General features: G+C 41.5%; 3 protein-coding genes across 4 annotated transcripts in view; 1 reads left to right on the top strand and 2 right to left on the bottom strand.

Annotated features, from left to right (window-relative positions):
- The window catches only part of OAT (ornithine aminotransferase), a 27,640-nt gene extending 25,945 nt beyond the window's left edge, over positions 1-1,695 (bottom strand). Inside the window, exon 1 of the mRNA XM_060241454.1 lies at positions 1,576-1,695. The gene's annotated coding sequence lies outside the window, so the exon portion shown is untranslated. The remainder of the gene's footprint in view (positions 1-1,575) is intronic.
- A 12,615-nt stretch (positions 1,696-14,310) lies between these two features.
- On the bottom strand, positions 14,311-18,971 carry NKX1-2 (NK1 homeobox 2). The gene is made up of 2 exons (XM_060241453.1): positions 18,465-18,971; positions 14,311-15,658 (listed from the first exon to the last, which is right to left on the bottom strand). The coding sequence occupies exons 1-2, from the start codon at positions 18,814-18,816 to the stop codon at positions 14,997-14,999; spliced, it is 1,014 nt and encodes a 337-aa protein (XP_060097436.1). The 5' UTR covers positions 18,817-18,971; the 3' UTR covers positions 14,311-14,996.
- Positions 18,972-30,695: 11,724 nt separating this feature from the next.
- LHPP (phospholysine phosphohistidine inorganic pyrophosphate phosphatase) lies at positions 30,696-222,142 on the top strand. Of its 2 annotated transcripts, XM_060241450.1 has the most exons (7): positions 30,696-30,895; positions 60,439-60,626; positions 62,667-62,820; positions 68,892-68,955; positions 71,169-71,261; positions 87,312-87,403; positions 221,689-222,142. In XM_060241450.1, the coding sequence occupies exons 1-7, from the start codon at positions 30,714-30,716 to the stop codon at positions 221,783-221,785; spliced, it is 870 nt and encodes a 289-aa protein (XP_060097433.1). In that variant the 5' UTR covers positions 30,696-30,713; the 3' UTR covers positions 221,786-222,142. The 2 variants fall into 2 exon arrangements, with proteins under 2 accessions (XP_060097433.1, XP_060097434.1); XM_060241451.1 differs by lacking the exon at positions 71,169-71,261 and having other exon boundaries at positions 30,698-30,895.
- Positions 222,143-234,175: the final 12,033 nt, after the last annotated feature.

The following is a 234,175-nucleotide window of genomic DNA, read 5'->3' as shown; positions in this document are numbered from 1 at the left end:
AGTACCCAAATATATTATTTCCTTTGCTTCTAAGGAAATTGGGGAATGTCAGGTATTCAAGGGGGCTAGTTATATCTGTCTGTTGCAATCAACACAGAACTGAAACATAAGCCTTCAAGGATTAGAGTATGCTTCATCAAATACACATGAAGAAGTGAGGTGATATCTTCTATGTAGAACAACATATGTTTTAAAGATTCAGATGTGACACTGACACTTGAAGCATCTCCTCCTTAGATCCATACCCCCAGCTGTTGAATAATACACCTGACAAAGCAAGCACCAGTTCATAATTGTTGATGCTAGAACACTGTTCTCTAAAATGCTTCTAGACTCCAGCCTATTCTGGGGAGATATTGAACATCACTGTTTTTCCTCTGAATCTTTAAACCACTAGGGGCTGGGTTAGCAAAATCCAGTGATAGAGTCCACAGCTAAAGAGAAAAAGATCAAAGCTTGATGGAAAGATAACAGAAAGCAAATGAAAAAAGTTTTTCACATTATAACACACTGAAGATGAGCATAACTCCTAAGGTGAGGCCTGCTAGGGCTCAAATACATACATGCAGGCCTCGGATTTAGTGGGAGCTCACAGGAGTGCAGCTCCTGAACCTTTCTGAGAGTTCCACCTCCTCCTTCCCACCTTGTCCACTGAATAGTAGGTGCAGCTGCATAACAATCCCTGGATGAGCTCCACCACCTAATTTTTCTACAAAATGACTTTCCCTCAAAACCCTTCTTCCTCACCCAGATAAAGAATTACAGGCACAATTGATTCAGGTGGGTTGCCATGTCAGTCTGAAGCAGAACGAAGTATGGTCTTTTGTGTGCATGCACACTTCTTCAGATACAATGAAATGGAAATTACCAGTCCATACATATAAGTAGAGTGAACAGTAAATTAGCAAACAGCATAATGAAGATATTTAACAGACGCAAAGACCAAACAGGAATTTTCCCCAGAATTAAACCCAAACAAATGGTAACCATATAAACTAAGCTTGTTATTCCTATTTGGTCCTTGAATCTGTTAAACATCATTATTATGCCTTTTGCTAATTTGATGTTTGCCTTTTACTTATATGTATGGACCGGTAATTTCCATTTCATTGTACCTGATGAAGTGTGCGCGCACACGATAGCATATACCTGGAACAAAACTAGGTACAATCAATGAGAGGGAAGCGGAGAGGAAACAGACACTCCAACATGTTCAGAGAAACCTATCCCATTACATATTCCAGAAGTAGTTTCCAACAGCTTTAAACCAAATTAAGCCAGGGAGAAGGGGTCTAAAGGCAGCAAAGCACTGAAGGGCAAAAGGACGTTAGAAAATTAAGTTCTGATATTTTTATGCCCATAAAGGCTAACTTGAACTTGTTAGAAAATTCAACGCCGCACTATCAGAGCCGCAATGCCGCCCAAAGGCCCACCCCTGCATGAGCCAACTTTTGGTCAGCATTTTCCGGAGGATCAGAAAAAGGCCCTCAGGGGAAGAGTCGGCAAAGTTACGCGGGAACCACAACCGGCATCGTCGTTTTAGGCGCCGTCCCGTAGGCAGCCCCTCCGCCCTACCTCAAAAGGCGGACTCCGCTTCTCCCTTTGCCACGCGCACCACGAGAAAGAGGAAGGAAAAAGGCAACGGCTACTATCTTCAGCAACTGTCACACCTCAAAAGGGCCGACTCACGTCACAAGTCCGCAGAAAAGCCCCGTCGCAGAGATACCCCATTGGTTGCACGTTCGCTTCTTCACCAATCACTGCTCAGAAATCACTCCTCCCCGGCAATGTCCGATTCCTATTGGTTGGCTTCTATTCCTGCCACGCCACTCATTGATCTTTCTGAGAGCATGCCTTGCTCTGATGTTCAACCAATCAGAATGTCTCCGTAGAAAACCTCTGGCGGCTTCGCTATTTTTCTTTCAGCTCTGCCTTTAGTCGCTTTTCAACCTTCTCGTCTCTACTTAGACATGATTTTTTTTTTCAGCTTCTTTCTTTCTCGCCTTTCTGTGTGCTTTTACTTATTTTTTTAGATGATGATTTCGTACCGTTTAAAGCTGCCCCCAACGCTGCCCCCCAAAAGACTCCTGGGAATTGTAGTATGCAAAAGATGACGATTCCCTCTTAAAGTTCTCCAGCATCCTTCACATAATTTGCCAGTGAGAAAGAATGCCTGCTGAACTACGGTAATTTAAGGCTGCTGCGTATTCGTGCCGACTGATCCTATTTACTAATTGAAAATATTTATTAACTGGCGTCTGGCGGTAAAATCGTGGCGTACTAAAACTAGGAACAGCGATTGCTAATAGAAAATGCATGCTTGCCCATAGAGGGAATAGTTGGGACCACGCTTGCCCATAGGGAATAATGGAGACCACACCCGCCAGAAATAATGGAGTTGGCTTGCCCTAAGGACAGCGATTGCATAGACTATAATACATGATTGCCAGAAGAAGGATGAAGAGAAGAATCATCCACACTTGCTCACAGGAAATAATGGAGACCACTCCTGCCCATAGGGAATATAATGGGGATCACACTTACTTGTAAGAACAGCAATTGCCCAAAGAAAAATACATGATTGCCAATAGAGAATGAATGGTTGTCCACAGGGAATAATGGCGACCACACTTCTCCTAAGGACAGCTATTGTGCATAGACTATACATGATTGCCAGTAGAGAATGCACACTTGCCCAAAGGGAAAAATGATGACCCTGCCTGTTCTTAGGAAATACTGGAAATTAGGCTTGACCTAAGGACAGCAATTGCCCATACATGATTGCCAATAGAGAATCCATGTTTGCCTATAGGGAATAATGGACCACGCTTGCCCATAGGGTATAATAGTGGAATTCATGCTTTCCCATAGGAAATACTGGAGTCCACACTTGCCCAGTATGGAGAACTATTGCTCATAGACAGTACACGATTGCCAATAGAGATTGCATGATTTCCCATAGGGAATAATAGAAAGCACACTTGCTCAGAAGTAATAATGGAAAGCCAACTTGTCCAGAGGGAATAATGGAGCTCATGTAACCCAAAGGGGTGCTCTCCTAGTGTATAGGATAATATTAGCTCTTGAAGGAAACCATTTTACTGAGTGTGGGTAACATTGAGATATCTCCGCTAATTGTATACCATGATTTCCACCCCCCTCAGAAAAAAAAACAAAACGCTTTCAGAGTCCGCTTGCAGAGAGGGTGGGATAGAAATTGAATGTAATAAATAAACTAATCCTGTTGCTTAACCAAGAAAGGTTGTTTAATTGAGAGGGAGGGAAGTACTAAATAACACATGCAGACAGAGAGTACATGCCCCCTGTCAAATTCTGGAGGTGGGTGGGGGGTTGAGGGTTTGCCATGCCAGAAGTCCCAGCAGCTATAGCCTCTGAGACTTCATGCCTGCCAAACCTACGACTCTCCCAAGTATCTCAAGAATGCCACTGTCAAATGCTGGCGGGGGTGGGGGTGGGAGTCGAGGGTTTGATGTGCCTGAAGTCCCAGTAACTGGGAGTTCAGGTGCATCAAACTTCTACCAAGCATATGTGGGGTATTCCTATCAAATGCTGGGGCGGGGTCCGAGGTTTTGGCGCAGCTGAAATCTATGGTGTGCATATATGCCTTGGCATTAAGGCATGCCAGACCCCCAAACAGCTGGCAAGATGCACTTAAAGGAAGAGCCTTTTTTTTGCTTCCTATCAACTAGCATTCCTAACAGCTAGCATTGCTTCTTATCAGCTAGCATTTGCACCTTGGCATTCAGGCTCAGAAGACCCGGCTGGACAGTAAGCAAATAAGAGGCTTCCACTTTAATTGCTTTTGGCCAGCTGGGCAGGGGGTCTCACACAGCTAAATGGCAAGGAGTGAATGCACTGAATTCAGGCCCCATGACCAGCTGGCAAGATGCACTCAAAAAGGAAGCCTTTTACCTGCTTCCTATCAGCCAGGTCTGGCACAGCTGAATGCCAAGGGGCTTATTCAGGCAAGCTAGATGCCATGAACAAGAGCCCCATGGCACAGAGAGGTAAAGCTGCAGTACTGCAGTCAGAGCCCTTTGCTCACGACCTGAGTTCGATCCCCAGTGGAAGCTGGGTTTTCAGGTAGCCGGCTCAAGGTTGACTCAGCCTTCCATCCTTCCGAGGTCAGTAAAATGAGTACTCAGATTGCTGGGGGGAAAGTGTAGATGACTGGGGAAGGCAATGGCAAACAACCCCATTAAAAGTCTGCCGTGAAATCATTGTGAAAGCAACATCATCCCAGAGCCGAAAATGACTGGTGCTTGCACAGGGGACTACCTTTACCTTTAGATGCCATGAACAGATGGCAAGATGCATTTAAAGAAGAAACCTTTTACCTTTCTCCAGTCAGCCTGGTCAGGTGCATCTGAATGTCAAGAGGCTTATGCCCCTTGGAATTCAGGCCGCCAGAACCCACAATCAGCTGACAAAATATACTTAAAGGGGATGCATTTACCTGCTTCCTGTCAACCACACCTGGCATGCATGAACTGGCCAGAAGCAATTGAAGTGGAAAGCTCTAGTCTTACTTGCTTCCTGACAGCTGGATCTACACTAGGTCTTATGCCTCTTGGCATTCAGGCATGCCAGACCCGATGACCAGCTGGCCAGATACACTTAAAGGGGAAGCCTCTTAGTCGCTTCCTGTCAGCCTCTTGCCCTAAGGACAGCGATTGCCCATAGACTGTACATGATTACCAATAGAGAATCCATGCTTGCCCTTAGGGACCACACCTGCCCTTAGGGAATAATGGATACCACACTTCTCCTAAGGACAACAATTGCCCATAGAGAATACATAATTGCCCATAGGGAATAATGGAGACCACACTTGCCCTAAGGACAGTGATTGCCAATAGACTATATATGATTGCCAATAGAGAATCCACGTGGTTTCCATTATTCCCTATGGGCAATAGCCGTTATGACTGGGTATGTCAAAATATATCTTTCAACCTAATCTTGATTTAGAAATCATATAAACCTGGAAAGTTCTGCTATGGAAGTATCTGCAAGTTTTTAAATAAATATAAATAGAAGAATATTTCTAAAAAGTTTTAAACTCTCATCTTTAATCTCTTAAACACTTCTTTCTGTGCCATCATTTCCTTTAACATCATCTGCGTATTCACTTTCTGCTGCTTTGTTGTCTGTGTGTTTTCATTTCACAATCCTTTGTGCTTTTTGTATCAGAACCTGTCCTTACTTGACTTCCTGGGACCTTGTGTCTTGGTTTCTGCCAACCTTGCAATGTTTCTTGGCTAAGATATGACACGCTCGAGCTCTATTGATAATGTCTCGTGCTCTCATTCTTCACACACAGAGACACCCAATAAAAGTCCTTCTGGAAACCTATGTGATATATTATGAATCCCCAGTTAACCTTCTGACGGTGATATAAAAAGGTCACAAGACTACCAGTGCAATCGTAAAAAATATTTTCCTAAGAATCAGCTCCTTTGAATAGACCTGAATTGGACTCTGAATAGACCTGTTTCACATAAGGCCTTATGCTCACCCAGATTTTTGAAGCTTAGAGCTCTGATTTGAAAACTAGACCCCATTCTCTTTAAGAGGGGCAAATCTCCTCCAGATTCTAGACACACAATGAATACACTGTCTGGATCTGCTCAAGCTGCTATGAAGCTCAATAAAACAAGTGTGGTGCCATCTTCCAGTCTTATAACTGAGTGGCTTCAGAATGCAAAGTGCACATATCTGAATAGTTCTAATAGCATGCTAAGTACCTGTCTCTGCTTACCAGCACTAACCTCCTGCATATTGGATAATGGCAATTGTGCTGTAAGAAATGGCTGTGCGTAATGTGGTTTTCATGCTTGTTTAATCAGAGGAGTTGCAACTGTAGCACTGGAAAAAGAAACTGCATGGCATCCAAAGAGTTAAAATTTGAAAACAAGGATCAAGCAATGATCAAAACAATCCTGTCTGCATGCTTCACTAGGGAGCTGCAAAAAAAAAAAAGACCATGTGAAAGATTAGGCTGCATAAAATATACTAACATAACTGCCTGGGGTGGTGGTGTTCCTGCCCCCTTAATTGGGATTGCCAACCTCTAAATTAACACCTGGAAATCTCCTGTAATTAAAATAGATCTCCAGATGACAAAGATCAGTTCTCTTGGGGGAAATGGTTGCTTGGGAGGGTGAACTCTGTCATTATATGCTGCTGAGGTCCCTCCCTTCCTCCCCTCCCCAGGCTCCACCCCCCAGATCTCCAGGTCTTTCCCAACCCAAAGCTAGCAACCCTACCCTTAATAGAGACATAATGGTTTGCTATTTATTAGGTGATGATTTTACCTCCAGGGGTGGAATTCTAGCAGGAGCTCCTTTGCATATTAGGCCACACACCCCTGATGTAGCCAATCCTCCAAGAGGTTACAAGGGTCTTTTTTGTGCTACCTCCATGCTGTGAAAAGCTTCAGCTGCCCTATTACTACACATTAAACTTCTGTTAAAGGAGCAGGATATTTATACGAGCCCTGTTGGCAAACCATACCCTGTATTACACTTCAGTAACCACAAATAAGCTTTTGACTCTTGCTGTAAATCTTGCCTATTCTAGTATAATTTCTTATCCCACCCACCCCACCATTTAAATGATAAGCCTAGCAACAACGATATTGTTGTACTGTTTTTTAAAAAAATTGCAGCCCTGTTCACGTTACGTGGATTTACTGTTTAAACCTTAAAATGGCATTGTTAACTTCCACATAAATAACATCAGCTGAAGAATTTATTTATGTAATGATGGAAGATTTAGCAAGTAATTAACTCCACTATTGACATCAATGGAACCTGCACCCAAATCCTATATTTACACAGAATTAAGGCCCACTAACTTCTGTGGAACATACTCCCAAGTAAGTGTGAATGGATACTATAGTGACTTTGAAGGTGTTTCAGTTTAGATGTACGGCAATGACATTTAGGAAATCTGGATGGGATTAGAACCATTTGTGAAACACATCCTACCTCTAAAGATAATTTAATTAGATACCATTCAAATAGGATTTATTTGATCACAGCCAGGCCTCATTTTGGGCAGGAGCTCACAGGGATGAAGCTTCAGAACCTCTAAGTTTTATTGTGCTTTTTCTTTCTTAACCACCACCTCCCCATACTTGCTTCTGGGCTCCATTGATCAAACCCCCTGTGAGAGTTTTGCTGAAGCTTTTCATGGCAAAAAGATAAGTAAAATCCAATTACGCCTCTTTTTCTCCATGTGGTTGGCAGCCCTGCAGCCAAACAAGATGCTGTTAAAATAGACAGGTACCAACTCAAACATCTGCACAAAACTGAGTTTACAAAGAAAATGTAAACTGGAGGCCCCTAAGCAATACTGTAGAAGTTTCTTAATTAATCTGGTCTTCATTCTTTTTATACTAAGTTTTCATGGCAGTTAAAATAAAGTATCTTAAACCCAAAATGTTTAGTGTCTAATTTTAGGGAGTGAAGCAGTCCAAGGAATTCCACTGGGTCATCAGGTTCTCCTAGTTTCCACAACAAAACTTAGCACTGCTTTTTGTGGTTTACTTGTTTTTAACAAGAAAACAGTTCTTAGTCAACAGGACAATTAGCATGATCAAGATTGAATCATTAAAGTACAAATACCTGACATAGTTTTATTATTCATTGTTATATCAGTTATAAAGCTGCCTTTAACTAAGTAAGACTATTGATCCATATAGGTGAGCAGTAGCTACTCTGACAGGCAACAGCAGTCTGGCAAAGGTAGATCTTTCCTCAGATCGTTTAACTGAAGGTTCCAGGAACTGAACCTAAAATCTTCTACATGGCATGCTAGTGCTCTATCATTGAGTCACTGACCCTTCCTTGAATGTAAATGCAGCTTTACAGAGTTTCATAGTGCTTCTTAAAGTCCCGTCCTAAGGAACGTTCATTTTAAAGTTCTGATTCATACTTGGGATGTGTTCTAGAGTAGCCAACTGGTATGGGAGAAAAAAATCTCCTGTCTCTTTAAAGGTACTTAATATGTAGAAATTGGCATGCTTTTCATACCATGGAAGTAAACAACCTTACTGTGTTAATATCATCCAATTAAGAGTCCACATACCCTGGCCTAACCCTTGCATGAGGGAAAGGACTGATGTAGTTTATTAATATGATTCATTGTGAAGTTGTCTTTCATTCACTCTTTATTGTTGTTGCTGTTATTTCTTTTCTATAGTTTATTAATTTTTCTGCAGGGCTTTGGCCACCATAGTTGTCTTTAATACAAAAATTAGTGTTTCTGTAGAGTTTTCTTGTAAATGTTATGCAAGGGAAAACCCTATTCTGGCATGACATTTGAAGCTGGTTTATTAAAAACAATCACCTCAGTAGGCTTACCAAATTGAATAACGGATGGCTTTGCCTAAGTTTTGGAGAAAGAAACATTCCAGCAGGCACTCAGTACTACGAGAACCTGGGCCTTCTGAAGGTGTGTGCTCTCCTGTCTTCTGCTGAATCTGGCAGCTTCACTTACTTTGTTGATTTTCATAATTTCCTTCTGTAGCTTTGTTTAGATAAAAAGACAAATGGTGCAGAGGAAAGAATCTTATACAATCATTAAATCCTATGAGCTTTGCATGCAGTTTCATCCGGGGAAATCGTAAAGTTCCATTCTCAATACACGCCATAGTCAGCAACTATACTGTACATTGGAAACAGAACTTTAAGGCTCTGAAAGATTCCCCCCCGATGCAGCTGCATGCAAAATGCTTCGTGGTTTCACAGTCATTAAAAATTCTTTCCTTTGCACTATTTGTTTTTTCATCTTTGTTTTGCTTGGTGCAACCCCCTCTTTTCTTCTTCCATGACTGTGTACCAACATGTTTAATACTTTCTCTTCATAGGCTCTTTGGCCACATAAGCTTATCCTTTACCTTTGTGGGAGTTGTGCATAGCAACTGCAGTGCAGGCACAGATGTACAGTGTTATTTTAAGGGATAAGGCTCGTGGCATGGCAAGAAACCTTTGGGAGGGTGCATGGAGGACAATTTTGCTGGTGCGATATACAGGGCTAATGAGTGATTTGATGCTATGGGAAGGTAATACTCACCCTCTAGATGTATTTATTATCATCATCTGTAAAATATATTTAAAACAGCGTGACCATGTGGAAAAATTGTGCCATTTATCTCTAGGAATGTTACAGAAACTATCTATTAGGTGCCCATGGCAATCCTGACAACAGTCTACATTCAACAGCAAAATATTCACTATTGTAACAAAACTGCTAGCTGGGAAGAAAACTACACTCTCCTGAGGACAAAAAAATGGTTGTTCAAGTGCTGGGGAGCCACATGAAGAAAGATATCTGGAGCCTCCATGAATGCAGCCCCACATTTCTTTGATGGAAGACATTTGGATCCTGCTTAACAATGGAGGAATAGATATGCATTTTCTGCATTCAAAACTAATAAAAAATGAATTTTCTGAAGGTGTATGTCCTCTTGTCTTCTGCTGCATCTGGCAGCCTCATTGTTTCCTTGAGAGCAGATCACCTATTAGCATGAAGGAGGGGATCTGTGATTCCACAGAGAAAACTTAAAATATTAGTAGCCCAGTCAACAGAAGGAAAATACTATTGCCAAAGATGCTTTGGGCAGGATTGAGAGAGGCTTTGTATATGTGGCTGTCTATATACACCTCTTCTTCTGTGTATAAATGCTAACAAAGTAAACACCAAAAATTATGATACATACATCACTTGACATACAAGACATCAATGGGACCTTTCAGCCCCGTCTGCACCATTTGACCACATATGAGAAAATGTACTTTTTGAACATCTCAGCTCCAGCAGCTATGCACCCCTGAAAGCTGTAGATCAACCTTTTTGGAATCCTTCCCTAGACAGGCTCAATATCGCTTGGAGACTGCTTCTGCAACATGACCAAGGGAGTGGACCTGATGTTATCTGAACCTTTAGCTTGTTATCTTATCCATTGGTTTAAGTGCACACAAAACATTCTGGAAGAGCAATACATACTCTGCAATATCTTGGATGCTATAAACTAAGGTACTTGTTTAAGGTAAATCAACATTCATCTTGTACCATCCTTGAGATCATGCGCTGGGGAAATGAGTTTCTTCTTTCAAAGAAGAGGCGCAAATATTTGAAGAAGAGGAAATTAGGGAGGGGGAGAGCAAATCCAGGGTCAATCTACACATTGCCTGTTAGAAGACACAGTGCAAAGGTCTTTGTGCATAATGCCTTCTCCATGTTGCTCCTCTCATTTGATTCAGACATGTTGATAGTGCTTTCCTTCTGTAGGTGACAAAGATCAGTGCTGGTGTGGAAACTGCTTACACCAGATGGAAGAGCCATGTTACTAGCTCTACAGCACAGCATGAGGAAATCATGGGAAGAGGAGGGATTTTCCTGTTTCTTCCTCCTAAAGAGAAGTCAAGTCATGCGTAAACTGGCCCTAAATTGTATCCTGCTAGCTACACTTTCTCTTGACTTGTGGGGGCATGAGTCAGTGAACATTCAATAAACTTTTCAACTAACTACAAGCACCTTAAATTTACATGAAGTGTGACACAAAGTAGAGTATATAAGGAAATCACAGGGAAATTTCCATACTGTGGCCCACCCACCCTGTTTCCCCTAACAAGGATTTCAATCAGATTAAGAGTGCAGGAGGAAAGAGGGTCTCCCCCACCCTGGTCCTTCACTCTCAATTAATGGATGCTTTAAAATAAATCAAATAGGAATGCCAGGCAGTCCAGTCACAATCTCCTACATTTCATTTAGTTTGGCTCTAAAACTGGGATGATTTTGCAATGTCAAACAGACAGTTCACAAAGGGCAACTATAGGTAAATACATTCTGCTTCCTGGACTGGAAAGACAAGTTGTATGCACAAAACTTGTGCAGGATATTCCAGGCATTGTCCAAGAAACAGAAATGTTTTCCCACCATCAGATTCCTTCCCTTTGCATGATTATTCATAAGTATCAGCTTTAATACAACAAAACCTTTAAAGAATGTTAAAAGCAGTAACTAATCTGGCTCCACTACTTTTATGCTTGTGCCTTTTTTCAAACTCAGAGACACATACAGGGATTAATTGAACAAGATTAGTTTCCACCCACCTCCAACACACACACTCACAGAGTTAATGGTTTCATGATTGATTGAATGATGAATAATTATGTAATGACTTCTGTGACCGATGAATAATTACATAATAACTTCTATATCCTTGCCTACAGTGCAATGACCCATTGTTTTCTCTCCTCCATTAAATGAGCCTTTTGTTCTGCAAGAAATTATTTGCAGGATATTATTTTTGTACGTAAGAGTAGAGGTATTCAGTTAAGACCCCAGCTATAATCTGAAGTGGTACATTCCAGCTTTTCCACTTCAGTGACAGCTAGGTCTAAAACTGTATCTGATACACACAATACAGTGTGAAGGCACCACACTGATGGAGGAAATAAATGCTGCAATCCTAAACTTAATAGAAATTCTAGTTTTATTAGGATAGACTGGCAAAATGATCTTATGAATGTTTACATAAAAGTAAATCAGACTTTTGTTTTACTATGGTAAGAACTGCAGCTGATATGACCATCCTATATGCAGTCCATATGACCAAATATACTCAGAATCAAACTTTGTTGGTCTTAAAGGTGCCACTGGACTCAAACTTTGTTTTGCTGCTTCAGACCAACATGGCTACACATCTGAATCTGTCTTCAAATAAAAGGATATTCAAAATGATTTTAAACATTCATTTTAATTGGATTGTCTTACAGCTTAACTATCTTGATGTTCATGTGACACCGATTTCAGGCCAGACTAATACTTGTTTTCCTAGAGAAAGGAATGCAGGACTGCCTTTCTGCTGGGTTCAACCATAATAGCTTCCCTCACTTGAACAAAGCCTTTTGAAGGTGCCACCCTGCAAATGGGTAAGAGCAGCAATTGTTTGCACATGTTCATGGTGGTGGCTCCCACCCTGTGGATCCCCCTGCCTGAGTTCAGGAAGGTCCCCTGTATTTGTAATCCTTCAGGAGAGCATTTGTATAAAGTAATTTGGATGGTCATATAGTGGAATAGCTGAAGACACTGCTTGGACTGTAGTGAACTGTAATGTTTATTCTATGCATCACCTTCCTTTTGCTGCATTGACTTCTACCTTTGTATCCTACTTTCTGCATTACAGCATGACATGTTTTCCAGTTCTGCAACCCTAATCCTACTGCACTGCTCATTGGTTGTTTTACATTCTCTGGTTTTATATATATAGTATTCCACTTCCCATCTCAGCAAGAAAGGCAGGCTATACATGTAGTAAATGGCAGCAAATATGCAGCTGCGACACACATTTATGTCATCAGGATCAGATAACTCTGCATAAACCTTAAGGGAAAAGGTCACCCATACTCCATAATTCTCCCTTTTCTATCCTCGCCACCATTCCTCAAAGAGCCTTCTAATCTTCCTTTCACAATGCATTGTGTTGCAGTATTGGAGAAACCTGCAAAGGTTCCTATCCAGCTGGAGTTAGTTTTAGTTTGGTGATTAGAATCCCCTTTCATTTGATAAGCTGAAGCATCCTGACCTGAGGGAAAGGAGCCCATTGCATGTATATTGCTGGACCATATGAGTTTAGCCACCAAGAAAATAATCCTAACCAAGTCTGCCTCCTGCTGTTTTATGAGGCTTACTTCCAGGCAAGGGTCCTTAGGACTGCAGCCAAAGCTTCCTATAAAGTCTTGGGAAAAACATAATCTTATCTTACCCCAACATACATCACATGCTCCTGATAAGAACTGAAGAAAGAATTGGAGAATGCATTATGCGGGACTGTCCACTAGAGGGCAAAAGGTTATTTAAAGACATTGTTTAGGGAGCAAGGATTAATAAGATTATTAAGAATCATTGTGGCATGCATCTTGATGAATTAGATTGCATTTCATCAGATGTATGGAATGTTGTCATTGGTTTAAAACAGAGTTGCCAAGTGCCTAGAGAAAAGGATCTTGTCCCCTTAATAGAGGCATAAAGGAATGTTATTTACCAGGCAAGGTTATTAATTTTCATGCCACGAAAGTTTCAGCTGCCCATTTCCACATATTAAACCTATATTAAAGAGGCAGGACATTTTTCTCAAGGCCTGAAGACAGCCCTAATATACACAGAAATGGGTACAGAGAACAATACAATCATTAACAGTGGAACCCCAAAAAATCACATTTCTATGTAAAGTTCAAATGTATACAAGAGAAGATCCCTGTTAGTGAACAGGTCAGTGATGTGAATGCTTACTGTTCTTACTTGTATACATTTCAACTTTGCATTTCATGGCCTTTTGGCACAACTGTATACTTATCCACCTCCTCAGAATAACTTTTAATGCAACTGATGAAGTGGGCTATAATCCTCAAAAGTTTGTGCCAAAATAGACCAGTTAGTATTTAAGGTGCCACAAGACCACAGTCCAAAACTGGAACGAAGGAGAAAAATTTATGTCCAATCTATGCTATTAAAACTGCTACACCTAAGCAAAAGAATGAACAGGAAGAAGACATGAATGCATTCTTTAAAGCACACTTGAACAGAGTAGCAGAGAACTAAGGAGGTATAATTTTCAGGTCAGCAACAGTTGGAGTCTAAACAAAGTTAGAATTCTGCAGGAAAAGGTTTGGAGTCAGTGACTCCCAGAACACCCAATTAAAAGAACTGTCTTTGTTTAGGATCAAAGGGTTCCAAAATAATGCAGCTCTCATGATGACATCCTGTAGGGTCTACACTCTGAACATCCCACAGCAGATCACCCTTCAAGGTATTCTGGGCATGGTTTGGCTGTGTGTCCTGCTGAATGAATGTCAAAGACATCCTGGGATTCAGAATAGGTAGTGTACTCTGTCATTTAACCTTGGCCTTACGGGATGATCACCAGCATGCTGGAAACTAGGCTCTGCAAGAGTTAAGGAGGAGTTACATAAAAGACCTGCAGTGCACAGTTCATAGCTGCAGATGCTCTATTCAACTGGGATGTAATATAACATCAACAACAGGCTATGTATTACTTGTACGTATTGGTATATTTTTACACCTTGTGCAGAAACACGATCTTATATGCGGAGAAAAGTATGCTGTTTTTCTATTACACCGTGATGGGGCTGCAGTAGGCAGCTGCCCAATTTAAAACTACTAGTAATAACTGCAATCTTCCTTGAGGGCCATGCTGCCCTCTGGTGGTTCTTGCCCCACCACTTGAGAACAGCTGCTTGAAGATACAAACATTGGTATAGTACAATGCACATTTTATTAAAATATTGTATTCCTTTCCAATCTACATTTTGCATATTCCACAATCACTTCATTCCTGCAATTCTGTCCTGAAATTAATTCCATAGTCAGATGGGGTCATGCAGCAGAGGTCCCCCCCACAACAGCCTGGGCCAGCAGCTAGCATATCTAGGAGGGGTGGGAACGGCTCACCACACTGCAGGCTCAAAGGTTACAGGGATGAGGAGAAAGATGACCAGCTTTAGCTGCCCTTTGCCCATTGTTAAATCCACAATATTTGTATCTTCTTCCATTCTCTGTTTGCCAGCCATCTGTTGTATAAATATCAAATTGTGTATTTTTTAAAAAATACACCTTCTTGTATTGAAAGTCACTCTGCTGCCAGGGGGCTTCCCAAACTTCAGTTTCTTGCTTTTTGCAGCTTCTCATGGGGGGAAAAAAAGAAAACGGAGATTGATCCTTGGTCGCCCACATTTTCCAAACACAATGTGTTGTTTAAAAAAAAAAAGCACCTAGGTAGTGGTGATCCGTGGATGGCATGCTCCTAAGTAAGACCTAGTAAAACAGTGCATGAGCAGACATGCGCGATTCTTTTATTTTCTTTTTTTCAACATAACACAGTTTGCTAGTCTCCACCCCTGCAGAGGGAATAAAGCTGGACGCTCTGCAAGGCTGGTAACCTTCTATAGGTGAGGGGTATAAAACGGAGCCAAATAAGTGGGGCTGAGGAAGGGCGGGAAGGGTCCTCCTCCGACTGCTGCCGGGAGCGGGAGAGGAGCCCCAGCTGGGAACACGACATTGGCCGAGCCATAGGAGGGGAAAGTCTGGTAGGCCAAGGCGCTGGGGCCCGGCGGGCTGGGCCTGCCCCCGGCGCCGCCGCCGCCACCACCTCCTCCACCACCAGGGAGCAGAGCGTTGCTCCCCGGCTGCGCCGTGCTTTCCACCCCGGGGTTTTGTTTCTTCCACTTGGTCCTTCGGTTCTGGAACCAGATTTTGACCTGCGTCTCAGTCAGGCTGAGCGACAGAGCCAGGTTGAGGCGCTCGCACACAGACAAGTACCTCGTGGCGCGGAACTTGTTCTCCAAGGCCACCAGCTGCTCGTAGGTAAAGGCCGTCCTGGCCCGCCGGGGCTTGGCGCAGCCAGACTCTGCCCGTCGCCGCTTGGACGCTGGCGGAGAGCCGGGCTCGTCCAGATCCGACGACGAGGAGGCCGGGAAGTCGGGCGAGTGAAGCGGAGCTGAGGCAGCCGCGGTGGCTAAGCGGCTGCCGGCTCGGCCCGGCGGCTCCTCCTTTTGCTCCGATATCTCCGAGGCGGCTGCCGGGCGCTCTGCTTGGCCGTCTGCATCTGCAAGACACACAGATCAGGGTGACAGAATGAGACCAGCAGCCTTTCGCAACAAACACGCAGACCCTTCCTATCCGAGACTGACCTCCCCCTCCCTTTACTATTTTCCTGCCCGGAAGCGGATCCTCTCCGCATAGATCTACATCAGTTGGGGCACAAACAGACACGTGTGCTTAGATAGCAGCTATTGTCCTCTGGCATTTTGTGCTAGGCTCAATCTCCTTATGCGTTTCCCCTTTCCAGTGGGTGTGGGCTCAGAAGAGCTTATACCAAGAACCCGTTCTCAGGCATCATCACTGTGGCTCAATACAAGGAGATGTATTTAAAAAAAAAAAAACATATACCGTATCACTACTGGAGCACGGAGTGATTAAAATAATTGTGCATCAACAAAAATATAATCATAAAAAGTTTATTAAGGGCCTCTGAGCATACACAGAGTGCCTTTCTCCTGAGCTAAGGTTGGACACGAACCATCTTTCACTAGAGATGCCCGAGCGTCGGATAAAGCGGTGGCCAAACTTGTTTAAGAGCCACATAGAATAAACATCAGATGTTGGACAGCCACAAGACATGAACGTCAGTTGTTTGAGACACGAAGAGAGGGCGGGAGGCTAATAGATGGGGGAGGTGGAAAGAAAGCAACTTTAAATGCATTCGCCAAGCTGTCGGCTGGCTTGGAGAAATGATTTAAAAAGAGAAATGCCTTCTCCGAACCGGCAGACGGGGCAGTGGGGATTTGGAGAACCACACAATATGTGTGAAAGAGATGTGGCTCCTTAGCTGCAGTTTGACCGCCCCTGATCTGATAGTTTAATAAGGAAAGTTGTAACTTAATGGTGCCTTCCTGGGAGCAAGTCCAATTGAATAACACGTGATTTACTTTCGAGTAGACCTGTTTAGGTTTGCTTCATATTTCACACGTTCTTCCTCGTCTAACGTCTCTCGCTATGAAAAACTACGAGGATTAGCTACAGAGTAGTCAAGTAGCGCGTTTCAGCCAATGAAATCTCGCACAGAACGTGTGAGGCATGAATGAATGAATGAATGCGTGTTTTCCTTGTTACAAAGCTTGTCAACCCATAGAAAGTCTTATGACATTTCCAGGTCGCCCTTTCCAAGAGAATTCTCATTCTACGAAACGTTTTTTGGGGGCAGGGGGTAACAAATGGATTTCTATGAGAGCTTTTAAAAAAATAAGTTACTAAAGTTTTTCTTTAACAGCAGTAAATCCTCTCCTTCCCCCTCCCCCGTTCTTTTCCATCTTCTTTCCCCTGCCGTTCTAATAGAGTTTCAGATTTGTGAAGGGGCGGATCGATAGATGTCATCTATTAAAGGTAAGTTTTAATCGAACAATATTAGGATCAGGCGGGGGGGAAGAGGTTTGAAGTTGGTACCTGCAAGCTGTGGGAAGGAGATACGCGGGAGTCGGTAATAGGTTATCGATCAAGGGGGAGCGAAGGCATCCTCTTGTGGGGAGACGGCAGGAACAATTATCTCGCTTGTCCTTTGCCGAGCGCGTCCCGGTGCCAATCAGGCCCGTCAGACTAGGCTGAGCTGAAAACAATTGCGGGCTGCCGGTGGACTTGCGCTTTCCCACCAGACTTGGGGGCGCTGCAAACTCAGCCGGGACTCCGCCAGAGGCGTCTCTGAGCTTGCTGATCCCCCGCGCTTCCCTTTCCTGCGCGACCTCTTAAAGGGGAACGCCGCAGAGCCAGCTGGCCAGCCAGTGTTGCTCGCTCTGGGGGCCGGGGGGAGGAGAACGAAGCTGCTGAGCTGAAGCTTGCTGCACTTCCAGCAACCCATTTCCAAAAAAGCCGGGAGTGTGCAGAGCGGGAGCGGACGTGCCCTCCTAGCTCAGAATGTGTTCCCTCCGCTGCGGAGATCCCTTGCACTCAAGGCTCTGCCCCTAAACCCCTTTTGGACGCTAAGGCTCACATCTGGGACAGGCAGGCAGTGGAGCCGTGGATGGGAAAGGACGCTTTTTCCATTCCACACCCCTCGCCGCCGCCCCGTAGCTGTGCTTTTCATTGGTTGCGTGGCAGGTGGAAATTCAGTGGGTGAAGCTTAACCTGCTGACTGTCTGCCTAATACACAGTTGCTAAAGGGGTCCTGCGAGGACTGAAGGGCGGGAGGGGGGGGAGGATGCAGCCTTGCCGATGCGGTGTGGGGCAGTACTCCCAGGTCCTTCAAAGCATCTCTTTGTTAAGAAAGGGATGCAGCCCGTTCGAAGTTTTGTTCACCTGCTCCGATTTTGGTGGTACGGTTTTGGCTCTCTTTAAAAGTAGCTTTCTTACATTCTGCTGCACACTAATCCAACAAACTGAATTCAAGCCAACTTCAGCTGCATTCGGCTTCCCCAGACTCTAAACTGCCATTGCTGCCTGCAAACTCTGCATTGCTATATGGGGTCTAGCATAACCTGGGTGCTAAATAAAGTTGCTGCAGTAGCTGTATTAGACACAGTAACCCGTGAACTGTCTCATATACTACCCTAAATTTAAGTAGTTACAAACTGCATAGCTGGGATGATAAAACCCAATGTAGCAGGAAAAAACCCCGCAAGGCAACTGATGGTTGGTTCAGTGACAGACTAACAAAATGAGTGGCTTTAAAAAAAAAATTAAATCTAGGAGGACAGTTGTTCTCAACATTTGACTTATCCCTTATTGTTTGCCATGAATGAATCAACTCAGGAATTTCCTAACAACCACCAAGACCGTGATGCAAATCAAATACAATCTGAATGCATGATATGCCTGTAGCTATGTTCATTGCCAGTTCATGGTAGCTATGATATACCTACCATGATATGCCTGTAGCTTATTCCTCTGGTGGCTTGAATTCCTTTCTGCCGCAACTCTTCCCAAACTTTTCTCCTGCTGTCCGGCCTGTGGGATGCACTCCCTTCTCCCCGCTGCTGGATTGTTTTTGCTGGTAAATTTCTGAGGATCCAGGATGTCCAAGATGGAGAAGGAGATTTTAGTGTGGATGGGGGCCCCCTTGGCCCCACTGTCCTGACAGTCCAGCATTCCCCGCCTTCGAACTCTGGAGAGAGCTGTGGTTGTCCGGGGCTTGCAGCAAATGCACCGCCAGGTGAAGAGCCAGCTTTGCTCGGGAGAGGATGCCTGCCTTGATCCCAGGGGGAGACTGTCCATAAGAGGCAGGAGGGCCCCCTTTGGATGCAATCAGCTTGTACTTCGGAGATGCTCTTCTAGAGGGCAGGGGATTCTCTGCTTTGATGGGGAGGGGGGAGAGGAGGAGGATCCAGGCATGACAAGCAGAGGGCTGGGATGGAAGGGAAGGAGGGGGCTGTGTACATACTATTGACACTTTCCTTTTTAGAAAAAATCTACCAGCCTGCCTTAACACGTGGAGAAGTGCTCATCCTTGTAATCGATGGAGATTGCAGCCTTTTTCGCTCAGCTCCAGCTTTAGGGTATGAACTGGCAGTGAAACGTGTTTCCTATAATAAATTAGGCATTGGGATAAGAATTGGGGGGGGTTGTATTTATTTGTTCCCTTGAGGTAGATCAAAATTTCCCAGACAGTTATAGATACTTTATTAATGACTCTTGCGGAGTGAGAGCACTGCATTTTGTTTTTAAAGGGCAGGCACCAACACTGTGTTCTCACAGAGCAGGCAGAGTTTCATCTGAGAAAGAAAAGATGCCAGGTCCTTGTTACTTTCTCCAAACACACATTCCAGTCCAGGATGTCTTGAGCTTTGTTGTGGAGACTTCATTGTGAATGGGTGAGGGGGGGGGAATCTGTATGTGCTGTTGGGTTGCCAACAGACCTGGAGAAAAATGCCCTGTTCTTTTAATAAGTGCTTAATGTGTGGAAATGGATAGCTGAAGGTCTTTGTAGTATAGAGGTAAATAATATCTCCTTCAAATCTCTAGTAAAAGGACAGGACTTTTTGTCTCCAGGCAGTTTGCAGCTTTTAACAAGTCCAAATGCACTGTTATCCATAAGTTCCACTATTATCCATAAGTGTGGGGCTGAACCCCACAGTGAAGATTTTAACTAGCCCTATACTGTAACCACTACACTATCCTGGTTCAAAGGGATCACCAGAGTGCCATATGGAAATGTTATATAGCCACTGAAGTTAAATAGCATGCTGAAATAGGATTCAAGCATTGTTTGAGTCCAGTGGCACCTTTAAGACCAACAAAGTTTAATTCGGGGTATAAGCATTTGTGGATGTGCACACAAAAGCTAAAACCCAGAATTAAACCTTGTTGGTCTTAAAAGTGTCACTGGATTCCAACTTTGTTCTGCGTTGAAATATTATTTAGCTTTTTTTATGGGCACCTGTTTGTTTTCATTTGGCAAGTGTTGGAGGCTAAAACTTTTATCCTAGGATACCTACCCCTCTTGGCTGGATGAACACAAATGTTCCAGCGCATTTTTCATTGCCTTTCTGGTCAAGAAAAGCCTTATTGACACCCCTCCCATAGGTTCCCTATGTGATAGTGGAAACAAGTGCATTTTAATGAGTTCACTGTTATCAGCTCCTGCTTTTGGAGCCAAAACTTCCTCTGTCCTCAGTTGGAACAGCAGCTATGCTTGAGGGAAACTGTAAACAAACTGCTTGGAGAAATTACAACTCTAGACCAGAAGACTGGTAGGTGTGACATCCTAAAGTATTTCTATAATTTTTCAACACAGGCATGTTAATATTATAAACATTTTGAAGTATAAAATATTCAAAGAAACATAAAGAAAAATCTGAGGGGAAATCAAAATGGCTATGTTAAAAATATATGACATGATTTTGAATGATTCTAGCATTTTTAATTTGTAAAGTCTTCATGATCTACATTCTTTTGTACTCTCACAGTACAGTTCTGTCAAAAAGTCACTTTTGTTCATGTTTTTGTCTCTTTTTGTCCATTTGGAAAAACATGTTGGGAGAGCAGCATAGCTGGTGCCACCAACAGATGAACTCTGGTCTCTCAGGAACCTGCTGAACGAAGTCTTCCTTAGACCACATTGGGTCCCTTTGGAGTAACTGTTAACCTACTTTCTGTACTTAGGATTCCTATTATGGACAAAATCTCCGCAGATAAACAGTGAAAAATACGGAGGGTCAATAGTCCGTCATTCTTATGCTCTGTAAAAGTAGGAGTTGAAATGCATTAAATGTGAACTATTGCATATTCACTGATTCTGAATATGCATCAGATGGTTCTGAAAGCAGAAACCTGAGACCCATCTTCTTCCTTTTGATAGTTTGGGTTTCCAGGGAGACAAATGTCCCCCATGGTGCTGCAGGCCTGCCCCTTGACTGAGAACCAATTTGCAATAGAAGAGAGGGCCTATTTTTGAAATTGCCATCAAGAAACCACGGTAGTAAAATACACTGATTGCAAATGCGCATTCTAGTTTGAAAGGGAGGCATCTAGATCTTAAAAGGCCAGGGAATTTCAAAGCTCCTCATTGATCTTGAGAAGTTTAGCAACAAAATTCCTTCTGCCTGCCTCCCTCCCCCCCACCACTTACAATACAGGCTATAACATGGTAGAAGCAGCTCATGCTTTGCCATTTTTAAAAGGCAAAGAGTCCACCCACACTCATAAAAAAAATCAATTTAAACCCAAAATAGCACAGGAAAGCTAACCATTGCCTTGTAGTCTTCTGTTTTGCTATGGAATAATGGGGGTAAGAGTTAATGCAAAATAAGTGACCAGGCAAAAACCAACAAATTACATTAAGACCTCCTGTCCTCTGCTGATCTTGCAAATTACTCTTGTAAAGGAACATATTCCTTTAGCACAGTTGTGGCCAAATTTGCTTAACGTGGCGCAGAGTTTGCAGTACTGCAGTGAGCCCTCTGCTCACAACCTTAGTTCAATCCCGACAGAAGCTGGTTTCAGGTAGCCAGCTCAGGTTGACTCAGCCTTCCATCCTTCCGAGGTCGGTAAAATCAGTACCCAGCTTGCTGGGGGGAAAGTGTAGATGACTGGGAAGGCAATGGCAAACTACCCCGTAAAAAGTCTGCCGTGAAAACGTTGTGAAAGCAATGTCACCCCAGAGTCAAAAACAACTGGTACTTGCACAGGGGATTAACTTTACCTACCTTTAAGAACCACATAGAATAAACCTCAGATGTTTGAGAGCCACAAGACATGAAAGTCAGATGTTTGAGTGCCACAAGACAGGAAGGAAGGAAAATAGATGGAAGGGATAGAGAGATGGAAATAAAGCAACTTTATATGCATTCTCCAAGTCATCAGCTGACTTGGCTTGGAGAAGTGATTTAAAGAGAGAAATGCCTTCTCCAAGCTAGCCAACAGGGTGGTGGGAGCTTCAAGAGCCACACAGTATGTGTGAAAAAGTCATATGTGGCTCCCAAGCCACAGTTCAGTTATCCCTGCTTTAGCATTTCACATCCCAAACCTCCTTGTCTCCTCTTGGTTGTCACAAAGTTAATCCAAGGACTTTTTAGGTTTCCTTGACAGTGCAATCCTAAATACAGTCATGCCCTTCTAAGTCAGCTGAAGTCAATGGACTTAAGAAGGGTGTAACTGCTTGGGATGATGGGGTCTGGGCCATAAACTGTCTGCTGCTTGGGACCATTTCCTTTATCTTTATTGTTCCTTGGCCTTGTAAAGTATGCATCACTAGCCCTATTCACAAATTTCAGTGAACGCATTTACCATCTGTGTTGTGTAATTCTCGTGTTCGATTCAATACATGTACAGCTGGTCTGTGATTTAAATTCCACCTTTATCCATACTTACTGGTCCCTGGTTTCATTTGTGAAGTGACTATATGTTGGCTGTTTCTTAAAGACAGGTGTACACACACATTTACACGCAGAATGTATATGTGTTGTGCATTCTCTGTTATGGTCTCACCTTATAGATGAAGTCAGGAAGGTTCCAGTCATTCCGTAAACTATGCAAAACTGAATTATTCAGGAGGATATTTTTACAAAAGCAGGAGGGCTATATCATAATTGAATGCTTCAGGAAGATGCTTTAATAAATGGAAAGTAACTGGACTATACTAAGCTCTCTGTTGCTATATGTTATCCTACTGTATGATTTCTTCATTGTTGAAAATTTCATGTTAATACTAATTTCCTTTTCAGCTTTGTCCTGTATTCCTGCTTGGTTCTCAGTTCCTGCAGTCCTGATCCTATGATATTGCTCATTGAATGTCCCATCCTGTTGATTGCATTGACTTACTTTGTGGTTTACTTTGAGGCTCAGTGAGAAAGACCAACTATGAATAACGTAAATAAATTAAAAATGTGAACAGGGCTAAGGAACGCAGGTTAAAACCACAATGATCATCATATGTTATCTGAATAATTGGGATCCAGTAAAAATCACATGGCTTTGACTTGAGAGGGATGTTCTAATCTTGTGACATGCATGGCTTTGTTTTACAGCAACGAAACCTAGTACATCTCCGGCTATTCCAGCTGATAAATTTGAGGAACTAGTTTTAATTTATTAGGTGTTAAATATTTGTGCTCAGCTCCATGGAAATGTGAGAGACCCGCAGCCCAAACCATTAGGAGTTGGAAGAAATAATGATTTCTTTGTGTTAATATGAAGAAAAATATCTTACTGCTATCACTAAATTGTCTAAACTCCATTTAAAAAAAAAATTACCAAAATAATCTCCAGATTGCTTAACCATTACAATGGGGGGGGGGGGGTTGTCTTGTGGCAAAATCATGGTCTAATCTAGAAGCTATACTGTTGTCAATTTTTTTTTCCAAATTAGTCTTTTAAAAATGTATCTTGCCACCATGGTCAGGTTAGACTATTTCTAGTTTCATAACCTACCTAGAATACCATGAATCTAATGCCTGAAGACTCTTGCATCAAAAAACTTACTTCTTGGTCCCCATGCAAGTTGCAATATACAAAACAGTTGCATTGTTAAGTTGAAGTACTAGAGTTTACTGTGTACAGGGTTCAGACTTCCTAATTAAAATTTCTAACCTTTGTGGCTTCTTCTTCGTCACCACTCTTTCCCTCTTGTTCCTCTCCTTTTCTTCCTTCCTGGTTCATTCTTGTATCTTCCTGTGTTCCTTTACAGTTCCATCCTATGTAGAATAGAGTGTTTACACATGGGATCACACAGTTAGACCTGTACTCAAATAGTGCTGATGTTGGAGAAGGAAATGAAACTTGCTCCATTTCCCCCTACTTGAGAGAGGGTGGACTCCCCGTCACATTCAAAAAGAACACATTAACACACATTAAGCTGCCTTAAACTGAGTAAAAGGGCATTGATCTATCAAAGCCAATATTGTCAACTCTGACTGACAGTGGCTATCCAGAGTCTCAGGCACAGGTCTTTTAACTGGAATTGAACCTGGAGCCTTCTTCAAGCTCAACACTAAGCCACAGCTCCACCCCAGAGGGAAGGAAACTGTACTGCAAGAAATTCAAACTATGCTATACTCTGCTTTTATACAAATAGTCAATAATATCATTCATGGTGGTATATTTACAGTGCAATCCTAAGGAGAGTTACACCATTTAAAATCCATTGAAATCAATGGGCTTAGAAGGGTGTAACCCTATTTATGATTTAATACTTAATGTAGGGCATTCCAATAACCAGAATATAGAATTAGGAAATGCTGCTTATGGGAGTGCAACAGTGAAAACATGGGAAACAGTTACTTGACCTATATCTGCTTTTCAAAACAGAAATAAAGGGAAAGAATGCAGAAAAATAAAAGAGGGACCAAAAAGAAGAGCCAGTGAAATGAAGACATGTTTCTGTTCCTCAGCCACATTGGATAATGGGTAAAAAAAATTAATGTGATTCACCAGTGAGAGATTTTGGAAAGTGACATAAATATTGTCTGTGGGAACAATCTCACAAACCATTATTTATCTGGCAATATATATTAGTCCTCTCCCCAGAGTAGTTTTCCACTACCATTTTTCATGTTGAGTAGCACCTTACATGGCAATTGGTCCCATTGAAATGAATTATTGCTAGAGCTTCCGTCTGTGTGCTTTTATTGCGATCAAATGTAAAGCAATAAAATATATATTGCAGTACAGCTCACTGGAAGTAAGAAACAGAATCTGGGCCCACATTACACCTAGTAAAAATTTCAGAAATATAAAATGAATTATGGATCTATAACATTGTCTAAAAGTGTGAACTTATTTTATAGTTAAATATGACTTCAGGCATTGAAGTGAAGTGGATTGCTCTAGAAATGATAATCAGTAAATACAAGTTTATCATATTCTTTCTCCAAACAGTTCAGGTCAGTGTAGATGGGTTTCCGTTCTTTCATTTTATTCTCACAACAGCCCTGTGAGGTAGGTTATGCTGAGATAGAGAGTAACCCAAGGTCTCCAAGCAAACATCACAGCAGGCTGAGGATTTGAACCTGAGTCTCCTAGATCCTCGCCTATCATTTTAACTATTATACCTGCTAGCTATTCCCACATTCTTGGGATTAGTCAGGGCTTTTTCTGAGCAGGAACACAGTTCCGGCTGGCTTGGCATCAGGAGGTGTGGTCTAATATGCAAATGAGTTCTTGCTGGGCTTTTACTAAAAAAAACGGCCCTGGGGCTAGTTCATTCCTGAATTCTTGCTGTTAATAATGTTTAAAAATCACACAAGTCCCAGTTTGCTTGGATTCTGGTTTTCTTTCAAACAAACCCAATTTTGAAACCTGTCCTTATTTTAAAAGAAAAAAAACATGCCTGTTGATATATATGTGATAGCAGAATATGTTCTTGTGAATTAACCATAATCATTGTTCTAGCTGACTGGGTTTTAAAAGATTAAATAGATGGAGCTCCCAAAAATATCAATTTTAGGGCTAAAGGGCTTCTTTAAGTATTGTCAAGCTGCTCAGTGCACACACTGAATCTGCCTGGATTGGGTTTGTGTTTCAGCTCAGGTGGCCATTAAAATTCAGGCTGAGTGCTGTCTTTAAATTGCTTTGATGCAAGGTGGGTTTCAACCCTGACCTGTCCTGACGGCAAGTGATGGCTGTTACAAGCTCCGGATCAATATTCATAGCGGGTGTCCCGCACTGATAACACTATCCAAGACAATGTTCCCGATCAGTGTGGACAGCTGAGATATTGTACCATTAGTGGTGTTGTTTTAAATAACCGGATCCATTTCTGGGTCTATATAATGAATTTTAGAGTTTAGATATTATCTTGATGAAGAAGTGACTTGTAGAACTGAGCCAGATCAATGGTTCCAAGACCTCTTGGTGTTTGTTTATTTTTTCAAGTAGACCATAATTCCACCAGTGTTTCTCATATATTCTTGGATTGTGGCATGCCAGTGATTGTGCTAACAATAAAAAAGCATCTGCATTTTATCAAGAATGCGAGTTTGACCATAAGATAAAATCTCTCACATAGTCGTAAAACAATAAGAATCCATTCACTTCTTTGCATGGCAAACAAATGAGGTTTTAAGCAATGTTCCCTCTCAGCTGCAGAGTCTTGTGAACAAAAATTCTACTTTGTGAGCTACTGGCATTAAAGTTGTGAGCTACTGCATAAATTATTGTGCTCTGGGGTCATCCTTCCTGAGCTAAGACAAATATGTGTGAGCTAAAGACTAAAAATCTGTGAGCTAGTTCACGCTAACTTAGCTTAGAGGAAACACTGGTCTTAAGGTATTTGTATATCTAAGGCTGCAACCTTATGCATTACTCCTGTTTCTTTAGGAAAACCTTTCAGTGAGCACCATGGGATTTGCTTCTGAATAAGCATGCAGAGCATTGGACTGCATGTAAAATTTGTGTGATGGACTGGGTGTTATGTACTTGTATGGCTTTGCAGCCAGGAGTAGGACCAGGTGGTCTTGTGTTCCAGCAAAACACAGTGATTAAAGTGTTGGCCAAAAATCTGTGAGTCCCAGGTTCGAAACTGTGCTCTGCCATGGAAGCTCCCTGGGCAACTTTGAACCCAGTCACTCTTTCTCAGCCAAACCTAATTCATGGTGTTGTTATTGTGAGGTTAAAATAGAGGAGGGGAAAATGATTTTGGAAGGCACTTTGAGTCCCTGTTGGGGAGTAATGTGAGGTATAAATATCTAAAATAAATAATGTTCAGTTAAATGATTCTGTGATGTGGCTGAAACTAAGACATATTATTTTGCAATGCAACAAATCCAATAAAAGCACAGATTGTGCAGTTTTATTAAACTGTAGACAAAGCTGTTAATACTATATGGCCTGTGTATCACATGATATCAACTAAAACGAATTTGGTAGTGTTGGGTTTGTTGCTGTTGTGACCAATGCACCATTTATGATGTACAGAAGCAGTGAATGTAGTGTAGCCTATCTGTTTCTATCTGCATCAGCATGTCATTTAAAAGCCTATTTGAACACAGGTTAATGGGTTTATAACAAAAGTTGCCAATAAACTATGGAATTCAGATTTTCATGTCTCTCAGAATCCCCTAAATTGGGGGTGGCCAAACTGCAGCTCTGGAGCCACATGTGGCTCGTTTACACATATTGTGCGGCTCCTGGAAGTCAAGGAGGAACTTAATGCAGGCTTACTTTCAAGTAAGTGTGCTTAGCATCAGAACCTCAGTCAGTGAGCACTGTCCTATAGTTAGGCAACTATTTCCACCAGGTGTGAAAGGAGGGGGAAACAGAATCATAGAATCATAAAGTTGGAAGGGGCCTCCAGGGTCATCTAGTCCAATCCCCTGCACAATGCAGGAAACTCACAAACACCTCCCCCTAAATTCACAGGATCTTCATTGCTGTCAGATGGCCATCTAGCCTCTGTTTAAAAACCTCCAAGGAAGGCAAGCCCACCACCTCCTGAGAAAGCCTGTTTCACTGAGGAATCGCTCTAACTGTCAGGAAGTTCTTCCTAATGTTGAGCCAGAAATTCTTTTGATTTAATTTCAACCTATTAGTTCTGGTCCTGCCTTCTGGGGCCACAGAAGACCATTCCACACCATCCTCTATATGACAGCTCTTCAAGTACTTGAAGATGGTGATCATATCACCTCTCAGCTGCCTCCTCTCCAGGCTAAACATTCACAGATCCTTCAACCTTTCTTCATAGGACTTCGTCTCCAGACCCTTCACCACCTTCATCGCCCTCCTCTGGATCTGTTCCAGCTTGTCTATAGCCTTCTTAAAATGTGGTGCAGGCTTGCAAGCTCTTCTCCTCTATCACAGAGGTCGCCTGGAGACCTAGAGTGGAGAAAAAGAGTGCAAAAGCTGAGGAAGTCACTGGAAGGAGGGGCAGAATTAAAGAGGGTGGTCAGCTCAGGCTTCCCTCTTAGTTTCATAGCTCTTCTAGGAGCTGTATTTACTAACCTTGGTATCAATGCAAAGAGAGATGCATAACGATGCAAACAGTGGTCAGTGATTTATATGGTGTGTGTGTTTCCTTCTCCCACTGGTGGAAAAAAATAATTCCCTAGCCTTTCCCTATACTGTTCTTATGGGGACTGTTATTCCCACTTTATAATACGATCATGCTAGAATGCTATAATTGTTGTGTTGAAAAGTGCATATATCTGTAATTTATCTTTCTGTGCAAAGAAAGTACTAAGAGTTTTAATAAAGATGTGAATGTGATATTTGTTCATGTCTTGTGACTCTCAAACATCTTACATTTATTCTTTGTGGCTTTTGCATTAAGTAAGTTTATCCACTCCTACCCTAAATATTCAACTGGCTATTCAAGGCTGACCAAATAATTGGAGAAGCTAAATTGATGGCTGAGGGACTTGCAAAGCATAATGCCACACAAAGCCCACCACCAGGGTGGCACCAGTACAGCAGTTAAAGTCAGGAAGAGACTGAGTGTGACCTGATAGCATGGAACATTCTTAAACATTTTACATGCTGAAGGAAAAGGTTCCATGCCATCATGCTGGAGGAATAGTTTGACTCTGTATATAAAGGCTGGCTGTTGTTTTTGCAAAGAATGGTGTTTAATTGTTGTTTGTTTTTAAATTGTTAATTTTTACTGGATAGCATATTTTATATTGCCATAAATAAATAATTTAAAAGTCACAGGATCAGGTGAGGTGTAATGCTGCTGGCAGGAAGTGGAAACTAGGGAAGCTGGGAGGCTTAGGGCTGATACGGCGAGTTTAAAAGGGGCTCAAGAAAAGACAGGAATTAAGGGATTTTAGGAGACAGGGCTTAGTAGGGAGTAACTCTGCTTTGGATGGAACTGATAGTAGCTTTGGGGAAGAAAGATAGAGTATACTGGATGCTGAGAAACTAGGATAAAGGTAAAAATAGATGTTGAAGAAGAGAGATTTAAGTGAAAGAAAGAATATATTAAGATCTAAAACCAAACATTTGGCTGGTTACTTTCAAGCAGAATCCTGGTTTCCTACCTGCTTGGTCTGTTTCACCTTCTTTCCAAGCTCAGCAGCCAGCAAGGACAGTTCTTGAATGGGAGACCACCAAAGGAGGCTCTGCAGAGGAAGGCAATGGCAGACCACCTCTGCTTGTCACTTGCCTTGAAGGCCCCTTGATGGGGTCACCATACATTGGTTGCAACTTGATGGCACTTATATATGTATATAGTAGTGTGCACTCTGTATGTATGTGAAAGCTGGACAATTAAGAAAGTTGACAAGAAGAAAGTAGATTCCTTTGAAATGCGGTGCTGAATGAGAATTTTAAGTATACCATGGACAACCAAAAAGACAAATAAGCACATTCAAGATTAAATAAAACTCGAACTGTCCCTAGAAGCTAAAATGACTAAACTGAGGCCACATACTTTGGTCACATTACGAGAAGACTGGAGTCACTTGAAGAGACAATAATGCTAGGAAAAGTTAAAGGGAGCAGGAAAAGAGGAAGATTCAACATGAGATGGATAGACTCCATCAAGGAACTTGTTTCTTAGTTTGCAAAGACCCACTAGGGTTGCCAGCCTCCAGGTGGGACCTGGGGATCCCCTGGAATTACAGCTCATCTCCAGACTACACAAATCAGTTCCCCTGGAGAAAATGGATGCTCTGGAGGGTTGACTCTATGTAATTATACCCCACTGAAGTCCCTATTCTCTCCAAGCTCCATTCTCAAATCTTCATGAGTTTTCCAACCTGGATGTAGAAACATTACCCCCTGATCCTCTGCTGATAGCCAGAGGGGACCAGGCAACCGGAAGACTGTTAAGAATGGTATGTTTTGGAAGACATTAATTCATACTGTCACCATAAGCCCAGAGCAACTTGATGGCACTTAACACACCCAAGTATGTATGTACACTCTGGCTGTAAATTTAGATTTCTATCACTTCACATGGTATGTAGGACGCATCCTGAGAATGAGGGGTTCCTGTATTGGAGAGTTGGCTAAGGAGTGCATGATGGGAACACAAGTCAAAATACAAAGGAAAGCAAGAGAAGGTTGCTGAGGCAGACATATCTGAATATTACACAGCACTGTTTTCTATTAGGACCGAGGTTTTCTATTATTAGCGGCCCCATGGTGCAGAGTGGTAAAGGAGCAGTACTGCAGTACTGTGATCTGAACTCTCTGCTCACGACCTGAGTTCTAGCCCAGCCAAAGCTGGTTCAGGTAGCCGGCCCAAGGTTGACTCAGCCTTCCATCCTTCCGAGGTCGGTAAAATGAGTACCCAGCTTGTTGGGGGAAAAGTGTAAAAGACTGGGGAAGGCAATGGCAAACCACCCCGTAAAAAGTCTGCCCTGAAAACGTTGTGAAAGCAACGTGACCCCAGAGTCGGAAACGACTGGTGCTTGCACCAGGGGACTTCCTTTCTATTACTATTTTACCTGCATAGGTAAAACAATAAAAGAAATAAACTTTCGTTTTGTGTATTTTCAATGTCCTGTTGACATTTTTCAAATGAAAGTGTCCTACACCCCTGAAATCAACACCCCCAAAGTCTAGCTGTGCTGCATTATCTATCTTGTCATTATTTATTTTGTCTGCAACCCTACGAGAAGAAGCAGAACAGCAACGAACGGCCAAGCGGCCTTTTTCTTAATATGAGCCGTCAGACAACTACATTTCCCAGCTGCCTATGCCGGAAGAGCGGGTTAGAAATCCGGCCGCGGGGTATGTGTACTTCTGGCGGTCGCTTGCTGATATTTGCAGGCAGGGCAGGCTCCGGGATGGCTGATTGGGTTCAACACTTAGCAGGCATTAAGGGCTTGGTGTTAGACATCAGTGGGGTGCTTTATGATAGTGGAGGCGAAGGAGGCGGAGTCCCCATTCCCGGATCTATAGACGCTGTAAAAAAGTAAGTGGGACCCATTTAGCGAGGGCGTTCCAAGTTCCTTGTCTCCCTCTGAGCCTCTTCCCTCCACTCGTGGGAGATGCCCAGACCGGTTCACAATCCCTACTACGGTTTTGAGTGGGAGGGAGGCGGGGGGAGCTGATTTTCCGAGCCCCTTTTCAGCCATTTGGGTCGAACCTTTTGTTGGGATCCCTTCCCGGACTGATAGTCGTGGCTTCCCTGCCTTTCGGAAAAGGGTCCGAGTCCGAAGCAAGTGAAGCCTCGATGTCCTTCGGCGGGGTTACAGCAATGTTGCTAGCCAGGATGATTTCTAAAAAGAGAAAGAGCTAGGGTTTCAGAAGACGGCCTGGGAGCCAAGCCTTCTCATCTCACTCCGGCTTTGTATTTGTTTTTATCCAACTGTTCTGTTAAAGCAACCGCCAAGTAAGTTTACATAACGAACAACAAAAACAGTCCCTGTTAAAACTATAAAACAGAACACAAGCAAAATCCAGTTTTTGAGGAGCAGGAACATTCATACATTTATTTATACTAATTTTCTTTTTGAACTTTCTGTAGGGATACAGAAGGGGGAAATGTGAAAAGGGGCAGAAGCATATATTAAATAAGTACACAATATATGGGCAGTTTTACTAATAAGAATACTGAAAATATTTCCTAGTCAATGTACAAATTTGTAAGAAGCAGGACTTTTTTTTGTAGAAAAAGCCCAGCAGGAACTGATTTGCAAATTAGGCCATGCTCCCTGATGCCAAGCCAGCTGGAAATGCGTTCCTGCTAAAAAAAAGCATAACAGCAGGAGAGTATTTCATTAAAAAAGTGTTTGTGTGTATATATATATATATATATATGTGTGTGTGTGTGTGTATACACACACACACACATACACATTTATTTATTTGTATCCCACTTAACCCCTATGGGGACTTAAAGCCGCTTAGAACACTGTTTTCCCCTCCTCCATTTTCTCCTCACCACCACCACCATGTGAGATATGCTAGGCTAAGAAACTGGAACAGTTGGCCCAAGGTCACCCAGTGGGCTTCCATGATAGAAGTGGGAATTCTCTCTACTTCACCACTCTATCTACCAGGGGTCATTTTGTAGAAAGATAGGTGGTGGAGCTCATCCAGGGAGTTATGCAGCTGCACATACCATTCAATGGACAATGTGGGGAGGAGGAGGGGGAACCATCAGAAAGGTTCAGGAGCTAAGGTCCTGTGAGCTCCTGCTGAATCCGAGGCCTGCTATCTACTATACCACACCACTGCATTCACGCAAAAATAACATTATTGTAGTGCTGTTCTGTATGTGCTCTGAGGCATTTTTGATTCAGTAGTCACATGCGGGGCTTTTTGTGTAGAAAAAAGCCCAGCAGGAACTCTTTTGCATATTAGACCACACCCCCTAATGCCAATACAGCTGGAACTGCGTTCCTGCTAAAAAAAAAAAAGCCCTGGTCACATGTTTTGTTGCCAAACTGGCCCTTATGACATTTAATCACTATCCCATGCATGTTGGAGACTGGGAACAGAAGCTAGAGCTTGCATTAACTCCCTGCGCACCCAGCTCACCTGCCTCATTCTCTGCCCTGGCTGTAACATGAAGTGTTATCATACACACTAATTAATGCACTTTCAATCCTCTTTAAGTGCACTTTCCAACTGGATTTTACTGTGTGACGTGGCAAAATCCAGTTGGAAAGTGGATTGAAAGTGCATTATTGTGTGTGTGCTTGTGGGATTGTAGCCATGCATATAAAATCCAGTTAGTGTGGGCTCTAGTCAATTACAAGATTTTATCTGGAAATGGTTCATTCTTTCAGATATATGAAAGGGTGAATAATAAGACAGTATTACAGATTGATAAAGGCAAAGAAACAAGATGAAATGCTGTGTAGTCTGGATTTTTTTTTAACTAAGGGGGAAAGTCTGTGTTTTGTAAAAGCTGTATTAACTATGACAGTATTATCCCAATCCTAAACACATCTGTCTGGAAGCAAGTGCAATTAATTTCTACATTCAGCTTCAAATATGTTTGGAATTGTAGCATAAATTATATTACAGAGGAAGATCCCTGCCAAATTTGGTTATACTGCTATGAAAGGCTGCACATTTGAGGTAAAGTGCCTCAAGCAGATTATTTTAATGTGGCATCTTAATTATGTCATAGTTTCTCAGAATCAGAGTGTTCTCATATCATAGTGGTATTGGACAGATCTATGAAAGGAGAGTGTAGAATAGAATCATGAAGCTGAAACTGTTGTCCACTTACACCCCCCCCCCCATGCACACATATACTACAAGGCATATACCAGATTTGTGTAGATTAATCTGTGTAATCTAACCCACTATAAATGCTTCAATCACATACATAGCAGAAAGGTGCTTTAAAATTACTCAAGTAATAAACCCATCCTCAAACTGCAGGCTCAGGTTGAAAGAAATAAGCCTGCTTACATTCTTACATAAAGAACATTTTCCTTACTCCTAATATGGTGATCAGTTAAATCTTGAGTGCATTTGAACTTTGCTCAACTTATTCTGGTACTCACTGAAGAGGCCAGGACACAGAAACTCTACCTTCTGATATTTTTAGAGGAAATATTTTCAGTTACATTATGAGGCTTCAGCGGACATTACCTAGTAAACCACATTTATGCAGCCATAACGACTAGAAACTTGAGCATTTTTCCCCTTTTCTTTTTTAACGGTGAAAGCAGAGATTCCCTTGAAAATGTTTTATGCATCTGTGGTTAAATTATTCACTTCTGTTCTGCAAAATCACTACATACAGTCTGACATATAGATTATAGAAGATGTTGTACAGTCATATTGGTCCACTCAAAATCCAAAGCCAAGAACAAAATCTATGTAATACCTTTTATTAGTTGCAAACAAATTGATAAAAAGCATTGCGGAGTCTTTCAGTTTCACTAAAACTCTTCATCAGATTGGATGGTACAATTTAAAAAAAAACAAACCAAAAAACCCAAAACAGATGGTCGGGAAAGCAGCAGTCCAAAACCACACTTTGATAGGATGTATAGTTCAGCTAGGATACCTCATTGTTGTAGTTGGTTAACCATAAAAATGTGTGAAGTATAACTATGAGGTATTTAAACAACCTAATATATGTAAACAGAATCTGGTTCTAGTATTGTTGGATTTGTGCAGATCGTGTTGAAATATTATGCTCTATTATCCCCTCTATTTTGTATTCTTTTGCTGATATTGAAAACCCGTTTAGGCTGCCATGCATTTCAGCAAAGGCTTCCATATTTGTATTGCTGGAAGAAAATAGTTAATGTAACTTTTGTACTTGGATGCATTTGTCTTTGCTTTCTGTAAATTAAAATGAGAAGTTATGAATCTTCCATTTTGGAGTGGTTTGATAAAACTGGAAAAATATTGTACAGTGCTTAAATATTATGTTATTTAAAACATTTTGAGGGATTCCTGGAGTGTTGCTTCTTTGAATGTGTGAGTTTGGGGTGGGGGGTTTGGTGTCAGACTCTGAAGTATTGCTGTATTGTTTGTCACTGTGTGCAAAACAGTTTAGGCACTCTAATCCATGTAGACAATTTAAGCTGTAATTTAATTTAGTGTAATATCAGAAATATGTTAGTTGAAGTGACAGCCAAAGTAGAGCCTGGGGGTTGAATGCAAAATGTTGAGCTTTGTTTGAAATGCTGGGAACCTCTGAGTCGGAGCTGTTCATTAGGGATCAGTATGTTTCAACAGTTAATTTGGCTTCTCTGCTTATTTGACCCAAGGGAGGCAGGGGAAACATATTGAATCTTCAAAGTGTGTCTTGACATGCTCACTAACAATGGTCCCCAGGATGTTTAGTCAGAACAGTCAAATGCATTTGGGCTAGGTCTGCTGTGGTAATAAAAGGGGTGAAATTTGTTTCAAAGCCCCTGAGCCTGAATAATGGTTGTATCCCCTGTAGATGGGAGTTGGCTTGCAGCTGTAATGGTGTGTTCACTTGATTCCTCATGTTGAGTACATTTATGTTTCTGTCACTTGCACCTAAAGAGAGTTACAAGGGTATTCTTCATGTAGTAGTAGAAAAAAGTAGACCTCTTTCTTGTTTCTTTGTGTGGCAAAAATGTACATTTCATGGAACGTCTGCATGAAACTTTTGAGGGAGGCTTGCCAGCAAATACAGGGCACTTCTGACCAGTATGGAGGTGTACTGGTTCTGTGATGATAGTCTGTGTGACTCTGGCTCTTCATGCCAGAGAAAGAGATCAGCCTAGGTTCAGCTCCCTCCTTGTTGTCTGTGTGACCGAGGAAGAATATCAGCTTGGAGGAATGTTGCCAGATTCGTATTTGATTTGTCGGATCATTTGCAAGTTGCAGCAATGCATATTTTCAGAACTCTGTGTTGAACCCATTATTTTTACTCTTAACCTACTGTGCACAAAATAGAAGCTATTTGTGGCTTCCCATGTGGTACTAAGGGTATTCTGGTATTCTTGACTTATTAGTAATTCAGATAAATCATTCTTCTGTAGTTTTGCAGTACAGTTCTACTTCTAAGTTGAGTTACAGTCTTCTAAGTCATTTGAAGCCAACGAAGGTAGAAGGGTGAAACATTGTTTAAGATAGCACTACAACATTGTATGTATCTGAATGTGTTCATACTCACAAGGTTTTCCCCATGCTGGTCATGATAGTATTAGAGTCAGAGAGTGATACAGAAAACATACTGTTGATAGAAATTTGTAACCAGCATACTATTTATTTAATTTAATTTATATCCCACCCTCCCCACCAAAGGCAGGCTCAGGGCGGCTCACAAACTAAGGGCTGACGCAAACACATTAGAGTGACCGATACAATAAGCAACAATAAAAACATAAAATACAAAAACAATTTAAACATTTGCATGTGCTACTATCATAATTTCAGGCAGCGATTTAAATTCTGATGGTTAGCTGTACTCAGAGGTCTCAGGATCGCCATAGCGTAGTGAAGTGGGCCATTGGTGGTGTTCTTATGGGCCATCCCATTGCTGCAGATGTTACCATTCATATAAATGCCTGGCGGAAGAATGCCGTTTTGCAGGCCCTGCTGAACTGTAAGAGCTCTCCCAGGGCCCTAACCTCCTCTGGCAACTCATTCCACCAGCTAGGGGCAGCAACGGAAAAGGCCCTGGCTCTCGTTGTTTTGAGCTTCACTTCTCTAATGCTGGGAACTGTCAACAGGTTTTGAGACCCGGACTGAAGTGCTCGCTAGGGCATGTGCAGGGAAAGGCGGTCCCTAAGGTATGCAGGACCCTGGCCATATAGGATTTTAAAGGTAATGACCAGCACCTTGAAGCGAATCCGGTACCCTATCAGTAGCCAATGCAGTGCTTTCAGCATAGGCTGGATGTGCTCCCGTAAAGCAGCCTGGCTGCAGCGTTCTGCACTAGCTGAAGTCGCCAGATTTGGGACAAGGGCAGCCCCATGTAGAGAGCATTACAGTAATCCAGTCTCGAGGTGACCGTCACATGGATCACTGTTGCCAAGTTGTCGCGTTCAAGAAAGGGGACCAACTGCTTTGCCATCCGCAGATGGTAAAAGGCTGACTTGGCAGTGGCAGCTACTTGGGCCTCCATTGTTAAAGAGGGATCCAAGAGCACCCCTAAACTTTTAACCTTGGGCCTCAGCGTGAGCTGGGCTCCATTGAAGGTCAGTAAATGAACCTCCAGTCCCAGACAGTGGTGACTCAGATACAGGACCTCCATCTTCATCGGATTTAATTTCAGTCTACTCAGCCTGAGCCACCCCGCCACAGCTTGCAATGCTATGGACAGATCTTCCAGGGTGGAGCAATAACATATTTTCATGCATAAAAAATGATAGTGGATGCACTGGACTCATCCAGTCTCTTCTAAGCTTTTGGGTCTGCTTAAGTATGAGAATGGCATTCTAACAGTGCAGTCCTGTGTGGAGTTACTCAAGGGTAAGCCTATTCATTTCAGCGGGCTTAGATGGAATAACTGCATAGGATTGCACTAGTGGAAACCTACCTTTTTCTGTAATTTTATGTTGATATAGCATCTTAGGGATTAACATGCGCTGGAGAAAATATCAAGTCAGAAGCCAAAAATCAAATGTATATATAAGCCATTTCACTTTACATTTGATCAACCGAGGGTAGAACATGGTTCATTATCTGTTTTATCTATAAACCTGCATTTGGTTTTCAACATAGTAGCCAGAATGCTTCCATTTATTGTTGGAATCATATTTATTGTAGGGCCCAGTATTCCAGCAATTGTTCGGTTGCATTTTATAACAACGTTGGATTTATATCTGGCCTCCAAAGGTTAACTTACTGTTAACTTCTGTTAATATGTCATAATTTTTATAGCTGGCCATCAGCTTATTTGGTTAAATGCATTATAGAACAGCCTGTTGCATTCTCCGAGAGTCAGTTGGTTGTAATGATAGTATTAAACCATCTGTTGGTCGTGTAAACCTCAGCTTTGTCTACCTTTATCCTTAATCTGAAGGGTGACCATGGTGTGTATCCTTTACCTTTGTTAGGAGCGATGGGCACAGACCAGTTTATAATAGGCAAGAACAGCAGTCAGGATTTTAAAAGTCTCTCATTAAATCCACTGTAGCATCTCCTCTGTTCTTCGCCATTATTGCCTGATTGGTTTATACAACATCAACATGAAGTAACCTCTTTGCTTTTCATGTTGCAACCACTAAGGAGTTGGCCACTCACAATACAGAAGGTGGTTAAAGAGTCATAAAACATGCCTTGCCTGAGACCTGTTATCTGCATTTACAGCTGTATGCTGATAGCATACCTATTAGCATATACATATGAAAAGCACGCAGCAGTTGGACATTTATGACATCCTGTTGTTTGGCCCCTATAGGGCATCTGTTCGCACAACTTTCAACAGGGCTCTTTAAAAGAGCAACGGAAACCTTGGGGATCATGAGGTGGTGGAGCAGCTGGGCAGTCATGTTAGAATAAAATGCCTGCAGAGTCTTACAAGGCACAGATTGCCAGAGCTACCAGCAGAATTGGAATTGTAAAACAATTCAGAACATTGGGGGTGGTGCGCAGGGTCAGATAAACCAGCAAGCTGTTGCACAAGCACTCAACTTGAGGCCCAGCTAAAATGTGAAATACACATTTTGGGTGGCCGTTGATAATTTATGTGAATGAGGTTGACATCCCAAGTCAGACTATATTTAAATGGCAACAACAAAATTAGACACGATAAGTAGCTGCTTTCATTTTGTAAATCTATTGGCTGAGTAGTCTCAGTTGCCATATCATAAGGGTTTTTTTTAAAAAATTTACATTTTATTTTACTTCATTTATACCTTCCCTTCCCCCCCCAAGACTCAAAGTAACTTACATCATTCTCTTCTCCATTTTATCCTCAGAGGGACTCTTTGAGGTAGCTTAGGCTACGAATGTGTGACTGGCCCAAGGTCACCCAGCAAGCTTCCAGGGCAGAGCAGGGATCTGAACCTGGGTGTCCCAGATCCTAATCGGACACTCTAACCACTACAACATGCTGGATCTGACCAGCACCTTTCGGTTTTTGCTCCTGGGCTGGAAGGGAGGAATTTCATGATCCATGTCTTTCCTTGCTCCCATAATACTTTGGAGTCCCCCTGCTATTCCTTACAGAATTTTCCTCTTGCACTGCCAGGCTGCTGCTCCATGTTTGTACTTCAGAAAATATCTGAATGTCTCACCAATTTCTTTTTTCTAGGTGGTAGAATCAACAACATGGTTCATCCTTGAAAAGCCTCTATTGTTTTTTTCCCCCAGTACATTTGTATTCTTTTCTATTAAATATACAATAAGTGGAACAGTAAGATTAACAGTAGAATCATAAGGAACCTTTCCTGGAAGTAAGCCCCATTGAGTAGGATTCCAAATACTTAGGACTGCACTGTAAGTATATTTTCTGACTTCAGTATTACCATATTAAAATGTTTACCCAAATATACATGGGTTCACTCTAGGATTGCCAATCCCCAGCTGGGGGCAAGGGATCCCCTGGTTTGGAGGCCCTCTCCCCGCTTCAAGGTCATCAGAAAGTGGGGGGCGGGGGGGGGAGAGAAATGTCTGCTGGGCACTCCATTATACCTTATGAAGATCAGTTCCCATAGGGTATAATGGAGAATTGATCTGTGGGTATCTGGGGCTCCAAAAGGGGCTGTTTTTTTTTAAGTAGAGGCACCAAAATTTTAGCATAGTATTTGGTGCCTCTCCTCAAAACACTCCCCGAGTTTTAAAAATATTGGACTAGGGGGTCCAATTCTATGAGCCCCCAAAGTAGGTGCCCTTATCCTCAATTATTTCCTATGGAAGGAAGAAATTTAAAAGGAGCATGCTCCCTTTAAATGTGATTGCCAGAACTCCTTTTGGAGTTCAGTTGTGCTTGACACACCCTTGTTCCTGGCTCCACCCACAAAGTCCACAGATATTTTTTGAGTCGGACTTGGCAACCCTAGTTCACTCAGACCTTTAAGCCCTTTACAACGTAGAAACTATATAGCTGAACGCAGTCTCTCCTTATAAGTAGCAGTGCTCCCTGTTAGATCTGGTCACCTGTTTCTTTTAGTTGGCCTCCCTCACCAGAAATTGGTCATTGGTGAATTAGAGTGGTGTAGTTGTTTGGAGGCCTAGATTTGAATCACTGCTTTGCCATAGAAGCTTGCTGGGTAACCAGTCACACACACTCAGCCTAACCAGCTTCATAGAGTATTTGTGAGGATAAAATGGAAAATGTAAGCTGCTTTATATCCCTGTTGGGGAGAGAGGCAGGGTATAAGTGAAGGAAATAAATAAAGTAAAGTAAAATGGGGCTTTTCAGTTCCTATGCATTATTATAGAACAACCATATCTGTTTGCCAAATTCCTCCCTTCTTGCCTTCTGAAAAACTTGGCTATTTCAAAGAACTTTTTCCTGAAAATAAGTATTGGATTCTTGAACTTTCAGTTAAAAAAAATGATGGTTTGTTTGTAGTAATTGTTGATGTTGTGTGCTTATGCTGGTGTGAGTAAAATCATTATGATGTTGTAGTAGACCTTGGTTGTATTTTTGCCTTTGTATTATTACAATATGTTTTTTCAGATTTGTGTTGCACTTTCTAACCTTGATTGTTAACTGCTGTGGGCTTTGTGGGAAAAGCTGTGTATTTAAAAATAAATAAATAAAACGTTGGAACTGTTATACTCATGAACCTATAGAGCTTTGTATCCTTTTTCTGAACACGTATCTGAAGCACAATTTCATCTCTGACATTTTCCTGTTGTTTAATCCTGTTCTACAGTCTTATAAAAGGTTTTCCCCAATACAGAAATAGCTGTATGAGAGCAATCCTTCTCCAGCCATTTTAAGTGAGTTACTGAAATTATCACTGGCTCCTGCCAAGACTGCCTTTGCTGTTCTTCTGCAGCTGGGGCAATGTTAATCTTCCCATTTTTTGCTACTGTCATTTGTATGGCAATCAATAAGTTGCCTTCCAGCCTCTGATGTTCCAGTTTAACACTATAGTTAAAAAATCTTAACAATACTGTAGAAGGGTAGTTGTAACTGCTGTCAGTATCTCTTTTCACATCTTACATCACATCTGTACAGTACTGTCTTGTGTTTGTATACTGCAGCCAAACATGCAAGGTACCTGTTCTGTCCTTTTTACAACATTTTCCTGATGGGCTTGAGTGCATTCTTCTCAACCTATCAGTTGCGTAATACTTTTGATGCAATATAAGAACATAAGAAAAGCCATGTTGGATCAGGCCAATGACCCATCCGGTCCAACACTCTGTGTCACACAGCGGCCAATATATGTGTGTGTGTGTATATATATATATATATATATATATATATGTATATATATATGTATATATATATATGCACACACACACATACATACATATACACACATACATATATAAATATATATACTGTGGTTAACAGCCACTGATGGACCTCTACTCCATATTTTTATCCAATCCCCTCTTAAAGCTGACTATGCTTGTAGCCGCCAACACCTCCTGTGGCAGTAAATTTCACCTTTTGGGTGAAGAAGTACTTCCTTTTATCCGTTTTAACCTGATTGCTCTGCAATTTCATTGAATGCCCATGAGTTCTTGTATTGTGAAAAAGGGAGAAAAGTACTTTTTTCTCTACTTTCTCCATCCCATGCATAATCTTGTAAACCTCTATCATGTCACCTACCAGTCGACGTTTCTCCAAGCTAAAGAGCCCCAAGCATTTTAATCTTTCTTCATAGGGAAAGTGTTCCAAACCTTTAATCATTCTAGTTGTCCTTTTCTGGACTTTTTCCAATGCTATAATATCTTTTTTGAGGTGTGGTGACCAGAATTGCACACAGTACTCCAGATGAGACCGCACCATCGATTTATACAGGGGCATTATGATACTGGCTGATTTTTTTTCAATTCCCTTCCTAATAATTCCCAGCATGGCGTTGGCCTTTTTTATTGCAATTGCACACTGTCTTGACATCTTCAGTGAGTTATCTACCACGACCCCAAGATCTCTCTCTTGGTCAGTCTCTGCCAGTTCACACCCCATCAACTTGTATTTGTATCTGGGATTCTTGGCCCCAATGTACATTACTTTGCACTTGGCCACATTGAACCTCATCTGCCATGTTGATACCCAGTCACCCAGCCTCAACAGATCCCATTGGAGTGCCTCACAATCCTCTCTGGTTCTCACCACCCTGAACAATTTAGTGTAATCTGCAAACTTGGCCACTTCACTGCATCAGACCCGGTACTGAGCCCTGCGGCACCCCACTGCTTACCATCCTCCACGGTGAAGACTGCCCATTAATACTCACTCTCTGCTTCCTATTAATTAGCCAGTTTTTGATCCACAAGAGGACCTGTCCTTTTACTGCATGACTCTCGGGCTTACTAAGGAGCCTTTGATGAGGAACTTTATCAAAAGCTTTCTGGAAGTCAAGGTAAACAACATCTATTGTGTCCCCTTTGTCCACATGCTTGTTCACCCCCTCAAAGAATTGTAACAGGTTAGTGAGGCAAGATCTTCTCTTACAGAACCCATGCTGAGTCTTCCTCAATAACCCGTGTTCATCAATGTGCCTACTCATTCTGTCTTTGATAATGGTTTCTACCAACTTTCCCGATATTGAAGTCAGACTGACTGGCCTGTAATTTCCCGGATCTCCTCTGGAACTCTTTTTAAAGATGGGGGTGACATTTGCTACCTTCCAGTCCTCAGGAACGGAGGCAGATTTCAATGAAAGATTACATATTTTTGTCAGGAGAGCCACAAGTTCAACTTTGAGTTCTTTCAGAACTCTTGGATGTATGCCATCCTGATCTGGTGACTTATTAGTTTTTAATTTGTCAATCAGTTGTAGGACCTCCTCTCTTGTCACCTCAATATGACTCAGGTCTTTAAACACCCCTTCCAAAATTAGTAGTTCTGGAGCGGGCAAACACTTCGCATCTTCAACAGTGAAGACGGAGGCAAAAAATGCATTCAGCTTCTCAGCCATTTCCCTATCCTCCTGCAGTAATCCTTTTACCCCTTGGTCATCCAAGGGCCCCACTTCCTCCCTGGCTGGTTTCCTGCTTCTAATATATTTGAAGAAATTTTTATTGTTGGTCTTTATGTTTTTTGCAATACGCTCCTCATAGTCCCTTTTTGCCTGCCTGATCATAGTCTTGCATTTGATTTGCCACAGCCTGTGTTCCCTTTTATTAAACTCACTTGGACTAGTCCTTATCATTTACAGCTTCCATTACTTTGTTTGTTAACCATGCAAGCCTTTTCTTATACCTGTTTGTGCCTTTCGTCACTTGTGGTATATATTTTATCTGAGCTTCTAGGATTGTAGTTTTATCTGAGCTTCTAGGATTGTAGCCTCCAAGCTTCCCCAAGGGTATTGACTGTATTTATCTTTCCTTTCAGTTTCCTCTTCACATGCCTCCTCATCTCAGAGAATTTACCCCTTTAAAAGTTAAACGTGGTTGTGCTGGTCTTTTGGGGCAACTCCCTATTTATACAAATGGTGAAATTAATAACGTTATGGTCACTGCTCCCAAGCAGTGCGATCACTTTTACATCTCTCACCAAGTCTTGGGCATTACTTAGGACCAAATCCAGGATCGCCCCACCCCTGGTAGGTTCTGTGACCATCTGCTCCATAGCACAGTCATTGAGAGCATCTAGAAACTCAATCTCTTTCTCTCGACCTGAACACATATTGACCCAATCAATCTGCGAACAGTTAAAATCACCTATTACGACGCAGTTTTTACCTTTAGCCGCTGTCTTTAATCCTTCCATCATATTATAATCGTCCTCTATCTTTTGATTTGGTGGGCGATAACAAACACACAGTTAAATTTCCTTTTGGGCCCTCTATTTCGACCCAAAGCATTTCTAGAAGGGAATCTAATTCTTTGACCTCAGTCTTACTGGACTGTATACCCTCTCTGACATACAGAGCCACCCCACCTCCAACCCTTTCCTCCCTATCCGTCCGATATAACTTATATCCAGGAATCACCTTGTCTCCTCATTCCACCAAGTTTCTGAAATTCCCGCAATGTCTATGTTTTCCCCCAGCGCTAAACATTCCAACTCACCAATTTTACTTCGAACACTTCTAGTATTTGTATACAAACATCTATAATTTCCCAGGCAAGTGAGGCCCGCAACCTTCCTCCTGCTGCCTCGAGACTTTGTCTGACACTCCATTCTGTCTGTCACCATCTCAGTGGACAACTCTGATCCATTACCTGGTAGAAAAGTAACAGCTAACCCTTCATCTCTTCGAGATGAGTCCTCCCAAACCAGAGACATTTCATCTCCTGTCAGCTTTCCCCCCAAGATTTAGTTTAAAAACTGCTCTGGCACCTTTTTGATTTTAAGCGCCAGCAGCTTGGTTCCATCTGGGGACAAGTGGAGACCGTCTCTTTTGTATAGCTCCCACTTGTTCCAGAAAGCATCCCAGTGCCTAACAAACTTAAACCCTTCCTCCCTACACCATCGTCTCATCCACACATTGAGACTTCTAATTTGTGCCTGTCTCTCCAGCCCCGCACGTGGAACAGGTAGCACTTCTGAGAAGGCAACCTTGGAGGTCCTGGCCTTAAGTCTCCTGCCTAGCAGCCTAAATTTTTTCTCCAGGACCTCACGACTGCATTTCCCCACATCGTTGGTGCCAACATGCACCACGATCACTGGCTCCTCCCCAGCACTGTCTATAAGCCTATCAACAACATGCATAATGTCTGCTACCTTTGCACCAGGCAGGCAAGTCACCATACGGTCAGTATGCGGTTTTGCCACCCAGCTGTCTACTTGCCTAAGGATCGAAAAACCAACTACCAAGACCCACCCCCCCCTTCCTGCCCAAGGATGGTTCCTTGGCGCGAAAGGATTCTCGCTCACCAACTGAAGAAGAGGTCCCTTCTGAGGGCGCATTCCCCTTATCCTCAACATTGTGCCCTGTTCCCTCTCAACCCTCATGCTCCCTGGCAGCAATGGGGCTGCCACCTTCAGAGTGGGGCTCATCTACTACATCCCTGAGAGTCTTCTCCGAGTGCCTAACTGACTGTCTCTGCTTCTCCAGGTCAGTCACCCCAGCCTCAAGGGTACGAACTTGTTTCCTGAGTACCAGGAGCTCCTTGCATCGAGCACACACCCAAGACTTCTGGCCTGGTGGCAGATAGTCATACATATAACACTCAGTGCAAAACACTGGAAAGCCCCCACCCCCCTGCTGACATTCTACCCTCATGATAGCTTTTTAAAAATATACAGTCTCCTTTTAAATCCTGTTTGTTTATGTGGCTCTCCTTCTGGAGGGTCTACTTACCTTATTGGGAACACAAGGGAAATAGGGATCTGGGTTCCTGGTCCTTACAGAGCCCCCAGGCTAAGAGCCACAGGCCAAGAGCCCTTTAGCTCTTGTCCTTCGGCACGCGCCAAAGGCTCATGCTTCTGGCAAGGTGCAGCTTAATAATGCAAAGAGGGTGGGGCCTCAGTCTGCCCCAGGAACACAGACACTCCTAATCAATCAACAACAATCACCTTCAGCCCACTCAAACCAAACAAACAGCAGTTCCCCAGCAACCACAGACTCAAAATTTTCAGCAATCACACAGTCACACAAACTCAGAAATTCTCAGCAACTCCCCCAGCTGTTTAGAAAGCCAAACCTCATCCTTTTAGCACTTCTTATCTGCTCTCTCTCAGAGCTCTCTGAAATGTGCTCAGCCTCTGGCAAGATGCAGCTTAATGAATTAATATGAATTAATAGAAAATTTAGGAGCTGTACTCTATATGAAATTGTTTTGGACTCTGGAGAATTTGATTTTTGAATCACTTCCTTATTTTTGACTCTGTAGCATTAGTTGCATTCACATGTCATGGCGGGGGGGAAGTGGTTTGCTTGTTATGAGAATGATCCAGAAAGTTTTTGGTCTCACACACTTCATCTCTTCTCCTCTGTTCCACAGTATAGACACTGAAAACTTACTGGTTTGGAAGAAATTGCAGTTTGTCACATCTGAATTATGACAAACTGATTTATGTTCTTGTCTGCATATTAGGATTTTAAGCCATAATGATTAGAGAAACTTGGTTTATAGGGCAGAGAAAGAGCTTCAGTTGTTGCCAAGTTTGGATATCACCATTGCAAACAGTGGTTTGTTGAATACCAGGAAGTCTTCAATCTCTGGAACATGCATGGGGAAAGGAAACATGAAAACCTGAGGACTTCCCAGCTCATTCTGCCATGTAGCATTGCCAGCTTCCAGGTGGGGCCTGGAGATCTCCCACGTTTACAACTGATCTCCAGCTGGCCAAGATCAGCTCCTCTGGAGAAAATGTCTGCTTTGAAGGGTAGACTTTATGGTATTGTACCATGGAGGCCTCTCCCTTCCCCAAAACCCACCCTCTCCCAGCTCTACCCCCAAGTTCTCCAAGTATTTTCTAATACAGACCTGGCAATCCTATCACTGAGGAAAGTTTTTCCAACATTTTTTTTAATTCCCTGTACAAGTCTCTTATATGCAGTAAACTATTAAACGTTCAAAGCATTCTGTTCCTTGTGTTATTTCACTGGAGCTTTATTAGATCTCTAATTTTCTTTTAGAGAACATCTAAGTTCCTGAGGTAGCATAACCTCCCTCATTTTATTCAAAGTATTTATTTATTTTATTTGTTAAATACAGAGAGGAAGGCAATGATATCTAATGAGAGGACAGCTTGATTTGTGCTCTCTGCTCCTCGGCACCAGGGTTTAAAGCCAGGTAGGGTTGATGGAAAAAAACCCCCTAGCTTCCTTCCTTTCTAAAACACCATTTTTTGGTATCTAACAAAAAAAGAACTTGATGGTACTTTAATAATTTTTTTTCCTGTTATTCTTTATCTATCTTATTTTGATGTGTTTCTATCATACTCACACCCATATTCTATACTCAACTTCTTTGGAGGTGGAAAGCCACATTGTTTCTGCCAGAATAAAAAGGCTCAGTATTACTAAAAACAGTAAAGATCCCATGAACTCCAAGGGATGATTTGTATTTCTTGGCTCTATCTCATAACTGGTAGAGTTTAAGACTGCTTTAAGGTATCACATCAATCATCTCACAGCTCAGAATTCTAATAGATAATGGCTTGAGGGTCCATGATGCTGCATGGTTAGTTCTGTCTTACCATCTTTGAAGCCTGCATGGGAAACTGTCTTGGAGCCCTGTGTAAGTTTCCAGGTGCCAAATACTTTCATTGCTGCTCTGCCCCAGTTGCAAACATATCAGGGTGCCTGATTTTTAAGAACAGAACAGGGTTGTAGATGAGGGAAGTGAATCTTACATGCCATTTATCCTACCTTCAAGCTTTTCTCTGTCCTTGCTTATCTTTTGGTTTGGCTCTGAAACAAAGAGCTTCAAAGTTATGGGGTCCACCTTGTAGGGTATGTTGTGTTGCTCCAAGCTGGGGATCAGCCTGTATAGTAGACAGTATTTATAGATAGATTATAGTGTTTATATGTCTGTATATACCTGTAGCTAGAGCTGTGTATGAAATATATAGCTACTCTTAGAGACTAGGATTTAGCCTTTTCATACAATGTGGCGTATTAATACATTTACCTTTTTTTGCAACTGAAAATCTGGTTCTGACCAATGCTTCCTCTAAGCTGTGGAGTCTTGTGAGCAAAAATTCTATTTTTTGAGCTACTGGCATTAAAATTGTGAGCTACTGCATACAATTAGTTTGCTCTAAGGCTATTTTCCCTGAGCTAAGACACAAATGTGTGAGTCAGAGGCTAAAAAACTGTGAGCTAGCTCACACTAACTCAACTTAAAGGGAACACTGGTTCCGACTTAGTGGCTCTGTTCAGGCTATCCTCTGTATCATGGCTTGGAAGTTCAGAAATGAGTTTCAGGATTAACTTGCTTCCTAGTATGTTTGTAGTGGCTAAGTTCATGAACTCTTATCTGGGAGAACCAGGTTTGATTCTCCACTCCTCCATCTGCAACTACTGGAATGGCCTTAGGTCAGCCATAGCTATCTCAGAGCTGTCCTTGAAAGGGCAGCTGCTGTGAGAACCCTCTCAGCCCCACCCACCTCACAGGGTGTTTGTTGTGGGGGAGGAAGATAAAGGAGATTGTGAGCTGCTCTGAGCTCTGATTCAGGATGGAGGGCAGAATATAAATTCAATGTTGTCGTCTTCTATTCCTCTGCTTGCATCCACCCCATTTTTTCCCATTCCATTTGATCCCTAATTATAGTTTACACTCTCTTCCCAAGCAGTGATTTTAAACCAACTTTAAACCATGGCTTCCAGGTCTGATTTAGAGGGATGCTGCAAGCCATTGGAACATCATGACAGTCAGTGGTTTTGCTGAACAGAAGTTAAAGAGCAAGCTATGTTCATGTGGGAAAATGGAGGAGGCTAAGGGAGTGGGGTAAACCTGTGGCTGGTTTACAGCCCCTCCTCCCCACACCAGACTTTGTAGGATTGTCTAAAGTGAACCTTTTGCTGTCTGAAAATGCAACAAAGGGGAATGGAATACAAAAAAGGGTTTGCAGTGTAATCCTATGCAGAGGTACAGTGGAGACTTCCTTGGAGTTAGAAAGGTGCAATTCTGCTTAGGATCACACTCTTGGGGTGATAAATAAGGGAAGGAGATTTGAGGCTCAGGCTGCAGTGATATGGCTACAGTTGTAGAGGCTATATGCTAACCTGGCTTTTATTTTGTTCTATTTTCAATCTCCTGTATCACACTCAGTGGACATACTCTCTTTTAGTGTGAATCTTTTTATAATATCAAGGCAATTCAGTGCTGAATAATAAAATTCATACATAAAGGTATTTGGGGTGTGTGAATGGCTTGCCAGGTGCCTGCTAATGGCACACAAACTCCTGGTAATTGTTGCCAGTGCCCGCCAACATTCTTGGTCAGTGAGCAGAAGCAGACTGGCAAAATGGGGGGAATCAGTCTTAATTGGCACACAGTGATGTAACCTCAGTCATGATCTTGAAGTACCAGCATTACACTGGAGCAATGCCAGCACTTCCGGACTGTGCTGGAAGGGACATTATTGTATGGTGCTGAAGCTCACCACCCCAGCCCCATTCACTAAATTGCCACCTCCCCACAACTCCGGTTGGTTGCCTGGCAACCCTACAGACTGATCTGTCTTCACTAGTCCTTATTAGACCATACTAATATTTTTGTCTGGTGATGGTACCCAGTGTGGTATAACTGTTAGAGTGTTGGACGAGGAGATGAACTGTTATAGTGCTGGATTAGGAGATGTCAATCTAAATCCAGATTATTGCTATGGAAGTTTGCAAGGTGATTATGGGCTGGTCATACACTCTAAACCTAATGTACCTTTTTGTGAGGATAAATGAAGAAGAGCAATGTAAGCCATTTAGCATCTGCTTTGGGGAGAAAGACAAGGTATAAATGTGAGATAGTTTGCATTTCCATCTCCCACTTGTCTGATCATAAAACCATATTAGAAGGTGATCCTTGCATTATTCTTATCCTCACCATAAATACACATGGAATATGGTCCACTGTGAGTTGATAGCATTTTAGTAATCATTGGTTCACCCTCAGCTTTAAAAAGAAATACAGCCAGCTGAATTATTCACTTTACTTCCTGTTGCTGGGTATTAGAGAAGTACGGTAATTATAAAAATGAGGCAAAGAATGGCTTTCTTTCTTTCTTTTAGTCTCAAATTAATTGTTTACCAACAGATGCTCTTTATATACAAAATATAATAATGATTTCACAGTGGAAGTGTTGTATTGGATTTGATTGGCTTTTATAGATGATAATTAGTGGCTTCAAAGGCAAACAGTTAACTATCCATCAGTATGAAACAAAGGCCAGTGTAATATGATTAGCAGATTATATTGCCCATAAAAATGTTGTGATTAAGGCAGCTCAGGATAGAAGTAATGGCAAATAAATTTATTTCTTGGGCTGTTTACACTAATTAAATAATGGCTGGACTCCAAAGCTTCATTGATGTCTTTGGGCTAACTAAACACATGCTAATTGTGGAAGCATCTCTGAGCTTCTGTCTGCAAAAGCTTTTTCAAGCTATTTCATTTGACCATCAGATTGACATTACTGTGCTATGGGGCTCAAAGATCAGAGAGCTAATTGGTGAACTTTTAATCAATTGGTTGCTGTTAATAGATGATAAACCCTTAGGCTGCTAGTTTAATGCTTTGAATTAGAACAATAGGATGGAGGAACCCATAAGGGGGGGGGAGAGCAAACAGCACTGCTTCAGATTGTGATTGGGTGAATCCAGGGTTTGCTTGCCTATTAACACACCCTTGTTCTGGAATTAGCTTCTAATCCATGCTGCTTGGCTACTCATCTATTTGTTCTTTGTAGTTCACTTAAAAAAAATTGTTTTCTGTACTTTGCTTTCCCCCCTCCCCAACACACACATACCTCATGGATGTAATTAATATGTGCAGAGTGGGAAAGTCTTTCTGGGTCCTAGGCATTTGAGTTGAAGGGGGGGGCAGGAATCAGCCCTGTGAAAGGTGGGGAATTTGTCTAAATTCTGAGAAATCAGCACCCATGTTTTCGGCACCATCAGTGCTTTCCCAGTTCTGTTTGCATTGTCCAGTGGGAGGTGGCTGGAGTTCAGTGGCTGAGCACATGCGTTGCCTGCATAAGGTCTCCAGCCTGATCCCTGCCATCTGCCAACTAAATGTTTGCAGGTAGCAGGGCTGGCATCTGCCTGAGATACAGGAAAGCTGATGTTTATGAACATAGCCAGTTTGGTGATAGGTAGACAAATGACCTGATTCCATGTCAGGCAGATATCCGAGGTAGCCATGTTGCTCTGCAGTAGAACAGCTAAATTTGAGTCCAGTAGCACCTTAGAGACTCAAATTCTCATTGGTCTCTAAGGTGCTACCAGATACAAATCTGTCAGTCAGATACCCACCCTAACATACAAAACAATTTTCTGTTCCTAGTGATGCATTTTAGGTTAGTATGGTCCTTCTTGCAGCACCATATCAAAAGCTCTTGATTCAGCTGTCTCTGGGCTGCAAAAGGCACTTGTCCTGTGTATAGCCTCTTAATTCTTTGTGTTTATGATATTGTCTATTATGAACCTGCTTTTTGCTTATGTTTTTAGGATATGTTGCCATTGCATTCTGAGGTGTGGCTTAGAACTGAAATCTGATTATCACGGCATATTCAGGGAAATGCAGCTGGTGAGAATACTACTTATTGCTCATGAATACAAAGTGGAATGCTAGCCATTGATGGAATTGTGTTGGGGTAGCTTCTTGTTAGCTGGGAGACTCCAGAGTTCCTTATGTGTGATGTATATGAAAATTAAAACCTGAATTCTAATAAAAATGGCTAATTCAGTGCAAGGCTTTGATTCTAGTAAGTAGGATGACTATAATGCCAAAATTAATATGGATATTGCAATGTAGTTGTGATTGCAAGTAGTCACTCAACATTAGTCATCAGAATGATATCCAGGATGCTGGAATAGAAGGATTACTCATTTGATCTAGCAGGGCGCAGAGTCACAATCCTCCCGTGAATGAATTGCTAGAATCAACCCTCTGCTGCCACCCACCAGTCACAATGCTGCTTGCCACCTTTCCCTTAACACAACTACAACAGCTATACAGGGCATGAACATTGCAAGGCACTTGGCAGCAGGGCGTTTTTTGAGCAGGAATGCAGTTCCAGCTGGCTTGGCTTCAGGGGGTGTGGCCTAATATGCAAATAGGTTCCTGATGGGCTTTTTCTACAAAAAAAGCCCTATGTGAAACAAATGGTGATGTCAGAAGGTGTGACCTAATATGCAAATGAGTTCCCACTGGGCTTTTTGTATAAAAAAGCCCTGCTTGGCAGCTAAGTGGGGCAAGGATATACACATGGAAACAATTTTAGTTTCACCCTGATAGATTCAAATGTAGGCTAAACAAGGTGAAGTATGTCTGTTTAGTGTCCTTGCTAGCAACAACAACTTCAGAAGGAAAATTTTAAAAGGAAGAAGAAAGGATGGAGCAGGATCAGAATCTAGGCCTTCCGTTTCACAAACCAAGCAGCTGCAGAAGCAGAGAGAAGGATCCAAAATGGGGCCTTCAAGTGACCCAGTATTCTTAGTCATATAACCAATGAGGCTTGTGTGAAACAGCACAGGTTTAACATTCAACAGAACCAGTTCTGGAATTCTAAATGTCATGCTAATATTGTCAGGGAACTGGCTGGCACTCATACAAATCTGGCTATTGTTGTCATTTCTGTTTTTTGCTTACCCACATTTGGAGAGGTTTGCCGCAGATCAGCCATACTGGAGAGCAAGGAGAGAACAGTTTGCAAAAACCTATACAAATTTCCCTAAGGCTCCAGTGGAATTGCATCTAATAATTAAAAATGGGGCCATTTACAGGAGTCTTAGTTGCTTAATAATTAATTGCTTAACAATATTTCTATACTCTCTTTCACTGAAAGCATTCAGTGAACTCAGTTATACAAAGAAACAATTTAAAACTATATGAAAAAACCAGTAAAAATAAATCTCCAGCTAATTTCCATTCTGATGCTTGGAGCAGAAAATCCAAATCCTTGTGCACATGCAGTAGAAATATAACATTTAAATACTGGATGTCCTGCTCTTGAATGGTGCTCCCAAATATGCTGCCTTAAAGCAGTTCATCTCACTTTGTTTAGCTGGGTGGATGTTTTGTTTTGGGGCAATAATGGTGGGTTTATAAAACATGACTTCAACTTGCCCAGTCTGAACCTAGCAGTTAATTCCAGGTACTAAGACATATGTTTGCTCAGCAGTGTCAATAGGTGAAGCAGAATATGGTGTTAACCCAGAATGGTGGTTGTTCTCCTTCACTGATGCATGATGAAGTCTATGGTCAATATTGGGGCCTTTTCTGTAAAATCATTCAACTGACTTAATCTGTGCGATGTAGATAGGATTAATACAACATTTTGGATGGGGAGGGAGTTTTTTTATTGTTTTTAGGTAATATATTCGTAAGTCACAGCTGGTACATTGTTTCCTGTCAGTGAGAAGATGGAAAGGCCTCTTCTAAAATGGCATGGATTACTATGGATTACAATTCTTATAAGTGCATTTGTCATTTAAAAAAAAAAACTATATAGGTTGCAATATTATTCAATACCTTCTTGGTCAATGGAAACTTTTTAATGGCATATTAAAATGTATTAACTACATGCTAATTAAAACAAGGGCCAGCCCTAGCAAGTTAAATTGGCCTACCTTAGGTAGTAAATCTGGGAGTAGTATTACAAAGGCCAGAAATCAACATTATTTCACTTTAATATTACTTTTTTACCTTGATAGGTACCTTTTTCATTTCCTTTCTCCTCAGTATAAAAGGCTTGAGCTTTCTTTGCTAGCATCTCAGCAAGCTGAAGGAAAAGCTTTCTGTTGCAGAATATTATGCTTCCAACCTTAAGAATATGAGAGTAGCGGTGCTATTTTAGACCAATAGTCCTTTTGGTCCAGCATCCTGTTTCTGGAAAATAGTGCCTTCTGCAAGGAGTTTTCTCATATTATTATGGGTTTATGGCCTGAAATATTCGTAATGTTTCTTTTGGGTGGTTTGTCTTTTTGGTCAGTAGCGTTGATGGATCTGCTTTTTTCAGTATCTTTGTGTAGCATTTGTGTGTCATGAAAGTGCCCCAGCACTCTAATAGGAACTAACTATTGCTATTCAGCTTTTTGCTTCTCTTTTACAATAACATAAGGTTTTTATTAACTAGAGTTCTTTTACTGTTGTGTGGTACAACCGTGCTCATTAAAAAGCATCCTTTGAGGTGTCCCAGTTTCTGCCTTGCATAGAAATATTGGCCTTGTGAATTCCTGCTGTTCAAGAGCTTGACCCTGTGAACCATATTTGATGCAGGGTCTCAGTTGTGTATATATACCTACTAGTTTTCTAGCCTTATTTTGTTTCCTGTGACCTGTGGCCTTTTCTTCCTATAATAAAGTTGGTAAATGAGAAGGCACTTAAGGGAGAAAGAATCACAGGGTAGATAAAAATGGAGAAGGGCAAAGAGAGCTTAATAGGTAAAAGTTTTGAGCAAAGACTATGGATTGTAAATAGGAAATAGAGTACTGTGGTTCTAAGGTTATTGGGAATGAGTTAGGAAGGAAAAGAGCTGTGAACAAAATCAAAATAAATAAACCAAATGCTATCTGGTACAGCTTAGCACACATGTTAGGAATAGAATGCAGCCTTCTGGGCACACTGGAGTTTGTTTCCTCTCCAGAAACCAGAATTCTCAGCTGAGTTAGGAATCCCTTTTTGTGGGGAGGTATCAGACTCATTTGCCCATCTGGCTGCATTCAGATATTATAGTAAAATTAACTCCCCTCTCCCCCAAGACTTCTGAAATCAGGAAGCCTTTAATCATTCTTTATGTGTGAGGGGAAGAAGGAAGGGGAGGAAGGAAGGGATTCTTGAACATGTCAACAAGCTGAATTCATGACATCTAAAGTGGCATATCTGCTGGTGTTACAGTGACATCCTCCATTTTTGGAACATCAGTTGCTAGAAAGATTGTAATTTATCTATTTGTGTACCCCACCTTTCAACCTAGGTGGGACTCGAAGTGGCTTTCATTGGTGTTCTCCATTTTATTCTCAGAGCCATCCTGGGAGTAAGGTGAGACTGAGAGTGTGTGACTAACCCAAGGTTGCCCAGAAAGCTTCCATGGGAGAGTGGGGATTCAAACCTGGGTTTCCCAGATGTTAATTGAACCAGTACACCCCAATGACTCATCTTGTGGCTGTTTGTTATGGGAGAATCTGACCCTAGTTATTAAAGGTTTTGGAAGCCATGCAGTCTGTTAATGGCAGGAACCAGAAAAAATTATATATAAATAATGGACATGAGTAAATTGTTATACATCAAGATATCCTGCTGCTGCAACATGGGAAATGTGTGGCCTGAAGCTTCTTATGCTGTCTTTCTCATTCTTGATATAACAGTGTTTCTGACATATCTTGTAGTCAGTGAGATGTTCAGTTTCTCATCCTGTGTTTTGTAATTCATACCAGAACTGCTGTGTGTTGTCATCTTTGTGATTTCTATGGACCAGCATGCTTTCTGCACGGAGAGGTGAACTTTCATAACCAAAAGCCACGCTTTTAGTGCAGGTCCATGGTGACATGATAATAAATGAGGAAACATGATTCAGACCCTTAACTTTAGAAGTGATTTATTCAAAACACAAAAGTTCTGAAATTAGTTTCCAGTAGAAAGTTGTGTGCATAATCCCTATGCTACATAAATAATATTGAAACTGTTGCTTCATGTTAGATCCAATCTAAGGCAGATAGATTATGTTCATCATCAACCAAACTGTAGTAGTTATCCTAGATATTTGGTTATTAAACTTCCGTGCGAGTTTCCCACAAATTCTCATGTTATAAATATGAGTCCTCTATTTTATGAACTTACAGTTATTTGAATATTTTTGTTGCATTGCAGTCTACACTAATGCATGAGTGTGTAGTACAGGCCAAACTTGTTTATTGTAAGAGCCACATAGAATAAATGTTAGAGCCGTAAGTCATGAATGTCAGATTTTTGAGAACTGCAAGGCATGTATGTCACATGTTTGAGAGCCACAAGATACGAACGTCAGATTTTGAGAGAAGGAAGGAAGGCAGACAGGCAGGCAAATAGATGGAGAGGGAAGGAGAGGTGGAAAGAAAGAAACTTCAAATGCATTCTCCAAACTACAGACTGGCTTGGCTTGGAGAAGTGATTTAAAGAGAGAAATGCCTTCTCCAAGCCAGCCAATAGGGCAGTGAGCCACACAATGTGTGTGTAAGAGCCACATATAGCTCCCAAAGCTCAGTTTGACCACCCCTGGTTTAGCAGAACAAGAAGACAAGTAGGCAGGATGATCCAACTCTTAAGTGTAGGTAACAAGACTTCGACCTAGGGAGTATTCTGTGTCTGAGCCAATTTTTTCTTTAAAAGTTTGTCTGTGCTGGAGTTTGAGTAGGAGCCCCATTAATTTTATTCTGAGCTTTTAAAAATGAAGCATGTGTTATTGCAAGTGAAACAATATAGAAATAAAGGGGGATTTCTATGTTAGAAAATCTGAATTGATAGAGGGATAATTTCTACAAGTTAGATTTTAAAACTATTTGTGCTTTTATTTAAAGACACAGAAAATAATAATTTGTTCCTACCCAATTATCCAAGCCATCTTATAGTGGTGGACATGTTTCTGACTTTCTTCAGCTTGTGGGCAGAAGTTGTATGAAAATATTTTTTTAAATTTCACTGAAGAGCTGTCCCTTATGCTATGCCAGTTCTTTGAACTGACCTTTACCTCATTCTGACAGAACAGGACAAGACTCTGAGTGACAATGTCCCACAATGCAATTACTGTGCGTCAGATGAGCTGGTCCCTTACAAATCACCTCGAACTTTACACATCTGCTGGCTGTCAGCATCTGCCAGGTTCATTCACCCGAAAATAATGAAAAAAACTCTCATTATTGTGCCATAACAGGTAAAGTGTTAGGACAATTATTGGACATCCTGAGTGACCTTGTACAGTCTTAGCCAACTGTCCTTGCCAATGGTTTTGGGGTCAACCTGTAGGTATGCAAAATGCAAACCCTCTTCCCCCCTCCTTGTCATTAGATGACATGAAGGTTATAACACTAGTAGGGGGAGAGAAATCAAGGAATCCTATCTAAGCTGTCCTTACTTCCTGAACTAGTTTTGTTGTTCTTTTTTTATTGGGGGGGGTGGGGAGCTGCAACGAAGACAACATTCAGCTTCGCCAGTTGAAGTGAGTCTTGAAAATCTCGATATTTGAGACTGTATTTACATCAGATTCCTTGGTGGATTTTTCCCCCTTTTATTTATTTTCTGTTTGTGTTTCTTTGTGCTAGTAAAGACAGCCCTGTGCAGTTTTTTTAAAATATACTTGAGATAGATTTATTAGTAGGTTTATTCATAGGTAAGTGCTGCTGCCTGTTCCTTGAAACAAAAAGTTGTAGCACCTGTTCATGTGTAACTGATTCATATCTGTTCAACTGGCTTGCAGGCTTTAACTTTCAGCCACCAATAGGGGCACTGAATATACTACCCCTCAAAAAGAATCTTGTTTGAACCAGAACTTTCCTGGGTCATGTCCTGTGACCTCTATATAGTATTAAGTTTCAGTCCTGGAACCTGTAATGAATTCTTGAAAAAAAGTGTGCTTTTGAGCTGGTCAAGAATCACAATGCCATTAATGACCATAACAAGATAACAGTCAAATGTAAATGAGTTTTGTAGCACCAGTCAGATACAAATCTTGGTTCCTCTTTTTTTAAATGTTAAGATTTAGCTTCTTAATGTTGATGTTTAATAGAACTGTGATAAAGGATAGGCTGTGGTCACACTACAGGCTTGGTACTATTTTGGTCATGCCTCTAATTACACCATTCTGTTTTGTAACAGGAAGTTTTGATCAGGCATTCCAACCTGAACCATTTTCACCGCACACTCATAATGAATGGTGGTTCATTCAGATTGTTTTGGCATCCTCTTTAAAAAAAAAAAAAGTCTTTCACCCATTCACCTAAGCATGTCTCTGAAGCACTGACTCCACAAGCCCTCTGCCTAGTACTCTGGCCCCTCTTAGTGTCTTTCCCTTTGCCTCTTTTCTTTGGAATACATGGGGGGAGAGGTGCAGGTTTACATAAGAGTAGTCCCATTGACTTCAGTACATTTACCCTTGTGCCAATTATGGGGTGCTCTCAAACAGCAACTCTGACACCAAAAGATGAGAGAAGGGTTTTTTGGGGGGGGGGTGTTGTTGCTCAAAAACAACTCCCCTGGGGACTCCTGATCCGGAATGTCTATTTGGCCATGGTGACTGACAATGCCGGGGCAATTATGCCCTTATGCGCACATCGCTACCTGATCCAAAAGGGAAAAAAAGGTGGAAATAGAAGTGAGGGTTCACACTTCCCAAATGGTTTGACTTTGCAGGAGGGGAGTTCAGATAGCCAGAAATGCAGGCTGAAATCACTGGCATCCATAAAGACCAGACTTTCCCCAGTGTCCATTAACTCTGCTTTGATGATTGGAAAGAAGGGGGTGGAGATGACTGGGGCATAGAAGGCATATGTCCCTATCTGATTGTGTTCTTTAAATCTGCAAGGGTACTGCAACGATACCAGATCAAACTGCTTGTGTGAACACAGCCTTAGTATCAGAAGTTGAACTGTAAAACTCACTGCTATGTAGACTGTTGCCCATATCAAACAAATACTATCTTTTGTGCATGTAATTTGTATTTCTTAAGTTATTTATTTATTTATTTATTCCGTAACTTATACCCCGCCCTTCCCACAGAGTGGCTCAGGGCGGCTCACAGCAAACGATAAAACAATAAAACAGGAGCAAAGTTATTACAATTTAAAAATAAGCATTTAAAGACCTAAAAACCTTAAAATTTCAACATTAAAACTATACTGTATAAATCACAAAAATCTAGTAAAGTTACATTTATCCAGTCAGGCGTAGGCTAACCGGAAGAGGGTTGTCTTACAGGCCCTGCGGAACTGAGTAAGATCCCGCAGGGCCCTCACCTCTTCCGGCAGCTGGTTCCACCAAGTTAGGTTGCATTCTGGCTTGGTATCCTTACTATCTGCTGTTACAAAAAAATTGTCCATGGCTCCTTTCTTATTTCTGAGATGATAGAAGCATTGTGCTGTTGGAATTTTGAAGTAAATGACTGGAAGTAGGTAGATTGTTGCACCGTGGCAACAGTAGTGTTGCATAATGTTTAGAGTGTCAGATTAGGACTAGATTCAAGTCCTCACTCTGCTATGAAGATTGGTATGAAGACTTTACATTAGCTGAGAGATGTAGTAACTTATTTTGAACTTTCTTATTTAGAAGATTAATATCGTGCCCCTCCAAAGGCCTATGTGAGACCATGGTTGTTCCATGAGTTGGTAGATTAACTAGTCCATCTCATAGAGTTGTGAGAATAAGATGTGATGGAGTCAAGCTACCAAGCTACCATGCATGTGTGATGCTGTTCCCCCTTTCCCTTTGGTTATCTGTGCAACTACTGGACTTTGGAAGACACAAGTGACTTTGATATATCAAAACCTCTGTAATGACAGAAAAGTTGGTGATCTTCAACAGTTGTTGCCAACTAACCTACTGCCCCATGTATACAAATGTTTTCTGTACACTCCTTCCTTTTCTTGTTTCTTAGGGCTCAGATAATAGCAAGAACTCTTGAGGTCCTTCCAGCTGGCAATTGCTAGTAACACCCAAACAGGATGTACCTCAGAGAAGCAGTATTCCTAGTAGTGCTGGTTCAGGCCTCCCATTGTTATTCTGCGCTATGATTGCTGTGTCCTCACTGTTTCTGCTTGTTCAAAAGTGATTGATGTAGGGATTGGTAAGGTTCCCAAACAGATTGCATTTGTTAGCCATGTTGACTCCACATGCCTGACATTTCACAAGCCTTCCATCTGGAATTGCCCTTATACTTTTGATGTGAATTAAACACTCCAGTTCAGAATACCTTCATATGTGCTCCAGATTTCGGTGCATTGATCTTTTAGAGTAAAAAGCAGTATCTAAAAGAGGGGCTCGAATACCCATTCTGGTCAGTCATATCCTGTAACTGTCTTATCACATAGGTTGGACCATAATTTGTGCTTCAATAAAATTGTTTGAATCAGATAGTTCTTTTTAAAGCTTTTGCTGAATACAAAATATATTACTGCTTTAGTTTTGTAGCTTAAACCATGTTTGGAATAACAGATGTCAAGTATTGTCATCTGACTGTCACACCTATTGTTCATTGTTCTGAGAAGGTCACATCATAATTCATTAACAATAATTATTCCCTGGATACATGCTGCACTTCTTTACTCAATTGCTTCATTAGCTCATGAGTGATTCTCACATTTGCTGCTCCAATCAATGAAGATATATTTATAATGTACGAGTGGATGCTATTAGTTACAATATATTAACTGCCTAATTTAAAAGAGAAAAGCTATCTTTATGAAGGGCAATTAACCACTAAGTGTAATTGATAATTCGCATACCTATGATTAGGAAAGACAAATAATACAAAAATAACAATTCTCCTGAGTTACAGGTGACAACATCTTTGGACAGTTTAAAAACAGCCATAAGCTGGTTCTTTCCAACAAAATCATGGGCTTCATAGTTGCTTCCCATGGAAATATTTGTCTTGAATCTATTTGATGATATTGTCAAACTGGAGGTTTGTGTCAAACACACAAAACTGGTTTATACTAAATCAGACTATTTCCCATGAACATTGGTGTTGTCTGCTCTCTATGATCTCAGGGTGAAGTCTTTCACAGCCCCTAGTATATTTTAAACAGAGTGCTGAGCTTGAACCTGAGACTTTCTATATGCCAAATGGGAAAAAATTTGGTATGGAGTTGCTGATTGAGACATTTGCAAACTCAGGAATACAGGGGTTGGATCAACACATTCTTGTTGGGACCTCCCTTTGATCAAGGCGCTATTAAAACTGTAAAATACAGTGGTACATCCATTCCTACAAATTTAGCCTGAAAGTTGTGTTTCCTTGATAGTTTGTACTTCTTTATTTGCAATATGTACTTCTTTATTTGCAATATGCCATTATTCTACAAAAAATAAAAAAAATTTCAATGTCCAGAAAACTATTAAGACCACAGAGAAATGTTTCTCTTTCAACTGGAAAAGCTCTCTACAAATCATATCAAATAGTGATGGGCTTTGGAATTGGGATTCTGATTATTTGTCGTAGCTTGATCTATGTTTGTAATGTGCTTGTGGCAGAAACTTTGACTATTTTGCACATGCTGGGTAGGTGCTGAATGCTCTCTTCTTCTTTTACATATTCTTTTCTTTTTTAAAAAAAACATTCATTTAAATCCTGAATTCTGAAGTTGATTGATTTAATGTCTTGCTATTGTGCCTTAACAGGATCAAGGCATCTGGTCTGAAGCTGCAGTTTTGCACCAATGAAACTCAAGCAACACGTGAAAAGTTTGTGAAGAAGCTGCAACGGTTGGGCTTTGACATTGTGGTAAATGAAGTCACTGCTCCAGCACCGGCAGTATGTCACATTCTCAAGGAACGTAACTTGAGGCCATACCTTCTTGTACATGATGGTTAGTTAATCTTTAATACCAAGTACTCATTTGCAGTCAAGCATAGTGTGAGCAGGTAGATCAGATTAGGGTGCCATCTCAGTCTTGCATTCAGCATAAATATTGAGCATGATTCAGAATCAGCTTCAGTTCTTTGAGCTTCATCTGAAGACTTTGTTCCTTGCATGGAAGACATTAGCATTCAAGGGAAAGCTGTTTACAGAGGCAGTCCGATGCCCCATGGCGCCCTAGGCAGACTCGCTGCCTGATGCCCCCCAAGTGCCCCTGGGCCTCCCCCCTCCCCACCGCAGCTCTGCACCCCCCCTGCACCTCTTCGCCACGCCTCCTCCTCCTCCCTCTCTTCGGGCCCTTTCCCACCCACCCTGTGCCAATTTCAATGCCGGAACTGGCTCTAGCGCCACATTCTGGCTCTCTAAAGCTTCCCCCGACCAAACACTCAAATCACGGGTAAAACTGCGCCGTGGGGCCAGGCTGCACTCACCATCTCTCAGGAATAGTGTCCTGAAAGAGCAACCCCTGCTGCCTCCTATACCATCCAGGAAGTGCGGAGGAGAGGAGTCAGTGGCAGTGGCAGTCACCCTTTCAGGACGTTATTTCTGAAAAACGGTGAGCGCAGTCCTGCCCCGTGGCATGGTTTTACCCGCGATTCGAGTGTTTGGCTGGGGGGGGACTTTAGAGAACCGGTTCTGACATTGAAATTGGCATGGGGTGGGTGGGAAAGGGTACAAAGGGAGGGAGGAGGAGAAAGTGTGGCGGGGAGCTGCGGGGGGGAAGCGAAGGGAGGGAAAGGAATGGAGGGGTGGACAGCAGTAGCAGCGGGGGAGAAAAGCAAACTAGGTGCAACAGGAGGGGGGTGGAGAACCCAATTTTGCGCCCCCACCCTCTCGGCACCCTAGGCAGCCGCCTAGTTTGCCTAGCAGGAGAGCCGGCCCTGGCTGTTTAGCATGGCTTTTTTCATAGAAAAAGCCCAGTGGGAACCCGTTTGCATATTAGGCCAGACCCCCTGATGTCACCATTGTTTAACACGGGGATTTTTTGTAGAGAAAGCCCAAAAGTAACTCATTTGCACATTAGGCCACACCCCCTGATGCCAAGTCAGCTGGAACTGCGTTCCTGTGTGTTCCTGCTCAAAAAAAGCCCTGCTGTTTAGTACCTTGTGCTAGAACATTGCACAGGAAGAGTGAACCTAAATTCATAGGTGTTCTTTGTTTGTACATTAGATTTCAAAATCTCTTTCAGAAGCATAAGAACTGTTCTGCAGCCTAGCTATTATACTACAGCATGAATACAAGCTCTTGTTCAAGTGTTTAAGTTAGCTATTTTTATGTTAGATTGCGAGACCACTCATTGTGCAGAATTGATGTGGTATCTGTAATTTTTGAGTGGTGACTAGTAATCTTTGACATGCCACAGAAAATGAATTATTTTAGCCATTTAGACTAATTCACTGGGACATACATGAAGATAGTTTTAGAGGATAGTTTAAAGGGTCATGTTGGTTTGCGGTAGAACTGTGAGATTCATGTCTAGTAGCACCTTTTGACCAACAAAATGTTGTCTATGTTTTCCCCCAACACTAAACATTCCAACTCACCAATTTTACTTCGAACACTTCTAGCATTTGTATACAAACATCTATAATTTCCCAGGCAAGTCATTGAGGTGTGAGATACTGTAATGGTTGCCTGGAACTTGTGGCAGAAAAAAAGTCCTTTCCATGGTAGTCTGGTGTGTTTTTCTGTAAAACTAACAGTGCAATCCTAAATAGAATTACATCTGTCCTCATCCATTGAAGTCAATGGGTCTAGAAAGGTGCAAATTTTTGTAGGACTGGATTGTTACAATACAGCAATGTGGCATTCCCCCCCCCCCCTTTGGTATTTTAGAATTCTCTCACAAAATACAATGGAGTTTGATTGCCATTCAGAATGTACAGCAGTAATTATTATTACATAGCATTTGTATTTGTTCATCAGAGGAAACACATTTGGAACACAGTTCCTTGAAAGGATTGGAATGTGTTCATTTTTTCCTCCTCAGATGTCATCCCTGAATTTGCTGATATTGATAAAACAAACCCCAACTGTGTGGTGGTTGGTGATGCAGCAGACAACTTCTCTTACAAAAATCTTAATGAAGCCTTTCGAGTTCTCATTGGCCTAGAGAATCCAATTCTAGTATCTCTGGGAAAGGGGTAAGTTATTCAATATATAGTTCTGTGACATAGGGACATCACCAGACAAATTCATTCTACTGCAGCATGTATAACTTGCTTCTCTGTGTCCCCCCACTTACTGTACTTTGGCAGTTTTTTCTAGCATTTGTGTGTACTCAAAATCTCCTGGCTGTTTGTCAGAGAAGCAGGGTTCAGTGTTTGGGAGTATACAATAATTAGGCTTTGGGAAGTTGTCATGATCCCAGGCCTAGTGTTGCCTACAAGCTCCAGGGAAGCCTGTATTAGAGTAGCAACCAGGCCTACATTTCCCAGGATCCCTTCTGTCTCTCTGTTTGCATGAGCAGAAATTTTGGAGGAAAAACTTACCCAGTAGAGACCAGAGGGATGGGACCTGGAAGGAAGGGACTAAAAAGCCTTGCTAGAGAAGGGAAAATGTTCTCTCTGAAGAGTCTGAGCTGAAGAGAGGCTGCAGCAGGAAGGTTCCTTCATCCAAAGAGGAGTGAGTTGGTTTGAAAACAGAAGGAGGAAATGTGTAGTAAATTGTGTCAGAGCTTTTATGTTCTTTGTATTACTGTTACTGTTTTTCCTTTTTTCACTGTTGCACTAATAATTAAAGCCCACTTGTTTGTTCTTGAGCATTTACAATAAACTTATTGTTATACTGCCTGGGTCCTTATGCCTCTTCTGTTATAGAGGAAGATATTTGCTGAGAAGGAAGACAGAGGGGTTGGGTGGGTGCTCTGGGTCCTCCCAGACAGACTCATACCAGAGTGGTGGCAGCCTGTAGAGGTTCTCCCTAGTTTCTTGCTTGTGACAGGAGTGGCGCCAGAATACATGTATTATTCCTGTCAATACATTTATCTATCATTGTATCCCTGACACATCTTTCCTATATTTAGGTATGGGAGAAACCATGCAAAAAGCTCTTTTATTTGGAAGCACAAAACCTCTATAGTTGTATTGTGTGAGGAACAACAGAAATACTTTTGTGGTCTGCAGTATGTAGTCAAACTCAGCTATTGAGGATTAGAATAATTTATTCATTTGTCATAGCCTAGGCTTGCCACCTATTGAAAAACAAGAAGAGCAACATTCCCCAATTCCCCTTTTTAAAGCTGTCTGTGCCTATGGCCATCACTACATCCCCTGGCAGCAAATTCCACATTTTAATGACTTGTTAAATAAAGAGGTGATTTTTTGTCTATCCCAAATCGGTTGCCTGTCAACTTCTTTGGATACTCTTGAATTTGAGTATTTTGGAGAAAGGAGGCGAAAGTTTTCTGTGTCCACTTTCTAAACCTGGTGCATAATTTTATAAATCTCTATCATGTTTCCCTTTAGTTGTCTCTTTTATGAACTAATAAGTCCCAGAGACTTCAGCCTTTCCTCATAGGAAAGATGCTCTAACCCCTTAATCATCTTGGTTGGCTCTTCTGCATTTTTTATAGTTCTGCAATGTCTTTTTTTTTATATACAAGAACTGCATTCAGTATTCTGAATGAGGGTGCACCCTAGATCTGTATAAGGGCATTGTAATGTTGGCTATTTTATTTTCAAACCCTTTCCTGAGAATCCCCAACACAGAGTTTGCATTTTTCATTGCTGCAGCACCCTGGGTTGACATTTTCCTTGAGCTCTTCACTTCGACCTCATTGTCTCTTTCCTAGTCAGTCTCAGCACGTTCAGACCCTAATAGCATGTAGTACTTAAAAGTTGAGATTTTGTGTTCCAATTTGCATCGCCTTACACTTCCCTGCACTGAACTTCATTGATCACATTGTTGCTTGCTCACCAGATTTCCTTCCCTGAAATTCTTCTCCCCAGCATCTTTTATTGAAGAAAGCATTTTGTCATATAACTATATAAACATAATCTATTTTTTTTTATCATAAGCATACTTTGACGAAAAGATTTATCTTCATCTCTTCCTCAGCTTCTTTCTTCTTTCTTCTCTCAAAAATATCTTCATATAGAATTATCAAACTTATCCTGGTTTGTTATAATTAATTTACAGTAAATCATAACATTAATCCTTGAACTGATTTAATTCACAATTGATTAGACCCCTGAAATTCTTCATAGTCAGCCCTCGGTTTCATCACCTTGAATAATTTTGTGTCATCTGCAGACTAGGCCACTACACTGCCCACCTGCAGTTCTAGATCCTTTACAAAGTAAATAGCACTGGCCCCAGTACTGATGTGCATTGGGCCCCACTGCTTACCTCCCTCCATTGCTGCAACTGTTTTTTAAATCCTACTCTCTGCTTCATTTAGCCAGATTTTAATCCAGGATCCATCCTCTTGTCCCATGACTACTAGGCTTGCGCATTAAGGTGGAATACTTTAGAAAGTTATCTCCTTTGGACTCAGGAGTGAACATGTTTAGGAATGGGCTATAAGACACATTCAAAGCAGTAGGTTACGACACATTCTTATATGGAGTCCAACCACATTTACTTGGAAGTAGATCCTCCTGGTGAACCTGGGTAGCCCAGGCCAAGTAGGGTCAGCCGTGGCTAGCATTTGACTGGAAGACTTCCAAGGAATACCAGAGTTGTGGCAGAAGCAGGCAATGGTAAACCACCTCTGAACATCTCTTGAAAACCCTACGGGGTTGCCATAAATCAGCTGTGATTTGATGGCACTTTTCTACCACACAAATCCTACTGAGTTCAATAGGTCCACTGACTGTGCTTCTGATTGTAGCTTTAAATGCACTTGCATATTAGATTGCATCCATTTTGTTTTACTCTTGGTACAGCGAGGGACTTTATTTTCTAATAGCTGGAAGCCTCAGTCTGAGTTTTGATTAAATCAGTTCAGTGGAAGTAAATGAGATCTCATTTGAGTTTACATTGCCTATCTTTAATTTTAGATGGGAACAAGCTCCAAGGTAGCTTGAGTGAGACCAGTGGTTGTTTGTTTTTTAACATTAACATATTTATATCCCGCCTTTCCTCATGGCTCAAGGTGGGTTACAAATCAACATCAACATTTGAAACATAGATAATAAAACCCAAGATAACCACCCTAACTCCAGAAGTATGCCTGCTGTCTACATTCTGTTAAAAGTCCTGTAAAACAAGAAGGTCTTGTAATGTCTCCTGAAAAAAGTTCAATCTGGCTCTTCCTTTCCTCCTCAGAGTGCCTATTCTGCAAAGTGGTAGCTGCAGGAGACAAGGGAAGGGGGTCTAGGTGGTGCCAGGTAGACTACCTTGCAAAGATATATCAAGCTTGTAAGATATATACAAGCCTGTACTACTTAAGCTTTTAAGTTCTTAGAATGCTGCCTTACAATGAAATGATATTTTTTTGCTTTGATTAAAATCAATCTTTTGTTAAAACAGTAGCAGTAGCAGTGAGATGCATTTTGTTGTTCCTCGTGTGGGGAACTAGTGTAACTAGTTACATGCATGTGTAACTAGTGTTCACTTCTTCCAGTTCACTTTGAGAGAAGTCACATTAATTTCTGCTAAAAGTTTTAATTGCTCTCTAGAAATCTAGAGCACTAGAGTTATTGGAGCAGAATGCTCTCCTTTTGAAAAAGGAGTGATTTACATTTAGCATCTGTTTTGGGCTGAGAGTGGGAATTGGCTTTGTAATTTCTTCTGTCATGCCACTGTCAGAAAATTAAGCTGTTTACGCTAGACTATAGAAGGTTAATGGCTGTTCTAGCAAAGGTCAAGTGGTCATTTTAAAGAGAGGCTGTGCTGAATAATCGAAAATGGCAGAAGGATAAAGCATAAAATCTTATTTGACTGCTCATCCTACACATCTTTTTTTGTTGCTGTTCTCTAGATTTTTGTCTGGGGACTATAATTCATACTTCAAAGAAAACACTTGGAGTAGATAGCTTTTCTGTTTGTTAAAAAAGAGAGAAATGTATTTCATAATATCCTGAACTTGAAGAAGGCACTGAAAATTCTTAGAACAAAAGGCCTTTATAAGTCTGTATTGCTGAGCATGGTTGTCTGAACATAGGCCCTCCTAAAATTAAAACTTCCAAAGAAACATGATTAGAATTGTGTCAGCTTTGTGGCAAACCTTAAACCACTTAGTAATATTTGGTTGGATTCAGTGGCGTGTTTCATTATCAGAACTGCAACATACGTTATGGGGGAAGAAAACCTCTTTTAAAGATGTATAAAGGTAGTGTGGAATTAAGGCCTAGTGCCTTGTTCTGGTATGCATGCCTGTCTTCTAGTACTGGAGAATAGAAACACATCTATTGCTGCAGAATAAAGTACAATTTTAGGTAAGTTCCAAACTCTAATTGGCTGGTGAGTCACCTAATTGGGGATCACTTTTAATTGGTGGGGTTGAGAGCAGGGGTGGACTGGCCATTCAGACTACTGGCAAAAGTCTTTGTAAGCCAGTGGCCTGGGGGCTGCCCCACACTCCATAAGGGCTATCTCCTCTGTGCCGGCCCCGTGCAGAATGAGCCTCTCCTTGATGAAACTGGCCCTGCAACAGTCCTCAGCGCTGGCCAGCCCTTCTTCCTTTGGGGAAATGGCCAGGGAGAAGTGTGACCACAGAATGGCATGGATCTTTTCTGGGCCTGTTTTGCTTTTCCAGTCCATCTCTGGGTAGTAACACACTTGTTCATTGTTGAGGCTCTTTTTGGTTCTGGTATGTTCTGAAAGGAATGACCATATTAAAGATGGGCCTTTTCTTTTAACAAGAGTCGTGCTTTACCTTTGATAGCTACAGAAGACACTTTTATTGAGCTTTTGGTAATATGAAGAGATGTTTAAATTTAATTGGACAATCAGTTAAAAGGTGACTGATCAGCTAAACGCAGTTGGTAGGTCTATCAGTTAATTGACAGTTCTCACATTATCAACATAGCAGACAGAGAGACATAACCTTTATTGGCATGATAGAAATGAAATACAAGATCCAAAGGAACTTCAAAATGGGACGTACAAACCACAGTAATTTGCAAGCCCAACCAGCATGAGAATACAAGGTTACAAACAAAACTTAACTAAGAAAAGTGGAGCAAGGTATTCCCCTACCTGACTCCATTTTTAATTTCTTTTTCACTCACTGCTAGGGCCAGAAATTCCACAACCTGCTCAGTAATTGAGGGACATTTGTCAGCCAACAAAAACTCTGTCCGTTTGTTTGTTACCAAGTTGGGGGTTAAGAGGAGAGGTTTGATCAGGTGATGGCGGTGATGGGTAAGTAACGGGCAGTCTAATAGAATGTGCCATATAAAGTCAGGTTCTCTACCACATATCAACATAGCAAACAAATTAGGTCAAGTATATGTAACAAAATATTTAGATCCCTCCATATATTTTCAGTTTGTAGCCAAATAGGTTGCCTTCTACAATAAGATCTTATTACTTCTGTGCATAGTTTGAAGACATGAAGTACAGAATTATCTTCAGTCTGTTTTTCTCTATATGTGTGTGAAACTGGATGGACAATATATGAAGCTTTATGGGTAGAGTGTTTTCCAGTGCTATGCAGCCCCTAAACAGTTCAATCAGGGCTGTTCCAAATCTGCTAACATTGGTAATCCTTGTAGTATTAGCCCTTGTGTCTGGTCTGATCATCACCATTTTGGAAGCAAAAAAATTTACTGGTTGACCTTATTTTATGTATTTATTTATTACACTAATATCCCACCCTATCCCATGGTGGGCTCAACATAAATAAAATACAATAAATATATAATTAAAACCAGTTTCTAAAACAAGATGGCAGCAAAACATACATTGCTCAGGGCAGTCCAATATGCCACCTGTTGCATATCAGCAGAATAGCAGCATCTATAAGCTTGTGCATATCCTATTTGTGACATTTTATACCATCTGCTTAGCCATAGTTTGGTTTTGTCTATACATCTTAGTGTCAACTGTATTGCCTTTACATAACAAAATGAGTTGTTCTTATTTAGTGTGTGAATGGAAGCTCATGAGGTAACAAACTACTGTGCTTTCCTAAGCATTAATATCCTGACTATGAAGTGCTTAGGAGAATATAACTGTGTTTATCTTTGAACTGCAAGCTTTGAAAAGAATAAGGAAGAAGAGTTAAGAGAGACATATAATTTTTTTTGAATTTTTTCATTTTCAGACGCTATTATAAAGAAACTGATGGCTTGAAACTTGATGTCGGAGTATATATGAAGGCACTAGAGGTATTTTATCTTTCAAAGATAAATGTTAGTAATTCATGATTACAAATGGAAGACCTATGATTTACCCCCTCACCTTCTTTTAAAAACAATTTACAGATTTTTATGCAAACCTCGTGGTTCTCTCAAGTTTGTAGAAATATCTGTTATCTCTCTAAATGACCCTGATCTGCAGATTACATACCCACACTATTCGAGCAAAAAAATAGCTACAGGCTTTATGAAGGGAGGTGTTTACATGTGTTATTGTTTATGAAGTTTTCTTCTAGTTTTGAGGACTGTTTTTTTCATTTGGAAAGAATATATAGCTAAGTATAGTGAAAAGTAATATCATTTAGTCTGGTTTTGATTATCTTAAGCTAATAGCCTAGACATTTAGAATATTTAAAACCTGAGATTGAGCAAGAAGTTGTGGGGAGGAAAATCTTTTAAATAATAAAAATGGAGAAGGCTTCATGACTTCTTTTGGGTAGATATTATGGTTGTTAGCCCTTTTGTCTACTGCATACCCAGAGATGTAAAATTTCTAGAAGACCATAGTCTGTCTCTATGACAACTAGCCCAGGTAGACTTCTCATTTTGGTTCTTCAGAATGTCAGTACAATTATGCAAGAAAACTTTAGCCACAATAACATTAAAGAATGAATTATTGCTATTCCTTAACCAGATGAGAAGTCGACGCTTCAAACTCACTTGGGACAGAAAAAACTCTTTCATACTTCTCTGCATGGTGTTTGTATTATGTATTGAGAATGATTTGTATCTACCTATTCTCAGTATTATTCCTTGTAATTCTTTAAGATATTTATCTCTATTAATACAGTATACATGTTCATTAACTTAATAGTGTTACTTAACATTCATAGTAAGTTTTCCTCTAGTAGACTGACAGAAAGGGCAGTGTCTGATATTTAAGTGGCAGCCATAGGTCCAAATAAACAAATAGTGTCCTAAAAGAAGTAAATGTGTGAGGCAGTGGGCTTCCTCACAGGCGTTAGGAAATGTGTCACAGTGTTCATGTTTTATGACTTTAAGAAATGTCTGGGGCCTTAATTTAGCAAAACTCTTGTGGTGCAAATTATACCCTCTCATGATAGAATGTAATTATATGAGTCTTCCTGCTTTACCTTCACTGGCAAAAGATGCAGAATTGGGGAAAGGGACCCCAGTGTATTGATGTAATTTTTCAAGGCAAGGTCTTGGGGCAACAGTTTTCGGTGATGTTCCTGTGGCCAGTTTGGTGTAGTGGTTAAGTGTGCGGACTCTTATCTGGGAGAAACGGGTTTGATTTTCCACTCCTCCACTTGCACCTGCTGGAATGGCCTTGGATCAGCCATAGCTCTGGCAGAGGTTGTCCTTGAAAGGGCAGCTGCTGTGAGAGCCCTCTCCAGCCCCATCCACCTCACAGGGTGTCTGTTGTGGGGGAGGAAGGTAAAGGAGATTGTGAGCCACTCTGAGACTCTTCGGAGTGGAGGGCGGGATAAAATCCAATATCTTCTTTTTCACATATTGCATACAACTTTTGCCTGAAAGCATACTTAAAATAATTAGTTTCTCATTTGACAATATTCTAAAAATAGTACCTTCATACAGTCAGGGACCCCATAAGCTTGTGACTTCAAGTGGATTTTTGAGAGCTACTGGACACTTGATGACTGTTTATTTTGTGATATCTTTTAGGTTTTTTTCCAAGTAGCCTATAAAACATTACAGTAACCCCCCCCCCCCCAACTGTTGGTTCCTTTAAAGCAACATATCATAAATTTAGAAAAATCCTGATACCAAAGCACTATAGTACATTAGAAAAATAATTAACTGTATAACCCATAACAATTACATATATCGCATGTATCAAGAGAATTGCATGTAGCATGGTCTCCTCAGAACACATAAAAAGGAATAACATGTTTCCCATTATTCCCTGCATGTTACTGTGCCTTCCCACCCAGATCTAGGGGATCTTACTGGCATGTATTAGGGAACAGGAAGAATATTCCTCTAGTAAATCCCTCTAGAATTCCTTTCCAAGGACTAAGACATGTAATGTCCATTAACAACTGCAGGTGGTTTTTCAGTTTTCTGCAATCAGCGTCCCTACTGTTAGCGTCTTCTTTTTTTTTAACTTGCCAACAATTCCATACTTTTGAATAAGCTTTATAAAACCAGTTGGGCACTTTTTTTCCATACTGTAAAATCAGTTTTGTCCTGTCTCCTAGTATGCCTGTGACATTCAAGCTGAAGTGGTGGGAAAGCCAGCCAAAATGTTTTTCCAGTCAGCATTAAGAGAAATGGGTGTGGAACCACACCAGGTAAGATTTCCTTTTGAACTTTATATGGATTGAGTCCAGCAATATTCCCATCAGCCAGTGTCCGGGGGTGGGGTGGGGTGGGGTGGGGTGGAGTTTTTGCTTTCAATATACTCAGGTGATTGAATAATGAGAGACACAAGCTGATGGTAAGATCACAGCTGATTTGTTTGTGAAAATAAACATTGTGTGAATTCATGTTCTCTCACTGAGCTGCTCATATGATCTGACCACTTGAATGAGCAATTTTTTAGAATGTTGGCTCCAGGGAACCTATATGGCATAGTTAAGAGTGTTGTTCACATCCCCACTCAGTTTTGAAGCTCACTTGATAACTTTGGGCTAGTCACTGTCTCTTAGCATGACCCATGTTGTAGGGATGGTGGAATAAAATGGAAGAGGGAGAACAACTTACATTAGTATAGCTAGATTCCTTAGAGGAGGGGGATGAAAATGTGATAGATTGCTTTTGTTGGAACTCTCATAGGGCAAAAACATGATTAACAAATTTCTGTCATTACTGATGGTTTAGTAGATTTTAATATTAAGAGGTTCAGTTAGACAAGTACTCTTCAATCCATCACTCCATTTCTGGTTTTGGAGAATTTTTTTTGCATGTACATGAATAATCATGCCTTTTACCTTTCTTTCTTTACACACTGAGAAGAGCAGAAAGACTGCAAGGATAGGTCACTTAGCAGTGGAGAAAATTCTTCATTAGCACAGACTCTGTTTCCTGCTCTTCCTGTCACATGACTGTGATGTTATGGGTCTTTTTGTCGTGTGCTTGGAATTCAATGGATACTATAACATAATTATGAGGAGCTCTTTGTCTGAGAAGATGTGATGTTAAGTGGCAAAAACAATTTTACTGTGTTGGGTTAAAAACATGTCCAACATTTTACTTCAGCTGCTATATCTGGGACGTTGGCAAGGCATCATAATGTCTGCTTAGTCTCCTTGTCATGCTATGTAGTCGAGGCGACCCCACTTATATGAGAGTCATGCATGAAGTGCTACATGGATGAGTTCTTATTACTTGACTTGCTTTACATTTAAATCACACCTCAGTCAAGATTGATAGAATAAGAAATGGGAAATAAATTCATAGGATACCATGTATTCCTTTAGCAAAATATTGTTGGTATGATGCTACACCTGTGATAAGGTAAGCATTGATCCAGTAACTTTGACTGCAGTGCAGACTCATAAAGTGAACACTCCATGAGTCTGTTGCACCACAGCATGGATTCTGTGTACAACAAGTTACAGGCTGGTACTGATGCCAGGTATATTAAAATAGAGTTCCATATTCCATGACTCGTGGTTGAAAATGGAATGGAAATTCTAACCCCTACACATTCCTCCATTATTTAATATCCCATCCTGACTTTAAAAGAGCATGCTAAGATGCCCTCTTAGCTTGGTAGTGTTCTCATGACATTGTCCTGGCTAGCAAAATGTAAGAAACAATGGACATGGACAAGGGAAAAGCCTGCCCAGAAGGGGAGCCACTAAGTGAATGGGAGATAGGCTCCAAAAACCTGATGATTTCCAGTTTCATAGATGTCAGTGATGCAAAGATGGAATAAAGAATCCTTTCCTTAGGCTTATTTATATCAGTACTGAGAAGAAATATTGATGAATCTGGATTCAAGATTATAACTGCTGTACTCGACAACAATAACAAGACTACTCCACATAGTACAAACATGTGCCTCTTTGGTTATTTTATTGCCTATGTATGCTATATTTCATTAATCTGAATCACTGTTTAGCTTTAATGCTATTTCAGTTCTAGAAGCCATTGAGTTCTCAATCATGTGTACAAAGACTTAGCCAACTACATAGTCCTTCCTTTTACATTACTACTTAAGTGTAAGGCCTAATTCCTCTGACAGAAATTTTCCCCTGGAAGGTATAAGAGCTATGAATTACAAGATAATAATTCCATCTGATGGTTTTGGAGGTAAAACAGCAGCAGCATGTTGTGTTTTTGAACATAGACATGATGTGATGACCTCAAATTTCATGCTTTATTTGATTTGCCTTGTTATAGAAAACAAGCATTAAGATGATCTAGCCACACATGCTTGTAGTTGATGATCCCTTCAGATAGATTTTAGTATAGGGTTTATCCTCATTTTAATTCTATCAAACTCTGGAATTTGAAATCAGAAGTACCCCCCCCTTTGGTATAAAATCTCAAGAGTTTTGTATCATAACAAGTGAGAACCCAAAAGGACTTGTGGGAGGCATATCATTTCCTCTCCTCCATTCGTTCCCATAGTCTCTCCCCTTTTCCTGCTTCCTTCTTTCCTTCCCACCCAATCGCCAGTCTACCTTTATATGTCCTTCTGTCTTCAGTTTTCCCTTCCCTGCAGAAGCCTCTAACTATGAAAACGATGACCCAGTTATGTGGTGCCAGCTGCTGGGCCAGGCCCACCTGCACGGTAGGGAACTCTCTTGGCAACCCCCATATCCTCTCCTCTTTTCTTGCCTCATTCTCTTCTTCTCAGCCATTCACCAGCCTACCTTATACCAGCTTTTCATCTTCAGCTCTATTTACTATTTATTTACACTTTATATTTTTCCACATTGGGGTCCAAAGCAGCTTACATTAGTCTCTTTTCCTCCTTTTTATCCTCACAGCAACCCTGTGAGGTCGTTTAACCTGACAGTAGGTGACTTGCACAGTATCACCTTGTGAGTTTCCATGGTACGCTGGTGATTTGAACCTGGGTATCCCAGACCTAAGAGTCCCATGGCGCAGAGTGGTAAAGCTGCAGTACTGCAGTTGGAGCCCTCTGTTCATGACCTGAGCTCGATCCCAGCGGAAGCTGGTTCAGGTAGCTGGCTCCAGGTTGACTCAGCCTTCCATCCTTCCGAGGTCAGTAAAATGAGTACCCAGCTTGCTGGGGGGAAAGTATAGATGACTGGGGAAGGCAATGGCAAACCACCCCATAAAAAGTCTGCCGTGAAAACATTGTGAAAGCAATGTCACCCCAGAGTCAAAAACGACTGGTGCTTGCACAGGAAGGATTATCTTTACTTTTTTATCCCAGACCTTACTCTGAAGCTCTAACCCTTACACCACATTGGTTTTAATAGGATGACTGCTATTGGACAGTTCTACATCAGACCAGCACTCAGATAGTGCTTCCTGCTTTCTTTTCTGTCACAGCCTTTCCCATCAACCACACACAACTCCATCTGTCTCTAGACCAAAAGAGTTGGCATGTTCTTCAACTCTGAGCGGATGGAATGGTCATAAACTTTGCATAACACCTCAGCAAGTGTGGTAGGAGCTCCTCTCAATATATTGGAGCCAAAATTCTACTAATTATCTATGGAGGTTTTGGAGATTGCAGCCTGTTTTTACTTCACGTTTTTCTGATTTGTTGAGTTTATCTGGGTGTGTGGTGGGGGGAGTGGAAAACTGGGAAAGCCACTCTTTTTTAAAAGCAACTTTACCCCAGTTGTGTCTCTGTGACCATAATGTGTGCCATAATATTGTCTTTTCAAGTAGAGATAGAGGCAATAAGAGACAAAAAGCAACAAAGCAGGTTATTTGCCATAGTGTAAAAAATTTCCTGTAGGATTTTAGTGGTGCCAAAAAAAAGGGAGTTTCAGTTTAACTTTCTCTTAATTTTCATCTCATTATTTCTTATTTTGCTGAAAATAATACTCACTCTGTTGTATGGTCCCCCACATCAGTTATTTACAGACAGTTATTCTAATCTTTTATCACAGTTATCTCACGGCTAAACTGTATGTTTCACTATTTGTAATCTTCCTTCTCAAGGCAATCCCTCAGCATTTCTTAACTATTTTTGCCACTCTTCTTCAATTTCCTTCCAATTTGTTGCAATCTTTCTGGTAATGAGATGGCCAGAACTGAACACTGTATTCCACTTGTACTAATCCACTAATCCCAATTTGAAGGGCTAATCCATTTGACAAAAAAAGTGAGCAGGTTTTTGAGCAAACAGCTCAGTGAGTTTGGAGCTTGATTGCTCCAAAACAATAAGAAACTACATAGAAAGGCAACTATTTGAACACAGTAAGAGATTAAAAGGTAAAGTAAAATAGGAGAAATCATTGTTGCTGCTGAATTGGTGTTGTGCCTCTTCTTTGCTTTGCTTGAATTGGAGACCCTGGCCATTTCATAATGTCACGGTGTTAGGTAATGTATGTTTCCGTGTCTGCAATTGTTGGTTGCTTGGATGAATAGCAGCTCTGCCAAATAAATCTTGTGTCCTTGGTCTTACTGGATCGTGTGCATCTTTGTGTGTGTAAAGTGCCATCAAGTTCCAGCCAATTTATGGTGACTCCACCAAGGGACTTTCAGGGTAAATGAGAAGCAGAGGTGGTTTGCCATTGCATTTCTTTGAAGTCTTCCTTTAAAAATCTAACCAGGGCTGACTAGGAGTGCGCAAAAACAAACTACAGTATTTTGAGGGTTCAGGCAAATTAGATCCCAAAAATTGATATTTTCCAATATTTCTGAATCCCAATACTGGTACAATATTTGGATTCAGAAAATATTTGGGAAACCCAAATTTTTTCAGTTTCATTATACCCTATGAGAATCATTATAGTCAATGGGCCCCATGGAGTACAATGGAGAATCAATCTGGGGGTATCTGGGGTTTTGGGGAGCCTGTTTTTTTAGATAGAGGCACCAAATTTGCAGCATGGCTGCTGGCACCTCTCTTTAAATCCCTCCAAGTTTCAAAAAGATTGGACCACGGGGTTCAATTCTGTGGTCTTCCAAAGAAGGTGCCCCTATCTTCCATTGCTTTCCATGGAGGGGGAATAGGTGTTTAGAAGGATGTCTTCAATGCAACAAGGGATCACAGTCCCTTTAAATGCCTTCTCCAAGCCACATGACTGTGTGGCGTGTGAACTCCAAAAACATTTAAAGGGCTAGCTGCCCCTTTAAATACCTTCTCCAAGTGACAGATTCACCCGGAAGGTGTTTAAAGGGACTTGTGAGCCTTTTAAATGCTTCAGAGTTCAAGCACCTTAGAGTTATGTGGCTTAGAGAAGGAATTTAAAGGGACCATGATCTCTTTAAATGTCCTTTAAGTTTGACTATTTGGCAGTCCCAAAAATCCTGAATGCCCGTAGGGCTGATTCTACTTTGCTTTCAAGATCAGGCTATACCATGCTGCCTGCCCCCTTATGTGTCTTTAGCCCTAGGAAATAAGGAGGCAAATACACAAGGTATTAATTTAATAATAATGATGATGATGATAATGCCTCATCATCATATGTTATGTTAATTATCGTGCTGGTAACCCTCTTTCTAACATGGGCAAATATGCACACCATCTTTTTCATAGAAGTTCACAGTAATTTAGACAGGCTCCTGTTCTTGCATTCTTGGTGCCCCAGGCAGAAACAGTGAAAATAGTAGCCCCTTCTTGATCCTTGAACTCCTGGAGCCAGTGATTACCTCTACCTTCAAACCCAAGAAAACAACCTGGTCATATGATTTAAGTTGTTCCAATAGTCTGCCATGTATCCTACTCATTTTTATTGCCACATTTATACATGACATCCCTATATCTCACTTCTGAACGAGTTTGTGCTATCTTGCAAAAACTGAAATCATACCACAAAAAATGTAAAAGAATGTAATCATCCTGTATTACTCTAGGCACTCATCCATCCTGTATTACTCTAGGCCTTGGGTTCACCCAGCTACTGTTCCTCTCTCTATTGCACTGGATCCATCTGCTAGTAGAAATCAAAATACTGCTTCCTTTAAGGTAAATTTCCAGGCAGACACCTAGGAGGCTATCCAGTTTCACAGGGCTGTTAGGCAGACAAAGTGTGCAAGCAAAATGATTTATGCTGCCCCAGGTTCCTTGGAAGAACAGTGGGGTAAAAATCTAATAAAGGTAAAGGTAGTCCCCTGTGCAAGCACCAGTCGTTTCCAATTCTGGGACAACGTTGCATCACAATTTTTTCATGGCAGACTTTTTTACAGGGTGGTTTGGCGTTGCCTTCCTCAGTCATCTACACTTTTCCCTCAGCAAGCTGGGTACTCATTTTACTGACCTTGGGAGGGTGGAAGGCTGAGTCAACCTGGAGCCAGCTACTTGAACCCAGCTTCTGCCGGGATTGAACTCAGGTTGTGAGTAGAGGGCTTAGACTGCAGTACTGCGGCTTTACCACTCTGTGCTAAAATTATTTATGGGGACTGGGACCACAGACTGGCAGCCCAGTGGAACTCCTCATGGGGTGGCGCCTGACCACCCATCTGGACTGTCTGCACCCTGACCAGGCCCCAGAGCAGCACCCCAACCCAGAGCATCAGGAAGCGCCCAGAGGCTTCTTTCCAGGGACCCTGATTGATAGTAAAACTAGTAAAAGTTGTGGGCATCTTGTCTGATACAAACTATTCCTGTAACATAATCGTTATCCCATGTTGTCCCTCCTTGTTGGAATTATATTTTAATCTTTTAAAGTAATTCAAGTTATTCTTTTTTATACCAGCAGCACTGACATAAACTTTTTTTCCTGGACTAAATAAAATCTGACCTTTTTCCTGCAAGAGAAATCTCAGTGTATATTGGGAGGAATTCTAGCTCTGTTCACAAGTCACAATGAATATACATACAATCCATGTACAGTGTATAGATTGTTCTTTGTATGCATGTTGAGTCATGTACAGCCAACATGTAAACAGATGAACGTGTGATACAATCCCCACATCTATCTAGGTAGTGGTTCCTGGTTTCATTCATAAAGTGAAACAGGTACATGCAGGTTGCTCTTACATTCACTGTAACATGTGACTAGGGCTAGTGAGTATGGCAGCAGTGTACTAGTCTGTGTGCATCCTGCAAAACACACACTGGCACAAACTGTAGTATGCTAAAACTATTCGCACAGTAAATATATCATCACCAGTCAATAAAATACATTTCACACATATGTTTTCCTAGCTAGCACGGGTGAAGTGTCTCCAAGAAGTAGACAGAGAGTCTGCAGCCGTCATCACTGCCAGTTTTGACAAACGGCTGTCAGTTTTGACTCATAAAATGTAGCTGTCCATATATATCTAAGTGAAGAGTCTTGAGTATGTCTCTGACTGGGATGATAAAATAAGGGATAGTGTGTGATAACTTTTATCTCATAAAAACGTTTGGATTCATTTCCACATTTCACTTAAACGTAAAATTAACGATATCATTAAAGCATCCTAAATCACCATCTGTGCTTTATAAAAACACATTGCAGTTTTCTGGTACCTTCATTTTACTACTTAAGTGCCTGAAACGGCTTCCCTGTTGGTAGAGCTAGACAGTGGCTAAAGTTTGAATTTTTTTGGAGTTGCTTTAATCAATAAAGTTATCACCAGACATTTCCCTTGATAACAGCTTTGTAAAGAGAACCTGACTTTGCTTGCTACAGATGAGATGTTTTCAACCTGCTCTTGGAATGGAAGGTACTCCCTAAAGTCCAATTTTCATTTTAACCTTTCCCCAATAGCCCAGAAAAAAACAGATTGCTGGTATTACTTTAATAGATAGGAAATTTAAGCCTCTTAGAGGTAACCAGCCCCTTCTTACGACTCAGTAATATGACAAAGAATAACACATCTCTAAAGGTTACTGAAATAGCCTAATTCATATGTTTTAAAGCTGTTGTAACAGTGGGTGATTTTTACTGCATTATGATAAAACCTAAATAATGTTAAGGTTCCACCAGTTTAATGCCATCATAAAAAGGTCTATCTGTAGCAAATTGTCCTGTTCTAATGGGAGTTACAGTGGGTCACACCAGAGTGCATAAACTACCAGTAGTTGCAAATGCCTGCTTTTGATGGTACCCAATATAGGTGTGAAACAGGGCATAGGAACAGATCCCTTTCACTTTTGGATACATAAGGGAAATTTTCCCAATGTCATTATATTGCACTGAAGGGTATAAGAATGTAATTTACCCAGTCAGAGTCCTCTGCTGAAACAATTCACTCATTTGTAGCTTGTTGAATCTTGGGAGCATGGACAATGGAAATCCTACCTGTGTGCAAGAACGTTGAACACAGATTAGTTGCATGGGAGTTCAGTTGATCCAGGATGAGAAAGAAAATATGGCTTTGCTCCTTCACTGTGGCCCCTTGCTCAGTGAGTTGTGCTGCTTCCTGCTTTATTTCTTGCAATGGATGCCCAGTACATTTACAACTGGCAACTGCAGCAGCCAGGCTAGAGCATGCCCAGAACAGGAAGGGCAGGTACGCACACCCTCAGTTCAGTAATAGTTAGGTGGGTCCAGTAACCTTTTCAAGCCCTGTCTGGGAAACAGAGAAACTTAGTTGGGTGAAGAGGTATAGGGGAGGAGCAGGCCAGAGGAAGAATTGGAAGGATAGTCTATTTAAGCAGGGTTTGCAGCAGGTCAGGAAAGAAGAAGATATTGGATTTATATCCTGCCCTCCACTCTGAATCTCAGAGTCTCAGAACAGTTCACAATCTCCTTTACCTTCCTCCCCCACAACAGACACCCTGTGAGGTGGGTGGGGCTGAGAGGGCTCTCACAACAACTGCCCTTTCAAGGACAACCTCTGCCAGAGCTATGGCTGACCCAAGGCCATTCCAACAGGTGCAAGTGGAGGAGTGGGGAATCAAACCCAGTTCTCCCAGATAAGAGTCCACACACTTAACCACTACACCAAACTGGCTCTCAATGAAAGATGAAGTATCCCTGCTCAGGAAGCATGGGAGACCAGAGAATACAGAGAGGCAGAGGAACAAGGTGGTACAACCCATTCCCCTCTCCAGTCTGAGGCCTCGCAGGTCCTCCACTGCAGGAAAGGTAACAGCAGAGCAAGGGCAACACAGCCCTGACTGAGGGAGCATCACATTAACAAAGTCTCTGTCAGATGGACATGGCACTCATCTGTACATACAGAGCAAATGATTATAGTTACAGAGCAAATGATGGTAGGGTGCGATGATGTTTCCCAGCTTACCTTCTGTTGTTTATTTGACTTGTATGACTATTGATATGCTTGCTTGTTTTAAACAAATAGCATATGTATTTGTATCAACAAGTCTTAAAAGGATCTATATTGTAACTCTATTTATAACTCTTCAAGTCATAGTCTCTCAGCCTGTTCACCCTAATAAAATAGTTGTGAGGCTGATTGACTACTGTTTGAATGTGAAAAAGCTGGAAATAAGCATATAGTATAACAGTCCTTAATTGCTCCCTCCTTTGGAGTGACAGGAAGAGAAATTATCCACATTTTTGCCCAAAGAAAGAGTAGCCCAGAGAAACCAATTGGACTACCTTGCAATAGAGGGAGAAGCTGCTACCTTTGTTTTCCTGAGCTACCAAGGTAATGCCATATGTCTACTAACAGTGTCATCCTAAGCAGATTTACACCCTTCTAAGTTTATTGAACTCATTGCTTAGGACTGCAGTGTAAGTCACTTCATTTTAAAGGTGAGAGCAGCAGGGTTCCTGGAGTACCCCTACTCTGTGTGTAGCTGGGTTATGTGGTCTGAAGTCTACATGCTGCAGTTCCGGGCTGAAGATAAGCCCGACCCTCTAAACAATGTGGATGCAACACTGCCTGGAAACCATACATAAGCCACTTGGAGGTCATTGAAGGGAAAACAGAATATGTTAAAATGCCCCAAAACAATAGCCTTCAAAAATGTATTAACAGCCTTCAGAAATGGTTTCTTCTAACCAGGGTCTGATTAAGTTTATATTATGGTATTGATGTTTATTTTTTGTTCATAATGTATTTAGTCCAGTCTTTGCTCCTGAAGGTAGATGATTTATTATCAACGATGTATGCACCTCATGCACTGCATAAAGTGCCTTACAATTGCTACTACATTTATCTTTATTAACTTTGTGAAGTCCGTTAGACTGCTAGAGAATGTCTGGCCCATTTGTGAGCAGAGATTTGAATTCACACTGCTCACAGTGCCATGCCAGGCTGCATTCGTTGGGTCTGTCAGCAAAGTACTGAGAATGTGATCCTTCTCAAAGTGAGGATTCTGATTTTATACAGCTTTGTTTGTTATCTATTTTGATATTTATATCCCACCTTTCTGCCCAGTGGGGACCCCAAGGGGCTCACATCATGATTCTCCTCCATTTAATTCTCACAATAACAGTGTGATGAGGCAAGTTTAAGGGAGAGGCTGACCAACCCAGTGAGCTCCCTTGGTGCAATGGGGATTTAAACCTGAGTCTCCCAGAACCTAGTCTGACTTTCTAGCCACTGCACAACTCTGTGCCCATCTCATTTATATACGTGAGGGGTGAACTGGTCTTCACATATCAACGATGTGCACCCTGCAATTCTGTGTGTAAAATGTGTCAGGGTCTCTGAGGGTCTTTCTTGAGTCATTGTGAAAACATGAGAGAGATTGGTATTTTGCACAGCACATTCCAACTCTTTTAAGGATTTCAGTTATTTCCAGTTATTTCTCCACACTAATTGAACTAAGCGAGAACAGTGCTTTCTGTGTAAAAATGTGAGGACAAACTGGAGATCTTTTTAATTCTGGCCTTCACCAAGTATGTGACCTTTCAGTTTTATCTTTCTCTCACCCTCTATTTTTTCCCCCTTTCTTACTATATTGCAGTCAGAGAGGAAGTTAAACCTAGGTTTGACAGGTAGAGTTTTTTATTTCCCTTGACACAGCACCTTTTGACCTCTATCTTCTTGCCAATGATTTTTTAAATCCTAAATGATTTGGGAATAATTGCTCCTCCTTTAGTGATTATTGCCCTTCACCGATAGTAAATCTGTGAAATCCCAGGGGGCTGGAGTACATTTTTGTATGCGTATGCTACAAGCTGGCCTGGATAGGCACTGCTGCCCATGTGCAGCTGCACTTTCAATGTGGATGATCTCATATGAAGACTTCTGTGTAGACAGAATGCAGTATTTCACAAGATAGCATGCATCCTTGCTAATTGCACAAAGGTGCTGGAAGCTTTGGGAGTAACCTTGTAAATCTCCCATTTTGCAAAAGACTTCCTTAGAATTGTATAGATTATAGATTAAATGAAAAAATATGTTTCCAAGTAACAAAAAGCCATGATAGGCTTCTGATCTGGTGGAAGGTTCTACACTGATCCTGTAAGAGTAGACTGCCCAGTTTAGTGGGTCATAAGTGGAACTCCTTCCAATTCCGTTAAGTTTGAAATCTCATGTTGAAACAACAGTATCTGCGTACTCACACACTATCTCCTGTTTTCTGTATATGCTTCTGAATTATACAACTTCTCTGTGAAACTATGACATTTGTGGTGAAGGATATTGACTGTGGCTGCCTCTTCCTTCTTGCCTACCAATAGAGTTTCTGTTACCAGTTCATTACATTGAGCCCCTTTAATAAAAAACTGTTATTAAAAAGGAGATGTGTGATAAGTGAAGAAGAATGCAAAGGAAATCCCTTTTCTGGGGCTGGGATTACAGATGTACATCTGCATTAGGATGCTCATCTAACCCCACTGAATTTGTTGGATGCATCAGTCAGTGCAGATGCATATCCACACCTGGGTCATCTCCAAGTAGAATTAACTGTTGAGATGCATCAGTGAGTATAATTACATGATTAAAAATGCATGCTTGAATGTTTTTGAATTCACAATAGTAAGTCATGCAGTGCCTCTCTGTTTTCCTTATGACGAGGCATTTAAAAGCCATAAAAGGTGTGCCCAGATCACATTTTATAATATTGAAATGCAGGCATTGAGACATTTATTAGATTTTAAATGCAGATGACTGGGAGTGGCAGTGGTGGATGCATCTTTCTTTAGGACCAGATTCTTCTAAATTTGATCCTGACATCTGAAATGTTTTTCTGTCCCACTTAAAATGTTTTGTTCCTAAGAGCCAATGCGTTGATAAAATAGTGCTGTTGTTGCTCAGTCGCACAGTCGAGTCCAACTCTTTGCGACCCCATGGACAAAGTCACGCAAGGTATAGTATACAATATACTGTATTTAGCAGGTATAGTGCTATACCTGTTGCTATAGAATTATAGAGTTGGAAGGGTCCCAACAGAGCATCTAGTCCAACCCCCTGCTCAATGCAGGATCAGACTAGACTGAGCATCCCCAACAAGTGTTTATCCAGCCGCTGCTTAAAGACTGCCAGTGAAGGGGAGCTCACCACACCACACCACACCACTTGGTAGCCGATTCCATTGTTGAAGAACTCTTACTATAAAAAAGTTTTTCCTAATATCCAGCTGGTACCTTCACACCCTTAATTTAAACCCAATATTGCGAGTCTCCTCTTCTGCTGCCAACAGGAACAGGTCTCTGCCCTCCTCTAAGTGACAGCCCTTCAAATATTTAAAGAGAGCAATCATGTCCCCCTTCAACCTCCTCTTCTCCAGACTGAAGTCCCTCAGCCTTTCCTCATAGTTCTTGGTCACTAGGCCCCTGATTATCCTCATTGCTTTCCTCTGTACCTGCTCCATTCTGTCCACATTCTTCTTGAAGTGAGGCCTCTGGAAATGCACACAATATTCCAGGTGCAGCCTGACCAATGCTGTGTGTAGCGAGACTATGACATCTTGTGATTTGGATGTTATGCCTCTATTGTACATCCCAAGATCATATTAGCCTTTTTCATTGCCGCATCCCACTGGCTTCTCATATGTAACTTACAGCCCACCCGTATCCCAAGATCTATGATGTGTTACTGCCCAAACCTCTTTGGTATGATGGTGCTGTAAGCAGTGGCGTCACTGGGGTGGGTTGCACCCTGGGGCCAAGTGCGTGGGTTGCACCCTGGGGCCAAGTCGGTTGCACCCTGGGGCCAAGTGTGCCGGACTCGGAGGGAAGAGCAGCAGTCCTCGTGCGCTGCCCAGAGGTGCTAAATCCCTCGCGTTCGAACAAAGGAAACCTCCGCCTGGAGAAGCCGAAAGATTTGGGGACGGTAACCGTCCCGAAACTTGAGGAGAGGCGCTGCTCGTCCTGCAAACTACTTCTTCCATCAGTCCGTCCCTCCCAAGGCGCTGGCGGCGGCGCGGGCTTGTGCAAGACCAGTTGCTAGCCGAGAGCGGCGGCTGGGGGAGCTCAGCGCACCTGCCTGAACCAGCGAGAAAGAAGCCCGCTTCGGGTCCTCGTCGCCTACCCCCTCCTCCCCCGCCGCCAGCAGCAGCGCCTGCGGTGCGGAGTCTTCAGCACTGGCGCTCATGCGCACTGCCGGCAATGCTCCTGCGCTACCCCTCACCCGCTCCTCCTCTTGCTGCTGCGAGCGCGGCCGATGCCGCCTGTTTTCCTCCTGCGTGAGGGACTCCCTCGCTCTCTGCCTGCCTGCCCCCTTCCCTTCCCTCCTGCGCCCCGCGCGTCTAAAGCCTCCTTTCCCTCGCTGGTTGGCTCGCAACGTCCTCCCTTCCCTGGTTTGCCTGCTCGCCCTCTGATGCCTGCCTGCGGAGAGCTGCGCTTTCCTCTTCCCTCCCGGCCTTCTCTCGCTTCGCCACTGCCTTGAAAGAGCCTCCCCGCGCCTCCCGCCAATAAAGACTGTGATTGCTTGCCGCCTGCTGCCTTCAAAGAGCCCTAGGGGGCCAATGAGAATGCTCTAGGGGGGGGGGGGCAATGGCCCCCTTGGCCCTGCCCTAGTGACGCCTCTGGCTGTAAGCAGGCTTAGAAAGATGCATCAGCTTCAAGTGGTGCCAGGTCACATGGAACAGCTGTTGCCTCTAGATGGATGGTGTGTAAAATTATTGGGTAGAGATGAAATGGAGTAAGATCAGGACTAAGGACAGTTCATCTATGCAAGGTTCTTAACACCTTTGTATCATCACAGAATGTGATGGTAGATATGACAGTGTGACATACCTCCTTGGTTTGTTTGTTTATTTATTTATTGGATTTATATCCTGCCAAAGCAGGCTCAGGGCGGCTGAGTTCCTTCCTCTGGTTTCCTTCACACAAGCTGTTGCAGTAACCCCAGTCCAAATTCTGCTGTATCTATACATTTGATTTCTTTTTATTTATTTAAAACATTTATTAGCCAACTTTATACCTTGGAGGAACTCAAGGCAGCTTACATCGACAATAAAACAAAATTAAAATGCATCAAACCACTCATTTAAAATGAATAATTTGAAACTGCTTATAGGCTGAAGAACTAAAATTAGTAGAATGCTGTCCTGAATAAAACCATCTTCAGCTGCCTCCTTAAGGTCAAGAGTGAGGAGGCAGCTGACGATGAACGAAGTTGCTTCATAAAAGTGGGGCTGCCGCTGGAAAGGCTCTGGCTCATGTACCCACCGCATGGGCTTCTCTGGTCGACAGGGTAGTCAAGAGGGCCTCACCCTGTGATCTTTCTACCTGCAGAGGCATGTGTGGGAGAAGATGATTCTTCAGGTATCCTAGTCTCAAACCATATGGCAGGGGTGGCCAACGGTAGCTCTCCAGATGTTTTTTGCCTACAACTCCCATCAGCCGCAGCCAGCATGGCCAATGCAGGCAAAAACATCTGGAGAGCTACTGTTGGCCACCCCTGCCATATGAGGTTTCAAGGTCAAAACCAACATCTTCAATAGGGTTTGGGAGTGGATTGGAAGCCCATGTAATTGCTGTAATAATTGGGTCACTTGATCCCAGAAAGTGGCCCCAAACAGCAATCTAGCTGCAGCATTCTGTGCTAGCTGCAGCTTCTTAACATTCTTCAAGGGCAGTCCCAAGAAGAGAGACTAGAAGTAGTCTAGTCTAGATATAGCTAAAGAATGTACTACAAGACTTAGGAGAGCTGATCTGCCTTTCTACTAACAAAAAGTACTCTGTCTTGTCAGGGATTAAGTTTCAACTTGCTCACCATCACCCAGCTCATTACATGTGTTCAGGACTGTGATGAAACTTTTATAATTGCTTTCAGCAAGATTGCTTGTAGCCAATACTCCTTCTAAGTTGTGGAGTCTTGTGAGCAAATATTCTACTTTGTGAGCTACTGGCATTAAAGTGGTGAGCTGCTGCATAAATTAGTTTGCTCTCGGGCCATTTTTCCTGAGCCAAGACAAAAATGTGTGAGTTGGAAACTAAAAAACAGTGAGCTAGCTCACACTAACTCAGCTTAGAGGGAACACTGCTTATAGCTTCTGACTGCTGTCATTGAGGCCAGAGGGAAAAAGGCAGCAGCCAGGCCTCTACAATGTGGGTATCAGCTCCAGCTTCTTCACCATTATCAACTGCCATTGCTGAGGCCAGAGGCAGAAGGAACAGCTAGGCGTCCTTCTCTTGTGACTGAATCTAGTTCCATTGGAGAGCTCTCACTTAAAAACTGCCACCAATGAAGTCATAGGGAGAAGGAGCAACAACCAAGTACCTTTCCCATTATGCCTGGAATAAGGCCTAATTGATAATTCCATCCTTAAGCATTCTGTTGATGATAATATTTGTATTACTGTATATTTATTTGTATAAATTGTGTTGGGAGTTTATCCTTGAGGGAAATGTGAAAATACAATAAATAAATGATTGGAGACTAAAGCTTATTAAAAGTTGAATACAGTAATCAGAAAGTGTTGAGAGATCTTTTGATTTGGCCTTGCAACATGTAGAATACCTTTCTATTCATATGTTAATTAGATGTTACAATAAAGGAAATAATCGCAACCTTTTGGGTAATAATGGATAGCCTGATGAAAGATTGATCTAGGCTGATAGAAAAGGGGGGGGGGAAGAGAGAGAAATAGTAGCGTGAAACGAAAGGGTGAAAATTAACCACTTAATAGTTGAAAGGGGTGATGAGAATTTCTTGACATGTCAGCATGCCTTTGTATTGTGTCAAAAATGTGTTGATTCTTCTGATGGTTTTCACGTTGACTGAATATTTACCTCTTGGCTGTGTAGCCTGCCTAGGTGGAAGCTGAATTATATTCAAGGTAGTCTGACTTTTAATCAATACGGTGACAATATTATCTTGTTTAATTTGTATGATGGCTGTATTAAACATCAAATAAAGCAGTTTATTACGTCAAGAAAGATGAAGTATGACAGGAATCAAATGCACTTGACACCACTTTTGTCTGTATTTCATTGCTGTGGCAGGCCATCATGATTGGAGATGATATTGTGAATGATGTAGGAGGTGCTCAGCAGTGCGGCATGAGAGCTCTCCAAGTACGAACGGGGAAGTACAGGTCAGTGCACATTATATATCCACTTAACACCCAATACGGATATTAACAGCAAAACCGGATGCAATTGCGAATTGTAGTTTTGCTTTCTCTACTCTTTGTGTTATCACAGTAGGTGTACAATTCAGGGATTTGTTACTGAAAAGGGATTTGTCACCTGTTTGATGAAATGCAGTCTGAGAATGCTTTGAAAGCCAAGCCTCATATTGGGATTAGAGCAGATCTTGAGTTTTGCCATCAAAGCATGTGTTGTCTTAGGACACAATAATCTCTGCATACACAGTCCATTTATTGCAAAGGTATTTGAACATCCATTTGAAGCATGAACACTCAGGCAAGGATTAGGAGGTGGAGTATGTTTCCTTTGTCACATTTTCCTTTGACATATCAGCAATACATTACTTTTCGTGTCTTCTGTGCATTGACCTATATATAAGAATGCAAGTGCCCTATATGTAAGAATGCAGTTGCTGAGACAGAGACTTCTAAAAGACCAAAATTCTGACCCAACTCAAACTTGTGTAAGAGCATTCCATGCACAGGGTGAATGGGCAGAACCCACTTTTTAACAATAATGTAGTTCCCTTCTGACCAATCAGAAAACAAGACTAGAAAGCCCACTTTTATTTTATAATGTATTCCCTTCTGACCTGTCAAGCATGGTAAAATGCCAATGGTAATTAATTGTTTTAGGGTCCTCCATAAAGCTGGTCTGTGAAACATCATGGAGGACCGAAGTACTTTGGCTCTGTTATTCTTTCCCCCTCCCCCTTCCTGCTTTATTGCTTGTGAAGTAGAGTAGTGAGAAACGAAACTAGTAAGAGAAAGAATAATCAACACCTTCCCATGCATTCCTGCCTGGGAGTGTGAGACATCTGGGGAAAGCAAGGACAAGATACTGATAACATTGTGAGAATGTAGACATTTACGGTAGTTTATGTGTTAGAGAGCATCCCTCGCCCCCTCCCTTGGGAATCCTTTGAAGTATGTCTTAAAATAATTGTATCAATGTGTTTCTAGTATCACTCTCAAGGACCTGTACCAAGAGAGCATATCGGTCTATCAATAAACGTGGTTTTGTATCCACTTGACTTGTTCTTTGAAACCGCATGCTTGACAGAAAAACAGGAATAGGAAAGGATGGCTGTACTGGAGAGTTCCAGAAGCTCTGCTCTTGCTGTCAAGTTTTCTCCTTTTCCCTATGATTTCACCCCATTGTTTATTTAACTTCGTCCTCTCTTCTGGTTCCATCGCAAGGAAAGCAGTTTTCATTAAACGTCTCAGCTGTAGTGCCAAGTTTCTCAAATTATAATTTCATGATTCTGGCCTTGCCTGTTTGGGTAACCAGCTTTTGCTGAGGCATATAAGCACTGCTTGATGCTTGCAGAAGCAATCTCTGTGTTATGAACTCCAAACCATTAGATGTAGAATTGTAATTTTTGCATTTTGAGTGGCCAGTTGGTGCATGCACATCTCCTGCCCTCAGGACTCAAAGCAGGACACAGTCTGGAGTTACAACTTCATCAGTAGGAGGTGTTTGTGGGTCATGCTGTCGCATTGACCTGTGGATGGAACTGAGGAGGGCTGGCTCTCTTCCCACGCCTTGTACATGGGATGCTGCTGTACATGTTTGATGGGACTATAGTGAGGACTCTAGATCCTCCAGTTGCATTTGATATATATGAGACTGCACAGAGTATTTGTGTGAGGAGAATCGGTGGTTAGGAAAAAGCAGATAATCCCTTGTGGGAAGTTTTTCATGTACAGTGGGATTCCTGAGGCCTTCACTTTTAAATACAACTCCAATTTCAAGCTGGTAGACTGCTCTGAACAGAAAGAAACTCAGAGCAGAGCCAAGGTGTAAAAGGACACATGATGCATTGACTTACAAAGTATATGCAACACTAAAAGTATTTAAGAATGGATATAAAATGAAGGAAAGGATGAGTAACAGTGTAATCCAGTGCAGTTATTCCACCCTAAACCCAAAGATTTCCATGGACTTAAGAGTAGAGTAACTTCATAGGATTTATTTATTTACTGTATTTATACTCTATTTTTTACAAGACTGAGTGGATTGTCCAGTGTAAGTCCATGCAATCAATAGGTTGAAACATGTAGTAAGGAGTACACAAATCTGAAACAATCATAGAATATTAGACATGATACAGAAAGCAGACTCAAAGCAGAAAAATGGTTTTATATCAGTAGAAAATAAAACAGCAAACATATGTCCTATACACAATGGTATAGTCCGCAGTCCCCTTTCCCTTTTATAAAGTGGCTTCCTGAACTATTCTGTTACAATGTAGCCTCATTACCCTCATAGAAATGCCCTTCTGAACAGTTCTGTTTTACATAGTTTCTGGAATGACAAAAGCTCAAAAATCTCCTTGATCTGCTCAGGCAGGCCATTCACAAAGTGCAAAATAAGAAATGTTGCATAATTTACACTGTTGAAAACCAAGTTGCTATATTCTGGCGTTGCAGTTTGTAGTTTAAGGCTGTTACTGTACTTAAGATTTGCTTTTGCCATAAAGATGTGTACTGCAGCCTAATGCCCTTAGATGGTGCCATTAGTACATTTACTGCAACACTTGACTGACATTCTTTTCGGGAGGCTCTGGAAGCATTCTCCAAGCCACAGCAAAGCTCCAGTGCTTCATTCAGGGGCTTGCACAACACATTAACTGTCAGCTTTTTCAGATGCTTCACTGCTCAAAAATTTCCCACTTGTTAGAAGCAGGTGAATTTCCTTATTTCTGTTTTCACAACTCCATGCCAGGGTTGTTGGAAATGCTTTCTTCCATCTAAACCAAAAACTTGGTGAATGAGCAGAGCAAGATCTAGTGAAAAGTGAATGTAAGACAGCATTCCCACAGGAAGAAGAAATTTCCAACACTTCCACTAGGATTATTAGAAGTGTGTTTAATGTTTGCCTTCCTAGTAATGAGGTAATTTTTATAACAAAAATCAAGGCTCAAGTATGACTTGTGATGTTTTGGAACTACTAAATGAGAAGAGTAAGGTTATGAGAGTTTTGTTACTGAAGGCATTGCATACCTTAGGCTGGAGTTGAAGTTGTTTTGAAAAGAGTATATTGAGATTGAACTAGGGAAAAACAGGTAGAGTATATAGGAGTGTATGAATCAGTCAACTATTTCATATAAGACGAATAAGATGCAGGATATGGGAGATCAAGTATTTTTAGTGGGGGGGTGTTGTGTTCCAAAATGCTGAGTTTTCTTACTATAAAGAATAACAGGAAGGAGCTGTATAGAGAATTACAACTACCTATACTTCTTAATGTATGAGCCCCGTGGCGCAGACTGCAGTACTGCAGTCGGAGCCCCCTGCTCACGACCTGAGTTTGATCCCAGCGGAAGCTGGTTCAGGTAGCCAGCTCAAGGTTGACTCAGCCTTCCATCCTTCTGAGGTCGGTAAAATGAGTGCCCAGCTTGCTGGGGGGAAAGTGTAGATGACTGGGGAAGGCAATGGCAAACCACACTGTAAAAACGTTATGAAAGCAACGTCACCCCAGAGTTGAAAACGACTGGTGCTTGCACAGGGGGCATTTAAAGCTAGTTCATTTGGAGTGGTACATCTGGGGTCATTTTGTAGAAATAGGGTTGCCAAGTCCAATTCAAGAAATATCTGGGGACTTTGGGGGTGGAGCCAGGAGACTTTGGGGGTGGAGCTAGGAACAAGGGTGTGACAAGCATAATTGAAATCCAAGGGAGTTCTGGCCATCACATTTAAAGAGACAGCACACCTTTTTAAATGTCTTCCTTCCATAGGAAATAACGAAGGATAGGGGCACCTACTTTTGGGGCTCATAGAATTGGACCCCCTTTTCCAATCATTTTGAAACTTGGGGGGCACTTTGGGGAGAGGCACTAGATACTATATTGAAAATTTGGTGCCTCTACCTCAGCTCCCCTAGAACCCCCGAAACCTCCAGATCAATTCCTATTATACCCTATGAGAATCGATCTCCTCATAAGGAATAATTAAGTGCTCAGAGGACATTTCCCCCACCCCACCCCGTTTCTGGCGACTCTGAAGCGAGGGATTGGCCTCTCTACTCACGAGTTGCTGCCAACGTCTTCAAAGTAACACAAACACACCATCCCAAGAGGAAGCCTTTCAATCGGAGACTGAAACCTCTGGAGGTGGAAAGGCACATGGTCCTCTGGGGGCGGGGCTTCCCCCCCACCAGCCAGCTGACTGGGGGTGGGAAGGAGCCTGGGAAAGTGGAAGAACCCCCGCTGGGACCTGGGGATTGGCAAGCCTATGTAGAAAATAGGTGGTGGAGCTCATCCATGGATTGTTATGCAGCTTCAACTACTATTCAGTAGACAAGGAAGGTAGGAAGAGGGGAAACCATCAGAAAGGTTCAGGAGCTGTGCTCCTGTGAGCTCCTGCTGAATTCAAGGCCTGCCTGAGATACACCTGATCAGTACTAGGGGTGATTACTATTTAGCTGCTCTTACCTGTGGAAATTATCCTTCTGGGTCCTGCCCAATTAACTTACATCTTGTCTAGTGCTTATAACAGGTATAAGAAATCACTGTCAGGTTCTTTGGGGGTCTGGAGAACACTTGAATAAAAATAAAAATAAATACCTAGCATATTAATCTGTAGATTGCTTCCAAACATTAGTGTAATAGAATGAATGAGAGTAACTAAACTGTAACTCAGTCCATAAAATATAGAGACGAGGGTGGTGGTGAACCTGCTAATACATATATGGGAAGTGTTTTTTTTTTTTTGTGAGGTCACAATCTTGCTTAAGAACCGTTTTTGTGTTCAGCTTTGCTGCTACTGTCAACAGGGCGATGAATTACATTCTTTCAGCATCTACACTCCTGGAGGCTTAAGAATTTGCTACTGTCATGCATGCCCTAGTAACTTGATGCTTGGGAGCGCTTGAAAGTTCAGAAATGTTACCTAGTCCATTATGCAGCAGCTCAACCCCTATCTGGAGCTAACAATTTAATTGCAATTCTCTCTGTTGTCTGCCATTTTGTTTCTGCATCAAATTCAAACTGCTAGTTTGAGCTCTCAGTTAAATGACCTGGGTTTAAGGAAGTTATGAATGTGTGAACATATGAAGCTGCCTTATACTGAATCAGACCCTCGGTCCATCAAAGTCACTATTGTCTACTCAGACTGGCAGCGGCTCTCCAAGGTCTCAAGCGGAGGTTTTTCACGCCTACTTGCCTGGACCCTTTTTAGTTGGAGATGCTGGGGATTGAACCTGGGACCTTCTTATCAACAGATGCTCTACCACAGAGCCACCATCCCTCTCCTAATTTCAAAGAAGGTCTCCTCCCATTTTTTCATAGAATGTTAGATCATCTGAAAAAAATGCTTTTCAGGTGTCATTATCAGAATGTCCATGAGATTGTGCAATATTCCTGCACAAAGTGTTTGAGTGTCAGTGGTGACCTTATTGATCTGTTGCCATAGCTGGCTTCTACAGAACAGTAAGACAGGAAGCATGGGCCCTTCCTTCCTTCCTTTTTTTGATTATGACTTATTTTAGGGAGCCCTGTGGCACAGCGTGTTAAAGCTGCAGTAATGCAGTCCTAAGCTCTGCTCATGACCTGACTTTGATTCCTGGTGGAAACTTGGTTTTCAGGTAGCCAGCTTGAGGTTGACTCAGCCTTCCATCCTTCTGAGGTCTGTAAAATGAATACCCAGCTTGCTGGGGGGAAAGCGTAGATGACTGGGGAAGGCAATGGCAAACCACCCGGTAAAAAGTCTGCTATGAAAATGTTGTGAAAGCAACATCATCCCCAGAGTTGGAAACGACTGGTGCTTGCACAAGGGAGGGACCTTTCCTTTTCCTTTCTTTTTTAGGGAAGTTTGGTCTTAATGTACTGAACCTTGTGTTTTGATCATTAGCTGATTTGATTTAAACAAAAATGACCTTTGGCCACTCTACCCCCCCAAGGTTCTTCAGTATGCGTGAAGTTTTGAGTGTTCTGTCTTGTCCTGTCTGCAATATAAGTGAAGTGTTTTAACATTAACCATCTTTTTAAAAGAGCACTTATAACATTCTCTCTCTATAAACTCCTATACAACTATAATGTTTTGGCTTATTGAGAAATATGTATCCTTTTTTCATGATGAGGTGTGCAGTATTTTCTAAGAATCCTCCCCATCAATATTGAACGTGTATTATTATTGCACTACTTTCTACAGAACAAAATTAGTGAACCCATATAACAGCATATCCAGCAGAGGTACTTGCTGCCATCACCCCATCAAATCTGGAAAGCTGTGATATGCACCATATTGTGCAGCTTTTGGCAAAGCTGAGAGGTCTCCAGTTTTTATATTTACAGCTGTCTCTGTATAAATAGCACATCCTCTTGATATGTATCTTATTATTAGGATTGCTTTAATTGCATACAGTGACTGAGCTATTTAAGAGATTTTGTAAAGTTTAGTTGCTTTGGCAGGCATGGGGAGAGCGTTCACAGAGTTCTGCAGTGCAACAGAATGAAATATTCAGGAGGGCTGCATCAGAGAGGAAACCAGCCAGCGTGGTCACTGAAGCACAGATCATCATGGCAGGAGTCTTTAAGTTTTCCCTTGGCATTCATTCTCCTGCATACCAGGTGACTGCAGACAGAAGGAGGTAGTGTGCTTTCTGTGCTTACAACACAGAGCTGTTCTGTGCAGCAGATGAGAAACAAAATAATCATGGTATCCAGTGTTATTCTCACCCTCATCTTGATTTAAGAATTTCCTAGCAAGCATGCAAAATGGCTTGTCAATTTTTTTTAAAAGGATGCATTATTGCTATCAATGAGGGCTCTGTAACATTTGGTCAATGAAGCACCATTTGCAGGGACTTTTGACTTCATTTCAGGGTGCAACTGATAAATAAGCCCATTTATAGTATTAAGGAGCAGGTAAAACTTACATTTCTTTAAGCGTTGCTTTTATTCTGTAAACACAGAACCAATCATTCAGCAGCCCCAAAAGTAAGAATGTTTTACATTTTAAACCAAAAGTAGCTATAATATCACTGGACTAATCAGATTTCTGGGAAAGAGGAACTGTACAGTCTTCAGCAGAGTTCTAAGACCGTTGGCTTCTATTTAGGTTTGCACTGTAAGGGACACAGCAGAGCCAGCTCGCCTACGAAGCAAACTGATGGTTGCCTAGGGCTGTGGGAGGGGGTGTCAAATTGAGCTCCTCTCCAGTGCCAAGACAACTGCCTGCTTTGCCTCTCTCCCCCCCACCGCCGCCACTGCTGCTGCTGCCACTACTGCCAGCTCTCTCCGTTCCGCCGTGCTTCCCCTCCCCTGCCCAAGCTCACCACGACGAGGTTGGGGGGCCCTACTGGCTTCAAGGCAGCTGCACATTTTTTGAAGCCAGCGCTGGAGGAAGCTTCGCTCCCCCTCACTTCTGGTTTCGGAAGGGAGGGGGGAGAAGCCTTCTCCTGCTCTGGCTTCAAAAAATGCACTGCTGCCTCAAAGCTGGTAGAGCCCAGCCTCGTCGTGGTGAGCTGGAGTGGGTTTGTGACGAAGCGCGGTGCGGCGGAGGGTGGGCAGGAGGCAGTGGTGGCAGGGTGGTGCTGGGCAGGGAGCACTATGCACCCTAGGGCCAGCACTGGGTCACAGATGTAAGCCCAAAACAAAGAGCTAATAATGCTTAGACGGAATCCAGCTGATATCATTTTCTAGAATTAGGTCGTTACAATGTCTAAACCGTGTGGATGGGGAAACCGGGGTTGTCTTAGACAACAGGGGCTGTTGCTCTGTGCCCCACTGCCTTACTCCTGATGAGGGGGAGGAGGGAAAAAGAACAGGCTTCCACTGCTGCTGCTTGCAGTCATCTGGTCCAAAGCTCTGGCTGGCTGCTCGCAGCAATAGTAACTTGCGATGGCCCTGGCCAAGCCCTAGGCAGCCAACTTAGTGACTACTGCTTTGCCTACTTCATGTGAGATGCAATATCTACCTTCACATGGTGTGGAGTCTTGTGAGCAAAAATTCTGCTTTGTGAGCTACTGACATTAAAGCTGTGAGTTACTGCATAAATTAGTTTGCTCTTGAACCGCTTTTCTTGAGCTAAGACAAAAATGTGAGCCGGAGGCTTAAAAAACTGTGAGCTGGCTCACACTAAAATCTATATGAATTACAAAGTGTTGTAGGATGGCAAAACAACGTTTAAATAATTTTTAGAACATTCGAACATCTGGTGCAATTCTCAGGAAGTAATTTATGAACACAATGTAACCGACTGACTTTAGTCGGAACAATTGCATGTGTTTAAGATTTAAAAAATTGTAACAAAACTCAGGTTATTGTGAACAGAAAGGCCAAAAGGAGTTGTTACTGGGCAGCCGCGTGTATGTATTCATATGGCTGATCTGTTCATACATATAAACTAATGAAGGTCTCTGTTTTGTACCTGATGAAGAGAGCATGATTGAAAGGACGTAAGCCAGACGGCTTTGTGGAAGGACATGGGAAAGCTACTGTATTTGCAACTAGCTGTTAATATAATCCTCATGACTGAAAATGTGAAAACTGTATTTAAACTAGCCTCTTATTGAGGACATATCAGGAATATCTAATATTCGGGCTTCATAAATATTATTGCGTTATTGCATATGGATACTTACTACTACTTGGGATTTAGGTAAATTCACTGTTATTTCCTATTTGCTGTTGAATCATATCATTTTCATCTGTGCCCAAAAGAATTTTTTTTAGCTAGTTGCTTTGTTGGCTGGTGTCATTCCCTATTGTTTAGTTTTATGTAGGCTTGGTAGACTAGACGAATTTGAGAGGCACTTTAGCTCATTCAGGTTGCCTGTCAAGCCAATTTATATTTCTCCTTTCCCTACAGATGCATTATTCATGAAGCAATGTGGGTAACTAGAATGAATGCATGAAAAGAAAGGCATTCTGTACAGGGCTCTCCAAAGTTCCTCATAGAGTTTCTGTATCCTTCAGCACAATATAATCTGCACTTTGAAGGCACGTAACACATAGCTAAATCTTTGGGTGCTGTTCCAAAATTATTTCATCCTTTTCTTTTTGTTACAAATTTTAAAACAGGATAGGATAGCTTGTTTTTGGGGTAGCCATTTCCTATGTCCTAAGCCAACCTTACAGCCACCTCAGAATAGTCATGGTAGTAAATCAAACATAACAGTCTTTTAATCTGTTCCCATGATTTGCAGTGTGACAAATATTTGCTAGTTCATCATTTAGTGGCACCACTGAGTATCATTGTAAACAGTAACAGAGATTGCCTTCTTTAAGATGCCTGGGGGCGGGGATGGCAAAATGTGATTTAGGAGCATTAACACTGGGGAGGAGACAACTGTGCAATTATGGTTTCACCAGAGATTTCCTTCCTTCACTTTGTGGTTCTTCTCTCAAGTTTTGTCTTTCAGGTTTGCGTGATTTATATAGAAATCTTGCAGTATCTCTTGAGTTATCCTATGCAGAGAGACAGACTAACAATTCAATAAGGGATAAGCCGTGATGAAACCAAAGCAAAAATGTTAAATCTTGACAAAGAAATAATTGGCCCCAAAGATAGCTGATCATCAGATTAATAGTACAACCATTGAATGTGCAAAATCAATTCCTGTGATTAACCAGCAGTCAAAACCTGAAGTGGCCAAATTTAATTTAAATGGGCTTTTTGCTGTTTGCCAGATTAAGTATTTGGCAGTGGCGTAGGGAGGGGGGGGGGCGGGTCGCCCCAGGTCTGGGGGGCCCCTTGGCAATGCCGAAGTTCTCCTTAGTCCTGATATTTCGACCACAGAAGGGAAAAACTACCCTTCCCATCACCCTCCGTTTCTCTTCCCACCGGCGACTGTAAGTAACTGTTGCTTAGAAACGGGAGGCGGGGAGATTAACTGCTTGGGACTTTGCAGTTTGAGCCACGCAGTGCTCGCAAAGGATACTCAAAATTGTGAGTTGGGGGCAAATCCCGGGTGGGGAGGCGGGAATGGGTTTAGCCTAGCCGCGATTGGGAGGTCTTGCTCCGGTTTAACTGAGAAAAGATCTGGAGGTTGCTAGAACAGGGAAGCAGCTCTAAGCTGGGGTTGGCAGCTGACACTTCTTAATAGGATTTGCTGCCCTCGACTCCCAGCTTTTGCTTGTGCTGCTGCTTCTTGATTTATGAAATCCATGCAGCGCACTAGTTGTAAAAGGCTCTTCTGAAAAAAACTTTTGTCAGAGAAGGTAGAGGCTGTGATATGTAGTGGTCAGAGTAGGATCTGGGAAACCCACGTTCTAATCCTCTCTGCTTGCTGGGTGACCTTGGGCCGATTGCTTACTCTCAGCTTGATCTTACTTTGCAGGGTCATTGAGAGGATAAAATGGAGGAAAGAAGAATTAGGCATTTCTGGACGCAGCTCTGAGCTCCTTGTGGGGGATGAGGAAGATGAAAGAGAAGTGTGCCGAATGAATAATAGCAAAGGTTATGCTGAGCAGGCAGCATACTTAGGGACAGAGTGTGTTCTGGTCACTCACATTTTCTTATGACCAGTGTTCCCTCTAAGCTGAGTTAGCGTGAGCTGGCTCACAGATTTTTAGCCTCCAGTTCACACATTTTTGTCTTAGAAAGGATGACCCCAGAGCACACTAATTTATGCAGTAGCTCACAGCTTTAATGCCAGTAGTTCACAAAGTAGAATTTTTGCTCACAAGACTGCAGCTTAGAGGAAAATGTAAATGCTGGGCCACTTCATGCAGCACTCCTTCGGATTGTGGGTTTTGCTTTTGCCAAGTTGTAAACCATGCTGAGTCCAGTAGCACCTTTAAGAGCAACAAAGTTTTATTGAGAATGTAGGCTTTCATGTGCTAAAAGCACACTTCAGACAGTGAAATGGGGTACAGTTAGCAGCGCTACATATAGCTTGTGGGTAGCGATTAAGCATGCAAAATAGTATAAAGTTGGAATCCAATGGCAAGATAGTGACATTAACAAATTGAAAGAATAGTATAAGTTGCATGGGAAAATAGCAAAAGGCAATAAACTAGTCAGAATTGGAGAATGAAGTCGAAAAGAGTAAGAGTCCAGTAGCGTCTCAAAGACTAGCAAAATTTGTGGTAGGGTAGGAGTTAAGGAGCCCCGTGACGCAGAGTGGTAAGCTGCAGTACTGCAGTCCAAGCTCTGCCCATGACCTGAGTTTGATCCCAGTGGAAGCTGATTTCAGGTAGCTAGCCACCTCTCAAGGTTGACTCATCCTTCCATCCTTCCGAGGTCGGTAAAATGAGTACCCAGCTTGCTGGGGGGAAAGTGTAGATGACTGGGGAAGGCAATGGCAAACCACCGTGTAAAAAAGTCTGCCGTGAAAATGTTGTGATACGTCACACCAGAGTCGGAAACGACTGGTGCTTGCACAGGGGACTACCTTTACCTTTATGAGTTTTCATGAGTCACTGCCTCCGGCGAGGCAGCCCGGGGAGCGCGCTGCTGCGCTCCACGCGGCCTGCGCTGCTGCCGGCCGCCGAGGTCATAGAGCGGGAGCCGGGGCGGGGGTGCCCGTGGCGCCGGTGCCTCCCAACCGCGGAGCCGGTCTCTCTGGCCCCGCCGGCGCAGCCAGCTGGTAGATCTGCCATTGCGCAAGTCTGCCGGGATTTTGGTCTGGAACCTTCATCGTTGCAGGTGTTTAAAACATATATATGATATGTTGGCTCTTTCGCACACATTGCGTGGCTCTTAAAGCCCCCCCCCGCGGCCAGCTCGGAGAAGACATTTAAAGTTGAAGTTGCTTTCTTTCCACCTCCATCCCCCTTCCCCATCTATTTGCCTGCCTTCCTTCCTTCACCTGATGTTCATGTCTGGCGGCTCTCAAACATCTGATGTTTATTCTTTTTTTCCTACCAAAAAAGCCCAGAAGGAACTCATTTGCATATTAGACCACACCCCCTGATGTCACCATTATTTCACAGGCCTTTTTGTGTAGAAGAAGCCCAGCAGGAATTTATTTGCATATTAGGCCACAGCCCCTGGCACAAAGCCACATCAGCATGTCTGTTTTTGTTTTCCTTGTTTTTCTTGTAAGCTTGCTTAATATAGAAGTCCCACAAGTTCAGGGCACAAGGGGAACAGCTGGGCCAGCAGGCTGCTTGTGGCATTTCTCCCTGTCACATGGTGTGGTGGGGTAATCAGGTTATCAATCACATGACCTAGATCGCACCAGCAGTGTCATCTTAGGGGGGGTGCCGCCCCCAAAATGACACCACTTCCTGTTTCCCCCCACAAGTGGTGGCCATTTTGGGGAAGTTACATCACTTCCTGTTTCCAGCAGGGCTCCCTCGCAAGTGGTGGCCATCCTGCGGAAGTGACATCACCGGAAGTGACATCATATCCTGTTTCTGGCGGCGTGCACACACATAGGGGGGCCCACATAAATCTTGGGCCCCAGGCCCCCAAAGCCCTAGCTACGCCCCTGGTATTTGGAGCCTCAATTTCAACTTGTTCCCAGTTCCAGCAAGAAATAAACTGTCCAAAGTCCATCTCAGGTCTGAATTCAGATATGGTGGCTCACTGTCTAGTCAGGTTTTAGAAGATTCTGCAAGAAGCAACTCTTGACCTTCTGCAAATTTTCTGAGGCATTGAGAAGGCTTGAGAAGATAAAATAAGTTCCTATATGATATCATCCATTTTCCCAAGGAGTTTTAGGAGCAATAAAAAATACTTTGAGTGTGTGCAGGATTACATTCGGAGTGGCAGTCTGTGTAATTTTTCACTGTTCCAGTTGGCCAGAACTATTACTGTCAGAAATCCCATTGACTCTTATCCATTGCCAATAAGAATAAGCCCCTGTAATTGGTGGCTTGCCAGCCCATAACATTAGGCTATTCAGATCTGATTGAGACTGCAATGCATTTTATTGCCCACAGCAGTCACTGTCGTTCAGATCCAAAACCTTTGCTACCCTTAAATGGATAAAAAGACCAGAGAATTGTAGGCCTGGAAGAACTCTTTTTATAATAGCCTACTATCAGGCAGAATATTTCATAGTTAAACACTTCTACTATATTAGCCAGACTATTTCCATACAACAATCCCTCCCCCCAATATGAACAATTCTCATTTGTAGTATAAATTTTACTCAGCTTGAATGCAGAGTTTACTTCTAAGTCCACTTAAGTCAGTGGATTTAGAAGAGTATAACTTGGTTTTGAATTGCACTGTCAACCTCATTAATTGTGTTATCTATCAGTTGCTTTGCAACTCCTCTTGTTAATTACCAGGATGAAACGTTGGATAAAGATAATAGAAAGTGTATCTGTCTGTGACCTTCTGCTCATGCTAGGAGTACACCAGATCTCTTTTGAGACAACAACAGAGCTTGCCTAAAAGAGGATCATGTCTGAACAAGGATATTGGTTTTGTTGCTCCAGCTGTACAGGACTTTTAATTTGTTCAGTTTGTGCAAGCAAAAGCTTCTTTGTAGCAAGGTTTGTGACTGATATTCTCACAAGCCTTGAACCCTTGGCAATTAAATGCTAAATACGTACACGCACCTTTTGCCTTGGCTAATAGAAATGGAAAAGTCATTTTAGTCAACTGAAATAAGATTTAGCTGCTTTTCTGTGTACACTTATTTCCTAGAGGGTTTCAGTGGTTTCCATGAAATTTAATGTCAGAGAAATTCAGATAGGACCACAGCCTTATACTCTAATCCAGGGGTCCTCAACCTACGGCCCGCGGGCCAGATGCGGCCCGCTGAGGACGTTTATGCGGCCCGCCGGGTTATGGCAAAATCAGACCGGAAGTGACGTTCGACCTAAACTTGCGTTAGCAACGCACACTTCCAGCACTGGGCTGAGGCGGCGGAGACAGAGTGTGAGGTGATACCGAGGTGAGGTGAGTTCCCAGGCCAGGGTGTGTGGTGTGGGGAAGGGAGAGAGATGCAGAAGACGGAGAACTGACGGCCCGCGGCCTTGAACAGTAACGGCAGTCCGGCCCTCCAACAGTCTGAGGGACAGTGAACTGGCCCCCTATTTAAAAAGGTTGAGGACCCCTGCTCTAATCCCTTCTTAATCAAAAGTGAATTCTGTTTAAATAAAGCTAGTGTCCTAAGAAGTCTCCAAAATGTTACAGCCTTAAGTATCTCAAACATTTCTGTAACACACAGTTTTGAGTCTAACAGTGCAATGCTAAGGAGAGTTACTCCAGTCTAAGCCCATTCATTTCAATGGGCTTAGACTGGAGTAACTCTCCTTAGCATTGCACTGTAAGAGTACTAACAAGAACACTTGTGGTAACTCTATGGTTTGTAGCTGATTTCACCATAGAGTTTTCCCCCAAAAAACTAGAGCATCAGCATCATGATGACATCACTTCTGGATGACATAATCACATTGCCTTTGCATGTCTGTTAACGTTGCATAAATTAGAAAAATGTTTCTATGTATTGCCTTCCTTTTCTGGATCTAGTGGAACCAGACAAGCACCAAGTGGAACACCCAGGTTCTTGGTACAACCTGGCCAACCATGAATAATGGAACCCCTCACTATTATGTTTTGAATAGTCAAAAGCAGTCATTTTGTACCTGGAAATACCCCAGACCTTTTGAAAAGGACTGTGATTCAGCAACTGAAATGCAACACATATTGGAGATAGACTGTGATGTAAAGTCTGAAAGAGATACTCCTTCCTGTCTAGTCACATTCTATTAACTGCCATACCATTTTGTGATTTTTTTTCTTTGTCTTTAGCTATTCACCTAACCTGTAACCATATATTAAACTTCTATCTTTGTGTGGATTGGATATCATTCTACTGTAGATAAAGGGAGACTTCTGTGGCTAAAAGGAGGGATAAAATGTGGTTGAAAAATGTATGGAGTGAACTAGAAGGGTAACAACTTCTAGATTCTAATGTCCCATAATTTGAGCAGATTTGGAAATAGGTTCCTCTTGCACTCAGAAAATTTACTAACAGTATGAACTCAAGTAAGGCCGCATGCTCCTCTTACAATATATCTGGCATGAATAGGCTTGATAGAATTTATTAAGTGGGGATTTCACCATATGAAAACTATAGATTTCTGCTGCAGTGATGCCGAAAAAGAAGAAACATTATTATTGAGTGTTTGATTTATTGTTTACAATTGTTTTTAATTTAAAAAATACAGTTTTATTATTAGACTTGCATATAATATTCCAGCTCAAAGTCATACAGTCTTTCTTGCCAGTTCTAATCCTTAGTATCCCACAACTGAAAATGTGTACATTTTTTAAAAAATTGGAAAACAGCCATCATGACTTTTCTGGCTCTGACTGTTCATTTCTATAAAGATATGTAAACATATTACATGGTGAACTTGGGGTCCTATTTGGCTAGACAGCATGAAATGTTAATGTTTTATTATATGTGCTTTTTGACAAAGAGTCTTGTCAAACTTTGCTTGTATTCCTGTATGTGCAAATTACAAAGCTGTTCTTTTAAAAAGCTAGGGCTGATTTGTAGTGTTACTTTTTGATAAATATGACAGTTGTGGAACTTCCTGTTCACTTCTGCAAAAAAATAATAATGAATGAATGAAACATGGAAATTGAGAATACCTCCAGTGTTTTCTTTTAGTAGGTTCCTCAGGGCAGAATTTGGGGGACTTTGAGAAACTTCTAGTATGTAGTATGTTTTTGAGAACTTGCAGAAGAGTGATTAGCTTTTATGCCTTTTGAACCCTGAAAAAGTAATACCTGCAGATCTGAATTAAGCATGAGAAAGAAAATGGGCTTGTTGTTGGGAACACGTGAAATGTTACTAGGATTGTACACTATCAGAAAGAATTGGCCCGACCTAAATAAAAACTATAGGGAAAAAACTACCAAGGTGCTTTCTGAAAGTAAATGGGTATTATAATTACAAAGACCCTGATTGGATATTTGTATCTTGGGCTGTAGCAAATCCATGTTGCCTGTAACCAAAATAAATTATGATCAACAATGCTGCTCTCAAGGATATTGTTGTATGTTCTTGCTGTAAAAATGGGTCCTTCTGAGAGGTTTGCTGCCCAGAAAAGTGCACGGGACATATAACTTTAAGGTAAATTCTCAGAATACTTTGTTATATGTAGTCGTATTCTTGTACATTGTATTTATGCTAGTTGATACCATGTGAAAAGAGAATTCTGATATGCAGAAGGAGCTATGTTATTTAGTATGGCAATGCAATAGTGTCTTTTATTTTTTTTGGGGGGGGGGACAAAACCTCAGCATGCTACTCTATTAAATTCTGATTTAAAAAAAAAAGCTGATGAAAATTAAAATTGACACAAAGTACAGTGAGAAGGAAGGTGCCTCCAATGCACATTCATATTCTTGGGAAGCCGTAGAGAGCAAGGGAGAACCATGGATTCCACATTTAGCTTAATGGGATTGCCAATTTCCCATTCAAACCTTATTTTGTTTTCTCTTGTTCCTAACATGCTGCTTTAGAGCAAGTAAATGCAAAGTCTTTTTTGCTATGGCCACCCAGGGATTTAGTGGAGAAGGGACTAGAGGGGCAACATTCTAGGGCCCCATGGAAGCTGGCAAGTTATATGGCTTATTGTCCTATGACGTTTGGAGGTGGATCTAGATCAGAGGTTCCCAAATTTATTTGGCCTAACGCCCCGTTTTCAGAAAAAAAAAATTACTCAGTGCCCCCCTGGAAATCTACCATCAAGAAGTGGACTAAAAAATGCAGTGACATATTTGCACACAGGGTAAACAAAGATGTTGCAAAGAAGACACTTTGAAGCTTTAAATTCTAAAATTATTTTATAAAATCAACTATAGTAACATTTGCATACGCAGAGAATTTTTAAAAATGTTTTATAATTATTATCCTACCCTCCCTGCAAGTGGGCTCAGGGCAGGTAACAGCAGTTGAAATATAGTATACAATGCATCAATTCCATCATACAGAACAATGCAACAAAACCAATGAAGATAAAAATATGCATGTAGCAGTAAACAGGAAAAGCAACACGCAGTCTGAGTTCAATTCACCAATTAGTTCTGGCTTGCAAAATGTTGTGGTCAGTTAAGTCCTACTTCTCAGTCTTGCTCATCCACTTCTCTTTCAGTTCCAACAAACTGGCAGCCCTGCAGTCTCCAGCTTGAAAAGATACACACACAGAAAATTAAGATAAACGATAATATTAAAACAAAAATAGGGTATAATGGAGAATTGATCCATGGGGATCTGGGAGGGCTGTTTTTTTGAGGTAGATGCCCCAAATGTTCAGTATAGCAGCCAGTGCCACTACTCAAAACACCAAGTTTCAAAACCGCCGCCCTGAGCCCGCCTCGGTGGGGTAGGGCAGGATATAAATGAAATGGAATGAAATTAAAACAGTCGGACCAGGGGGTCCATTTCTATGAGGCCCCAAAGAAGGAGCCCCTATCCTTCATTGTTTCAAATGGAAGGAAGGCATTTAAACAAAGTGCAGTCACTTTAAATGTGATTGTCAGAACTCCCTTCAGAGTTCAATTGTGCTTGTTACAACCTTGCTTCTGGCTCCACCCCAAGGTCTCCTGGCTCTATCTCCAAAATTTCCAGATATTTCTTGAGTCAGACTTGGGAACCCTACACCCACATGAATAGTTGGGAAAAGGCCACCTTTGCAATTTGTTTAGTTTTGAAATCATTACTTACCATCAGCAGTGCAGAGATTAGAGTAGTATCTGAAGCAACAGCAGTATCTCTGTTTATCTCAGTCAGCTCCTTGGGAAGTAAGGTCAGAGCATGGGAAACATGAAGTAATGAATGAAGCAGGCAGCCAGCAGTAGGCTTCTGGCTTTAGGCAATTCAGGAAACACTTCCCTGCTTCTGGAATGACATGAAAGAATAAGGAAGTTTCTTTGAAGAGGCTTTACTATTATGGAGATAGAGAGAGAGAGACTTCTTTGAAGTAATACCAGTTGGGCATTGCTTAGTTTTTTAATGACTGTGTCATAGCTACAGGATTGGGTTGGGAGGGCAGACTAGACTGCCACAGTGCCCCACCCACAAGTTGCAAAAGCCTCCTGTCAAGAATTTGAGCATTTCATCAACCATGTGTGCAAGTGTTTGTCTGCATCATTACCTGGAAAAAGACAATACCCAACTTCTAGGTGTTTATGTGGGTTGCTATCAGCTTAAGTAAGCCTAGAGACCATGTTCTTAATGGTAAACACTTGTAAAATAGTAAACACCTGTGAACTGTCAATTCCAACTGACAGGAGGCCATCTAGTTTGACAGGAGAAGATCTAGATGGGCCCAGCTAAATTGGTTGTTTTGTACCAATGATTGATTGCACAATTCTAGCACTTTGACAGCTAGTCAGGGATATAAGTGGATTAGTAAAATCTCAAAACTCAAGAAGAGCAGCAGAAGATCAGTGCTGGCGGTAGGGGTTCCACCGCCCTAGGCATGCCCCTCCCCATGCACTCCTAAGGGGGGGATATTCTTCGCACACTGGTGATGACATCATTGCACCAGCCAGCAGCCAAGCCAAGAGCCCCGGCAGCACACACAAATGCTGCTGCACCGCCACTTTTCTTCACAAGGCAAATATTGTCTGTGCTTGTCAGAGGCTTTAAAGGAAGCCTCCGAAGAGTGCCCTGTTTTACTGCTGCCCGCTGCTTTTGGGTTGAAAGCGGCTGGGCAGGCGGCACCTTCCGATTGCACTCATCAGCTCTGACTAGTGCAATGGGAATGTGCTGCCGCCCAACCGCTTGCAACCTGAAAGGAACAGGCAGTAGTAAAATGGAACTCTCTTTGGAGGCTTTCTTTGGCCCGGGTTGGGGAACATCTGCCTCCTTTTAAGGGTGCTGGCGAACCCGGATGATATTGCACATCAAATTTTCTATGACTCATTCGTTAGCAATTGGTTGATGAAATTAAACTCTAAATTAGAGGAAAGTGATCTGAATATTGATTCCCTAGCCCTCATGTTTAAGAACGGGGCAAAAGCAATTATCAGAGACCGATTACTGAAATTGGAGTTGAAACAATCTCTGGCCAAAGTTGCGGGGACGTATATCCCAACCTTCTTTACAAGTGATCTTAAAAGTGCCAGGTATCTAGAAAAGATACAGCCAATTAAGATCAGGCGGATGCTGTCCTTGGCACGCTTGAACATTCTGGACACAGCAGTACTGAGGGGCCATTTCCATAAGATTCCGCTAGAAGACAGGATCTGTCCGTGCGGCCTGGAGGAGGTTGATACTGTTCCCCATCTTATTCTGAACTGTCTTTTCCACACAGAGGTAAGGTACAAACTTCTGCGGAACCACCTAATGTTAGCTGAATCTTTAAATCAGGCCCAAGTCATGCACTTCCTCCTAGGGGACGGGTGTGATCAACTTTCCCTGGATCTTGCTAAGTTTCTATATGTTTCCGACCTTGACAGGAAGAAATTTAACACTGCTTGTATTTGAATGAAAGTTGCCCTTAGTTAAGTATTGCCTACATCAGATAATTTTATTACTACTTTGATGGTTGTATATAGTTATTATATTGTTATGTGATATTTTAGCTTGGTGTTGTGTTGTGTTGTACTGTTATCGATGTGTTGTGTTGTTGTTGTTGATTGGCCTAGAGCCGTATTAAACTGACTGACTGACTGTCTCAGGGGCCGTATGCAGCCCTCGAGGTCACTTGGTGTGGCCCTTGGGGATTGCTAAGCCGAATCGAGCCATGTGGCAGCCTCTCTGGGGCCCAGTCGTGCGGTGCACCTCCCCAGGGCCAGGCAAGGATCACAGGGCCCAGATGTACTGTGTGGCAGCCTCCCTGGGGCCTGACTGGCCAGCCAGAATTGCTGCAGGGACTGAGAAAGTTACTGTCACCGTTCAGTTTGCACTTGATTATCCCAAATGATGTGGCCTAATATACTAATGAGTGTGTGACCTAATATGCTAATATTAGGGGATGTAGTCTAATATGCTACTGAATTTCTGCTATACATTTGCCTAGGGCGGCGGGCCGTGTGTGTGTGCCAGATTAGGCTCTCCCCACATGACTTCAAATAGAAAAACAATTACTTGCATTAGTTTTGCTGGCCTAAATCATTCTCCCTTGACAGAGCACTGTTTTTTAAGTTGGTGATTTTTTATGGCCCATGAATTATGTTATAAATGTCCATATGGGCCTTGGCAGAAAAAAGGTTCTCCACCTCTGCCCTAGGCGGTCGCCTACCCTGCCTACTCCCATGAGCTGCCCCTGCAGAAGACACTCTTGTGTCTGGGGCATTGCAGTTGACTAAAATCAACAGAAGCAACCACCTGGAAACCAGAGGACTGTAAGAAGCTTGATGCTCTGCAGAAAACCTTGCGAGGAGAAAGCTGCAGGTTGGAATTCTTCAGAGAAGTTTGTGCAATTGCCTCAGTGCTTCCACTGTCCTAACTTGAACTGTATTGCTGTGAGAGAAACTGCAAGCAACCTTGAGAAGCTGCTAGATGTAGCAAGTACTGGCTAGGATAGCTAGTAATGTTTTTTGTTTCTGTGTTTCTTGTTTGTCTGTACACCTCTATTTTTTATTCTGTCTTGTAAATAAACTGCATCCTTCTTATATTTTAAGTGGAAGGAGTTCTGATTCTCATTACTAATCTAATTGGATGGATTTGCACTAAGTAGCAGACAAAAGAGAACCCTCTATTTTTGTTAATGGGAATTTTTCTCTAAATTAGAAATTCTGGATACCTCCCAGAAATGTGATGTTTTGACACCTATCACCCTCTCCTCTCCTCTCCTCTCCCCTCCTTCCCTCCCCTCTCCTCTCCCCTCCCCTCCCCTTCCCTTAAAAATGTTATATGCCTGCTTTCCAAAGACCTGCTTGAGATGGTTCACAAAGTAAAACAATATAATAAAATAATTCAAAACATAACCATTTTCAGCAGAAAAGCCCAGGACATAGAAGTGCGTAAAACAGCCTAAAATGTTCATAAAACAGTCCTCAGGCTACAAGAAGATCATAACAGCAGCTTAAAAAAGAGAGACTTCCTTTGTTAAAGCACTAGTTAAAGTTGTCACCTAAAACTAACTAAGGTAAACACCAGGAGAGCAAAGTATTCCAGTGGTGGTGTGTTACCAATGATAAAGCCTTGTCTTTGGTCACCACACGTTTGACCTCTGCAGGCTGGGCCACAGAAAGCAGGATTTGAGATGAGCTTAACTGGCAGGGTGGCTAGTAAGGGAGGAGGTAACCTTTTAAACATACTACCTCCCCCCCCCCCTCGCAACCATTTAGGGCCTTAAAAGTAAGAATCAGCATTTTGAATTGTGCCCATAAACAGTGGAGATAGTTCAGTAAAGGTGATACAGTTCAGTTTCTGGCAATAATCTTGCTGCAGCATTTTAGAACAATTAAAGTTTCTGGAAAGTTTTCAAAACCAGTTTTCATAGAGGACATTCCAGTGATATACCTTGGAATGTGATCAGAGGATGGATCACTGGGGCCAGATCATGCTTTTAGAGCAGGGGTGGCCAATGGTAGCTCTCCAGATGTTTTTTGCCCACAACTCCCATCAGCCCCAGCCATTGTAGGCAAAAAACATCTGGAGAGCTACCGTTGGCCACCCCTGTTTTAGAGGAATGGTCGGAGCTGGCAAATCAGCTGAAGGTTATAGAAGGTGCTGTGTGTCGTGGAGAAGACCTGAACTTCTAACTGTAGGCCAAAATCCAAGTACACTCCCAAACTATGTGCATCCTCCTTTAAGGGTAGTGCATCCTTGTACAGGACAGGCAGATTCCAAAACTATGGAACTGTCTCCCCAGAGATATTCATCTGTCCCCTACTATTACTGCCTTCTGCCAGCAGGTGAGGACTTTTTTGTTTTGTTTGCTGTTCATTCAGTCATCTCTCATTCCTGTCTTATGTTTTAATCACTGCTTTATCTGCTTTTCCATCTAGTTTTACTTGTTTTGATTATGGTTTTTACAGTGCTTTGTTTTAACTGTTAGCGGTTTTGGCAGCTTTGATTAGGCAGCAATGCAGCATGTAAATCTTGTTAGTAATGACAGTCCTTGAGCAGTTGTCATTGACCAACAATAGTCCTTAAGCAGTTCTGTCCTTGGCCACTTTCTATACTTGTCTACCTTGGTTTGATAACAGATAGCTGTGCTATTACGATTCCCAGTGACATAGAACAAGTATTATTCCTTGTGGCATTCAGTATTCAACATGATTATTTTAGCCGTTCCAAACCCAAATACTACTTTGGCCACTGAGTCATCTGCAATGTGGTACTAATGTTTGAGCCTTGTGAGAAGTTGACAGCTTCCAGCTGGTACATGACGTAAAGAATTTTGTGTTGTGTGACCCTGGAGAACTGCACTGAGTATAATGCCTCCATTTGAAAACTCTTCCATGTCTTTCTGAATTCAAGCCCTCATTTATACTGTGAAATGCAGTTTATGGACAGTGGAACCTTCAAGGGCTTCTCATCATCACGTGAACTGCCTGAGCACAGAGCTAAGTGAAGCAGCTGCATGGGCCTCTGTAACCTGTTACAAAGTGAAGCTTTGTTCACACTGTGAAAAACATTTTGCAGTTGAATAACATTAGCTTCTGCTAAACTATTGGCTGCAAGGAACTGAATTCAGGCCTAAAAATTGGAGAATGTTTAAAAGGGTCTGTCCAACTCTTCAGTGGACAATTTGCAGTTGTAACCAAGCTTGACATCTGCCTGAAAATTACATCATCTGGAAGGGAAGTTGGAAAACCTTTCAAAATGATGCTTTTCTGAAAAGTGAGTTATTAGTTGTGTCAGCTAATGATCATACCATGTATTTGCAGTGGCCATGAATTAAAAAAAAGTGTAGGAATGCAAGACAGGAAAGAAACAAGTAAGCAAATTGAAATTTTCACTAAATATTATGGTAAGACTATTTAGTCCTGGTATCCTTGCATCCTGCCAGCCATGAAAGATCATAAAAGTTTCCTAAACAGTCAACCAAAGAGCCATAGACTTTTCCAGGTTTTTCAGCCGAAGGGCAGCTTCTTTAATAGTCTTTTCTTAACCAAGGAAAATGGATAGATTTCAGCAGTGGTAACTTCCAACACATTGAATTAGAGCCTTAGACAACAGTGGAATCTTCAAAGGCTCTACAAGAAAAGATGAAGATTGGTGGCAGTGTTTGTCTATAGGAGTAGAAAAGAGCAAGAGTCCAGTAGCACCTTAAAGACCAACAAAATTTGTGGTTGGGTATGAGCTTTTGTGAGTCACTGCTCAATTCTTCAGTGTCTCTTGAAAGCTCATACCTTTCCACAAATTTTGTTAGTCTTTAAGGTGCTATTGGACTCTTTTCTACTACACTGAGAAAAGAGCTAGCCCTAACCTTTTCTTGTGTTGTGAAGAGCTCTCCAACCACATTCCTTTATTTCATTGCTGTAAAAAGCCTTGGAAGATTTCCCCATACTTACTACATGGTAGGGAACATAGATCCGAAAGTGAATTACCCATCATGGGGTTTGGCACTTTGCAGCTTCAATGTAATTAAAGAGTATATGTGCAAGTTCTGATTAGTTTGCTGGCACATTCCATCATCCCCCCCCCACTCCAATTGTGGCACACATTTGCAAGCTTTTGTAGGATATAGCAAAGATTTGGGTACCTTTTCTTCTACGCATATTTAACAGGCTATATGGTCTTGGCTCTATGCACGTATTAATGTGCCATGAAGATTGGTCCTGCCAGGTTTTTGTGTTCATGCTGCTAGAAAACACACCTCCTGGTAGTTTGCAGTGACTTGGAGACAAAGGGTAAATATCCAAAATGAGCATACCTTGTGCAGCTGTCTCCACTTAGGCATAACTTCAAGTGACCTTTGCTTGGCTGGTATGTCATGCAAAAGTACCGATACTGCTTTAGGTAGACTTGTGTGTGAAATATATTCTGCAAGAGAGAAAACCCTTTCTGAGAAAGATGTTAAAATTATTGTCTGTGTTGCAGGCTGTTGCCAGGCTTCTTGATGCCCTAGACGAGGCTAGGGCACCTATGTCCGCCCGCCCATGTCCGCCTGCCTACATGTCTGCAGAAGTGGGACTTTCAGAGAATCTACCTTTTTAAAAAAAGAAAGAAGAAATCTCTCTGCCTTCCATCCTGCCAGAGGGGAGGGGGGGGAAGCAACAACAAACCTCTCGGACCCCCCCTACCCCCTAAAAAGATAAGAGAAGAGTGGGGTGGGGGGGAAAGCCACCGCCGAAAAGCCCCCAGTTGCGAATGGAGGGGGAAAAGTGTGTGAGGAAAAGCCTGGCAAAGGATGCCTGAGAGGCTGCACACTCAGCTGCTGGGCCCTGCCCCCCTCCCCTCTCCTCCCTGGGCAAGCAGGGCCCCTCTTCCCCCTCCCCTCAAAAAGGCGTGCTCCCTTGAAGGTGGTGGCAGTGGAAGCAGTTGTAGGCATTGGGGGTGAGGTAGGCTGGGGTGTGGGAGGCTTCCTCATATGATGACCATGACAATGGTGGATGGGCTGGATACTCCAGACTCCTCCAAGTCCACCTTCATGAAGTTCAGGCAGCAGCCACCTTAGCCACCACTCCCTCCTCCTCCCATGGTACAGGTGCCCAGCACTGGCGGCTCCTCTCAGCACTTGGCAGTGGTGCAGCAGCAGATCTTGCTGCTGGCGGCCATGGCCAGCGCCCACTGTTCTGCCTGCACAGTGCATCTGCTTGTGCTTCTTCCTCTTCCAAATGGCACTGTAGGTGATGTTTTACCTCGCTGACTCCCTAGCACCGGCCCTGCTGTGTTGTGACAAGTTCCTCCCCCCCACAATGTGAGAACTGGTTTTCCAAATAAAACTAAGGTGCAAAAATCACCATGAGATAACTGACTTGGCCCATAAGCAGTACATAGTCAACATAAAGCCCCCCTGCCCCAATTTAGGAAGTTAAAGGGCTCTGAAGAATTCTCTGTGGAGGTAAATGACTGATGTCCTCTGAATCCAATGTCATCCTACAGCTTACTTTAAAACTCTTAGGAGGTGAACAGGCCACCAGTTGCCTCATTTTTCCTTGTTAACATCCTCTGAACATTCTGAGGTCAACAAAATGGAATAGGTTTCATAAGGCTATTAAGGTATAAAATCTAAAGTAAATATTTTCATGTTTGGGGAATGTAAAAACTCCAGTGCCAGAGACCTCATCCCCCAGGGTAGGGAAATGCCATATTCTTTCCAAATTACCAAAGACTAGGCCAGGAGTGGCCAAGGGTAGCTCTCCAGATGTTTTTTTGCCTACAACTCCCATCAGCCCCAGTCATTGGCCATGCTGGCTAGGGCTGATGGGAGTTGTAGGCCAAAAAAAATCTGGAGGGCTACTGTTTGCCACCCCTGGACTAGGCAATCTAACAGTTGCACTTTAATTCCTTGGCTCATTGACAATGCCAGCTCTACCACCATGTAGCCCAGCCAGTTCACATCTCATCACCTCCACCTACCCACACCTGGATGTTAGTGCTTCTTTCCCAGCCCTCATCCTTCTTCCCACTCATTAATCTGCTATCGCAGCGGTGGCCAAGGGTAGCTCTCCAGAAGTTTTTTGCCTACAACTCCCATCAGTCCCAGCCAGCATGGCCAATGGCTGGGGCTGATGGGAGTTGTAGGCAAAAAACTTCTGGAGAGCTACCCTTGGCCCACCCCTGTGCTATTGAGCTTGGCTATTGCACTCTTTCTGAGCCAAGGACGAGCCAGTCTACCTTGTTCAAGTCGGATCAGTTCCTTCTGGATTCCCTCATGAATCACCTTCCAAGAACTAGATACTCTAGCCTACAAAAGCTCCCCCCCTTTAAGCTGACAGTGCTGCTACAGTCCACATGCCTCCCCTCAAGCTTTTTCAGCTGCAGCCTTTTATCCCTCTTTCTCTGGCTACTCCCTATGCCTGCTTCCCTGCTTCTACTCCTAAGCAGGACTTTTCTCTCAAGGAGGCCTTTATGCTGGTAGAGGTTGGCCTTCCTCCTAGCTGCATCTCCTTTTCTCTTGTAAGCCTAAATAGTCCTCTCAGCTCTGCAACTGGGCTGCTGCTTTGTTGTGCACTGTTCCCTTGCTGCACCCCATCTCTCCCAAGCATAGGGTATTGTGGCTGAGGCAGGGAGCCACGACTGTTCAAAATCTTTGTTTTGTGTAAGCATGGTCCTCTTCACTGCCTTGCTGACAAGTATTCTATTACCATATTTGCTGTTTGAGAGGAAAGCTGGGGGCCTGTAAGGAATCACTGCAGGAGAGCTAGGTATGAGGAGTAAATGATTTGGAAATTTAAATCCATCTATTCAAATATCCATTTTCAGGATTTCATAGATTTTCAGATACTTTAGCAGCTTAATTTTCCTGTTTCCCCTCCCTTAACTGATTCATAACTGCTGTCAGAATTTTGTGTATTCTAGAGCATACCCAGACCATTTCCCCCCTCCTGGTAAATTTGCAAAGTGATTTTTATGCATAACTGGGGAGGGGGCCATGGCTCTGTGTGAGATCCTCTGTTTGGCATGTTGAAGACTCCAGGTTAAATTCCTTGATATCTTCAGTTAAGGAGGATCAGGTAGTAGTTGATGTGAATGAGCTCTGCCTGTGACCCTGGAGAGCTGCTGCCAATCTTGAGTAAACTGTACTGAACCGGATGGACCAAAGGCCTGATTCAGTATAAGGCAGCCTCACATGCTCAACCATTTGTGTGTATAGACACCCCACTACCACTATAGGCGTCTTGATTTTATAGCTTTGTTACTAACCCAAGCCCTGCATTTTGCTGTTAGGCATAGTGATTATGCTCTTGTTTTGGTAGAACTCTATCATTAGTAGGGCATTTTGTATGGAGAATCTTGTGTGAATGCCATAGGTCCAAATTTTCATCTCTGCTCAGCTTTGAAGTCACTTAGTTGAAGTGGAAGTTTATGAAGCATTTGATATATAAAAAAGTGATGTGTTAATACTGTATTAACTAGGGCATTCCAGGATAGAGCCTTCAGCACAATTATTGTAATGGAGTGCAGTGTGATTTGCTCTACCTTTCACACCCTGATTTCTCCCCTCTCAGCCATGTGAATGAAGAGCTGGCCTTGGCCTCTTTTTACCTGCAGGATATGAGCATACCAGGCAATTATTTTTATTGCTTTTGGACTAAATCAAGCAATGCATGTTTATCTGTTAAATATATTACACTCTGAAGCTCATCCAACACTTCAACCAAATGTAAACAAATATTGATTCACTTTGTATGTCACTACTCAGAGTATATAGTTGGTATAAATTATACATAAATAAAGTAAAATCTTTTCTTTTGACTTTGTATGCCTTGAATTGAGGAAGAACTTGGACTTACAAGAGCTCTTGCTAATGCTTGCACATGCTAGTGCGAGTTTGATGGCATGAATAAATTTGTTATAAGGGCTGACATCCAGTTACCATGGAGTGGTGTTTGGTCAGATTTTCTGAATTTAGGGAACACTTTCTACACTGATGTATCTACTGATGAAGTCCCTGGGTGTCCACTACAGAATTTTGCATGCCCCACCATTTACTAATTTTGCCTTTTGTAGCTGTAACCCCCCCATGGGAATGTAGGAGTAGACCCCAATTTAAAACATAGCTGTGCCAACATCACACCTAGACTGGCCCTCACTAAACAATTACGTACATAAATTTCAAGGCAACTTACAGATCCTAGGAACCCAGTTTGAAAATCACTGCCATGGAGGAACAGGTTAGATTATGCTTACTATGCTGCAATATATAATTTAGCATAGCAGCTCGTCTCAGACCTTTTAAAACAGGAGTGTCAAACATGCGGCCCATGGGTCAGATCCATCCCCCAGAGGGCTTCAATCAGGCCCGCCAATAACTAGCCCTTGTCGGCTTCCTTCTCCCTTGCCTGCTTCCTTCTGTTGCCATTTTGTGTTTCTCTCTGGATCAGCCAGCAAACAAAGCAGCCTCTCCCTTCTCTTTTCCTCTTCACCCTCCCTTTTCCCAAAAGGAGGAGGGAGGAGGAGCTTCAACCAATCAATCACACAGCAAAGCTACTGCACCAAGCCTCTCCTCCTAAGTGGCTGAGGCTCCTCCCTCTCCTTGTCCCCTGGGGAAGGAAGGAAGGAACAGCCACAACTTCCTTTGCCCAGTCCCCACCATTGGGAGAGATACAAAAAGCATTTTTAAGATTAGTGATGTTTTACTGAAGGTATGAGCTTTTTGCCTTGCTACAGAGAAGAGAGAAAGAGAGTTCTGTTGGGCTTGTTATGGGTACAACTGGGTTTGCCTCCTCTTTTTCACTGTATTCATGTTCTCCAGTCTTTCTCATTAGAAAAGCATGTGAACTATTTAGAAGAGAAATAACAACCAGCCAGGATTAGGCTGAGAGTGTGTGTCCAGCCCAGGTTTACCCAGCAAATTTCCCTTAATTTTTCTTTCACATTTTCCTTTGGTTGGTGATCTTGAACTTAGACTTCCCAGATAGTGGGCTGATACTGACCACCGTACATGGCTGTCTCTCTGCTTTTGCACTGCCTCATAGGAGCTGTAGTTATTTTTCTGGGGAAGACTATAGTTTTGTAGACAAGCACATAGCCCTTGGTCTGTGCCATGGTGCTTCACTTGTTTTTGACCAGCACATGAAGCAACTTATGTACAAAAGCTCACAATGCCCAGTTGCTTCATGTTTCCTCTGGGTCTTAGGCTCACAGCATTGACCATGAGATTTTTGTAATTAATGTCAATAAATCAAAAGTAGGTTTGCAACTTACAAATGTGCACACCTGAACAGCACCGGAACAGCACATTGAAGAATGGTATAGCAGAGATATTGTCTGCAGTTTTTGATGCAATAATTTATAGCGGGGTGGCCAACGGTAGCTCTCCAGATGTTTTTTGCCTACAACTCCCATCAGCCCCAGCCAGCATGGCCAATGACTGGGGCTGATGGGAGTTCTAGGCAAAAAACATCTGGAGAGCTACCATTGGCCACCCCTGATCTATAGCAAGAGGTGACATTTATCAGAAACTGTAAAACAAAATATTGCAAGCATGCTAATGTTTTAAGCATTTTTTAAGTTAAAAAAATATTTAATTGTGTTCATATGTGCCTTTTATAAAGTTTATATGTCCACTACCTGGCATTACATTTTATGACACACATGGCCGGGCCCGACATGGTCTCATATATGTCAAATCCAGCCCACATAACAAATGAATACAACATGCCTATTTTAAACAATTCCAAATTGGCTAGATTAATTTCAGAGCAAAATGGCACTCCATTGTTTTCATTTCTGGGAACAAAATCCTAGGATGGGCTTGGTGTGAGTTTTCTTTGTGTTGGAGAAACCTCATGAGTCTTGACTTTACAACAGAAGAAAAAGGGATTTTTGTCTTTATTTCAATTTTTATTGCTCACTAACTTTTATGAGGACATCAAAGCATGAGTAATTGTGTGAAATGTGTAGATATCAGCCTTTGCAGATGAAGTAAATTGACTTTTTAATACAGCAGCACATGGCAGTTCCACTGTAGGTCAGCTGCACTATCACGAGCTCCCTGTTTCATGGCACATTAGCAGAAGTGACAAAAATGAATAAAGTTTCCACTGTAGATGAGGTAAGCTGTATTCCTGAGTCACAGCCTGTTATTTTTTCCTGTTTTGCTTTTTTAAAAATGTTCCAACAAAGATCCCATTTTCACAAAATTTCACAAAATTTATCAAGCCTTTTCCATCATACCTTTTGCAGGGATTAGGAATCATCTTTTCTTCTCACTTATCTAACCTATTCTCTGAGCTCCCTGGTTTGTGGCTCATTGGTCACTTGTACGCTCCCTGGAGGGTGGAATTTTGCTTTTGTTTTAAAACACATGAGGCTACACCATATATTATTTTTAAATATATTTCCTGCTTTCTAGCAGTGTCCAGAAGACGTTTTGAGTTATCATCCATTCTTCATAATCTACTAGTTTTCTAACAGAATCTCAAGGATGCAAATTTTGGAATATAAACTGAGGATTCCTCTCCCCCCGCTTTCAACATTTGATTGCTGTATTTAACAGTAATGGTTTCCAGGATGAGGTAACCTGCTGTTCGACTACTGTGATAAAATATGGAAAGGCACAGTATAACCACAGGTAAATTAAGAAGTGATTCTTTCTCCTATACACTTTTTTTTGAGCATTGGCTTTTAGCTTTCCGAAATGGATTTTGCACATTGCTGCAGAGACAACATTTGTTGATGGTGAAAAGATAATAGCGAACAAAGTCAGAGTCTAGACTAACAATAAATATAGTGACTTAGCTAGGTCTGAAAGGAGAATCCTACCAAGTGCATCTGGAGCAAAAGGCAGTTTCCCATCTGGAATACATTGTATACATCATAGTTAGGCAAGCTGCTGAGAAAGCAAAATGCTTCATTTGTCACTGTTATGAACTATTGAGCAGACCAAGTATGTGCTGAGTATTCTGTAGCAACCTCTGTCCCATTAATTGCAGAGCTAAAGCATAAAGTTCATATAAATGGCAAAAAAACAAGCAAACTGAGTTGTTCCTGGTTTGCTGATCAGACTATAGCTTGTATTTGGTAGCAAAAGGACTTGAGGACTTTGTTTTCAACCCATATAACATTTATGTGCAATATAACATCTCATTCCTTTCCTCTAGATTTACAGTCTGTTTAAGCTCTAGAGTTGTTTGTATTATTCAGTCTGAAGACTAGTTGTGTTGATTTTAACAACTGCAATTCTTTTATCCACAGAATCTGTTGAATGTTCTGTATGTTTTCACAGGGGTCTTGGGAAATGAATTGGAACTGTAGAGTTAGGAAAATAACAGTGCAATACTATGTAGAGAAGAAGTCAATGGATTTGGACTGGAGTACCTTCACATATGATTACAAGGCATGATGTGCAAACCAAATGGGGCTAATGAAGTAACAGACACATCTAATCTTTCAGTCAATAAACTGTCACATATTTGCAGTGGGAAGATGCAGTTGGAAAATAATCCCAGTTTTCTCCTTGTGGAATTTCCTGTCTCCTCTTTTTGCACAAGTGCTGTGAAGTGCATGTAGATCTTGGATCCATTTATGGTTGCAGATGGATGGATTCTCTAATTCAGGGAACACATAATTAGAATATGCCTTGTCACTTGCCATTTTGAAAGCCAATGACAAAGGAGGTAATGGCATCAATACCAACTTCACCATAAAGCAGCGTGAAGGAGTTACTTCAAATTATGTTGAGTCTCAGACCTCAGATTCCAGAGAAAAGGAAGGTTTCCTACCACTAACTTCCACTACCATGTATCTCATTAAGAGTAGCAATAGAGGGCACTCTGTTTTCCTAATGCTTTGTATTAAAAGTCTCAAGCCAGCACTGTGACTCAGCACTGCAGTTGATGTCTGAAGTGTTGCCATTCCATAACCCACTATTGGTCACCTGACCTTTTCCCAATTGGTGTAAATGAGAGACGCTAGAGCAACCTCTGTTATTGTTTAAAAGGCAAACAGCTATATCATTAGCAGGAAGGAACAGATCTTCTTGTCCCAGTAATTGAAAAAAACCCACATGTGGAGATGTCTTTTCTCACTTCCCCCCCTTCCCCCAGTATGCATACGTGAATCCACAGAGCCAGGTGAGATGGTGACAGAGATGAATTGATCTATAATTATCCTACCATTTGAACTTGGACAAAAGTTCTCTGAAATGTGTTCCTCAGACAAGTTCTGTAAAGGTAACATATACATTTTCTAAACAAATAATAGTTCCCACTTGACCTGTGAAACTAGGCAAGAGAGTATAAGAGTAGGTTCCATTTCATGTGTTTGAATGTGTAGCTACAGCTGAGAAAACACAAACTGGTGCATGCTCAATGCTGATTACCTTTCCTGTATATGAGAAAGCCTCCCCTTCAACGATAAAGAGCTAGTAACAAAAGAGAGACAAAGCAAACGAAAGTGCCCTTTATGCTTACCTGTAAATGGCATCAGCCATTCCAAACTCTCCATTGGCTATAATGTCAGATGCAGTCTGTGTTGGGGACAATTGCCCCTTGATCAAGGTTGGGAAGTACAGTGCTCAAGGCCCTGTCTGGCAGCAGAGTTCTGCGTTTCTTTGAATGGAAATAGATAACTTTAGCAAGCTAAGAAACTGTTCATATTTCTTCAGGTAGAAAGAATATCTGTCATGCACCATGTAAAAACCGCTTAGACATACTGAGCGAAGAGTCACTGTATCATTACACTTTTAGTTGAAGATGAACGACCCCATTATAGCAAATAGTGCATAGTTTAGGGGTTTGCTTTTATTTAAATTATGCTGAATCTACTTTGATTTTTTTTTTAAAAAAGTCTACTGGTTGTGCATAGTCTATGCAAAGGCTGTCATCACTCTGAAGTATCTCTGTCATCACTTTAATTAGCTTTTCATTAATGCTGTGCAGTATGCAAATCCAGAGTTTTTGCAGGATGTCTCATGGGGTACTATGAGTGCTTGGAGAGCATTTTTGGAAGGAAGGACACCACTGGCCATCTATATTTGCTTTGTGTTCAGCAAGAGCAAAGCACAGCCTTTTCTCACTGGTATTTTACCAGAAAGCTCATTATATTAAGTCCAAGAATCTATTCCTGTGCTCAACCATATGTCACAATGTCACTATAGACAGTACTGTGAATGAATAAAAGATTTTCTAAAATTGCTTTGACACCAGAATCTACTGGAATAGACACTGTTGAAGACAAGCTGATGTGTGTGTCTTTGGTGATATTAGCCCAGTATTAAGCTGTATTTAGCCCAAACATGGTTCTTTTGGCCCTCTGCACTTGCGTACTAATGTGGCGATTGTCAAGGGATTTACTGATGCCAGAGCACAGTTTGTTATATAAAAGGACAATTGAGAGGAAGCTGTGGGATGCTGTGTGCAAAATGATTTAAGATCTTACCCATATTCAGCAGCTCAGAGCACACACTCATCCAGACAGATGCTTCCTGGATTAATCTGAACAACTGGACCTGATGGAAACTCAATTAAGCAGCTTTACTGTTCTGGATTCTCTAGCTTGCAATACCACATGCTGCTATTCCAATTATAACATTGTTCTCTACATTTGCTCTAATCTTTGGCTGTTCAACTAAGTGCCACAAAAACACCCTTTAAAACTGTGCAGGCTGAAAGAGAGTTCATACAAATAGAGCACCCTGTGTATTCAGATTGACTTTTCTAATAATCTTAATGAAGAAGAAGAAGATGATATTGGATTTATATCCTGCCCTCCACTCCAAAGAATCTCAGAGCGGCTCACAATCTCCTTTACCTTCCTCCCCCACAACAGACACCCTTTGAGGTGGGTGGGGCTGGAGAGGGCTCTCACAGCAGCTGCCCTTTCAAGGACAACTTCTGCCAGAGCTATGGCTGACCCAAGGCCATGCTAGCAGGTGCAAGTGGAGGAGTGGGGAATCAAACCCGGTTCTCCCAGATAAGAGTCTGCACACTTAACCACTACACCAAATTGACTCTCAATTCTCTGGCTCAGTCTGGCAGTTTGCATTTGCAGTATATTGAAGGCAAAATAGTATATTCAGATTGTGACTTTCTGCAGAATTTTTAATGGTATTATGAAACAGGAGCTTGATTTACACTTATTACTGATAAGGGAGATGCCCATTTTGGATGGAACATCAAAATCAGACAAACATTTGGACATTAATCCATGTAGGCAGTGCAGGGGCTCTAATTTGGAGAGCAGTGTCAAAGGATTCCATACCTTGCAGTCCAGGCAATAGGAGGATTACTACACCTCTAGAAGGGTCTGTTTAGAAAGCAGTGTCTCAGTACTTCCACTCCTTGCAGTCCAGAAGGGTACCTTTCATGAGGGTCCATCAGTGTTCCAGTTGGTAGAGGATGGTGTGAGATGTAAAGCCTAGGTTCTTGAAGTGAGCACAGGGAGCTCCAGGGAAAAGGTATCTAGGCTTCATACTACCCCAGGGAGAGTCCAGGAAACTGTATTGTTGGTCTCCCTAAGATAATTTCTTGGAAAGAAAAGGGTCATTAGTAGCCAAGGGACATAAATTTTACCTTAAATTGTCAGTGCACATATGGCAGCTTGAAATGTTCAATAAATCTTGCCACCACCCATCATCTGTATTGCTGCTATTCAGTTACGATGGCACATAAAGCAGTACAAATATTTTCTTTGGAAGGTGCTAATATTATTCCATGCGAGGTAGGGAAGATCACCATAGACAGTCTAGAAAGAAAGCTGATCTGAACCTTTTCTTTCAAGGGCTGGAAACTGAACCTATATATATTGGAAAGTATTCTTTGTCTTACGCAACTACTTGGTGCAAATCCCTCTGTGTTCCTTCTCCTTTGTTATGAGAACTGTTGTCCTGACTTGGAAAATTACATCTATGAACCTGAGGTTAAATATCTCAAGGCACAAATAATTCTGTTAGAGGACTTTAATGTTCACATTGGGAATGTAGTTTGAAGGTTATGTTATGATGATGATCTTCGTAATGTCAGAAGAAATACAAGACTCCTTGGTTAACAAGCATGGAATAATATACAGTCAACTGATCGACAAACTTAGCTTTGTAATGTTAAATGGTAACTCTGAGGGAGATAAATATGGGGAATTCTCTTATTATGATCAGAAGGGTGCGAGTGTGAGCGACTATATAGTAATATCACCATCTCTGTGATAATATGTTATATTTTGAAGTAGGGTTACTTCCAGAAAGCAACCACCAACCATTTATATTCTGTATCTCTATTTTTGAAGCTCTATGGACATCAATACCTTATATAGACATTACAGCTAATATTCATCTGAGATGGACCTATACACTTCAAAATGAATAACAACTGATGTTGAACAGTGGGGCACTTTTTGAGATCAGAGAAGAATTTGTTGTAGTAAAATACTTAGAGACCTGACACTATATGGAAAGCTGATTGAGTCTTTGAGACCTTTCCTGAACAACAACATTAGAATATCAAATAGAAGTGGGCAATTTAAGAACAACTGGTTTGATAGAAAATGCTCAAATATGAAAAAACCCAACTAAGACGTGCTATTAAGGTCTACAAGCAAAAAAGAAAAAAAAACTGCTTAGCCAAATCTTTCTTTGAGCTCCATAATAAAAATAAATGCCGACAAGAGAAAAAAAAACTTGCCTCAATAAGACAATGTTGGCAAAAGCTGTATTGGTCTTAACTCAGAAAGAAATGACAAAGTTCTGGTGCAGATTTGCAACTTCATAAGGGAGGGCATGCCATGAGTTAGAGCCCTGTATATCCAAGGACCACTGGGAAGAACACTTTTCTAAACAATTTAATGATTAAATCTAGTAGGACAGTGTAGTCAAATGCCCTGTGATGATTCCGTTAACTAACTCACCTGAGTGACCTCCTGTATCTGTCAGTGAAGTAATACCCTTAATCTCTCTAATTAGGAGTAATAAAGCAGGGGTGTCCAACAGTAGCTCTCCAGATGTTTTTTGCCTACAACTCCCATCAGCCCCAGCCAGCATGGCCAATGGCTGGGGCTGATGGGAGTTGTATGCAAAAAACATCTGGAGAGCTACCGTTGGACACCCCTGTAATAAAGCCCAAAGTGAACATTTTATTTATTAAAACATTTATTTTATCCCCTCTAATTTGCTTAAGGCTTTCCAGGGCTTTCCAGATTCTGGTAGATTTTCTCAGGAATTGGACCTCTTCTGTTGTGGTCCCACTTTATAAGAAGGAGGAGCATACCAGTCCAGCTAACTATGGATCATTAAGCCAGCTGGATGTAATAGAGAGACTTTATGAATATAGATAACAGGTTGCTTAAGCATATAAAAGGCCTTTAAATTGATGTCAGTTTAAAAATTAGACTAGTGTCCATGGCCAGTTTTCTAACTCAATTAAAACCATAGAAGGGGTCTGCCAAGACTGGGTTTTTTTTTGCCGTACTGCTTTCTGATCTATACAGAAATTATATGGTAGAATTTCTGTCGGGTTCTCATTTATTTTCAGACAAAGTAGGCAGAATAACCATTTTAATTTTGCTCTACACTCTGATGACACACTGCTAATTTCCCATACTCAAATTAGTTTGTTGAGACAGTTCAGCTCCTACTGTTGGGGAAAAAAACCGTACTTAACATTAATTATGATAAAACCAAGATTATAGATTTTGGTAGAAGACCACATTATCATAAATGGACAATGGATGAGAAAACATTAGAACATGTGTCTAGCTTTAAATATTTAGGAATGATGTTTCATCAGTCAGGCTCTTGGGCAGCCAGTATTGACTATGCTAAGTATAACCTTGAAAAAGTTGTCCTTGTTATTGTTAGATTTTGTAGGAGAAAAGGAGACTGTGTAATTTCTCCAATGTTAGACATTTATAAAATGAAGCTGTAGCCCTGGCTTCTGAATGGAATAGCAATTTGGGGCTCTGGAAATCTCCACTCTTTAGGAATTACTCAAGACAAATTTGCGCACCAGCTGTAAATTAGTGGCTGGAAGTCATCTTCTGTACATCCCCAGGCCTTTGACTTTGGCGTATTGAGAGACGGATAATTCATGGTGCATTTTTGTATTGAGATTAGAGGCTAGCCTTGGCTTCTCAGTAGAATGTTTGAGGACCCTTGGATTCCAAGCAAAACAAAGATGGTTAGACCAGAGTGCTCAAGCTGATTCAAGCCATAGGCACTTAGAGAACATCTATACAGCTATCTCCCTCTCATGTGACTCTTCCAACGTACTTTACCAGTTTAAAGAATTGCAAGTACAGAAAGCCCTTTTTCAAGGCATGCTTAAATATTCTACCACTTGCAGTCCTGAAAGGCCATTTTAATGGCAATCCCATATTAGAAAAGTGTCAACTCCTGCGATCAGTTTATTAAGGATTTGTCCCATCTCGCATTCCAGTGTCCCAGATATGAGTCTGAACATAATAGATTTTTGTGGACCATAATATCTTGCTTCCCAGGAAGGTCAGATCAGGATAAATTAGTTACGGTATGTTATTGGCAAATAGGGACAAATTCATTACTTTACAAATAGCAAAACTTGCTGCTGCCATCATAAAGGATAAAAAGACGATGGGTGTGCTGACCAAAGTATGTCTGATCTGTGATTGCTTCACTCTGGATCACTTGTCATTTGTAATTTGTCTCTGGACTGTACAGACTTCTTTTTTATGATTATATAATTTAATGATAACTTTGAATATTTACACTTGCTGTAAAAATGTCCAATTCTTTATTATGTTATTTTTCAAATTTAGATCTTGTTGAACATTTGCATTTTATTCTGTATTGTTGCAATGGCTTTCTTTGATAACGATATATTGATTGATCGATGAATCACATGGCTTTTATGACTCTACTATTGGTCTCAGAGCTGAGGAAAAGTAAAGAAGCGAAATAAGTTAGGAAAACAAGAAAAGAGTAGTGGGTGCAGATTTCCAGGGTGGAGGGGGATATTTCCTGAGCTTATTCTCTTTATACTTCTCTTTCGTTGAGGGATAACTATCTTCTGCTTAAGGCAATAGTTGTATAAGCAGTACTAAGAGAGAGAGAGAGAACTTATTTTACAGTCATAGTCCCTAGAGTAGAGATGCTTGATAGTGGCTTTCGAACACATTTCTCATTGGCAGCAGGAATGCAAGAAACATTATCTGCTGTCCTTGGTTAGGACGTTCTCTTCTACTTTTTAACCATATGGTCATGAAAGCAGCATATAACATTTTTAAAAAAATATATTGTCTCTCCACCCATTTCCAGTATATTCGTTATGCTGCTCTGCCTCAGAAGTGATTCATTGGTCGGCTCAAAAAGGCAATTGCTGTGGTGGTGTGCTCTCTAGACCCTTTCTCTTGGAACTCAAGATTTTTAGTATCTCATGGAGTAATTGTCTATTTACATACTTAGAGATTCTTGTCCTCTATTGCAGAACAAAGGGTTACAGAATAATTTGTACTTGTATGTTTAGTATGTATGCCAAGAACTCAGTGAAAATATGCAGTATGTGTGGGATAGTTCAGTATAGGCTTTGCAGCATTGGGAAAATGACTTTTCTTTTCTCTTGTTCTTTCTTCATGTGGCCCTGCAGTACATCTGCAGTGATGTACTGTATTTTGTTTTGATGTCATGGTCCCAGGTTTCTTTGAGACTTTGATATTTAGTGGGTGACACTGGACCAATCACTGTCTCTGAACCTCATCTGCTTACAGAGCTGTTTTAAAATTAAGTGAGATAATAATAGCATATTTAGCTGAAAGGATGACAACTCTGAATATAAGATGATCCCCCTAAAAGGTTTATTGTTACTATACATAACTCTAACGTATATGTGATAGATGGCCACTGCATTAGCAAGGAGAATAAGAACATTTGCCCATGGCTTTTTTCTCCTAGGGAAACATGATAGAATGGGGTTCTGGAACCTCTTTGTGGAAGTGAAATTCTCAAAAAACATTTAAAAGTTCCTGAGGGGCACCCTTGCGTTTCTCCTTCATTTCCCTTTTGAGAGTTCCAGCTCTTTTTAAAAGAAAAATGCCTCGCATTTGCCTAATCAGTAGTCAAACTACCCATTACTGGATGTTACATGTCCATTACATGATTTCTTACATGGTTTAGTGGTTAGGAGTGTCAGACTAGCATCTGGAAAACCCAGGTCTAAATCCCCATTTGGTCCATGGAAGCTGGCAGGATGATCTTGGACAAGTCACATTTTCTCAGCTTAACCTACTTCAAGGTTGTTGTGAGGATAAAGTGGAGGAGAGAAGAATGATATAAGATGCTATGGGCTCCCACTAGGGAGAAAGGCAGGGAATGAACGAATGAACCATATTTAAACCATAATTAAAATCATGCTTTAGGCATGGGCATTGATTTGGCTGCTTTTGTGCAAGTTAACATTTCTTAAGCTTTAGTATTAACTGGCCTCATATAGTGGATGTGGGAGAAAACAAAATTAATTATGAAAATGAAAATTATTTGGATATTTAAAATGATCAATACTTCCTAATGAGTCTAAATTATGAATGAGGTCCTGCAGCCTCCCATGCCTTGTTTAGTAGGTTCAAGACAGTATAATTGTTACAGTGCATTATATTTTTATATGTCGTTATTGTGTGCCTCATTGGAGGGTACCCTCATTGGAGGGTATCCCTACTTGTTTAGTAGGTTCAAGACAGTATAATTGTTACAGTGCATTATATTTTTATATGTCATTATTGTGTGCCTCATTGGAGGGTATCCCAGACCTGCTGAACAACATATACATCCCTCCTTCTAACTTTCGCAGTTATAAGCCCCAATGGCCATTAGGTGGCATTATACACAAGGCATGGTTTTCCATGGATTGGGGACTTTCCAGTGAAGTAGCTAACTAGCATAGCATTTCATGAGTTCATGTTTTACAAGAGTGTTAGGGGACTTTAGTCAGTACCAAAGAATAAATAGAGACACAGGGCTTGGCTTTTTTTCATGCTTTGTTGTAGCAGCTGCAGCACAAGCAGAAACTTGTGTGAGAACTGCTAAAATCTATCCTGTCTATCCTAATTTGCCTCTCCTGCCCTTAATAATTCCCCTCATCTGCTTACTGCTAAGGTTGCCAACCTCTAAGGCTGGAGATCTCCTACTATTATAGTCAGTTCACCTGAGAGAGATCAGTTCACCTGGAGAAAATGGCCGCTTTGGAGCATTGTATTTCATTAAAGTCTCTCCAAAACTTGCCTTCTTCAGGCTCTACCCCCAAAATCTTTAGGTATTTCTCAACCTGAAGTTGGCAACCTTACTTACTGCAGTAGCATAAGTGTTTTATTAATGGTACTAGATGAACAGGCAGTTTCCACAGACTCTACGTTACTATAACGGAAGACAATATAGTCCCCCTGTCTACCCTCTGTTCCTCTGAAAAATCTGTTCTACAGGGCCTGCTTGCTGCTGATTTAGTAGTATGTCAGGTATCAGTGTTGGAGCCAGGGGACAGGTAGCCCTCCGTACACTGCTGCTGGGCTCCATTAGCCTTTCCTATGTGTTTGCTGCTGCATGACAATGTGCAGGATCCATCTGATAATCAACACTGAGCTCTGCAGACAATGAGATGGACTTGAGGATGTCACTGTGGCAGGCATCTTCCCAGAAAGATGCCCTATTTACCAGCATTGAATTTTCCCTGCAGTTCACAAGCACTGGGAATCTGGGCCACATTATAGATTATTTCAGGTTCCTCAGACCAACAGGCCACGTGAACCAAGACAGTAAGGTAGACCAAGCCTCTGTGATTTTCAAGCCAACAAGGGCTCTATGGAAGACAAATAAATGTAGAATGAACAAAGTTTGAATCCAGTGGCACCTTTAAGACCAACAAAGTTTTATTCAAGGTATGAGCTTTTGTGTGCTTGCACACTCCCCACCTAAATGTTGAATGAGCTATCTAAAATTAGGAAAGTTGAAAGCCACTCCTCTAGTCTGTTGGAGCTCCTGCCTCAAAGCTTGGACCCTAGAATGTTGCTCTGCTTTGTGGGGATACTACAGGCCTAACTGCCACAGATGGAGCCCATCTGTAAGGAAATTCATTGCTTTAACTATGTAAACGGTGACCTTGAGGTCAAATGTTAGAAAGAAAATGTTTTAGCAACAACTTTAACAGCCAGAGACTGACTAAGCACTATGGTATGGGGGAGGTGTTGTACAAAATATAGAAAGGAGATCTTTTCCTTCTTCTTCCAACAGTGTTTAACTTCATAAGCTGCTGCAGTGGATTTCAGCCTTAAAGCAGACAGCCTCCAACCTGCCTGCTGATTTCCAGGCCTTGAATAGGCCAAAGTAGCTGGACAGCCTTAAGTTGTATGTACCTTTTTATTCCTTCCTCCAGATATTGCTTGTATGTTCTCATGATTTGTTTTTGTTCAGACCAGTGAATATGCTGCCATATTGGATGGGTGTTTTGTTAAGTTAAAACTTTATTATACGCTGGAATTTTGATATGGGTATTCCCGTTTCTGCTTTATATGTAACAAGTGGGGTGGTGAGCCTCCAGGGGGACATGGTGGTCTCCCAGAATTACAACTGGTCTCTGGATGACAAAGACCAGTTTCCCTGGAGAAAACGGCTACTTTGAAGGGTGAATTCAATGTTATTATTCCCTGCTGAGGTCCCTCTGCTCCCAAAAACTCACCATCATCGGCATCTACTCCCAGATTTCGAGGAATTTCTGAACCTGGAGTTGACAACCTGTCAACAGATGTTTTCAGATCATGGCTCAAATTCTGCTTCAGTATGAGTTTGACTAGATTTCCTGGCAAGAAAGCACACACATGATCTTGAAATAAATCTACAAGATGGCTAGCAAACAAAATCGTATATGAGTAACAAAACAGTAGTCAGTAAATTAACCAGGAACCCCAAAAGGTCTCCTGAAAAGCATGGTTTTGACCAAGCACCTAAACACCTTCTAGGATAATGACTTTTCCTTGGGAGGAAGCTTCATATTCTTGGTGCTGCTACTGAAAAATCCCTGTCTCAGCAGGTGACCCATCCAGTGTCTAGTGGTGGTGTGCCATAAAGAACCTTAGAGAAAGCTCTACACAAGTGAGCAGGTTTGTGTGTGAACAACTAGTCCGGATCAGACTAGGGGTTTATATGTTTTAAACCAGTACTTTCAATTAGGCCTATAAACAGGATGGCAGCTAGTGCCATCAGGATGGTATAGAATATTAGGGTTGCCAAGCCCCAGTTGGGGGCAGGGGATACCCTGGTTTGGAGGGTTGAATGCCTACTGGGCACTCCATTATACCCAATGAATACTCTAGTATAATGGAAAATCAACCCATGGGTATCTGGGGCTCTGGGGAGGGCCTGTTCTATGAGGCAGAGACACCAAATTTTCAACAGCTTCTGGTGCCTCTCCTCAAAACCCACTCCCAAGTTTCAGAAAGATTAGACTAGGGGGGGTCAATTCTATGAGCCCCCAAAGAAGGTGCCCCATCCTCTATTATTTTCAATTGAGGGAAGGAGCACAGTTCCTTTAAAGGGGATCTGTTATCTTGGATTTGATTCTCACCAACAAGGAAGAATTGATTGAAGAAGTGGAAATAGTGGGCACCCTGGGCTGTAGTGACCATGTGATTTTGGAATTTACAGTCTTAGGGAAGGGGAAAGCTATACGTAGTCAAACTTATAGGTTGGACTTCAGAAAGGCAAACTTCAATAAACTTAGAACTATACTGGGTAAAATCCCATGGTCAGAAATACTTAAGAAGAAGGGGGTTCAGGAGGGGTGGGAGTTTTTTTAAAAGCGAAATACAGAAAGTGCAATCATAGACAATTCCTATTAGAAGAAAAAATAGAAAAAGTCTAAAAAAGCCAAGTTGACTCCATAAGGAAAAGGTCCCCTATGCAAGAACCAGTTGTTTCTGACTCGGGGGTGACGTTGCTTTCACAACATTTTCATGGCAGACTTTTTTATGGGGTGGTTTGCCATTGCCTTCCCCAGTCTTTTACACTTCCCCCCCAGCAAGCTGGGTACACATTTTACCGACCTCAGAAAGATGGGAGGCTGAGTCAACCTTGGGCCGGTTAGCTGAATCCAGCTTCTGCCAGAATCGAACTCAGGTCTTGAGCAGAGAGTTCGGACCACAGTACAGCAGTACTGCTGCTTTACCACTCTGTGCCACAGGGCCGCTCCATAAACAGCTCTCTAAAGACTTGAGAAATAAAAAAAGATTCCTTTAGGAACTGGAAGGCGGGCCTTATAACCAAGGATGAATATAAACAAATGACCAGTGCTCAGCATGGCAAAACCAGAACATATAAGGAGGGTATGAAGTTCCAACCTAGGATCAGCATAGGGGTAGTACATAAACATCTAGTTTCTTTAAATGAAACTATGTCCTCAGTGCCAGATGAATTGCATCCAAGGGTTCTAAAAGAGCTTGCGGATGTAATTTCTGAGCCTCTGGCTATTATTTTTGAGAATTCTTGAAGAACAGGAGAGATTGGAGGTGGGCAAATGTTGTCCCCATCTTCAAGAAGGGGAAAAAAGAGGATCTGGGTAACTACCGACCCTTCAGCTTGACATCTATACCTGGAAAAGTTTTAGAACAAATCATCAAACTGTTGGTCTTGGAACATTTAGAAAGAATGGATGTGATTACTAAGAGCCAGCATGGGTTTCTCAAGAACAAGTCATGTCAGACTAACCTGCTCTCATTTTTCGAGAAAGCGACCACCTTGCTGGATCAGGGGAATGCTGTAGACATTGTTTATCTTGATTTCAGTACGTCTTTTGATAAGGTTCTACATACTATCCTTGTTGACAAGTTGGTAAAATGTGGTTTGGATCCTGTTACTGTTAGGTGGATCTAACTGGTTGACAGATCGCACCCAAAGAATGCTTGTGAATGGTTCCTCATCCTCTTGGAGAGGAGTGACAAGTGGAGTGTCTCAAGGATCTGTCCTGGGACCTGTTTTGTTAAACATCTTTATCAATGATTTGGATGAAGGAATTGAGGGAATGCTTATTAAATTTGCCGGTGATACTAAATTGGGAGGGGTTGCAAATACAGTAGAAGATAGAAACAGGATACAGGATGACCTTGACAGGCTGGAAAACTGGGCTAAAATCTATAAAATGAATTTTAACAGGGATAAATGTAAAGTTCTGCATATAGGTAGGAAAAATCCAATGCATGATTATAGGATGTGGGAGACTTGTCTTAGCAGTAGTATGGGCAAAAAGGATCTAGGGGTCTTAGTGGATCATATGCTGAACATGAGTCAACAGTGTGGAAAGGAAAGGAAAGGTCCCCTGTGCAAGCACCAGTCATTTCCGACTCTGGGGTGATGTTGCTTTCACATTTTCACGGCAGACTTTTTACAGGGTGGTTTGCCATTGCCTTCCCCAGTCTTTTAAACTTTCCCCCCAGCAAGCTGGGTACTCATTTTACTGACGTTGGAAGGATGGATGGCTGAGTCAACCTTGGGCCGGCTACCTGAATCCAGCTTCCGCCGGAATTGAACTCAGGTCGTGAGCAGAGAGTTCAGACCACAGTACTGCAGTACTGCTGCTTTACCACTCTGCGCCACAAGGTGATGCGGTGGCTAAAAAGGCAAATGCAATTTTGGGCTGTATCGACAGAAGTATAGTGTCCAGATCACGTGATGGTATCGCTTTACTTTGCTCTGGTAAGACCTCACCTGGAGTATTGTGTTCAGTTTTGGGCACCACATTTTAAGAAGGATATAGACAAGCTGGAATGGGTCCAGAGGAGGGCGACGAAGATGGTGAAGGGTCTGAAGACCAAGTCCTGTGAGGAAAGGTTGAAGGAGCTGGGGATGTTTAGCCTGGAGAGGAGGCATCTGAGAGGTGATATGATCACCATCTTCAAGTACTTGAAGGGCTGTCATATAGAGGATGGTGTGGAATTGTTTTCTGTGACCCTAGAAGGTAGGAGCAGAACCAGTGGGTTGAAATTAAATCAAAAGAGTTTCCGGCTCAACATTAGAAAGAACTTCTTTACCGTTAGAGCGATTCCTCAGTGGGACAAGCTTCCTCGGAAGGTGGTGGGCTCTCCTTCCTTGGAGGTTTTTAAACAGAGGTTAGATGGCCATCTGACAGCAATGAAGATCCTGTGAATTTAGGGGGAGGTGTTTGTGAGTTTCCTCCATTGTGCAGGGGGTTGGACTAAATGACCCTGGAGGTCCCTTCTAACTCTATGATTCTATGAAATGTGATGACCCAAAAGCCGTTCTGAGTTCAGTCGTGCTTGTTGCAACCTTGTTCCTGGCTCCACCCCCAAAGTCCCCAGATATTTCCTGAGTCGACTCTGGCAACCCTAATTTTGCATGTTTTTTGCATGAGCACTACAGCACACAAGAGCTCTACAGAATACCAAAAGAAATCAGGCAACAGTTTCTGCAAACAATTATTCGTTTGTGTATCTTTTTCATGCCAGTGCTGTGAGAGGGGGAGAGGTCAGTATAAACTGTTTTATTGCTTATATATTACTATCTCCTTTTATCTAGCTAGTTACTTTTGTTCAGGTTCATCCTGAAGCTTTTATGTACATTAGCCAGCTTTCACAGTCCTGAGTTGTTTTAATTGTGCTTCAGGGGCAGTTTATTTTTAAAAATCAAAGTGTCAAAGAACTGTTAATACTGTAAACACCTACAGGGCCTTTTAGAATTATGCTGACATGAACATGACAGTAAGCGGACAGGGAGACTAAACTACACCATCCCACTATTAATTTTCGCTGAGGTCTAAAGATTTCCCCACCCACAGAGAACATTTAGCTAGCAAGGGTGTTCTGTGCCAGTGCTACAGCCCAGTAGCTTGTAATTGTTAACAGTCTGATCCTCTAACTTGATACACCTTGGCTGTAATCCAAAGAACAGTTTCCTAGGTGCAAGCCCCATTGAATAAAATAATGGGTGAGGCGACCTACATAGGATTGCTCCCAGTTTAGGATTCCCAGAATGTCTATCTTGGGACTGGAGTTCTACAGTCACGGAGGTCTCTCATCTTCTATAGCTGAGGCAACTGCTGGATCTTTTGGTCTTACACAGGGATATATGACAGAAGATTTTGTTGTTTTAAGGAGCTTCAAGAGCTGGGCCTCTTGTCTTCTTGGTTCCTATACCAGCAAATGACAGAGAGCGCTAGCCTCTATTTCAGAAGGAATGGCATTGTTCGTTATTTTTCTTTTCTTTTTGCTGTCTCAGAGAGTCTTGTAGCACCTAAAGACTGGGGCCAAATCCATACCCATTAACAGAGCCCTGTTGTTGGTCTATAGCAGTCATTCACCTTCTGGATTGTGCTGTCTACTTTGGAAAGTCCACAATGTAAATAATTGCTATGGCACAATGTCCAGCCAAATAGATTTATCAGTTGGATCAGGTTCACAAAAACATATGTCATAGTGTATCTATTAGTGTTTAAGGTGCTACAAGACTCCTCTTTTTACATTGAGCCTACATGTTTAAGAGCTTTTTCACACAGCCTAAGTATTCCGGTATAGCAGCTGGCCAGTTACTGAACAGTAACGGGTTTCTGCTGGCATTTCAGACAGACCCGATTCAGTAACTGGCTGCTACCGGAATACTCTCACCTTTTCACACACTCCCGCGGCTGTCCCGGTAGTGAGGCGTGCCTGAGTCGTCACAAACAAAGAGCAGCTTCTTCCACTTTTCAACCCCTCCTTCCGGGTTGAAATCGCTATGGGGTGCTATGTGAAATGTCCAGTATCTAACCCGGGAGCAGTTTTCGCGCCGTTTTTTGCCCGCCGGCGCGCGCGATCTCCAGCTTTTTTTGGGGGGGGGAACGTCAGTTTAGATTGATATAGCGATATATCGCTATATCGACCTGTCAAAACAGCACCACCATAGGGATGGCTAGGCTCCGTTGCAATCCCTATGGTGGTGCTGTTTTGACAGGTCAATATAGCGATATATCGCTATATCGATCTAAACTGACGTTCCAAAAAAAAAAACAACTGGAGATCGCGCGCGCCGGCGGGCGCTGGTGGAAGCGAGATAAGAGCGGAACAGTGTGAAATGGCTCGCTTCAATCACGGAACCCTACCGGGGAAAAAAACATGTGTATGAAAACTCCCATCGCTGTCTCGGATTACTGCAAGCGGCACAATACTGGCTCCCTTCCGGTTTCCACCGGTAAGTGTGAAAATGCAGTAAGTCAAGCACATATTAGCTGCTTCAGTGTTGTATTGTCCAAATATATTATTTAAATCCATAAACCTATAAAAGGGGAAGTTTGCAACTTGTCCTGATTGCAGTCTTCCTTGCTTTTTTTTTTTAAGTTGAGAAACAGGTATGTGTTTTTTATTTTTATTTTTTGTTACATTTCGTTAAAATAGTGTACCATGCCCTTTGGAAAAACTGACCATAATTTCAGGAAAAGAAAATGAGGGAGGAAATATAAGACTCCCTAGAGCTGAAATTGACAGCATGTTTGAGAACTCAGAATTTAACATTGAATAAACCAGTCATTATAGAGATATTATGAAAATGATGGAGAAGAGAAACCAGTACTGGTCATGTTTAAACTGGTGCCAAAAGTGTAAGACATGAAGCTTTTTTTACTATATGTACATACTAAAAACAGACAAAATCCTTCAGCCTTTTAAAAGATGTACCAGCTGTATCAGCATTTAAAAGTAATACAAACATATTGTTGCTAATGCTGCAACATAAAAACTTCTACCTATCTTGATGGGAATTTTTAATATTTTTGTTTGACATAGAGCCAGTACTTGCTTGTGAGTGTGATGGAAAACAAAGTATTATTTGCATGTATGTGTCCGTAATAGCGAAGATTTTGGATTGATAAGGGCAAGGGGGGGAAGCAAAGGTTGCTCAGGCTAAAATGAAAAGCAATTAATGAGGATATTCATTTGTTTAAGAGTTTAGATTTGAAAACAAGATTAAATCATGAAGATTAAATCACTAAGATGTTAGAACAAAAAAGCTTAGACCAAGAAAGCCTGATGTGAAAAAGTGCTAAGGGGAGGAGTTCATGTTAGTTCCTTTTTAAAAAAGGAACTCAGGTTTTTTTTGATTACCTTGCGGCCCTTTGAAACTCCTGGGAGGTTGCAAGTCTGATACCTGGCCCAGATAGGACTGCTTGGAAATAATTTAAAAGAAGTCTCTAGATCCTGTTCTTGCCTGTCAGCTTCTTGCTAATGGAAAGGCAAGTTTGGGAAAAGTTTAGCTAACTATAAAGTTCATGAAATTTATACTGGGGGAGCCATATTTGAAGAGCTACAAAAATGGGGAAATTAAAAATAAACTTTAAGGAAGATAAATTCAGAGGACAAAACAGAACCCATCTTGTAAAGTTAGGGTGTGCGGATCACTCATTTTCATTTTGCTGAACTTCACAGCAGTTTGGCTATTAGCACAGTTTGGCTATTAACACAGAGAGATGGAAAACAGAGAGCTAGAAAGAATTTAGAAGCAAGGTTTTGTGTACCATTATGATTTGAGGCTTCCTTTAATTTCCCAGACACAGAGCATTAGGGTTGGGCACAGACCAGAAAATGCTGTTTCGTTAAAATAGTGTACCATGCCCTTTGGAAAAACTGACCACAATTTCAGGAAAAGAAAATGAGGGAGGAACTGGATCGGTTGCCGGACCAGTTTGTGAACCGAACCACAGCTTAATTCGCAAACCAGTTCGTGAACTGGTCCAGTTTTTAAAAAGTCCCACAGAGGGTTCAAGGCTTCAAAATGGCAGGTTGTCTCCAGATCACTCTCTTCAATGTACCCACCAAGTTTGGTCCACATTGGACTTCAGGGGGCTGAGTTACAGACCCCTACAAAAGGTCATTCAGTGCAATGATTTTCAAAGGGATGTCACCTCTGCTGGTTCAGGAGTGACAAAAACTGACCTGGGTGAGCTAGAGGCCTTCAACACACACAATTCCTCCCTGGGGTGACCCTCCACATGGCCCACATGTTACATGCATGTCAGATTTGGGAGGATTCAAATAGCAGACCACTAAGCAAGGTGTCTCCAGGAAACTGTTTTTGGGGGTGTTGTCCTGCACCATTTTGAGACACTACAGTGTGGACCTGGTTAAGCTGCAGGCATCAGACTTCCAGAGTACCTCCCCAGGGACCACCCACATGGCTGAAATTGGCTGTGTCTTCCTGGTACCAGCCACCCAGCCCTAGCGGCATGATAACTGATTGGGGCCAAGCCTTCCATACTACCTGGGAAGGTGACAGGGACAACCAAGCCTGGCAACTGGGACTCACTGCACAGCCGTGGGAGGGGCATTGGTGGACTAGCTAAGGGAATGTGTGAGAATATGTGGTAGAGGAAAAAGGATGCTTTTTTGGAGGAGCAGAAAGGGTACCCCACAGCCAAGGAAGAGGGCAGTTTGCCAAGCCCCCCAGAAATCTGTAGATAGTATGGGTGCCTGAGTGGGAGAGGAGAGAGGAAACCCCCCAGGCGGAGACTCAAGCAACACAGGATGAAACGAGGTGCTTTTTGGAGGAGCAGAAAGGGAACCCCACAGCCAGGGAAGAGGGCAGTTAGCCAAGCCCCCCAGAAATCTGTAGGTAGTTTGGGTGCCCGAGTGGGAGAGGAGAGAAGATACCCCCCAGGCAGAGCAATGCAGGAAGAAACAGGGTGCTTTTGGGAGGAGCAGAATGGGGACCCTACAGCCAGCATGCAGAGAAAAGGTGGTTTTCAGAACCCACAAAAGTGAACAGTCCACCCTCCAAATCAAATCAAAAACATGTTTTAAAAGAAAAAAATCTATCAATTTCCCACTCCTCACAGCAAAGAAAAAGGCCGGGGGGCAGGGTTGGGGGGAGAAATGTAGCTCCGAATGCAAGGAAGGGAGAAAAAAGAGGTGATGCTTTTACTCTGACAGTTTGTATAGAGGCCAGGAGATTCAACAGGTTTCTCACCCACCCCAGTAATTCCCCCCCTCAGTCCACCAAAAGATATTATTTCACGTGCAAGGAGAACAAGACTTGCAAAACCCAGATGCAAACAGAGGACAGGAATGCACCTCCAGTGATTATATACATCCCCCACCCCCCACTATCCTGAGGAAGTCAGATCGATGCCTGTCATTGGAAATCAGACTTGCCTGTCAGCTTCAGACTGTCACTATTGGTACCTCGATGGCTGGAAATATCCCACCCATATCCACTTTTCAGCGCCAAACTTCACGAGTGGAGTTTCTTTGCCAAGAGTGCTCAAGAGGTTTCTGCTTTCGGGCAGAAAGTTCGGAGACTTCCTGGTCCAAACATGTGACTTTCAAACTGAACTGCCTGAACCTCAAACAAGGTAAAGTTCGGGCCAGATTTTGCTTGGTGTTCGGGTCTGTGCCCATCCCTACAGAGTACCATCTGAATAGGAGTAATGAAAGCAGTGCAGGCAGGGCCCATCTGTCCCTACAAATGGAAATGTTGGGTTTTGTTCCTAAAGAATGGTGAGTTTATGATAGATAAAAATGGCCTAAGAAATTAATGATTATGAGGTAACTCATTGAAATGTGTTAGAAAAGGCTGCTGAAAACACAATCCTGTGAAAGCTTGCTTGGGGGCAAATCCATTAAATTCAGTGTGACTGTAGTAAACAGTCTTAGTATTGGGCTACAGGGTATTTAGTTCACATTGGATTAGTTCAGCCAGGGAGAAGTAGAGAAGAGTGCTCTGATGCTGACTAAATGGGTTGGATCCAGACAGCTTTTCTGCTTGTGGAAAAAAGGGAGGAAGGGGTCATCTCTGGATATCAAAAAGGCTCTGCTGGGGATCATGAGGCCTCCAGAGTACAAAAGACACGTGGGGCAGGGAATTGATCGGAAATGCTAGTTAGATCCAGCCCTATGATATTCTTGACTTACAGAGGTTCACTTACATTGTTTGAGAAGTCATAATCTAAACTAGTGGTTTGCAGGCATCTTGCAGTTAAACTATTTCCTTTTGCCTACATATCTCCGAATTCAGTTTCTATCTGCAAATTTTCTCATCCTTTTGTCTGTTCTCCATTGCTGGAACATGTAGGACATCTAGAAATAGCAATTGATGAATGAGGATGTGTGTATTTCCTACATCTGTCCCCATCCTAGTGACTCCAGCACTGGTGAGAAAAGGAAATATAGCCCAGCCGTGATGCTAGATTTGTTCAATTTCATTTTGAGCCATTGTTGTACAAAACATTATCTAGAATGTTGCTGCAAGCCAGTCTTTTCATGGATGAAACCTCATTGGTTTAATTAATTTTAGTTGATAGAATTTGCTGTGTTGGTAAGAATCTTCCATTCCAATTTAAAAACAGTTTCAGGAATGTTTATTTGTGCAGTAACACTATACACTCTTGCAGTGCCTGAGGAAATAGTTTTTTTCCACTGTCCTCTGGGACAAAACCTTCTGGCCTTGCTGTCACAAGCAGTCCTACTGTAATAAATGTTCATGATGAAGACAGGCTAGGTTTGGCTCTTCATGCATTTTAAGAATGAATAAATAAATAATCTTTCTTGGCCTGTACAATTTACCATTTATAGTAATGCCGCAAGCCCATATAGTTAGGTTTTCCTAGAGCGGCTGCCATCTGGGAGATAAAAAAAATCTCTTAAATTGACTTGTGATTGGAAACTTAGTCCCTGAGCAACTGCAATTCATATGCTAAAAAGGAGGCCATTCTTTTCTGAAAGCTTTATGGACTTATATGCGCTCTTGCATATTTCTATGGTAATCATCGTGCTGCAGAACAGTGACAGGGAGACTCATTTTCTTATCAGATCTGTATATATGCCCAGAAGATACAACTACATACTAATGGGCTGCTCCACTGACACACTACTTACACTGGTATAGTCCCAGGAGAATCAGTGCAACTGTATGAGTTGAAGTGAGCTGTAAATAATCTCCAAGGCTGTGATCCTTGTACCAGTATGTTGACATGAATCTTACTCATTATGGAATGCCTGAGGATAAACCTCCAGTAATTTGTTAAATATGTAATACAGACATTAAATATTACAGATGTGCCACAGATGTATGTTTCTATAAATGCATATATAAAAACCTGTTGTTATATTTTTTTAAAGTCTTGAATCAAATTAAACAGCTAAATTCGGTCCACTAACGACAAAGATCAGTCATACCATCAACGTTATCAGTAATCCAGTTTCTTTATTTGAGACTGCTCTATTCAGATACAACTAATACTAATCTTAGACTTTTCCTTTGGAGGAGGATTTATTACATATATACATACCGCTTCACTGTTATGTCTTAGATGGATATATCTTACACATATATCTTGTGACTAAGCCACAAAGAGAAGTGTTGGTAGCGCCTTTGATTATCATTTATTATTGTTCTTGTGAGTGCCGTGTTTCTTTATCAGACAATGCAACCACATGAAAATTAGCTAGAGAGATGAAGTGCATGTGTGTTATCTTAAAGCTATCCTCCTCTTGCTGCGCAAATCCTATTGCTAATAGGATTAACTGTGCTAAACCCTTCTGATGAAAATCTGGATTTTAAAGAAACATATAATTTAAGATGATTTTCTCATTAACCATATTACTTGTATTCAGGCAGTTACACTGCTCTGCTAAGACATCTGCCATATGTGTTCTTGTTGGCAGGGTCAGATGCTGTTAACAGACCCTTGTGTATTCTGACATTCTTCCTGAATTTTGGGCGACAGAGTAGAAGTCAGCTGGGCATAAATGAACTGAGAGAGGGACTGTAACAGCCATAACTGGAACTGCAATAGGAATTAGGAAGGGGGCATTGCTGAAGATGTGGTATGGTGGATCTGTATGAGGGGCCTGTGACCAAGGTGTGAAGAAGGATGGCAGATCCTTCTTCATGGAAAGAAGGTTTACAGGGTTTATTTAAGGCAAGGATCTTCAAATTGGATCTTTATTTATTTATACTCTGCTTCCATGGTGTAGAGTGTTAAAGCTGCAGTACTGCAGTCCTAAGCTCTGCTCACGACCTGAGTTCGATCTTCGGTGGAAGCTGGGTTTTCAGGTAGCCGGCTCGAGGTTGACTCACCCTTCCATCCTTCCGAGGTCGGTAAAATGAGTACCCAGCTTGCTGGGGGGGGGGGAGCATAGATGACTGGGGAAGGCAATAGCAAACCACCCTGTAAAAAAGTCTGCCGTGAAAACATTGTGAAAGGAATGTCACCCCAGAGTCGGAAATGACTGGTGCTTGCACAGGGGACCTTTCCTTTCTCCCCAGAGGGGATCCAAAGCAGCTTACAACATGATTGTCCCCCTTTCTGTTTCCAGCTTCACAGCAATCCTGTAAGGTTGCCAACCTCCAGGCATTGCAACTGATCTTCAGACTGCAGAGATCAGTTCCCCAGGAGAAATGGCTGCTTTGGAGGGCAAATTTCATGGCATGATGCCCTACAGAGGTTGCTCCTCTCTCCAAACTCCACTTTCCACAGGCTCCATCTTCAGGAATGTCTCAATTTAGAGTTGGCAACCACATCTGTGAAGTAGGCTAGGGTGACAGAGATTGACAAACCCAAGGTAACCCAGGAAGAAGAGTTGGTTTTTATACCCCTCTTTTCTCTGCCCTAGGGAGTCTTAAAGTGGCCTACAACCATCTTCCCTTCCTCTCCTCATAACAGGCATCTTGGGAGGTAGGTGGGGCAGAGAAAGTTCTGAGAAAACTGTGAGTGGCCAAAGGCCACCCAGCAGGCTGCATGTGGAGGAATGGAGAATCACACCCACTGCACTTAACCACTACACCACTGTAGTGGACTCTCAACAAGTAGGTATCTGAACCTGAGTTCCCTTGCTCCTAGTCCAGTACTTTAACCCTGGAGAGCACTTCAGTCTGGATCACAAAATCTGCTTTCAATCCCCAGCCCTAAGGAAGCCAGGCTCATGACAACTAGAGCCAGGACCTTCTCTGTAGTGGCCCCCCGCTGGTGGAACGAGTTGCCTGAAGAAGTTAGGGTCCTGTGAGAGCTCATACAGTTCTGCAGGGCCTGTAAGACTGTACTCTTCCACCAGGCATTTGCAAACTAGATTGTCAGCCACTACAGTCCTCAGATAATGTCTGGACCACCTCTTGCAAGCTGCCCTGAAGCAGCAGTGGAAAGGAACATCTAAGATCTGTTAACAGAGAACATAACTTTGAACTTAAGACCATGGCATCAAAATGTTAACTTTTATGTTTTAAATGGTTTTATGGTTTTTATGTCTTTTATATGTTTTATACTCATGCATACACATGAGCATGTAAGCCGCCCTGAGCCTGCTTCAGCGGGGAGGGCGGGAGATAAATGGAATTAAATAAATAAATATATCACACTGGCTCTTTGATTAAACTCCACTTGTCAGACAAGGAATCTTACACTGGGCTGACAAGTGTTGTAGTGGAACAGGGGTTAGAGTACTGATGCATCACCTATTGTGCTACTCATATGCTACTCAAAAGCATGCTTGTGGCAGTGCTAGTGCAATGTGAAAATGTAAAAGGTGGCCCATGGAAGAGGAATTTCTTCCTATTGAAACATGTGAAAGTTCTCCCACCAGGCATTTCCAGGTCCATTATGAGAAGCATCATTAATACAGAACTGGCAACCTCGAAGTATGACTGTATGTCTTCCACAGTAGCACCATGCAAGAAACAGGATACAGAATTCATTGCCCTGAGACTATGGAGATAGTCTTGGGGAGGATAAAGGCACTGCCTGGTGAAATCTGACCAGAGGAGGATCTGAAATTATATTTTCAGCTCACTGCTTTTATCTCTCACTATGCCTGACAGAAGAAATTTTGCAAACAAAGTGAATGTACTTTGTGCACACTTCATACAGCTGTCTTTGCTCAGCACTAGTTTTCCTATGGCATGCATATTTTTTTAAAAAATGGAACATCGAGAGTTAGCTACCCATGATCACCACTGGGTTCAGCAAGCAAGATGAAATGCCTGGGGAAAGTAAAATGCATTATTCCTTAGTTCACTGTGAGAACCTAGCTGTTTGACTCACTGGCAGAGACCAATAGGGGCTAAACCATCTTAACAGATATAAGAGATCTAGTCTAAAAGACCATCTCCAATCCCTGTGGTCTGAGCCATCTAGAAGCAACCTGAGGATTTATAATCCCAGTACTGCCACTGGGTGGATCCCTCCCCCTCCCCGTTTCCTTTTGCATCTGTTTTCTGCCAGGTGGAAATTTACTGGCAGCAGGCCCTGTCTGTCGAGAAAGTGTGTCCGCAGAACACACATACCTCAGAATATTTTCTTCACGTAGCAGATGGTTTGCTGGCTCTTCTTCTGGGTGGGTTTTTATTTGACATTATTGCCAGCAACGCAGAATGTTTTGCAAAATCTGTTGACAGCTCTCTAACTGTTGCATGTGTGGGTTTAAAAAAAGAACTAGAACAATGTTTTGTAGACTCCCTTCTTAACCTTTTACCTTTTCTTTTAGGTATTTGAGATCTCACACATACAAGTGCCGCAGGATTTGAGATCACAGTAAATATTGCTGGCAAACTCTCCCCCCCTCCATTTTAATTCCACTATGAGTCCTAGAAGCTTTATATTTTTAAAAAAAATGTTCATTTTTTATCTATTTTGACAATTATTACTCCACCTCTCCAGAAAACTGCTTGAGGCAGTTCATAGCTAAAACAATGCAATACAACTATTAAAAACAGACCAAGAGCATAAAACCATAAAAACAATTTGAAAAAGCCACTTACTTTGAGAATCTTTGAAAAAGCTGTTTAATCCCTTACTGCACTGCAAGTCTGTACCCATGCTGATTTCATTTTTCTCTTATTATTTAACCATTATGTGGTTATTATTTAACCATGGTACTGTTATGCTTAATAGTGTTACAGTCCTTTTTAGAGCTATCCTCTTATGTCCTTTGGTCCTCTAGCTAACCCTGGGTAATTGCTTTTCATCTCTCCCAGTTATCAGACTTCAATTCGTGAACAGACCTGAACCAGCTGATTGAGACATGATGCGTACCTCGCCTTCATTTCTGCATGCCTCTGCTCAGACTGCTTGTCTTGGCCTGATCATTTTATCTAGATCCTTTTGGCTCCAGGTTCCAGCTTTTTCAGTGCAAACTGGCTATGTTATATTTTTTTCCTATGCATATTTGTATGCACTTATGTAGTGTTTTCTGCCCTCCAAGGCTTTGGCAGGTTCATGAGAAAATGATTGCACATTGATGTTAGTATCTGCAACATTCCTTTTTTATATCGTCAACGTGTTTCTGTGGTCTTTTTCATAGAAAGGTCCATGAGAGGGTCATGTTTCCTTTTCTGTTTTCCATGTACAAACTGTTCATAGGGCAACAAAGGCTATTTCTTTGACTAAACCAAGTCAGAAAACAGTTTGAAATGGATCTGAATAGTCCCATGGACATTTCCTACCAAATTTCTGAGGCACACTCTTCTTTTCTGGACTTAAAAAAAGTCCACTTGTGCAAGCTCTTAAAGCTTTATTTGTAGAATAAGTAAGAGTCAGAGTTATACACTCTCAAGGAACCTACTGCTTATGTTTTTGCATAAGTCATAGATCTGGGCCTTCCTCTTGACAAAGGAGGCAAGTCTAGAGCTGTGATTCATGCAGGATGCAACAGGGAACCTCCTCTGGAGGCATATTTTGGGCTGACAGGAACCTTTATTTATTGTGCCTCATTAGCCATTTCCTATATCGTGATGTTTTCTTCATGCAACATGTTAGCAGAACTAGGGGGAATATGTAATATCTTCACAGCATGAATGCTGTTTTCTATTATGGCAGCAGTCATCCCTGACAGTATCAAACTGAGATCCTATTAAAATACATTAAAACTGACCAAATGTCTAGCTCTCTTCTGAGAAGAATGAAATTGGAAAAACTGACTTGAACACCACATACAAGTGTATTTTTGTAATTCCTTTTATTCCAGTATATAATATGAGCATAAATCAGGCAATTTTGCTTAATTTTTAAAGATGCCTTTACATTACTGGGTGAATTTGGAAAGAAGTAAAACAGTCCAAACCAACTTAGCAATGTAAGTTATTAACAAATAATGTTTTTCCATAGCTGCCATTGCCAAGTTATTAAGGGGCACTTGTGTGCTCTAAAATAAATGCATGGAGATGATGGCTTTAAGACCTAAAACCATTCTATCTTTTTTAAGCTAGACTCTTAGTTCCCCTTGTGAATCCAGACATGAAACCATTTTTGAGAAAGCATATCACCAAGCAATCTAAGCCGTCTTTTGTCAGATTCAGCTACAGTGTGCTTAGACAAAATTCTTATTAAAACAAAAATTGTTTATTGTAGAGAAGAAAGCAGACAGAAAGTCCCTAAAACAGCTAAGCAAAAGGATTACATAGGCATCTTTATATACTGCTTACCTTGGGTGGCAGTATACAGTGCGCCCAAGTGCACATTCCAGAAGTCCTTTCAGCCAGTTTCAAAGAGGCCAAAATGGCTCCAACAGTATGGTCCTGGGTTTCCCTGAGAAGTCTCCTGCTGTTTCCTGGGCAGCCATTGAGGCAGAATGAGTGGAAAGCATTAAGAAGACTACAGTTCTTGCCTCTTTTTCAAAACCATTTTAAAAAGAAGCCACTAAGTCCAATGGTTACATTTTATCAGAGCACTAGATTCTCCAGGCAATTGTGCCAGTTATTTTGAAGTTATATGGCTGCCTGGATCTGGGTAATTTTCATCTGATAATTACTTTGTGGAAGACCAGCTCTTAGGATCCACTGGCAGAATTGAAATTATAAGGTTGCACCTTTCAGTATGGGATTCTATCCTTTCAGTAACTTTTTAGTGATTTAACGGCTGGGTGTTAAAGAGTGGTCTGTATCCAATCATGCTTTTCCTTTGACAGAACAGCATTTCCATTTGCAAATGAGGGGGCAGCAATTTCTGGTGATTCACTCTCTCACTGCAGATGCCCACTTTGTGCTTTATACAACCACACAGTTATAGTGACCAAATAACAAAATAATATTATCAAAATGTAACAGTAAACAAAAATTAGGAGTATCGATGTGCAGGGGGTCGACTTGAAATTCCTGCTTCGTTCACACTTCATGCAAGGGGTGCTTCATGCAAGTTAATTTCACTACAAAACATAAATCAATACATAATATTCAAATATACAAATTAACAAATAAAGTACATGATTATGCTCATGACAGTTCCATACTTACAAAGTCCAGTTCAGACCAAAATCAATATAGGTATTCACACAACGTTCAGTGACTGCAAACTAAAAATAATACATTGATGAACATACAAGCCAATGCTGCAAATATACAATATCCTTTTAACCATAAAAACTCACATTAATGAATTTTTCATAAGGACACAAAGTGTTTCCAAAACAACTTCAAAGACAGGCACTACACTCAATAAGGCTCAATGGCAACAACATAAGGAGAAAACACTCTTAAATAGGCATAATCACATACACCTGTCTGTTACAATTAACAATCTTAAAAGGAACATACATCTATTACAGACACCAGTATTCTAATTTAATGAAGAAACTTTATAATCACTAAAAACAGCACAATGCTACTATATCTTCTTTACAAAATTACAGAAAACATGATAGGTCCAGGCAGTTATTAAGACCATAAGGTGCTACAGAATTAAGTTTGTGAATCTTTCTGCATTCTTCCCTTTGTAAAATTTTTCCAACATCCTCAGGAGTACCTCGAGAAATATGCTTATACAACACAAGAAATTTAAAGCTGTCAAAGGCGTGTCTTTTTTCCAAAAAGTGGCTGACCAGCGGCGCGTCAGTCACGGAATTCATAATCCGACTGCATTGTTCCAATATTCTAACTCGCACCGGCCGAGTAATATTTCCTATGTAGGGAAGCCCACAATCACACAATATTAAATCAATTACGTTCCTAGTGGCACAAGATGAATAATGTTTCAATTGGATAGAAACGCCCCCCTGTGGTAAAACAAATTCACTAACTTCTAGTGCTTGGGGGCAAACTAAGCACCTTCTGCAGGAATGGTGGCCTCTTAAAGTACCCTCCTCCAGGTGTATACTGCCCATTCCCGAGTATACTAATCTGTCTCTGATGCTGCTAGTTCTTAATCCAATGTATGGGTTCAGTTGGCACCCAGGAACGGGATTCGTAAAATCATTTTGCGACATTGGCATATGATTAGTGACATTCCTGGGTGCCAACTGAACCCATATATTGGATTAAGAAGAACTAGCAGCATCAGAGACAGATTAGTACACTCGGGAATGGGCGGAGGAAGGATACTTTAAGAGGCCACCATTCCTGCAAAAGGTGTTTAGAACTAGATTTATCGAGAACAGTTCAGCAATTCAAGTAGAGAAAAGAATCTTCCAGCAGTCCTCTCTTCTACAACTTCCAAAAGGGTGGGGCAGACATTATGTGGCTGGTCTTGGACAGCTAAGCAACAGTTTTGCAGTGCTGTCCCATCTTTTTTGGAAGGATTTCTTCTTCATAAGATTTTCTTTAGCACCATAATGGCTGAAGCCACTACAAGAAATCTGACAGTGGGGTAAGAGGAACCAGGTGATATATCCATTTCTCCCATCCATCCTGTACAATCACTTCTACATGGTTTGACCATCTGAACATAGCTAAACTGGTAAGTCATTAGTTTGGTACTTTAGATTTGTTGCATAATACACAATCGCTAGTTAGGTAGAAAAAGGGGGCAACCCATGCCTTCCTGCGAGGATGACAGAGAAGGCAAAACACATAGGGCTGACTGTTTTGCTCACTCCCCAAAGTAGTTTGGACATCATAAAATAGCAGTGGCTATGCCAGGTGAGTTCTTAACAGCCTTTCGTGTAATCATTGAGTAATTCAGGACCCCAAGTGCTTGCTGTCATAGTCAGAAATAGCCTTGGTCTTGGCACCAGATTAAAATTTAGGGTAAACGGAGATCCCAGATACAGCTTTGGAAAATCATTTGCACACTGGGAGGGTTGTATACTCACTGTGTTAGGCAGAATCTTGAAAGAAGCTATTTTACAATTGCCTTTCAAAGTTGAATAATTCCTTCAGCTGTTCTTTCACAGATTTCTGCGTCAGGATCAAGTTTTTTTTTAAAAAAATAATAAATTCAGTGTTATGCCAGTGATGCTTTATCTTCTACTCATGGCAGTGGTGTAGTAGAATTCAGCAGCAGCTGAAAAGGATTGATAACAAAATGGTGTCAAGAAGTGGCCTGTTTTCAAAAAAGAGTCAGTTAATGGGATTGTCTTTGCAAAGGATATCTTTATCCAGTATACCAAGAGCATTTATAATGAGATTATCCAAAGACTAAATAAACTGCATATGAATTCCTGCTACCAATACATTGTCAAGGCAGGTCCTTATGTATGAAAGGAAATATGTAACAGCGGTAACAAACTGAGGAGAACAGTGTGAACCCTGACTTTCTTTGTTTAAAATATTTTATTAACATATGGTAACAATCAATTCTTCGCATTATTAATTACTTCTTTTTATCTATCCCATATATTACTTTTCTAATCCCCCCTCCCCCTATTACTTGACCCCTGCAGGTGTTATATACTTAAAATACTAATATTTAAAGGTACCACTAATAAAACAAAAATTTCTATTTTTCTTTCTTTTAAGACTTAATCATTATCAAAAATTCTCCAATGTCCTTTTATTTTCCACTCTTTTTCTATATAACTTCTAAACTTCTTCCACTCCAACCTAAAAGTTTCTAAATCATAGTCTTTTAAAATTCTTGTCAATTTGTCTATTTCACTCCATGTTAAAACTTTTCAGATCCAATCCCGTTTCTCTGGTATTCTCTCTTGCTTCCACAACTGCGCATACAATGTCCTAGCAGCTGAGAGCAAGTACCGAATTATAGTTCTATCTTCTTTTGGAAATTTCTCCATATATAATCCCAACAGAAAAGTCTCTGCAACTCTCTTGATTTCATATCCCAAGTTCCTAGATATTTCTTGTTGAATCATCTGCCAATATTTTTTTGCTCTTTCACAAGTCCACCACATATGGTAAAAAGAACCTTCATGTTTTTTACACTTCCAACATCTATCTGGCACCTTATTGTTCATCTTTGCCAACTTTTTAGGAGTTATATACCATCTATACATCATTTTAAAACAGTTCTCTTTAATACTATGACATGTTGAAAGCTTTATAGAATTCTTTCAAAGATATTCCCAAGTTTCCATTTGTATTTCTTTATTTACATTAATTGCCCACTTAATCATTTGAGATTTCACTACTTCATCTTCTGTAGACCATTTCAAAAACAGTTTATATAGTTTTGAAATTAATTTTTCATTATCTCCAAGCAGAACTATTTCCATTTCTGTTTGTTCTTTTCTTATTCCTTCAGTTTTGATATCTTTTTCCACCAAGCTCTTTATTTGTTGCATTTGAAACTAATCATATTTATTATTCAACTCTTTCGCAGTTTTCAGCTCTATTTTACCACCTTGTATGTTTAATAGCTGATTATATGACAACCACTTTTCTTCACCCGCTTCAGCTGTTATTTTTATCACTTCTGCTGGCACTATCCATAATGGTTTTCTCTCATCCCTATATTTCTTACATTTCATCCACGTATTCAACAAATTATTTCTTATATAATGGTGACAGAAAAAAACATCCATATTTTTTTCTTATAGTACATATAAGCATGCCAGCCAAATTTATTTCCATGACCTTCCAATGCCAAAAGTTTTCTGTTTAGTAGCATCACCCATTCTTTTATCCACACTAAGCAGACTGCTTCATGATATAGTTTTAAATCTGGTAATTGGAATCCTCCTCTTTCTTTTGCATTTGTTAAAATTTTCATTTTAATTCTTGGTTTCTTCCCAGCCCACACAAATTCTGAGATCTTCCTCTGCCATCTGTTAAACTGTTTGCTGTCCTTCACAATCGGAATAGTTTGAAATTTTTGGTAAAATATTCATTTTAATTGCAGCTATTCTTCCCAGCAATGACAAATTAAGTTTATTCCATTTTATCATATCTTCATCCATTTTACGCCATAGCTTCTCATAATTATTTTTAAACAAATCAATATTCTTCATTGTTATCTCCACACCCAAATATTTTACCTTCGAAGTAACTTCACAACCCGTTAGTTTTTGTAGTTTTACTTACTTGCATATTTTTACATAAAATTTTTTATTTTTCTTTATTTATATAAAATCCCGCCAGTTCTCCATATTCTTGTATTTTAGCTAACAGCAAAGGTGTTACTTGAGTGGGGTTTTCATTTATAAACATTATATCATCTGCAAATGCTCTATATTTATAGGTAAATCCTTTTATTTTTAATCCTTCTATTTCTTTGTCTTCTTGAATTTGCATCAGTAAGATTTCAAGTGTCATTATAAACAACAATGGAGAGAGCGGACACAATGAAGAGAGCGGACACCCTTGTCTTGTACCTTTACTAATTATCATATCTTCTGTAAGGTCTGCATTTATACATAGCATTGCACGTTGCTCAGTATATATTGCTTTTATCATCCTTATAAAGTCTTCTCCCAACTCCATTTTCTCCATAACTGCAAACATAAAGTCCCAATTTACGTTCATTCTCCCTTCTACCTCCTGCACTTTCTTAGATGTTTCCTCAGTCTCATTTCTGAGATCTTCAATATATTTTTTAATTTCTTCTATGATTTCTTTCTTAAAGGCATTTATCATCTCTTTCATACCTTTCATCATTCTAGCCTCCATGGCCTCTAATTGTTCCTGCATTTTCTCCAGAGAAGTAGCCCTTGTACGGGTTTGCTTATGCTCTGACATTTAAAAACACTGAAAATTTTGTTCTCACCAATTTAAAATGTAACTATCAGGTTCAAAAGATTAGAGCTTGCTTTTTCCAACAAGCCTAATTTCGCCATCCTCAGAGCCTCCTAGGCGGAGGTATTAATTTTTAAAGTTTTTATTTCTTTCAAAATGGCGGTTGCGACTTTCTACTCCTCTTTTAAAAAAATCTTTTTTTCCTTTAAAAGCTTTTAAAGTCTATAATTAACAATAATGTCCAATAGTATTTATCTTTTCACCACCACCTCTATTATTTCCAACAATTTTTAATGTCCCAAACACCTTAAAAATATTATTTTAATTTGACCTCCTTGTAATGGCCGCCAATGTTTTTCTATGGTATTATAATCCTAGAGTAGGCTTTTCATCTGGTACTGCCTGCTTTACTTGCCACCAAATCCCGTTTTCACTGGTAGAGAGATCTCACGATACTTGACGTACTTCCTGTGTTGACTGTATATGCTGCAGGTCTGTGACGATGGTGCTCTTTTTTCAAAACCGCAAGTAGACCAAACAATAAATTCCTTCTCACTTTTTAGCACTGTCCTTTAAATTTAAAAAGTCCAAATTTCATCTCTTCATCCCTTCTTCTTTCAAGCTTTCTAGATTTGCATTTCCCACCTTCTGAATTTATTCTGTTTAACTTTAAATAGTCCCGGAATGGAAGATAGTAATCTGTACCTTTTCTGCAAGTTATCCAGATCCACACCGGTCTTGTATAGCTTTAGATGTTTAGTAATGTCCAAGAAGGTTAGGATACTGTCAAGCTTATGTCAGACTTAAACTTCTACAGATGATGTAAACTTCTACAGATGATGAAAATGCAACTATTCTCCGGAGACCCCTCAAAAGAGCCCCCTTCCTCCTGGGACTCCCTTTTAGCCAAGGTAAATCTCCTCAAAGTTTTTTGTGCATACCTTGGACTAATCTCTGACTGAAAAAAGTAGGCAGTAGGCATTAGTTTGCCTTCCACTACCTTGAACAGAAGCTCCAGCCTGCTCCCTGAATGAGAAGCAGCTCAGCTCGGCATTTTCCTACCCCAGAATTCGTGAACCCTGACTTTCTTATGCACACATTTGTTAGGTAAAGAGGTCATTAGTAAATGGGTTGCTTGCATCATATTAAGACCTTCTCTGATGGCTCATAAATAACAAGTATTGAATATGGATGCAATAATCACTGTCGTTTGACAGTTCAGAGACAATGGGGAGGGGGAGATGCAGAGAAAGGAACGCACACAGACCAAAACTTGGTGGGAAGCATGGCTACGGCTTTTATATTGAGTACAGCTGAAGGAGTGTTGGCGCTGCATAGGGACAGATCCAGCATCAGGCGACCCACCTGCCTCTGGATAACCACCCACTCCCCAGCTCACCTGCAGGAGGGGGGCACTGTGGAATGGTATACCCTGGGATCTATGTGGGTGACAGCAACTGCATGGTCCCCTTGTCACCTAGTGGTGGAAGCCAGCCAGAAGCCCCCAATCTAGGTGTGCAGCCGTTCCACCCCTAAGACCCCCTAAGGAGTCCCCAAACCTATGGAGGCAGCCTCCCCCCCCCACCGCCCCCCCAAAAGATTCATCCTAATGCCCAAACTTTGACAAAGTAAAACAGATACAATCATTAATATCACAACCAAAGCACAAAGGGGGGAAAAAAAGGAATGGGTGGGGAAACAGCTGAAAAACAAGGATGAGTTGGCCATGACACAGGCTTGATTAACTGAAGTGGGTGGGACTACCTGCCCCTTGAGACCAGCCCTAACTGACACTGCTGGCCTGCCTAGCCCACAGTTGATCCTGCCCTCCCCAAATCAGATGGGCAACTTGCCTCTGCCAGCCACCTTCTTAAGCCTCGCCGTCCCCCTGAATGGCAAATGGCGGTGCCAGCAGAGTCCATATCATGCTTGTCCAAAGAGGATCTTTTTAAATGAGAAGAGCCAGTGTGGCATCATGGTTAGAGTGTCAGACTGAACACATGGGAGACTTGGGTTCAAATCTCTACTCAGCCATGATGCTTACTGGATGACTTTGTTAGAACTCAGAGTTATTGAGTGTTGAACACCCTAAATAATTCTGTGAGTCAGCAAACACAACTGTAGCAGAAAAATATTGGGTTTTTTGCTATCATCTGATAGGTTTTCAATGCACTCTTTAGGATTTGGCCTGAGGTCTGCTGGTGGCACTCTACATGTCTTCCCTCCTCCTTCAATCCACTGAGCCCAAGTTTCTGAATGAGAATGGAAGAGAGTACTGATATAACCATAGTCTAGGAAGCCTCACTGTCTTGGTTTCTACCAAAGTGAGTTGCAGTTTAGACTCTCCATAGTTCACAGGGCATGTTGGAATCAGAATGGATTCATAGCCTCTGAGGTTGGGGAGGGGACCATTCTAATTGCTGTACTGTCCCTGCCTGGAGCAGATGTCACAACTATCTGTGCCTTCAGCAGATATGATCCAATCATGGTACAGGCTATATCTCTAAGTAAACTGCCGACACCACCATATGGATACCGAAGTCTCCCAGAACTATCAGCCTGAGAGTATCTAACACCAGTTTGCAGAGTGCAATAGTTTGCATCAGGAGTCATTAGAAGAAGAAATACAGAGAATTACAACTATGTCCCCATGCTGGTTGATGAAGAACCACGACGCTATCTGGAATTACTGTGTCCGAAGTACCTCAAGCAACTTTCATGGTCCTTCATCAGCATGTCACATAATGCTAATTTTGCATCTGATTCCCAAATTGCCAAGGGTGCATCTATCTGTTGGTGTAAGTAGTAGATTTCCAACCCAGAAATAATAGGTCTTATCTGAAAGCACAAACAGGTGGTATTTGGGGGTATGATGGGACGTTACACAATGAATTCATCTTGTGGGGTTTTTTTTGAGCATTTCAAAGACTGACTTACATTATCATGTATATCTAATGACCATTAGTACTAAAAGAAATGTAAATAAAATCAGACACCACTGTAAATCTAGAACTGGTGCAGGATGCATCAAAATGCAGATTCTACTACCAGTTTTTTAGGTTGTGATATGTTTGTTTCTAGTAATGATATCTGCCATTGCAGATAACCAGCTTCTAGCCCATAGATGGTTAACTCTTTTGTTTGGCTTCATAAAAGTTTGCAGAAACTAGGTCATTTCCTTTGAGCCCTGGGTAAAGACAGTTAGCCCTGGCTTGAATCACGGACTCTGTAAAGGCACAGCTGCATTCTGTTCTTGCTGCTTGGCTAATGCTAGTTAACCCTGACCTGCAGTACTCCTCTATTCAAGGTCTGTCTCTTTTTGATCAGTATTTTAGTCATCATATTTTAGTCAGGGCTTGAGTGTTTGATACATATGTAGCCGTTAAATATATACCTCTTTCCCACAGCTCTACTGGGGCTTTGCATTTGAAAACAATCAAGCTGTGGATAACCAGTTTTCATCTCCTCTTCTATACATAGATATAAGTACCGCCTTGTTGTTGGTGTTGTATATTCACATTCATTGTATGGTTTTATTCAAGGCTCTTTTTTTGTAGAAAAAGCCCAGCAGGAACTCATTTGCATATTAGGCCACACCCCTAACATCACAATTGTTTCACACATTGGGGGTTTTTTTTAGAAAAAGCCCAGCAGGAACTCATTTGCATATTAGACCACACACCCCTGATGCCAAGCCTGCCGTAACTGTGTTCCTGTGCATTCCTGCTCCAAAAAAGCCCTGGTTTTATTAAAGTATAAATGTTTTTCTTTCCTTATAGAACCACTGCAGACAACAGAGTTAATACTTTCCAAAATACCATTCCCAACTTTTCTCAATTGCACACGAAAAGCTGATAATATACTGCACAATATAGTTTAACAAACTATTGGGGCGTTGCTGCTCTTATAGAAGTTAAACTTGTTTTTTATTTATAATTTATATTTATTTATAATTTAAATGTATGAGTTCCCAGGGCTCTGGGTGATGAACAACAGTAAGATAAAATACATCAAGGACATTGTTAAAATCATAATTAATCACTCATACATTCTTAAAAGTAATCCCCAGATGGCATGTGAATTTATCTTAGGTCAGTTCCAAACTGTGTTGCTACCTCATGGGCAGGACAAGGAGGAGGCAAAAAAAGAGAACAGATGGGAGAGTCAAGGACAGCCAGATGTCTTTGGGGTCATGGATCCACCAGGAAGTTGTTCTCAACAGATTATAACGCTTTTGGGGGGACGTACCAGAGGAGGTGGTCCTGAAGATACATCTGTCCTAGACCACTCATGACCTTAAAAGTCAATACCAAAACCTTGAAACTGACTCAGTACTTCACTAGGAGCCACTGTAGCTAGCACAGCACAGGCTGAATATGTGTTGTTCGCGGTGTTCTCATTAGGACTTGCGCTGCCTCATTCTGGACCAGTTGAAGTTTATGGGTTAGTTTCAAGGGCAGGCCAGTGTAGAGTGAGTTACAGTAATCTAGCCTGGAGGTGTCGGTTTCATGGATTACTGTGACTAGGTCAGGGTGCAACAAGAAAGGGGCTAGTTGCTGTGCTTGGCATAGATGGAAGAGCTCCAACCTGGCAACATTTGTGACCTGGGCTTCTGTAGACAATGAGGTATTCAGGCCCATGCCCAAATTCTTGATGGTTGGTTCTTATATCAGTGGTGCTGTGTCAAGAGTGGGAAGTTTGTGCCTCAACCCTGAAGTCCCTCCTCCAGCCACAGAACCTCTGTCTTTGTTGGATTCAGTCTCAGCCGTCTCTTTTAAACCATCCCACCACAGCCTTCAAACGTGTGGTCAAATTATTTGGGGTGCTATCTAGGCAGCTGTCCATTAACAAGAATAGCTGGGTATCATCAGTGTACTGATGGCATCCCAGCCTGACACCCTGCACTAGCTGGGCAAGAGGGCACATATAGATGTTAAATGACATTGGGGAGAGGATTGCCTCCTGAGGAACCTCATATAATAATAGGTACCTAGTTGACACCCTCTCTCCCAGTGCCACTCTCTGTCTCTGTCCAAGGATGAATGAGGGAAGTCATTTCAGGGCTACCCCACAGACTCCAGCATCAGAGAGGTGGCGGGTGAAAAGACTGTACTTGACCATGTTGAATGCTGCTTTAAGATCAAGTAACAACAGCAGTGCTGACACTCATCAATCCTGTCTGTGGAGATTGTCCATCAGGGCAACCAACGCCATTTCTGTCCTGTGGCTGGGGTGAAAGCTGGAATGGAATGGATCCAATGCTGATGTGTCATCCAGGAAATTCTAACTCAGAAACTATAGTGACTGGGTGGTAATTGGAAGGATCAGTAAGATCCAAAGATTTTTTTTTTTCAAGTGTGGTACCACCACAGCCTCTTTCAGACCCTCTGGATAGACGCCTGTTTCCAGGGACAGATTGATAATGTCCATCCCCATATCCTCTCATTTCCAGCTTTCACCAGCCTTGAGGGACATGGATCCAAGAGTCATGTGGTTGGCCTAACAGCACTCAGGATCCTGTCAACCTCAGCATGGGTGAATCGACTGAAGGTGTTGAAAATCAAATGCAAAGCCAGCCAAGGGACCTCCAGTTCACATACTGTATCAACATTGGTGGGTAGGTTGCAGCAGAGTGCCAGGACTTTATCTTCAAGAAACCTCGCAAATGCCTCACAGCTGATGTCTGAATTGGTATTTTTTCAATTCCACTCTGTGTGGGATGTCAAGGACCTAGTTACCCTAAACAATGGTCCTGGATGAGAGCTAGTGGACATGACATGGAGGCTGAATTCCTCTTCTCAGCGTTCACCGCCACCTCATAGGATTTCATAAGATTCCTATAAGATGCTTTTTTGGTTTTATTTGACAGTGATTGTAACCTATACTTCAGTTGAGATAATTGCTCTTGTAAACCTAATGAAATCAAAAGTTCACTCTGTCATTAGTTAATTGAGTCAGTTATACACACAACTTTTTATTGCTTGTGTTTACGGTGATCTGCTTAGCAGATCTGGAATGGGTAGAAACCATGCTATTTAAAGTGTGTGCTCCTGTCTATAATTTTTATCTTTACAGCAATGTTTCTGTATCCCAATATTTCAAGGCCAGTTAAGCTTTGTTGTTATGAAGAAGTAGTTAAAGTAGATGTCAATAGACATCAACGCATAAGCTACATTATCAGGAAAGGAAGTTGCACAGAAAATTTATAAAATATGACCAGCCATTAGGGGAAAAATGTAGATACATAAAACAGCTGTGGAAGCACTAGTAATTAAATATTAAATATGTATAATTGAAACATGTTGATTTCTCCATTAAAAAGTGCATGTAGGATGGAATGTTTTATTTTTAAAGGTGTTCTGGCTTCCTTTCCATGCTAAAATAGCTTGTAATAATTCCTGTTCCATGAGGATGGCATGTCATTTGATTTGTTGATGTCTTCAAAGACCATGGGAAAATTGAACCTGAATGGGGCAGTATTAATGAAATGTCCATGTTTTTGGTAGTTCAGTCATCTGTTTGTCATGCTAATATTAAAAGTAGTTCCTTAGGAATGCTAGCTATATCTTTAGCTCTCCTTGTTAGTGTTTTTCTTGGCTATGCTGAAGCTATTCAAACAAGACTTGGGCATTCATTATTTCAGGCTTCCATATAAAAACCTGGTGTTTTGTCACGTGTGGGCCCAACATTGAAGTTATGAGCCAACAGCTACATCAGCTCTGAAGCTCTTATTAATTCCACTTTTTCCAGCACAAGTGGGAACTACCTTTTTTTTTCCCTGTTACTGTAGGTAAGAGAAGAGGAGCAATAGAGAAGGTCAGGAAGGTTCATAATGTCTTGTATCACCCAGAAAGAAAGGCTAGTTTAAGAATTAATTTATGTAGTAGCTTAAATTTTGTGAGGATGTTCTGTCTAGCTACCAATGGTTTTTCATGCAGTGAACAAAGACCTCTTTGTACCCTCCAAAATGGGTGCTGACTTCATTGCACATATAAATACTAGAATCACAGAAGACTGTATGTGAATAGGAATGTCCTTAGCATGATACCTACGTATTTGTGCTTTGCGTAAAGCACTTTTGCTCTTAAGACATTGGTTCCAGGCAAGTGAAGTTTTTCTTCTCCTTGAGTGGAATACATATGTGTGTGTATGATTATAACATATAGTCTAACTTAAAAACACATTAGTTAACTACTAATTGATTCAAAGCTCAGTTTGTGAAAAGAAGGTTTTATTTGGCATTTTCAGGGGGTTGTTCTGCAAGCTATAAGAGCAGATGTTTTAAGAAAACAAAAATAGATCAAACCTGAAAAATTTCCTGCCATGCACATTTTCAGGCACTTTCCACAGACCTGGGGTTGCCTGCCAAATATAATTTCAGCAGAGGCCTGGAAGAAATGTCAGTCTGTTCTGTCTTTTGTTAATTTCTTCCTTCAGGGGAAGTTCTGGTGCTTTTGTATTGGAAGAGAAAGTTATAAATGAAACAGAAAATTGGCTTAATTTTCACAAGCAGACAATTATCAAATGGGATCTTTTTGTTGCAGCCAACTTCTAGTGCCCTTCTCATAACTGAGTAGCTCCTTCAGCCTCTTGTATTGAAGCTTTATTTAAGATCATTTTAAATAATAAAAGCCTGTGTAACTAACTGCTTCAGTACAGTCACTCAGACCCAGCCCTAACATACTTTATCAGCCGTACACCTGGACAGGAAAAAAATTCACTTTTAGGAACACACCCTACATGAAGCCAAAGTCCTTATTAAACAAGTCTCTCTTTGAACATATCTGGCACGTACCATACAGAGTCCAAAAGGCAGAGTTCAGAAGATTGTGCATCATAGATGGCAGACAGCCTATGGCTACTTTTCATCTGTTGGATTTAAAGCCAATGATGAAGAACTGCAGAAGGATCTTTCCACATTATGTTTGGCCAGGGCTCAAGGGCAGAGTGCCTGCTTGACATGCAGAAGGTCCCAGGTGCAGTCCCTGGCATTGCCAGTTAAAAAGAATGAGGCATTAGGTGATGTAAAAGACCATTAGCTGAGATTCTGGAGAGCTGCTGCCAGTCTAAGGAGACACTATGGACCTTAAGTGGGATGGTCTGATTCAGCGTAAAGCAACTGCATGTATTCATGTATGTGAATAGTCAACAAAATGATAAATGAAAAACTCAGTGCAAGTGTGTGCAAAAAGATGCATACTGAGGAAAAAAATTATAACATTCACTAGATTTCATGATTTCTTAGTTTAGAAAAAAAGATGACAGGTTTCTAAAATTAAACCATATAGGGGAAGAGGATTTTCTTTATACTAAAACACAGGATAATCAATGATATTGATCAGTAGTATATTAAGAATAAACAATTAGAACTAATGAGTTGGAGTCAGTTAACTTCTTTGTTCCATCTTACTCCAATTTCCCTCCTTATCACAGCTCTATCACAAATGGTATTTGTTTATGCTGGCCTCATGGTCTCCATCATAATCTTTTTGGTGAAAGGAGACCCCTCCTTCCTTTTTCTCCCAATGAAAAAGCTGGTTGGATCCAACTCAATATTTCACACAATCCAACTCATGGAAGGTTGTGTTGAAGGCCACTAGTGTTTTTGAAAAGCCGTTTGACAGATTCTTGGAGGATGGATCTATTGGTGAGCATAGCTTTGATAGCTAAATGCAACCTCTATGTTCATAGGCCATATCTCTCTGCATGCCAGTGGAGAGGACTGTTTACAGAGTCTCCAGAGAGGGTGTTAGGCTGATGTTATCTGAGTGTCTTGTGTTGTTAAATTGCTCAAGTTACCAGGACTATATCTGTACCTTGAAAAACCCTGGGCAGCATCCCAGCCCTATACCTCCAACATCTCTTTCCCTTGATCTGTTTATTGTCCAGTAGACCAGAATTCCTTATGTCCCCACCAACATCACTAGTAAGGATATGCGTTTGGATACTCCGGGTCCAAATATACAGCATTAAAATACCCTATTGATATTTTCTGGATACATTCAGTGTCCAGATGGTATCTGGTATTTTCCAGAATACTAGTAAATGGACACCATATATATTCTAGAAATATGAAGGCCTATAGTTTAAGACTCCTGGGAACATTTTTCTTTAATTTTACTGCATTTCTGTGTCAATGTCTTCTTGCTAGAGCTTGGTATCAGTTTACCAGGTTGGTTGGCTTGGATTATCTGCTTTGAAATTGGTTCTGTTGGTCTTGCAACATTGTATTTTTTGCTCAAGTTGGTTTGCATTGGATTTTCTAGTTTGACATAGGTTTGGATTCTCTAGTTTTAACATTGGTCATTTTAAGCTTGGCACATTGCCCAGTGGTTCTGCTGGGATTCCCTGTTTCTTTATTGGTTCTATTGAGCTTGTTGGTGCTATTAACATTGGGAGGCTTTTGGCCAGTAGTTGCTTTCCTTGCTCTTGTGGTTTTGGCTATTCTTTCTCCCAGGAGAAAGCATGGCATCCCCACCACCACCAGGAAACAATAGAGGCATCTTGTTCAGGGGCCTGTAGAACTTTTTACTTGTGGGTTATTTACTGGATAAACACCACCAGCACTGCTGTAATTTTGTTGCAATTTATTAAAAAAAAACAGCCTCTCCAGACCCCTGGGAAGATTCCCCATAGAGAATTATGAAGCCATATAATATCAGAATCCCATCCAGGGGAAAAAATGGGTCTAAGACTGGTATTTGGGACCCAAATAACAAAGAAAACCAATATTGTCCTGCTCCCTGATATCCATATTGTTGGGGAGCAGGATTTTTCATGGTACACATCCTTAATCACAGGTAGTATTTTTTTCTACATGTGTCACTCTTTAGCAGCCACACCTGTGCTTCAAGGCAGATTATAACATGTAAGAGCACACTCAGTGGAAAACAGTAGCAGACCACCTAGACAGCAGCAATATAAACTGCAAGGTTAAAACCAAGATCAAAGGAAAACAGCAATATGTGGCAGCAAAAAAACAAACCAACCCAAACCAACCCCCTCCCTTCAAGGACTCCTGCAAGTGGGATACAGCCACCTGAATAAATTGGCACCTGTACAGATCTTTATGTTTACAATTTACTGTTCATCACAGAGAAGAGAAGCCATGTTGGATCACTAATTTGCACATTAAGTAGGAACAAGGCTCAGGGGTTTTGCTAACTTTTGCACATTATAGGGCTCATATAGTCCGTGGTTGAGTCCATTTCCGCAGTAGTGAAAACTCCTCACATCGACATTTTTAAAACTGCATGTTATGTGAAATTTTCCACACTAGATTTTTCCTCACCAGGTGCAAACCCAAAGTTTCCTCCTCCTTACATCACATTTTCAGAACTTACTAAAACTGGAGATTCAAAAGATGCTGGCAAAGAACAAGTTTGGGTTTGCTCCTGGTGAGGAAAAATCTACTGTGGAAAATTTCACATGATGCAGCTTTTAAAATGTCAATGTGGGGAATTTCACTATTGTGGAAATGGTCAGATAAGACAGGGTGCTAGATCCTAAGATTCCTGTCTACAAAGTGAGGAATCTTCTATTCACTGATCAACTTTTTCCATGAGAGGAATGCAGTCCCAGCTGGCTTTGCATCAGGGGTTGTGGCCTAATATGCAAATGAGTTCCTGCTGGACTTTTTCTACAAAAGAAGCCCTGAGAGGATTCTTCTGTGAGTGAAAGTTTCTTGACTTAGTGGAAGGGGACCTTAAAAACCATTTAAGTATAGTTTGATGTGCAGCCCAATAATGTTCATGTTTATCAAGAAATAACTCCTTCTTCCATCAAGAGTAACTACTTGCAGCAAGTGATTGTGCATAGGATTGCAGTTTTGGTTTGATTGAGCACTTCGCAGAGTGATTCAAGATAAATTCAGATATTCCAAGATGAGAATCATAAGCTACTGTTCTCGAAGATTACATATATAGCAAATTTGTGTTCAATCTACAAGCATTCTAAAGAGGTTAATTGTTGCTAAAAGTAGTTTGGTTATTGCATACATATTTCCAGACAGAATGTAAGGCTCTTTTTGACAAAGTGAATCTGTAGACCTAACAAATGATGCTGTCTCCTTTCCAGCTGTATGAACTGGTGTGAGACAAGTTAAAACTATTTTTAATATAGATGTTTTTATCACTCACTCCAAGGCCAAAATCTATGCTAAAATGATTTTTAATCTGTCACAAAATTGAAGATTTTGCTGTATCCATGAATGGAAGAAAGAACTAAGCAACAACTGGTAAGGTTTTGATTTAGGAACTGATAATCAGAGTCATGTAACTTACAGCACAGTCCTAAGAAGTTATACTTTTCTGAGTCCATTGAAGTCAATGGGTTTTGAAACATGTCATTCTGTTTAGGATTGCATTGTTAGGATGGTCTAGGAACAGAACTAATCTGCAGAAGGAAGTGACCCCAGTTCAATGGCAGAACATGAGTTTTGTATGAAAAAGAATCCCAGGGTTTTTTGGGGGGATCTTTTGTTAAAGGATCTCAGCAAGGATAGCAATGATCTGTCCTTTAGACCTTAGAGACTAACAGTTGCAGTAGGCAAAACTGCACTTGATGGATGACTTTACCTGGCCAGTAAAAATGCAGTCTTTTCTGACCACGTTTGTCTCTTTCCCTGTAAGACAATTTGATCTCCTGTCGGGATCTTGTGTTTCTGAGGATCCTGCATGAGAAGTAAAGCTCATCTTTGGTTGCTTCTACCATGGACGGGACTTATTCCATCTCCTCTTCATTTCAGATGCCTTATTTTTCTCATAATCTTCTTTTCTCTTCAGGACACTTCCAGTGGAGCCTTCAGATATGCAGTCAATTGTTATAATGCTACTGCCATGGTGGACCAAGTCTGATGTAGATCTGACTGTTTAGGGGATGAAAGTACCTGTAGTTGTCTAGGTATTCTCCATTTCAGAAGAATCTGAGCAGCACTTTGCTGCTGCTGTCTTGCTGCCCCCCCCTTCCCAGGTTGTGACTCAGAAAAACAAACAAACCTAGCCTTAGACAAACCAAAACAAGATTATAATTTAGTGAGAAAGATCATAATGTAGTGAGGAAGATCATAATTTAGTGAGGAAGGGATATTTCCAGTGATAATCAGGTACAAAATATCCATACCTCTGTGGTTGCTTTTTACCAAAGCATTGTGGGGTATCAGCATAGGGCAGCACACCTCTGACATTGGTAGTGACCAGCGTGAATGGAGCCAATGAAAAATAAGGATTAAATTTATGTGTAAGATTTTGAAGGCCAAGCTGTAGCAGTATATGAAGGTAGAAAATTGCTTCCTTTGAGGAAAAAAAATCCTAAAACTATGTTCTATACAAGAAGGCAAAAATTTGGATTTTTTGTTTTGTTATTCAGCCATACAAATTTGAGTACCCTCTACATAAAACATTCAGAGTGGGGCAAAACATTTCCAAAGTGTTTGCATCTTGAATGTGCTTACTCTGAATATTAATGAAAATATATTTATATGGGAGCAAAAAACCATGATCCAGTATTGTTGATGTTGCTAGAACACTCCTTCCTTGGAGGTTTTTAAATAAAGGATAGATGGCCATCTGACAGCAATGAAAATCCTGTGAATTTGGGGTAGGTATTTGTGGGTTTCCTGCATTGTGCAGGGGGTTGGACTAGATGACCCTGGAGGTCCCTTCCAACTCTGTGATTCTATGACTCCTGCAGGTTTCAGCAGACCATGGATCAGGCCAAGCAATCTTGCTAAAGTTTAAGAACACTGGTTGTTTTGCATGTATTACTGATTTTTTTTACCATTTCTGCCTTTGACTCATATATTTACAAGGCAGAGGAATGGTGCAAACATACTAATGTGCCAGTCCCACCTGTTTTATCTTAAGGCAAAGTAATTTCCAGCCAGCAAAAATTGAAGGAGGTGATATAGCCTTCCTAATCCAGGTGTTCTATCATTCTAAGGGAACACAAGTTCTAAGTTAGCGATCTTGGACTCTTAATGCAAACATGGCAGTTTGACTGAATTGGCCGAGTCTCAAATATTCATGTCTTTTCCTTTTATAAGAGTCACAAACATGCTCCTCATGGATTAATTAAGCAGCCAAGCCCATATTGCACTAAATTGAGAAAGCTATAATTAAAGAAGCTCTGCCTCCAATGGGCTTGTGTCCTACATATGCCCCCATGTGTTTACCTCTGGGAGTCTCATCACATGTTTGCTGCCATGTCAGCTGGAACTTTCTCCTTTAGTGGAAGAAAGAAGCACAGCATTTTCTAGACAATGATCATAAAATAATAATAAGCATAGCTGTATGCCCAAAAATGGCCTACAATTTTTTTTGAAAGTATGCCATTATGGTATATAGAATTTATCTGTTGGGTCAATGCAGCAAATTGACTTCACCAACTTGTGTTTTCGTTATCTCCAGCTGTGGTGTGACATAATCATCCGGTTGTTCTTCAACTCAAAGTATAGGCTTAATTACAAATATCCCCCTCCCCCCCAGTCTTTGTGATCTATATTTGCTTGTAAGTTCACCACTAGAATCCCAGTTCTCAGTCAGGCAGTGCCCACTTTGGCTTTGGACTGCAGTGTACAGTATTCAGTTCCCCCCTCCCACTCCATGAGCTTTTTTCCTGAACTGAAACAGCCCCAGGGAGAATGTACTCAATGTACTGTTGGGGTGTATGAAGGTTTCCCCAGTGGGTAAATGGTGCTCTCCTGGGGTGGTCTTGGGTTGGGAAGATGAAGTAGAAGGAAGGAATAAGCACTTTCTCCCTGTATACTGCAGCCTTGCATTTCTAGTAATTGAGTTCCCACTGAGAACTGTGTTGTGTAGTTAGGATCCACATTCATTTTTGTATTTTTCTTCCGTCATAGAGTAACACATCATACAAGATGATGTCACTTTCATTTACACTCATATCCAGGTCTCCTGCTCCTTTTATAACTTACATAAGTGATAGTACGTGTAACTTTTTCATGAACTGTAGATTGTATCTTGCCCTTCCTGCTCCAAGAAAGGTGGTATGCATTAGACACCTTTTCCACACAGATGTATCAGTCTTCCTAGCTTTTATACCTACTGAACTTAGCTGAAAAAAAGTTACAAATCACTTGTCTGTGACTGTTCTAACTGTCCTAGATGCTGCAGAAAAGTTCACTTGTAAGAATAACCGAATACTGCTTTAAAAAGAAATGGTATGGCAATGGCATAAAATGTGCAAAGGTTGATATTACCTTAGGGAAGAATGACTGGTCTGACAGCCTGAGAAAGGCTGTAGGAAAGACAGAATTTTTGACCTTCCTGCGTAGCCTGACTTAACTGGTTTTCGCTGAGTAGACTGCTAGAGTTACAAAGTATATTATACTGATGAACCTGTACTTTCAAAATGGCTGAACCAAAGGCCATACTTAATATAACTTCCTGCTTCTTTCCTTTTTATTTCAACCAGGTATCTGGCAAGCTTTGATTGCTGAGAGTAGTAGCTTGCTTGTCACAAACCCAAACAAAATTATTTACACAGATGTTCCTTTGGAGCACATAAAATAGTCTCTTATGAAATATGCATTGTATGTTTTCCAGTTATTCAGTATCATCATAATTGTCCTTGAGTAAACCGCTGTAGGGCATCTGTTTTTTGTCTCTTACCTTCCTTTCACTAAATATTTCTTTGAAGATGGTGCCAGATGATAGCAGACCTAAAGTCTATATTTCCTATCCTCCCTCTGCTTGGAAACAATGCTTTTTTATAGAATTGGTTGCTGCTTTCTTTTCTAATAGATCGTGTCCTAGGCCACAGAGAATCAACTCATTGCCTACACACATCTGAAAGGAATCACAAACGGACCCATACCTGCTTTTCTATACTTGTTTCATATTCATAATAACTTGTTTGCATATTGTGAACGTGGCATGACCCCTCTGCATGGAGCATATGGGTAGACGTGTTAAGAAAGGCAACATGTCACTTTCACAGGTTACATTATTAACCAGCAATGGGTATCTGTTAAGTCTCCAGTTTAAGCCATTGTCCAGCACTGGCATATTGGAAAGAGATGGAGCAGATGGTATCGTGGATGGCTACATTCTCTCCCATGGTGGAGGCCCACAGTTCTGTTATTTCAGCCATGACTCATTTACTGGAAGGAGTTGTAGAGCGTCAGTCTTTCTCTGCTGCACTGTGTGATCACTCAGGGCTCCTGCAGTCTGCGAGCAGATCTCCAGTAAATTGCTACTTTATAGCACGTTTTCAAAAAATCTGAATATCTTAGCTGTCTGAAGCAATCTATCATGTATTTCTCAAATGTGCCATACTATCCATAAGAAACAAAAGGTTTTGATCCTTTTCTGTAAAACCGTCCCTTGAAATCTCATTATCAGAACCACGAATCCTGTGAGATAATTCAATTTAATTATTCATTCTTATTTGTTTACTTAAAGGATTTTAAACATCCTACCTTGTCAGAAAGCTCACCATTACAAAAATAATTAAAAATACTGTACAACAAAACAATAAAAAATTAAACAAAATCTGTATAGTACAACATAATCAGCTTTTTCAGAAATTCATTGTACTGACATGAGCTCTATGTTTTCTAAAGGAAGTCCATTCCCTGGCTATGGATAGTCAAAACTCAGATTCCTCTAGCTGGACCTAATCTTAGGCAATTAAGATTGCCTAAGACTAGAGACCACAAAAACACTCTTTTGGCCCATTGTGGCCCATTGTTCTTTTAAAAACTTCTAGATCAAGGCATTAAAATAAAATCCCAATTGTATATCATAATTCAGTTCTGTTTCTTTCTTCACTAAGGGACACTCATCCCTCTTCCAGTTACAGACAGAAACCTGCCCTAGGCAATCCTATGCTTGTCCAATATGTCTTACTCCCAAGGAAGTGTGCCTAGGGTAGCAGTGTCATATAAGTGTCACCCTGGACTAATCTTTCTTTAGTATAAAAGCACAGTAATAAATTATCTGTTAGAGCTCTCAGTAGTGTCCTGTGCTATAAAGTAACAATTTACGCCTCAAAAAATGAATCATAATTTATTCTTCATAAACTTATTACATTCTGATGTAAACACAGCAAGGTAGTTGTCCCTCCTCTATTCCACAGTTGAGCCAGAGAAACTCATAGGTGAGTTATGCAAAATATTCTTTTCTGAGAGTAAAATAATGGAAAAAATAATATGATTCTACTTTAAAGCTGGCACTCTGGATGTGTTCGAGCAGACTACATTGTTTCAACTTCCCTGCACAGCCTCCACCCTTCTCTTCCTTTCCTTTTTAAAGCTTTAGATGATTTTGCTTTTAGGTCAGCTGACATTCCTGTTAGAAGCCAAATTTGGAAGTCATTTAAGTGCCAGTGATTTTTTTGTAGTCCTCCATAGACAGAAGAGCAGAAATGTGTACAGAGTGACTTCTGTGTGAAGAGATCCTAAGTTGGCAAGCGCCTCATGTACAACAGTGTTCATTTGCAACCACCAGCCTATGCTTTCATGGATTCTAGGAGTCCTTGTCGGTAGGACCATATGAAACAGAAGAACGTCGAAGTGGAAGGAGCAAGTTATCATTTGCACACATGTTGACTGGGTAGAGGGGATGAACTGGAAATAAAGGAACCTCACAGACAGGTTAAGTCTAGATTTTTGTGTGCGTGGTGTTCAGATCCTCTGCTGCTTTCCCCATTCCGTCGTTAAGGCAGTAATGATGATGCACCTATGCACTATCATGAGTTCTGTCAAGCCACCGTCAACTTCAGCGGGTGGTGTCCTAACTCAACTGATCAGAGAAATGTGATGAAAGACTTAAGTAGCATGTTGAATATGGGCATCACTGTATGCCGGAAAGCCTATTTAATCACATTTGTTTTCTGTATTTGCTTAGCAAACTCTTTGAAAAGTAACTTTTAATTAATATAAGCTATTTTTCTCTCATTTATCTGTTATGCAGATTCCAAAACCAACAAGGTAACAGATAAAAGCAAAAACAGAACAGGCAAACATTGGTAGAAATTTGTAACTCCAGTGCCTAGTAAATGGAAAGTTAAGACACCAGGAAATTTCAGTGCCAGTTTTCTTATTACATCTTGACGTATGTGTGAGATACTTGGCCTCACAGGACTTGGATCCACATGTCATTCAAGCCATTACTATCACTCGATTCCCTCTTGACTTCCAGGTTCCGGTTCTGAAGGAGTAGATGACTATTGACTGAGTTCCCTTGATGGGGAGCAGTGTTGTTTGGTGTGAGATACTCAATAAGGATTGATGGGAAGAAGTTCACAAACCAGAATTCTGCATTTCATAAACTTCTCTGCAAGTCAGATCTATTTAATAGTTTACTATTTGATTTTTCCATATTGAAATTAAAAAACATTGTAGTTCTTGGAATACAGTTGGAAGAAACAACCTGGCTGTCAACACTCAGTCTCATCTTCAGATGTGAAGAACCATGTGGCAGAATAGGTGTGATATGCAGCTCAGATGGGAGTAACATGCCTGGATGAGACTAAAAGAACCTAATGTTGGCCAGGCTAGACTCAGGAACTGGAAGATTAATTGAGCAAGATATTTTGAGATGGTAGAATTATTTAGGCTGGCATAAAATGTATTCAAAAGTAGTCAAATATCTTGCACAGTTGGAAGGAGTTTCTTTGTGTGTTTGCTTCCAGAATGTGCAGATTCCAGAATGTATAGATTTCAACACAGTTTGAATCAAAAATTGGTCTATGTGTTTATCCCCCCAAAAACAAAAATAAAATAGAATCTGAATTGTTATTTGCAAATCTCTGTTCAATCTAAATAGGTGTAGAACTTAATCTAACTGCTAGTTCAGAAGAAAGGTATGGCAGGGGAGTCAAACATGCAGTTCAGAGACCGAATCAGAAGAAGAATTATACCTTGCCCTTCTCTCTAAATCAGAGACTCAGAGCGGCTTACAATCTCCTATATCTTCTCCCCCTACAACAGACACCCTGTGAGGTGGGTGGGGCTGAGAGGTCTCTTACAGCAGCTGCCCTTTCAAGGACAACTCCTGTGATAGCTATGGCTAACCCAAGGCTAATCCAGCAGCTGTAAGTGGAGGAGTGGGGAATCAAACTCGGTTCTCCCCCACATAACCACTACACCAAACTGGTTCTTATCAGGCCCCTGAGCTACTGGCTGTCATCTGCTTCATTCTCCCTATATCTTGCTTTCTTCTGCATAACAGTTAGTTTTGCCAGGCTTGCTCAGTTGCAGAGGAGCTACAGAGCAAAACCTCTATTTTCACCATTGGCTGAGGCTCCTCCCTTGGGGAGGAAGGGGGGGGGAGGAATAGCTTGCTTTGCCAGGCTTTCTCAATTGCTCAGCAGAGCTACTGAGCCAAGCCTCTCTTCCTTTTTTTGGCTGAGGCTCCTCCCCCTCCTAGCACCCTGGGGAAGGAAGGAAAGAGCCAGAGCTTCCTTTGCCCAGTTCCCTGGATCTCACAGTAGAAATACAAAAAAAGCATCTTTAAGACCAATGAGTGCTAACGTTTTAAGCATGTTTTAAGTTTTTAAATATATATATATATATATTTGTGTTTGTCTGTGTTCTTTATAACATTTATATCTCTGCTACCTAATCTTAAATAGGTACACACGTGGCCCAGCCCAACATGGCTCGGTCCAACTTGACATATTCCATCCAACAAGGTCTCATTTATGTTAGATCCGACCCTCATAACAAATGAGTTTGACACCCCTGGCCTAAAGAGATAGTGGCAACTGTAGAAAAAATGTTGGTACTTGGCAATTGACCTGAAAGCAAAACAAACACAACCTAACTATTTCCACCTCCCCCCCTTGATTTGTTAACAATCTGTTGTAAGTGGGGCCTAATTTACAGTGACAATTCAGAGAATAACCAGGCATAGCCTTCAAGCTGGAAACACTTTTAGTAAAGAGGTCCTTCATGTGCGCTAGCTTGCCACCTCTCTTGCTGAGCAGAGGATTAGCCATTTTGTTACTACACCTTCCAAGGTTGTACACTCAGTGACTTCAAGAAGAGTAAATCATGAATCTATAAATTAATATGGGAAAGGGTTTTTAGAAATGTTGGGGGTGGCCCAAGCTTTTGTAGTCTAGAATCATCAAAGGCTAGGAAACAAGACATTGCTTGAAAAGTGTGATGTATTGTTATTTGGAATGTTTTCATTTTTCTTTTTAACAAAACATTTCAAAGCACCTTAAGATGTCAAAATATATATAGCCCTTTAGTCTATCAGAAGCTGCCATACAGGAAGGCTCAAATATGATGCTCTTGTTTGGGTTGCCTAACAAGATATTATAGCCCCAGTTTCTTCCCCAGAATGCTTTAGAAGGAAGGGTTAGTTCAGCTTTCTCCTTGGCAATCATGCTGAAAAGGTCAAGAGTAATTTTGTGATTATTATCTAAGAGGTTTTTTCCTTCTCTTTGCTCCAGTTTGTTTATATATGAAATACACACACAGCCAAACCCTGCTTTTAGAAGTATGGGTCTTGAGCCAATGGTACAAGACAAGTTTGTCCCAGATGGCTTGAAATAATATTTAAGCCCGTCTAAATATAAGATGAATTTATTCTTGTTCTTTATATCAATAAGTTACACACCCTAAGGACTACTATTTTCTAGTAAGCTACAAAAATAGCTCTCTCATGGTCCCTATTAATCTCATAGTCGCTACAATATTATATAAATATTTTTCTATGCAAAAATACCTAGGGAAGAACTATTTGCTACAAAAATGAAACGAATGCCAAAGCAGTTCTTAGACAAATCATGTTTTTAAAAAGAACCAGCTATCGTAGCAATATTTAACTAGAATTTAGGAGGGTGTGGACAGGTTTTCCCTTATTAATATTCCTGTCATTGCAATATAGTCTGGTTACTGCCTGGAATAGGAAGAAAGGCAAAAGTTCCCCCATGCCCCCCCTTTTTGTTGTTGATTTTAATATTTTTAAACTAATGCAACTCCTTTTCAGAGTATTCCTGCTGGAAAAAAATTATATCTATCTATCTATCTATCTATCTATCTATCTATCTATCTATCTATCTATCTATCTATCTATTCTCAATATGGTCAAATCTATGAATACTTAAATCTGGAGTTTGGAATCATGGACTGATAAAGCAGGTTTTTACATATCTGAAAAATTCTCCAGGTTTGCAGGGGAAATTTTTTTTTAAAAGCAAACACTGGGGGGTTAGGACCCTCAAATTAATAGAACAGTGCCTATAACTTTGAGTGCCTTCTGTGGCTGTTGCTAGGCAACCACAACAGTATTGCGACACTTTGTTTTGTCAGCAAAAGGCTAGGGATGGGCAGGAAGTGATGTCATCATGCCAGGGACATTGCACAGTGACTGGTTGTTTGGACAAAACTCTGTGGTTTGATGTCATCACCTCTGTGTTATGTCATCATGCTCGGACTGTCACACTGGGTGCTAGCTGTTGGGGGTGGGACTTCCCTCCATTGACCAGCTGGCCAGCAGCAGACAAGAGCCCACAATTGGGGGAACCCCCGCTCCCACCTGAGGGCTGGCAACCCTAAGGCCCAGGTTTGATCCCTAACTCTGCCATGGACACTCACTGGATGACCTTGGGCTAGTTATATGTTCTCAGCTCAGTTTAACACACAGGCTTGTTATGAGAATAAAATCAGGGAGAGGAGAATGATACAAACTGTTTTGGGTCTCCATTGTGGAGTTGGTATAAATGAAGTAAATAAATAATAAATATAGCTGAAGATGATGGAAGATAAAACATTGATTAATGGGTGAGTGGATGGTAAGGAGAGAAGGAAGCAGAGAAAGAATATGGGGGCTGCCACATGGACAGAAAGAGGATACAGAGGAAATGAGGTACCTTCTCTCCAGATCTGATTTTGGGACAAATCTGGGAAAGGCTGTCATACAAAAATCCAGTAAGATCCTTCACTGAACAGTAAACTGATATCTGTGTCTAGAATGTTGCTATGCGGATCAGCAGCAAGTAGCCTGTCATTTCTCTTTCTGCATGAGGGAGCAATCTATTCCACAATCTCCACCATTAGGGCCCCACAAACACTGTTATGCTTCAGCAGTGATTTAAGACATTTTCCCCAAATTATAGTGTATTTGTTAGCCTTTCTGTTCTGACAGCTGCTTTAATAGGTTTTAATCAAGACTGTATGACCACAAAGCTGCCATCTGCATCTCATTTTAGGGAGAACATTATTACTTTATGGAGCATAAATATCATCAGTATTGTTGCCTTGTGGGAAACACAGAACCCAAGCAGCTTTGTAGCCACTGAAATAATTGAACACTGAGCCCAGTCATTAACAAGTTATGACTGTAGCTTTACTAGCTACTTGTTTCATGAAGTGTTATGGCTGAACATTGTCCCAAACTCCATCTTGCTGAAACTAGCTTAGCAAATCCACGCTGCAATGTTGATTTATATCATGGGAAGCTCAGATCAGATGTAAATTTCTTGGGGGTGGAAGTTGAAAAATGAAGGATAACTAAGGAATCTTAACAAGGGTTTTGGGATTTTTCCATGACTCCATATAAAATCCACTATGACTGCATTAAAAGGGCACAAAGTTCATCCTTGGTTATTTTTGGCACGACTGGTTTAGAAAAGGGCCGCTTCAGAAATCACAATCAAGCAGTGACAGAGGATTCAGCACTGACTCTCAGCCTTTGTTTTTATGCTCCCCAGGTAATGTGTGAAGGGAGGTGGGCTACATGTTCCCCAATATAGGATACCTAAGCATCAGAAAGCAATAAGCTGCTATGATCTTCATTTTGACTTCATATGCTGTCATCGTCTGTTTCAGTGTGCTCATGTTTGTTGCCATCATTTATGTATTTTTGTTTGTTTCTTTTACAGCATTTTTAGACCTTTGATAGACCATTTACATGTCTTCTATAACATTCACAACACAATGGTTACACTCTTCCACCAGGCTAGATCCTTGAGGTAACTTTAAGAAAAAGTATTGCATGGCTTCTTACAAATTTCCAAATTATTCCCAAAATTTTTAAGAATACAGATAAAGCTGCTACAATTCTGGGCTTTCAGATCTCTAGAGACACCTCATTAATGCTCTTGGAATGAGAACCCCAAGTTTATCTGGGCTAGCAGGACAGAACAGGCACAGAGTAAAACCCCTCAGAAAACACAATTTTGCAATTAAAATAATGACATCAGAACTGATATGACATCTATCTATCTATCTATCTATCTATCTATCTATCTATCTATCTATCTATCTATCTATCTATCTATCTATCTATTATTTATTTATCTATCGCATTTATATCCCGCCCTCCCCACCGAAGCAGGCTCAGGGCGGCTAACAACATTAAATCCACAATAAAACCATAAAGCAATAAAAACAATTACAGTAAGATCAATTAAAATTAACAATTGCACTTTAAATATTGAACAAATTTTTAAAAACAGTTTTGGTGCTAAGTTCCATACCATGATGTTAAGCAGCTCTGTACTTTAGTTGAAGGCCGGATGAAAAAGTGTTGTTTTACAAGTCTTGCGGAATTGGGCAAAATCCCGCAAGGCTCTAATACCATCAGGGAGTTGGTTCCACCAGTGGGGGGCCGCAATAGAGAAGGCTCGTTAAGAAACCTAAAGCAAACTAGCAAAGCATGGATTTCCTACACTATCAGGAGGCTCCTCTCCTTGGACTGGTATAAAATAAACTTATTCAAGAAGGACTCAAACTAAACTCTGAAGAGTAGCCATGTTAGTTTTGAAACTCGGGCAGCCCAATCCAGACATAAGTGCCGGCCATGGCGTAGCTGCCACGCCGCTAGTAGACTTCCTGAGGACTTCAGCATGCTGGAGCGTGGGGAGGGGAGAGGTGTGGCTTGCCGTGAGGGAGATGGTTACCATGGCAATGCCGCTGGTGTAGGCACGCAAGGGAGACAGAGGCAGACGGAGGGGAGGGCCAGCCCACCCCCCCATTGGCCAGTCCTGGCGCATGCGCTGTGGCTCATGATAGTCAGGGGTGGGGAGAGGTGGCCCCAGAGAGGCTGATAGCCATCCCCAACCCGCCCCCAAACAGAGAACGAAGCCAATGATGGGCAGACCATCAAAGGCAAAGGAGAGATGTCCCAACAACATGGGGAGGGAACAGGAGTGAAGCTGGGCACGCACACACGAGAAGCCTGGCTTGGTGGCGAGGTGGGGGTGAGGGTGAGACAGGTCCACACGGGACCACAGAGAAGCGGTCAATCCCCTCACACCTTCCCATTGGCAGAGATTCTGCCAATGGCAGGCAGACAAGCAGGAAGTACCAAGTGCAGGAGTTCACTGTCATAGACAATGGTTGGAATGTGTGTCTGGGAGTGAGCAGCCCAGCAGCAGACACCCCCCCACACCCAGAGACCCCCTGTGCTGCTCTGACACCCCCTGCCATGTGCACAGAACACCTCCCCTGGGGACCACAGAACTCAGAGTATGAGTGCATCAGCCGCAGAACTCTGAGTCCACTTCATCAGCCCTCCCTTAGTGCCCTGCACACAACAGTCCTATAGGGTCAGGTAGGCTGTCAGCCCAGGCAGGCTAAGGGGTGGCGCTCGGGTGGCCCCCCACCCACGAAACTCCCCTCCGCTGTGGCGGCGCCAGTCGTATGTTGGCGCACTCCCTTCCTGCGCCCACGTAGCAGCTCGTCTGCTCCCAAAAGACTTTCCACCCCTCCCTCTCTCTGGATTGTGCTGTTAGTATATGATGATAACTTCAATCCTAAGTCTGACAGCATCATAGGCATCTCCATGAGCCCTCTTGCTCATGACAGGTGTTCCTCAAACATCTGCTATCTATGATGCACACTGATTATCTGATGTATGGAAAGGGAGGTCCTGCCTTGTAAGTGGCTCTCATGCAACTCTACAACTAATTCCCAACTTCCTTTTTTGATGACTCAAATCACTTAGCCAAGACTTTGCCTGCACAACTTGCAGTTCATCAACATGAACTGAGGCTTGCCTGCTGACTTGCTGTCTTTGCAGTCTCAAGGAGGCAACAAAAACTGGTTTATCAAGCCCCAAGTGGGCCATCCTATGTGTCTGGTGGGCTACATTCAGCTTGGCCAATTTGTGTAGCCTGAGGAAGACCGACAACCACCCTAATCAAATAGATGGAAAAACGTTTCAAGGAGACAGGAAACAGGAGTTTTGTAGATTAATACCCAAAACAGGAAAGATTAAGAATTCACTGAAGTGCTTTTCTCCAAAGGCTTTAATCACATCATTGCTCTTCAGTACGTAAAAGCTTCTGCAGGGTTCCTCTTACTGCTTTCAAAGATGAAACTTCCACTGACTGTTGCCCTTATTTTCCATGATTAAAATAAAAATCTTCATTGAAAACACTTGGCCTTGGAGCATGAAATCAAACAATTTGAGCTGGCTCCCAGAAAACCTCAAACTGCTGATACTGTAAAGTAACCATTGGCAAAGTCCAGAATTGAAAGACTGAGAATAATGAACTCATTCAGAATAGCTGAATAGGTCAAGAAGAGTTAGAACGTGCAAAGGAGACTACAGACCTCAGACAGTTGAAGGAACACAAGATTCTGTAGGATGTAAATATGTGGTAACCCTGGGGAGGTTTACGCAATGAAACATTAGTAAAACAAAGGAAAATGAAACAGAAATCTGGCTTAAGTTGGAAAGAGAGGATTTGACAAAACTCTGGAGTAGAGCAAACTAGTGGACATGGTACCTATCGCAAAAACGGAAATAATGGAAAACAACTGTTTTCTGTAGATTCAAGTCAAATAAATAATTCCATTATTAAAATGTTGGCAGAGCTAGGAGATGTTGGGTACCAAAGCTGCTGAATCCAGTCTCTCTGATAAGCAATTAAGCAGTTATAGAAAAGGCCAGCCTCTGGGCAAAAATGACTTCAATGCTGATTCTTATAAATCTTTCTCACATAAATTAACTGGCCTCCAGATTTCAATGCCTCAATGTGTATTTGACAAAGGGGTATTACTTGCAAGGATCGGCATAGCAATTGACTATATTTTTTTTCTTATTTGGAAATCAGGCACAGTGCCAAATGACTATGAACTCACTAAAGCTATTCCATTACTAAACTATTCTCGACCGTTGCTGTATAGAATATACAGACTGGACAAGCCATTATGTTTTTCATTTGGGAATGGGCTGTTCTCCTGAATACATGGACCAACTCCAAATAGTTTATGTCGCTTGAGGAACATTTGCCAGGTAGATTCCAGTCTCAGTGGTACACAAAGCAGTGAATATTCTCTGCTTCTAACTTCTCTATGAAATAAATATCTTGTACAGAATTCTGTGTCCTGAGAATTTCAACTCTCATTTTAAGGGAAAAATGCCTTTCTATATAGCATTATGAATGTGAAGAAATCTTGAATATACATAGATTCAACCTAGTAGTGAAACAAATGCCAACGTGGGTAGACAAGGTCTTCCAGAAGTATATAGGAGAATGCCTTACACATATATGTACCCACAAGCTACGGATTATAGCCAGTATTTCATGTCATTCCTACAAATCAAATGTTAATGATACAAGCAGCGGTCTGCTATGTAGTCAGCCCATACCACATCCTCTAATATGGTGTCAGGCAGTCTAATCTAACAGGCAGCAGCTTCCAAGTTTTCAGGAAGAGGTCTCGCCAAGCCTAGCTATCTGAAAACCTGTAACTGTACATCTCATAGAATCACAGAGCTGAAAGGAACCTCCAGATCTTCTTCGTGGTCTCTGTGCAGTCCCACACATGGGATAGTCCTACCTCGTTGCGCTCCTCACTTACCTCTAGATATCTAGCCTTCGTTTTCCTCAAGTTTCCTCTTATTTCATCCTTCGCTATTTCTTCATATTCTTATCTTCAAAAAAAAAAAAAAAAAGATTTAGATAAATATCTTCCCCGCTTTTTCCTCAGACCTCCCTTCCCCCACCCCCACCCCCCCCCCCCCGGGCGTATGGAAGGAAGGGACAGTAAAATAACTTTCAAAAGGTGCTCGCGCTGTAGGGCGAAAATCCCTACATCGGACGGGCATTCGCTTTGCTTGTTCTGTTTGGGAGAATCCCATAAAGTGGACGCCTGTGCGCACTGCCTTCAATTTTGCAAACAGGCGCGAAAAAACAGAGCCGCTAGACTCAGAAGCCACTTAATGGAGTCTGTGCTCCAGCCTGATATGTCGCAATCTTCGTCAGCAAGTAAGTCGCCTCCCCTACTGACTCCCCAAGGGGACGGCGCAAGGTCGGCAGCTTCAGTGGCCATTGCTCCCAGCAAGCATAAGTCCGGCGATGCCGCGAAAGCCGGCGACGGCGCGAGAACGTCAGAACAAACGGCCGCGGCGACTAAACCAAAGGGCGGGAAGCACACTAAGAAACATAAGCATTCCGACCCGAAGGGCCAGAAGGATTCGAGAAAACCGTCCGATCCGAAGGCTCCGCGGAAACCGACAGACCCGAAGGACCCGAAGATTCCGAAGGACTCGAGAAAATCCTCCGAACAACAGAATGAGCCTGAGACGCAATGCGAGCCTTCCACTCCCGGATCCGACACCCAGGAAGTGACCACCCCGGCTACGGAGTCGCCGCACCAGCAGACGGAAGAAGTTATTCCCATTCCGTCCCGATCCCCTTCCCCGCATGGATCCATGCTAGACCCTGCGCTGGAGCCGATTCGAGACCCGCAACAGTGGACTCGACACCACATCAATCCTAGATCGTTCCGCGATATGTCGAATCCCATCCAGTACAAACATGATGCTTACAGGTACTTCGATGCGCATCGGTTCCCAGCCAGGTCTCCCAGCATGGAGAGATATAGGTATCATCATGCGCGTTTCCCGCGACTCCAACCAGACCGGACCTACCTGAACCCGAACCTGACTCTGATGCTGAATCCGAAGCTCAATCATCGGATTCGATACAGTCCATGTCCCCTGGGTCCCCTGCTTCAGATATCGCCAAGCCCGCGGATTTGTCACCTTCCGAAGGGGCAAAGACATACCTGGACTTGATTGCCAATATGGCCTCTGCACTTAACGTAACTCTTACTTCGGATGCACCCAAGGTGACAGACGTGGTACACGACCTGGTGCACTCAGATTTACCTGCTGGTTCCTTTCTGCCGATGCTGCCGGTACACCTAGAAGCCATCAAAGAAGCTTGGGACAACCCAGCCTCCATTCCCCCGACTTCAAAACGAATCGAATCCCTTTATAGGATCCAAGCACCGGATTCGAAATTTTTATTTAGCCATCCAGCACCGAATTCTCTGATAGTGCATTCATCTTCTAAAACCAAACAGACCCGCCACCCGGTACCCCCTGAGAAGGAAGGCAGGAAGTTAGATACTCTTGGAAGGAAAATGTATTCAATCTCGACGGCAACTGCCAAGATCAACAATTACCTAGCATACTTCGCCGCGTATTCCCACAATATCTCCTCCCAACTGAATACGCTAGTCTCTGCCCTGCCTGAGCCCTCCCAGAAACAAGCCTGCAAGCTACTTCAGGAGCTCAACAGGATTTCAAAGCAACAGATAAACACCATCCGTCACTCTGTGGGGTGCACTTCCAAGGCGATGGCCGCCTCCATTGCCCTAAGACGACATGCTTGGCTTCGATCCTCTTCGTTGCAGCCTGATCTAAAATTCAAGATAGAAGACCTTCCCTTCGATGGCCAAGGTCTCTTTAATGCCACAACGGACGATATACTGTCCACCGTGGACGACAGCCGCAAACGAGCGAAAAGATTGGGGGTAGCCCAACAGCAGCAACAACAACAGAGCTATAAGCCCAGATCATGGAAACCAACCCCCTTCAAACGTTCCAGATCCCCTCGACAATCTGAATACTGGAAACGTAAAGCTCCTCCTCCAAAGCAATCCTTTAACCAGAGACAGCAGAGACCACAACCACCTAAAAAGGCTGCATCTTCATCGAAGCAGTCTCTTTGACTTTCTACCTCTACCACTTCAGCACGTCTCCAGGCTTCTTCCATTTCTCGACAATTGGCAACAAATAACCACAGACAAATGGGTTCTGAACATTATTTTGAGGGGCTACTCCATAGAGTTCCAAGCACCACCAAAAAGACATCATTTTGTTTCCACTCCCCCATCACCTTCCCTTCAGGAAGAAATAGACACCTTAACAGCCAAAGCGGCTATAGAGCCTGTCCCAGTCCAGTATCATCGGACAGGTTTTTATTCCAGGTACTTTCTAGTCCCGAAAAGGGATGGGGGACAGCGCCCGATTCTGGATCTAAGAGCCCTAAACAAATTCATCCGCCACAGAAAATTCAGAATGATCACCTTACAATCGATTCTGCCATTAATCCCCAGAAACTCCTGGATGGCACTGGTAGATTTACAGGACGCATACTTCCACCTGACAATACACCAATGCCACAGGAAGTTTCTGCGTTTCGCCGTTGGCAACAACCACTACCAGTTCCGAGCTCTGCCCTTCGGACTTTCCACGGCACCACGGACATTCACAAAATGTATGGCGGTTATTGCAGCGTACCTCAGGCAACGCGGCGTTGCAACCTACCCATACATAGACGATTGGCTCCTTGTGGGAGCTTCAAGGACACAGTTGATGAAGGACATTTCCATCACACTTGCGCTCCTAGCAAACCTGGGCCTCCAGGTCAATCATCAAAAGTCACACCTTACCCCAACTCAAGACATTCAGTTTATTGGGGCTCGTTTGTGCACCACGGACCACAAGGCGTATCTTCCTGTGGACAGGATATCCTCCATTCAGACGCTGGCCACACAAATAATGCAACAACCCAAGCAAGCGGCCTTCAACATTCAGCGCATGTTAGGACTTATGGCAGCCACAACGGCAGTTCTGACACACGCAAGACTACGCATGCGAACCCTACAAATCTGGTTCGTCCGCGCGTTTCGACCCCAACACCAATCTCAAGGAACGGTCCTCACTGTTCCGAGCCACATCCTCCCTTCGCTCGAATGGTGGACAGTTCGAGCCCACCTGCTTGCGGGAATGCCCTTTTTACGGCCAAGTCCATCAGCAGTGGTTACAACAGACGCCTCGAGATGGGGCTGGGGAGCTCATCTCGACGTACTCACGGTCCAGGGGCAATGGACACCGTACGAACAGTCGCTCCACATCAATTGCTTAGAGCTTCTAGCCGTTCACAGAGCGTTAAAATCGTTCCTTCCATCTCTTCAAGGCCTACACGTACAGATCGCCTCAGACAATGTGGCGACGGTTTTTTATATAAACAGGCAAGGAGGGACAGCATCCACCCGCCTTTGCAAAAGAGCAATGCACCTGTGGCATTGGAGTATTGCCCATCAGATCCACCTCACTGCGGTACATCTTCCTGGCATACAGAATGTTCAAGCGGACAGACTGAGCAGATATTCCATCAACGACCACGAGTGGTCACTCCACCGGTCATACCTTCTGCCAGTATTCCGGAAATTCGGAACTCCGTCAATAGATGCGTTTGCTGCACCAGAAAATGCACAGTGTGCGATCTTTTTTATGAGAGGTCCGCCCTCACAACAGTCTGCAGGGGATGCCTTCATACAGACGTGGACCGGTCCACTACACTTCCTCTTCCCTCCCTTTCCGTTAATAACACGGTGCATACAGAAAATTCAACTGGACAACACAGATTGCATTCTCGTGACGCCATGGTGGCCACGTCAGCCATGGTTCACAACCCTTCTCCTCCTGTCAGAAAGCACTTACCATCACTTCCCTCTGGCACACAACCTCCTGTCCCAACAGAACGGCAGGGTTCTGCACCACGACCCGAACAGACTTCGCCTGACGGCCTGGAGGATATGTTCTCAGACTTTCCTGAAGGAGTAAGACACGTTCTCCTTAATGCAAGGAAACCGTCAACAAGGAAGTCATATTCCATGAAATGGAAAAGGTTTTCCATCTACGCTACCAAGCATAATTTCAGACCCTCCTCGGCTTCCATGCCTCAAATCTTAGCATATACACTGCATTTGTCAGAAAAGGGCCTTACGTACTCCTCTCTGAAGGTGCACCTGGCAGCAATCTCAGCTTTTCACCCGCATGTACAGGGTCGAACTGTTTTCTCACACCCTGCTGCGAAATCCTTCTTAAAGGGAATCTTACATTTGCACCCACCACTACGGCAAATGTATCCTAGCTGGAGTTTGTCACTAGTGCTTAGCCAACTAGTAAAACCGCCTTTTGAACCTATGGCTACGATACCACTTCACCTCCTCTCATGGAAAACGGCTCTTTTAGTTGCACTCACCTCTGCTAAAAGAGCAAGTGATCTCTGCGCGTTCAGAGCGGACTCGCCTTACACCATGTTTCACCATGATAAGGTGGTGTTACGGCCAGATCCCGCTTTCTTACCGAAGGTGGTCTCCGCATTCCATCTGCATAGAACCACTACCTTACCTGCCTTTTTCCAACGGCCTACGGATAAGGGCCAAGAAGCTCTACACTGTCTAGACGTGAGAAGAGCACTCGCCTACTATATAGATCGAACTGCATCGTTCCGCACAGACTCCAGACTTTTCGTGGCCTACGGCCGCCGTCATAAGGGAAAAAAGATATCTACGCAGAGACTATCAAAGTGGTTGGTTGCTGCTATAGAGCTGTGCTACAAGCTCGCGAAGCAACCAGTTCCATCTGCCATAAGAGCTCATTCTACAAGAGCTTTGTCAACGTCATCTGCCCTTGCCAGGGGTGTATCCATGGAGGACATTTGCGCTGCTGCCGCTTGGTCTTCCTCCTCGACCTTCGCCACGCACTACGCTTTGGACGTTCGTGCTAGGCGGGATGCATCTTTTGGACAGGCAGTTCTTCGCTCCATCTTTGACTAAGAAGCTGGTCCGGGCTTGGTGAGTAGTTACTTACCTTATAGCCTATAATGTGCTGCCTATGTTGCACTAACCTTTGCACTATTTTTTCCTCCAACTCTAGTGCCAGCACCCACCGCCTTGCAGATCAGCTTATCAGTCACCCATGTGTGGGACTGCACAGAGACCACGAAGAAGATAAACAGGTTACTCACCTGTAATTGATGATCTTCGAGTGGTCATCTGTGCAGTCACACACGCCCGCCCAGCCGTCCCCGCTGCTGGCTACTTGTCTTATATATCCGCGCCCCTATTGTGTCAGCGGCGGGGAAAGAAACTGAGTGGGTTGGGCGCCTCCCTCGCGCTACAGGCATGCGCAGTGGATGCCTGCTCCCCAGAGCGGGAGGGAGTGCGCGCCAAAAATAACGCCTAGGCTAGCTATTTAAAATCTCCGAGGTAGGGTTCGTCCTGATAGGAAAACCATGATACAAGCAGCGGTCTGCTATGTAGTCAGCCCATACCACATCCTCTAATATGGTGTCAGGCAGTCTAATCTAACAGGCAGCAGCTTCCAAGTTTTCAGGAAGAGGTCTCGCCAAGCCTAGCTATCTGAAAACCTGTAACTGTACATCTCATAGAATCACAGAGCTGAAAGGAACCTCCAGATTCAGCTAGTCCAACCCCCATGCATGTTATAGGAAATTCACAACTTCCCCCCAGTGACCCCTGTTCCATGCCCAGAAGATAATAATAAATAAATAAATAAAACCACCTCCAGGATAACTGGCCTGGGGAAAATTGCTTACGGACCCCAAAGTGGTGATCAGCATTTCCCTGAGCCACGAGAACTAAGCACTGATAAAACCCTTCCTGCCCTCCCTATCATGATCTGCTTAAGTTCACAGAATCAGCATTGCTGTCAGATGGCCATCTAGCCTCTAAAAACCTCAAAAGAAGGAAAGCCCGCCACCTCCCGAGGAAGCCTGTTCCACTGAGGAACTGCTGTAACTGCCAGGAAGTTCTTGAGCCAGAAACTCTTCTGATGTAATTTCAACCCATTGGTTCTGGTCCTCCCTTCCGGGGCAACACAAAAAAATTCTGCACCATCCTCTATATGTCAGCCCTTCAAGTATTTAAAGATGGTGATCATATCACTTCTCAGTCATCTCCTCTGCAGGCTAAACATACCCAGCTCCTTCAACTTTTCCTCATAGGACTTGATCTCCAGACCATCTTCACTCCACTCACCATCTTTGTTGCCCTCCTCTGGACATGTTCCAGCTTGACTATATCCTTGACTATATCCTTGACTATATCCTTCTTAAATTGTGGTGCCCAGAACTGAACACAATATTCTCAGGTGAGGTCTAACCAGAGCAGAGTAAAGCGATACCATCACTTCCCATGATCTGGATACTATACTTCCATTGATACGGCCCAAAATCACATTTGCCTTTTTGGCTGCCACATCACACTGCTGACTCATATTCAGTGTATGGTCTACTAAGACCCCTAGGTCCTTTTTGCACATAACAACATTAGAGAAGCCATGTTGGATCAGGCCAGTGGCCCATCCAGTCCAACATTCTGTGTCACACTACTTACTACTGCTAAGACAAGTCTCCCGCATCCTATAATTATGCATTGGGTTTTTCCTATGTAAATGTATAACTACATTTATCCCTGTTAAAATTCATTGTATTTGTTTTAGCCCAGTTTTCCAGTCTATCAGGATCATACTGTATCTTGACTCGGTCTCCTACAGTATTTGCTACGCCTTCCAATTTATTATTATCTGCAAATTTAATAAGCATTCCCTCTAGTCCTTCATCCAAATCATTTATAAAGATGTTGAACAAAACAGGTCCCAGGACAGATCCTTGAGGTACTCCACTTGTAACTCCTCTCAAGAGAATGAGGAACCATTAACAAGCACTCTTTGGGTGTGATTTGTCAACCAGTTACAGTTCCACTTAACAGTAATAGGATCCAAACCACATTTTACCAACATGTCAACAAGAATATTAAGTGGAATCAAAAGCCTTACTGAAATCAAGACAAATGATGTCTACAGCATTCCCCTGATCCAGCAAGGTAGTAGCTTTCTTTTTAAAAGAGAGATAAGGTTAGTCTGACATGACTTGTTCTTGGGAAACCAACGTTGGCTCTTAGTGATCACAGTCATCCTTTTTAAGTGCTTAAGGGCTGACTGTTTGATGATTTGTCCAAAATTTTTCCAGGAACAGATATCGAACTGGCATGTTGGTAGTTACCCAGATTCTCCTTTCCCCTCTTCTTGAAAATGGGGAGAACATTTGCCTGCCTCCAATATTCTGGCAACTCACCTGTTCTCCAAGAATTCTCAAAAATAATGGACAGAGGCTCAGAAATTGCATCCAAGTTCTTTTAGTACTCTTGGGTGCAATTCATTGGGCCCTGAGGACTTAGTTTCATTTAGAAAAACTAGATGTTTATGTACTTCTGCTATGCGGATCCAATGCTGCATCTCCTCTCATCATGTGTTCTGTTTTTGCCATGTTCAGCACTGTTTCCCTTGCAAGAGAAAACTGAGGAAATGTAGGAATTAAGCAGTTCTGCCTTCTCTTCATCACCTGTTACAATTTGGACTTCAGCTCACACCAGAATCTAAGATACAGGCCTCAATAAAGCTTTCTTGAATTTGTCTTCCTACCCATCTGCCCACTCTTTTCCAAAACTTTGCCACCTTGGATTATGCCAAGAATTCTCAGAAGCCACATAAATCATTTGCAAACATATTAAAGATAGGAACTACCATTTTAAATATGGATACCACTATGCTAGTTTTTTGAAAATATGCCAGTTATGTGAAATGCCACAGGCATTTCAGCTTGTGAGGAATCCTTCATTTGGACTCATTGTGAGATCATTGGGAAAGCAGACAAATGGCAGGAAACATTGGCTGTATCTGTATGATAAATATCTGTGTCAATTAGATAGTTTGTAATTTACTACCCCAAGTTACTATTTTTAGGAAACTATGGGAGACAGAGTTGGCGGGCCCTGTGGAGGAGAGTTAAAGGATTTCAGTAAAGGCTCCCTGCTTTTCAAATACTGGAATCAGGACCAGACTTGCATGATTATGGCTCAGCTCTTTTTAGATCATGAAGCCAATATTACATTACTTTTGGAGCTGGCCATATTAACCAATTTCAATTTCAGGAACTCACATTACAACATGTCAAATCAGCAGGAGCTCATTTGCATATTAGGCCACACTACTTGACCTGGGAGCACGTGACTGCTGCATGGTGGGTCAGGCCAGATGGAGCCCTGGCCAGCCCAGGTGGAGCTCTGCTTCTGTGGGCTTTGGCAGGAGAAAAGCCCTGTAAATCAGAGGAAGGTTACAATACAGTGGCAGATAGATACCCATGCTTGAGGACTTCCGGTTTTGCCGATGCGCAGCTTGAAGTGGCTCGGACCAACACGTCCAGAGCCGCTTCTAAATTGGTTTGTGGAGGGGTTGCCCCTGAAGAACAACTCATCTCTGGGGCCTAGGAAGGGATCCAGAAGGCAGGGGGCTTGAGCGGTAGAAATGGGGTGTCAGCGGAGGTGACTGCTCCCCAAACCCGCTTGCACCTAGCCTCATCGCTCCGATCGCCATTTTTAAATGGCAACAGGGTCAGCCACCGACTTCTTGCTCTTTTCTTCTGCACTCTGCATTTTGGACCTTTAAATCTTCCAATTTCAAGATAAGTGACATCGATCCTCCTACTATTGTGTTTTTTCTATACTATCTTTTGAATGGCAATATCTTTGCTAAGCAGGAAAAAGGAGAACCAGGACTGAAACAGATTTCAAGTGGGACAAAAGACTGAGAAGGGGGGGGGGAACTCTCCATCATTCTTTTTCAAGGCTTGCAAAAGTTTCTGCCTAACCTGGTAATATTGAAAATACCTGCATGAGGAGACCACACCAATCTTTAGTTATATAAGAGACTTGATGGCTGAACTTAACTGATCTGCTTTAAACCCTCTTTGGGGGAGAAAAATGTTTTGGATTTTGGGAAAGATGCTTGCAAGGGTATATGGATGTGAAAGACAGCTGGCGTAAAAATACTCTAAAGCTTAAATTGCTCTGAATGAATTTATAAGAGTTAACTTCTAAAGGCTGGTGGGTATTTGATATTGACTTATAAGACATAGTAGGATTTCTGGCTGTAAGAAGAATATTTCTACAAATTTCCAAAATGGATTTTTATCTATTCTTGTTGGATGATATGGATATAACCTTTTAAACTTGTTTTTATTTATTTTTTTTACTTCTTTTTATTTGTGGCTGGGTTATTTTTTGACATGGCTTGGGATTCCCTTTTTTATGCACCCTTCATTCTTTATTCTTTTTTGTATCACCAAATAGGGGAACTTTTTCCTATTTTCTAGTATATTTTGCCTTTCCTTTTGGGAGCGCCTGATTACCTTTTCTTTTGTTTGGATTATTGGTTTAATTTTTAATTCTGGATCTCACTCTTGGATTACAAATAGGGCATTCAGCCCTGGATTACAAATTTACACCTTGAAGTTTCTGAAAGTTGAAGTTATTTGAAAGACATTGTGGTGATTTGGATTTCAACTGAATCAGCATCCCTAGAGGACTTGTAATAGTGAATTGTTGTTGTTGTAGTGAACTGAATTGTTTTGCCTATTGACTATTTAGTGTGGTTGGCTAAAAAGTTTCATTTATTATTATTCTTATCATTTTGACTACCACAAATTGTTGATAGAAGCTAGAAGGTTGTTTTCTTTTTAAAACACCTTTATAACAAGGGCATTGCTTGGTGGAGATTAGCTTATCTGTTACAAACAGAAACATAGAGTTTCAAAACAAATGCTGAAGAAGCATTATTGAACTTGTGGCTGTGAGTGTGCTTACTCTAATAAAAATGGAAAATAAAGCTGGGATTGGTTTCAAAGAAACAGTAAAAAAAAAGAAAACAGAGAAGGAAAGCCACCATTTTCTTCGCCTAATGTTCCACCTGGGCCAGGGAAATTTATGACCATGCAGGGAGATATGAAAGAAATGCAAAACACCTTAATGACTGCTATAACACAGCTGACTAGTAAAGTAGACAATATTGGTGAACAGATGGCAGAGATTAAACAAGAGCTTTTGGAAAACAGCAGACAGACAGCTGAGACTAACAAAGCCTTAAAAGTACTAGATGGTCAGATGACAGAGAATATCCAAAAGGTTGAATATCTGGAAAAAGAACAGAATATACACGATTCTAGACTCTTGCAGCTGGAAGTAGACAGAGCCGCCTACATGTTGAGGTTTCAAAATATACCAGAAGAGAAAACTGAAGATTTACAGAAAATTTTAAGTGAAGCCTTGGCTGAAATTTTACAGGTGACTCCTAAGAGGATGGAAGAAGAGTTTGATCAAGTTAGATGGGTGCCATCAAGTTATACAAGATGAAACAAATTGCCTAGTGAAGTTCATTTGAGACTCACAAGAAAGAGGACTAAAGATTACATTTTGAAGCAAGTAAGAGACAGACCTATGATGATAGCTGGAAACATGCTGAAAGTTCTGAGAGGTACCTTGGCTAGTGAGACAAAAGAGGAGAGAATATCAGGCGTTAACAGACTTTTTGAGAGGAAGAGAAATATCCTACATGTGGCTAATGCCAGAAGGTCTTCTTTTTACCTACCTGGAGAACACATACAGGATCAGTTCCATTTTAAATTTTCTATCAGAATTTTCTGGATAGAGTAAAGGAAAAAGAAGGCAAGGAAAAGAAGGAGGAGGAAGAGGAAGAAAGTTCTGGTGAAGAGAATCCAAATGAACCATGGAGATACCACACAAGACAGCATTCCAAAAAGATAAGAAAGATAATGATAAGCAAAACCCATAATGGCTTCAATAGTTTCAATTAATGTGAATGGACTCAATTCTCCTGCCAAAAAGAGGAAGACTTTTAGATATTTGACAAAATTGGAAATGGACATAATTTGCTTACAAGAAACTCATATTTTAACTAAAGATCAACATCTTTTGAAAAATAAAAAACTTGGTAATTTATTTACAGCAACAGACATGAACAAGAAGAAAAGGGGAGTGGCAGTATATATTAAAGACAAATTTAACCTACAACTGCAGTATGCTTCTGAAGATGGAAGAATTCTATTAGTGGAAATTACAGTGGATAACAAAAAAATTTCACTTGCAAATATCTATGCCTCAAATGATCATCAAGAGAAATTTTTCCAAGATTTGCGTCTTAAATTATCAAATTTGGAATATGTAGAATATTGCCTAATAGGAGATTTCAATGCAGTTTCTGATAGACAACTGGACAAAAAAAAGTAAACGCCTCCAGACGAAAAGTAAAGGCCTCCAGTTGCCAACAAGTTTTTGGAAATTAGCAGAAGAAATGGACTTGGTTGATGTATGGAGAACAAGATATCCTAACTCCAAAGACTTTACTTACTATTCTTCTAGCCACCAAACTTGGTCAAGAATCGATATTTGTTGGCTTTCTGCAAACATGATTAAAGACTTAGTTGACACAGAAATTCAAACGAGTTATTTCAGACCATAGCCCTGTAATGATAAAGCTCAAAGATTCTCAGATGAGAAGATCATGGAGGCTGAATATTTCAATTTTGAAAGATAAAGACTTTCTTAAAGAATCTAAGGTGGAAATGGAATCTTTTTTCAAACAGAACACAACGCAAGAGGTAAAGATGCAAGTAGTTTGGGACACTGCTAAAGCTTATTATAGGGGTCTTGCAATTAGATATAGTATCAAGAAAAAGAAAGAAAGAACTGAAAATTTTCAAAATGTCACAAGCTGGAGAAGCTGAAAAGAATCTTAAAAAACAGCCAACAAAACATGAATTTCAAAAAAAGGTGGAAGAAATGCAACACAAATTGAATTTGATTCTTATGGAGGAGATGGAGATTAAGTTGAGGTATGCTAGACAAAAAATTTTTGAACATGCCAATGAGCCTGGAAGGTGGTTGGCTTATAGGATGAGAAAAGAGAAGGCCAAAAGAATAATTATGACACTGAAAGATGAGAACAATAAAGAGAAAACTCAAAATATGCCAAATTGTGGAACAGTTCTATAAAAAATTATATGAAGATAAGCAAGTTCATAAAATAGATTTAGAAGAATATAACAACCAAAATAATCTCAATAAATTTACAGAAGAACAACAAAAAAATTTAAATGAGCCAATAACAATAAGGGAGCTTGGAGATGCAATGGCATCTCAAAAGAATGGTAAAACTCCGGGTCCAGATGGATTACCAGCAGAATTCTACAAAACTTTTGAAGAGTCCTTACTCTTACCATTTAAGTGTCTTATTGAAAAGATTGAAGAGGAAGGCCAAATACCAGTTTCGTGGCAAGAAGCTACAATATCTTTGATTCCAAAAGAAAATAATGATTTGAAAGATATTAAAAACTATCGTCCAATTTTCCTCTTAAATGTGGATTATAAATTTTTTGCTGCAATATTGGCACAACACTTGAAGAGAGTTCTACAGTCTATAATACATTATGATCAAGCAGGGTTCCTTCCTAGAAGATATTTGAAAGATAATGTCAGAACAGTTCGTAATATCTTGGAATATTATGAAACTCATCCAGAGAAACAATTGGCTTTAATTTGTTTAGATACTGAGAAGGCCTTCAATAATGTTCATTGGCACTTTATGCTACAGCAACTGAAAGGCATGGAATGTGGTGAAAACTTCTTGAGAGCAGTAGAAGCAATATATTCTTCACAAAATGCAAGGGTGACGGTGAATGGTGAACTAACAGATGTAATCAACATTTAAAAAGGTATAAGACAAAGCTGTCCATTGTCACCTCTACTTTTTATCTTATCTCTAGAGGTACTGAACAATCAAATAAGGGAAGATACAAGTATAAAGGGAGCTGTGATAAAAAAATGAACACTATAAACTCAGAGCCTTTGCAGATGATCTAGTCTTTATACTAGAACAACCGATGGATTCAATAGATTGTCTCATAAATAAGGTTAAACAATCTGGTTACTGGGCAGGATTGAAGATTAATTACCATAAAACAAAATTTTTGACAAAGAATATGACGACGGAACAAATTCAGTCCTTCTAGCAAAAATCAGGGGGGTTGTATGAAAAAAGAATCAAATATCTAGGTGTTGTTATTTCAAATAAGTGTAGCAACTTAAAAATAGATAATTATGACAAACTACTTAAAGAAATTAAGAAAGATTTGATAAATGGCATGACTTAAACCTATTCTTAATGGGAAGAATAGCCTTAATAAAGATGAATATCCTCCCAAGGTTACTATTCCGATATTTTTAAATAGTGGATTTTTTCAAGAACTGAATAAGATGGTCTCCAAATATGTTTGGCAAGGCAAAAAACCTAGAATTAAAGTAAAGACATTACAAGACTCTAAATTAAGAGCAGGCATTGGCCTTCCAGACTGGTAATTGTATTATAAAGCTTTTGTGCTTCTATGGGTAAGAGACTGGATACTACTGAATGATAAGAGACAATTGTTGTTAGAAGGACATGATCTTACTATGGGGTGGCATGCATATTTATTGAAGGCCATTCCTATTTTAAGAATCACTGGTTTCGAAAATCCTTGTACCATATGTGATCATGGCTAAAGACCAGAATTTATCAAAAAATTCCAAGATGGGTTTCTCCAGTAGAAATATTTACTCATCCAAATCTTCTAAAATCCAATCAGAATTATAGGTATGATGACCTGTTGGGAAAAGATAACCAATTGAAAACCAGAGAAGAGTTAGAAAATATGGATATCAAAATGAACTGGTGGTTGAGAATGCAAGTTGAATTCAGATATGTCAAAGACAAAGTGACAGGTTTCAATACAGAACAATACTCATTTGACAAATTTTTGGGGGGTCCACAGGAAAAGCTAATCTCCAGATTATATGCATATCTACTCCAAATGAAGACACAAGACAAAGTTGTAAAAGATTGTATGGTCCAATGGGCAAAAAAATTTGGTCATAATATTACATTAGAAGAATGGGAGAGTCTGTGGAAGGTCAACGTTAAATTAACTAGGTCAGCAACTTTTAAAGAAAATTTGTATAAGATGTTTTATAAATGGTACTTGAGTCCACAGAAATTGTGTAAGATTTATACTAATATGTCTAATAAATGTTGGAAATGCACTAAACAGGTTGGTTCTTTTTACCATATCTGGTGGACATGTGAGACAGTGAAGGGTTATTGGAAAATGCTGCGTGAAATATTACAGAAGATTATGAAGACACAGATTCAATTCAAACCAGAACTATTTTTATGAATATATTTCCTGAGGACTATTCCAAAGAAATGAGACATTTGTTGGCACATTTTAACACAGCAGCCAGGATTCTCTTGGCACAGAGATGGAAATCTCAGGAAATTCTCACAAAGATGAACTTGGTGGGAAAAATTTTGGAAACAGCAGAGCTGGACTTTCTATCCCAGCTGTTGGCTGGGAGATCTAAAAAAGAAGCAAGAAAATATTGGATGAAATTTTATGCCTGATTAGACACTCAAGACTCTTAAGATTCTCTGGTGTGAACTTATTTCTCTCCCCCCCCCCTGTATTTTATATTACAAAATTGCCTTTACTGGAATTGTCAAAACTAATAGATACGGTAACTTTAACAAAAGATTTATACTATAAAATTTTAAAATGTTGATGATGTTTAGTATAGACATAATAATATGGGACAATTTATGTAAAGAAAGTATTGTAGATGTAAGCTTGTATTTTTCAAAAGTATTTTTATGCAGAATAAGGTCAAATGTATTGTGCTTTCTATTCCCCCTATCCCCTACCTTTACTCTTTCTGAAACCAATAAAACTCTTTAAAACTGATAGATACCCATGTTTGCAGTTGGCTTTACTAGTTGCCTTCTTTGTTGCTTTTTAAAAAAAAAATGTTGTTAAATTGAGCTTAAGAGCTCCCAAGATCAACAATCCTGGGCCTGCAGTGCAAAGAAAGCACCAACATATGACTTACAAGCCACTTTCCCTCTGACACATAATCTTGCAAAAGCTTTGGAAACCTTTGAATGTACCTAAGAAGTGTTTTTCTTCCCTGTTCTTTTTTAAGGAAAGCTGCAGTTGAAAAACACAGATCCTATACAGGACTGCTGTTTTATCAGATTGCAATGATGTATACAACATGAAATCATTTAACAGCTCTCATTAAAGGCATTGCTGGAAAAAAGACTTGATTTATGAACAGTACACCAAGGTTATAAATAAGCTTCACATTGCTTGTAACACAGCTGGTCAAGAAAATTAATGTTTTGTTTTTCATAACCTTTGTACTCTCCCTTCCTCTGCTACTATGGCAAAGCTTAATGCATATTAAGTTGCTCACTCTCAGAGAGACAACAGTACCGCACCTAGTTTTTCAGATAACAAGAAAGCACTGGCTGGTTGCTTTCTTTCATCTGAAAAGGTAGGCAAGATCATGTGGCCTTTTCTGAGAATAATCAGAACATGACAAGAACTAGGAGGCATTTACTTCTGCCAAACCTAAAAACCACGTCCTCTTTATACTCTAATGCACTTCTCCTTTTCAGAGATGAAACTGCCTGGATTTCTTTTTGCTAGCACAGCATGTCCTGCAAAGTATATCAGGAAAATATACTTAAAATATATTTAGCACTGAAATGGGTCAGAAATATGTCCATCAGAAAGTTAAAAATAGTACTGTTGCTTCACCAAATAGTGGGTCTGAGACTTATTTCTCCAGCTTTGTCTTAAGCACTTGCTGTCGGGTAGTGTTTTCTTCAGAACTGCTTCCAGCCCAAGGTGTGTACTTTCATGTAATCTACCAAGGAGAGAAGAAAAACAAAAACAAAAAACCTCCTTGTGATGCCCCCATGGTCAGGGACCCCATCCCCCCCCTCGATGTAACATGGCATATCTACAGGGCTTTTTTTTTGCAGCAGTAACTCCTTTGCATATTGGGCTACACCTCCTGATGTGTCTCTATCCACTGTAGAATACTCAGGTCAGGCTGGCTTCTCTACTTCCCAGCTCCTAGCAGGTCCCAGCCAGATACCTCCCCCCACCTCCTTCATCAGGGTTCTTTTATCCTCCTTCTCCTGGAGTCCTGTGACCTGTGCCATACTCTTTAGAACAGGAGTGTCAAACTCATTTGTTATGAGGGCTGGATCTGACATAAATAGCATTGGAGAAAGTCCAGAAAAGGGCAACTAGAATGATTAAAAGGTTGGAACACTTTCCCTATGAAGAAAGGTTGAAACGCTTGGGGCTCTTTAGCTTGGAGAAACGTCGCCTGTGGGGTGACATGATAGAGGTTTACAAGATAATGCATGGGATGGAGAAAGTAGAGAAAGAAGTACTTTTCTCCCTTTCTCACAATACAAAAACTCGTGGGCATTTGATGAAATTGCTGAGCAGTCAGGTTAAAACGGATAAAAGGAAGTACTTCTTCACCCAAAGGGTGATTAACATGTGGAATTCATTGCCACAGGAGGTGGGTGATGGCTACAAGCATAGCCAGCTTTAAGAGGGGATTGGATAAAAATATGGAGCAGAGGTCCATCAATGGCTATTAGCCACAGTGTAGATAGATAGATAGATAGATAGATAGATAGATAGATAGATAGATAGATAGATAGATAGATAGATAGATAGATAGATAGATAGATAGATAGATAGATAGATAGATTTTTTTATTTTGGCCACTGTGTGACACAGAGTGTTGGACTGGATGGGCCATTGGCCTGATCCAACATGCCTTCTCTTATGTTCTTATGTTCTAAATGAGACCTTGTTGGGCCAGGCCATGTTGGGTTGGACCAGGCCATGTGGGTTGGACCAGGCCATATTTAAGATTAGGTAGCAGAGATATAAACTTTACAAAGGAGACAGACAAACACAATTAAATATTTTTTTAAAAAAAATTAAAACACGCTTAAAACTTTAGCACTTAATGGTTTAAAAGGTGCTTTCTTTGTATTTCACCCATGGGATCCAGGGAACTGGGTAAAGGAAACTGTGGCTCTTTCCTTCCTTCCCCAGGGGAAAGGGGGTAGAGCCTCAGCCAATAGTAGGGAGAGGGGCTTGACTCAGTAGCTCTGCTGTGTGATTGAGAGATCCTGGAAAAACAAGCTCTGCCTTCCCCCCCCCAAGGGAGGAGCCTTAGCCAATGGAGAAAATAGAGGTTTTGCTCTGTAGCTGTGTGATTGAGCAAGCCTTGCAAAGCAAGCTGCTATGCAGACGGAAGCAAGAGATAGGATGAAGGTAGCAGATGACAGCCAGTTGCTCAGGGGCCTGATAGGAGCCCTTCAGGGGCCTGATTCAGCCCCTGGGCTGCATATTCAACATCCCTGCTCTAGAATGTTGCCCTCAAGTAGATCTTTTCTCCCTCAGGAACTGACCCTGGCTGTCCCTCTTCCTGATTATTATGCCCTCACTGACCCCTAGGGTATCTCCTTCTGCCCCGCTGCAGTGCTGCTGGCATACTCAGGGCAGAGACCATGTTCCACCCCTCTCTCCCAGGGCTAGGCTGTCCAGGAATGTGACACTCCTACAACAATCTCTGCAATGTAGTAGGTTACATGCACTGTGTTAGGTGTCAGCCAGCTTAAAGGGAAAAAAAGGACTCTCTTTTGAAACATTAGAAACAACATTAACTACTTTGGTCTTAGTGGATTAAACATCAGACTAGTTTCAAACTGACCATTATTTCTAGAATAATTTTGTCAGCTACTCTTTACTCTGGTAACATAGGCTAGCTGTACTATAATCCTAAACACAATTTTTTGGGGAATAGGTACCCACTGATTTCTCACAAACTTTCTTCTATACATATTTATTTATTTATTTATTTGATTGTTCCCAGCTGCATACCTCTGTCACCTCCTAGCTCCAAACTTGCGCAGAGCCTTTTCCTTGGCTAGATTTAACGTTCTTCCTGCTGCCATCTTATCTGGCAGATTCCAAGGGATTCCTTACTCTAGCAGGTACTGTCCTTGCACAAAGGACTGTGTTGAAACTGTCTCCCATGTTCTTCTTCAGTGCCCTTTTTATTTGGCATCCTGTTCTGATTTTTTATATCCTATATTAGAAGAAGATATTGGATTTATATCCCGCCCTATCAAGGCACATTATGGCTGTTGGGGTAGGGCTTCCTCCTGCCAGCCAGCTGGCTAGTGGCAGGAAGGAGCCTGCAAAACCAGGAGATCTCCCACCGGGACCTGACAAGCCAAATAATTCCTATTAACACAAAGCATTGAAAATCTACCCTGGTCCTACCTAAATAGTGCCATCTAGTGTTCTCATTCTTGGGGGCATGCTGAAGTGTGATGGAATGTTGAAAACTGCATGTCTTTTACTAATATTTATATAAAGGTTTTAATTTTTTTAAAAATAGCCCGTGATGCTATGGCAATTGTGAGGTCCCTCTGTCAGGACAGGACAGGGTGAGCAGAGACCCCCAGTTTGCTCAGCTTGCCTCTCCTGGAATTAGTTGAGTTGGGGGTGGCCTGTCACTCCCAACAGCACTGATCCGAATCCACATTGCTAGTTAAGTGGGTCACAGGGCACTGCGTATGTTAAGTGAATCTGTATTGTTGCCATAAAAAAAGGTGGCTGTTCCAATTGTGTGGCAAAAGGTTCTAGCATGTTATTTCCATTACTTTGCCACCTGCTGATCTTTTCAAAAAAAGTAAATGGTTTTTCAGGAATGCAGTTAATGAGAGAACACAAAGGAGCTAAAACAAAAGGTAAGTTTTTGGACAACACAGAAAATGCACTTAAACACAGGTACAGAAAATTGTGTTTGTAAAGTGTGCAGCTGGGAGGAATACTATTCTCACTTATCTAAAGAATAAAAATCTGATGGGTCTGTAGCCAGCTATTGTAGGATTGGTTTGTTGACTGGCTGCTTGATTCAGAGGTCAGTGGGGGGGGGGGGTGGAGGGAGTCTTGCGGCAAAGAAGAAAAGCATAGAACAGTAAAGAAAAGGCTGAGATGAGGCACCATAACACAAACGATGCAATTGCCTAGTGCATTGGGAGAGGAAGAAGAAAGTAGATTTTAACAGCACAATAGCAAACATTTAGTACAAGACTAATAAAATCTAATATCTAGGAACTCATGCTCAAACTCACCATTTATGTTAGATCTCCAAAAGACCATTTAAAACTAACAACTACAACCACAGAACGAATAATATGCCAAAATAGGTGGCCACAAGGAACCCACATTTTAATCTTGTAAAAAACCCTCTTCTTTAAAGCATTTGAGTATTAGTTTAATGGAAAGGAGCTCATACTGAGAGGGAAAACTGGAAAAAAGAGAATAGAACCTGCTAAACTTAAAGCAATGCCTGTGGCGTTGTGAAAGACATACCATAACTATCAGCAGTAATAGGAAAAACAGAAACTATTCTTTATATGGTATTACAGGGGTTTTTTGGGGGGGAGGGAACTAGGAACGAGGAATTAGACCAAATTTTGAAAGCTGCTTGGTGCATTAACTTCAAATTTCAACCTTCACTTCACATTTGTTTCACCTTACGGCGACCTTGTAAGATTTTCAAGGCAAGAGATATTCAGAGGTTTTCCTGCCTCTATATCAGGGGTGGCCAGCAGTAGCTCTCCAGATGTTTTTTTGCCTACAACTCCCATCAGTCCCAGCCAGCATGGCCAATGGCTGGGGCTGATGGGAGTTGTAGGCAAAAAACATTTGGAGAGCTACCATTGCCCACCCCTGATCTATACCTTTAGCAGCTGCATGGCAGGCAGGAACTCAACAGGTACAGTTTCACCTCTATTGTATTTCCAGGTTTAAGCTTATGCTTCTCAGGAAGCGGTTTTGCTGATATTAATTTAGCATAATTACTTTGTGAAAGCATTATTCAAAGTGATTAGCAAAAAAAGGTGCCAAGAAAACACAGGCAACAAACCTAAATTAAGTATAGTTTGGGATATGTTATTTTCTGTTTATTTTCTAAAAGTAATCAGTATTGGCCAATAAACTAAAACTGTATTTTGTGGAGATGATAAACATGATATGATACAGCAGAGTCAGCATAGACTTTGTAAAGGGAAAGCAAGCTGTTCAGGTCTCATAGAATTTTGTAAGAGTGTCACAAATATCTGATAATAGGGATGGAACTGACATTGTCTTTGACAAAGCTTCTCATCAAAGACTCTTTGGGGGGAAAATGAAAAATAGCCCTGGCATCAAAGGGAATGTCATTTAGTGGATTCGCAGCTGGTTAAAAGATTAGGCAACAGATGGTAGGCATAAACAGACAGTTTGTATGGTGGTAAGAAGTAAATAATGGGGTTCTCCAAAGATCCACACTGGGATCTGCTACTTTTCAAATATTCACCACTGACCCGGAAATGAGAGAATGAATATTTCAGTTAGCTGGCAAATCACAGGAGGTAGTTTCAAAACAGGCAGTGGAAAATTACAGAAAGATTTCATAGCTCTTGGACAGAGAGAAACAAAATTCAGTGTTAATAAGTGAAAAGTGATACCTGGTTTCAAAAGCAAACAGCCCTGCCCTGATTTTGCATGAAAGATGCAGCAGAACTGTAGGTCTTTGAGAATTTTCTTCTGAGCAGCACATTAGTGTGGCAGAAACTGAGCCTGGAAGGAACTGCAGTAAAATTAAGTCCATTTAGGGCCAGAGCTTGGAAGTGAGTCAATGTCAACCGGTGCAGTAGGGCCTGTCAACTTTGGACTTATAGTGTTGACTAGAGGGGACCTGCAGTGAAATGTTGCATACTGGGTTATGGCGTGTTCCCTTTGGGCCTGCCATTTCATTTACTAAAGAGGCAACTGAGCAACCCAGGAAAGGGTAAATACTCCCCCACTCCCCCCCCAACCCCGCCCCAACTATTGCAAAATAGACAGAAAACTGGAAAGAGAAAGAGAAGGCATAGCAGTCAAGATGAGCTATGGGATGTATCAGTGCTCAAAGAATCACTACCCGTCCTGCTATATAGAGGTGATGCTCTCAGATATATCTTTAATATAAACAAGTTTCTCCTTAACCCACAGATCAAGTATATAGCTAGCCTGTTGGTTCATGAAGCCTGTTTGATGTAGTGGTTAAGCGCATGGACTTTTATCTGGGAGAACCGGGTTTGATTCCCCACTCCTCCACTTGCAGCTGCTGGAATGGCCCTGGGTCAGCCATAGCTTTCACAGAGCTTATCCTTGAAAGGGCAGCTTCTGGAAGAGCTCTCTCCACCCCACCCACCTCACAGGGTATCTGTTGTGGGGAGGGGGGGAAGGTAAAAGATTGTGAGCCGCTCTGAGATTCAGGGTATAGGGCCAGGGTATAAATCCAAATCCAATATCTTATCTTTTAAATATCTTATACTTAAAGTCAACCAGGGCTAGGGGGAGGCCAGGGCTGAGCCAAATGCACCCTGTCTGAGCTTAAAGCTTATGCCTGGCTTGAAAACCCTGCAGGTGCTCCCTTCTCTATGAATTAATCGGGGGGGGGGGGGTTAGTCAGAGGAAGCATACCTTTCAAACTACTAAATGCTTTACACTCAGATGGAGTACAGTGGTTGTTCCATAGACAGAAAAGAGGCTGAACCTTCTTCCTGCTTCAAAGCCATGGATCCCTTCCCTCTCTCTTTCAAACACACAGAGAGAGGAGAGAGCGAGATCCCTCAAATCACTGCTTCCCACAGGAGTTTCAAAGCCGAGACTCCTCTCTCTCAAGTACACACATATCTCCCACCCTCAAATCACTGCTTTCTCCGGAGATCCAAAGCCAAGGCATCATTTTCTGTCTCTCTCTGTCTCTGTCTCTGTCTCTCTCTTACACACACACACAAAACTCCCTCAAATTACTGCTTCCTGGAGTTTCAAAGCCAAGGCTCCCCCCCCCCCGCTCTCTCACACACACACCCTACCTCAAATTGATGCTTAGGGCCCAGAGCAGCTCCCAGCATTCCCCACCCCTGCAGCTTGGACCAGATCAGTTCCAGAGGAGCCAGCAGCAGCCTAGCCCTCAACAATATGGTGAATTGACTGTGCATGCTCAGCTCTATTTACTTTGGGGGGAAGGATTTAGCCCCCCAATGTTTTTTTTTTAAGTTTTCAAATTTTTCTGCAAACTAGGAAGTGCCAAACTCAAACTGCCTTTCCCTCGTAGCTGAAAGTGGCTTGCAATTCCAAATTTTAAAAATATATACTTTCTACCACTAGCATACCCCCAACAAACCTTCTTCTAAAGAAAATTCCCACTGCTTACACCCTATTAAAACTCCTAGTTAAAAATATGGCTATGCAGTGCCTCCTAAAAAGCCTAAAGATGGTGCCCACCTCCTTATCTTCTCAGGTAGTCTGTTGAACTATGTACAATCTACTATAGAAGAGGAACAGACTCACGTTAATGACAGGTTGACTACTTTACACAGGGGAACCACTAGTAAATAGCAACATGAAGACTATAGTTGGCTTTACTGCCTGTATACTCAGTAATAAGTATGGGTCTGCTGACTTCACCCTTAGGCTTTAACGGGCCTGAAATACTAGCAAACCTGAAATACTGGCAAATCCTTTGGCGAACACAACTGTATGTTATAGGTTAAAATGTTTAACCCACCTTAGCTCTGTGTCGTAGTATGGGGAAAATATATAGCTAGAGTTTCCCTAAAGAACTAATGTAAAGTAGAAGCCATAGGCTCAGTTCAGATGTAATAGAAATCCATTCTTTACTGCTATGTGAATAAGTTGCAGGATCCTCTGATATGGCACCATCTACCCTTCTACCACTCATTTTATGTGCAGGCAAATAAGTAGATAGTTCTGGATTTGTGGCAAACCATAGTTTGTGATTACATCTAAACCAACAACATTTGTTGCTTACCATTTAAACCAGGATGCCACATTGTGGTTTAACCATGGGGGAGAGGGGTATACAAGCCACAGCTTGCTGGTTTGAATGTTGCAGCAAACTATGGATTGTCACAAGAACGGAAATCTTTAATTAGCTGCCCATGAGTTGGGAAAGGAATATGGCACATGTGAGATAATGGATATTGGTAAACTGTGGTTTGCTTTTGTGGTTGAAATATGCCATCATATTGTGTATTTTCTGCACAATCTGTGTTCTTGCTTTTGTGACTCCCCCTTTTTACGTCCGGAAGTGATCTTGACCTTGATCAGTGAGTGAGCTATAGAAGCATTTTGAGGCACTGGACATAGGTGCAAGATTTCTCTCGACTACGTTTTTAGGAGTTTCTCAGTGGCATAGTCTATGAAGTGACATTGGGTTCTTATTCTCATCCCCTATACTTAAAGTGGTTTTCCTAGTTCTGAGATTATGATGCTTCTTGTGAAGCCCAGTTCTGTAAATCTGAGGTACCCTTTCCTTCAAGTCTCATGGAGATAATTAAAAAGCAAACTATGGCTATCTTACCATTGCAGTGATAATTTTCATTTATAGCCCATTTAATTCTGTAATCTAATGGGAGGTTAAACATCATTTCCCCAAGAAAATACATACTTCTGTTCCTTGAAAAGCTCACAAGTAGTTTAAGAGCTTATGTAATAAGGAGCCGTCCAAAAAATTAAATTAATTAAAATTTCATAACTATCTTATGTAGACCAAGAAAAAATGAAAAAGCCCCATTCTGTGTCATTTGATCATATTCCTTGTCACTAATAATGTCCCTAAGGTTAATTTATACATAATGGGAAAAGATGACCAGGGCATTAGAGAGGTAATTGGATGTGAGGGCTTGTCCTTTGTACAATGTACCTCATTCTGGACATCTACCATCTGGCAGCCTGACCAGTGGATCAGCTTTGGTGGCTATTGTGCAAACAGACATTTGCTTCACAGCAGCTATAATAGCATCCTATACTTAGCAAGTGGGTCACACGTATCTTGCTGTGCCCTACTTTCTATAAAAGCACCTTATAACAGGAATAGCAATGCCGCATTGAAGCTCTAGTTTCCTTCTTCAGTAGTTTTCTGAGATATCCTATAAGGACCTACCCAGTGGAGGCCTTCTTTGATCCTAGATGATGATGAAGAAGAAGACTGTAGATTTATACCCTTCTCTCTGAATCAGAGTTTCAGAGAAGCTTACAATCTCTTTTATCTTCCTCCCCCACAACAGACACCCTGTGAGGTAGGTGGGGCTGAGAGAGCTCTCTCATAAGCTGCCCTTTCAAGGACAACTCTTGTGAGAGCTATGGCCAAGGCCATTCTGGCGGCTGCAAGTGGAGTGGGGAATCAAACCCAGTTCTCCAGATAAGAGTCCGCGCACTTAACCACTACACCAAACTGGTTCTCTGTTAGATCCATTAGCAGAATGAAGAAGGAACTGGAGGTTTATTTATTTATTATTTTCAGTTTATAACCTCCGTTCCCCAAGAATGAGCTGGCACCTGTGAGTTCAGGTTGTTTTAAAAAACCAGAGCCAGTCTTATCAAGCTTACTCTTACTTTCGGCTTGTTTACATAATACTACTCTTCCAGCTAACTTAATGGATTCTATCCAATGATTCACATTTTCTGTTTACTCGCTGATATAACCCATAAAAATCCTGATCCCTCTGACTTTTGTGACAGCTGCAACAAAGGCAAAGAGCGCTGGATGGTTGTTCCACGTGGAATTTCCGTCCACAGGTGTTAGGCTGGCATGAGATAGTCTGGCACCTCATGCAGGAAGACTTTCCAGTGGCCTTCTGTACTGAGTTTCCTGAAGAAAAAAATTCATAGTTTCAAACCCACCCAGATCTCAGAAGTGTTTTGCATTTGGTAGATCTGTGCCCTGAAGGGATTCCTGAACCTCATGACAGCTATGTCTCCTATGCTGTTCCAAAGCAGGTTAACCCATAAACCCTTAAACTCCTTGGAAGAACAGAAGTTCCATACAACAAGGTAAATTGATTTCAAACCCAAATGGCCATCTAAAGACCATTTTCAGTTGCCCGAAGTTCTATGGAAAAAGACATAGATATGTCATTTGCAGAGGTGATAATGTTGGTGACTTCTGTCCTCTCTGTCTTGTGGTGCTTGAAATGGAAGGTTGTGGCCTCTTTTTTTCTTACTTTGAGCAAGCCACAGTTATCGCAGAACTGTTCTCTCATGAGCAGTTCTCTGAGAGCTCTCTCAGCCCCAGGTACTTCATAGGGTGTCTGTTGGGGGGAAAGAAAGGGAAGGAGATTGTAAGCCACTCTGAGTGAGGGACAGGATATAAATCCAATCTCCTCCTCCTGCTGAATAGTTGAAACATTTTCCATACTTCACACGAAGTCAAATGGTGCTCTGTGGTTTCATTTAGCATATATTCTTTATGAACTTCATCGTCATTGCTTAATTGTAAAGGTTGAATGGGAGCTATTCCTGATTTACTGCTTATTTACTCATTTGAGTTCTCTGGTGTGAAACTAGAGGTTTATTATTTTTGCCATTTCCAACAGAGGTGAGTTATTGACCTAGCTCTCACTGAGGTGGTAAAACTGAGTCAAGGCAATTCTACTTTGGACTAAAAATGGGGCCTCCCACCATTTAAAAATAAAGAATTACCAACTACATAGAAAAGTAGGTAGTGTAGAGAAGGGATCTGTCATCCCCTCATGTTCTCAGTGACATGCTGAAAAGGGTTAAGAAGCCCTCCACCTTGCTAGTCCTCCACTTAAGATTGCAGCCTTTTGCAGCTGCTGTTAATTTTTTTTTTAAGTTGAGGGGAAAGTTAGCATGCAGCTCTGTGTAATGTAAAGTTTTGACTAGAGGAAAGTTTTGGGTTCCAGAGGGCTTCCATAAGCTGAGAAGCTCATGTAACTGCTGCTTCAAATTGTATAGGTGTAAAGGTTTGCGTGGTGTGTTGGTTTTAGCGTCTGTATTTTTAAAAGCTGAAACAATATTTTGTTAGGTTTTAGAGCAAGACTGGTCTCAGGAAGTCAGTTTTTTCTTTACACAAAGCTTCATCTAACTTCCCTAGGTCTGACATAGGCTTCCTTAGGAGGTGCCCATGATTATGTCCTCCACCAAGCTTTCAGGGTTGGTTGCATACAAATGAGGCAGGGCATTCTGACATTATGATTTCTAAGGAATCCAAGCACTGAAATACTTCAGAGTTCCCAGACCAGGGGATGCAAGATTCTTTATCATTGCTGTAGTGAAAGATATAGAAGTCACCAGGAGACATGTATAATGAGAAAGTCTTGAGAATCTACATAACATATTATTTCATTCATTTAACTGCTGCATTAGGGTCAATGTGATACGGATAGCTCTTTTTTAAAATGGCTGCATGTTATGTTAGGCCAAATCTTTTTGCATCCCAGGTTTTCTAGTTGTTTATCCTTCTCTTACGCCTGGGGCTGCAGAATTTATAGATGTCTTTCTTTGTTGTTGTGAAAATTCTTTCCTTTGAACCAAACCAGTTCAATATGACATATAAATGAACATGGTAACAGGGTGTTTCAGTTTACTCTGCAGTTGGCTATGTAGCTGTGCCCAATGTTTTCTTTCATACTCCTCCTCTTCCTTTTGCCTCTTCAAATGTCTCCATGTCTCCCAACATATGCCTCTGGAGTTCTTTGGGATATGTCAGCTAGCAGAGACTAATCCCATAGGCACATCCCACTTTTATGAGATATCTTGTCACTGGATTGATGCTGGAGCTGCTTACACAGGTGGGTAGTTTATACAAGTAATGTATGGATCCTGTGGGATAAGTAATATTACTCTTTCTAACATCCTTCCTAATGATTTTAGTGCAGTCTTCCCATTGGTTATTCATACATCAATCCCCTTGACTACAATGGGCCCCGTGGGAATAACAGTGCTTCAGATTGTAGCCATAATGTGACATTCTTATATTCAAAGAGATTAGATTTAAGAATGTCTCTCATTTATATTGCAAGAAAGAGCAAGTCAGCCGACATCACATCCAGACATCTTGGGCAATCCAATGAATTAGGCATTTGCACAACCACCTTCTTTCCCACATGGACTACGTTTGTTTCTCTTACTTGCTGTCAAGAGTAATGAGTAGAATGTTGAGAAAGCAGGAGAAGAAATGTAAAATTTGGGAGCAGGAGTTGTAACTGATAGCTGAGAAATGTTTATTTCTGGAAATGTGTGGAACAGACCACTTTGTCAGACAGAACCGAAAGACCATAGCAAGATAGTTGATAATGGCAAGGCAAATTTTGGGGAAGGGTGTTAAGAAAACTCAGGAGGAAGACCTCTCCTTTCCCCACCCCCCATTCTCTTTCCTCCTGTGCAGGGCTTTTTTTGTAGAAAAAAAAAACCCAGCAGGAACTCATATGCATATTAGGCCACACCCCCTGATGCCAAGCCAGCCGGAACTGCGTTCTTGTGCGTTCCTGCTCCAAAAAAAGCCCTGCTCCTGAGTCATTGCTTCAGGGGCAGTGGATACATAATGTACAGGGACTGCTTAAAGATTAGTGTACGTCACAATGATTATCATTTTAATTATCTCCGGTATGCTTGGAGTTTCTCATCTCTCTAATCTCATTATATGTTGCTCGGTATTTTAGGTTGGTTTATTTTGCAACATGCTGTGCATACGCAGAGCAGACCATAATTCGGGCAAGTGTGTCACTAATCACCATGAAAAAAGCTGCAAGCCAAGCCAAGGAAGGCAGATACTTAATTTCCTTCCAGAAGCCTTTCAGTGTTCTGAATACTAGACTGAGAGTCAAGAATGGCCAAGTCTCTAATCTCAGTTATAACATGGAATCACTGAGCAGATTTGGAAAAATAAAATGGAGGTCTGGAAATGTGCTTTTGAAACTTGAGTCAAGGTCGAAGATTTCTGAAATCATTTTTGTACACATTATAATTTAAAAGTTTTTTTTAAAATGCTAAATGTCCACGAATTGTAGTTTGATGTAAATTATATGCAAATTGTAGTTTGATGTAAATCATCACAAAAATTATATGCATGCTATAATGATAACACTCAGCTATTCAAATAAGCAGGTGCCCTTAAGATCTGGATATATTTCAGTCTGCAGAATGTACAACAGAGTTGCTCAGGAGAGGATTTGTGTATAGGGAATAGGGTCTTTGTAAATGGAGTCGCTCAGATGGGTGCTTTCATAAAGGGAATAAGGTTGTGATTATTGCACTGTTTGTTTATGTATGATCTTATTTGTACTGCTTTTTTGTAATATTCATAATCCAGTTGTTGCATTGCTGTCTATGTCATGCTGTTTTTCTTTATTGTATTGTTTTTCTCATAGTTATCTGCCAAGTCTTGGTTGAGAAGGTGTACTATAAGTAAAGTAATAAGTAAATCTCAAGGTTGAAAAAGTTCTCCATCCTGGTTTGGTACCTGTATGAATACTTAGCTCAGGATGATCAATGGTACATTACCTGTTTTAATCCATTTGGGAATAAAGCCAAGCAGCAGAAGCAGAGACCTAAAGCCTTAGCCATCAACCTGATGCTGTGCACTCTCTGTTCAGCTGGGGAGAATCTAACCGCAGCAGAGAGCATCCAGCCCACTCTGTTAAACACTTGAGTGGCTTAGATGCAAATAAAAGCATTATCAGCCTATGAGTGGATTTATTCCTGTAGTTTATAGGCACTTCCCGGACACAAAAGTTCTCACTTTCCACCTACTTGTTATCTTCTCCCCTATCCCCAGTTGGGCCGTAAGATGCTTCTATGGATGATCTCCTCCTTTTCTTATGTGAACATTTGTTTTTAAGTGCCACAGAGAGCTTTTCTGTTTTGCATATTCCTAGAAGAAAACAAACAAACCCCAAGCAGCATGGCTAAGCTGCTTGTTTAGCTGCTAAAACTGTGGACAGCAACTACAGCACACACACACACACACACACACACACACACACAAAGATGTACAGCCTGAGTTCTGTTTTTAAAATCATGGTAGCAGCCAGGCTTTTTTTGTAGCAGGAACTCCTTTGTGTATTAGGCCACACTTCCCTGATGTAGCCAGTCTTCCAAGAGCTTAGTAGGCCCTGTAAGAAGAGCCCTGTAAGCTCTTGAAGAATGGCTAAATCAGGAGGGTGTAGCCTAATATTCAAAGGAGTTCCTGCTACAACAACAAATTTCAAATAAATCAACTTTCTCCTTGTCAGATCTCTTCATTGTCCATACAGGTTTTAATAATCAGTGTGACTGAAAACATCGCCAGCCACTTTTGTGAGTTGTCTTGCCCAAAAGTTCTTTTTCATTTGCTTGATTTTGGCTTCCTTACAAGGATGCTTATTTGTGTACATTATCCTCAAGCAGTCTTGAGTTGCAGGAATTAACAGTTTTATCCTATCTGGAAGAAGTTGCTTTGAGAAGGATTCTGTTTCATTCAGCATCTTGTCTTTGGTTTTAAAAACGGTACTTCTCTGCTCTGCCATTAGGTAATGACTATTTTAATCGAAAGCCAATTTGGATATATTTCTGTATGAAGCTGAATGTATTAATTATACTGTATGCAGATAACAATCACATTTACTGTATTTCTCTTATGAGGATTCCTTCTGTAATACTATGCGCTGTCACTGGATGTTCAGTTTTCTCTTTGTCTCCTTTGGAGGGTGGACTGCTGAGACCTTCTGCCGTGGCATGCTAAACTTGCCTGTTTAATCCATAATTTCCCTAAAGGATCCCCCCCCCCCAATACTGCATTAATGCATTTCAGTAATGAACCATAACAATATGTGACCTTTTCTCAGGTCTTCCATGCCTTCCACTGATCACTGGTGTAGTTTTAAATTCCAGAAGCACTTGTATCAAATTGCATCATTTGAATCTAATGATATTCCATAGTTATATGGTTACCGTAACTGTGCCAAGTGTCCCAAGACACACACACACCGAAAAAATTTGGATTTTTAAAAATTTTGCCACTGTGAAAGCTCCAATGAATTTCTGCCTGGTAGCCAGAACAATTAGCCAGTTCACCTGGTTGCTCTGGCAGCATGCTTTGTGTGTGTGTGTGTGTGTGTGTGTGTGTGTGCTTTTCAGCATGTTCAGAGTCTCTGTTTAAAATGGGAGGGTGTGTGCTTTACTGAAGTATTTTTCATCTGAAAAGGACAGGTTTTGCCACACAGGCTGGTATCCAATGAAATCCACTCATTGAATCTCCCTAGATATCTTAGCTGGGGAATGTTCAGAAGGGTAGAATGATAGTTACCACTTGCCAAAATTTGCTATCCTTTCCCCCTCTAAGATCCTTGTTCTCTTTTCATCTTATTTGTAAAGAGTGGGGGAAGTTGCACTTAAGCACATGATCTCCAGACTCCAGTGCCAGATTAAAGCCTGTGGAGGCCCCTAGGCAGTCAAAATCTCAGGGGCCCCCTTATGAATTATCTCAGTTGGAGCACCTGCCCCACTGCCTGTGGCCCCCTCTGCAGCCTGCAGGCACCTTCTCAAAAGCCCGTTTGAAAAGCTGTGGGGGAGAGGCAGAGAGAGGCAAACTTGGCAACAATGGCAGCAGCAGCTGCAACAGGCAAGTTGGGCAAAGAGCAGCTCAGTTGCTGGCTGCGTGTGCAGGCTGGGAGGGCTGCAAACAGGGGGGAAACCAGGGGAGGAAAGCTGGCCCAGGGCCCCTAAAGGCATGGGGGCCCATAGGCCAGTGCCTACTTGGCCTAATTGTTAATCCAGCCCTGCCTAGACTACAGAGAAAAGGCTGCTTTGGAGAGTGGACTCTGTGGCATTAAAGCCTGCTGAAGTCCCTCCCCTCCTCAACCCCCCCCCCCCAAAGTTCCCCTCCAAATCTCTAGAAATTTTGCAACACAGAGATGGCACCACTATTTTGGTGGGAGGCAGAGCGAGGGATGGAAGAGGCCTGGATTATTCTTCTTCTTGCTGTTTTTGTTTGAATTATGCTAATGTACTGGAAAGAAATGTAAACATATTTTTTAAAATTCTCTTTTAAAATTCTAAAATTATTCACTTGCTGTAATAATGGTATCTTGCCTATGCCATTGACAGTCATGCCACCCTCTGACAATGAATGTACCCCAATAGTGTGATAATGAATGTACCCCAATAGTGTGATAAATTGTTGATTGTTGGATTCTCTGTAGCAGTGGCATGACTTGTGGAGAAACTGTTGATATCCCCTATGACAATAATAGTGCAGTCCTAAACAGGTCTGCTCAGAATTCTATTCAAGTGTATTCACTGGGGCTTACTCTCAGGGAAGGGTTCTTAGGATTGCACTGTAGTAGTCTTCCCACTGATACCTTCCCAGTTTTTAAATGCATTCAGTGTTGGGTTGCCAACTGTAGGTAAGGAAATACCTGGAGATTTTGAGGGTGGTGCCTGGGGAGGGTGGGGTTTGTGGAAAGGAGGGACATCGGTGTGGAATAATTGTGTTAGAGTCCACCCTCTAAAGCAGCCATTTTCTCCAAGAGAACTGAATCTGTGTGACCTGGAGATCAGTTCCACTTCTGGGAGATCTCCAGGAACCACCTGGAGGTTGACAACCCTAATTCAGTCCCCTCACTTGAACTACCTGTAGTCATTGGAATCAGCAGTATAAACTGAGTACTGGGGAGGGACAGCGGCTCAGTGGTAGAGCATCTGCTTGGGAAGCAGAAGGTCCCAGGTTCAATCCCTGGCATCTCCGAAAAAAGGGTCCAGGCAAATAGGTGTGAAAAACCTCAGCTTGAGACCCTGGAGAGCCGCTGCCAGTCTGAGAAGACAATACTGACTTTGATGGACCAAGGGTCTGATTCAGTATAAGGCAGCTTCATATGTTCATATGGAGTCCCCCAGGCAGTTTGGTAAAGACCATGATGTTAACCTTTTCAAATGTCATGTGTTAAGAAGTATACCATCTGTTACCTCTTAATTTGGTAAGTGTATTTAAGGTGGATGCTTGTTTGTAATGCCTGGAAGCTTTAAAGTACATATTTCTGTCTAGCTCCTGGGAAATATTCTCTGTTGTAATCTCACATTGTTTCTAATGGCAATGAATAGGGTCATGGGGGTAGGGAATTACCTAGTTAGTTAGTAATTAGAGGAGACTGGGAGATATTAACCTTGGATTTTAACAATATTGTGCCAAGCTCTTTCCTTGATTTTTTTTCCAGTTAACTGGCAGAGAGGGTGAAAAACACTTGAACATTTGCTATTGGAGGATGGGGAGGGGAAGAGGAGATGCGGTTTTTATTAAAAACAGCTGTGCTACAAACAAAGAACAGCAGTGCTGCGCACATCCATATAGACAACATGCAAGTCATTGGATCACAGTCTTCCCAGCCAGTTCAGCATAGGAGTTTTATTTCTACCCACATCTATAAGCACTTCTTTGTCCTGAGTTTCAAAGTTCATGATTTGTTTGATTTAATGATATTGGTTTAAAGATATCCACCCCAAATTCAAAGCTGCTCCCATAGGACAAAAGGCTTTAAAATTAAAGTGAATTTACAGCAGGCGAGTGTTCAAAAAGGAACTCCAAATAAGTGTGATGTCGTTCTCCTTAATGCAAGCAAAAAGAAGCAGCAAGTTTTGAGGATCATCTAAAAGGCTGGACAAAGACCATTAGGTGGCATTAGAGCTTTCACTTTTCATTCCAGCCTGGCAGCCTTTCTGCTATTCCTCTCTGAAGCGCACATTCAGAACATTGGCCTGAGCAGCTGGCCGTCGCTTCTCCTGTCAGCACTGATGAGCAGACAAAACAGCTTTTCTCTGCAATTTGGATGCTGCCAGGTTCGTTCTGTCATAAGCAATATATAACATGTGCATGTCAGCACAGAAGGTTCAGGACTGCTGCTAATGAAACCGATCAAACCCCCGCACGAATACCCATTCAGTTCATGACATCTCCAGTTACTTAGACTGTAGGGTGTTACAGGCAGTGCTTTAAATCTCCTATTTTAATGGGGAAATTAGCTAAGAGACTTGGTAGAGCAAATTTAGGAGCGAAGATCTTTGCTTTCAATAATACGGAGTTCAGGTTTTCAGCCAAGAATAGACCAAGCAATTGTGTCTTTTACAGTGTTTACTTAGAGTATGTAGCAAGAGGAGTCTCACACACACATATATACAGTCAAACAAGAGTCTAAGAAAAAAAGAGGTTATCGATAGAGGAATTCAAGGGTCGTTGAAGCGGATATTCTTCTCCTGATCCAGAAGAGGAGACGTTCGTCCAAAGGAAAAATACACGGAGAGGAACGCGAACGACCAGCGTAATGCACCCTATAGACCCAATTACAGGAGTAACGGGTGGTACAGACTGTAAATGGCACCCTACAGAATGCACACCGAGGTGGGTTTTTGACCCACACTTTATAGGGGTACGACGGATGGGGGTCAGTAGTAGTAATAATAATAATAATAATAATAATAATTTTTTATTTCTATCCCGCCCTCCCCTCCGGAGCAGGCTTAGGGCGGGATAGAAATAAATGTTCCATTGATGGCTATCTTGAATCGCTATGTTGGGAAACTTCGCACATTTCGCTAGGATGATAAGCTTGGAGGGACTGCATAATTTGTTACCGGGTTTTGTCTGACACTCGGAAAAGGGATCAAAGACTCTAAAGGTAGGATCAATCAAGTTATGCATTTGATTGGATTTAGCAAGGTAGAGGTGATAGGCTGGAGGAAGAGATAATTGGCAAGTTGCAGAAGATCAGAGTAAGAGTAATATTTACCCGTAGTTCCCATGTCATTATACATCCCGTTTGGGCGGGGACGCTGGAGGGAAAAATGGATGAGATTGCACTGAGATACAGGCGCCAACTAAATCAGGCTTTTTACTGGGTCCACTCCACCTGTTTAGATGGAGTGTTGTCTTGGCCTGTCTTTGGTCAGACTCTATTTTGTTTACCAGAAATAGGAGACCCTCTCTCTTTATTTGCACTGGGGTACTCTGTTTATATCAGGCAGCGCCTCTCAGTAACAAGGGCTAAATGCACTCCATGCAACCATTAGATTTTTTTTTTCTCAGAGTGTGGAGAGCTTGGCCTTTCTGATCTCTGAATGGTAACTAGACTTTGACCATGTATGACTCACAGTGCAATGCTAAGCAGAGGTACATCCTCTTATGTTCATTGACGAAGTCAGTGGATTTAGAAGGGTATAATTCTGCTTAAGAGTGTTGCTGTGTACTCGGCCAAAAATTATGGTGGTTAGTTCTTTAATGCTGGTAAGTACATTTTACTCATATTAGGGTTGCCAATCCCCAGGTGGGGACGGGATCCCCTGGTTTGGAGGCCCTCTCTTTGCTTCAGGGTTATCAGAATGTTGGGGGGCAAATGTCTTCTGGGCACTCCATTATACCCTATGGAGACCGATTCCCATAGGGTATAATGGAGAATTGATCTGTGGGTATCTGGGGCTCTGGAGGGGTGTTTTTTGAGGAAGAAGCACCAAATTTTCAGCATAGCATCCAGTGCCTCTCCTAAAAAAAAACCCCATGTTTTAAAAAAGATTGGACCTGGGGGTCTAATTCTGTGAGTCCCAAAAATAGATGCCCCTACCCTTCATTATTTCCAATGGAGGAAAGGCATTTAAAAGGTGTGTGGTCCCTTTAAATGTGATTGCCAGAACTCAATTTGAAGTTCAATCTTGCTTGTCATAACCTTGCTACTGGCTCCACCACCAAAGTCCCCAGGTATTTTCTGAGACAGCCTGGCAACCCTATTTATAATTTTAGAGAAGATATCCTTGTATAATGCTCATGCAGATGAAGCCCTGCTTCGGAGGAGACATACAGACCCTCTTTCTTCTGTACCAGAGCAAGGCCTTATTCCTTGTAGTCCTTGTATTCTGTGGAATTCTCTCCTTTTAGACACCTGCAGTACATTAGGAAAGTTGCTCAGGCCCTTTCAGAGAAGCTTTTAAAAGCCTATTTCTGTGACAATCTTTGTAGGTGTACTGTGTGATTATTGTGGAATCTGTATAAATGTTGCCTTGCCTTGATAAAAAATATTTCTCCTTAGGGATGACAACATTTCATATTAATATAGATCGCAATAATGGTTTTTGCTGCAAAATGGTTACTAATTCTTATGCAAGATTCCGAGAGAAGTAGGGTACAGTTTTTAAAAAGTTATTGCAACAAAATTATTAGCATCTGTAGAAATGGTTGCACATTGCAATTTGTGGGTTCTAAAAACTGTGAGACATGCCTGAAGGAGGAGACTTCTAATAGGTCATAGTTAAGAAGGTAACACTGTTTTTAATGCTTGTAGAGCAGCTATCTATGATTGTGAACAGTTGTGAGTTGCCATTTTTTGGAACATGGAGATGAAAAAGAGAGCCAGTGTGGTGCAGTGGCTAGAGTATTGGACTACAGTTTGGGAGACTTCAGTTCAGATCCCCACTCAGCTGTGGAAGCTTGCTGTGAAACCTTTGGCCAGTCACACACTGTCTGTCTAACATGCCTCACAGGCTTGTTGCACAGAGGAAATGGGAAAAGGAAGAATGTTATAAATAGCCTGGGTCCCCATTGGAAATAAAAATAGGTATCAATGTTGAGTCAGGTGGCACCTTTAAGACCAACAAGGTTTTATTCAAGGTATAAGCTTTCATGTGTACACACACACTTCTTCAGATACAATGAAAGTGAAAGTCCATAGATATAAGTAGAGGATAAGCAATAAATTACCATACAGCATAATGAAGATGTTTAACAAATTAAAGGACCAAACAAGAATAACAAGCTTAGTTTATATGGTTACCGGTTATTTGGGTTTAATTCCGGGGCAGAGGACATACTTAAGGAAATAAATATGTCAAAATTGGAGATTGATGGGCAGATCAACACAGCTGTCCACCTGAATCTAAATAAAACCTTCTGAACGAGGTGGCACATGTTGGATTTGCAGCTCCTAAAATCACTGTGTGATAAGGTTGTCAGCTGGCTTCTTCATTCCACTGAGAATAAGATGGGGGTAGAGATGACACACAACATTGCATTGTTAGTTCTAGTATATAGAAATGACAAATGATTATCTCGGAATTCCCTTATCTCTATGGTAAAAACTTGGGATGGGCGCAAACCCAACTACATATTGTCAGACTCTGTTCACTGATGCTCTTCTTGAATACTAACCACTAACCATACTGATTAATAAAAGATATATGATTACTAACTTGCATTGGTATAGTAGTAGAAGGGGGGGCCAAGTAGAGGCTAACCCAAGGGTAGCTTCCCAGGAATATCAAAGGTTGTTAGCTGGTCTTTGAAGTAGAAAGTTCCTGGACCGATTCTCACCTCCCCCCTAGAGGCGGCAAGGACATTGCCGCCGGGAAATGTAGCCACCAACTGTAGGCGATAAGGGGGAGCCGTGTGAAATGTATCACATGCAAAGACATCCTTTGTTTTGGGAATTAGGAGTAGATGTGAATGCTTTGATGTATGTTAAATACCAATGACTCGAACTGCTAGCCATCAGTTCCAATGTCTTTCATGCTGAAGTAACTTTGGAGTATACAATAAATGCAACTTTGTTTCAAATAACTAAGTCTGCTCATTTTGGGAACTTCAATGAACCTTTGCTGACACATATCATGATTCATGCTAAAAATGGTTCATGTTTGGTTCGTTTTTCCAGACAGCCTGCCATGATTCCCCAACCCCCTGCACTTCTAGTTTCCAGTGAAGCTCCAGTCTCTCAGACCCCTGTGCTTCTGGATAGTTTCCAGTGAAACTGACTAGATGGGGGGCACCTGCTTTGGGGAGGCTGTAGCTCGGCCCCTCGAAATCCAATTCACACCAAATTTGGAGAGCAGGTAGAAGAGAGTCTGCTGAAAAGCTTGCTGCACGTTTGGCATCTCTAGCCCCCTCAGGGGCCATTCTACACCTTCCTGAACCAAACAAACCAATGAACCACAAATTATTCAGGAAATTGAAAAAAACATGAAATGAACCACCAAATTGGGCAACCCAACATACCATGAAACCAAATGAACCACCATTTTCACATTCTTTGCCCATTCATAGTCAAAACCATAGGGATATGGGGAATTCCTAGCGTATCTTGACATCACTTCTAGGTAAAACCAGAAGTGATGCTGAGACATCACTTCTGCTCCCTCCCCCCATTTTTGCTCCCACTGGATCAAAGAGCAGCGACAGGAGACTGTGTGCCATGGCAACTGAACACCCAGCTGAACATGGTCTTTATTCATCAGAACATTCACAACATCTGTCACTTGGTTCCCAAAAATGGCAGTGTGATGGCTTCCTCATATCAAAAATGTTCTGTGGACTTTATGATAATTGTGCTACTTTCCCCCATGTTATATATCTATTTATTTCTTAGTAAAATCCCATTTAGTTTCGTTTTGCTATAATAATTATTAGTAACATGTTTTTTTCCTAATTGTTGTCAAATTTCATTGCAAAAAAATCATTAACCAATATTTTTTTCAGCTGTGATACATACTGGACTATCAAGTTTTAAACAAGTGATTTACCTTTTGTCTTAATACATTTTTTTACAGTTCTTGGGAACTTATTTGAAGTGCTCTAACAGTGATTGAAAGCATGAACGAATGAATGAAAAATACGTTGTTATTGTTACCATATTTCTGGGAAGACTTAGATTAGTTTAAAATGGTGGCTGACTGGTTTACATAATTACAGATAGTTTCATTTGGAATCAAGCTATAATTTGGAAGTAGCAAAGCTGGAAATGAATCTAGGAGAAAAACAAGTTATCATACCTTCAGTTACAGTAGATTGGACATGACATTCTGGCTCTTGCAAAAAATAAAAAGGAAAAGAAAATAAGAGAATGGCAGCATTTTTGCTGTCCATCAGGAGAGTTCAGCAATTACAGTGCACCCCTATACAAACTTACTCTAGCGTGGGCTCATTGTAGACTGCACTGCTAGACTGTTTGGAGATACAGCTCTTTTAGCAGTAGGAGATGTAATATGTATCTAACTGTTGAACAAATTCCTTTGATGAAGATCAGTAGAACACATCAGGAAGTATCAAATAATCATCATGACGCATTACTGCCTTAGGAATATTTTTCAGGTTCTTGTGAACACCTCCCATTGTTAACCCTTCTGCAAACCTGTATGCTGCAGTATGAATGTTTGTTCAGTCTTCCCTCACCGGCATGTTTTAACGTGTCAGCCAATCAAGCACTTGCCCTCCAAGAGAACATGTCTAAAGATATTCGTATAACAAATCAGCTACTGACAGCACAATGTAAATCCAGTCTAAACCCATTGATACCAGTGGACTTCAACTAGAGTGACTCTGGGGAGATACATACTATAAGTGCTTGAGTAATAATGAAGTAAAACAATTACAAGAAAGAACAAATAATACAATGCAATGATTTCCTGATTTCTTTAGTAAAGTGGGGCTAATTTTTTTAAGCCATGGGCTGACATACCTTCCCAGTTAGGAATTTGGTTTTAAAGGTATCACTGGACTCAAAATTTGTTCTATTGCTTCAGACAAATATGGCTGCCCACTTAGATCTATCTTTCCAGTTAGGATTCTTGTGCTTTTAAAGGGCTATATGGCTGGCGTAAATTCAGTTTATACTGCCTAGGCAATGAAGAGAGTTTTACCAGTTAAGTTTATGCTGGTCATACAGCTTTTATTTGTTTGTGAGGTTTTTATTCTACCCTTTCCATGAGAAGCTGTGGGCATTTCACACAGTTCCCGCCCCTGTGAGGCAGGTTTGGCTCCGACAGAATAAAGGTGAGCTTCACAGCAGAACCTGGGGAACCAACTGAATGCTACAGTGGACCCATGGACTCAGTGCTAAAGTGGACCCATAGAGAGCCAAGTGCAAGCCATTTAAAAATGCCCAATGGCCCAGTCCTGTTTGGAATTGCAGCATAGTGGGATTAGGCACTCTTGGACCCCCACCACCTCCTTGTCAAGTGTCAAAACAGCCATGGGAGGGCTGGTCCCACTGTGCTTTTGGCCCTTGGGTAAGGTTGTCAGGTCCACCCCAGTCACTGATGGGATGGGGAGGTAGACTTGCAAGATCCAGGTTGGGAATCTCCCTGAGAAGTGACAATGGAGACTGGGGGAGGACAGGGACTTCAGCGGGGTACTGTGCCAAAAAGTCTACCCTTCAAAAGCACCCATTTGCTCCAAGGGAATTGATCTCTATAGTCTGGAGATGAGCTGTAATCCCTAAGCCTTGTGACATTTTAAAATGGCTTGTATTCAGCTCTAAAACGGTGGTGCTGTGCCCAGGTTGTCCCCAGGGATACTGTAAAGTCTAGTTGTGCCCTGGGTTGACCTAGTCATAATCCAGCTTTCTAAACACTACATCACTCTGCTGTCTTCTAAAGACATAAAATTAATCTTTATATATTGGGCATTTGTAGTAATAGAACAGACAGGAAAAAATTAGAAACCTGTTATAGTAAAAAACAAACAAATAAATAAAAGGCTGATGTTCTACTCTCTCCCATGAACAATTATGTAAAAGTACATAACAAAGTTCAAGTAGACTTACAAGTAAAGACACTATGACAACTGGATAAGAGCCAAATCATTCAGTGTTTACCTTGCTCTCCTCCTAATAAATATTTCTGTATTTACTCTAGAACACATGGGAGAGCTTGGGAGTTACGGTTCCTGGTTGCTACAGGAAACTGGCTGTGCTCCTGACTGACAGAATGGCTTTTTGAACATCGAGCCACACTTACATTTTTATGTAGAAAGTAGTTGAGCAAAAAAATTTCCTTGATCCTTATCTCAGTAATTTTTATATTCATGAAAACTGTGGCCTAATGATTTATCAGTATTGTTAAACATCATCTGTCAACCAAAAGCTACAACAAAGAAACTGAAGCATGGTTTTGGGTCAGGATTTTTTACTAAGCTTCATTCCAATCTTTTCCCAGAGTTCTTATTTCACAGCTGCATGCATCATGGTCCAAAGCACTGGTAAAGAATTCTCTGCCTCCACTTTTGTATTGTGAAAGATTACCAAGGGTTTTTTTTTAGCAGGAACACACTTCCAGCTGGCTTGGTATCAGGGGGTGTGGCCTAATATGCAAATGAGTTGCTGCTGGGCTTTTTCTACAAAAGAAGCCCTGAAGATTCTCATATATTTTTCAGTATTTCCTGCTTCACTCTCCAGAATAAAAACTGTCTTAAGGGTTTATAGGCCAAAGAATACACTGGTGGCTCTCTAATGTTTTAATGTTTTATATTGTTAAATCTAAAGGCTTTTATCTACTATTGTATGTTTTTATAAAATGTTGTTAGCCGCCCTGAGCCTGCCGAGGTGGGGAGGGCGGGATATAAATAAAAATTATTATTATTATTATTATTATTATTATTATTATTATTATTATTATTATTATTATTATTATTATTATTATTATTATATTAATTCGTGCTTGCTTGGGCTCTGAAATGAATTACTGGGAGTCCTTCTGGGTTTATTGCATTTGTCTGTGGTTCAAGTGAATGGAACACTTGACAGAGCCTTCTTAGTGGTCACACCACAATTATGAAACTCCCTGTCTAGGGAAATCCACTTGTCTCTTTCATGGTTCATTTATTAACGGACATTAAAAACACAGCTTTTAAAGAAGTCCAGTCTGAACTGATGCTTCTCTTCATATATGGTACAAATAGCTGTCTATGTATCTAAGCTTGATGTTTGCTATAACTTCACAATAGGTCAACAAAGCAAGAGTCAAGTTGCACCTTTAAGACCAACCAAGTTTTATTGAGAACGTAAGCTTTCGTGTGCTCTCTAAGCACACTTCATCAGATGAGGGGTCATTTTTAATTTAGCTTTTTAAAAAACTGTTGTTGGGCACTTTGGTGATTCTTGTTTGAAAGTGGGATGTAAATATTTGAAAATAAATATTTTAAAGCCTGCTGGCTTTTGATGAGCTCTTCTCTTATTTACTGATGTGTTGTATAAGTGAACAGCATGCTGGCTGGCACTGGGATGAAACAGTAGCAGAAGAAGTGAGCCTCCAGACCAGCATTTCCTGACATTTGCTGTATTTATTAATTTCTTTATGAAGAAAACAATTCTTTCGCTTTTCTGATGGCTTGTGTGTTGCTGGAAGGAGCCTGCTTATCGACTTCTCGGTCCATCTATTGTGACATGTGTCTGTGTGATGTGTGGATGTGTGTGTGATTGTAGGCAAGTGGAAGTGATCTTAATCTGGCAAAAGTATCACTTTGCTACAACAGGATATTAACAGATACTACTTAAAACACATACAGGAACACCTGAGCCCAGGTTTTTCTTACATGAACAGGTTTGTACTGCTTCTCTCAGAGTATCTGTATTTTAAGCCTTCAGTGACAACACCTTTAGGCTTCCAGCAACATAACAAGCAAAGAAATTAGCAATCATTAGCTATAGCTGAATACTGTTAACATACAGTATACATCTGGTCTTCCTCCCATAGCATAGAATATGTTGCTATCCCTGCCCGATTATAATTTCTTTCACACTACCCAGAAAAAAAATATGTGTGTACAACAGTAAACTAAACACATTAGGCAGCATGTGTGTATTAATACTTTTTGTACATGCACTTTGATCATTGCAGACTATCACATTCTGGTTTTCTGAGGTTTTTTTAGTAATACTTTATCCTTAAAAGGCACAGTTGCCTGAGATAATGAGATTATTATCTATTGCAAAAATATTAAGGCTCAAAAAGAGAAAAGCGATTAAAGGGCAAGTCACTACGCCTGTGTCAGCATACAAATCTTAACAGTCATGTCAATCATTTCTGGATTCCAAGAGCACTTTCAGGCATTGATGACTTGCATGAATGCAGGAAGCTTTGTGTTCCTGCATATAATTAACATCCAAAGTGGGGGGTTGCCTTATACCCACAGCAGGCAGATGCATGTGTGCCCTTTGAGGGTACAGCACACGCAGTTCTCCCCACAGGGAAGATGGGCTGCTTTTATCTTTGCATATCATTCACATCCAAAGCCACAATTTAAATCCTGAAATTGCTGCTCTGCAGACTCATACAAACTATTCAAAAGTGACACTGCAATACAGAGTTTGGAATTTAAGGTGTAAATGGTTGAAAAAAAAAATACTGACCGAACTGGCCTTAGGATTTAATTATGATGACACTATAAGCAAATTAGGAGTGCAGTAAATTATCTCAAAGAATGAAGAACTTGATTACCTTTTTTACAAGACTGCAAATACAGAGATGTTTCCTACAGACTTGTTCGTTAGATGGGGTTTGGCTGTTGTCCAAAACCAGAGGCACACCTTTCTGCAATTTAAATTATGTTGCTTCAGGAAGAATGCAGTGCTTGTAAATGGAATTAAATTATTGGTCCCTCCTGGCAAGAAATGAGACCCCATGAAAATGTTTTCATTAAATAGCAAGGATTTTTCCTTCAATTAGGCTGGGCAGGGAGTAAAAAGTAAATAGCTCCCTACCATGTGATGTGTGACCATGTGTCATGTGATTGCCATAGATGGTTCTCAAGAATCCTGTTAATAAATATATTCCAAAAAGTCATTTCAGTTGTATTCTGGAAATAGTTGAAGCTCCTTAATGACTGCGTACCTGCTCCTACTGATGGTACTGATGGAAAGCCAGGCTGCGTAAATTTTGTTGATGCTCTTGGGTTTGTAGTAGAACAACAGTATATATTCTGTGATGCTTTGAGTGCCCCAGGACTGGTGGGAGAGCAGGGAACGCTGAAGAGTAGCAGACCAAAAGTGACAAGACACAAGGACCATAGGAGACCATTGATGGGGCAGGGGTGGCTGGAGTTCTTGGCCACAGTGCATAGAGAGGGGACACTTTATGGTTAAGGCACAGTGGGGCCCACCCACAGGCCCAGGAGGCAGGCCACCAGCTTAGGTGGCAGGCCCAGTTATTAGACTGGGATCTTAAAGGGAAGGTACTGTGGAGCTGGACATCTCTGGACTGAGCATTCCCCAATACAGACTGTACTTGTGACTGCTAGTAGTAAACCCTTGGATTATACTGCCCCCCCCCCCAAATGCCAGCCTGTTGCAAGTGCTAGCCTTTCAGGTGCTATACCCCACTGCCACATCCAAACCCCCAGTCATATAGTCCCTTTACTGACATTCTCAGAACTGGCTAAATATACCATTATTATGGATGTGGGAAATGCTAGGTTTTGTCATTTCCCCAAATCATTTCTTTATTGTTAAAAGTCTGTAGTTAATTATTACATGTTGTCAGGGTAATGGCCAAGATGATTCCTGTGTCAGTTTAGAACTTGAGAGTGATGTGTTTTCTTTCCTTATTATGCATGGACTTGCCATTCAACCAGTTTGCTACATCCAGCTGTCTCAAGGAGAGTAGCTTTGTCTATGGTATAAACATTTGCTTTAGTAGAAATGTTATTGATGGAGTATGAAATTAAGGGGGGGGGAGCTATTGAAGTCTTGGATTTTGTTTCCTGCTGAGAAATAGCACAAATGTTTTGATATGGCAACAGCAATGTACTTCCCACTGCATTAAAAATAAAACACCATTGGTATGGGAACCATTATTCTTGTCATTAGCTTGTGGGGTTCTGGCAGATCACTAAACTCTGATGGGTAAAAAGGAAAGAAAACACATTCCTTTGAACATTGGATTTTATTTTTGAACTCTACAAAAGAAACAGCAAAACAAACAACAGATTACCAGATGGGCCTGTATATCAACAATAATGAAACAGTCTGATCCCCTCGTCTGATGAAGTGTGCTTAGCACACGAAAGCTTACATTCTGAATAAAACTTTGTTGGTCTTAAAGGTGCAACTTGACTCCTGCTTTGTTTAAGAGCAGATGTGTAAAAAAGGATGGTATCTCTGCACTCAAAACATTCAGATCCCCTACTTGTAGTATATTAATGATACAAATTTTAATAGTTAAACATCAGGGTGTTTTTGCATGTCTTTATAACACTGTTGTCTCCCTTAAAAGTTTTTACAAGATGAGAAATTGTGAAGTGTTAAAAAGCTGTAATCTCTCTTTCAAACCATTGTAATCTCTTAAAAACTTTTTAGACTAGAAATTTACTTGATGTCAGGACCTGGGGGGGTTTAACCGGTTGGTTGGTATGTTGAGGTTTACAACTTTTTTGTTCCCAAGTAAATTGCAGAGTAGTGGCCTTATTCAGTTCTTTAATTTCTTGTGCAGTACTATAATTATGATCGAGCTTTAAAATAGGAAGATTAGGACACAGCGGTGTAGCTATTTATTTAGAAGTGATTTACTTGTGTGAATGATGTAACTTGTGAGGAGGGAATCAGATAGGATTGCAAAAACATCTTCAGCAAACAAGGACTGGTATCTTGACTCACAGATGTTTTTGCTGTGGTGTTGTGTGAGTTCCCTCCTCCCAATCTGCACTGCTTATGTGACTAGACCACTCATGTGAGCTGCTAATTAGCTCTGAAGCAAAGGGAGGAAAAAATGCTAGAATGTTCTGCTTTTTTTACCTCAGGTGTTAGAATATAGTAGTGACAAGATATCGGCACACACCCAAAACAAAACTCAGCATAGTATTCCTTTGCCTTTTTCAAAGCTACATATCAGCTTCTAGCAGTCAATATTTTTGTTTAAAATATATGGACTACCCAGATCTCCTAAGGGGCTTCATAAGGAATTTAATTCACTTAAGAAAGAAAGAGGACTTTGGAAATGTGATCAGAAAGAAGGAAGCCACTGGGAGCATGCCTTAGGAAGTGAAACACATGCCTTGTTCAAACAAGTGCTTACTGACTCCTGCAAGTGACAACTATAGACACTATACACATCCTAAGAAATGTATCTTTACAAGCTAAGGAAATACCCATCACTAACTATAGTTTTGACCTTTACACTGTCAGAAAATAAATGAAGACCAACAGGAGCTCTGTTTTCACATCTGTTCCAGGATCCTTGGTTTTCTAAGGGTTATCTTCATCTTAAGAACCCTCAAAACCAGGGCTTTTTTGTAGGAGGAACTCCTTTGCACATTAGGCCACACACCCTTGATCAGTGTTCCCTCTAAGCTGAGTTAGTATGAGCTAGCTCACAGATTTTTAGCCTCTGGCTCGCATATTTTTGTCTTAGCTCAGGGAAAAATAGCCCCAGAGCAAACTAATTTATGCAGTAGCTCACAAGTTTAATGCCAGTAGTTCACAAAGTAGAATTTTTGCTCACAAGACTCCATGGCCTAGAGGGAACATTATTCCTGATGTAGCCAATCCTCCAAGAGCTTACATTAGATCTTGTACTAAGAGTCCTGTAAGCTCTTGGAGGATTGGCTACATTGGGGGTGTGGTCCAATATGCAAAGGAGTTCCTGCTACAAAAAAAGCCCTGCTTAAAACTCTTGACAACTGACATTTTTGCTGCCAGCCAAAATCTTCTGAAATAATGAGGTGCAAAAGGGCATGAATTTACCAAGAATACACTGTCCCAAGAATACACTGTTTTCTGTGAGTGGAGAGCTATCTCTTCTGACTTTCTCCACAGAGGGAAGTAGGCTATTATGTTCAATTCCTCTTCTTCACTTCAGCTCCATCTGCCTTGGGGCACTGTCTCTGATCTTCACCATCACTTTTTTGGCCATCACAGAGAGCTGCTGAAGGATGGAGAAGATCTGCCCTGTACATCATTTATAGCACTTGGGACCAGTTTATAGAATACATTGTCCATGCATGAAATCCAAAAAAACAATAAATGATATACTTATAGGAATTGCTGCTGGCTACATTTATGATTATTCTGTCGAGGCACTACTATGGTGGGGTAAAGTGCTGTCAAGTCACAGCTGACTTATGGCAACCTTGTAAGATTTTCAAGGCAAGAGATATTCAGAGGTTTTCCTGCCTCTATATCAGGGGTGGCCAGCGGTAGCTCTCCAGATGTTTTTGCCTACAACTCCCATCAGCCCCAGCCAGCATGGCCAATGGCTGGGGCTGATGGAAGTTGTAGGCAAAAAACATCTGGAGAGCTACCGTTGGCCACCCCTGCTCTATATCATAGCCCTGACCAGGGCCAACCTTCTTAGCTTCTGAGAACTGACAAGATTAGACTAGCCTGAGCTATCCAGGTCAAGGCTTTATGTACTTTATGTACTCTGAAATCCTGTGCCTGAAAATTGGGATGAATACCAAATCAGGTGAATCAGTTCTAGGAACTCTGGTTACTTCATGCAAATAATGAGATGGAATTGCTCACCATTCATTTATATACACCTGGTGGGAGGACATTCCTGATGCTTCCCAGTGATTTTGTCCTTTTGTCTCTTTTGTAGGCCTTGTGATGAGCAGCATCCTCTAGTAAAGGCAGATGGTTATGTGGATAACCTGGCAGAAGCCGTGGATGTTATTCTAAAGCAACTGCACAAATAACTGGATCTCAGAAGATGAGTGAAGTCTGAAAGACAGCTGATTCTTGACTACTGTGTTTGCCTCCATTCAGTTCACTTCCACATTTTTACCCAGTTTTATGCAGTCACAATTAATACATAGCAACCAGTGGAACTGCCAGTGTGCCTCAGAAGCCCTTTTAAAAAAAACATGTAATTGCAAGTAACTGAAGTGAACTATTAACCAGAACAAAACAAAAAGATGACACTAGTGCATACTTACAACATCTCAGAATCTTTTGAATCTTAATTATCTGTTTGGGGTATATAAAACCATTCCTTATCAGTGCTTAAACATCCGTGCCCTATACCAGTATAACTGAGATCTGGTTCCAGAGCCGGATTTCCACTCTCCCCCCCACCCCCTGTTTCCTGGAAATGTTGTCACTGTGTTAAAGTGATTGATGCAGAACAAGCCCAGTCCTTATATCCTTGCATGTGAATATCAAGATGGCATTCTTTGCTCTCTGTTCTTGTAGTTTCCTGGAGCAGGAAAAGTGACATCCTAAGAGTGAAGACAGATATTGTAGAGCAGCAGGGCCTCTTTCAAAGTGGCCTCATTGCCCTAATTCCAAATGTACTTTAATGTACCTTCTTTCTCCTAGGTTGAGCAAGGGCAAAAATATACTTGTAAAGTTTGCTGCAAAAGTCTAGTACTGAATGACCAGCAGCAGTCATTCTGTAACTTCTGCAAGAAACATCTTGTCTCCCAGTCTCAGGACTTTTTTTTTCTCTTTAAAAAGGCAATAAGTGAATGGACACATATATAAATGTAGGGAGCCAGTCTGGTGTAGTGGTTAAGTGTGCAGACTCTTATCTGGGAAAACCGGGTTTGATTCCCCACTCCTCCACTTGCAGTTGCTGGAATGGCCTTGGGTCAGCCATAGCTATCACAGGAGTTGTCCTTGAAAGGGCAGCTTCTGTGAAAGCTCTCAGTTCCACCTACCTCACAGGGTGTCTGTTGTGTGTGTGTGGGGGGGGAAGATAAAGGAGTTTGTGAGCTTCTCTAAGACTCTGAGATTCAGAGTGTAGGGTGGGGTATAAATCCAGTATCATCATCTACATGAAGAGCTTTTGAAAATTTAAAAAATATATCCTGCCTGATGTATGAAGTAGGATGAGATGGATGAGCTAGCCCTGTATTCATTGGTATGCACATCTGGACATATGCATACATCCACATGTGCTGAACAACTGCGCCCAGTTGAGAAGCTGGGCTCACCTTATATCCCAGAGACTCACTTCTTTATTATGTCAGTCTTCACCCTAAAAGTAACACTTGTTCTCAGATAACTGAATAAGTAGTTTTGGAGCTGGTCCAGGTAATAGTCTTGGACTATTTTTGTTTGGCGTGCCTCTGGCATTACCCTGTGAAGGAACCAGGCTAAGGTCAGAACCCAGAACTTTTGAAGAAGGGAATCCTTAATTTTTTTTTCATAGATGCCATTCTGTCAATGACATGAATTCTGTTCACCTTCATTTTGAGAAATGCAGACATTTGTGTATGGTGTTCTTGGTTGTTTAGGCTTCCATGACTGGACTGCTGTCTAATCACATTGTTTTGCTCTTCTAAGAATAGCCTTGCATATTGAGAACTGTCTTATAGTGGCTGGAAGCCAACCTGAAAGCAGTAGTATTGGGTTTCCCAGTTTCAGAACTAAACTAAACTATGTACTCATTGCTCCAAAGCTGCCTTGTATTACAAAGATAATAAATAATAATTAATAAAACTGGCAAACCTTAGCAACATATTGCAATGAGTCCTTTATGCCATGTCATCCAGTTCTTGGCATTATGACATGTTAAGCAAAAATCAATAGAAACTCTAAAGTAGAAAGGCTAACCTTTGCCCCACACTTACAGACACATAGACTGAAATCACAGGTGCATGGTAAAGTGTAGGAAGACTGAAATGTAGTTACGAAACAAACTTCCTGCACAGTCATCAAGTGATTCAGAAACCAATTACAAGAAATTTAGAAATTGCCTTTTTTGTCTTTCATAATAAGCATCAGCAAATGATGTTTCATGTACAGTTGCATGTACAAATTCTTCCCTAGATTCATGAAAACAATATCAAGGAATCACCTACTACATGTGGAGCTTTCATGCATTAAAAAAGAAAGCAAACAGGTCTCTGGTTCAGATTAGGGGACCATGTGGGAAAGGAGAAACGGATTATTTACCCAACCTCTGCTTTCCTGACCTGAAATGGTCTTGAGAAGTTACTGCTTATGTCATTGGGGAAATTGTGCAGGCACTCTGCATATGTTGCTTGTATATTTTCTTTATGAGGCAAATAGCAGCTCTATGGGCCATTTCAGGACAGGAAAATGACAAAGGGAGAAGGATTAACAGCTCTTTCACCCACCCACCCCACACAACAGTCCTAGTTCAAACTGGGAATCTATGTACCTGTTATTTAAAAAGGAAAAGAATACATGGAACCTCCAGTAGTTGGTGTCATTTGATTCTGAAGTGGTGGTATACCTATAGCCCTGTTCACAAATTACAGTGAACACATATATAATCCTTGTACAGTGCACACTTGATTTTTACATGTGCAGTGAGCACTTATGTTATATTCAATTCACATACATCCGAACGTGTGATACAAACCCCACATTTATCTGGGTACATGTCCCTGGTTTCAATTACAAAGTGAACACCTGTTGGCTCTTTCTTACAAACAGATGCATGTGCGTTCACTGTATTTACAAATGGTCCATTACCTCATTCCAGCATTTGGAATTCTTCCTCTATAATATTATCAGCCATGGGAGGGACTATGGCTTAGTGGTAGAGCAGCTGCTTGACATGTAGATCTTGGATTCAGTCCCTAGCATCCTCAGTTTAAAAAAGTAGGGGAGGGACGGTGGCTCAGTGGTAGAGCATCTGCTTGGGAAGCAGAAGGTCCCAGGTTCAATCCCCGGCATCTCAAAAAAAGGGTCCAGGCAAAATGGTGTGAAAAACCTCAGCTTGAGACCCTGGAGAGCCGCTGCCAGTCTGAGAAGACAATACTGACTTAGATGGATAAAGGGTCTGATGCAGTATAAGGCAGCTTCATATGTTCATATGTATATGTTCAAGTACTGGGTGGTGGATAATGTGAAAGACCTCTACCTGAGACCCTGGAGAGCTGCTGCCAGTCTAAGTAGACAATGCTTAAGGTTTGATTTTAGTGTAAATAAGCTTCATGTATTCATGTGCAGTCAAAGCAGCAAGGTGGCCTAAGTGGTTAAGAGAGCTTCTTTCTTATATCCAGAGGTTTTATAATCCCAAGTCCAGACCCTCTTTCTTTACCTCTCCCAGAAGGAAGAACTGTTCTTGCTTTTTGTCTCCCAAGCCCTGTAGCTTCAGGTGTAACTGTTAGTATGGTGTGATGTTGCTTATTATCTATCTCCTGGCTAGATCCATTTGCATTTACATTGTACTGGATAGCTTCATGCTTGGAATGTAAGTCAAACACACATCTTTTTTCTCCTTCTCTCTTGCTAGCCAGTAAAAGGTACTTTGTAACCTCTGAGCCTGTACAGAATGTAGACTCAGTTATGAGAACCTCAATACATATTTTGGAGTGTGCAAATTCTGTATTGTAATGCATTTAATCGCATCACGGTGTTACACTCAGCCCATGTATAGCTGAATATGTAACTGAAACCACACATTGATCCAGGTAATGGTCCATGATTCCATTTGTAAAGTGAATGTAGGTTGGCTCTTTCAAACAAGCAAATGTATTTATTTATATTTATCATTTGGATTTATATACCACCCATTTCTAAATTCACAGCGCTCATACATGCACGTATATGCAGGACGTACATGCATTCATTGTAACACATGAACAGGACTTGTGTATGGGTTATTCTGCTTTCTGTCTGGAGGACTGATCAATTGATTGCTTGATAAATATTCAGGACACATTATAAATATTCATGCACACATTTTTTTTTCTCCTTCCCTTCTGCTAGCCAGTAAAAGGCACTTTGTACCTCTGAGCCTGTACAGAATGCAGACTCAGTTATGAGAACCTCAGTACATATTTTTGAGTGTGCAACCTCCATGTGAACCTGCATTGGTGCAAGAAGGTCCAGTTCAGACACCGGTTTGTCACTTCAGTGAAAACTAGATATGTGCTGTAGCATTAGTGATTTGTACGTTGCACCCAAAGCTTAAGGCATCTGTTGGGTACACTGAACGCAGGGCAGCTCTCTCTTTCTTAAAGGGAAGAAGCCGATTTAAAGTTGAGCTGTGAATGCCTTCTGCAAAAATATTTCCAAGCCTATCCCTTGTTGCACGTCATTATGAAGTACCTTTGTACTGAATCTCTAGAATTTAACTCTAGATTCAGATTTTCAGCCATAATGATCCCTAAATCATTTGTGGCAGTTCTTTATTGGTTTTTGCCTGAAATACCAGTCTGTGGTTTTACCATACTCAAGGAACAATGGTATTGACCCTTCCCACACTAATTGGAGCTATATTTTTAAAATGATTTGTATTAACCAATAAAGTGTTTGATCTGTGATTTTCTGACAGTGTTGCCCGTGATTTCCCCTAACCTGTACAGTAAAGGTTAAGTTGCAGAAGCGTCTGTAAGGAATACTCCTTTACAGCCTGTCTGGACTTGCAAGCTTCAGTTCATTGTTAAATATGTAGTGAGTTGGTGCACTGAGTAACTCAGGCATTGACCTGTTACAGTGCCTGCCACCACCACCCCAACAGCCATTGTTGTCTCTGTATGTATCAGCTGGGTGCATCAGCTTAAAGTTACGAGGAACAGTATATTTCCATGTTAGGTTCAGTTGCTTTGGAGAGATTTTCATTTTGCATTACAGTATTCGAATACACAGCATTGGAATGGAAATCCTAAGGATGGAACAAATACTTAAAGCCAAAACAGATTATTAAAAAAAAAGACATATACAAAAGACAATGGCAGGTTTTCAAAAGTGTGAATTGTGGGCAACTCACCAAGGATCACAAATGTTCATAACTGATTTGAATTCTTCACATGTATTTGCAATCCATTGTGAATAAATAGTTCAGAACAATCGTAGATCTAGTGTTGGCCATTTCTATTCTCTGTGTTAAATAAGGGGCCTAGACTTTTCACATAGGACTACTCCCTCTCTCAGTCAGACTTCTTTGGATTGGTTAGTAAGATATTCTTTTTAACCTGTGAGCAGTGCTCTATTGGGTAAATTAGTACCATCAGAAAGGATGCCAAACTAGGATCGTGGAAAGATCCTCTGTATGAAGTTGCCCTCTATTTCCAGTAATGGTACACAGTAAATAATAGGATTTATTTGAGCACAGTATTAACAGCCAGTAATGAAAAGAAGATGATCTGATTATTCCACTCATTATCGGATCCTTTTTTTGGCATACCCTCTACCTAGTGTGAGAGGTCATTCAGACATCTGCTCGTTTTCTTCTGTTCCATGAGCTATTTGCACACATACATTTTTAATGTTTTTAAGGCTTCTTAAATGTATTTTCCATCTTCTATTTGCCAAGGATATTTTTGTTCTTTCTTTCAAAGCACTTCTCTTTCATGGAATGAAGTTGGACCTGTGGGAGCAAGGATTTATTTTTGCAATTGCTTTTTTATGATCTAGTGGGTGTGTGGTGATGATAGATTCTTTGCCAGTTAGTTCTCAGTTAGAGATAGCAAAGATGGAATAAGAACAAGGTGGAGTCAGACTGCAGAAGGCTCATCATTTGATTTTTTTTTTAAGGAAAAGGGCATCCTGCTACATGACACAACAAAGAAAATCTGTCTACCAGCAATTTCATGTAGCTCTACAAAGCACAAAATGAACCTGTCAGAAAGAAGCTCTGGTACAAGTTAGGATGGCCTGATCTAGTAAAATACCAAATCTGATCTAGTAAAACCTACCAAAAAAGTGCATGCCACTAGGATCAAGAATTTCCCAGTATTTCAAATGCTTGGACATATTTCAGATTTGATCAGAGGGAGTGTCTCTGTTCCCTAAGAGTATACATGAATTCAAAAACTTATGCCATGTTGTGTGGTTTATCTTCTAAATGATACTGGGGCTCAACTTATATCTGGATGCTCACGTCCCATGAAGAAGCTGTTCCTATCTCTTAAGTGTGTCAACAATACTGGGGAAAACTTTGTATGCCATCTTTAACACCGTGGACTAAAGGTGGGCTAAAAATGTTCTAGATATATAGAATATCTAATGTTAATCAGGGGGAAACATGGTCCTGTGCATATGTTTAAAAGTCCCTTTATAAATGCTTTATAAAAATTCATGGAGAAGGTATAAAAACCACAACTTCACCAAGTCAAAAAGATACTGTCACTATCTGAGATTATTACACTTTCAACCCTGCAGGTCTCTTAGTGAGGCTGTGCCAACACACATGGTGCATGATAGCAGACAGAAGACTTTTTTTGCCTGCAGGAGAAAGTAGAACACACTATTATTTAAGGGCACCAGAAAGGCCAGTGTACTGGTGGCACAGAAGCAGAATCCAGTCAATATGAGCGAGCTTCAAGTCAACAAATGCAGATGTTGAGGGTGATACATTTCTTAACTCTGCTAGAAAATACCAGCTGTGCCTTGGCCTCCATCACACCTCTTGCCTCTACTCCCAAGAATGCTTATTTTAAACTGGAGTTATGACAGCCCTGGGCTCTAGAGGTAGCAATGTTTGCTGTAGACTGACAGCTGAGTCTTAGTCAAAAAGTTTGAATGTGCTCTATATACACTGTCCATACAGTACTGTATTATGGGGCGAATGTAAGGCAGAGGGAATTGCTTGGGGATAAGTTGTGCTAGAGCTTTCTGTACCATAACACCCGCTCCCCTTTCTACTGCATATTCTCCACATATTTTGATTCCTGAATATTTATTCCTGTTCCACATCCTAAATGAATACCTCACAGAGTTAATCCATTGCTATGTGGCCTCCCTCTTTTAATAACTGTCCTCTTAAAGTCTGATTCAAGCATCAGAGTATCCAGTCGCCCAGTGGCAGAAAATGATCTTAAGTACTCCATACAGCAGTTACAAGGAAAAGTCATACACCCCTGTTCTCAAGGAGAATTTTAAGACTCACATAATCTTTGGGCTATAAGCCCTTCCTCTGACTTACTGTTTTTCTGTGGATTTTTTTTAACTGTACTTAATGTCAGTCATGTGAATCTCACCTACAATCTAAACTTGCAGTGCAGTCCAATAATAGATTTACCACTTCATACGCTTTTAGTTAGAAGTGAGCTGCAGAGGGAGCAGAACAGGAGAGCAAAAAGTACTTAAGCAACTAAAGTTACATGGGCACAGATAACTTTGGTAGTGAGAATGAGGATTGAAAAGTTAGATTAAGAGACACTGCTGGATTGCCACATATAGAGAAGTGTTGCCTGTGCAGACTTCATTGGCTGTCCTGTTTCAGAATAGTGTTTGAAAATTCATTTTGCAGCTGAAGGAATAAACTGCCCATTTTTCAATTATTGTGGCAGCTGCTGAATAGATACACTATTTAATTCCCTGTAGATCCTTTCCAAATGTTTGCATGCCTCTGGTCTCCTCTTTGTTTTCTTGGATACAAATGATACACATACACCACACCCTAACCTTGGAAGGTATGCTAAGCTCTACAAATGCATTGCCTAATGGGAGTTTGATTAGGGATACTGCAAATGACATGGGAAGGGCACTAGTCAAGTGTCTCCATTTTTACACATAACTTCAGTTTAAGCAAGCAGATTTAATCTGCCAGGAAATACAAGCTTGAACCTGCTATTTTATTGCAGAGGAGGATTTTTGGTATCCGGTTCCAGATACTATTATGATCTTTATTTGGATCAGTTGTCTTCTTAAAGTATTCACCTAGTTACTCATGGAATTTAACTTTCCAATTTCCTGCAAATAAACCTGCGAGCATGGCCAATGCTGCAGAACTACAAAGAGGGTGAAGTCATGTGCTATTTGATTTTTTAAATGTCTCCCCTTCCCTTTCTAGAGTTCCCTAGATATATATATATATATTTTTCCCTGAAAGCAGACAAAGTAGTCTGGTAAAAGTCATTCCTGCCTAGAAAGGCTCATCCACTAGCTACTGAGTCGGAGAGAAAGCATATTGCTGAGAATGTGTGGGCATGCAGGGCCATTTGTAGGACCAGGTGAAATGAGAACCTTGTTACATCACTGCTTGGTTCACTGTTTCCCATAGAAAGGTTAGAATAATTTTTGAATAGGTAGAGGCCCGCAGTGCTATCCTAGCCAAGAGTTACGCTTAGAAGGGTGTAACTGCCAGTTTTCTAGACCTTGTCCACCTCTTTTTTGCTATCTTGATCCCCTGTGCCCCATCACCAACTCTGTTGCTACTGCAATTCATGTAACACACAAGTTGACCACTCCTCACTAATGATAAGCACAAACTAGACATCTTGCCTACAGCTGCTATGTGTACTGTCAATGAATTACCTTGGCTGCATGATTGCATGGATCCTCTTGATCCCAGGTCATTAGCAATGGCAGGTGTGCAAGCAATTAAAAACTGACTTGAATGCTTTTGGTTTACTACAGAATTGCTAAGGCAGTTTTGCATAAAACCTAATCTGGACATTTTGACAATCCTAATACCCAAATCATATATCAAGATCAGGAGTCACCCACATGTTCTGTATGTCCAAAGGCGAGGTGCTGTAGCAGTCTGAGGTAATATCTATTGCATAGATGTGTTTCAATAATACCTGCTGCCTTATCCCCCAAGGCAGAGTAAATGAAAAGGGCCATTCATCTTGTTAGTCATGAAGGAAACCTTCCAGCCTTTTCAGCGAGGTTTTTTAACGAGTGTCTTGGCCGTCAGGGAAACACAGAAGGAAGCATAAACAAAAAGCGAATACCCAGGGAGCAGGTTATAGAATCAGAAAGCTTTATTTACACAGTCAAAGTAACAAGTAAATTCCTGAGACTGAGCTGCTCTATAGTGCAATAAAGTCATTTTGAGAGAGTACAAATCAGCAGTCTTCTTAATTTTCAGGTCAAGGAACAGTCCTCAGTAATAGCTGAGTTTGAACAAATGTAACACCAACTACAGAGCTGACTTTGTATACATGTCAATATATTTGCGCCTGTGCAATTACCATGGAGAGAGAGAGAGAGAGGGAGAGACGCACACACAAACACTACCAGAGTTCATGGTTTCCCAAAGGCTTTTTGGCCATCATTATGTTTTGATTCTTTAACATTAAAAAACAGAAACGCTGCAAAACACTGCTACAAACCCTACAAATGTCCCCTTGTCCTGTTCAATAAAGACTGATGGTGTAATTGAACCACAATGTTATCGGCCAGAGGCTAGGCTATTCTGTGAAAAATTACAATCAACTCCAGGAACATGTTTTCTTTCTCCACTGTGTGAAGGTGTATTATTTCATAAAAACCAAAGTGTAATGACTACAGATGCATGGCAAATTCCCTGTAGGCATATTCACCAGTGCTAATTGTCCCCCCCCCCCCCAAAGAAATGTTTTCATTTAGAACATTTAAAAAAGGGGGATTAAATGCTGACATTTATTGCTGTTCTCAAAGAAGCATCCACAGTCCAAAGTGATCCATGCGCCAAATAAGCTCACTGCCTATCTCCCTGCTGCTTTGACTTTATTATGTAGTAAAGAAAAAAATATTTGTCCACAGAGAACTTCAGTGAAAGGTTGCTATATCCATATGGCAGAGGCCTGCAGTCAGAAATCCCTACTAGAGGGCTCCAGTGACTTCAGCTGGGGTGGGCAACTGGTGATCCAGCTGAATTTCTGTTGCTTTATAGAGAACACACATACATCTTTCTATGTTACAATCAACAGAATGTCCCCTGAATATGAGGCACATACCATATTTCAGGTTGTGTGTGTATGTTTGCATATGTACATACATATGCACACCAAACATATATATATATATATGTTCCATATATTCATTCATAAATCCACAAAGTTTTATTTCTATTAAAAAAAAATAAAAAGTAAGGCTTTAAAAACCCAGTAACGGTACACAAATCATACAAAACCAGAGTCCAAACAAAATCAAATCCAACAAAACGCTGCCTTGGCTTTATATCGTGTTGTGCCCAAACATGAGGCCATTGTTCACTGAAACATCTTTACTAAGGCAAAGAGGGTTTGCTGCCATGTAAACGCTACGCTACAGCTAGGAGAGTTGGGTAGTGGTCCTTTAGGGCACCTTCCTACTCTGTATTTAGCTTGTTGTAGGTAGCAGCCCCTTCTTGTTTCTTTTCCTGTTGTTTTTAAAAGCCCTTTTGAGTTTGAAGTTCACAATATGAAAATGTCTTCTTTATGCCACTAAAGGAAAACTGAACTTCCCTAAATCAAACTGTGCTTAAGCCGGTCCAAAGAATTGATATGCTTTCTTGTGAAGCACAATGCTATGGGACGAGATGTACTCTATATTGGCAAGCTCGCACTCAGATGCTATGATTAGAAATAGTTACTTTGTCTGTAAGAGGGTTATGTTGCGGGGGGGGAGGGGGGAAGGACGCACGCATCACCTTTCTGCACACACCAGAAGTTTGTTTACTTCTTTGATCAGAGATGAGATTTAGGGACAAGACCTTCTTAGTTCAAGCTGGGGGAAAGTCTGGCTATTTCTGGAACAATCAACACATGGCAAAGAAACTGGGAGTGTTTGCATCTGTTTCGGCTGGAGCAATGATGATTTAGACCTACCCAGAGGTGACAAGAAAGTAACTGAAAGAAAACAGTCAATGATCTCCTCTCCTTAGCACAGGAAGATTTTAAAGAAAGACTAGAAATGTTCTAACACTCTGCATAAGATGGTTAACAGTCCTGTGATCAAAGAAACTGCCAGAAAGAGTCTTTTTCAAGCAGTATTCCATCAGAAGCTTGCTCCAGTACCATTCTGGTCATAGCTTCTCCTGGGCCTGACAAAAAGGACTCATATCTTAATAGGTTGATCTACCATTATTTGAGCTAGGTAACTTCCATTGAACAAGTAATTTTTGCTATGCCACATAGAGGTTATCAGCCATGCAAGGTGGCACAGGTGCTATGCAACTGACCAATAAATAGTAAGACTATGTGCATTCCACTGTGCATTCTTGCACCACCCAGCCTTACACAGTCAAATCATACCCAGATCAGCTAAAGACAATTCTGTGTTCAGACTGGTTATCTGGGGCCCATTCACACAGCGCATTTATAAATGGGCTGATCTGATTTCCCACTGTAGTTTTTCACCTGGCTTTTAAGCTCAGATCACCAGCATGAGTGATGTTTCACCGTTCTGCTCAATGTGAACGCATCAGTAATTTTTACCTTGGTATTAAAATGCTCAGATGACCACATCATCATGAGCAAAACTATAACACAGATGGTGTGAAAAAGAAACACTGAAGAGGATGGGTATGAATCAGCCTGTCAGTATCAGGCGCAGTCCAGCTACAAAAGCAATGATAGGCTTGGATGTCACATGCATCACACTTTTCTCACAGTCCTCAGCCAATTCTATGATACCCTCCAACTGCTCTGTCACTCAACTCAATGCAACACCTTTCTCTTCTTCCCAGAAGTGGAATCTGATTCCTTGGAATGGAAAAGCCCCTGTGTCTAAGCTCACAGACTTTACTTTCCATTTTCATAGCAGAGACTAATTCAGAAGGCAGAGCATTCCACTGAAGGCTAAGAAGCCAGATCAGGTCCTGGTAAGCAGTATTAGGAAATCATCTGCTCTGCCCTCAGAACTAGTAGTAAAAATAACTTGGCTTATTTTCAACAAATTGTGAGCATGTGAAGAGATGTCCTCTTGGAAAGCATCAAACCTATCGATTGGTTGCTGACACCAAAATGTATAACCCAGGGAATTCAGTACTAAACAGTCCGTTCCATCTCTACTTGTTGCTGGTGTTATTTTTTGGCTTTGCACAGTATGTGACTATTGGATAGGAAGGAAATAGCAGAAGTCAACAAACAAAAAAGTGTTCAGTTTGTCTGGACATTTGTAAAGCTACAACTTGGATGGAATCCACTGTGGTATTAGATGACAAAAAAGCACCTATACCACTGAAGGAAAAAAGTGCAGTAAAAAAAAATGAGGGTGCTGCTAACTCTATATTTCTACCATCTTGTTTTCTTTTTCCTCTGCAGGTAAACAGAACATTTGTTTCCATGTAGATAAGTGAACAGCTTATTTGACTGAGTTATATGTGCTAAATTTATGCAATTATTGTTCACAACCATCCATGAGACTACAGAGTGCAGTTACCTGATCATCAGTATCTCAAACTGCATTTGGTATTGGACTTTGTACCTGAGACGTCTTCCCATGTCTCTGTTCACGCAAAGGGTCCCATT

Source organism: Heteronotia binoei, chromosome 6 (assembly GCF_032191835.1).
Source record: "Heteronotia binoei isolate CCM8104 ecotype False Entrance Well chromosome 6, APGP_CSIRO_Hbin_v1, whole genome shotgun sequence".
In the NCBI taxonomy this organism is placed as follows: Eukaryota; Metazoa; Chordata; class Lepidosauria; order Squamata; family Gekkonidae; genus Heteronotia; species Heteronotia binoei.
Note: the sequence above shows the minus strand (reverse complement) of the source record. Positions and strands in the feature narration are given on the sequence as shown.

Excerpts from the sequence above, each read along its gene's own strand:
- LHPP (XM_060241450.1), top strand. The coding sequence starts at position 30,714 with ATGTGTACTTCTGGCGGTCGCTTGCTGATATTTGCAGGCAGGGCAGGC. Across the intron at positions 62,821-68,891 it reads CTAGTATCTCTGGGAAAGGG|ACGCTATTATAAAGAAACTG; the intron begins GTAAGTTATTCA and ends TTTCATTTTCAG. Across the intron at positions 71,262-87,311 it reads TGGGTGTGGAACCACACCAG|GCCATCATGATTGGAGATGA; the intron begins GTAAGATTTCCT and ends TTGCTGTGGCAG.
- NKX1-2 (XM_060241453.1), bottom strand. The coding sequence starts at position 18,816 with ATGGACAGTCTCCCCCTGGGATCAAGGCAGGCATCCTCTCCCGAGCAA. Across the intron at positions 15,659-18,464 it reads TAAGCTACAGGCATATCATG|ATGCAGACGGCCAAGCAGAG; the intron begins GTAGGTATATCA and ends TGTGTCTTGCAG.